Here is a 288,358-nt window from a genome sequence, read left to right as displayed (position 1 = left end):
CTACGTTTCAGCACAAATTGATCTTCTGCTTTTCCTTCCACACTGTGAGCTTAAAGTCCATCTGAATCGGCGAAACAGTTACTTTCTCCAACAAACCAAAAATATTTTCAGAGTATTTACCTAAACATCTTAAGAGTTGGTTTGAACTCTCCCGAGTCTAAAACCTGTAGCAGACTAACTTATTGCGACCCTCTCATTGCAACTCGATCAGCGAGGTTAACTCTTGAGACCATCTCTTGAGACTAACTCTTGGGACACTAACTAAGATTCTTAAGGGACAAGCCAAGAAGCATGTACGAAGAACAAATATATCACGCCGATTCTCTCGTTAGCAATAGGTATTTCTTCTTAGCAGCCGTAATCTTGTAGAGGCCAGCTACTCCGTAGCTGTAATCTTTGCCACACGGCGCGACTCTGCAATCGGCTGGGCCTGGTAAACTCACTAACTTGACTGGAATCCGCTCTTCAAGTACACCAGGAAACAAAGTATACAACATTTAAAAAAAAACCTAGGAAAGGAAACTTTACAATCTCATAAATAAACTCCCGATTCTTCCAAAAACAGTCAACTCCGATGATAAGATGAGGCGATAACACCCTGTATTGCGCTTTAAGTAGGGCGCCTTATAAACGGACCAAAAAGAACTAAGGTATCTCTGAACTGGAAGGTCTATTAATCATATCTGGACTACAAGTGTCTCAACATTGTGTCCACAGTGTCTTTTATGGCGTCTCGTCTGAAGGTAATCTTCTCGGTTTTCAAGCCCACTTCACTCGAATAAAATTGTGGAGTTTTCGACTACTTTGTCCGCCATCGTAGTCAGGAATAAAAGCACTGATGCCGGGCAGTTCCAATAAAATTTTCGAACTTTCGATGGCGTACATAGTCTTCGAGAGATCTAGAATTTTATTCGAGTTGACGCGGCTTGAAAACCGAGTTGATTTTTATCTGTTTGAACATTGCTAACTACATAAGATCTCCTCGATTTTCAAGCCACGTCAGTTCGAAGAAAATACTCCAGCTCTCGGTGGCCCTCTCCGTCATCGTTGAGACGAGTAAAACCACTAGCTGCCGGGGCTGGCTGGCACTGATTTCTGCTTACTCGGCTACGACTGTGGCCTCTGGCAGCTGTCAGAGGAAGCCGAAAAGACGGGTGCGCGGAGGGTGTGTTGGGCAGATCACAGCAGCTCCGGCCAGCCCCTGGAGCGAGTGGTGTCGGGTGGCGCGAGAGGTCGGAGCAGCGCCTAAAACTGCCGCTCCCACCTCCCAACATGCGTGAAGCATCCGCCATTGCTCCGTTTCGACATCCAAATCCCACCCTTTGCACATTGCTCATTGTGTGCCCTGGTCTCTGTTGAAAATGTTGCTGTTCATTCCGATCTCAGCCGCCTCTTTTATACCGGGATCCCAGTGTGATGACGCAGGAGCCAAGACTCTGTTGTATTCGAACTATATTTTGTGTCCACTTTCCAGGCAGTGCTTTTGTATAGTGACTTGTCGAGCTCCCTTTGTTTAATATGTCGCTTGTGCTCCGTACAACACTCTGCAACTTTGCGAACTGTCTTACCTATATAGATGTTACAGTATTCACGTCGGACACCATACACACCGGGCATAGGAAGAGCTATGTCGTTTTTAACAGGACGCAGCGTATATCTCACCTCGGAGGCGGGCCAGAACACTGGTCTCAGTCCACGTCTCCGCATCACACACCCTAACTCACTGCTTGTTGCCCCACAGTGTGGCAGGAAAGCAGCCGGCTTGACGTCTTCAACAGATTCACAAGGCGTCCTTCTTCGATGGCACCTGAATGCGTCTGCCATCTCTCTCTTGCTGTAACCACTGGCTCTGAACGCGACTCTCACTGAGGGTGTTGTCGTCAGAAACAACTTTTGGTCCGTGTATTAACATGATCAAGGCCACTATCCTGTGTACATGGTAGTGAAAACTATCGGCCTTCAAGTACCGGCGAGTGTGCGTTGATCTCCTGTCCACTGATCAGCCTCGAAACGCGCAAGCAAATCGGCGCAGATGGTCACCCGTTGCTGCTTAGGCTGGCCGCAAGATGAGACGCATGTCCGTGAGGTGACGCAGGTTGATTCACGGTGAGTTTTTGCGGACCACACAACTGAATGGTCCTGCGCACATTAGAGCGCAGCGTGACGTGACGCAGTTCCTGCGCTTGGTGACCCTGCGGACCGCAGTCTCCTGTACGCAGTTTACTGCGAGGCTCACGGTGGTTGTGGCTGTTGGTAGTTCGAAATGGAGGAAAAGCTAATTGAAGCCATACATGTTTGCAAAGTTCTGTATGATACAAGCCATGAAGATTACTTGAAAACGAAGCTGAAAGCTGAGGAGTGGGAGGAAGTGGTCAAGGAAATGGACATACGAAATGGTACGTTGCATTGATGAGACCATGCACTTCTTGGAATTGATCACGGTTTAATCTAAAATAGTTCGTGAATTTTTCATCATCAAATTCCTTGGTTAAAGCGAATTCCCCATGTTTTTTTCGTGTACGCACTTTTCTCTGCTTTTTGTCTCATCAAAGCGATGTACCACACCGTTTAGAACTCAAACTCACAATCTGATATCTATTAACATAGCAGAAGTAGTCGCCATCTCTGCCAGAGCCAAAGTTCCTCAGCAAACTGAGTATTGAAACTGCGATCCAACTTGCGATGATTGTCGCCGTGACTCACGCTGCCGTGAGGAACTTGGCGTGAGCCCCCCTGCGTCACCTCATGGGCCAGCGTCTCATCTTGCGGCCCGCCTAAATGGTCTCCTGCTGGGCGGCGAAAAACCCGAGTGAGCGCACATCTTCGAGTGCCCCGACTGGTGGCCGTGTGTGTCAACACCACCGAGACGACCATTGTGCAGCCAGGTGTTTGACTGTGGTCCGTCCATTACCTCAGATAAAAGCGTCAGTGGGTACCAACACTGTAGGAGTCACAGCTGTATGCGACCAGCCGGTACGCGGGAAATCGGAAAAATTTGCGCTATCTTGTTGCGAAGGTGACAGACGCCTCTCCCAACGACTCAATGTATAGCGCCGTTAGCAATCGGAACTTAACGAAACTGCAGGGGCTGAAGCGGGAATATTCCACGATTTCCCACAGTAAATTCTACATTCGTCAACCGAAACGGGCCGAGGTTGCATTACTTATTGAACACTCCTCGTATTATCCGTTTATTATATTCTGTTCACATTTTACTGAATAATGCTGTATTGAATGACACTATTAAAGGATATGGAGTTCTTTCCTAGTAATATTTTTGTTGATTAATTGAAATTTATAAAGTGTATATTCTTCAGGAGAGTGTATAGCACTTGCTTAGTGCAGATTATGACCAGAAAGGACAGGTAAAACTTTTCTTCCTCACAGGGTGCAAAGTTCAGTTGACTCAGAAGTATTACGTTTTGCAGATACAGCGTTGTTGTAAACCTGAAACGAGTTTCACTGGTACCAGACTGTGTACTTAAGGACCGAACGTCATTCCAAGTACTATTCCATGTGCATAATAGGAAGAGGAGGAACGCCCAACACCAGTCTCTTTTCATAACGCAGGCGATGTAATTCCGTGTGGACTCAACATGGCGAGTTTTGTGGATAGCGTTTCTGTCAAGGGTGGGATTACTAAAGAAAAAGGAATTCCCACCATAGATCTTTCATGTAAAGCACGCGATATAATTTGGTACATTTCAGTATGCTAGAATATTTGTAATGGCTAACATTTAAATGATGTTCGGTTTTAAAGAAAAAACTGAAAAGTAATCTGTTTGTCAAATGCACAATCATTTGTTCTGAAGAGAAGTTAAAAATGGAACTTTGATAAAAAAAACTTATTTTAGGAAAATTAGTAAAACGATTTCGATGTATTGCTATCAAGTCCAAAGTGTAAGAAATCCGATCTAACATTGTAAAAGTGTGTAATGTTTCGCAACTATTTAGTTACAACAGTCTGATTGGTACTGAATTTCGTTAGGACGCCAGGGTTATTCTGAGTTGGTTTGTTTGGTTAAGAAAGGGATTTAGTAATAATCATGGAGTTATATGATCCTCAAATGCACTTAAAAATAGCTTTATGTCCACAAACGTAGCAGATTATTTCGAGTAGATGGGATGGAGAGCACTGTGCAGCTGACGCTTTGCGCTCTGTTTGTGAGCCAGCCTGGTGTACTATCGAAATGTGTGTTCTCGCACCATATGAATCTGAAGGAAATATTATTAACGTATCTTAGAATTATTTAACACTCCTCACACAGTCTCGCTCTGCTACTACAGCTATACTGTTAAAACCTCTGACCATTATATACAGTACTTTTGGAGATATAAAGTTTTATCTAAAAATACCGACATAACTTTTCTTGTATTACGAAACATAGTTACGGATTATAATGTAATGCAGCTTCGAGGTGTCACTTCAGCTACGAGTAATAACAGAATTGGACCCTAAATGTACAGAACGTTATGGAAATAAAGGAAAACAAGCACGTCATGTATCTCTTTGCAAACTTGTGAAGAGTTTGTATCAATTCTGTCAGAAAGGATGGTGAAATTATTGTAGATGAAGTGAAGGACACCATTTTTCCACCATTCTAGACTACACCCCGGTATTAAACACGTGAATCAGCTATTTTTTTTACAAGTTATTTATCTAAAGACGAATTTGCTGTTGAAATATTTGTTCTGTCCCAAATTTAGGGCACAAAGCATAAGCATTAGCTGATTAAACTGATTAAAAAAAAAATATGATTTAGGAATTCAGTTTTTCTGCTGTCAATCACATGTCGAAGCCAGCATTATGGCTGGTACTTACCCTGGTCTCGAAGCTGAAACTAAAAAAAAATCTGCCCTCTTGCTGTGTATATTCTGTGTGCAGCCCACTCTCTTTGCTTGGTACGACCGTGAGCAGCTGGAGTGTTGCCTTCTAGTGACATCATTTTTCCATTTCCTTCCACAATTTTACTTGTACACTCTCTTCTCAGCTTCAAAGAGCCGTTAGGTTATTTCGCAGTCAAAGTTAAGTAGTTCCGTCTCCGTAAAAAGACCTTCACAAACAAGCTGGTCAATGTTAAATGGGTAGAAATTATACCAGGTTTGAAACTCATTGAAGATGATGGCACTCAAAAGGCGGGACAACTGCTGTAAGCAAATTGCTACAAACTGTTGATATCGACATTTAGATCGATTACAGTCGTACCATTCTTTGTTGAATACGTTCGAGAGAATCGTCCTATGTGTGAAAGGTATGAAAAGACTGCCATCGAAATGAGTAAAATAAATATGTGAAAAAACCTGCAGAAAAGGAAAAGCTGAGAAATGGACGTAACAGTGAAGGAAAGCGAAATTATCGGGTGAATACATTTCCGGCTATTATCAACAGAACTACGTCCGAACTGGGAAAAAGAAAAAAAGAATATTTGGAAGAGTTGTACATCAATTGTGAGTTCCTGAGTAAATTATTGTATCAAATGGCTCTAAGCACTACGGGACTTAACATCTGAGGTCATCAGTTCCCTAGACTTAGAACTACTTAAACCTAACTAACCTAAGGACATCATGCACATCCATACCCGAGGCAGGATTCGAAGCTGCGACCGTAGCAGCAGCGCGGTTCCGGACTGAAACGCCTAGAACCGCTCGGTTGCATCGGTCGGCGTAGTAATTCTTGGACGAGACAACACTGAACTATAGAAATGTGCTATAAAACTGCAGAAGAATTACAAAGACGACTTGGATGAGTGTATTAGTGATGAGGTTATTCATTTTAGAGTATATGTGAAAATCAATGGAATAAAAACTTCTTTCCTAAGTACTCTGTATAGAAGGTTGCATGAAAACCAGTTCGACATCTGTTTCTAAATTGGAGATTGCACTACGAATATATTTGTCAAATGCTACAAACAATTGTTTGCTGACTGCCCTTCCACACACCTGAAAAGACTTATTTGTTATTTGCGGTCATCCATTACGCAGGATTGAGACAACAGTGTTGAAATCTTCTCTATGAACTCTTACGTAACGCAGCAACTATATTGTGAAGATGTGTTCGAGGAATTTACTACAGGGGAAGCACTCTTTGCTGATGTGAATGTGCTGGGTTCAATACGCATGTATTTATTGTTGTTATTATTATTATTACGAGGGACCTTCTGTAAATAATGCAACGCATTTTTATCGTGGCTAATGCAGATTTTTTTGTGGGACAGCATGAGTATTCTCGTTTCTACAGTTACATGTTACAACAGGTGGCGGCGCTATACGTAGCCTTGAAAATTGAATCTATAACGGAGGTGCGTTCCAAGCAGAGAGTTGTCACTGGGTTTCGTTTGACGGAAAACCAAAGACGCTTGCTCTATGTCTACTGATACCAGGCAGTGTACAAAAGCACGGTGAGTCGTTGGGCGAGGCACCAGTTATCTTTGCAACAAGGCCGAGCAAACCAGTCCGACAGGGATTTTCTCTGCCTCGTGATGACGTGTGATGTCCTTAGCTAAGTTAGGTTTAAGTAGGGGACGTTATTGATACAGCGAGACGTGGGCTCCAGTGTGGACCAGTAGAGTGATACCACGCGAGCTTACAGGCCCTGCCAGTTAGGCGGCGATATGTCTTCGTATTGATTGGAATGTTGAAAAATAGGGTGTTGTACACAGAAGAGTGGAGGATAATATGGTGTATTGGAATAGTGAATAAAACCAACCCGCTTTCAGAAAAAAAAAAGACATTGCATTGCTTAGTGAACGCCATTCGTATTATTAGCACCAACAGTAACTATAGAAGTCAATTACGAACAAATGTAATTTACTTGATGGCCATTTATGTCGAAATGAAGGTCAGAAAGCTTTTTCTCTGCCTGGGAACGGCAAATATCTAAGTAATCCCGTGTCACACAGTCACGTGACCCTCGACTGCAGTCGTCAGTCATGACGAAGTGGATGTAATCTCTTCGTGGATGTGTCAATTGCTCATATCTTTAGTATCTCCGCATCGACCCATCTCAGGCCTGTTGATGATTGTGATGTATCGACGCGGAGATATTAAAGAATGGCAGAAAGCGGCTATTGTGTTTGGAAGTGCCTATGACTGTACCGTGAAAGTAGTTACCGATTTTTTGGTGTATCAACGTGGACCGTCCAACATGTGTGTAAGGAGTGGTGTACCAGTAGCAACCACTTGACGCTGCGTAACGGCAGTGGTCGTAAAAAGATCGTAACCGGCAGATGGTGAGACGAGTTACACTGTTGGTCAATGGCAGTGGGTTTCAAACATAACACGAACTGTGCTGTCATAGAAAGCAGGGTGATCTCAACCATTTTCCGGGCTATCATCACGAAGTGAACTGCAGAGACCGGAAACTTTGAGTCGGATGCCTAGAGAAATGCCGTTGCTCGCAGTTGCACAGATAAGATACTCATCTTCAGTGGGCTAGTCAACACAGGCAGCGAGCTGCAGCTATGGGGAGGCATTTAGCGTGAACCGATATGTCGCTATTTCAGCTCGTCTGAAATGATGCGAGGCGCCCAGCACACCGACGGCCATGAGAGACGTTTACCCTGCTGTGTGCAGAGGGCGAAGCTCAGGTCCGAAGTGGTTCTGTGATTTTTTTTTTTTTGGAGGGGGGGGGGGGGAATTTTTCCTACCGCCATTTGGACCAGTTGTTTCAGGTTACCGTGGACATGAACCACGAAGTCCATTTCATCATCCTCGGTCACCAAACGTTCCCCTTTCTCCTATATTTTTGTGATAAGTGTGCTGTGGACAGTCTCATCTTACAAGATTAGAGAAGCAGCCATGTCTATAGGCCTGCACACACACATTCCTGGTCTGACAAACACTGTCAACCCACCACACCTTGAGTGACCCGCTGAATCACCCGATCATTATCTCGTGCAAAACATCTGGGACTAGTTTTACCACTGGGTGAAATGAAGCAACGAAGAAACTGCAAATTACAGAGTGGCAATTTTACCGAATAATCGTCAGCGGGTGACTTCCTCTGTGTATTATGGAACTGAAGAAACTTGTGGAGTTTCTTGCCCGCACAGTGGAGGCTGCTGTGAAGGCTAAGGGCGGTGTCTATAACTATATCTAAATCCATACTCTGCAAGCCACCGTGTGGTGCGGGGAGAAGGGTAACCTGTAGCACCACTAGTCATTTCCTTTTCTGTTCCACTCGCCAACAGAGCGAGGGAAAATCGACTATCTGTATGCCTCTGTACGAGCCGTATTCTCTGTGATCTTATCTTCATAGCCCTTACTCGAAATGACTTTGGCGACAGTAGAAACATTCGGCAATCAGCCTCAAATTCCTGTTCTCTAAATTTTCTGAACAGTATTCCTTGAAAAGAACGTCGTCTTCCCTCCAGTGATTCCCATTATCTTTCCGAACTGTCTCCATAGTACTTGCATGTTGTTAGAACCTCCCAGTAACAAATCTAGCTGCCGGCTTCTCAATTGCTTCCATGTCTTCCTTTAATCTGACCTGCTGCAGATCCCAAACACTCCAACAGTCTTAACAACGACTTGCACTGGTGTCCTATATGCAGTCTGTTTTACAGATGAACCACACTTCCTTAAAATTCTCCCAATAAACCACCTTCCCTACTACAGTCCTTATATGCTCATCCCATTTCATTTTGGTTTGCCACGCTACACCTAGATACACTCCTGGAAATGGAAAAAAGAACACATTGACAGCGGTGTGTCAGACCCACCATACTTGCTCCGGACACTGCGAGAGGGCTGTACAAGCAATGATCACACGCACGGCACAGCGGACACACCAGGAACCGCGGTGTTGGCCGTCGAATGGCGCTAGCTGCGCAGCATTTGTGCACCGCCGCCGTCAGTGTCAGCCAGTTTGCCGTGGCATACGGAGCTCCATCGCAGTCTTTAACACTGGTAGCATGCCGCGACAGCGTGGACGTGAACAGTATGTGCAGTTGACGGACTTTGAGCGAGGGCGTATAGTGGGCATGCGGGAGGCCGGGTGGACGTACCGCCGAATTGCTCAACACGTGGGGCGTGAGGTCTCCACAGTACATCGATGTTGTCGCCAGTGGTCGGCGGAAGGTGCACGTGCCCGTCGACCTGGGACCGGACCGCAGCGACGCACGGATGCACGCCAAGACCGTAGGATCCTACGCAGTGCCGTAGGGGACCGCACCGCCACTTCCCAGAAAATTAGGGACACTGTTGCTCCTGGGGTATCGGCGAGGACCATTCGCAACCGTCTCCATGAAGCTGGGCTACGGTCCCGCACACCGTTAGGCCGTCTTCCGCTCACGCCCCAACATCGTGCAGCCCGCCTCCAGTGGTGTCGCGACAGGCGTGAATGGAGGGACGAATGGAGACGTGTCGTCTTCAGCGATGAGAGTCGCTTCTGCCTTGGTGCCAATGACGGTTGTATGCGTGTTTGGCGCCGTGCAGGTGAGCGCCACAATCAGGACTGCATACGACCGAGGCACACAGGGCCAACACCCGGCATCATGGTGTGGGGAGCGATCTCCTACACTGGCCATACACCACTGGTGATCGTCGAAGGGACACTGAATAGTGCACGGTACATTCAAACCGTCATCGAACCCATCGTTCTACCATTCCTAGACCGGCACGGAAACTTGCTGTTCCAACAGGACAATGCACGTCCGCATGTATCCCGTGCCACCCAACGTGCTCTAGAAGGTGTAAGTCAATTACCCTGGCCAGCAAGATCTCCGGATCTGTCCCCCATTGAGCATGTTTGGGACTGGATGAAGCGTCGTCTCACGCGGTCTGCACGTCCAGCACGAACGCTGGTCCAACTGAGGCGCCAGGTGGAAATGGCATGGCAAGCCGTTCCACAGGACTACATCCAGCATCTCTACGATCGTCTCCATGGGAGAATAGCAGCCTGCATTGCTGTGAAAGGTGGATGTACACTGTACTAGTGCCGACATTGTGTATGCTCTGTTGCCTGTGTCTATGTGCCTGTGGTTCTGTCAGTGTGATCATGTGATGTATCTGACCCCAGGAATGTGTCAATAAAGTTTCCCCTTCCTGGGACAATGAATTCACGGTGTTCTTATTTCAATTTCCAGGAGTGTATTTATTCACCATGACTGTGTCAAGCAGCACACTACTAATACTGTAGTCGAACATTATGGGTTTGTTTTTCCTATTTATCTGCATTAACTCACATTTTTCTACGTGTAGAGATGGCTGCCGTTCGTCACAATAACTCCAAATTTTGGCTTACTCATCTTGTATCCAGACCTTCCCATACACCACAGCATCATCAGAAAACAGCGGCAGGCTGCTGCTTACCCTGTCCGCCACACGATTTATGTATATAGCAGATAGCAGCTGTTACCTCACACTTCCCTGGGGCACACCTGACGATACCCTCATCTCTTATGAACACTCACCGTCGAGAACAACATACTGGGTCTTTGTACTTAAGAACTCTTCTAGCCACTCAAGTATCTGGGAACCTAGTCCGTATACTAGTACCTTCGTTAACAGTCGGCAGTGTGGCACCGTGTCACATGTGTTTCGAAAATCTAGGCATATGGAATTCGTCTGATGCCCTTCATCAAAGGTTCGGAGGACCTCACGTGAGAAAAGGGCAAGCTGAGTTTCGCATGATCATGGATCCTGCAGCAAACCTTTGTTAAAGATAATGGCCTGAAATTTTTCGGGTTCCTTCTTTTATCCTTCTTATATGGGACATTTCATAAATAATACAGAGGTTGGTATTACTGCGGATTGTTTGATGCAACAACAACGAGAATTACGTCAAATTTAATTGATAGCTTGAGGAAGAAGCACAGTTTTTATTTTTTCGGTGTGTACTCTGATCTGAAATTGACGAGATGTAGAAATGGACCCTGTGGGGGACTTCGGTAATGTGACTGTTGAAGACCAGACGTCGTACATCAAGATCCACAGTGCGTTAAGTGAAGTTTGTGGTGAGTTTACCGTGCACCCTAGTACAGTTTCACTTTGCATTAATCGTTTCAGTGGAGGTCGTATGAGCGTAGACGCAATCCAGAACTCAGAAGGCCAAAAACGTAAACAGAAGAACGAAGTGCGGAACTTGTGGCAGACGCTCTTGAAGAAGATAGCTGTACGACTTGTGAGGAACTCTCTGAAGCCACAAGAATTCCCCCGAATTCGATATTCCGTATTCTGAGAAATGGTTTGTAGAAGAGCAAAGTTTCTGTGACTTGGGTTCCACACTGATTGCTGAAGAGAAGCAGAAACGTCTGGACATTACAACATTGCTCAAACAACGGCTCGACCGTGAAGGTCAAGATTTCGTGTGTCTCACTGTCTCTGTTGATGAAACCGGAGGAGAAATGACAGCCCAATGAGTGGAAACCTTCCGAATCTCTTGTTCCAAAAAATTTTCGATGCGTTCAGCCAAATTCAGGCAACTGATGATTTTTACTTATGATCACAAGGAATCGTCATGACTGATGCAGTCCCACGTGAAACAAGTGTGACAGCAGTGTATTATCGTAAATTATGCGAAACGTGAGCCTAAAAATGCACAAAACCCGTCGTCAGTTGCTCAAGGCTACGCCGCTCATTCTCCATGACGATACTCGCTAGCACATCGGAAGTGTTGTTGTTGTGGATTGGCAAGAGAGCCAACCCACTATGAGAGGAAGCCAAAAGGCACGCGTTTTAGCTCACGCAGGCTGGCGTGAGGTCTGGTACAGGTCAAGGAAATGAGACTAGCAAAAAACGTACGTAGCTGCTGGAATACTTAACTTTAATCCATAATTGGTGAACATCGCTCTTGACGGTACATGTTTTACAGCATCAATAGTAACTGGTAATGGCGCCTTGCTAGGTCGTAGCAAATGACGTAGCTGAAGGCTATGCTAACTATCGTCTCGGCAAATGACAGGGTATTTTGTCAGTGAACCATCGCTAGCAAAGTCGGCTGTACAACTGGGGCGAGTGCTAGAAAGTCTCTCTAGACCTGCCGGGTTGCCTCGCTCGGTCTGCAATCACTGATAGTGGCGACACGCGGGTCAGACGTATACTAACGAACCATGGGCGATTTAAAGGCTAACACCTAGCAAGTGTGGTGTCTAGCTGTGACACCACAGTTGTAGCCCAAAAACTGCACAAATACGAATGGAAAGCTTTGCAACAGTCTCCCTACAGCCCGGACAAGAATCGACCAGACTTCTAATTGTTGTGGAAGCTGAAAAGACGTACGTGGACGTCGTTATCTTTCTCTGGAACAGATTCCTACCACCGTTACTCAACCCATTTGATAGACGAAAGGAAGTGATGTCTTGGATGGAATAATAGGGCTTCTGAGATGTTGGGGTTCAGTTATACGGGAGCAGGCAGAATATATTCGAGGACTATAAACATATATAGAAAAGGAATAAATAAGTAAATGTGGAAGTAAAACAAGAAGTTAGTGCGCATCATTTATGAAACGTCCCTCGCGTATACAGGAGTCAGAAGCGTTTATCCAATGTCTCGTAGGAAGGGACCAATGTTTACTGATGGACGTCAGTCTGAGAAAATAAGAAAAGTAGATGGCAGCGTAGAGAATAAATTTAAGAAGCAGAGGAGAGGATCAGGCATATGATTACTAGATGTGGCCTTCAGTGTCATAATCACCCGTGTACACGGCAGGTGTCGATGCAGTCGGTAGCGATGCGGCACGGAAAGTCTGTATAGAACAGCTCCCTGGCCTGCTGTCCCTGAAGTCCGCGGACCTCCCCCAGGGCGCTGCCGCACCCCTCTTCTGCTGTGGGACCTGGGGAACCCCCTGCAGGCCGCGGGTCTCCCCCTGCAGGCCGCGGGACTCCCCCTGCAGGTCGCGGGGCTTCCCACTCCACTGGTGAGGAAAGCCCGTGGCTCCAGCTGCACGGCACCAGGCGTGCCAGGGCCAGCACTGCCACGGACGGCGGTGCGAGGGTCTCGCACGTCTCGTGCACCCAGTAATTATCTGTGGAATGTTGGGCAATCACTGTGAGGCTACCGTACCAGCTGCTTAGACAGGTTTTATTGACCACAGGTTGAAGTTTGCTGAAGAGATAACAGTAACCAGCCACCTTATGCAGTGCGCTGTTGAAGGTTTCGAATCGATAGATTCATCATCAGATGGCTGGTTGACGTTAAGGTACATCTTTTTGTGGCAGTTTGGATTAATTAATGTGCTGCCAATTTCTTAGAGTGATGGTGCCCTACAACCAAAATACGACGTGATAAACTATATTTTTAACTGTAACTGTGCTTCATACCAATTCCGAACGATGCAAACAGATTACTATAAATAATATTTTATTTACTTACTTTGAAAATGGCGCACAGTTATGTTGCAATGCAGACTGCTTGTTTTCGTGCATAGCGAAGACCATATGAAGCACTTTTTGATACTCACTGTTGACCATTTTAATCCATAATCGGGAATAACTATGGATAGAAATGAGAAACGACAAAATGCTTGAGATCAATGTTGTAGGTGGGGTAGCAAACATGGGTCACACATGTCTGCTAATGATGGCCGGGACACTGAACATGATTTGAAGTTTAAAGTGTTTCTATTTTTTTTTAATTTGATCCATTCCGTTTCATTTAAGATTTGAAAAAGTGGCAAATTTTACTTTTAAAATGATAGTTATTCAAGATAATTGCCTGGGTTAATGAAGGTCAAATAAACAAAAATGTTGTTAGTTGTAGTAGGGATTAACTTGGAATAATGTAAGGATAAAGCACAAATAATGTTAGATAGAAATTCAGAGCAGCTTCCTGAGGAATGAGATGTGACGGGATTCACTCAGCGACTAATAATTAATGATCTGTATCTTATGGATGTTTACTCTGTCTTATAGATGTCAAAATAACATTTATAACTGGCGATGTTTTTATTTTTGTCAATAAACACCTTACTTAAAATTTGAAGTTTGAGTTTATCTTCGTTATTTTCAAATCCAATGTCACAAATAGGCATTTCCCTGAAACAAAACTCAGCCTTCGAATGACTGTCAATAATCACCTTTAAGATCACGGAAATCGGTAATCATATATAACCCCTGAGGCCGCTTCTAATTTGTATCTAACAGTGTATTTTGCTGCATCCCTCCTCTATTCTGAGTAAATCCGTAACACAACTAAAAACAAATTTGCTTACTTGACCTTTATTAAACCATGCCATGACTCTGTATAGTGTATCATTTTGTAGGCAAAAGTGGCTGCTCTTTTCAAATCTTAAATCAGATATTAGGGTTCCCATTGAATAAATAAATTTATTCTCCAAATAGTCTTGCAAATGACGTTGAATGTCCTGGCCATTAGCAGCAACGTGTTACCCTCTTTGTCAGTTATATCTTTTATGTAAGGCATTTGGCTGTATCTCATCTCTATTGTGAGTTGTTCCCCATTATGAATTAAAATTATCAATCCTGTATGTGTACACACAGACTGTAAAGCACCACTCATGCACCCCAAAAATTTTGCCGCGTGAAAGGATGGCGGTATCACAAACATAACAATGCCGAAGAATTTCTCTATCAGAGATATTTTGGGAATGTACATTGAGGTGACAGTAGAAATTTTTCAAACTTCAAACGTTTCGTTACATACAAGTTATATTAAATGACAACCAATGGAAATCAAGATAAACAAATGAACAAGCGAGTTTGTTATAAACTGTTACTGGAATGGCACATAAATTTTCCGGATATACGTACATAATTAAATATTACAATAGTGGACATTATATTAAAGCTTCATAGCTAGTTGAAGACATTGTATGAATAAGCGAGGTGTTATATTTTATGCACTATTTCATGTTGAGTTAGGGCCTGCATCTTGTTACTGTGAAATGGTGTAGTGCTTATTTTGAACTAGAAAGCAGGTGAATGAAATTTTAAAGATTGGCACCACTGACTACCTCTGTCTATTCACTGATCAGACTTCGTGGTGATTTGCTTTTATGTACATATATTTCAATCTCTTCAAGCAAATTCATAAGGCACATTTTCCAGTATCATGTCTTGTGGTCTTCAGTGCTTTTTACTCCGTGATTGTTGATAGTTGTGCACATTGTGCACATGGATTTCGTTATGTTGTTCAAACGTACGACATCTACATGCTCTTTCAAATGAGTCACAAAGCTCCTTTCAATTCATCCTATACAGAAGAAAGGGCAACTTTGGCAACTGAGTTTGTATCACACAGATTTTCTCTACAGGGGTGCATTATTCTTTAAGTTGTGAATTGCTATCTGCTCAAGATAGTTATTTGTGTGGAAGCCTTCGAAGTTCCGACAATATCTGGGCAGCGTTTGCGTCAATGGCGATCTAAAGTGAAGCGTCGGGCAGCTCCCTTAATGTTCGTAAACCGCGGAAATTACTATCGGTACAGGTCCACCTCGAGGGGAACGTTGGTCTGTTCAACGTGGCTGAGGTCTTATGTTGCCTTGGCATCGATTTTATGGCTGACCTGTGGCGTACTGTGGTGCAGTGCGGCGTTCAACTGCAGACGACTACTGCAACGTGTCAAGTTCTGACTCGTTGAACGTCGTCTCCACTCCCTTGAGCCACTGCAATACACTCTATGTTAAAGCTCACACACCGTGGCTCGACTAATGTCTTAAAAGTCCGCTATGAGTCCCTCACCAGGCTTGAGGACGTGTGGGTCATTTCCATGTTCCAGATAACAGTTGGTGACGTGGCGGCATTGCCCGACATGCTTCACCAGATTATTGCTTGGTGCATATGCCCCATCGAATATCCCAGCGCCCTACTATCACAGAGGACTCTTTTTACGGAGCATAGCTACCTTTCTGCCACTATGCCAACTGGGCCCTTGTCGACGAAAATGGCCTACACTGAGATGCAATAGTCCTACACTCCAATGTGACAGAACAGAAGTACCCGCATTACACGTGGTGCAATATATGGCAGGCCGTGAACGCCCCTTTTCTTAACACTGCCCCCACACTCTGCATGGCAAATCACCGTCAAGTTCACCTCACCGACTCTCCGCTTTGTGTCGCATAGGGGGTGCCAGACATGGACGGTCATCATTTCTTTTGGGCCCCGCAGTAGATTCTAGGAGATGGTCTAGCGAATTCTGGAATTCCTCATTTGTGCCACTCCTAACCGAATTACACTGAATGTGATGTTCCTGGATGGCGCGTACTACTCGCACACAAAGACTGACTCTGTGAACTGTTCCGTGGCCATACAGTTCGATATCTCTTGGCAATTAGCGAAGAGAGAGTTCTCGATAATAGGACTTAAGCGAAAGAACGACATTGTGCCGTTGTCTGTCATCTAAAATACAGGCAATATTTTTCCAACTTCCTCTGGAGTGCTTTCTACGACCCACTACGTAGTTGAAATGCCCCTGGGATGAGAATTTGATTTAACCAGATTCACTATTTTTGGATTTCTGATACTATAATTCCCAACGGTATTTCTCTTTATTTTTGAGATGACGTGCATGGATTTCTGCATAGCTATGAGCGGACTCATGCCCTTCACTACACGGTTTAATACAAAGATCAAAAAAAGAAAAATGAATAAATTAAATTCTTCTCTGTTACATCTTTATGATACCCTCTCCCTTCCTTTCCTCTCCTCTCCTAGATTAGGCGGAGCTACTGGGATAGGCGTAGTTAGGGGTCAGTGCCTGAACTGGCAAAAATATTACATTTTTAAGGTGAAAGTGGCGGTGGCAGATAGACTTTTTGTGTAGATTTCTTCATAATCAGGAAAGTGAAATGGAGAAAAACAATAAAAAAGGGGTAGTGTGTTTGCATCACAATCAAAGCGTCCTCAGTTACTGGTTAGAACCGATCCACTGACTGAACTTTGAATGAAAGTTTTTAGCAATGGCGGCTGAAGATTTCCTGAAGAAGAAGTGAACCCTCATTCTGCCAACGGCCGTGTCAAGGAGGGTGCAGGTTCAGGGCACTATCTTTCCCTTGGTGTGGGAACCCGCCATTAAAAGGTGGAATTATCAACAACGACAAATGGTATGAAGATGCAGAAGGCAATGAAAACCACTGGATTAAAAACACATAACATATATCCATAGGACACATAGTCTGCAACTGAAAAAAATATCATAATAATCTCTCCATCGGGAAAAGATTCCGAATTAGTCCCTGATTAAGACCTCCGGGAGGGGTTTGCCAAGGAAAAGTGACCATAATAAAAAGATGGAATAACCAACGAATGAATGACATTCTGCGAGTCGAAGCAAGGAATGTTCGAACGTAGTAGAAAAGCCAGAAAATCTGAAAAACGAAATGCAAAAGCTCAGTCTATACCTGCAAAAGACGTGGAGACATTGGAAGCGCGATTAAATCATATCCAGACTGAGATTCAGAAGTCATATATTGGATTGTAAAGGGTAACCAGAATCAGAGAAAGATTAATATAAAAATTAAGTAGAGATGTAGAGTAGACTGAAGCGTAAGACAATAGACCAGAAGAATTAACTTGGAAATAAGTAAGACACCGAAATACTGAGGAATGAAAAATGAAATGATCATATGGCACTGATGTCTGGGAGGTCCCACGTGGAGAAGTTGGGCCACAGAATTGCAAGTACATTCAGCTGCGCCACATACGTGTTGATGACAATGAAATGATGATGAGGACAACACAACACCCAGTCCCCGAGTGTAAAAAAAAAAAAATGAAAACGACGCTGCCAGGAAATAAACCCCAGTCATGGCAGTCACGCGCAGACCGCTCAGCTAAGGAAGCAGAAACTGAGGAATGATTAGATGCATTTGAAGCTCGTTAAAGATGGAGATACTGTGATAAGGTACAGCACAGTAGGCACTTAAGTTGAAGAGAAGTACTGAAAATAGCAATTACTGATGTTGGACAGATAAACGTAGGTCCAAGGGAAGCAACTGCGAAGAAACCTTGAGTAACAAAAGAAATACTGCAGTTGCTCAACGAAAGAAAGGAGTTCGAATGTGTTCAGAGAAAGTTAAGAACACAGTTATACAAATGGCTTAAGATTAAATAAATAGGAAGAAGAGGGCAAGCAAGGCGTAATGGCTGCAAGATATACATGAAGAAATCGAAAAACTAATTTGAACCGTATTGCAGCTCGCGTTGGTGCTGTTGGTAGGTTGGGATCGTGTAATAGGGTTGGTGGCGTCTCATTTTCTTCTTCTGTTTACTGGCGCCACTACATTTGCTAGCGTTGTCTGTCCATGAGTGGCAACAGCAGCGGTTATCGATATCTATTACTATGGTACTATCTTTGGAGGGACGTCAAGTGTTTTCCAGGTCAGAGTCAGGGAGTTCAGTTGGGATGGAACAGGAGTGAGGTCCGGCAGCGCAGGGACATGCCGGGACCACTGGCGGCACACAGGCACTGCTGGATCGAGGAGGCTGTAGTTGCGAGGGCCACAACCTCGTCGTCCACCGGACCCAGGGCGTTTGAGCTGAGTGAATATTAAACCAATAGTGAAATATCCACTATTTTGAGATCACGCCGTTTGTTTGCACGTTACTGGTCGCAGAGTCGCTGAGACGAAGAGTAACAGGTGGAGTGTTTGGGGTTGGCGAAATTAATTAGCCATCCTCCACTGCTTATTATTAGTCACTGAATTCCTTGTGTTATTATTGGTGAAGTTTAACCAGCGGTATTTTCTGCCCAGTGGCTGCTAATGCCCCAGTTACCTGCCCTGGAGGTTAGCGTATTTTCATGGCAGTGTACCTTTCCTCGCCTTGCCGCTGCCGTCTGGTAAGGCGTATAGTTCGACAGCCTCCTTCGTTGTTGCTCGGATATTTTGTTTCTTTTGGACTACTTTGTCCGTAGTCGTTCCTTCTGCTTCTGGATATTCTGAAGACGCAGTGCTGTCCGCCGTTCCCGCCTTGCCTGGGTTATTCAAAAAAATGGTTCAAATGCCTCTGAGCACTATGGGACTTAATATCTGAGGTGATCAGTTCCCTAGAACTTAGAACTACTTAAACCTAACTAACATAAGGACATCACACACATCCATGCCCGAGGCAGGATTCGAACCGGCGACCGTAGTGGTCGCGCATTTCCAGACTGAAGCGCCTAGAACCGCTCGGCCACACCTGCCCGCTGGGTTATTCCATCATTGTATTGGTTATCAGACGTTCGGTAGATTTTGCAAGAGTGTTGGTCTGCCTTTAAACTTCCACTGGTTTGAGTTGCCATCCGGTTAAGTGAATACAACTCTTGGCTGCCTGTCTCATCGTCACGAAATTGAATGACTTTCCCAGCTGGATTCTTGGAGCACTGTCTGAGTCCAACTCCTCTCTTCATTTGGTCAGATTGTGATTATTAACCTTTTTCAAAAAAAATTAATTTTGAATTATTACTGTTTGGGCCTTTAGCCGACAAATAGTTTGTATTTCTTGTTAATAAGGCCTGCAGCCATGAGTTTAAATTGTCTTAAGAAATTTTAATTAGACAAAATTTCTTACCACTGAAATGATCATGATTGGTCTTTAAATATCTCTCGAAGAAGACTATTTGCTCCTCAAAAAATTTGCTTTCCAGGACTTCAACCGTCAAATTGTTTTTTGAGTTATTACTATTGGGGCCATCAGCTGACAAATAATTTGAATTCCTGGCCTTCAGCCGTGAGTGCAACTTGTTTAAGAACTTTTTTAATTAGACATTGTGTCTTAACAGTCAAATTTGATAATTGTTCCTTATTGTCAACTTATTTGCAATTCATTCCAAAGAAAGTGTACATGATATAAAAAATCTGAGCAACCAACTGTAACTGATTATGGCCCCGTCCACACCGAAACCTACCTTTCCCTAATACCAGGTCTCATAATTATCGTTGTGAGGACTGACTTAGCATACAGAAAAGTCGAAAGAATATTCAGGGGAAATTAAAAGCAAGGGTGGTAATATTAAGAGTGCAATGGAAATTCAGTTGTTAAGCGAAGAGGAGAAAGAGGATAGGTGGAGAAAGTACATTGAATACTTCTATGATGGGGGCACTTGTCTGATGACGTGACAGAGAAGAAATTGGAGCCGACATGGAGTAAATATATTATCCTCTTTGAATCGGGACATAAAAGAGCTCTGGAAGACTTAAGACCGAACAGGACAGAAGGAATTGTTAACATTGCATCGGAATTTCAAATATCGTTGGGGGAAGTTGTAATCAAATGACTATTGAAGCTGGTGTGCAGAATCTATGTGATTGGCGAAGACCGTTAGACTTTCGGAGAAATAAAATTCACACAAATTCGAAGACAACAAGAACCTGTAGGTGCAAGAATTATCACACAATCACCCTATCAGCTCATGTATCCAAGTTCCTGACGAGAATAACGTATATAAAGTTCGAAAAGAAAATTGAGGATGTGTTAGATGACGGTCAATTTCGCTTTAGGGAGAAAAATACACCAGAGAGGCAGTTCTGACTTTGCGGTTGATAATGGAATCGAGACTGAAGAAAATTCAAGACGCATTCATAGGGTTTCTTCACCCAGAAAAAGCATTTGACAAGGTAAAACGGTGCAAGATCTTAGTAATTCTAAGAAAACTAGGCGTAACCTATGGGGAAAGACGAGTAGCATACAAAATGTAAGAAAACCATAATGGAACATTAACACTAAAGGACCAAGAAAGAAGCGCTCTGATTGAAAAGGAAGTAAGACAGTGACGCAGTCTTTCAGGCCTACTGTTCAATCTGTACGAGTACTTAGAAGAAGCAATGAAGGAAATAAAAGAAAGGTTTGAGGTTGGAAATAATATTCGGTGTGAAAAGATATAGTAACTTTTCTTCTCTATATACAGGGTGAATCACCTAACGTTACCGCTGCATGTATTTCGTAAACCACATCAAATACTGACGAACCGATTCCACAGACCAAACGTGAGGAGAGGGGCTAGTGTAATTGTTTAATACAAACCATACAAAATGCAGGGAAGTGTGTTTTTTAACACAAACCTACGTTTTTTTTTTTAAAATGGAACCACGTTAGTTTTGTTAGCACATCTGAACATATAAACAAATACGTAATCAGTGCCGTTTGTTGCATTGTAAAATGTTAATTACATCCGGAGATATTGTAACCTAAAGTTGACGCTTGAAACCTCCGACGTTCAGTTGCGTGTTGTAACAAACACGGGCCACGGTCGGCGAGCAGAATCTGCAGGGACGTGTTTACGATGACGACCGTGTTTACGAGTGTGGCTGTAGTGCACTGTTGTGGTTTGGTCTAGCTGTCTGCATGTAGCGCTTGCTGCTATTGTTATTCTGCATTCGTCTCCGCACGCAGACCAACTGTAGTACACCGTGTTACCAGACGTCTGTGATAGTGTAGTGTTGTAGGAACTGTGACCATGGTGTATTCGAACTCTGAAAAGGCGGAGATGATACTCATCTATGGCGAGTGTCGACGAAATGCAGCTGAAGCCTGTAGGGTGTATGCAGAACGGTACCCGGACAGAGAGCATCCAACGTGCCGCACATTGCAAAACATCTACCGCCAAATGTATGCAACAGGTATGGTCGTAGCACGCAAACGGGTCCGTAACGCGCCCGTCACAGGAGAAGCGGGTGCAGTTGGTGTGTTAGCTGCTGTTGCCATGAACCCACACATGAGTACACGGGACATTGCGAGAGCCGGTAGACTGAGTCAAAGTAGTGTCATGCGCATACTGCATCGTCACCGCTTTCACCCGTTTCATGTGTCGCTACATCAGCAATTACATGGTGATGACTTTGATCATCGAGTGCAATTGTTTCAATGGGCATTAACAGACAATGCGTTGCAAAAAAATGGTTCAAATGGCTCTGAGCACTATGGGACTTAACATCTATGGTCATCAGTCCCCTAGAACGTAGAACTACTTAAACCTAACTAACGTAAGGACAGCACACAGCACCCAGTCATCACGAGGCAGAGAAAATCCCTGACCCCGCCGGGAATCGAACCCTGGAATCCGGGCGTGGGAAGCGAGAACGCTACCGCACGACCACGAGCTGCGGACGGAATGCGTTGCAGTTCTACCTGTTTACCGATGAAGAGGGTTTCACAAACCACGGGGCAGTGAATCTACGGAACATGCATTACTGGTCCGTGGACAATCCTCTCTGCCTCAGACAGGTAGAGCGACAGCGACCGTGGACTGTAAATGTATGGTGTGAAATCTTTGGCAGCCACCTCATTGGTCCTCACTTCATTGCAGGAGCCCAAACAGCTGCAACATATATCGCGTTTCTACAGAATGATCTGCCAACGTTGCTCGAAAATGTCCCACTGGAAACGCGTCGACGTATGTGGTATCAGCATGATGGTGCACCTGCACATTCCGCAATTAACACTAGGCTGACCCTTGACAGGATGTTCGACGGGCGTTTCATAGGACGTGGAGGACGCATAAATTGTCCAGCCCATTCTCCTGATCTTACACCTCTGGAATTCTTTCTGTGGGGTACGTTAAAGGAGAATGTGTACCGTGATGTGCCTACAAACCCAGAGGATATGAAACAACGTATTGTGGCAGCCTGCGGCGACATTACACCGGATGTACTGCGGCGTGTACGACATTCATTACGCCAGAGATTACAATTGTGTGCAGCAAATGATGGCCACAACATTGAACATCTATTGGCCTAACATGTCGGGACACACTCTATTCCACTCCGTAATTGAAAACGGAAACCACGTCTGTACGTGTACCTCACCCCTCATGGTAATGTACATGTGCGTCAGTGAAAAAGACCAATAAAAAGGTGTTAGCATGTGGACGTAATGTGCCGTTCCAGTCTCTTCTGTACCTAAGGTCCATCACCGTTCCCTTTGGATCCCTACGTAATTCGGTGCTCTCCGATATACACGATCGAACAGCGGAGGAGTGGTACTCAAGCGTCAACTCTAGGTTACAATATCTCCGGATGTAATCAACATTTTACAATGCAACAAACGGCACTGATTACGTATTTGTTTATATGTTCAGATGTGCTAACAAAACTAACGTGGTTCCATTTTTAAAAAAACGTAGGTTTGTGTTAAAAAACATACTTCCCTGCATTTTTGTATGGTTTGTATTAAACTATTACACTAGCCCCTCTCCTCACGTTCGGTCTGTGGAATCGGTTCTTCAGTATTTGATGTGGTTTACGAAATATGTCCAACGGTAATGTTAGGTGACTCACCCTGTATACACATCAAAAAAAGTTTTGCATCACCTCGGTTCCGAGGGTTCCGCAATCTGTATAGATAATTGGAATAGAGATCTACATACACATCATTTCCGCCCCTTTTATTGCTCATGAAAACCACACATTGCATGTTGTACCACTATACAGCGAGACCTTCAGAGATGGTAGTCCTGACTGCTGCACACACTGGTACCTCTAATGCCCAGTAGCACGTCCTCTTGCTCTGATGCATGCCTGCCTTCGTCGTGGCATACTTTCTACAAGTTCATCAAGGCACTGATGGTCCAGATTGTCCCACTTCTCAACGGCGATTCGGCGTAGGTCCCTCAGAGTGTTTGGTAGGTGACGTCGCCTATAAACAGCCGTTTCCAAGACCCCATGTAACGTGAGACAACTTCGGACTGACCTGTGTTAAAATCATGAACTGTCGTCACTCTACTGCGTAAAATATGTTGCTGTAGGCCTATGTCAAGCAACAGACGACGCCCGTTGTAAATACTATCCAGGAAAATTAGTGATGGAAACTAATAAAGCTAATGAAGTGAAAGGCGACATAATACAAGAAAATGCTCTGGAAAAATCTGCAGTACGGGAAAGGTTGCATAAAATGGGAGAGCATATGGTATCATCAAAGACCTTTGCAATAAGAAGTGCGTGTCAAAAAGTGCAAAAATGAATCACTATAACACATAGTGTAGCCAGAATGCCTATATGCAAGCGAACGGCTGGCATTAAACTATAATATAGATAAATTAGAGGCACTAGAAAATCGAATTATGAGTAAAATATTAGGACAACAAAACACAGCAGAAGATTGGAAATTACGAACTAATACTGAAATATACCAAAAATTAGAAAATACGAATTACTCAACGTAATGAGGAAAAGAAGACTCACGTTTTGGACATTTATTTTGAATGCAAGGCAATAGATTAACTAATGATATTTTCTAATATTTGTGGCGTGAGAAGTCCACAACAAACTGGGTCAACGATGTTAAAAGGGATTTTGAAAGAAACAATATAAAAAAGAAGATATATTCAATGGATTGAAAATGGAAGGCTTCAAAGGCAACGTAGCTAGAAACACAGCTTCAAAATGGTCTCAAGACAGAAAGAAAGCGTTTTGGAAGAAAAAAAAAGAACAAAGAGCGAAGAACTGAAATTGGAACCTGGTCCTCAGATGGCCTACTCGCCACCAATGGTCGAAAAGAAGCAGCGTATGCTGATGGTCAAACTTACCGAAAGCGAACACGTTTATGACTGTTTGTCTCCATTACAATAGTAACTGTGGTAACTGACAGCACAAGCTATGAGACGTTGCACGTGGTGGTGGTACATATGAGGGGTGTGTGTGACCCACATCTTGTTTCCTAACTAGATGCGTAACATTTTCTTCCTTGTCCAAGTCTATTCACTCAGTACTTTAACATATCTCAGATAACTGCACTTTTCAATCATCAAAGCCGAGGCTCAGTAAAAGCTTTATCGGAGTGCGGCATCACACCAAGGTGGAGTACCTAGACTTAGATATGTAGATAATCTAAAAGTAGGGAAGCCATAGCTACACTACTGGCCATTAAAATTGCTACACCAAGAAGAAATGCAGATGATAAACCGGTAAACGCGTATTCATCGGACAAATATATTATACTAGAACTGACATGTGATTACATTTTCACGCAATTTGGGTGCATAGATCCTGAGGAATCAGTACCCAGGACGACCGGCTCTGGCCATAATAACGGCCTTCATAGCCTGGGCATTGGATGGCGTGTACAGGTACAGCTGGTCATGCAGCTTCAACACGATACCACAGTTCATCAAGAGTAGCGACTGGCGTATTGTGACCAGCCAGTTGTTCGGCCACAATTGACCAGACATTTGAAATAGGTAAGAGATCTGGAGAATGTGCTGGCCAGGGCAGCAGTCGAACATTTTCTGTATCCAGAAAGGTCCGTACAGGACCTCACCGGCCGTAGTGGCCGAGCGGTTCTCGGCGCCCAGTCCGGAACCGCGCGATTGCTACGGTCGCTGGTTCGAATCCTGCCTCGGGCTTGGATGGGTGTGATGTCCTTAGGTTAGTTATGTTTAAGTAGTTCTAAGTTCTAGGGGACTGATGACCACAGATGTTAAGTCCCATAGTGCTCAGAGCCATTTGAACCATATTTGAACAGGACGTGCAACATGCGGTCGTGCATTTTCCTGCTGAAATGTAGGGTTTCTCAGGGATCGAATGATGGGTAGAGCCACGGGTCGTTAGACATCTGAAATGTAACGTTCACTGTTCAAAGTGCCGTCAATGCGAACAAGAGGTGACCGAGACGTGTAACCAATGGCACGCCATACCATAACGGCGGGTTCAAAAATGGTTCAAATGGCTCTGAGCTCAATGGGACTTAACAGCTGTGGTCATCAGTCCCCTAGAATTTAGAACTACTTAAACCTAACTAACCTAAAGACGTCACACACATCCATGCCCAAGGCAGGATTCGAACCTGCGACCGTAACAGTCACGCGGTTCCGGACTGAGCGCCTAGAACCGCTCGGCCACCACGGCCGGCCATCACGGCGGGTGATACGCCAGTCTGGCGATGATGAATACACGCTTCCAATGTGCGTTCATTGCGATGCCGCCAAGTACGGATGCGACCATCATGATGCTGTAAACAGAATCTGGATTCATCCGAAAAAACGGCGTTTTGCCATTCGTCGTTGAGTACACCATCGCAGGCGCTCCTGTCTCTAATGCAGCGTCAAGGGTAATCGCAGCCATGGTCACCGAGCAGATAGTCCATGCTGCTGCAAACGTTGTCGAACTGTTCGTGCAGATGGTTGTTGTCCTGCAAACGTCGCTATCTGTTGACTCAGGGATCGAGACGTGGCTGCACGATCCATTACAGCCATGCGGATAAGATGCCTGTCATCTCGACTGCTAGTGATACGAGGCCGTTGGGATCCTTCAAGACGTTCCGTATTACTCTCCTGAACCCACTGATTCCATATTCTGCTAAAAGTCATTGGATCTCGACCAACGCGAGCAGCAATGTGGCGATACGATAAACCGCAATTGCGATAGGCTGCAATTCGACCTTTATCAAAGTCGGAAACGTGATGGTACTCGTTTCTCCTCCTTACACGAGGCATCACAACAACGTTTCACCAGGCAACGCCGGTCAACTGCTGTTTGTGTATGAGAAATCGGTTGGAAACTTTCCTCATGTCAGCACGTTGTGGTGTCGCCACAGGCGTCAACCTTGTGTGAATGCTCTGAAAAGCTAATCATTTGCATATCACAGCATCTTCCTCCTGTTGGTTAAATTTCGCGTCTGTAGCACGTCATCTTCGTGGTGTAGCAATTTTAATGGCCAGTAGTGTAGAATAGTGGTAAATGATTGATTGAGAAATAATACAGTACGACAGGTGTTCAAAAACAGATAGTAAAACTGTTAGAGTATTGAAAGTGGATGAAAAGTCCAGTAGTCCACTGTAACGGTATTTATTTACGTCGGTTAGAGACCCACACAACCAGTTAAGCAGCTTGAATCTCGCATCTTCTGGTGTATATCTGTACAGAAAGTTTTACAAATTAATGCTTTGATGATTGAAAAGTGCAGTTATCTGAGATATGTTAAAGTACTGAGTGAATAGACTTGGACAAAGAAGAAAATGTTACGCATCTAGTTAGGAAACAAGATGTGGGTCACACACACCCCTCATATGTACCACCACCACGTGCAACGTCTCATAGCTTGTGCTGTCAGTTACCACAGTTACTATTGTAATGGAGACAAACAGTCATAAACGTGTTCGCTTTCGGTAAGTTTGACCATCAGCATACGCTGCTTCTTTTCGACCATTGGTGGCGAGTAGGCCATCTGAGGACCAGGTTCCAATTTCAGTTCTTCGCTCTTTGTTCTTTTTTTTCTTCCAAAACGCTTTCTTTCTGTCTTGAAACCATTTTGAAGCTGTGTTTCTAGCTACGTTGCCTTTGAAGCCTTCCATTTTCAATACTTTTTCTCCATTGTCTTTATCTTCTTTTTATATTGTTTCTTTCAAAATCCCTTTTAACATCGTTGACCCAGTTTGTTGTGGACTTCTCACGCCACAAATATTAGAAAATATCATTAGTTAATCTATTGCCTTGCATTCAAAATAAATGTCCAAAACGTGAGTCTTCTTTTCCTCATTACGTTGAGTAATTCGTATTTTCTAATTTTTGGTATATTTCAGTATTAGTTCGTAATTTCCAATCTTCTGCTGTGTTTTGTGGTCCTAATATTTTACTCATAATTCGATTTTCTAGTGCCTCTAATTTATCTACATTATTGTTTAATGCCAGGCGTTCGCTTGCATATAGGCATTCTGGCTACACTATGTGTTATAGTGATTCATTTTTGCACTTTTTGACACGCACTTCTTATTGCAAAGGTCTTTGATGATACCATATGCTCTCCCATTTTATGCAACCTTTCCCGTACTGCAGATTTTTCCAGAGCATTTTCTTGTATTATGTCGCCTTTCACTTCATTAGCTTTATTAGTTTCCATCACTAATTTTCCTGGATAGTATTTACAACGGGCGTCGTCTGTTGCTTGACATAGGCCTACAGCAACATATTTTACGCAGTAGAGTGACGACAGTTCATGATTTTAACACAGGTCAGTCCGAAGTTGTCTCACGTTACATGGGGTCTTGGAAACGGCTGTTTATAGGCGACGTCACCTACCAAACACTCTGAGGGACCTACGCCGAATCGCCGTTGAGAAGTGGGACAATCTGGACCATCAGTGCCTTGATGAACTTGTAGAAAGTATGCCACGACGAAGGCAGGCATGCATCAGAGCAAGAGGACGTGCTACTGGGCATTAGAGGTACCAGTGTGTGCAGCAGTCAGGACTACCATCTCTGAAGGTCTCGCTGTATAGTGGTACAACATGCAATGTGTGGTTTTCATGAGCAATAAAAGGGGCGGAAATGATGTGTATGTAGATCTCTATTCCAATTATCTATACAGATTGCGGAACCCTCGGAACCGAGGTGATGCAAAACTTTTTTTGATGTGTATACAGGGTGAGTCACCTAACATTACCGCTGGACATATTTCGTAAACCACATCAAATACTGAAGAACCGATTTCACAGACCGAACGTGAGGAGAGGGGCTAGTGTAATTGTTTAATACAAACCATACAAAAATGCAGGGAAGTACATTTTTTAACACAAACCTACGTTTTTTTTAAAATGGAACCACGTTAGTTTTGTTAGCACATCTGAACATATAAACAAATACGTAATCAGTGCCGTTTGTTGCATTGTAAAATGTTGATCGCATCCGGAGATATTGTAACCTAGAGTTGACGCTTGAGTACCACTCCTCCGCTGTTCGATCGTGTATATCGGAGAGCACCGAATTACGTAGGGATCCAAAGGGAACGGTGATGGACCTTAGGTACAGAAGAGACTGGAACGGCACATTACGTCCACATGCTAACACCTTTTTATTGGTCTTTTTCACTGACGCACATGTACATTACCATGAGGGGTGAGGTACACGTACAGACGTGGTTTCCGTTTTCAATTACGGAGTGGAATAGAGTGTGTCCCGACATGTTAGGCCAATAGATGTTCAATGTTGTGGCCATCATTTGCTGCACACAATTGCAATCTCTGGCGTAATGAATGTCGTACACGCCGCAGTACATCCGGTGTAATGTCGCCGCAGGCTGCCACAATACGTTGTTTCATATCCTCTGGGATTGTAGGCACATCACGGTACACATTCTCCTTTAACGTACCCCACAGAAAGAAGTCCAGAGGTGTAAGATCAGGAGAATGGGCTGGCCAATTTATGCGTCCTCCACGTCCTATGAAACGCCCGTCGAACATCCTGTCAAGGGTCAGCCTAGTGTTAATTGCGGAATGTGCAGGTGCACCATCATGCTGATACCACATACGTCGACGCGTTTCCAGTGGGACATTTTCGAGCAACGTTGGCAGATCATTCTGTAGAAACGCGATGTATGTTGCAGCTGTTTGGACTCCTGCAATGAAGTGAGGACCAATGAGGTGGCTGCCAATGATTTCGCACCATACATTTACAGTCCACGGTCGCTGTCGCTCTACCTGTCTGAGGCAGAGAGGATTGTCCACGGACCAGTAATGCATGTTTCGTAGATTCACTCGCCATAGATGAGTATCATCTCCGCCTTTTCAGAGTTCGAATACACCATGGTCACAGTTCCTACAACACTACACTATCACAGACGTCTGGTAACACGGTGTACTACAGTTGGTCTGCGTGCGGAGACGAATGCAGAATAACAATAGCAGCAAGCGCTACATGCAGACAGCAAGACCAAACCACAACAGTGCACTACAGCCACACTCGTAAACACGGTCGTCATCGTAAACACGTCCCTGCAGATTCTGCTCGCCGACCGTGGCCCGTGTTTGTTACAACACGCAACTGAACGTCGGAGGTTTCAAGCGTCAACTTTAGGTTACAATATCTCCGGATGTAATTAACATTTTACAATGCAACAAACGGCACTGATTACGTATTTGTTTATATGTTCAGATGTGCTAACAAAACTACATGCAGCGGTAACGTTAGGTGATTCACCCTGTATATAGAGAAGAAAAGTTACTATATCTTTTCACACCGAATATTATTTCCAACCTCAAACCTTTCTTTTATTTCCTTCATTGCTTCTTCTAAGTACTCGTACAGATTGAACAGTAGGCCTGAAAGACTGCGTCACTGTCTTACTTCCTTTTCAATCAGAGCGCTTCTTTCTTGGTCCTTTAGTGTTAATGTTCCATTATGGTTTTCTTACATTTTGTATGCTACTCGTCTTTCCCCATAGGTTACGCCTAGTTTTCTTAGAATTACTAAGATCTTGCACCGTTTTACCTTGTCAAATGCTTTTTCTGTGTGATGAAACCCTATGAATGTGTCTTGATTTTTCTTCAGCCTCGATTCCATTATCAACCGCAAAGTCAGAACTGCCTCTCTGGTGTATTTTTCTCCCTAAAGCGAAATTGACCGTCATCTAACACATCCTCAATTTTCTTTTCGAACTTTATATACGTTATTCTCGTCAGGAACTTGGATACATGAGCTGATAGGGTGATTGTGTGATAATTCTTGCACTTACAGGTTCTTGTTGTCTTCGAATTTGTGTGAATTTTATTTCTCCGAAAGTCTAACGGTCTTCGCCAATCTCATAGATTCTGATACCAGCTTCAATAGTCATTTGATTACAACTTCCCCCAACGATATTTGAAATTCCGATGCAATGTTAACAATTCCTTCTGTCCTGTTCGGTCTTAAGTCTTCCAGAGCTCTTTTATGTCCCGATTCAAAGAGGATAATATATTTACTCCATGTCGGCTCCAATTTCTCCTCTATCACGTCATCAGACAAGTGCGCCCCCTCATAGAAGTATTCAATGTACTTTCTCCACCTATCCTCTTTCTCCTCTTCGCTTAACAACTGAATTTCCATTGCACTCTTAATATTACCACCCTTGCTTTTAATTTCCCCTGAATATTCTTTCGACTTTTCTGTATGCTAAGTCAGTCCTCACAACGATAATTATGAGACCTGGTATTAGGGAAAGGTAGGTTTCGGTGTGGACGGGGCCATAATCAGTTACAGTTGGTTGCTCAGTTTTTTTATATCATGTACACTTTCTTTGGAATGAATTGCAAATAAGTTGACAATAAGGAACAATTATCAAATTTGACTGTTAAGACACAATGTCTAATTAAAAAAGTTCTTAAACAAGTTGCACTCACGGCTGAAGGCCAGGAATTCAAATTATTTGTCAGCTGATGGCCCCAATAGTAATAACTCAAAAAACAATTTGATGGTTGAAGTCCTGGATAGCAAATTTTTGAGGAGCAAATAGTCTTCTTCGAGAGATATTTAAAGACCAATCATGATCATTTCAGTGGTAAGAAATTTTGTCTAATTAAAATTTCTTAAGACAATTTAAACTCATGGCTGCAGGCCTTATTAACAAGAAATACAAACTATTTGTCGGCTAAAGGCCCAAACAGTAATAATTCAAAATTAATTTTTTTTGAAAAAGGTTAATAATCACAATCTGACCAAATGAAGAGAGGAGTTGGACTCAGACAGTGCTCCAAGAATCGAGCTGGGAAAGTCATTCAATTTCGTGACGATGAGACAGGCAGCCAAGAGTTGTATTCACTTAACCGGATGGCAACTCAAACTAGTGGCAGTTTAAAGGCAGACCAACACTCTTGCAAAATCTACCTAACGTCTGATAACCAATACAATGATGGAATAACCCAGCGGGCAGGTGTGGCCGAGCGGTTCTAGGCGCTTCAGTCTGGAAATGCGCGACCACTACGGTCGCCGGTTCGAATCCTGCCTCGGGCATGGATGTGTGTGATGTCCTTATGTTAGTTAGGTTTAAGTAGTTCTAAGTTCTAGGGGACTGATCACCTCAGATATTAAGTCCCATAGTGCTCAGAGGCATTTGAACCATTTTTTTGAATAACCCAGGCAAGGCGGGAACGGCGGACAGCACTGCGTCTTCAGAATATCCAGAAGCAGAAGGAACGACTACGGACAAAGTAGTCCAAAAGAAACAAAATATCCGAGCAACAACGAAGGAGGCTGTCGAACTATACGCCTTACCAGACGGCAGCGGCAAGGCGAGGAAAGGTACACTGCCATGAAAATACGCTAACCTCCAGGGCAGGTAACTGGGGCGTTAGCAGCCACTGGGCAGAAAATACCGCTGGTTAAACTTCACCAATAATAACACAAGGAATTCAGTGACTAATAATAAGCAGTGGAGGATGGCTAATTAATTTCGCCAACCCCAAACACTCCACCTGTTACTCTTCGTCTCAGCGACTCTGCGACCAGTAACGTGCAAACAAACGGCGTGATCTCAAAATAGTGGATATTTCACTATTGGTTTAATATTCACTCAGCTCAAACGCCCTGGGTCCGGTGGACGACGAGGTTGTGGCCCTCGCAACTACAGCCTCCTCGATCCAGCAGTGCCTGTGTGCCGCCAGTGGTCCCGGCATGTCCCTGCGCTGCCGGACCTCACTCCTGTTCCATCCCAACTGAACTCCCTGACTCTGACCTGGAAAACACTTGACGTCCCTCCAAAGATAGTACCATAGTAATAGATATCGATAACCGCTGCTGTTGCCACTCATGGACAGACAACGCTAGCAAATGTAGTGGCGCCAGTAAACAGAAGAAGAAAATGAGACGCCACCAACCCTATTACACGATCCCAACCTACCAACAGCACCAACGCGAGCTGCAATACGGTTCAAATTAGTTTTTCGATTTCTTCATGTATATCTTGCAGCCATTACGCCTTGCTTGCCCTCTTCTTCCTATTTATTTAATCTTAAGCCATTTGTATAACTGTGTTCTTAACTTTCTCTGAACACATTCGAACTCCTTTCTTTCGTTGAGCAACTGCAGTATTTCTTTTGTTACTCAAGGTTTCTTCGCAGTTGCTTCCCTTGGACCTACGTTTATCTGTCCAACATCAGTAATTGCTATTTTCAGTACTTCTCTTCAACTTAAGTGCCTACTGTGCTGTACCTTATCACAGTATCTCCATCTTTAACGAGCTTCAAATGCATCTAATCATTCCTCAGTTTCTGCTTCCTTAGCTGAGCGGTCTGCGCGTGACTGCCATGACTGGGGTTTATTTCCTGGCAGCGTCGTTTTCTTTTCTTTTTTTTTTTTTTTTACACTCCGGGACTGGGTGTTGTGTTGTCCTCATCATCATTTCATTGTCATCAACACGTATGTGGCGCAGCTGAATGTACTTGCAATTCTGTGGCCCAACTTCTCCACGTGGGACCTCCCAGACATCAGTGCCATATGATCATTTCATTTTTCATTCCTCAGTATTTCGGTGTCTTACTTATTTCCAAGTTAATTCTTCTGGTCTATTGTCTTACGCTTCAGTCTACTCTTCATCTCTACTTAATTTTTATGTTAATCTTTCTCTGATTCTGGTTACCCTTTACAATCCAATATATGACTTCTGAATCTCAGTCTGGATATGATTTAATCGCACTTCCAATGTCTCCACGTCTTTTGCAAGTATACTTCCTTCTCTTGTGATTCTTGAAGCGAATACTCGCTATATCATCAGTAATTTAGTGTAGAACTAAGTCTTTCTACTCTCTCAATCCTACTGCCAAGCCCATAATATCCCGTGAGCCTGTCTTCTGTTCCATCCATTAAAACCGTCTTTCAGTCCCCTATGATTATCAGATTTTCATCTCCCTTTACATACTGAATTACCAATTCAGTATCCCCATACATGCTATATCTTTTGAGCTGCTTGTGATGTCGTCATGCATAACTGAACTGTTACGGTTAGCTTTGGTTTGCTTCGAACTTCATGAGAACAATCCTGTCACTAAACTTCTCGCAGACCTACTCTTGTTATTCCGTTTAATGCTGCTTTTGTTATTATACTAATGTATCTCACCAGAAATCCTTAACTTTTTTCCATTTCACGTCACAGGCCTCTACTATTTCTAGACTGAGCTTTTGCATTTCGTTTTTCAGATTTTCTGGCTTTTCTACTACGTTCGAACATTCCTTGCTTCGACTCGCAGAATGTCATTCATTCGTTGGTTAGTCCATGTTTTTATTATGGTCACTTTTCCTTGGCAAACCCCTCCCGGAGGTCTTAATCAGGGACTAATTCGGAATCTTTTCCCGATGGAGAGATTATTATGATATTTTTTTCAGTTGCAGACTATGTGTCCTATGGATATATGTTATGTGTTTTTAATCCAGTGGTTTTCATTGCCTTCTGCATCTTCATACCATTTGTCGTTGTTGATAATTCCACCTTTTAATGGCGGGTTCCCACACCAAGGGAAAGATAGTGCCCTGAACCTGCACCCTCCTTGACACGGCCGTTGGCAGAATGAGGGTTCACTTCTTCTTCAGGAAATCTTCAGCCGCCATTGCTAAAAACTTTCATTCAAAGTTCAGTCAGTGGATCGGTTCTAACCAGTAACTGAGGACGCTTTGATTGTGATGCAAACACACTACCCCTTTTTTATTGTTTTTCTCCACTTCACTTTCCTGATTATGAAGAAATCTACACAAAAAGTCTATCTGCCACCGCCACTTTCACCTTAAAAATGTAATATTTTTGCCAGTTCAGGCACTGACCCCTAACTACGCCTATCCCAGTAGCTCTGCCTAATCTAGGAGAGGAGAGGAAAGGAAGGGAGAGGGTATCATAAAGATGTAACAGAGAAGAATTTAATTTATTCATTTTTCTTTTTTTGATCTTTGTATTAAACCGTGTAGTGAAGGGCATGAGTCCGCTCATAGCCATGCAGAAATCCATGCACGTCATCTCGAAAATAAAGAAAAATACCGTTGGGAATTATAGTATCAGAAATCGAAAAATAGTGAATCTGGTTAAATCAAATTCTCATCCCAGGGGCATTTCAACTACGTAGTGGGTCGTAGAAAGCACTCCAGAGGAAGTTGGAAAAATATTGTCTGTATTTTAGATGACAGACAACGGCGCAATGTCGTTCTTTCGCGTAAGTCCTATTATCGAGACCACTCTCTTCGCCAATTGCCAAGAGATATCGAACTGCATGGCCACGGAACAGTTCACAGAGTCAGTTTTTGTGTGCGGGTAGTACGCGCCAACCAGGAACATCACATGCAGTGTAATTCGGTTATGAGTGGCACAAGTGAGGAATTCCAGAATTCGCTGGACCATTTGCCAGAATCAACTGCGGGACCCAAAAGAAATGATGACCGTCCATGTCTGGCACCCCCTATGCGACAAAAAGCGGAGAGTCGGTGAGGTGAACTTGACGGTGATATGCCATGCAGAGTGTGGGGGCAGTGTCAAGAAAAGGGGCGTTCACGGCCTGCCATATATTGCACCACGTGTAATGCGGGTACTTCTGTTCTGTCACATTGGAGTGTAGGACTATTGCATCTCAGTGTAGGCCACTTTCGTCGACAACAAGGGCCCAGTTGGCATAGTGGCAGAAAGGTAGCTATGCTCCGTAAAAAGAGTCCTCTGTGATAGTAGGGCGATGGGATATTCGATGGGGCATATGCACCAATCGATAATCTGGTGAAGCATGTCGGGCAATGCCGCCACGTCACCAACTGTTATCTGGAACATGGCAATGACCCACACGTCCTCAAGCCTGGTGAGGGACTCACAGCGGACTTTTAAGACATTAGTCGAGACACGGTGTGTGAGCTTTAACATAGAATGTATTGCAGGGGTTCAAGGGAGTGGAGACGGCGTTCAACGAGTCAGAACTTGACACGTTGCAGTAGTCGTCTGCAGTTGAACGCCGCACTGCACCACAGTACGCTACAGGTCAGCCATAAAATCGATGCCAAGGTAACGTAAGACCTCAGCCATGTTGAACAGACCAACGTTCCCCTCGAGGGGGACCTGTACCGATAGAAATTTCCGCGGTTTACGAACATTAAGGGAGCTGCCAGACGCTTCACTGTAGATCGCAAACGCTGCCCAGATATCGTCGGAACTTCGAAGGGAATGGTACAAATTTTCTGCACAGGCAGTGCAGCGAAGTCAATGTCCACCAAAAGACCCCGTCAACCTTTGTCGTAGGCCACATAACACTAGCTATACAGCAGCAACGACAGCGGGCACACCTATCGCACTAAGCGCCTCGTTAGGAGACTCCAGTAGAGCAACATTCATCTTCCAAATATCTCTTCCATGGCACAGTCTCTGGCGATAGAGGGTGATGGTGCAGACATACTCTGCATGATCGGAAAATGCGACAGGCCAAATCTCCGACAATCGGGTTCCTCCGACCAGCGAGCTCGAGATACAAAGCCGAGCAGTGCGTGTAGAAGAATGTGCTGTGTAATGCATGGAACCGGGAGGGTCACCATGAACGTGCTCTCACGTATCTACAAGCTGAGACGGTCGAGAATCATGGCAAGCTCTGCCCCAGGCGAATGACTCAGAAGTTAATCTTTGGGGTAATGATGAAATTAAAACCACCACCAGCATCAATGCGTCGTCCACCCCAAGAGAAAAGGTAAGACTGTGTCTGCAAAGAAGGCAGAGCGCTCCCTTCACGTCCCGGATTATGGAGGAGCGTAGACATTAACAACTCGGACGTGGAAGAATGGGAAAGCCGTGCCCCTCACTGCCAGAAGATACTGGACGTTGTCGACAGGTTATCCTTCATGAAGTAGGATCGCCGCACAACCATCGGAACACGATGTGGGGGAAACGTAAGGGGTACACCCAAATGGGTTAAGAAAACCACCAACATGCACTTCTTGTAATGCAGTGCTACTATCCGCCAGTGGTATAATTTCAGGGCAGACCGCACAAGGCCGTACTCACTGTTATGAGAAAGCGTACGGCACAACCGGCGGAACGCGCTCACCCGCAGATTTCATAGGACGTTCGGTTTCCTTCTTTACTTCGTCCGTCCAAGAAATAAAAGAGCAACAATGCGTAGTCCAGGTGTACAATCGTCAGTTCCCCGCTGCAGGTCGACGTCTTCCATTGACGGCTTGTTAACAGAGGGCGCAAGCGGAAGAGGGGAAGGCGTCACAGGCTGCGGAAGATAAACCGCTGAGCTAGGAGGGAACGGGCGCATTCAACAGCACGCCTTCAGAGATCGAGGCGTCCTCAGATGGCGTACGACTAAGTTTCTTGAAATTCCTCAGTGACTTCTGTTTGCGGACTAGTTGTTCCGTATTGGAGTAGGATTCGCCGTCATCTGACGCCACCTCAACCGGTGGGAAAGCAGAGGTTGGTGTGGCCCTCCCAATCAATGTCGATCGCTACTGTAACATTGCTTCTCAGGTACCGACCAGCATCTCTGGGAATGCTACGTGACAGGTGGAACTATGCATGTGGTTACCTGTGGGTGTCCGTAACCAATGTGCATAATTAGGACCAGAGTGTAGCTCTGATGCTTACCTCACACCCTCAGTTCCAAGCACGGAAAGAAGCTGAATTAATTTGAACCCAATGTAACACGTCTTGAGCCGGTTAAACTCCACAAATAATGACTGGTAGGAATGCATGGGAATTCTGACCTAGAGTATTACAGTGAGATTTGTTCAAAAGTGGTTCAAATAGTTCTGAGTACTATGGGACTTAACATCGGAGGTCATCAGTGGGAGGTTATCAGTCCCCTAGAGCTTAGAACTACTTCAACCTAACTAACCTAAGGACATCACACACATCCATGCCCGAGGCAGGATTCGAACCTGCGATAATGGGAGTCGCACAGTTCCGGACTGAAGCGCCTAGAACCGCTCGGCCACAGAGGCCGGCTCGGATTTGTTGACTAAAAGACAAATATGAGCATGAAATTCTAATATGAGCTGTATGAAAATCATAAGCGCCGCGAGTTATTGACAAATTTACGGACAAAAATAGATGGAGGCATTGGAAAAAATCCAACAGGGCGCCTATCTGAGCAAAATTACTTTGGGGCTCCTACATGCGACTGGGTCGCAATGAGATGCAAATTGTTTACAATCGCAGCTAACGCGTCAGTGACCGAGCACTTGGCCACCCTATTGCTAATGAAAGAAAAGTGCCGCTGAGTGCATCCGCTGTGAAGACAAGGCTCCCGCGTTGAAGCCTGACATCGACTGACGGATTCCCTGCTAGCCACAGTGGCGTACGTTACCAAGAAAGTAAACTGGGTTTGTGTAGCCGACGGCTGCCATTCGTGGCCGGGTGCGCTACTATGAGGCCGATGGCGTCCTGGACAGAGGGCTCAACAATCGACCGCGACACTCTACTTGCCCAGGCTGACTGGACAGGTAAGTCTCTAGCAAGCTACTCGCCGACAAAGTACGGAAGAATGAGTAACATACCACTTCTGCGACGCCTCCCCCTTGTGTTTTCTTCGTCACAGCTGCTACAGAGCTTCAGCTCCGCTGCACTAGTGACTAGCCAATCGCTGTCCAGCAACAATTTTTCCGCCAGTCATGGTTATTAAATAAAAACAACAAATCTTTCACTATCAAATTTCGTCACCTTAGCCACCATTGACAGCTCCTCCCGCCAGTCTGCATGACTGCCGTAATGGTGATCTCACGTAGTCAACCTTCCTCTCACGGCCTCCGCGAGATGTCTAAGCCGGAAGCTTTCGGGCGTCGGACAGTGACGGAATTTGCTAATTATACGGTCACAATTTTACGGCCCTTAACCCTTAACTAGGCTGCATTTATCATGAATCTCCCTCCCAGCGCAAAGTGCTAAGCGACTGGAAAAAGGCGCAGGTGACACCGGTGTATAAGAACGATAAAGGAACGGACCCGCAAAATCACAGACCAATATCTCTAACTTCCGTTTCCTGCAGAATTCTTGAACATATTCTAGGTCGGAATATAATAAATTTCCTTGAAACTGAGAACCTTATATCCCCGAATCGGCATGGGTTTAGAAAGCATCGCCAGTGCGAATCTCAGCTTGCCCATTTCACACTTATTCTGCGAATGGTTGAAGGGCAACAGGCAGATTGAATATTTCTAGATTTGTGGACAGAATTTTACACGGTAGCCCATTACAAGGTGTTAACGAAGGTACAAGCATACGGAATAAGTTCAAATACTTCTTGGAAAATGGAACCTAGTATGTTTTCCTCTACTGCGAGCGTTCATCAGGGACAAGTGCATCGTCAGAAGTGCCCCAGGGAAGTGTGATAGGACCACTGTTGTTCTCTATACACGTAAATGATTTGGCGCACAGGGTGGGCAGCAATCTATAGTTACTTGCTGGTGATTCCATCGTGTACGGTAAGGTGTCGAAGGTGAGTGACTGTAAGAAGGTACAAGACAGACAAAATTACCAGAGTTGGTGTATAAATGTCAGCTAGCCCTATATATGGAAAAATATAAGTTAATGCGGATGAGTAGGAAGATGCAACCTGAAATTTTCGGACACAGTATTGTCGGTACCATGATTGACACATTCATATCGTTTAACTATCTGGACGTAACGGTTCAAAGCGACATGAGAGAGAGAGAGAGAGAGAGAGAGAGAGAGAGAGAGAGAGAGAGCGAACATGTGAGAACTGTGATGGGGAAGACGAAAGGTCCACTTCGGTTTATTGGGAGAATTTTAGGAAAGTGAGCTTCACCTGTAAAGAAGACTGCATATAGGACGCTGATTCGACCTATTTTTGAGTGCGTAGAAACCGTACCAGGTCGGATTGAAGGAATACATCGAAGCAATTCAGTGGCCGGTTGCTAGATTTGTTAGTGGTACGTTCGAAAAATACGTACGGGTTACGGGGATGCTTCGGGAACTCAAATGGGAATCCCTGTAGGGAAGGCGGGATTCTTTTCAAGAAACACTAACGAGAAAATTTAGAAACTCGGCTTTTAAAGCTAACTGCCGAAAGTATTTTACTGCGCGTACGGACCACGAAGGTAAGGTACGGGAAATTAGTACTCATATAGAAAGTCGTTTATCCCTCGCTCTGTTTGCGAGTGGAACAGGAAAAGAGATGGCTAGTAATGTTAGAGGTACCTTCGGCCACACGCCACAGGGTGGCTAGAGGAATATTTGCCTATATGTGAGACGCGGCCATGGCGCAGCCCCGTCGAGTTGGATGCCCGCTTCCGCGAAGCCCCAGCAGCCAGTGCTAGAGGCCTTAGCGTGTATCCTCTGTCCCCTCTCCCAAAAGACGCCGCTCTGGCCAACGGCGTTCGCCCTCGTAAGACGGTTTCCGGGGAGCCCGCCGGCCGCCGATTGCTAACATCGGAAGGCAAGCCAGTGACCTCGGCCTCCTACGGGCTGTTCACCCGCTGGACCGGCACGGCCGTTCTGCAGGCCGGCAGCTTTTCTGGGAATCCATCAGCTCTCCCCCCTCGCCAGTTTCGCTCGAAGCTGGCAGCTGAAACCTCCACAGCAGTCCCGGCCAGGTTGGGGATTTTCTCTGCCCGGGGGCTGAGTGCTTGGGTGGTCCTCATCATTTCATCATCATCATCATCATCATTCGTGACAGTGGCTAGACTGGACTGTGGAAAAAAATTGGACTGTGTAAAAATTGGAACTTTGTACGGGCGCTGATGACCGAGCAGTTGAGCGCCCCACAAACCAAACATCTTCATCATCATCCACAGTGGTCGCAAGGTGCAAGGAGAAATGATTCAAAAAAATTATATCCGTCACCCCTGCAAATTGCCGGTACAGAGCATCTGATTCGTAGATGCAGATGAGATGGGAAATTAGTTACTGCGAGAAGAATTTTACAGTGCAGTAAAAGATCTACGTCGAAACAAGGTACCTGATGTCGATGACATTCTGTCACAAATACTGATAGCCTTGGGAGAGGTAGCGACGAAAACACAATTCCATACGGTGCGCAAATTGCATGAGAAAGGCGAGACACCCTCAGACTTCAAAAGATTCTAATAATTCTTATCACAAAGAGTGCAGGTGCTGACAGGAGTGATTATTTTTTACGAAACTATCTGTTTAATAAATCATGTCTGCGACGCACTAACACAAATTATTTTGTATAATAAGCCTGTAGATATCGATCTCTGGTAATATCAGTTTCGATTCGGGTGAAATGTAGGGACACGTCAGGCAGGACTAAAATTACTTTATACCTTCGTCTTAGAAGATAGAATAAAGAAAGGTAAAAAAAGGACATTTATAGCAGTTGTAAATTTGGAGACAGCTTTCGACAGTAGTGGCTTGAAATACCGTCTCTGAATGTGTAAGGGGAGCAGCGGTAAAATACAGGGAGGGAAAGGCTATTTACAGGTTGTACAGAAACTAAACGGCAATTATAAGCGTCAAGAGTTATGAAAGGGAAGCAGTGATTCAACAGTGAGTGGAACTGAGTCGTAGCGTATCCCTGATGTTACTTAATTTATTCATTGAGCAATCAGAAAAGGAAACGGAAGAAAATTTAAAGCAGGAATTATAGCTCAGGGAGAAGAAAGTAAAACTTTCAGCTTTGCCGATGACACTGTAATTCTGTCAGAGACAACAAAGGACTTAGAAGAGCAGCTGAAGGGAAGGGACAGTTTCTTGAACGAATGATATAAGATGAACATGAAGAAAAGCAAAACAAGGACAATGGAATGTAGTCGAATAACGTCAAGTGATTCTGAAGGAATCCGAGTAGAGAGGATATAAAATATAGACTGGTAATGGCAAGAAAAGTGTTGCTAAAGGAGGGACATTTTGTTATATCGAGTATAGATTTAAGATTCAGGAAGCCTTTTCTGAAGGTATTTGGATTTTAGCCATGTGTGGAAATGAAACATTGCCGATAAACAGATTAGATAAGCGGAGAACAGAGGCTTTTGAAATGTGGTCCACATGGATTACATGGGTTGACCGGGTGGCTAATGAGGAGGTACTGAACAGCCTTGGAGAGACAAGAAACTTGTGGCACAACTTGACTAATGGAAGGGATCGATTGATAAGACGCATTCTGAAACATCAAGGGATCGCCAGTTTAATATTAGAGGGAAGCGTGCGGGGGGGGGGGGGGGCGGTAAAAATCATAGAGGGAGACCAATAGATGAGTACAGCAAGCAGATACACAAGGAGGTAGGTTGCAGTGGTTATACGAAAACGTTCGTTTGTGGATTATGGGGACAGGGTAGTTATCAGTCCCTTTTTCCTTAGTCACACAGTGCGCCAATTAAAAGCATGCCCAAAAAGAATGCTATCTTCCCAAGTCCAGGGGAGGCGTAATAGAGCTTCAGAGCAACACTGAAGGAGAAAGCGAAGAAAGGAAGCCAAAAGCCAAAAGCGAGCACATTTACTAAAAGGAAAAAAGCGGTAGAAAGTGTTAAAACAATAAAGCAGATGTCTGGGACTGGCTGATAGCAAGAATAAAAAGAGGATGAGCCAGGCACTTTGCAACACACCAAAATCTTTAGCCTAAAAACATAAGGTAAGAGAAACACAGATATTGAAAAGACAGACAGCACCAGAGGGAGCGAGGGAGAGTTAAAGTGGAGGTAGGGTGAAGCTCTGGGAGAGAAAGCAACACATACGCCCTTAGATTGAATGATAAAAAAAACCCTAGATCAGCCGTTGAGGCATTGTCTCCTAACATCGTAGATGGTGCGTGGAGACGAAGAGGCTTGCTCAGAATAGATTATCATGGAGAGTGCATCAAACCAGTTTTCGGAATGATGACCCCAACAACGACAAACAGTGGTGGTGTGCTGTCTTGAAGCAAGTCGGAATGATAAATGAATTAGGTGATAGCTGCCTGTTGTGTTGGCACTGTGGGTGACGCTATAATATCAACATCCTACGGAAAGTCGTAAACAACTCTTTGTTACAAATACAATCTCTAACAATCCTTTGTTACAAATACAATCTCTACAGAGTAATAAGAAGGATCGCAGTATCGTAACCTCCGGACTTTACGCTCTGTTTTGACATACAGGCCGTGATCGAAATTATTCTGAGTTCGGGACTGATCCCTACATGTCACGAGAGGTGGACCCGCCAGTATTAAGAGAGGCGGGAAGTGTTGTGTCGTGAGGAGAGGAGCAGCAGCACCGGGGCGGGTGGGTCATGGCAGCTCAGTGACTTCCATCTGGATGTCATTTAACAAACCAGTCCGGGGCATTTCAGCCCTTCTAAAGCTCCCAAAGTCGACTGTTGGTGATACGGTTGTTAAGTTGAAAAGCGAAAGAAGAACAGTAGCTGAACCAAGAACAGGCAGACCTCACGTACTTGCGCTCAGACATCGTCGAGTACTGCAGAGAGTGTCTGCAAAAAGTTGCATAAAGTCAGCACAAGGAGTGACTTGCGACTTTCGAAGTGCTACCGGCAGTCCAGTTTCTATAATTTATGTGAGTAAGGAGATAAAACGAATAGGGCTCAACGGTCAATATGTACGTCATAAGCCATACGTTTACGTAGTTAATGTTAAGCGACGTTTGAGGACGACTGGAGATGGGCGATCTGGAGTGATGAAAAACGCTATACCGTGTACATTTCGGGGGAAGTGTTTGCGTTTGGCGAATGCACGAAGAACGTTATCTGTCCTCGGGCTTAGTGCCAACAGCGAAACGTGGAGGAGATGGTATTACCGGATGGGGGTGTCTCGTGCTTAGGTTGTGGTCCCCTTATTGTGCATAAGAAAACGCTAAATACTAAAGGATATTAATTTTCTATTACATATACTCAAACTATACTCATGCTCATAAATGAAGGATAATTGCAGAATGTGGTGCCACACAACTTGGCACTACACGAAACTGGCGCTAACACCATAGGCACATAGGGCACATACACGACACTGATCTGTAAGTCCACGGTATTGATGATAAATTGAGAAAACCGTCCCGAAACTCATGTGCTACAAAACGCCACTGTTTCCTGCGCATATACCCCGACATCAGTATGGGGTATGATCACCACGCACACGTACATAGGCCTCACAACGGGTTGGCATACTCTGGATCAGGTGGCCGAGCAGCTGCTGGGGTATGTCCTCGAATAAAAAATGGCTCTGAGCACTATGGGACTTAACTTCTGAGGTCATCAGTCCCCTAGAAGTTAGAAATACTGAAACCTAACTAACCTAAGGACATCACACACATCCATGCCCGAGGCAGGATTTGAACCTGCGACCGTAGTGGTCGAGCGGTTCCAGACTGAAGCGCCTAGACCCGCTCGGCTACTCTGGCCGGCTATCCTCCAATACTGTCACCAGTGCCTTTCGGAGCTCCTGAAGTGTCCTAGGGTTTTGAAGACGTGCAGCTACTCGTCGACCGAGAGCATCCCAGACGTGCTCGATGGGGCTTAGGTCTGGAGAATAAGCAGGCCACTCCATTCGTCTGATATCTTCTGTTTCAAGGTACTCCTCCATGATGGCAGCTCGGTGGGTCCTTGTGATATTATCCATCACGGGGAAGTTGGGACACACTGCACCCCTGAAAAGGCGGACATACTGGTGCAAAATGACATCCCGATACACCTGACCTGTTACAGTTCCTCTGTCAATGACATGCTGGGGTGAACTGCACCAATCATAATCCCACTCCACACCGTCAAACCACAACCTCCATACAGGTCCCTTTGAAGGATATTAAGAGGTTGAAATCTTGTTCCTGGGTGAAATATGAAAATCTGGCGAGAATCACTGTTCAGACTACACCTGGACTCGTCCGCGAACATAATCTGGTAGCACTGTTCCAATGACCATGTACTGTGTTCTTGACACCAGGCTTTAAGGGCTCTCCTGTGTCCAAGGATCAGTGGAATGCCACTTGCAGGTCTCCGGGCGAATAAACCATGTCTGTTCAGTCGTCTGTAGGCTGCGTGTCTGGAGACAACTGTTCCGGTGGCTGCGGTAAGGTCCGGAGCAAGGCTGGCTGCAGTACTCCGTGGCCGTCTGCGGGCACCGATGGTGAGATATCGATCTTCTTGTGGTGTTGTACGCTGTGGACGTCCCGTACTGTAGCGCCTGGACACGCTTCCTGTCTGCTGGAATCGTTGGCGTAATCTTGGCACACGGAGGGCCCATGCTACGATCTGCTTTGTTTGATCAGCCTCCAGTCGCACTAGTATTCTACCCACCATAACGTCATCAATATGTGTTCTTTGAGCCATTTTAAACACACAGTCACCATAAGCACGTCTGAAAACGTCTGCACACTTACTCGCTGCACCGTACTTCTACATGCACCAACACACCTCTGCGTATGTGGACTGTTGTAGCGCCACCGTGAGACGACCGCATGGTCATACCCCGAGGTGATTTAAACCCGCAACCCGCAAACCGCCCACGAGAGCGTTGTTTCACCATGTACCAGCATTATCTTTAATTTAGGAGGATGAGTGTATGTTGATAAAAATTTCAGTCACTGAAATCTCGTTTCGATAGCGTTAAGTCATAAAAGGTAAGATGAAAAAACAAATGCTGAAATTTTTCTGCGACTTTATTGTCCATGTAAAGATATGTGGATGCGCGCCAGCAGTGTTAAAGTGAAGCACTCGAAAGATGGGAGGACGACCTTCCAAATGAGCCGCGTATCTGTCGCCTTCTAACCGCCTTCGAAGTACGCAGAAACGAAGGAATTGGCGAGTTCATTAGAGAAGACAGACGTCGAATTACGAATGAAATCACAACAGTACTTATAACAGCACACAGTCTGACACAGGAAATGATTAGAAGCTTTGGTTATCGAAATGTTGATGTCGATTGGGTCCCACGTTTGCCAGCTCTTGTCCACAAAGTTGAGAGAACAACCGCCACAAACCCTAAAGCTTTTTTTACGAATATCGAGAGAAGCTACGACAACTGGTTTCATTATTATGAGTCTCAGACGAAGCTCTGAAGTGTTGAATGACGAATTATGGATTCCCCATCAAAAAAGAATTCAAGGATGGTGAGACCTTGAGGCAAAGGTGTAGGCAATGTATTGCGGAAAGTAGAGGGTTGCATTCTGGTCGGCAAATCATAAATGTCTGCTGCGCTGGAGCCGTGCAGCAGGACAGCGTGCGGTCTCGCAGAGCCCGTGTCACTGCGTGGAGGACTGCGAGAGTCGGGTGCGAGGGCCCCCGTCGTGCCGCCTGCGGCTCTGTCACTGCACCCAGCTTTCAGTTTCTGTGAGAGAGCAGCTGCGAGGCGAGGCCTCCGCCATCCAGCTCCATGCCGCGCCACGCCACGCTCGCGTGCGTGCAGGAAACGGTGCGTCAGCGTCCTCGCGAAACCGCAACGTCCTTCTTCCGCACGGGAATTTCGAGCTTGCACAACGGATAGACAAATGTTTGTATACAAGTTCAAATCATATTGAAAACTGACAGAAAAATGTGTAGTTCAAGGTGATTCTCGTGGATTGTCTACGAAACAATAACCAAAATTTATAAAACATATTTTTCGTGACTTCTTAGCAATACCGACAAGTACGTAAATTATCGCGCAATCATCGCAATCCTTCCAAATTGACGACAAGCGTAATATACTGAAGAATGGAGAAGAAAATTAAAGATTGACGACGATCAAGAAGCAGTTCTGACGTTGCGGTTGATAATCGAACCAAGACTAAAAAAGAACAAAAATCAATATCCGTTCATAGGATTTGTCGATAAAAATCTGTTCAACAAAGTCAAACGGTGTAAGATGTTCGAAATTCTTACAAACATAAGCTTAAGCTATAGGGGAAGCAGGCAGTATACAATATGTAAAAGTATGAAGAGGGAACAATATGAGTAGAAGACCAAGAACAAAGGGCTCCTATTAAAAAGGATGTTACGACAGGGATGTAGTCTTCCGCATTACTGTTCAATGTATACATCGAAGAAGCAATGGTGGAAATAAAAGAAAGGTTCAAGAGTGGCATTAAAGTTCAATGTGAACGGATATGACTGATAAGATTCGCTAATGGCAGTTCTATACTCAGTAAAATTGGAGAAGAATCACAATCTGTTAAATGGGATGAACAGTGTAAATATGGATTGAGAGGAAATCGAAGGAAGACAGAATCCACGAAAAGTAGTAGGAAAGAGAACAACGACGTCTCGTGATCACGAAGTGGATGAAATTAACGGATTCTGCTACCTAGGCATCAAAATAACTCACGACGGACGGAGTAGAGGAAAACAGAGATTGGAACACATCCTGGAAATATTTGACGACGTAGATTGCAAGGGTACTCTGTGGTGAAGAGGCTGGCACGGGAGGGAAGTTAGTAGCGGCCAATATCAAAGCAGTCAAAAGACTGGTGACTCAAAAAAAGAGAAAAGAAGTAACACGCTAGTCTCCCCTGTAAGTAACAATTAATTGGAGGCCCGAATGTGTTTCCAGGCCTCCGTCTGAACTTCACGTGTGATGTACAGGCTCTGTTTGGAGGTAGTACATGGCTCACACTTGCTGTAGTGTGGGGCAATCATTGTGATTATGGTGGCCTTGAAGCATTTCCAGATTCTTATGGTTCTGCAAAACATACTAGGTTTCCCATTTCTGTGATACTGACTGTTGAAACAGCAGTTCGAATAACCGCAGAAAAGAGGTTCCGTGATTAAGAAAACAAAACAAAAAAATTGCTTTTACGATCAGTCAGTTTAAGTGTTGTGAAGTTGAATAATGAAAGAAAGAGTTGATTTGCTGGTACTTTGTAGCAATATACGCAGAAACTATTAGAAGACATGCAACAGCAGACGCAAGTGCTAAATGATGCGAGAAATTTTCACTCTGTAGCGCAGTGTGCGCTGATATGGAACTTCCTGGCAGATTAAAACTGTGTGCCGGACCGAGACTCGAACTCAGGACCTTTGCCTTTCGCGGGCAAGTGCTGTATCAATTGAGCTACGCAAGCAGTACTCACGACCCGTCCGCACAGCTTTAATTCTGGAAACATCCCCCAGGCTGTGGCTGAATGGCGAACGTAAGTAACTGGAAAAAAGTTGTTCTACATTTCACTTATTCCCCCAAGATAACATATTGTTCTTGCAGTATGTACCAGATGTCTATGATCTCGTCATCGGTGCGATACTCAAAATACGTCGACATTCCCTTTATCCAGTTTACGGCGTTTGCCCTAACGATGGCAAAGTACATTTTGTCCGGGACCAGTAGGTGGTCAGATTTGATCACGGTATGTGCCGTAGGCATTAAAAGGACCAGAATTTTTCTCGTTAGAAGGCAACAGTCGATTGCCTTGCCACAAACCAAATGATGCTCATCGGAGTCAACGATTGCGCAGTGGGGGCATATCGGTGTGTCAAGTAGGTGAAGAGAGTACAGTAGTTGACGCTTTGCGAATTTACCGTTCACCACTGCTACCACAACGCACGTACCTCTGTGGGGCAGAGGGAACATTAACCGCTCTCCATACTCTCTACCACTGTATCGCCAGGTACGTCTGTTCGAGCACACTGCGAGATTATTTCTGAAGGAAACTTCGACATATGTCTTTCGTTGTGGGCAGTCTGGACTCTGGTAAAGTGTCCTGGACGTAACTGTAATCGACAAAGAAGTCTCAAACGTGGGCGGGCGGTGCCGTGGTGTGGCCAACGTTGGGTGGTGGATGCAGTAAATTGTGGGCCACCTCGTTGATCACAGCGCCCATTAAGGTGAAGTGCTCAGTTCTCCAATAGCGTTTCCTCGTACTAAGAAACAACGCACGCTCCCTGTTCCTCAAGCTTACGAGTCCGATGCCTCCACTTGGTGGCAGTGACAATCGTGGTGGATTTTAAAGAAGAGGTCACCACTCATGAAATGTCTGAGCGCCCACTGTAGTCTTGATGCGATCGTGGTGAGCAACGGCACTATGTACGCCAAGTGACTTATTTTTTGTGCCAAATAGACGTTGACATCTAATATACCCGCTGAAACGTATCTGTGACGCACAGTGCATTTTGTCGTCCTAATGTGCGAATCTGTTGCAGTAGCCGTCGATAATGATCCGCTGCTGTACCTCGTATGTTTCTATGGAACACCACTCCCAAACACTCGAGAGTGGGGAGCTTGGTGATGGACACTGCTGTCCCAGGTAGCAGTCCTCTGCCCACTTCCATACATCGGGTCCTTTGTTGGTTAATGACACTACTCGCCGACGTTCCATAGCGCTGAAGCCATCACACTGTCACCTGGGGTTCACCTCCTGACTTGACCAAAAAACGACGTCGTCAGCGTATATGTGGTCTTGGAAAGATCTGTCCGTAGCTGGACGTCTTCAAGGCGCCGTCGGAGGGAGCGCCGGATCGTGATAGGTTCTAAGCTAGCGCCGTTCATCAAGACTCCCGAATGCGCGCCATGAAACAGCCTCAAGATCTTGTCCACAAACATAAGCGCGTAGGAACACATGGTCCACTCGGTCTAAAGCGTGATCGAAATCCACTGGCACTAGGGCGTCTCGTAATATACACGTCGACATAAATGCTATGACAACCATGTATGCTCCTAGTGATGAGTGTGCATTTGCTCTTCCCATCTAGACACATTTGAGCTAAATTTATTTTGTCCTATATCAACATTTGAAGGTGGTCACTAAGAGCCATGGAAAACTTTAGTAGTCTCCGTTCACCAATGTGAAAGGTCAGTAGTCTTGTGGTCTACGACCACCACTGGGTTTTGGAATGGGTATCATGATACCACTGTGAACTCGGTAGGGACTCGTAAGGTAGGTGTGAAGAGTTCGTTGTATATCTGTACCCACGTCGGTCCCATCAGAGGAGCAAAGGCGCTGTAGAACTCAAGGGGGAGCCCATCCGGTCCAGGAGATTTGCTTAACGCACCACATTTCAGGGCAGCTTCTACCAGATCCTCTGTGCTGAATTCGCCCATAAGGTAGTCCGTCCACTTCAGTGGGATGTTCGGCCGCTGGCCTTCCGCGAAGCACGTCTTCAAGTCCTGCTCTGTCCAGCTGGTCCTCCGCACAGAAACTGCTATAGCGGTGATTTTTTTTTTTAGTTTTCTGTTCCCAAGTCTTAATACTATTATGAGCGTCCTATACTGTTGGAAAAGTAATACGTGTGGAGTATGAAACTACATTGCTGGGCGTTACCTTTGCTACGTCATGAAGCCTCATGGAGCAAACGTACATTTGGTGTGAAGTTCACTAAATGCTGCAATACGCAAGTAACTTTCATTGCAAGAGAACCGCATATAGCGGATACCACAAACGCCACATACACAGATTACACAGCGAATATCTAATTCAGAAAACGGATTTGAATGTTGGTTGTTTGCGAGTAGCTCCTGTTACACCTCATGTAAAAAGCAGACACATCTCCAACATCTTTCAGAAGTCGCCCGTGGGAGGGCGTTGGTCGGTTGTGATTTTATTATTCTGTTCCCAATATCGATCGAGGTATCTCACATGACACGCATGTTACTTGGTCGACTTTCCCGCTTCGATGACGCAAGCTGCAACAGTCTTCCACTAGAGGGTCCCGTATTGTAGAGTGTAACACGACAATATGTAACGTAATATTGTCGGAGCCTGAGAAAGAGCGTAATGTAACAGAGATTGTAACAGCAGAAAGCGTGACTCCAATTTAAATCGACAGGAGAATGAAAGCTGTGTGTGGTGAAGATTGTATCGACATCGGTTATGCTCGACGTTGGGCTGTTGGCGATCGTAATGATGGAAACGGTGGTGCTACCGTCAACGTGTGTGTCACAGCACGGAGCGGACGAGCGCGTGCGGCAGCCGACGAGACTCGTCGCCATCGGACTGATGAACTCATCAGGGAAAAGCGTTGGGTAACACAGACACAGCTTTCAGGAACTGGGGAATATCACCAGACCGTGTACGGGCTGTCACTGCAAATCAGCGATACGGAAAGATGCGTGTACGGTGTGTTCCTGACCTGAAACAGAGAAATGCGTCAACAATTTCTTTTGAGTTTTCAACGTGAGGGTGGTGGGTTTCTTAAAAACGTCGTGACAGGTGATGAAAGCCCGGTTCACCACTCTGACACCTCAAACAAAGAGAATATCAATAGAGTTTCTCTCCAAACGATAAGTGACGTCAAAAATATTCAAGATAGTGCTATCAGCACGCGAAGTCATGTTCGAGGTGTGGTGCACTAGGAATTCGTGCCTAAAGGCTCCAAAAAAAAAAAAAAAAAAAAAGCCGGCCGCGGTGGTCTAGCGGTTCTGGCGCTGCAGTCCGGAACCGCGGGACTGCTACGCTCGCAGGTTCGAATCCTGCCTCGGGCATGGGTGTGTGTGATGCCCTTAGGTTTGTTAGGTTTAAGTAGTTCTAAGTTCTAGGGGACTGATGACCTAAGATGTTGAGTCCCATAGTGCTCAGAGCCATTTGAACTTTAAAGGCTCCAAAATGAACTCTTTAGGGTGCAGCGAGAATCTAAGAAACCCGAAAGCGCGTGTTCTCCTGAAACATCCCCTTAGAAAAATTAATGAATTACTGTGCTGATAAACCCCTTACGTTATTTGATTTTCAAACAGCTGAGCAAAACTGAAAGTACTCAGACATTTCTCTCTTTACTTTTTCTGATCATCATTATACTGACACACAATATCTTTAGCGCAACGCAGTCTGACTTTCAATAATCCCTACAAAAGAATGGCCCTGAGTAAGAATAACCTATACCTTTCATGAATCACTTACCTCACAAAAATCTTCGTTACTCGAACTACTGCAATACAGCGAGCGCCAATACTACCAGCTAAATAAAAGATTCTAACGACTGAAGGCACTAACTACTGATAGGCATAGTTAGCAAATGAAAGATTTTTATAGAGAACAAATAATGTATTTACCTTAATAGTGTTCAAAAGTCATAATACATATATCAGTTCATGACATCCAGTCTTACAAATTTACTTTCTCTAATGGACACTCTCAAAATAGAGTTTCTCTCCAAACGATAAGTGACGTCAAAAATATTCAAGATAGTGCTATCAGCACGCGAAGTCATGTTCGAGGTGTGGTGCACTAGGAATTCGTGCCTAAAGGCTCCAAAAAAAAAAAAAAAAAAAGCCGGCCGCGGTGACACCTCGAACATGACTTCGCGTGCTGATAGCACTATCTTGAATATTTTTGACGTCACTTATCGTTTGGAGAGAAACTCTATTTTGAGAGTGTCCATTAGAGAAAGTAAATTTGTAAGACTGGATGTCATGAACTGATATATGTATTATGACTCTCAAAACTCCGCCATCTCACTCCCCACATCCAGCACTGCTGGCGGGTCATCTCCAACTATGCAACACTACGCGCTGTTCATATCCAACTGTCCAACACTACAATAGCGAATATTACAACAATGCCAACCAGCCACAGACTGCATACAGCACAGCCAGTGATTTTCATACAAAGCGCTACGTGGCGCTACCAACATAAAAACCTAAACAACCTACTTACACTCCTTCAGCATGACAGTGCCAGAAGACACATGAACGCTGTGACAACTGCCACTATCCGACGTCTTGGTTCCACTGTTATCGATCATCCTCCACAAAGTCCTGACTTGGCGCCATCATGTTTTCATCTGTTTCTAAAATATCAAGTATACCTACAAGGACTTCACTTTCATAGTGATGAACCGGTACAAGCAGGATGGGGTTTTGGTTTTGTTAACAGTGACGTCACCAACAAACTGGTCTTTAGTTGGGAGAGACGTATTCGTCGCGAGGGTGACAGTGTTGAGAAATAAAAATGTAAACAAGAAGGTTAAAGATGTAGAATGATGATAAAGTTTGTTCTATCTAAAAATCTGTAGGAATTTCCTCGTATTGGAGGAACTGCTTTTAAGCGCGGTCCTGTAGAATCGATGGGCTGAGGGAGGCAGCACTGCAGAAACTCAACGGGCCCAGGTGGCTAGCGGACAAGACGGAAGACACACGGATAGCCAGGCCTTGCAACATCGTCCATCGGCGCCACGTACCTCGCGTCAGGAATCTCTTGTGCAACGCGGCGACGTCCAGAACACCGCAGAACTGTCAGCACGGAGGCTTCCCTAGACGTGGCGGGACAGCGAGGCGTGCAGACAGTCGCGCTACCAACGACGTCATAGAAAGCAAGAGTGGAGCCACGTCGTTTCTTCCGTAAGGGACTCAGGTCTGCATACAGAGCAACAATGGATGTATCCGTGTATGGAGACTCCGATGAATGCAAACGTTGCAAAGTTGTTTTCATCGACGGCACATGCACTCAGCATCTAGCGTGCCTTTGTGGGGTATCACTGGGTACGCAATACAGTCACCAGTGGTTCTCTTACCTGATGCTGTGAATGCACGCCGTGATACATCTACATCTACGCGGCTACTCTGCAAATCACACTTAAGTACCTGATAGAGGGTTCATCGGACTGCATTAACAATACTTCTCTTTATTCTACTCTCGAACATCGAGCGGGAAAAACGAACACCTGTATCTTTCCGTGCGAGCTCTGATTTCCCTTATTTTATTATGATTATCGTTCCTCTCTATGTAGGTAGGCGTCAACAAAATATTTTTGCATTCGAAGGAGGAAGTTGGTGACTGAAATTTCGTGAGAAGATACAGCCGCAACGAGAAACGCCTTTGTTTTAATGATGTCCAACCCGAATCCTGTATCATGTCCGTGACGCTCTCTCCCCTATTTCTCGGTAATACAAAACGTGCTGCTCTTCTTTGGACTTTCTCGTTGCACTCACTTAATCTGATCCCACAGCGCTCACCAGTACTCCGAAAGAGGTCGGACAAGCATAGTCTAGGCAGTCTTTTTAATAGATCCTTTGCGTCTTCCAAATGTTGTTCCAATAAAACACATCCTTTAGTTCGCCTTCAGCACATTTTCTATGTGTTGTTTCCATTTTAAGCTCCTCGTAATTGTTAATTACAATGTATTTAGGTGAATTTAAAGCCTTCAGATTTTATTGATTTATGGGGTAATCGAAGTTTAACGGTTTCCTTTTATCTCTCATGTGGATGACCTCACCCTTTCAATGGTTTAGGGTCCATAGCCAATTTTCGCTCCATACAGACTTCAAAATTGTTTTTCAATTCTTTCTGAACTTCTCATGACTCTACTGGATGAGAAACGGCAGCATCGTCTGCAAACAAAAGATGGCTGCTCAGAATGTCTTCTAAATCGGTTACATACACGAGGTACAACAGAGGGCTTGTTACACCTGACATCACTTCTATTTCCGTGAGTTACTACGAACCATTATATAATCTCTCTGATACCTTCCAATATCTCCAGGCTTCTTCCATGTATACAACTTGCTGTTATGAAGTGATTCAACTTGCTTTAATACTCCGAGGATATATATTTGTAAGTTACTAAGGTTGGCAGCTGTTCTTAATTCGAATTGTGGAATATATACTTCTTTTTCTTCGGTGAAGGAATTTCGGAAGGGTGTGTTTAGTAACTCTGCTTTAGCGGCACTGTCATTGATAAAACTTCTACTGCAATCGTCCAGATATGGCTTTGACTGTGTTTTACTGCTAGCATACTTTACATACGACCAAAATCTCTTTATATTTTCTGCCAGGTCCGAGACAAAGTTTTGTTTTTAAACAATCATATGCTTCTTGCACTGAATTTCGAGCTATATTTCGAGCTTCTGTAAAAGATCCCCAATCAAAACGAAAAACGTATATTAAGGTAAGAAAGAGGCAGTGAAAATGAGGGAACGTATTTAGAAAAGTCAGACAAAAATGGCTCTGAGTACTATGGGACTTAACTTCTGAGGTCATCAGTCCCCTAGAACTTAGAACTACTTAAACCTAACTACCCTAAGGACATCACACACATCCATGCCCGAGGCAGGATTCGAACCTGCGATTGTAGCGGTCACGCGGTTCCAGAATGTAGCGCCTAGAACCGCTCCGCCACCCGGTCGGCGGGGCTTTTAAATTTGTTTAAATTTGGCAGACTTTTTTCGTTGTTACTGCAACAGAGTTTTGATCTTCTTTGTCTGCTATGATGGATCAGCTCCGTCGCGTGTTAATTTATTTGGTGTAAATCTCTCAATTTCTGTCGATACCGGTAAAGCCGGTTACAGTATACTTACTTCAAAATCTCCATTGGGTTATCCTTCAACACGATAAAGTATATCAGCATAATTCGCCCTCGCTACCGTGACTTATCTCCACTCAAACGACGTTCGACTGTTATTGCAGCCAGCACTTTCTTCACATCCCTGGCCCACTGGAAACACTTGGTCACGGTTGCCAAGTACATCTGGCGTAATGTCGAAACTGCATCGAATGACAAACTTGTGTCTGTGTCCAAGCCTTTTCATTCTTACTACGTGTCGGCCTTAGAAGAGAATTATTGTTTCGGATTTAATCCTGAGTCATTGCTTTTAAGGGGAGACAGGTGCGAGTCACCTTCCCCATCCTGGCAATGCAAATTTCGGAGGTATTCAGGTCCCATTTCTGAACAAATTATTAACTTTAATCTAGCGCAGATTCAGGCACATCGAATTTGTAGAGACAGTTTGATACTTTTCAAACACTTGGTTTCATTTTTTGATAAAATGTAGAATTGTTGTTGGCCTACCTAAAATGAAATACACGCACAATGCGAAATGTGCATGTATTTGTTCATTTGTTATATTGGAACAACTGCACAAAATTTCAACGTTCTGTGGCAAACCATTCAGGAAATAATGGTACCTACAGGATAAAAAAAATGTAGTTTTGAGAAAACTTGGTTTAAAGATTTATTTGTGTATTATTTACAGATTTTTGTTACAGTACATACAATGAATATTTTTCTGCACCATATTCAGCATCATCTGAATTGTAGGCATCCTCCGTTCTTTTATTCTTGGCTCTACTTCTTTTTCTCTCTTCTTTTGTGCAATTGAGAGCAGCTATGTCCGCTTTACGAATTCTGGAAAAGTCGATATTACTCAACGCCAGGCTAGTGTTTGCACCTGCATTTACTCTAAGTTTCTTCAGTACCTCAATTTTTCTTGATGTTCCGTCATTAAAACACAAAACAGCGTCTAATACCCCAAATTTTAAACTTTCATAATGTACAAAGACCGTTTTTGGTAGGCGCTTCCAAATTACAGATTTCAAACTTCAATTCAAATTTTGAGTTTTTCCATGTAAGTACTTCTTGAGTAGATCAGTACTAGCCAAGTCCCTAAATATAGGTTTTATTGTCTCATAAATGCTAGACGTAATGAGTGTTTGTGTTTATAATTTTCATCAGAACATAATGCACGATTATATTTGCACCAAGTTTCAGGACCGTTTGGGCAAAGGCTGTGTTGTGGGTCTTCATCATTTGATACTTTATGGAAAAATATTGCCCATACAGCTCTTCTCATATTTTCCAAATCATTACAGTTTCTTCTTATGGCTAACCCATAGTAAACTTGCAGCTTGTCTATTTCACAGTTTGTAAGACGTCCTTTTCCTCCAAGATTTTTTCCAACTTGTAATTTATTTCCTGCCTTTTCCTTTAGAGGATTTCTCAGCCTTGAGTCAAGTTTTTTCTAACATGTCCGATTCATTCTAGTTTTGTAATCTGAATGTCGTCCGCCCCGATAGCTGAATGGTCAGCGTGACGGACTGCCGTCCTAAGGCGCCCGGGTTGGATTCCCATGCGGCTCACAGGTCGCCCAATATGGCGTCGAATGTAATAAGACCTGCACCAAGGCGGCTAGACCGGCCTCCCAGCCAATGACGCCAAACGCACATTTCCATTTGTATGTCAGGGCCATATGGGTTTTCTTACAGATTTTTGCGAAGGCTGACAGAGCGCTGAAATATTATTCGTACTCCAGCCACCTCCTTACCCCCCACTTGGTCCACTATAATTTTTTTCGCATTTGTGTTTTGCTCCTGGGTCATTTTGACGAACAAATCAAAATTTACTCATCACTTCTACAACTAAAACTTTTCCAGTGCCAAAAGATGTGTCAGCAACGATGCCATTGAGAGACATGTGCCCACGTTTCTGCCATGAACCATAAAAAAAAGCTGTTACTCGTATTTGTGTGGAATTATCTTCGTTGTTTTCATTTATCGCTTGCTCAGCTGTTTCTTTCATTGAAAAGTTACACACCTCACTGACAGCTGAACCAATGATTTTATTATAAACTGAAAATCGCGTGGAAGGCTGAGGAACATCTAAAAGTGCATAGAAAATCTTTCCTTCCTGCGTACCTTTACCGATTGATCTGAGTCCATATACAAGGGTTATATTATTGTCATATAACTTCGTTGTAACTAAGCTAGACGTCGTTATTGCCGCAGTATAATTTGCACTTAGCACATTCTAAAACTAGCTGAATCACAATACTCTCGCAAATATTTCTGTTCTCACCCAAAGATATAATACCAGCACACTCCTTACATCGTGTATGTGAACTGATAAATTCACTCAGTATGTTCAAGGCAATTATCATATTTTCACTGTTTTCTCTGTTTTGAAGGTTTATGTGACAGTCAAACACAGAATCAAATTTTACTTTCAACTTCATTCTTGATACACTTACGGGTTGCTTGTTTTAAGTAGGTGAAGGCAGACATTTTTCTTGTTTGCTGCTTCTATTACTTGTGTATTGATTACCTCTGAATCTTTTCTTTGGTGAAAACTTCTTTATTCTCGGCATTTCCTTTGCAGAAATGAATCACAACAGCAGTTCCCATGTGTAAATAAGGAAACAAGGTAATCACCGTCTGTTGTCAAATGACATTCAATTGTCACCCTGATTATAGTCTGGAAAACCATTGAAATGTAAATCATAGCTACTAACATCACAAGGTCATACCACGAGGGCATATACACGAAATATTACAGTAACACGGAAATGGGCGTGGCACTTGACGGACAACGTATTGTAAAATTGACGATATCCCGGAAAATTATCTTCAGATTTTCATGAAACAAAGCTCGTTTTAGAAAAAAACTACAAAGCATTTGAAATGACCATAAGAGAAATTTCAGTTTTTTGAGCCGATTTCGCGCATGTCTCCCCTTAAGCTGTTGATTATTATGATTATTTTTTGTTATAATAATAATAATAATAATAATTATTATTATTATTATTATTATTATTCAGCCTAAATTAACTTTAACTATCTAATGAATTCAATGGAACTCTCCGTAGAAACTGTAGAAAGAAACCCGAAATTTATAACTGCTGCAGCGATGGCCTCGAAGATCTCTTTGATCAGCTGCAGAACTGTTAATGATAGCTCGACCGCCTGGAAAAACGAAAATGATTCTTTACTTCCACTTTAGAACTTTCTGTGACTGTAAGAGTGCAAAGCAGTTCAGATATGAAACGTAGAGAACCGTCCGTTTGGGTAGGAAATTCACCAAAAGTTATTCACCAGTTAATAAATATTGTTCTCGGTGTATCAACCATGCCTTCAGATTCGTCAAGGATCATTCAAAAATCGTTGTGCGAAAGCTCTATACCAGTCACTGTCGAACAATATTTTATGTAGATCACTTTAAACAACATGAAATTCGTATTTATCTTGTGACGTAAAATAGTGCATTTTCTCAATTATAACACTCTTTGGCAATGAGTGACGTAATTAACGTCTTACAAAATAGCAAATTAAATTCGATAGATTCTAATGGCTGCAAAAAATGGGCATAATTTCTCCACGAGACCAGCTCTATGAGCATCTTTTATCCTCAGGTCTGATTACATAGTGCTATATGCAGCTAATGAGAGGCACTCAATAATCACCCTACACTCCAATTCTGTCCTGGGAAATACGTCACTACGGTTCTAAAAGTGCACCAGGTTAAAGAGGGCAAGTAAACAAATTAATTGCAACCAATAAAACCTTAGGGTAAAGACCTCCCCATTCTAAATCTCATAGACATATCACTATTATAAGCAAAACCCCATTTAAATGAGCAGAAGCTTACAAATGACCAAAAATTGTCAATAATAGAAATGTGCAATGTACCAATACCATGGAGCATAGTAAAGTGAGCTTCAGAGAGTTGCGAAAATATCATGATCTGTGGATCGAACTAGCATTCCCCACAGTGGGACCTACAATGTGGCAATTCTGCACAAACCAACTCACCAACTCTAACAAAACACCCTCATACTGAGAATAAAAGAGTAAAAGACTGCTGATGGAGAATAGTTTATCATACTGGAAACACTATAGTCAAAGACGCAAGATTTTGGATTAATAAGGAAGTACACAACAATGTGTGAAACAAGAAAACACCATTCAGCCTAAAGAACACAATAAAGTATCATGTGTCAATAAACCCTAATGAAATTGGTAGTATAATGTCAAGGACAGAAACTAAGTATGATAACGTCTAGGCAATAAGCTATATATCACACTCACAGAAGACTATACCCGAGTGAATCTGCAGTGAAATATAGTATCAGTAAATATGGGTCACCAAGGAAATTAATAATGGACATCCAGCAAGTAACAGGAGGTCCATGTACTCCCAAAAAAGACAGTAAAAACCATCGCACACTATCCAAAGTCCAGCAGGTTTTGCCAAGATGTTATGTGACAAGTACTTGTGTTAAACAATGTACTCTTTGACACCCACCTGACAGAGCCATCTTGGGAAGGACGCAACCACTCTGTAATGAAACAGGATAGTCACAAGTTTGCAAAAAAAAAAAAAAGTATGGAAAAAGCCTTGTGAAAACGTAATAGAATCTAAGGTCAGTTGCACGATACGTGCTTTCGCACCCTCGGCAAGCCTCCTCAATTTTATAAATGGCACCTGTACTATAGAAGACGCCGGCGGCCATTTGCAGCAACAAGCATCAATACTCAAACTAAAGTTTTATTCGGTGGTTTTTATCAAGTTAGAATTAGAATATTATTATAATGAAGTTTTAATACCACCTTACAGAGTTTATTAAATGAAATATGCCCATGAGTGGGACATAGACAAGTGATTAACTGAAATATGCATACCAAATATTCTGTGAAATGATAAGGGAATATGATGTGTCTGGGTAACATATTTATATAATAACACAATTACATTTATTCAATAAACATTACCATCTCAAATATTCCCTCTCACTTATCACGGAATGCTGGCGTGATACAAATAGTATAATATCTAAGTAAACTTAGTTAAACATCCGGCTAACATGTGCCGTGAATCGACAATGACTGCCGCCTGCACATTTCTATCATCATTTAGCCACACACACACACACACACACACGCACACTAACATTCACTCTATTCATTTTATCTAACAGATAAAAGAGGAAGGTTCCCATACACAAAGTGGGGCTACATTGGGAGAGAGCACATGGTTCCAACTGTAACTTTAATTCGGGCAAGTCCCGTCTTCACGTTTAACTAACTCCGCGAGTTTTACTGGATATTATGAAGGAACGATTAAATCACACGCATGAATTTACGTAGAAGATCCAGCTCGATCACGAAATGTGATTACGTCGAGCTGAAGCTTGTCACCAAGAAATGCACGGGGTCTGCGGACCACGTGTTACCAATCTCTCCACAATCAGTAGTCAATAAACACATTTAAATAAAATACACTTTGCATATATACTTCACACTCACACTGAAATGCAAATTGAGCAATTCTGAGTATTACTCGGCAATGAGCGCCTGTTCACTCCCAAGTGCAGTGAACACAATTCCCATGAAATTACTTGGTAAAAGAAATTATCTCCCTATCTCTCCTAACAGAGATGATTCTAGAAAATACCATAGTGGCTTTCCTCAGCCGGGAATCTGCTTCCAAGTTCAAAGTGAACATGAAATTCTAAATCTTCGCTAACTATCGGAGCGATAGAGCAGAGCGTGCTTACTCACCCAGGTCTTCCCAGCAACAACCCCGATACGGTCTCCCTCGTCCGGGTCCACACATCATGGCCGCAAGGACTCAGAGATACCGCACACGGTTATTTGCCAACCTAACAAGTGCTAATGACGCGCGTGGAGCTTATGCCTCTCTGGTCCAGTGCAGTCGCGCTCTACTAGATTCGAGGTTGGCTACACTTCCACTATGCCTATAGCACACCCACAGCCGACATCTCACGCGTACCTCATCATACGTTCGCATTCACACTTTGCAGACAATTATCATATCTAATATTAAAATGATCGTCTATATTTAAATAACCCTATCTTACTAATTATCATCAGGCTCTTCCCTGAGTGTCGGAAGGGCACTCAGGTGTCTTTAGTTGTGGGGTCGAGCCATGTAGTGGCTTACATGGAGCCGTTACATAACCCTCCTCTTCTGACGAAAAAATGGGCAGCACGTGTCCTTGCTTTTGGAAGGGCACTTTCAAGCATTTTCTTTTTTTTTTTTTTTAAACCTAGTGGTCGGAGGTGTGTCATTTATCTATCTGATTCTTTACCGAGTTTATTACACATCCTCCTCATCTGTTCCATAGAACATAGTATTCAAATTCAAAACTCAGACTACAAAATTTAACATTGAAAACCCTCACACATGGTTATCTCCTTCTGAGAGCATTATGCAGCTATTAACACATAAACATATGGGCCTATGCCCTCTTAAACATCATCATTGAAACATATGCAATTTACCATTAATATTTCAATTTAACACAAATTTTACCTATAATCTAGGCCAAGCATCCGTTTTTCAAATGTAACATAAGTGAAAACTTTAAATTTTTCGACAGACATAATCAGTTCTTATATACTAGACATTTAAATCTTTGTGGGCACTTAAATTATTAAAGTCCTGTTGCCAGTGTGTCCCACTTTGAAATATTTCACAAGATCTATCAAAACACATAAATTCTTGAAATTGCACAATTTAAACAAATTATATAATGAATTGAATTTCATACAACATATATATAAGTTGGTATTAAGCTTATGGGCATTTAAATTCTTAGCGTCTTTTCGCATTTGTATCCCACTTTGAAACATTTGCGAAACATAGAAAACATACAAAATCTATTAGTTACAGAAATTTTCAGTAAATCACATTACATCTTTAATGAATTTCGTTCGTTCACTTCTGGATTGACGTGTTAAAGTTTTTTCTTTATCTCTTTCCTTATTTACTTTAGTAACTAGCCATAATATATGCAAAATCAGTTCTGCTGAAAAGTAAACACACGCGCTACATATTGAATGTACGTGGCACTTTCAAACACCTTGCACTTCACTATGGGATCGGGGTACTTGGAGGACCACAGTTTTGGGCTACCTGGAGGACAGGGGAGGAAGTTATTCTGCAGGTGTCAGCGACTGCAGGCTCTCCGTCGATCATGCTGGCCGCCTCCTTGCATCAGGCCGCTCCCTCACCTTTGTCAGCTCCCCAGGACCCATGTTGCCTCGTGTTGATGGCTGCCTCAGTATGTGGTGGCACGCGTTTCCGCGTCAGGTGGGCGTCGACCTCCAGGGCAGAATAGCATCCCCCTAGCAGTCGTCGCCGCGTGCCGCATCGTGAGCGCCTGGACCCGTCGGGCTACCTCTCGTCAATATGTGAGCATATCCGCAATTACTGTCGACTGCCACACTCCTGACGTCACTCCCTCGGTAACGTCACTCGCCTCTCTCTTCCGTCTGCAGTCCCGGCATGTCCGACTCAAGTGGTGAGTTTGACATGCCTCTTGAATCGGCACTGCGGACGTTGTAGGTGTGGTGGTGTCGTTGTTGACAAGTCGCCACTGGTGCCATGCCCCTAGCGCGCACCGGTTGTCCTTCCTTGATCTGCTGCACCGCGACGCCTGACCTGGATACGCCAAGCTCGACTCTTGCGGTTGCTGCAGTTTCCATCCCGGGTTTGTTTGTGACGATGTCTACCAGGCGTGGCAGCACGTCACCTCACGGGTCGTCCATACGGACTGCCCGTTACCATCTGCTGCTGTGCGGCGCCCTCATAGTTGGGGGCGTGTCACCTGCTGGCGCGGGCTCTCGGCATATGTAGGCCACTGCCGCTCGCTATTCGTCTGTTTCGTGATAGCGGCCGGCTACCTGGGTAGCCACCGCTTTGTTCCTGCATGTGGGAGGCCCGGTAATCGCCTCCGGCGCGTGTTGACACAGTCGCGGACAACAGCCGTCCCAAGTGCTGTGCCCTTGCCCGACATCTAGCCGCTAATGGCATGCATCGGCAACCCGGTCTCCTCGGCTGCATTCTCCCCAGGTTGCTAATCTAAACTCAGGGAAGCTAGGCTATACCGATACATTTCAGACAAATTTTCCATCACAGTCCCCGACTGTTCTCAGCAATCCATAAGGTCTTCCTACATTACTCAGATTCTATTTCTCTCTCTCCTTCTCCTACTGTGCCTTATGGGCGTTATCCTTCCAATGATATTTTAACATGGCTTTTAATTTAGCCGCCTTTTCATACATGAATCATTATCCTATCAATTTACAACAATTTTTATTCCTTATTTGATCCCTTCAGTGGCTTTATAATAGGGATATTTTAATCAACATTTATCTACGATATTTTCTTTACTGATGGACAAGAAATGGATGGAACTAGAATTCCATTTGTTTTAGATTATGATCTATAGTATTCTTAAGACTAACTTATCACACTTCCACGTCCTTCAGTCATTCATTTCTCACTCTTCTCATATAAATGCAACATACACACATAGGCACTCTTTACTAGCTACATAGCAAACATTCCTTGTGACGTCACACATTTCGCATCCACAATTTCTCATTTAGGGCAACCTTCCCCTCTAGTTTACAGTACATGCGCTACTGTAACAGGTATAACAGAGAATTAACTACAAAACATGCACTATTGTAACAACTACGACACATATAATTAACAACCAAAACACGCCTTATAGTAACAAAATCCTACACACACAATTACCGCTACTCCCACCACAACCGGTTTCTAAGATAACTTACACCCTTTTTCCTTTGTACACCTCATTTGAGGTTTTTGCATCGTTCCTCTTCATTCTGGTTACCGCTCCTTCCTGTAACACAACTTCTGGATACGGATTAATCTTTCTTCTTATATATTTATCTCCTTCTGGAGAATTTCGTCCTTACTCTCCTTACCTTTCATGTGCGACTTGTCTGCTCATTGATCACATGGTACATCTTATTGCTCGGAATACAATTTATCCTAATACATTTTACACACAACATATACAATATACTCTAAATCTATTTTACCTATATTCTATTGTTCCACAGTTTTTATTCAATGAGGGGTTTCACTTTTGATACGTGATGAAGCCCTCTCGATTTTATCGTCCTCAGTGTCTGTACTGCTATTGCGTTCAGATGAGGGATACGCCACACACGGTACGGACCATTGTACAGGCTTAGGAACTTCTTGCAGATTCCCTTACCTTTGTTTGACAGTTTGTGTGACCGAACCCACACCTTCTGTCCAATGAAGAATTTTATTTTTCTCGTTTTCTTTTGGTACGCCTTTTGCCTCCAGTCTGCACCGATGTACCCGATCATTCCAAGCAGGTTGCGAGAGGTCGCCGCGGTGGACTTGTTCGGGCCAATAACTCGAACGAAATCTGGCTACGCGTTCATTCTTGTAGCCGTGGAATTGACGTCGAAGTTCGTTTGCTTTACTCCGCTGAGGAAAGCAACGGGGAAAACGGTGGCGGCGGCATTCGCCAACGATTTCGTGCGCGAGTTCGGGCCGGTGAAACGAGTGATATCGGATAACGGACCGCAGTTCCGATCTAAACATTGGCTGCGGATGTTGAGGCGGAGGAAAATAAAGCCGAATTTTATATCCTTGTTCCACCCGTCGTCTAACCCCGCTGAGAGAATAATGAAGGAATTAGGGCGGCTGTGCAGGCTGTACTGTTATAGGAAGCATAACACGTGGGACATACACCTAAAGGCGTTTCAGGAGATCTTAAATGAATTGCCAAATGCCTCCACGATGTTGCCACCAGTGTTAGTGCTAAAGAATAAGGAGCCCCCTAATCGAATCAGAGAAGCCATACCTTGGCCAAAGGAAAGACAACCAAGACACAAGGAGGTCGTTTCTCTTCTCTTGTTAGGACGTTAAACATGTTCTACCATGGAGGCATGCAGGCATCAGAGCTGTTCCATTGTCTACATTAAGTCCATCAGAGCAATCCACATCAGCAAGTCAGTAGGGTGGCGCAATCTGCTATCGTGGTTTTGATCTTTGGCCTGCAGATCACTACATCATTTTCTGCCGTTTACAGCGCAATGTCAGTGGGACATGCTGTCAACAATCGGTCACCGAGACAAAGCTTAACAAAAATCTGGTGGCCTTGTATTTAAGGTGAATTTATTGCACAACAACCCGTTCTTTCTAATGAAGATCATAACGTGACAGCGAAGACTCCCCAACAGTCCTCGTAACTACATCTCTAAAAATCGCAAATATGTGTCGGTGTCATGACCCATGATTGTCTAATCGTCACACATAACTCTAGAAACAAAATTCTGGCCGCTCCTGGCCGAGTTCCAGATTGTAGATTTTAGCGTTATGACGCGGGTGGACATACTTGATTCATTACGGCGATGCGTTTCCGCCATTTTGTGCGAATAACCTTTAGTTCTCTACGTTTAACCAACGGCTATTTAGAAACGTTTTTCTGTCACTCTAGTGTTTCCTGAAGGTTTCTGCACACTGTATGTGCTTCGACGACTTTTAAGCACCTAGCACAACGTTTCTGCATTCTTTTGGTGTCCAGACTCGGGTGGGTTCGATAAAAGATCCAAAATCACGCATTGTACTCGCGTTAGTTGGACGATAACTGTATACGACGTTTTCCTCTCAGTCTACGCCATTTTTTCCGAATCTCAAGTAAACACCGAGGACTTCATTACGACTATGTTTCTGGATAGCACGCTATTCCATCGATAACGATTTAAATAACAAACGTTTCGCATCAAGTTTACACAAGTGTATTCCAAAACGAAATGCGCCTCTGATCTAGGGTTGGAGTCTTCTATTAGTAATCTAAAAGTCGTCCGACCTGGTTTCGAAACACGGAAAACTTTACCAATAACGGAGCGAGATAACAACTACAATGGCAATGATCTTGCTTACCTGGTAAATAAATTCCGATACAGTTAGGAGCATTTTAATGGACTGTATCGTCTTAGCGTGATTCACGAAGTTTTTCATCCCTGTTAGCGATCGTGTAGCCTTCCATTACCTCCATCAAGCGAAATTTCTACTTTCTAGCGTTCTTCGCCTCTAATTGCTGGTTATCAGAAATTATAAAACGTAAAACTGATCATTTTTAATTCCCAATTGTTTTTCTCTTCTCGTGGCCTGTCGACTTGATTTCCTCTTACCCAATTGTGTTTGCTTCACTGCGTACTACTGGGGTCGTGAAGAACCCAAGAAATTTACACCGAGTATATTAATAGTGTTTTAATGAACTAACATGGAAACATACATTACAGCTGTTAAAACGTAAGTCACATTCCCAATGTCTGAGATGCTATATTCAGGATATGAAAAGAAACTGAGATTGGTGTCATATTGACCCCAGTGATCCTCAGTGGAAACACCACTCTTAAATATTGGTGTGGTGTAAATATAAAACTGAACGGAACTTCACAGGATAATAATGACTGCGAGGGACAAAGGCATGAGGTTCCAAAATAACAGGTTTGAAAACAAGTGTGATATGTTTCCAATTGCTTATGCGATCATATTGACCCAATGGTACAAGTAGGGTTACAGGTGTATGCATTTGTTCACTAAATTAATGCTGTTACTAACTGATATTCATAAGTCAGTGTCTGTAAATCAAAAATCACTTCAATCAATGAAATTAACAGTTACTGTGCAAAATGGTTTCGCACTTGATAAGAAATAATATATTACTGATAAAGAAGTGATGTGCGATGGCGTGCTAAAAGGTAGGCTTACGAACTTTATATTGTGTTCAGAGTACCAGTTGCTGTATTTCATGCCATGCATGTTAGTTAGTCGACTTTTACGTTTCTCTGCCCCAAGTTGCAATCCTCTGCTGGTAGTGGTCCCCTAAACGCAGCGTGTAGAATTGCTGTGTGCTACATAGCTATGTCGGCGAGTGAGAAGCAGCGTTTTGGAATCCTTCATAAAACTGAAAATACGAATTGGATGAGTTCTTCCAAACATGGAGCACGCTTTCTTTTGGCAAGAGGATATCTGTGACAGTCGGACACCTTGGGCTCAAATCATCGTTCATCCTCCATATACTCCCGGCTTGGCTTCATCCGATTTTCTTTTGGTTCCAGAGCTCTATAACCCTTTTAGCGATTTCTCATTGACAGTGACGAGGCAGTGCCGGCAGAGGTAACGTTTTGGCTCTTTTAAGAAAGTCAGGCATTCTATAATGGCGGTATCAAGAAACCGGTGTCTCGTTCGGAGAAAAAAATGGCTCTGAGCACTATGGGACTCAACTGCTGTGGTCATAAGTCCCCTAGAACTTAGAACTACTTAAACCTAACTAACCTAAGGACATCACACACATCCATGCCCGAGGCAGGATTCGAACCTGCGACCGTAGCGGTCGTGCGGTTCGAGACTGTAGCGCCTTTAACCGCTCGGCCACTCCGGCCGGCTCGTTCGGAGAAATTTGTTCGTCGCTATGGTGATAATGATGCGATATAAGTATGTAGATTGGAGAATGAAGATGAAAATTGATAATAAAGTTTATTGTATTTAAAAAGCTTTTAGATTTTTTACATGTATAATTTGTAGGCATTGGTTTTTAGCACGCCTTGGTATTTATATTTCAGTCTAGAAGAGCCAGAGACTGAGACCGTACACGATCACTTTTTTTACAGCGATAATGCAAATTTGCATCTTGGCGTGGTATTTCACAGATTCCTTTGCGTCATAGCTTGCAATAAAACTGTTTTGCTTTCCGTCTTGGGCCGCCATATATAACAGCCAGAGAAGACACCATGTATTTTGTGCTGCAAGTATTTCAAACTTTATCCAGGAAAGACAAGGACAAGCCACTGTGTCAGTAGTAAGCCTCTGATGAGTCCACCGGTGTCGTCATTCCAGTCAACGTGTTAGGGCGGGAACTGGGTATTGGGATGCTACGAGATTAGCATGAATGGATGAATTGCATTTTGTATGATTAATATACAGTCATAATTTGCCAATAATTAGGTGAAGCTGCAGGTAAGGAAATGTATTCAACGACAGAATGATAACAGTTGACGACATGAAACTACAGTTTTATTGCGTCAGTATAAAACTATCACAAGGCCATCAGAAAAAAACATGGAAAACCATGTTTTTAAACACACGTTTTTGGAATCAGTTTCTCACCTAAATACACTCCTGGAAATTGAAATAAGAACACCGTGAATTCATTGTCCCAGGAAGGGGAAACTTTATTGACAGATTCCTGGGGTCAGATACATCACATGATCACACTGACAGAACCACAGGCACATATGACACAGGCAACAGAGCATGCACAATGTCGACACTAGTACAGTGTATATCCACCTTTCGCAGCAATGCAGGCTGCTATTCTCCCATGGAGACGATCGTAGAGATGCTGGATGTAGTCCTGTGGAACGGCTTGCCATGCCATTTCCACCTGGCGCCTCAGTTGGACCAGCGTTCGTGCTGGACGTGCAGACCGCGTGAGACGACGCTTCATCCAGTCCCAAACATGCTCAATGGGGGACAGATCAGAGATCTTGCTGGCCAGGATAGTTGACTTACACCTTCTAGAGCACGTTGGGTGGCACGGGATACATGCGGACGTGCATTGTCCTGTTGGAACAGCAAGTTCCCTTGCCGGTCTAGGAATGGTAGAACGATGGGTTCGATGACGGTTTGGATGTACCGTGCACTATTCAGTGTCCCCTCGACGATCACCAGTGGTGTACGGCCAGTGTAGGAGATCGCTCCCCACACCATGATGCCGTGTGTTGGCCCTGTGTGCCTCGGTCGTATGCAGTCCTGATTGTGGCGCTCACCTGCACGGCGCCAAACACGCATACGACCATCATTGGCACCAAGGCAGAAGCGACTCTCATCGCTGAAGACGACACGTCTCCATTCGTCCCTCCATTCACGCTTGTCGCGACACCACTGGAGGCGGGCTGCACGATGTTGGGGCGTAAGCGGAAGACGGCCTAACGGTGTGCGGGACCGTAGCCCAGCTTCATGGAGACGGTTGCGAATGGTCCTCGCCGATACCCCAGGAGCAACAGTGTCCCTAAATTGCTGGGAAGTGGCGGTGCGGTCCCCTACGGCACTGCGTAGGATCCTACGGTCTTGGCGTGCATCCGTGCGTCGCTGCGGTTCGGTCCCAGGTCGACGGGCACGTGCACCTTCCGCCGACCACTGGCGACAACATCGATGTACTGTGGAGACCTCACGCCCCACGTGTTGAGCAATTCGGCGGTAAGTCCACCCGGCCTCCCGCATGCCCACTATACGCCCTCGCTCAAAGTCCGTCAACTATACGCCCTCGCTCAAAGTCCGTCAACTGCACATACGGTTCACGTCCACGCTGTCGCGGCATGCTACCAGTGTTAAAGACTGCGATGGAGCTCCGTATGCCACGGCAAACTGGCTGACACTGACGGCGGCGGTGCACAAATGCTGCGCAGCTAGCGCCATTCGACGGCCAACACCGCGGTTCCTGGTGTGTCCGCTGTGCCGTGCGTGTGATCATGGCTTGTACAGCCCTCTCGCAGTGTCCGGAGCAAGTATGGTGGGTCTGACACACCGGTGTCAATGTGTTCTTTTTTCCATTTCCAGGAGTGTATAATGCTGGTGTGGTTTATTGCATATCGTGAAGCAATCATAAACAATGATGAAAGAGGATTAGTCGATTCCTCCAGTTTTTTTGCTAGAAAAAGAGGTAAATTCTGACGCTCTTGGGATTTTTTGCTTTCTCAGAATATTGTAGATGTCTTCAGTCCGCAGGCCAGCCATTTGGTCTTCACCCAATCGCAGAGGAGTCAGTCTCTTCAAGCTGAACCAACGGACTTGAAATAGTCCTAGTTCTTGGGACAGTCTGACAGGGTTGGTTTACAGAGACACGTTGGTTTCACCACGTAAACTACAACAAACAGAGGGAAATATGTTTTATTAGAGTTAGAAACTATGAACGGAATTCTATACGGTTTGGTAGTTACTACTGATAACACTGTGATACTTTATAACATTTTTTACATGGCGTAAAATTCGTTTTCAGCACTGTGAAAAGATTATGTTACGGTCGCATAACAGTGATAATATGAGAGACCTCTGGTAATAGATGCACTACAGAGAGTGTCGTTTCCACGTGTACCAGTGACAGGTCGTCGGGATCTCGTATTCATTTTGCACCTCCCCAGAACAGTAACTACCGTTTTCTTTGTTCATGCGATTTTAATTAGGTTTTCCTTCAATGGACTGTGAAGTACCCTGTCTGATCTGGATCCTATTTTTACGAAGACATGTTTTAATAGGCGGTGACTGTTGTTGCGATTACTGTGAAGCTGGAGCAAGCGACCTAACTGCTGACAAGCGCCCTGTGTTAGCGACTTCCTATCCTTACTGGCATTATAGTAGACGGCTCTTTAGCAGATTGACCATGCGAGTAAATCTGAAGCTTGGTGCATTTCGAGAGAGTTAGGATGTCACTAGAAAGAAGTTCTTCAAAGTGGGTAATTGCTGCTCAGGTGCGCGGCATTCAATAATCCAGATATCTATCCTGTGACATGACAAATGATCACCACCTCAGGGCCTCATTTCGCATACAGGGAAAGGATTTGGCCAACCCGGCATTTGGGACTTGGGAAGTGCTGAGCACCGCCAGCCACAAATTATATCCCATGTCTTTCTGTGCTGCAAGTCTAAACTCGATTGCTTCCCTCGTCGGCTCAACCAGTAATGGCAGGGTAGGGGTGTGACGGTCTCGGAGTTACCTAGCTGGGTGTTCACCAGCGTCGCGAGTCATCAGTTGCCATAACTTCTGAGCGTACCTCAACGACTACAGTTGTGATGAAGTAGGCACGTTGTATGTCACACAAGACGGACATCTCGGCTTAACGGCGCGGCTTGTGAGATGGGTCCTAACCATAAATTTAAACAAAGTAAGAATAAGCAGTCTACAGGCGTGGTTCGTTCCCAAGAGTCAGATGAAAGCTGAGGCGAGGCAATCGAACTTTAGAAAACTTGTCATACGCGATATCCTCAGCAGAAAGGTATTTTGTCCTGATGGACTGTATCGACCCATCTGTACTTGAAAAAATAACGTTGCTTTCCGTTTCTTAATCTAGCAATTCTCGAAGTGGTTCTTTGACCAAAAGAGATGAAAATACCCAAATAAGAAATTTGAGGTAGATAGTGCTCCCGATCAAGTGTCTCTGGGAGAATGTTACATAAAACATCACTTAATACAGAAAATTTTTACAGTGACAATAGATACGTTTGATAATTTGTCAGTGTTATGTATACGTAAAGGATTTAACAGTTTGGATGGCACACGTAAATCTGTTAAACGGCAAAGAATGATACTCTTTTCGTTGACACGAAAATACATCACCAAGTGCCAAACATGACAAAAAGTGTAGAACTTCGAGAACATCCACTCCAGGTGGATCTGCACTTACAAAATTGTTCATTCAATTACAAATGTGGTGGCATAGTGAGACACAATGAACATCTGTACAGAGAAATTGCAGAAAGAATGACTATAGTGCGAATGTACGCAATGTAATGACATAAGTTGACAGAGGAAACAGTCACATAAGCGTCGACTTGGAGTATGTCGTTCGGCCATAGTCTTGTGAACCTGCATAGAGGAAGAAGCTGAGTTTTAAGCTGAACAAGAAAAGGAATATAGCCATCCATTCATATTGATGAATGAGAAACACGAGGAGCTTCCACCTTCTCGCATTGACCTTCCTGAACAGAAGTTATTTTCTCTGTAGCTTCGGAAACGTGCTGTGGGATCGTATTCTTCAAATAAAGGCTGTACTAAGAGGAAGTTTTTTATACGGCAATAACAGCATAATGTCCACAGCTATAATTTCAGGAATGCACCCATGGTCTAGGTGTAGCGTCTTTCATTAATAGTCCAAACGTTTCTCGTTCCGTGTTCGATTCGTTCTCACTGCTTGAATTTAGAATAAAACTCTTCAGAAATAGTGGACGAAAACATCCGGCGTAAAGTCACCCTTACCCTGCCAACGGCTTTGTCAAAGAGAGCGGAGGTGCCGACAGAGCTACAGATCTCTCTCTTTCCCTTAGAGTGGCAAACTGCCCCTACAAGGCGGAAGACTCACTAATTTTGAGTGGCATGATGATGCAGAAGACAATGGGAACCACTGCATTAAGGACAGATAATGCGTATCTGCAAGACAGGTGACCTGTAACTGAGAAATTGCCCTGATGACCTCTCCAGTGGGAAAACATTCCTAACAAGTACCGCATTCAGATCTCTGGGAGGGGACTCCGAAATGAGAGGAGAGCTTGACAAATGATTCAAAAACCAAAGAAAGAATAACATTTCACGAATCTGGACGCGAAAAGGCGAAAGTTTCGACATGGTAGGGAAGTTAGAAAATCTGAAAACGGAAATGCTAAGACTCATTATGGAACAGTGGCCGTCACTGATGTGAAATGTGAAGAGACATATCCCTTCAGGTCAGATGAGTATACAGAATTTGTTAAGAATGGGATGGTTGGACAGCGAGTAAGTTACTGCGAACGTTTCACTGATGGGGTTGCTCTCATCAGATTAGACAGCAAACCACCATGACAACAATAGTTTGTTTATGCATGCTTCGTCGCAAAGAGATGAAGAGGTAGAGAAAGTATATTAGGATTTAACGGATAATTCAGTATGTAAAGGTATATGAAAATCTTGTAGTCATGGGGGATTGGAAAGTGGTTGAGCAGGAAGGCGTATAGGATAGGTTTACGTTAAAAAATGAACTTGGTACTAGGAATGAGACCGGAGAAAGATTAATATGTTCTGCAATAGGTTTAATAACGTAAAGACAGTACAAGAATCACACAAGGAGGAGGTAAACTTTGAGAAGGCTGCGAGTTACATGAAGATTTCAGTTAAATTAAGAGGCAGATATTTCGAATTCAGATATTGGATTGTAAAGCGTAATAATGACGATGAGTTGGCTATAGTTGAAGGGACAGGTCAGGAATAATCAGTGCACAAGCAAGTGACATATGGAAGTAGCAAGGAGTGAAGAGACACATCTGAACCTCTTTGAGGCTACAGATACAGCCATAATGAATACCTCACCAAGCAGTTCAGCTTAAGAGTAATGGACATCTCTGAAAGGGGCAGTCGTAAAATTTGAAGAGAGTAACGTAGGTAGAAGGAGTGTAACTGCGAAGAAACAGTGGATAAGAAAAGAAATACTTACGCTGATCGACGAAAGAAAGAATTAAAAATCCTATCAGTGAAATTCAGAAATACAAGTCACTTAGGAATGAGCCAAATAGAATATGCAGGGAACAGAACGGAATATAAGCATTTGTGATGTGGTGCTACTGAAGAATGTTGATAATTTGGTGGGCTGATAAAGTAAGACATGAGGGGGTTCTCCCCAGAATATGCCAATAAAAGAATGTGTGGGAAACACTGAAAAGAAAGACGACGGAATGATAGAACATCTGCTCAGACATCAGAGGATAACTCTTATGTTACTGGAGAGAGCTGTAGAAGGTAAAAACTGTAGGTGTAGACAAAGATTGGGATACAACCAGCAAATAAATGAGGACGTAGGTTGGAAGTACTACTCTGTGACGAAAAGTTGGACAAAAGAGAGAAAATTGTGGCAGACCGCAACGAACCAGTCAGAAGACTGATGAGTAAAAAAAAATCCAGGTTAGTGCTCCCTGTCGGTGGCGAATTTTTCAATTTTTTTGTTTGTCATGAAGTCTCAGCTCGACACTATGTCTAAATGTTTGTAGAGAAACAATTTTATAGACTACAATTCTTCATATTGTATTTTTAATTGAACTGAATTATTTCTACTCTAGATTATTGTAGCAAATCAGTTACATTATTGAGCCAGCTTTTTGGTGATAAATGGAGATGTCTGGAACATGTCAGGGATGTGACAGCAAGGTGCCAGGAAGCACATAAAATCATAAAGTGCCTTAGTGCCTACAGTCCTCGAGTCCTGCAGCTTTACATTGCATTTCTTCGGTTCTGTCTTGGATACGACTGCCCTGCATATGGACTAGCAAGGCAGACATATATGAAGTTAGACGTTGTCCATAATGAGATAATGAGATCTTCATTTTGTATCTAAAGAATCAGCTTGATTTCTAATACACGCGACAAGGCTGAGGAGCCATGCTCTCCACAAGTCTGCCTTTTCTCATCGTGAGTCATGCCGTGTAGGTAACGGAAACATTACCATTTAATAAAGGAGTTAATTCACATTTTGATCGTCTGTGCAGAAACTGGCAGCACACAAAAGTATTCGCGGTGCCTGAGTAAGAGAAGGCGTGTTCAATCGGCTCTTTTAAATACAGCTTTATTTGCCTTCTTATAGTGTAGTCTACAGCGTTCACAATTCACCTCTTCTGGGAATGGCATGCTGACTAACAACCGCCAATTTGTGCCCTCTAAAAATACCATCATCGTATTCCTCATCAAGTCAGCTTATGCACCGACCGGTACTCTGTCCGGACGTGATTGGATATCAGCTGTATTTTGCAATGACATGGCACATACTAATCGAAAGCTCCGGCGTCTGTGTTAGCCTGTTGTTCAGTTACAGACTCTGAGAAGTATATAAACAATGCTTCCGTAACCTCAATATTGCTCAGGATACTATGCGTGAAAAGAACAAGATAACAAAAATGTTAATACACTCCTGGAAACGGAAAAAAGAACACATTGACACCTGTGTCAGACCCACCATACTTGCTCCGGACACTGCGAGAGGGCTGTACAAGCAATGATCACACGCACGGCACAGCGGACACACCAGGAACCGCGGTGTCGACCGTCGAATGGCGCTAGCTGCGCAGCATTTGTGCACCGCCGCCGTCAGTGTCAGCCAGTTTGCCGTGGCATACGGAGCTCCATCGCAGTCTTTAACACTGGTAGCATGCCGCGACAGCGTGGACGTGAACCGTATGTGCAGTTGACGGACTTTGAGCGAGGGCGTATAGTGGGCATGCGGGAGGCCGGGTGGACGTACCGCCGAATTGCTCAACACGTGGGGCGTGAGGTCTCCACAGTACATCGATGTTGTCGCCAGTGGTCGGCGGAAGGTGCACGTGCCCGTCGACCTGGGACCGAACCGCAGCGACGCACGGATGCACGCCAAGACCGTAGGATCCTACGCAGTGCCGTAGGGGACTGCACCGCCACTTCCCAGAAAATTAGGGACACTGTTGCTCCTGGGGTATCGGCGAGGACCATTCGCAACCGTCTCCATGAAGCTGGGCTACGGTCCCGCACACCGTTAGGCCGTCTTCCGCTCACGCCCCAACATCGTGCAGCCCGCCTCCAGTGGTGTCGCGACAGGCGTGAATGGAGGGACGAATGGAGACGTGTCGTCTTCAGCGATGAGAGTCGCTTCTGCCTTTGGTGCCAATGATGGTCGTATGCGTGTTTGGCGCCGTGCAGGTGAGCGCCACAATCAGGACTGCATACGACCGAGGCACACAGGGCCAACACCCGGCATCATGGTGTGGGGAGCGATCTCCTACACTGGCCATACACCACTGGTGATCGTCGAGGGGACACTGAATAGTGCACGGTACATCCAAACCGTCATCGAACCCATCGTTCTACCATTCCTAGACCGGCAAGGGAACTTGCTGTTCCAACAGGACAATGCACGTCCGCATGTATCCCGTGCCACCCAACGTGCTCTAGAAGGTGTAAGTCAACTACCCTGGCCAGCAAGATCTCCGGATCTGTCCCCCATTGAGCATGTTTGGGACTGGATGAAGCGTCGTCTCACGCGGTCTGCACGTCCAGCACGAACGCTGGTCCAACTGAGGCGCCAGGTGGAAATGGCATGGCAAGCCGTTCCACAGGACTACATCCAGCATCTCTACGATCGTCTCCATGGGAGAATAGCAGCCTGCATTGCTGCGAAAGGTGGATATACACTGTACTAGTGCCGACATTGTGCATGCTCTGTTGCCTGTGTCTATGTGCCTGTGGTTCTGTCAGTGTGATCATGTGATGTATCTGACCCCAGGAATGTGTCAATAAAGTTTCCCCTTCCTGGGACAATGAATTCACGGTGTTCTTATTTCAATTTTCAGGAGTGTAGTTTGGAGAGAGAGTCAAAGATATGTAATAGTGTCGCCCTCACCTTCATCTGCTCTAATAGATTCCGATTTTACTAGAGTTTTAGGAATTATTCTCTGTATCGTGTTCCACTATTGCTCTATACGGTCCCTGTCGAAGTTAACTGACTGTTGTGATGTGAGGTGACCTTCTGTTTATTAGTCGACGGCAATAGTATTGTTCCTGGGAGTGAGATTTTATCGTAATATTTCACGAGGACACTATGAACCACTTGACAGTATACGCACAGCTGTGCTGAAATGCATTTTTCTCAGACATCCCTGTACTTGTTTACTGTGAGGTCACCGCCTGTTTCCGGTGGCGGCCACGGAAAGCAAAGTGCAATAATATCGTGGTTCTGTTGTAACAAATTCACTACAAATGTAAACTTCTCCGCTTGATTTGTATACATGTCCATCTTCATATTGATTATGCTACGAGCACATCAGGAACGGTACAGGTCAATATGTGCTCATATCTGTTAGTCTTCATCGGCCACTTGTTAGTTCAATAATATCTGTTCTACGATGCTTTTACACAAATGATTACTAAGCAAGATTGCTGGTATTCTTATGACTGCTTAGGCCTCTAAATACTCGACACAACTTCGAAGGACACATAGACATGAACTAATTTTTCATCTTAAGTTACTTCAGGTGAATACAAAATCAAATAGGGGTAATGCAGGGGTAGGTTTCATAATGAATAAAAAAATAGGAGTGCTGGTAAGCTACTACCAACAGCATAGTGAACGCATTATTGTGGCCAAGATAGACACGAAGCCCATGCCTACTAAAGTAGTAAAAGTTTATAATCCAACTAGCTCTGCAGATGATGAAAAAATTGATGAAATGTATGATGAGATAAAAGAAATTATTCAGGTAGTGGAGGGAGACGAAGATTTAATAGTCATAGGTGTCTGGAATTCGAGAGTAGGAAAAGGGAGAGAAGGAAACATAGTGGGTGAAAAGGGATTGGGGGAGAGAAATGATAGAGGAAGCCGTCTGGTAGAATTTTGCACAGAGCATAACTTAATCATAGCTAACACTTGATTCAAGAATCATAAAAGAAGGTTGCATACATGGAGGAATCGTGGAGATACTAGAAGGTATCAGATAGACTATATAATGGTAAGACAGAGATTTAGGAATCAGGTTTTAAATTGTAAAGCATTTCCAGGGGCAGATGTGGACTCTGACCACAATCTATTGGTTATGAACTGTAGATTGAAGAAACTGCAAAAAGGTGGGAATTTCAGGAGATGGGACCTGGATAAACTGACTAAACCAGAGGTTGTACTGACTTTCAGGGAGAGCATAAGGGAACAATTGACAGGAATGGGGGAAAGAAATACAGTAGAAGAAAAATGGGTAGCTCTGAGGGATGAAGTAGTGAAGGCAGCAGAGGATCAAATAGGTAAAAAGAAATATTGAATTTAATTGATGAAAGGAGAAAATATAAAAACGCAGTAAATGAAGCAGGCAAAAGGGGATACAAACGTCTCAAAAATGAAATCGACAGGAAGTGCAAAATGGCTAAGCAGGGATGGATAGAGGACAAATGTAAGGATGTAGAGGCTTATCTCACTAGGGGTAAGATAGATACTGCCTACAGGAAAATTAAAGAGACCTTTGGAGAAAAGGTATGAATATCAAGAGCTCAGATCAAAACCCAGTTCTAAGCAAAGAAGGGAAAGCAGAAAGGTGGAAGGAGTATATAGAGGGTCTATACAAGGGCAATGCACTTGAGGACAATATTATGGAAATGGAAGAGGATGTAGATGAAGATGAAATGGGAGATACGATACTGCATGAAGAGTTTGACAGAGCACTGAAAGACCTGAGTCGAAACAAGGGCCGGGAGTAGACAACATTCCATTGGAACTACTGACGGCCTTGCGAGAGCCAGTCCTGACAAAACTCTACCATCTGGTGAGCAAGATGTATGAGACTGCCGAAATACCCTTAGACTTCAAAAAGAATATAATAATTCCAATCCCAAAGAAAGCAGGAGTTGACAGATGTGAAAATTACCGAACTATCAGTTTAATAAGTCACAGCTGCAAAACAATAACGCGAATTCTTTACAGACGAATGGAAAAACTGGTAGAAGCCGACCTCGGGGAAGATCAGTGTGGATTCCGCAGAAATGTTGGAACACGTGAGGCAATACCGACCCTACGACGTATCTTAGAAAATAGATTAAGGAAAGGCAAACCTACATTTCTAGCATTTGTGGACTTAGAGAAAGCTTTTGACAATGTTGATTGGAATACTCTCTTTCAAATTCTAAAGGTGGCAGGGGTAAAATGCAGGGAGCGAAAGGCTACTTACAATTTGTACAGAAACCAGATTGCAGTTATAAGAGTCGAGGGGCATGAAAGGAAAGCAGCGGTTGGGAAGGGAGTGAGGCAGGGTTGTAGCCTGTCCCCGATGTTATTCAATCTGTATATTGAGCAAGCAGTAAAGGAAACAAAAGAAAAATTCGGATTAGGTATTAAAGTCCATGGAGAAGAAATAAAAACTTTGACTTTCGCCGATGATATTGTAATTCTGTCGGAGACACAAAGGACTTGGAAGAGCAGTTGAACGGAATGGACAGTGTCTTGAAAGGAGGATATAAGATGAACATGAACAAAAGCAAAACGAGGATAATGGAATGTAGTCGAATTAAGTCGGGTGATGCTGAGCGAATTAGATTACGAAATGAGACACTAAAAGTAGTAAAGGAGTTTTGCTGTTTGGGGAGCAAAATAACTGATGATGGTCGAAGTAGAGAGGATATAAAATGTAGACTAGCAATGGCAAGGAAAGCGTTTCTGAAGAAGAGAAATTTGTTAACATCGAGTATAGATTTAAGTGTCAGGAAGTCGTTTCTGAAAGTATTTGTATGGAGCGTAGCCATGTATGGAAGTGAAACATGGACGATAAATAGTTAGGACAAGAGGAGAATAGAAGCTTTCGAAATGTGGCGCTGCAGAAGAATTCTGAGGATTAGATGGGTAGATCACATAACTAATGAGGAGATATTGAATAGAATTGGGGAGAAGAGGAGTTTGTGGCACAACTTGACAAGAAGAAGGGACCGGTTGGTGGGACATGTTCTGAGGCATCAAGGGATCACAAATTTAGCATTGGAGGGCAGCGTGGAGGGTAAAAATCGTAGAGGGAGACCAAGAGATGAATACACTAAGCAGATTCAGAAGGATGTAGGTTGCAGTAAAGACTGGGAGATGAAGAAGCGTGCACAGGATAGAGTAGCATGGAGAACTGCATGAAACCAGTCTCAGGACTGAAGACAACAACAACAACAACAACAACAAGTTACATCGACAGGCGAATCTATAAGCCATTAGAAGGATATACTTGCGCTTCTTGGCTTACGCATAACCTTTACTTTCGTGCTAATCAACGCACTGCAGACACAATTTCTGACTCGATGGAAATCTCAACTAGTACTACGACTACGCTATTTTCCACTCCTTCTACCTCGATATTCTGGTCTGACACAGTTAACTAGCTTTTACCAAGTTCTGCTTTCACGCTTCACTGGCTCCCAAATACTAAGTGTGGGCTGCTGCTCTTTATAAATGCCTCAAATTCGGGGTAATTTTTCAATGCTTGTAAGGTTGATTACTAATATGGCGTATGATCGCCTGTCTTAGGCACACAGCACACTGTAGATATGTGTCGTTGCGCTTTCTGTGAGTTGTTCATGAATTTAGTGACAAAATGATCTATAGTACAAGGTGACGTCCGGTACATTAGCTTAGTATTGTCCGGTCCACCTAATTTCTCGGCTCTGGATTCGTGGCTAAATTTGGAACTTTTACAATCTTGTACCCTATTTCTATTTTTTCATGAACGTACCACGAGTATTGTTGATGTACACTACTTCCTCCGTCGACCTTCAACGAAGTACAATGAAAAGTGTGCCCTGCCTATCATTTTACAATGTTTTACTGTATCTAGATCTAGGTACAAAGCTAGCAAAATAAACCACTCGGTACTAGTGCTAACAACCGTCGCCCATTAAAGTATCTTTTCGCTAAATGTTGAGACTATAGCCCATGGAGAACTTCATGTCGCATTATACAACATAATCCAAATAAAAGAACTCAGTTACTGAACTGTAGAAAGTTAAAAAATTCATAAGATTTAAGGGTATGACATGTAAATGGAAAAAGAGAATTAAATATGTGCAGGAAATTGCTTTGAATAGTTTTGGTGAAGATTTCGATGAGTTAGCAATTTCGTAAAGTGCAGAATCTTGCTTTGTTCACGGGGAGGTTACAATTTGCTGTTTTCCTAGATGGTTTGATTTAACTCATAATCTCACATTCACTTTCGAACACTTCACGAAATATTATACTTAACAGTCCGTGTTTATCTTGTCAATCATGAATAGAAAATCTTGTTATTTAAAGTAACGTACCCTTCGGTAGCAGGTTGTAGCAAGAATACAGCTTCAGTGAATTAGCATACAAGTAGAACTTGTTGTCTGCCTGGACACAAATGGTATCCTCGTCTTCTTCCGCGTACGACTCCGCCACCAATGTTCACACAGCCGGGATGGTGGTGGACGGCTGTTCCTCACCCTGGATGGCGGCAGTGGTCGACTCTTCTAGTTGTCCTTGGACCACCGCAATTGTGGCCAGTGCTGTACAAAACGATGGACAGTATTACAGCTCGTAACTTTATCCACTGCCTGTTAGTGCAACTTCACCATCTAGCGCTCTGATACTACTGCCTGGTACTGCGACTCTGGCAGGTGCTAGCTTTACAATACTCTGCTGACTCATGCCACACTCAGCCACTTGCTAATGTATTTTCTCTGGATGGTAATGGTACTCTGTTGTCTGTTAGTCCCTAAGTTGTACATGAAACTCAATGTAACTGATATCAGCGAAGTTATGGTAGGAGGATACCTCATATGTGAACATTTATGTAGAATGTTTTAAGACAACTGTACCAAAACAAGGGACTGTTTAAAAAAAACTACTTAAACCTAACTAACCTAAGGACATCACACACACCCATGCCCGAGGCAGGATTCGAACCTGCGACCGTAGCAGTCCCGCGGTTCCGGACTGCAGCGCCAGAACCGCTAGATCACCGCGGCCGGCACGGAACCACCGGATTGTTTTCGGTACCTGACTGCAGATATAACTCAAGATATTGCTCTTAATGGGACAAAATCCATAATTGGAAAGATAATATGAAAGGTACGAAGAGGAAGTGTCGTATGCCCACTACTGCTCACGATATACTCTGTGTAAAACAATAAGTATTGCATATTTTGAGAGGATGCAGTTCGGATAAAACCATGAGAAATGCCCAGTACAAATGGGATCTAATACCCTTACCTTAAGAGCTTTGAGAAGTTGTTGAAACTGTAAACCGTATTCACAGTTCTGGGTAAGTGCACTTACATTAATTCTAACAGATACACTATGTATTGTAAACAGCTTGTAGTTTTTTTCTGCAATTTCCAGCATAATGGAAGCCTGTTATTAAAGATGGTGAACAGCAAACACCATTTCGAGCACGTCCTTTAGCGGCGCCTCACAATGTCAGGTCGTACGTAATACCCGCTGTCTCATGTATTTTTCAGCTACCGCCTGAGTTTATAATCATTTCTTGTAACTGTATGTATTTATGAATTTTGTCATTAAGTGGATTTTATCAAAAGGTAATATAAGCTGGATAAATAAATAAGACATAAAAGAATACTAATTGCATTAAATACGCTGGCAGTGTCAAGGGAATTATATTGACCTATTACGAAGAATATATTTCATGTAAAGATAACGATGCTGGCGCAAGAGCATTCAGTCCTAGAACTAAGTCAGAGATGAGTTGGGAAGCATCTGTTGTGTGATAGAGATGTGTGTGTTGGCGCGCAAGTGCCAAACGGAGATTGTTATGGAAATTGTGATATAATATGTATGTGGCAAGGCGAAATATAAGTAAGCCAGCACATATATGGATACAGAACATGATCACAAGAAAATGTTGGAATTAATGAAGACTGCTGTGTGCATATATTTTATTCAGTCTGCTCACTCATCAATAAGAGTCTACCGCCAGTAATCAATTTCGTAATAAACATTACATCGTGCCAGAAGCAACTCATCGCAAAGTATTTTTATTGCTGTGTAATAGGCATGCCAGCGTAATAGTAAATTTTTGGGGCATTGTTCAATGCAAACTTTACAGATTCAGGCCGTTAACCACGAACAGCGGATTGCCCTCAAACCATAGCTTCCGAGAAAATAAAGGGTAAAAGAAATAGTTAAAAGAAATTCGATTCATTTAAAGTTACAACAGATTTTCAATAAAATAATCATTGTAATAAAAAGCAGTGGTATCTACATTTGTTCATAGAGTGGTGCACAACTATGGTAATGCAGGCAAGCAGTTCACTATGCAAGTGATTCGTATGCAACTTGTATTTTATTGACAAAAGTAAGCTGGTCATCTTACAGTCAAAGAAATTTTACTATTTTATTTTATGTTCTGTAAATGAGATTACGTGCATACGTCTACGTAACATTAGTATTCGCAAATAATAGTCGCCATAAATGACGGTTTTTACGGCATCATTTGCGAGTTAACCGGCAAAGAATATTTCCCTGTCCTAGACACGATTAAACATATTTTCAAACAGACAGAATTTTCATGAGTTACGTAGAACAGTGTTGTTTCTATGGAGTGTTGCTAGTCATTGCAGAATTATAATTAACATTATTTCAGGCTAGATTGACGTCTTAAGTGTTCATGTTACACGTGTTCCTAACATTGAAGCTTGCGCGAATGCATTTTTTTTATTTGCGCATTACTTTTCTTGCCAAATTTTTGGGTGATTGGCTATTTACCAAATTTAACTTTTACCTGTTTTGGATCTTGTGACCTTTCTATTGTCCAATCGAAATTCCTTCAGACGATACTGGCATACCAGATTACGGCTAACTACAGTAAAACATTATTTATTTCAATTCTCTTACATTTATATTGTTGCCTCACACTGTAAACAATCGTGTGATAACGATCAGGTCGTAACTCTCTATACTGTATCGGTAAGCAGCGATATTCGGATTAGAAGCCTTGTTTCCATTTACTATGGGAAAGCAGGTACATAAGTCACATAAAAATATTTTTTTACTCCAGGCACAATACGTAGATTATATGCTGCTATACAACAACAAAATAATGTGATCTCATTTGATTACTCATTAGCTTATTGCATTCTGTGGATGATCGCGATAGCAACTAGGTTAAGTAGACTTGATGTGTTTCACAGTAGTGAAGATGAACAAGCGCTCATGCCTGTTAAGGTGTGCATTTCAAAGAACAAATCATCTCTCAAAAGATGGAATACTTTCTTTTAACATCCTGTATATAAATGATCTAGTTATAATGACGGAAGCTCTATGAGATATTTCGCAGTGACGCTTTAGTGTGTAGCGATGCTGCAACGTCACAAGACTGTAGGGCATTGGAAATCTGGAGGGGATTGACAGTTGGTGGAGGTCCTCTAAGTTAACCTTGTAGTAACCGTGTATAATGCATTGCACCTAAACACGTGACGCGATCCATTGGTGTTCAATTACACTATTAGCGACTCATCTCTGGAACCACAACATGTGTGGGAGTAACTTTCCGAAGCACCCTGAAATGGAAATGACCCCAGAAAACCGGTTGCAGTGAAAGCGGTTGCCAGTCTCAGATCTTAGGAAACCTCTCACGGCAATAAAATTCTTCGCTGACCAGTGTGGCCGAGCGGTTCTAAGCGCTTCAGTCTCTAACCGCGCGACAACTACGGTCACAGGTTTGAATCCTGCCTCGGGCATGGATGTGTATCAAGTCCTTACCATTCCATTCGTGGATGGAGCATAGACGGATGATTGCTCGTATGTACCTGTGCCAAAAGTCATGAGCTTAAATTTATGTTCATAGTGTCTGCCACGATGCTCAAAGGGATGAAAGGTTTTCTCAGATTCTTTAGGAATGTCTAGGCTTCCACGGAATATCTGGCGTCATTGTAACAATAATTGCTACTTGAGACTCGTCTATGACTTTTATTAATTCCCTGACTGTTAACACCACCCTTTCGTTTATGTAGTGTATTCGTTAGACGTCGGTGGATAGGGGCCGGCATGAGTGGCCGAGCGGTTCTAGGCACTACAGTGTGGAGCCGCGCGAACGCTACGGTCGCAAGTTCGAATCCTGATTCGGGCATGGATGTATGTGATGTCCTTAGGTTAGTTAGATTTAAGTAGTTCTAAGTTCTAGGGGACCGATGACGTCAGCAGTAGTGCTCAGAGCCATTTGAACCATTTTTTGACGGTTAGGGCGTCGTGTTTTGAATTCGACAGGCTTGAGTAATATTATAGTACACACTGCACGAGATTTCTGTGAGCGATGAATAGCGTAGATAACATCGTTCCAGGAACTGTGGTTGCAGCAGGTTGACATTCGTTGTACTTGGAAAGCTGTATTACCGTTCGCTCTGTCATATATATAATCAACGCTATTTCAACAAACGTTGTCAAAATAGTGGTTATTATTCTACACCGTTAACTTCTTTCTCACTGTAATAGAGTCGAGGAAATGAAAAGACGGATGTCCACGTAAGTTAACTGCCATGGCTCACCAAAACACCTGAGTTTGTATGTCACATATGTCTTAGGTCAGTTATACTTAAATGTGCAGTGAGAAGAAAAAGCTCTAGTAAGAAAGTGAGTTCCTACAAATAGTATTGAAAACTTTTTTAAAATTATTACAACGTAATTTAGGCAGAGGCTCGAAATAAAGATTCTTTTTCTATTAAAAAGGCCTCTGACAAAGCAATCTCATTGTTCAGCGCATCAAAATGTTCATAAGAATGTGTATCACACCACAGAAACCGTACCAACCATCGTAGGTCACTGAATAGTATGGTGGAACATCAAACCAACATCCACTACACAGCTATGTTTCGAATCCACACCAGGTTGTTCTTCTTTTATTTTAGACTTTTATTCCCTAGTTCTTGTTTCTAAAAAGCAGGACGTGGTTTGGCACTTTACAATAGCCTACTACTTCGTAGTGGGATCCATTAAAGTGTAAGTTTATGTCCACTAACCACGCAGTGTCCAACCATTACTGGTCCTGTCAAGTTCATGTAGAGCATCTCTAGATGCAATACACTAACGAAGAATACGTTAATATAATTTTTTCTCTGTGTCGACCTTGTGTACATTGGAAAGCTGGTAATCTTCGTCGATAACTAACGGACAAAGGTCGTCCAGGGACTAAACATACTCTAGAAACAGATGATGCATTTCTTGAATCCATTCACCAACCACCTGGACAACATACCCTTGTTACTGCAAGGCAGTTCCAGATGTGTCAAAGACTGAAGTGTTACATGACGAACTGCTTTCATATCTGAACACTGTAATTCAACACCCAGCGACCAGAAGACCACTTCGACAAGTGCACTTTTGTGAATGACATTTGCAACAAGTGGAAGACGATTGACATTCTATTAATAGCGTGATATGCACTGTCATTACTGATCGGAATACAGCCTGCATGTCGCCTGTGAATGTGGTTTTCAGGCAGAAACCTATTGGCTATCGTCATGGGAGTATTTCTTTTGGGCCCTTACCTATTGATGGACAAGTTGAATGTGCCCATCTATCGTACAACTTTTTAGAACACACTGCCTGACGAATTTGAAATTTTTCCACTTGGTGTTCGATGACAGGTACGATTTCAGTATAATGATGCACTGCTACACTTTGGAATGAATGTACATAACTACTTAAATGAAAGATTTCCAGGTGAAAGTGCTGGTCAAGCAGATCCTATGTTCTGGGCTCCACATTCACCGGATATTAATCCAGTAGATTTTTACTAGTATGGACACTTACAGGAACACGTTTCTGGGTGTCATAGGGTCGAACGAAGTAAGATTCAGGGAGTGGTGAAGTGTACGTTATTGCGAGATGGTCGCATTGAACGTTGCTCACATGTATACATACTGGCTCTGTGAAGGTAAGTCTGGATGTCAAACGTACTGAATAGAATTATTGTGTGTGTCAAAATTAGCAGTCTAGTGTAGCCTGCCTATTGTGATTCCTGAGCCTTATTAATACAGACGACGTTACTGTATCCGCTATTACTTTGTATTAACTTTATTTGTTTCATGGACGAAACAATGCAGTCGTTTTGCATTTGTAAGAAGTTCCTGTTATGTATTACCGTTTAAACAAAATTAACAGTGACAGCGAGTCCGTCCTGGTAATGAGTGCTCAGCGAGACACAATGTCAATCCCAAGGGCCTGGGTTCGATTCCCGGTTGTGTCGGAGATTTTCCGCTCAGGGACTGGCTGTTGTGTTGTCCTAATCATCATCATTTCATCCCCATCGATGCCCAAGTCACCGAAGTGGCCTCAAATCGAAAGACTTGCACCCGGCGAACGGCATACCCGGCGGGAGGCCCTAGTCACACGACATTTACATTTATTTTAGTGACAGCAAGAAATACACAAGATACCGCATTGTGAAGGTGTAAAATAGATACAGTTTGATGCTTTAACTGTGAAAAAAGAATGTTTCGAGAGTGTGAATATCCATCCCCCACGGTACTGGCTTGTCTCATAGGGCTGGTGGGACAGCTGTGTCACAGTGCAGAGTCCATTGTGCCTGTTCTCGCCCACGCTGCTTGCACTTACAGCGTTGGTAGAGCCCTGTTTTCTAAATCGCATTCCTGTCAGACATATAGGGGCGACTAAGTTTAAGTAGATATACTATTGTCGTGAAGTGTGATGAGGAACTGCATTCCCACAACCAAGTGTGGCTCTTTTTCTTCATTCTGTATGCTTTTTGGTACTCCTGTCAAGTAACAGACCAGTTTTGTAGCCTTATAAGATTTACGTTTAACACTAAGCTAAAATCCAATCGATCCAAACAAACAATTTTCAGTAATCAGTATCGAAGTATAAAACAGTGGTTCCTAATGGAGCATCGAAATTTTATCTCTATTAAAATAAAACTTTCATTAATGAACTTTCAGTTTTACCTGTAAAAGAAGGCTATACTACATAAACGATTGGATTCTCGTGAGGTTGGAGGCATTTTCCCTCATTTGCCGTGGAACTTCACTGAATGGACAGGCAGAATAAGAAACTAATCCAGGGTGCAGTATCAAATACAACCCCATGAACTGCAAGAGGAACATCAATGATAATGACACACATTGTTTACTGATAAAAACCAAACAGATTGTCGTTTTTTAATGTATTCGTGATCTGAATAATTTTCTGTAAAAAAATATTTTTGTTGTCATTTTGTAAATTACGCTGATACTCAGTTTTTATGTGGTGATAAAGAGAAGCACCACCCTGTATTCCACGACAATCATATCACCAAATTCGTATATCAATCAAAGTAATAAAACACCCCTCTGATTCGAAATATAAAATATAACGCATTAACGTGAAGTAAAAGGAAAGGAAAACTATATCAAAAATGAAGCAAGAAAACTACAATCGAAGTGGTCTTGTTTACCTGAAAAAAAATTCCGAGGGAATTACGGTCGTTATAACGCACTGTATCGTGTTAGCACGATTCACGAAGTTTTTCATCTCTGTTAGCGAACGTGTAGGATTCCATTTGCCCTATCAAGGGTAGTTTCTACTCTGTACTTGATGCTTATCAGAAATTATAACATAATAATTTGGTCATTTTTAACTCCTCCAGTTCGCAATTCTTTTATTCTCGTAGCTTGTCGACCTATGCTTACACAGATATATTTGTTTCACAGCGTACTGTTGGGGTCATGAAGAACCAAAGAAATTTACATGGAGTATATTGAAACTGTTTTAATGAACTAACATGAAAACATTCATACATAACTCACATTTCCAATGTCAGAGATGCTACATTCAACATTCGAAAAGAAATATAGACTAGAGTCATATTGACCCCAGTGGCCTTAAGAGGAAACACTACTCTTAAATATTGGTGTGGTGTAAATCTAAAACTGAACAAAAATCCCCAGGATGAAAATGACTTAAAGGTACAAAGTCTGGTTGTTTGAAAATAATAGTTTTGAAAACAAGTGCGATATGTTTCAAATTCCTTATGTGATCATGTTGGCCATACTGGTATTAGAAGGGTTAAAGGTGTATACAGGGTGGTCCATTGATAGTGATCGGGCCAAGTATCTCACGAAATAAGCATCAAACGAAAAAACTACAGAGAACGAAACTCGTCTAGCTTGAAGGGGGAAACCAGATGGCGCTATGGTTGGCCCGCTAGATGGTACTGCCATAGGTCAAACGGATATCAACTGCGTTTTTTTAAAAATCGGAACCCCCCTTTTTTAATAAATAGTCTTGTAATACGTAAAGATATATGGATGTTTTAGTTGGACCACTTTTTTCGCTTTGTGATAGATGGCGCTGTAATAGTCACAAAGGTATATGTAGGTGGAACCACATAACATTCCGCCAGTGCGAACGGTATTTGCTTCGTGATACATTACCCTTGTTAAAATGGACCATTTACCAATTGCGGAAAAGGTCGATATCGTGCTGCTCTATGGCTATTGTAATCAAAATGCCCAATGGGCGTGTGCTATGTATGCTGCCTGGACGACATCATCCAAGGGTCCGGACCGTTGGCCGGATAGTTACGTTATTTAAGAAAACGGGAAGTGTTCAGCCACATGTGAAACGTCAGCCACGACCTGCAACAAATGATGATGCCGAAGTAGGTGTTTTAGCTGCTGTCGCTGCAAATCCGCACATCAGTAGCAGAAAAATTGCGCGAGAATCGGGAATCTCAAAAACGTCGGTGTTGCGTATGGTACATCAACATCGATTGCACCCGTACCATATTTCTATGCACTTCACCGGATCTGACGTCCCAGGATTTCTTTCTGGGGGGAAAGTTGAAGGATATTTGCTATCGTGATCCACCGACAACGCCTGACAACATGCGTCAGCGCATTGTCAATGCATGTGTGAACATTACGGAAGGCGAACTACTCGCTGTTGAGAGGAATATCGTTACACGTATTGCCAAAATGATAAGTTAACAAAGGTTCTTGTATGACATTAGAAGAACCGAAATAAAATGTTCAGTCGTACCTACGTTCTGCTTTTAAATTTAAAAAACCTACCTATTGCCAACGGTTCGTCTAAAATTGAGCCATATGTTTGTGACTATTACAGCGCCATCTCTCACAAAGTGAAAAAATTGGTCCAACTAAAACATTCTTATTTCTTTACGTACTACACGAGTATGTAATAAAAAAATGGGGGTTCCTATTTAAAAAAAACGCAGTTGATATCCGTTTGACCCAATGCAACGCCATCTAGCGGGCCAACCATAGCCAAATCGGGTTTCCTACTTCAGGCTCGACAAGTTTCGTTGTTTGTAGTTTTTAGTTTGACGCTTATTTCGTGAGATATTTGGCTTAAAGCTGTTTGTAACTGAGATTCGTAAGTCAGAGTTTATTAATCGAAAACTCACTGTAACCAATCAAATTAATAGTTATTGTGCAAAATGGTTTCGCATTTGATAAGAAATAATATATTACTGATAAGGATGTGCTGTGCGAGGGCGTGCGAAAAAGGCATGCCCACGAACTTTCTAATGTTTTCCCAATTCCGGCTGCTGTATTCCATGCATGTTACTCGATCGACTTTCGTGTTTCTCTGACACCAGTTGCAAGCAGAGTTCCTTAACTTCACTTACTTCGTGATCTCCAAACCTGGTCTTAAGTTGCTCGTTGTTCTCATCTCTTCTACTTCTATTACTTCCGTCCTTCTTCGATTTACTCTCAAGTCAGCAATTTGCGGTCTTCGACTCTTATTTTTACCTCCTGGCACTTCTACATTTATATATTACCTGTCTTTACGTACAGCTTACCCTTCTTTTTCTCGTAACCTCCAACATCTAGCACCAACTGACATGTCGAACACATCTCCACCTCGGCAGATCTTGTGAAAGTGTTTGGATTTTTCTCTAGTCTTGTTTCCATTATTAACTGCGTCGGAACTGCCCCTCCCACGCTTTTATCTTTCTAAAGCCAAACCGGTCATCATCCAACACATCCACAATTTTCGTTTCCGTTTTTCTATATATTATTTTTGTCAGCAACTTTGATGAGATAAGCTGTTAGCTGATTGTGCGATTATTCTGGCACTTGGCAGCTCTTGCAACCTTCGGAATTGTGTTTGTGTTGTTTCTCTGAAAGTCTGATGATATATAGAAAGTCTAAGACATCCTACACCAACATTGACGGTCATCTTGTGCCCCCAACGATTTTAGAATGTTATCTGTAACTTCTGTCTTATTTGATTTAAGGCCTTAGAAAGATTTTTTAAATTCTGATTCCAATACTGGATTCTCTGTCTGTTCTATATCTTCTCCCGTTTCTCCTACTATCACCTCATTTGACACTTACTCATTTCAGTGTACTCTTTCGACCCATCCGCTTCCACCTCTGCATTTAACAGTTGAATTCCCATAGCACTCGTAATAGTACCACTCCCTCCGACCTCCCTCCGTCCGAACAGGCCTTGCAAGGCCCAACGGTACCGACCGGCCGCGTGTCATCCTCAGCCCACAGGCGTCACTGGATGCGGATATGGAGGGCACGTGGTCAGCACACAGCTCTCCCGGTCGTATGTCAGTTTACGAGACCGGAGCCGCCACTTCTCAATCAAGTAACTCCTCGGATTGTCTCACAAGGGCTGAGTCCACCCTGCTTGCCAGCACCGCTCGACAGACCGATGGTCACCCATCCAAGAACTAGAGCAGCCCGACAGCTAAAATCGCTTTGCAAATCAGACTTCCTATTCACCACTATCATGTTACCCGGTATTTGGCTGTAGCCGGCTGTAGTGGCCGCGCGGTTCTAGGCACTTCAGTACGGAACCACGTGACTGCTACGGTCGCAGGTTCGAATCCTGCCTCAGGCATGGATGAGTGTGATGTCCTTAGGTTAGTTAGGTTTAAGTAGTTCTAAGTTCTAGGGGACTGATGACCTCAAATGTTGAGTCCCATAGTGCTCAGAGCCATTTGAACCAGTTGAACCAATTTGACTGTAACATGGGGGGTTACCAGAACACAAAAATTACAAATTACAAATAGGTAAACAGATACACCGTCTCCTGGAAATACAGTGTCGGCCATTGCAGGACTGGAGCCTTTAACAGCAGAGATTATTGCTTATCACATCTTTCAAGAGAACGAGGTGTACAATCGGATCATGGGTCAGTCCTATTTCACATCAAATATGTCCATTGTTGTTAGGACCAGAAATCCCCGTAAAATAAATAAGTGTGAGTCTGTCGCGGTATGGTTTAAAGTCCAAGGAAATTGTGCAAAAATTAAGGCGACTAGTGATCTTGTCTTTCATTATAGAATCTCAAATAAAGTATCTATCCTTTCCTTATATCACGTGACATTTCCATGCTTCTGTCTGAGCGTTATTATCTAGGGATTAAAGTGGAAATTGTTTCTTTTCCCTGAGTCCTGCTCCAGAGATTCTTAAAATTCACCATTGTGTAGCAGAGCGATTGTCGGAATTGGAAGTTACATTCCAAAAATATATGCAGTTAATACTTCCTCCGGTCCATTACCACTTAGCCTGATATTTGGCTGCCGACTTTGACATCTTCGTTGTTTCTGATATGAACAGCACGCTCTAGAGCATTAAACGTGTTCAGAAATATTGGAAACCCCTCTGCCTGACTCTCAGTGAATTGGTACTCGCCCGAAAATGTCCGTATTCTCCAGAGGGCTGAATCTCTGCCTTTCTGTATGCTTCAAGGTAAAAAAAAAAAACTATTGAAAAATAACTCTCCTGTGCATGAAAAGGGCAGTTCGCACCATTATTATTTGTTTGGTTTTCTGAAGCAGTGGCAACAAACTTAAAGAGAATATGCTTTGGACTTACCGTTTCTCTTCTCTTGTTAGGATCTTAAACATGTTATACCATGGAGGCATGCAGGAATCGGAGTTGTTCCATTGTCTACATTACGTCCATCACAGCAATACACATCAGGAAGTCAGTACGGTGTCGCAACCTGCTATCGAGGTTTAGACCTTTAGCCTGCAGATCACTACTTCGTTTTCACCCGTTTGCAGTGCAGTTCAGTGGGACATAATGTCAATAATCGGTCACCGAGACAAAGCTTAGCAAAAATCTGGTGGCCATGTATTTAAGGTGGTTTTATTGCACAACAACCAGTTCTTTCTAATGAAGATCATAACGTGACATCGAAGATTCCCCAACAGTCCTCGTAACTACATCTCTCAAAATCGCAAAAATGTGTCGGTGACATGACTCATGGTTGTCTAATCGCCACACATAACGCTAGAAGGAAAATTCTGGCTCCTCCTGGCCGAGTTCCAGAATGTAGCTTTTAGCGTTATGACGCGGGTGGACATATTTGATTCATTACAGCGATGCGTTTCCGCCATTTTATACGAATAACCTTTTATTTCTCTACGTTTAACCAACGGCTTTTCTAGAAAAATTTTCTGTGACTCTTATGTTTACTTAATGTTTCTGCACACTTTGTATTGGCTTCGACGACTTTTTCGCACCTAGCACAACGTTTCTGTATTCTTTTGGTGTTCAGACGCGGGTGGGTTCGATAAAAGATCCAAAAACACGCATTGTACTCATGTTAGTTGGACGATAACTGTATACGACGTTTTCCTCTCAGGCTATGCCATTTTTTCCGAATCTCAAGTAAACATCGAGGACTTGATTACGACTATGTTTTTGGATAGCATGCTATTCCATCGATAACGATTAAAATAACAAACGTTTTGCATCAGGTTTACACAAGTGTATTCCAAAACGAAAATGCGCCTCTGATCTAGGGGTGGCGTCTTCTATTAGTAAGCTAAATGTCGTCCGACCTGGGTTCGATACCCGGTATGTGAAAAAAAAGGAAGGAAAACTTTACCAATAACGAAGCGAGAAGAACTACAATGGCAATGGTCTTGCTTACCTGATAAATAAATTGCGGTACAGTTAGGGGCATTGTAATAGACTGTATCGTGTTAGCGCCATTCACGAAGTTTTTCCTCCCTGTTAGCGATGGTGTAGCCTTCCACTTGCTCTGTCAAGCGAAATTACTGCTCTCTTGCGTTCTTCGTCTCTAATTGCTGGTTATCAGAAATTATAAAACATACAACTGATCATTTTTAATTCCCAATTGTTTTTATTTTGTCGTGGCTTGTCGACTTGAGCTCGTTTTACCCAGATATGTTTGTATCACTGCGTACTACTGGGGTCGTGAAGAACCCAAGAAATTTACACGGAGTATATTAATAATATTTTAATGAACTAACATGAAAACATACATTACAGCTGTTCCAACGTAAGTCACATTCCCAATGTCTGGCGTGCTAAATTGAAGATATGAGAAGAAATTGAGATTGGTGTAATATTTACCCCAGTGATTCTCAGTGGAATCACCACTCTTAAATAGTGGTTTGGTGCAAATATAAAACCGAACAAAACTTTACTGGATAATATGACTGCGAGGGACAAAGGCATGAGGTTGCAAAACAATAGGTTTGAAAACAAGTGTGATATGTTTCCAATTGCTTATGGTACATGTAGGGTTATAGATGTATGTGTTTGTTCACTAAATTAATGCTGTTAATAACTGATATTCATAAGTCAGTGTCTGTAAATCGAAAAATCACTTCAATCAATGAAATTAACAGTTACTGTGCAAAATGGTTCCGCACTTGATAAGAAATAATATATTACTGATAAAGAGATGATATGCGAGGGCGCGCTAAAAGGTATGCTTACGGACTTTATATTGTGCTCATTATACCATTTGCCGTATTAAATGCCATGCATATTACTTGGTCGACTTTTACGTTTCTCTGACGCAAGGTGCATTTCTTTGCTGGTGGAGGTCCCCTAAACGCAGCGTGTATAATGGCTGTGTGCAACATAGCTATGTCGGCGAGTGAGAAGGCTCGCTCTGGAATACTTTATAAAGCTGAAAACACGAATTGGAAGAGTTCTTCCAAACATGGAGCACAATTTCTTTTAGCATGAGGATATCTGTAACAGTCGGACACCTTAGATTCAAATCATCGTTCATCCTCCATACCGTCCCGGCTTGACCCCATCCGATTTTCATTTGGTTCCGGAGCTTGAAGAACGCTTTCAGCGATTTTACATTGACAGTGACGAAGCAGTGCAGGCAGAGGTAACGTTGTGGCTCTTTTAACGAAGTCAGGCATTCTACAATGGCGATATCAAGAAACTGGTCTCTCGTTCAGAGAAATTTGTTCGTCGCTATGGTGATAATGATGGTTCAAATGGTTCAAATGGCTCTGAGCACTATGGGAGTTACCATCTATGATCATCAGTCCCCTAGAACTTAGAACTACTTAAACCTAACTAACCTAAGGACAGCACACAACACCCAGCCATCACGAGGCAGAGAAAATCCCTGACCCCGCCGGGAATCGAACCCGGGAACCCGGGCGTGGGAAGCGAGAATGCTACCGCACGACACGAGATGCGGGCTGATAATGATGAGATATAAGTATGTAGACTGGAGAATGAAGATGAAAATTGATAATAAAGTTTATTCTATTTAGAAAGCTTTCAGATTTTTCACATGCATAATTCCTGGCATTAATATTTAGCACACCTTGTGATTTATGTTTCAGTCTAGAAGAGAGAGCGATTGAGACGGTACATGATCATTTTTTTTTTACATCGATGATGCAAACTTGCATCTTAGCATGGTATTTCACAGAACCATTTGCATAATAGCTTGCAATAAAACTGTTTTGCTTTTCGCTTTGAGCCGCCAGACAGAGCTGCCAGAGAAGACACCATGTATTCTGTGCTGCAAGTATTTCACGCTTTATCCAGGAAAGACAAGGACAAGCCACAGTGTCAGTTGTAAGTCTCTGCTGTGTCTACCGGTGTCGTATTTCCAGTCAACGTTTCAGGGCGGGAATTGGGTATTGGCATGGTACGAGATTAGCATGAATGGATGAACAGCGTTTTGTATGATTAATATACAGTCATAATTTGCCAAAAATTATGTGAAGCTGCAGATAAGGAAATGTATTCAACGACAGAATGATAACAGTTGACGACATGAAACTACAGTTTTATTGCGTCAGTATAAAAGTATTACAAGGCCAACAGAAAGATAAAAAAACAGGGAAAACCATGTTTTTAAACACATGTTTTTGGAGTCAGTTTCTCGCCTAAATCTAATGCTGGTGTGATTTATCGCATGTCGTGAAGCAATGAGAAACTATCATGAATCAGGATTAGTCGATTCCTCCAGTTCTTGTTGCTAGAAAAAGTGGTAAGTTCTGTCGCTCTTGGGATTTCTTGCTTTCTCTGAATCTCTGAATATTGTAGATGTCTTCAGTCAGCAGGCCAGCCATCTGGTCTTCACCCAATCGTAGACGAGTCAGTCTCCTCAAGCTGGGACAACGGACTTGCAATAGTCCTTGTTCTTGGGACAGTCTGACAGATTTGTTTTACATAGACTCTTTGGTTTCACCACGTAAACTACAACAAACAGAAGGAAATATGTTTTATTAGAGTCAGAAACTATGAATAGACTTATACACTATTTGAGATTTACTGCTGATAACACTGTGATAGGTTTTCACCTTTTTTACATTTCATGAATTTCATTTTCAGCACTATGAAAAGATTATGTTACGGTCACATAACAGTGAGAATGTGGGAGACCTCTGATAACAGATGCACTACAGAGTGTCGTTTCCACATGTAATGTCGTATTCATTTAGCACCTCCCCAGAACAGGAACAACCTTTTTTTTTGTTCATTCGTTTTGAATAAGCTTTCCTTCAATGACCTGTGAAGTCCCTTGTCCGATCTGGACACTATTTTTACGAAGACATGTTTTAACAGGCGGTGACTGTTGTTGCGAGTACTGTAAAACTGGACCAAGTGTCCTAACTGCTGATAAGTGCCCTGTGTTAGCGATATCATATCCTTACTGGCATTATAGTAGACGGCTCTTTAGCAGATGGACCACGCGAGTAAATCAAGGTTGGTGCATTTCGAGAGAGTTATGATGTTACTGGAACGAAGTTCTTCAAAGTGGGTAATTGCTGCTCATGTGCGCGGCATTCAATAACCCAGATATCTGTCCTGTGACATGACAAATCACCTCAGCGCATCAGTTTCGGATACAGGGAAAGAATTTGGCGAACCCGGCATTTGGGACTTGGGGAGTTTTGAGCGCCGACAGTCCCTTATAACCGTAACGCCTTGCCGAACGTGAACGATCTGATGCGAGAGCGACAGTCTTAGACCGCCCTGAAATGATCCAACGTGAAGCAATGCGAGGCGGATACTTTGTTCTACGCGTTCAGCGCAGCGACGATATTCCCCCGTTCGCACACTCGCCCACCCAGTTCAGTATATTCACTGTGGACGGACGAAAACATTTGATGATAAATTTGTAAGAATTTTTGAAAAAAATTAGTTACTGAACGGATACGTACTTAAAGAGGATGTATTATATTAGACATATGAAATACAGAGGTGTATATGTGTGTGTGCGTGTGTGTGTGTGTGCGTGTGTGTGTTTGTGTGTGTGTGTGTGTGTGTGTGTGTGTGTGTGTGTGTGTTTGTGTGTGTGTGCGTCTTGATCTTAAGACTTCTCATTGTACTTACGTACCTGTAACTGATGGACACAGTCTTACATTTCAAATGTTCTGTGGAGTTTTTGGGCCCCATATTTGATTCAAAGTAATCGTGCTGGCCAAAAATGAGCCTATGCTACTGCCACAAAGTATTTCCCTAGTCTTTCTGTGCTGCAAGTCTAAACTCGATTGCTTCCCTCGGTGGCTCAACCAGTAATGGCAGAGTACGGGTGTGACAGTCTCGGGGTTACCCAGCTGGTTGCTCGCTAGCGCCGCGAGTCATCAGTTGACATAAGTTCTGAGCGTGCCTCAACGACTACAATTGTGCTGCAGGAGACACGTTGTATGTCACACAAGACGGACATCTCGGCTTAACTGCGCGGCTTGCAAGATGGGCCCTAACCATAAATTTGAACAAAGTAAGAATAAGCAGTCTACAGGCGTGGTACGTTCCCAAGAGTCAGATGACAGCTGAGGCGACCTCTGAAAGCTTGTCATACGCGAGACCTTCAGCAGAAAATCGGTATTTTGTCCTGATGGACTGTATCGACCCATCGGTGCTTGAGAAAATAACGTTGTTTTCCGTTTCTCAATCTAGCAATTCTCAAAGTGGGTTGTTCGAGCAGAAGAGATAAAAATACCCAAATAAGAAAGGAGAGGTAGATAGTAATCCCAGTCAAGTGTCTCTGGGAGAATATAACATAAAACAGAAAATTTTTACAGTAATATAAGATTCGTTCGATAATTTGTCAGTATTATGTGTACGTAAAGGTTTTAACAGTTTGGATAGAACACGTAAATCTGTTAATGGACAAAGAAAAATATCCTTCTCGTCGACTCGAAAATAGGTCACCAAGTGCCAAACATGACAAAGTACAGAACTGCGAGAACGTCCACTATAGGTGGATCTGCACTTAAGAAATTGTTCATTCAATTACAAATGTGGTGGCATAGTGAGACACAATGAACATAGGCACAAAGAAATAGCAGAAAGAATGACAATATTGCGAATGTACGCAATGTAATGACGTAAGTTGATAGAGTTCTAGAGTAACATATGCACTGAGTTGGGGGTATGTCTTTCAGTCATAGACTTGTGAAGCAGCAGAGAAGAAGAAGCTGAGTTTTAAGTTGAATAAGAAAAGGAATACAGCCATCCATTCATATTCATGAGTGAGAAATACGCGGAGCTTTCACCTTCTCGCATTGCTCTTAATGAACAGAAGTTATTTTCTCTGTAGCTTCTGACGCGTGCTGTGGGATAGTATTCTTAAAATAAAGGCTGTACCAAGTGGAAGTTTTTGACATCGCCATTAACAGCATAAAGTCCACAACTATAATTTCAGGTATGCACCCATGGACTAGGTGTAGTGTCTTTCATTAATATTCCAAACTTTTCTCGTTCGATGTTCGATCTGCTTAAATTTGGATTAAAAATCTTCAGCAACAGCGGCCGAAGACTTCCAGCGTAAAGTCACCCTCACCTTCCCGAACGGCTTTGTCAAAGAGAGCGGAGGTCCCGACAGGGCTTCAGAACTCTCCCTTTCCCTTAGAGTGCCAAACTGCCCCTACATGGCGGAAGGCTCAGTAGCGTTGAGTGGTATGATGATGCAGGAGACAATGGTAACCACTGCATTAAGAACAGATAATGCGTATCTGCAAGACATGTGGCCTGTAACTGAGAAAGTGACCTCATGACCTCACCATTGGGAAAAGATTCCTAACAAGTATCGCGCTCCGATCTCTGGGAGGGGACTCCGAAATGAGAGGAGACCTTGACAAGTGATTGAAAAACCAAAGAAAGAATAACGTTCCACGAATCTGGACGTGGAATGGCAGAAGATTCAACGTGGTAGGGAAGCTAGAAAATCTGAAAACGGAAATGCTAAGCCGCGTTAATGAACAGTGGGCGTCACTGATGTGAAATTGGAAGAGGACATACGTTTTATGGTCAGATGAGTGTACAGTAATATGAGAAGATGCAGAAAATTGTATTACTGGATTAGAATTTATTATGAATGGGATGGTAGGACAATGAGTGAGTTACTGCGAACATTTCACTGATAGGGTTGCTCTCATCAGATTCGACAGCAAACCAACGCTGATAACAATAGTTTCGATATGCATGCTTCGTCGCAAGCAGATGAAGAGGTAGAGAAAGTATATTAGGATTTAACTGGTAATTCAGTATGTAAAGGTATATGAAAATCTTGTAGTCATGGGGGATTGGAAAGTGGTTGTGCAGGAAGGCGTACAGAATAGGTTTACGGTTAAAAATGAGCTTGGTAGTAGGAACGAGACCGGAGAAAGATTAATATGTTCTGCAATAGGTTTAATAACGTAAAGACTGTACAAGAATCACACAAGGAGGAGTTAAACTTTGAGAAGGCTGCGAGATACAAGAAAATTTCAGTTAAATTAGGTCATGAACTGGCAGATATTTCGAATTCAAATATTGGATTGTAAAGCGTAATAATGACGATGAGGTGGCTAAATTTGAAGAGACAGGTCAGGAAGAATCAGTGCACAAGTAAGTGACATGCAGAAGTAGTAAGGAGTGAAGGGACACCTCTGAAGTTGTTTGAGACTACAGATACAGCCATAATGAATAACTCAGTAGGTAGTGCAGCTGAAGAGTAATGGACGTCTCTGAAAGGGGCAGTCGCAAAATTTGAAGAGAGAAACGTAGGTAAAAGCAAATACTTCCCCTGATCGACGAAAGAAAGAATTAAAAATCCGTTCAGTGAAATTGAGAAATACAAGTCACTTAGGAATGAGCCAAATAGAGTATGCAGGCAAGCTAAGGCAAAATGCCTCCATGAAAAAGGTGAAGAAATCAAAAAAAGTATAGTTTGTCAGAACGATTGACTCAACTTTGACGGAAGGATTGACTCAACCTATAGAAAAGTAATAACAACATTCAGTGAAATAAAAGAAGCGCGGAAACAATACGAGTGCAACAGGAATTCTACTGTTAAATGAAGAGGAGACAGCGGGTAGATGGAAAGAGTATGCAGAGGCCATCTATGAGCAGGACGACTCACGTGATGACGGAACAGGAAAATGAACAGAAGTCGATAGGGAAGGCTTAGGGGATAGAATATTAGAAATTATAATGGCCTTGGAAGACGTAAATCAGATGAGGCAGAAGGGATAGATAAAAATATATCAGAATCTAGTTGATATGTACGAGTATTATAAGGAGACTGGTGATATACCATTAGACTTTCCGAAAAAAAACATCCGAACAGTTTACAAGATTTTTAGAGTCGGCAAGTGCTGCAATTGTCACACAATCAGCATATATGCTCATACACTCAAGTAGCTGAAAGGAATAATATACAGAAGAGTGTAAAAGTAGACTGAAGATATGTTAGATTACGGTCAGTGTGCATTTAGGAAAGGTAAATATGACAGTTCTGAGATTGTGGTTGACAACAGAGGCAAAGTCGAAGAAAAATTAAGACATGTTCGTAGGATTTGTCAACGAGGTAAAAGCGTTCCACATGTTAAACGCTGTAAGATGCTTCAAATCCTGAGAAAGAAAGGGGTAAGCTACAAGGAAATATGGTAATATACAAGTACAAGAACAGTACGAATGGAAGACGAGGAACAAAACTCTGTGATTGAAGAGGATGTAAGAGGAAGGGGTAATCTTTCACCCCATCTGTTCAAGATGCAAAACGGAAATAAAAGGAAGGCTCATGCGTGGGATTAAGATTTATGGTGACAGGATATAAATAATATTACCTGACGACATTGCTATCCTCATTTAAAATGATGAAGAATTACAGGAACTGTTGAATGAAACCAACGGTCTAATGAATGCAGAATACGGATTGACAGTAAGTCGCAGAGAGGCGAAAGTAAAAAAAAAAAGTAGCAGAAAAGAGAACAGTCAGAAACTTAACTAGCTATCACGATCGAGATGGCGTGAAGGAATTTTGCTAATCAACCAGCAAAAAACACATGACGGACTAGAGAACGAGGACATAAGAAGGAGACTAGCGCTGATAAAAGGGCATTCTTGGCCAAAAAACTCCCAGTTTGAGGTGTTAGTTTAGGGAAGAAATTTCTGAGAAAGTACGTTTGGAGCACAGCATTATGTAGCAGTGAGAGCTGGACTGTGAGAAAACCGGAACAGAAGGGAATGTAAGCATTTGTGATGTGGTGCTACTGAAGAATGTTGAAAATTAGGTGGTCTGATAAAGTAAGACATGAGGGGGTTCTCCCCAGAATATGCGAATAAAGGAATGTATGGAATACACTGAAAAGAAAAACAACGGTATGATAGAACATCTGCTAAGACATCAGAGAATAACTCTTATGTTACTGGAGAGAACTGTTGAAGGTAAAAACTGCAGGTGGAGACAAAGTTTGGGATACGTTCAGCAAATAACTGAGGACATAGGTTGAAAGTGCTACTCTGTGATGAAAAGTTGGACAAAGGAGAGAAAATGGTGCTGGACCACAACGAACCAGTCAGAAGACTGACGAGTCAAAAGAAATCCAATTTAGTGCTCCCTGTTCGTGGCTTATTTCTCAATTTTCTGTTCGTCATGAAGTCTCAGCTTGATACTATGTCTAAATGTTTGTAGAGAAACAATTTTATAGAGTATAATTCTTCACATTGTCTTTTTAACTGAACTGAATCATTTTTACTCTAGATTACTGTAGCAAATCAGTTACATAACTGTGCCAGCTTTTTGGTGATAAATGGAGGTGTCTGGAACATGTCAGGGAAGTGAAAGCAAGGTGCCAGGAAGCACATAAAATCATAAAGTGCATTAGAGCCTACAGTTCTCAAGTCCTGCAGCTTTACATTGCATTTCTGTCTTGCATACGACTGCCCTGTATATGGACTAGCAAGGCAGACATACATAAAGTTAGACATTGTCCACAATGAGATAATGAGATCATCATTATGTATCTAAAGAACCAGCTTGATTTCTAACATACGCGACAAGGCTGAGGAACCGTGCTCTCCACAAGTCTGCATTTTCTCATAGCGAGACATGCCGTGTAGATAACGGAAACATTACCATTGGATAAAGGAGTTAATTCACATTTTGATCGTCTGTGCAGAAACTGGCAGCACACAAAAGTATTCGCGGTGCCTGAGTAAGAGAAGGCGTGTTCAATCGGCTCCTTTAAATACAGCTTTATTTGCCTTCTTATAGTGTAGTCTACAGCGTTCACAATTCACCTCTTCTGGGAATGGCATGCTAACTAACAACCGCCAATTTGTGCCCTCTAAAAATACCATCATCGTATTCCTCATCATGTCAGCTTATGCACCGACCGGTAGTCTGTCCGGACGTGATTGGATATCAGCTGTATTCTGCAATCGGATGGCATATACTCATAGAAAGCTCCGGCGTCTGTGTTAGCCTGTTGTTCAGTTACAGACTCTGAGAAGTATATAAACAATGCTTCCGTAGCCTCAATATTGCTCGGGATATTATGCGTGAAAAGAACAAGATAACCAAAATGTTAATAGTTTGGAGAGAGAGTCAAAGATATGTACTGGTGAGCCCCCTCACCTTCATCTGCTCTAGTGGATTCCGATTTTACTAGAGTTTTAGGAATTATTCTCTGTATCGTGTGTCACTATTGCTCTGTAAGATCCCTGTCGAAGTTAACTGACTGTTGTGATGTGGGGTGACCTTCTGTTTATTAGTCGACGGCAATATTATTGTTCCTGGGAGTGAAGGCGCTTCAGTCTGCTTATCGCGAGATTTTATCGTAATATTTCACGAGGACACTATGAACCACTTGACAGTATACGCACAGCTGTGCTGAAATGCGTTTTCCTTTTTCCATCCCTGTACTTGTTTACTGTAAGGTCACCGCCTCTTTCCGGTGGCGGCCGCGGAAAGCCAAGTGCAATAATATCGTGGTTGTGTTGTAACAAATTCACTACATATGTAAACTTCTTCGCTTGATTTGTATACATGTCCATCCTCATATTCATTACACTACGAGCACATCAGGAATGGTAAGACAATGGTACAGCTCAATATGTGTTCATATCTGTTTGCCTACATCTGATACTTGTTAGTTCAATAATATCTGTTCTACGAAGCTTTTACACAAATGATTACTAAGCAAGATTGTTGGTATTCTTATGACTGCTTAGGTCTCTAAATACTCGACACAACTTCGAAGGACACGTACACATGAATTAATTTTTCATTTTAAGTTACTTCTACAGGCGGGTCTATAAGCCATTAGAAGGATATACTTGCGCTTTTTGGCTTACACATAACGTTTACTTTCGTGCTAATCAACGCATTACAGACACAATTTCTGACTTGATGGAAATCTCAACTAGTACTACGACTACGCTATTTTCCACTCCTTCTACCTCGATATTCTGGTCTGACATAATTAACTCGCTTTTACCAAGTTCTGCTTTCACGCTTCACTGGCTCCCAAATACTATGTGTGGGCTGCTGCTCCTTATAAATGCCTCAAATACGGGGTAATTTTTTACAATGCTTGTGCGGTTGATTACTAATATGGCGTATCATCGCCTGTCTTAGGCACACAGGTTGGTGTCTAAATTATGAACTTTTCCAATCTTGTATTCTATTTCTATTTTTTTCATGAACGTATAACAAGTATTGTTGATGTACACTAGTTCCTCTGTTGGCCTTCAACAAAGTACAATGAAAAGTGTGCAGTGCCTATCATTTTACAATGCTTTACTGTATCTAGATCTAGGTAGAAAGCTAGCAACATATTTACTTCAAAATATACCACGTGGTACTCGTGCTAACATGCGTCGCCCATTAAAATATCTCTTTCCTAAATGTTGAGACTATAGCCTACGGAAAACTTCATGTCGCGTTATACAACATAATCCAAACAAAAGAACTCAGTTTCTAAACTACAGAAAGTTAAAAAATTCAGAAGATTTAAGAGTATAACATGTAAATGGAAAAAGAGAATTAAATATGTGCAGGAAATTGCTTGGAATAGTTTTGGCGAAGATTTCGATGAGTTTGCAATTTCGTAAAGTGCAGAATCTTGCATTGTTCACGGGGAGGTAACAATATGCTGTTTCCCTAGATGGTTTGATGTAACTCATATTCACTTTGGAACAATTCACGAAATATTATATTTAACAGTCCGTGTTTATCTTGTCAATTATGAATAGAAAATCTTGTTATTTAAAGTAACGTACCCTTCGGTAGCAGTTGTAGCAAGAATACAGTTTCAGTGAATTAGCATACAAGTAGAACTTGTTGTCTGCCTGGACGCAAATGGTATCCTCGTCTTCTTCCGCGTACGACGGCGCCGCCTGTCTTCTCACAGCCGGGATGGTGGCGGACAGCTGTACCAAACCTTGGACGGTGGCATTGGTCGACTCTTCTTGTTGTCCTTGGACCACCGCAACTGCGACCAGTGCTGTAGAAAACGATGAACAGTATTACAGCTCGTAAATTTGTCCACTGCCTGTTAGTGTAACGTCACCATCTAGCGCTCTGATACTACTGCCTCGTACTGCGACTCTGGCAGGTGCTAGCTTTACAATACCGAGATGCAATGCAACTCTGGTGACTCATGCCACAATTCAGCCACTTGCTAATGTATTTTCTCGGGATGTTATTGGTACTCTATTGTCTCGTAGTCTCTAAGTTGTACATGAAATCCAATGTAGCTGATATTGGGGAAGCTATAGTAGGAGAATACCTCATATTTGTATCATTTATGTAGAATGTCTTAAGACAACTGCACCAAAACAAGGGACTGTTTTCGGTACCTGGCTGCGGATATAACTCAAGATATCGCTCTTAATGAAACAAAATCGATTATTGGAAAGATAATATGAAAGGTACGACGAGGAAGTGTCACATGGTCACTACTGCTCGCGATGTACACGGTGTAAAACAAAAAGTATTGCATATTTGGAGAGGTTGCAGTTCGGATAAAACCATGAGAAATGCCCAGTACAAATGGGATCTAATACGTGTACCTTAAGAGCTTTGACAAGTAGTTGAAACTGTAAACCGTATTCACAGTTCTGGGTAAGTGCACTTACATTACTTCTAACAGATCCAGTATGTACTGTGAACAGCTAATGAAAACCATTTACGTTGTAGTTTTTTTCTGCAAATTCCAGCATAATGGAAGCCTGTTATTACGGACGGTGAACAGCAAACACCATTTCGAGCACGTCCTTTAGCGACGACTCACAAAATCAGGTCGTATGTAATACCCGATGTCTCACGTATTTTTCAGCTACCGCCTGAGTTTATAATCATTTCTTTTATCTCTATGTATTTATGTATTTTGTCATTAATTAGATTTTATCAAAAGGTAATATATGCTGAGTGAATAAATAAGGAATAAAAATATTAATTGCATTAAATACGCTGGCAGTATCAAGGGAATTATGTTGAACTATTACAAAGAATATATTTCATGGAAAGATAACGACGTTGGCGCGAGAGCATGCAGTCCTAGAACTAAGGGCAGAGATGAGTTGCGAAGCATCTCTTATGTGGTACAGATGCGTGTGTTGGCTCGCAAATGCCATACGGAAATTGTTGTGGAAATTGTGTTATAATACGTATGTTGCATGGGGGCTCAATTAAATATTTATGCAAATAATTTTAATTTTTAGTAGCTGACTGTCTGGTTACGCTGTCTCGTAAACGGTTGGCCCTGACTAGTTTTAGTACGCAATCTGACTGCATAGAATAACAACAAAGAATGAAAGAAAATTTCCCTTAACACAATTAATTAATTAAGACCCCAGCAACTATAAAACGTACGAAACCAAAGCACAAGTGTAACTGTTCTGTGTGTGGAAGTGAGATTCAACGTACACATCTGGCATGGTTCTTCTTCAATAAGACAAGAAATTTTAAGTACCATTTATATTGAAGCGATTAAAAAAAATAGAAATACTATAATTGCGCAAGAAAACCAGAATTACACTCTAATACAAGAACACAAGCCAGATGCTTTGTTGACTGAACCTGTAATGACGCATTATTTAAGACATTGAAATAATAAAAAGAAAATGGAATTTTTTTACCTTCATATATATTGACGAAAAGCACTCTGATCATTACAATATCTCCATTCGAACAACATCTGCTGTCTAGCCCATCAAAACTGCATAAAACATGGAACAAGCACTCCCTACTACAACATCTCAACACCGACTTACTACTACCACATCTCGATAAGCACCTTCCACTACGACTTCTCGACAAGCACTGCCAGTGGAGGCGGCTGAATAATACTCTTTGGCGCAATCTCTGGCGCTGTGGCTCATAGTAGCCACCTTTCATATGCCCTTCCTCCACAGGCCAGAATTTGATGGTATTTTTGCCAGAATTGGTGGTCAAAATACCACCAAATTCGTCCACAAAAATACAGACAAAAATAAAAGATAATATTAATACGTAAATATCACATAATTAGATAAAATTTTGGCTTTGGACTGACCTTTCAATAACCTAATATATAAAATACAGTAAGCAATACAAATTATTTCATACATGTGACTTTACATAATAGTTTACACAATACACAAAAAAATCAGTTTATACAAATGTTCACATAAAATGCTTTCAATGATTCAAGCAAAACAAGTAGCTGATAGTTCCAGCAGTAGCACCCAGCAATGGTCAACAGGTACAAATACCAACAAGTGACATCATTTTAGTAGAAGCAGTTCCATCAGTGGCACCCAGCAATGTTGAACAGATGCAGACACCAACAAGTGACATTATTTCAATAGATTCAGTCCATCAGTGACACCCATTAATGTTGAACAGGTGCAGACACCAAGAAGTGACATCATTTCAGTAGAAGCAGTTCCATCAGTGGCACCCAGTAATGTTGAACAGGTGCAGACACCAACAAGTGACATCATCTCAGTAGAAGCAATCCATCAGTTGCACCCAGCAATGTTGAGCAAGTGCAGACATCAACAGGTGACATCTTTTCAGTAGAAGCAGTCCATCAGTTGCACCCAGCAATGTTGAACAGGTGCTACAGCAACAAGTGACACCATTTCAGTAGAAGAGTTCCATCAGTGGCACCCAGCAATGTTGAACAGGTGCAGACACCAACTAGTGACATCTTTTCAATAGAATAAGTTCCATCAGTGGCACCCAGCAATGTTGAGCAAGTGCAGACAGCAACAAGTGACATTATCTCAGTAGAAGCAGTCCATCAGTGGCACCCAGCAATGTTGAGCAGGTGCAGACAGCAACAAGTGACATCATTTCAGTATAAGCAGTTCCACTTGTGACACCCAGTAATGTTGAACAGGTGCAGACAGCAGTCCATAATATTCCATATCACTAATCATACTGTTCATCAGAGTTTATCAGCAGAAATTAATCATGTCCTAGTGGCACCAATCATGTAGAAAATGTGCAAGTAACAGTCCATAATATTCACTATCACTAATCACACAGTTCATCAGCAGAAATTAAACATTTCTAAGTGTCCCACATCAATGTTGAACAGGTGCAGGTGTGAACAACAGTTTGAATGCACACTCAATTGCTTTTACAAAATTATTCTCAATGCTCTTACACTAAACATACAAATTATAGTAAACACACAAATGATATCAGATAATTGTCATATTAACTATTACAAATGCACAAATATCAGTTGAAATGTTCCCTTTTGAACAATTATACACGACTGTGCTTAAACTGACACACAATATTTTTAGCGCAACGCAATCTGACTTTCAAAAATCCCTGCAAAAGAATGGCCCTGACTAACATTAATCTATACCTTTCACAAATCACTTACCTCACCAAAAATCTCCGTTACTCGAACTACTGCAATACAGCGAGCGCCACTACTGCCAGCTAAATAAAAGATTCAAACTACGGAAGGCACTAACTACTGATAGGCATAGTTAGCAAATGAAAGATTTTAATAGAGAACAAACAATGTATTTACCTTAATAGTGTTGAAAAAGCGTACTACACATAGCAGTTCATAATATCCATTCTGTACTCAAAAATCCGCCATCTTATTTCCCACATCCACCACTGCTGGCGGCTCACCTCCAACTGCACAACGCTATGCACTGTTCACATCCAGCTGCCGCTGCCCACACTACAATGGCAGACAACAATGCAAACTAACCACAGACTGCACACAGCACAGCCAGTGATTTTCATATAGAGCGCTACGTAACGTTTCCAATAAGAAAACATAAACAGCCTACTTACATAGCCCCCATGCTCCCCACAAAAATTTTACAAATTGTTTTGGGCAGTGGCCAATAATGATATGAAAAAAATTTTCATAATTACAGTAACGAAGATATCAAATGCACACACTTATTTATACAATGTTGGTCAAAAGCTAAAATTTTCTCACAGTCCATAAAGACAGTCCAGGTTGTTCATCACAGTTTAATTTCAGTGTTTTTTTTTTCAAAGTCTGAGCAGTAAAAGACAATGCACATGGAAGTAGTGGATTTCCATGCAGTCTTGAAGAAGTAGTGTTGTCCTTCCAACGGAAAGACAGTGCTGACTCTTGACATGCTGACAGGTAATGGGCCACAACAGAGCAAACCCACAGCAGAGTCATTCGAACTTTTGAAGAACATTGGTAGGTAGGCCATCACAGAGTAGACCCACTGTAGTCCTGGTAGAGATTACGGTATTGGTGGGCCACCAGCGGTGCAGACCCACTGCAGTCCTTGTAGAAATAATGGTACTGGTGAGTCAGCAAAGGTGTAGACCCACTGTAGTCCTTGTAGAAATAATTGTATTGGTGGGTCATCAGAGATGCAGACCCACTGTAGTCCTTGTAGAGATGGCCAGCAGCCATCTGTTGTGACTGTGCGGGTGCACAATCACCATTGAAGAGTCTTGCAGTTAATATAGTAAGTCCACAATCACCACTTGTGCACTCACAAAGTTTTTGGAATTGTCCTTAGAACCAGCAATGCTGTTATCCAGTCCCTTGCAGAATTATTAACACATGTGCAAACACTAACAGTCCCTACTTCTCACATATTGTCCATATACTATGACCAACAGAAACGTGTGCAGTGAAATGTAACTTACAAGTTAATAATTTGATGAACTGTTGTCAATTACAATTTTATAACCTAAGAATACAATTACAAAGGTACAAAATAATTCATTAAAGAACATAACAATACAGATAACATTTGTAGTACAAGCTTTACAACAGAATATAAATAAACATATACATCCGTGTTACAGGAATTATGACATAAGTAAATAAATAAAAGATCAGAATAATGATTGAAACATCCACTTCACACATTAGCATTAAAACAAAACAGAATAAATAATGTCTAAGCATATTTACAAGGTAAATAACATATTATTAATGCCAATTATATTTGAGGATAACAGTATTCCTCGTCATAGTGAATGTAGCTTAGTATTAGACGAAGAAAAAATTCTATGAAACTACACAGAGACAGGAAGAAAACAAATACACAAGGGTACACAAACGCATAGTGGGATAACACAAAAGGAAAGGACAGGGTTTGTTTTCAGTGGAACATTTGGTACTGCAGTCCAACCCAAAACTTCATTCCATAAATCTTTCATCTTATTTCAACATTTGTTTCCACCAAAAAAATCATATCCAAGCATGCTTTCTGTATTTATATGTTCACATATTTCTTACCTCATTATTCATTTTCCATTATCTTACTTCATCATTTATTTCCAAGAAAATCCTACCTAAACCTGTTGTCCCTAAACCCTACTTTTTTGGTTCATATCCTCTTTCAAAATACTGTTTTGGCCAAACCATTTTCTTATAGCTTCTCAATTCATTTCTTCCAATCCATCATAGTTAGTTTCTTATATAGTCTACCCCCTCTTAAGCTAACTTAAATCTACTGTGCTCAGATGCTAAACTAAGGGATGAGGCAATGCAGCAGCATAAAACATTTAACACAAACATCAAGGACAAAATTTTAAATATGAAAAGCAATTGCAGTTCCACAAGTAATATAAGGCACTAACTACTGATAGGCATAGTTAGCAAATGAAAGATTTTAATAGAGAACAAACAATGTATTTCCCTTAATAGTGTTGAAAAAGCACAATATACATAGCAGTTCATAATATCCATTCAGTACTCAAAAATCCGCCATCTCATTTCCCACATCCACCACTGCTGGCGGCTCACCTCCAACTGCGCAACGCTACGCACTGTTCACATCCAGCTGCCGCTGCCCAACACTACAATGGCAGACAACAATGCAAACTAACCACAGACTGCACACAGCACAGCCAGTGATTTTCATATAGAGCGCTACGTAACGTTGCCAATAAGAAAACATAAACAGCCTACTTACACAGTAAACCTATAATATTTATGGGTGTCAGTGCAAGCCACAACAAACAAGTAAAATAGTATTTAGGAGATAGGTCGGTACCAATTATTTGGGATTAGGAAAGGAAAACACACAAAACACACTCACTCATTTTTCATCCACATTAAGTACTACTATGTAATTGAATAGTGTTCACTGTGTAAATGCAATTCTGTCCAAAATTTGATGTTCATCATGTGCATCAAGTAGTAGCGGCAGCAATGTATAACAGTCAATAATTGTTAGTCAACGTCATAGTTATCATGTCAAGCCCAATGTTTGCCAAGCCAAATCAACTGAACAACTGTCAGTGTGCCAAGATATGCAAATGCTTCCTCTCTCCAAAAAAAAAAGTACATACTGCTTAGTGATTTAACAAAGTGTGTGTGCAGACAATCTTCTTTCTACTTGAGTGTTCTAGTCTGCCAACTTCATCTTCCTTGTTCCATATAAACCAACAAAAAAATATGCTCCTCACTTACTTTACCTCTTATCCACCAAAACTCCAATAATCATCAGCATCACATAATCTTAATACTTCAATAATACCTCTTACTTCGATAAATATAAAACTTGTCATCAATATCATTTACCTTACCTCTTGTCCACCAAAACTCCAATAATCATCAACTTCACACAATCTCAATACCTCAATAATACCTCTTCAATACGTCGATACATATAAACCTTATTATCAATATCATTTCACTTCCATAACAACTCTTTCCTCTAGTCAGTCTTCTCGAACAAGTACAGATAAAATCCTAGTGCAAACTTCAATTCATCATCCCATGCAATCCGAAGACACAGTGCCCACACACAACATCTGTGTAATCCATCTGACCCAAATCTTCTACCCATTATGAATTATAAAATACATTTTGGTTACCTTGTCCATCATTAAATAAAAGAAATACACACATGACCTCTAACAGACTTTAGTTCGAAGAACTCTCAGTAATTAAGTACGATTACGGAGTGTGAATGATCATAATATTTCACAGTTGTACACCACTTCAAGAATCATGGCAGAAGCAAACATGTGGAGTATTTTTTTGTGTCAAGTGTCACTTGCTATTTCAATTGCTCACGAAGAATGTAGTGTAATAACTGTCAATGGTCTAAACCTAGTGTTGGTGTGTCATGTCGTTAGCTACCTGCCTAGTAACATAAATTTATACAGCTTCCATAAAACCTCCAGCTCATGTGACTTCTATGACGTTTCTTGTACTAATGTCGTTCGTCGAATTACTGCAGTTCATTTTCTTATGTTAAAATATAAAGCACTGAGCGTAAGCAAAACATGCATTAGCGAGTAAATATACCAGTGGCGAACAGAATGTCAACAAGTGGATGCAGCACAATTCCTACAACGAGGCTCTGCCAAGTAAACAATCTATAATTAATACCATAGTGTGACCTAAGCTCCATGTTTGTACACCGTATATCAGCATTTCTATATACCAAGTTAAAGAGTAGTTATGACAACATACACAAATGTATAAATATGCAATCCATACGCAAAGCAGCAAATATGTATCTTACATAATAAACAGGTCATTAGCATCATATCAGCATAAGCAAATAAATGTTCATATGTAATTTTAATAAGTTAACATGAAGGCGCAAGCAGATAAATCGCAAAGTGTAACCTACATACATAACCACATCAGCACAATTAATCAAGTGACAATTAGAATTTAAATAAATAAGCACAGCAAGCACATAACAAAAAAATATGACATCAGTGAAAAAGCAGTGCAGCCAAGTGATGCATAATAAGAAGTAACAACCCCGTTCATCAATCAATCATTGTCAAATCAGTTAATGTACGCAAGCACGTCGCTTCACAAGTAAATTCATAGAACATGAAATTTAGCACAAAGTATGAATCACGTAATCAGGAGCAGCAAATTACGTCTAAAGTACGTACCTAAGTGGAAATATGTTACCTGAAAAATAAACTCAATTAATAGTTACCTTTTTGGTTTATTACTTTTTTTTTCGAAATTACATTCTTCCTGAAATTTTCTCGATATCAAGTTCTCTTAACGTCGGACACACACAGAATTTACCTGGAGGTCTTAAATATTTTATACAACCGTATCCTGAAAAATACTGAACGTTAATAACATAATTTATCAAGTCACTATAGCTTTATACTGAATTTAATCGGAGAAATTAGACTGTGTATTTGTTTACAGCTGTCAGTGCATTCGCACTGAGCGCTCGATCAGCTGTAGGCACGTGACGTGGGAAGTAATTGTTTGCGGTCAACGACTGCCTTGTGCGGCGCGCAGACTTCACTGTTGCTTTGAGTACGTGCCGCCGCCGGAACACGGCGCGGTATCCTTGCATTCTCCGTGTGTTTACGTACAACTGTTAGTTTCTCAAAAGTATGTCATTCCACAAAAATTTTAACGTTAGATATATGATGTATACCCTTAGAGCGCCGAGAATTAAGAGTTTCTACTTCAACAGTGTTATCATGAATAATTTTGCGAATCCTATATGGACCGTTATAAAGCAGAAAATTTAGCGACACAAGCCTTTTCCTGTGTGAGACAAACGATGAGACTTAATTAACACCTTTTGACCAACTGACAAGGCTTTTAAACGACCAGGACACTTAGCTGATTTCTCTCTTCTAGCAGCCGCAGATGCAATATTTTGCAAAGCCAGGTTCACAACTTCAGAATGCCGCAGTTTCTGTGTAGGCGGAAAAGGAATGATTTCAGAAATGCGATTTGTCGGTGCTTTGTTTTTTAATATCAGTATAGGCGGTAAAGAAGTTGAATCATTAGGACGTTCATTCAGAATGTTTTGAAAAATATGAAGATACTGATCCCACGTTCTGTGATTCTGATGACAATAAAGATGGCACAATTTATTGATTTCCTTCATCCCTCTCTCTGAAGCATTAGATTGAGGGTGAAAAAGTGAAATGAAAATTGGTTTAATCTTACGACGCCGTAGAGTACGAAGCCAAATTTTAGAACGAAACTGTGATCCATTATCTGATATAACCTTATCAACATGACCCACTTCTTTAAGAAAATGTTTGATGAAAGCGTTAGATACTGAACGAGCTGTTGCTTTGCGTAAAGGTGTAAAACACACATATTTTGATGTCAGTTCCACTGCTACGAAAATGTACGCAAAACCAGTAGTAGAACGAACCACTGGACCGAAAAAATCGACTGCAGCCATGTCCTTTAATTTCGCTGGAATGATAGGAAAGAATGGTGCTCTGTGAGAAATAGTTGGCGGCTTAGCCTTTTGACATAATTTGCATTTGGCAAGAACAAATCGAATACGTTTTTCCATATTACTGAAGTAACAATTTTCTCGCAATTTATGAAAGCATTTTCTGGGACCAGAGTGTGCATAACTGAAATGTGTGTACCAAATCAATTTATTGACCCACTCATCAGGAATACGAACTAACCAAACAGAGTTGTCGACCGATTTTCGTTTAAAAAGAATATCATTGCGAACTAAATAATGCTGTCTAATCGCTACGCTTTCCTTTCTCCTCCACTTCTCCTTAATGTCCTTCCAGATTGGATCCTTATTTTGCTCCTTAGCGATGTCCTGGAGCGAAGAAGAAATAAAATTCTCAAACGCAACACCTTGAATATACATCAAACAATAATTGTTTTCTTTGCAGTCCTCTTCGGCACTTTGTTTCAAACCCATAGGTGCATGTGATAAAGCATCAGCAATAATATTTGAAGATCCCTGTATGTAAACAATACTAAAATCAAATTCCTGTAGGCACAGCGCCCATCGTGGCCATCTTCCATGAGTTAATTTTGTTGACATAAGAAATTCCAGAGCTCGATGATCGGTGTAAACCTTAGTATGTCTGCGAAACAAAAATGTCCGAAATTTGTAAATGCCCAAACAACAGCCAAAGCTTCAAGTTCCGTAATCGAATAATTCTTTTCTGATTTAGAGAGAACACGACTTCCAAATACAATAGTTTTCTGTACTACAACGCCGTTTTCTTCTATCTCTTGAAATAAATGTGCCCCTAAGCCTTTGTATGATGAGTCCGTCGCCAAACAAAAATCTTTAGATAAATCCGGATGTGAAAAAAGTGGAGCAGCAACTAAAGCATCACAAAGTTGTTCAAATTCTGATTGAGCTTCCTCATCCCAACACCAATTAGAATTCTTACCAGATAGTTCACATAAACGAGGTGTGGCCAAATCGTCCAATCTAACAAAGCGTCTAAGAAAATTACAGACACCAAAGAAACTACGAACATCACGTTTTGTGGTAGGAACAGCATAATTACGAATTGCGTCTAGTTTCTCTGGATCAGGAAGAATACCTTCTGTAGAAATAATGTGACCGAGAAATTTCACCTGAGAACGACCAAATTCAGATTTTTCCAAGTTCACTGTAATGCCAACTCTTGCAAAAATACGTAATAATGAATCCAAAATTTTGTTGTGCTCACTCCAAGAACGTTTAGCAATAAGAATGTCGTCAACATATGAAGTAATATTGTCACGAAGATAAACAGGTAAAATTTCGTTTAAACTACGAATGAATGCTGCTGAAGATACAGTAAGTCCAAACGGTAATTTCCAAAACTGGTAACAGTTACCAAAGGCTAAAAAGGCAGTGTATTTTCTACAATCAGGGTGGAGTTCTATTTTCCAAAAACTTGCGCGCATATCAATCGTGGATAAAACTTTAATTCCATGGAAATGTTGAAGAAGTTCATCAAAATTTTGTGGGCGGTCAGTTTCAGGAATGATGACATTATTTATCTGTCTGGAATCCAAAACCAAACGAATTGACCCATCCTTTTTAAGAACGACGTGTAATGGGCTGGTATAAGGACTGACTGCTGGCTCAATAATGCCTTGATCTAACATGTGTTGAAGTTCACTCTTAACCTTGTCTCTGTAAGCCAAAGGAATACCGTACGTTTTCCCCCGAAATGGTGTGTGTTCTTTTACTTTAAATAAATATTGTAAGCCTTGTATAGTTCCTGTGTGATGACTAAATACTGTAGCATGTGAAGTCAAAATGTGGTGCAGCTCTTCTCTTGCAACGTCATCTGGCACTTCAGCTTTCTTAACCTTTTCATTAATTAATTCTTCGCTATTAATTATATCATCCATCGCGTCTCTGTATCTAATGTCATTGTCATGAATAAACACACTGTCGCCATAATGCTCAACGAAAACATCAGAAGTAAGAAACCTTAAACATTTTGTATCTGATTCATATCTTGCTAAACACTCGAAAAATTTCAAACATTTCGATATTCCGGCAACAGTCAAATTCACACTTCCTTCTTTAAAGTTTAAAATTGCCTTATGTGTGTAAGAAACTCCATACCTAATATAATTTGTGTACTGAGTAATGGAACAATAATAAAATTAGCAGAAAATTCGTATCCTTGACAAATGAAATTTAGGTTGGTCTGTTGTTTAACTTCCACACTATTTCCAGAAATCGCTCCTCGAATTGTAGTTTTAGAAACAGGTAACACAGGACAAGCAATAGTTCTTACACATATACGAAAAACTGATTCACTAATGACATTCAGTGGGCTCCCAGAATCTAAAACTGCAGTGAACTTATTCTTACCCACACATACTTCAATAACAGGATGTAAAAATTCGTCTACATTATTTTCCTTTTCGTCTAGCAAAATGTCTCTCATGTCTTCCAGGCATACGTAGTGTAAAGTCGTAGTGTCATTACTTTCTGAACCGTCTATATTGCTGCCAGAAGCCGAAGCTACAAGTCATTGTCGATTGCTTGCGTCACGTCTTTGATTATTCGCGTCATTTCGCGGATCAATTTCTACGATTTGCACTTGTCTCTCTGAAGTTCTGTCACGTGGAGGATGCCAATTAGGTCCTTCCTGTCTGTTAGATGCAAATTCTTGGTTGTGTCTGTTATTAAAATTTCTGTTTTCCTGTCTGTCTGCATAACTAGTTCTTGTGTAATTTCGACTGTCACTTCTGAAATTATTGTTGTATCTACTACCCTGGTTATTTCTGTAGTAAGAATTTCTATTATTCTATGAATAATTTCTGTCTTGATAATACCGTATGATTGATCATTCCGGTAGGAATTACCGTTATTATAATTGTCTGTGTAATTTCTGTTAGAACGTCTGTTATTGTCATAAGGTTGGTATCTATTGTCCTGTCTGTTTCGTCTGTCATTCTCAAAATGACCCATATAACGTCCGTTCCGATCACTATCCCTTTTCTCTGAAAATCTATAGTGATTACCGTTACTGAAAAAATTACAAGAAGTCCCGTCGTCGTTATCATACTCAAGTTCTTGTAGCAAAGTCTTAAAAGTCTCAATGTCGTCTTTACATCTTCCGGCTAAAACAATTTGTCTTATGGATTGTGGCAGCTTAGTTAAACAAATGCGATTTAATTCTGTCGGGCTATAAGGGCTGGAAAGGAACTGATTCTTTCGAATCATGTCTTCAAAGCATTCTGCTGGCGTGCGGAACTCAGACTGTTTAAAATTACGCTGCATAATAAGACTGTGTTTGACTCTGTCTTGCGTGTTTTCGGACCAATATGCCGATAGAAATGCATGATAAAAATCATTTAGATTATTACAATCTCTAATAAGTGCGCGCATCCGCGTCGCCGGTTCGTTTCCTAAATCCACACATAAATTCCAGTTTGTGACTTAGTGGCCAATTTGGTGGAAGTTCGTACATAAATTGATCTAACGATGAACATGGATGTATGTCGTTCTTAGAATTGCGAAAGATCTTAAATTTCCGAACAGTTAAGAAGTGTTTATAGTCAAAGTTTTCTCCTCGTGGCGACAAAGACCTACCGCGTCTGTCCAAGTCCGAATGTCGATTATTGTCAAGTTCGCGCGCATGGCGCTCTCTTGTTGCTTCTCGTAAATGAAATAAATTATTTTCTTCAAAGCCCTCTGCTATCTGTGATTCTAAATTTCTTCTGCTGTCTTTTCCTACTATTACGCCTTCAATTTGTTTGACTTGCTTTCGTAATGCCTCAACTTCCCTTTTAACGCGTTCATTAAATTTTCCCTGATTTGCAACATGTTTATTTATGTTCTGATACTCTTCGGTTTCTGCAAATGGCAATGGTGCTGTATCATCTGAATCTCTGTCCCCATTTAAACTAAGTATGTCAATTTATCTGAAATCTCCTCAACTCTTTCCGATAAGTCATCTAATTGTTCTTTCTGTTTATTTACGTCTTCCGTAAGTGTCGCGACTCGGGTTTCAGTATTGACACATTTGGTAGTTAACTGTTCATATTGTTGTGTTAGGTTATTTAATCTGTCATTTGGTACGGATTCCTCGATTCTCTCAAATATTTCTTCCTTATCGTGTGCACGTTGTAAAGTTAACTCTGGAAATTTTTGTACTATCACGCGATCTCTTTCTTCCTGTTCTCTATCCTGTTCCTTTTGTCTAATCTCTACTGCAATTAATCTATTATTGTGAACATTCAAAATTGGTTTTACTTCTTCTCTGATTTCTTTCTTTAATTCATCTTTCATATTTTTGAAACATATCCCTATTCGTGAGTCTAACCGTGTTTCCAATGTTCCAATCTCCGTTCTAATTGTTCCTATTTGTGAGTCTAACCGTGTTTCCATTGTTCCCATCTCAGTTCTAATTGTTCCTATTTGTGAGTCTAACCGTGTTTCCATTGTTCCCAGCTCAGTTTTAATTGTTCCTATCTCTGTTTTAAATTCAGATCGAAAATTTAATATTCCACTCATCAACTGCTCCATATTAACTTGTTCGAAATTCTTTTCGCCCCTAACATTTCCCGTAAACCTAACTTCCTTCTTCATAGCAGTAAAGCTATCTGTGTTCGATACTATCCCAGAATCTTCTATCGTTAATCTCGTATTCTGAAAATTTTTCGATTGTGAAAAAATTTGAATTGGTTCCGGACTATTTTCCCGACTTATTAAATTGTTTTCAACTTCATTATTCGTCATACTGTTGTCCTGTGTTGGAGAGTTCGCCATGTCAACAATTTCGTCATTCTGACTATCCATCATTTTTGCCTTTTTCATCGATCGCGTGATCATTTACAAATTATGCAAAACTCGTCACTATATGAAAATTAAACACAATGACACGTTATCATCAACAATATCATTCACACGAAATGCTTCCCTCAAACACGAGTAACGAACAATTGAAATTTTCCTAACTGCACAAAATTGTCAAACCCGTGTACAAGACAACAAAAATTAAATTCCGCAAAAAATAGCATTAGAAGAATGACAATTACCGAATCTACACATGCAATATAGACTACAATTACTAAACTACAAATTACTACAACAATACTACTGTCTACTATTTTTACAATCAGAAGAATTCCAAGGGACGATCCGAAGCAGCGGTCGCCACGTGGATGGGGGCTTAATTAAATATTTATGCAAAGGGACGATCCGAAGCAGCGGTCGCCACGTGCATGGGGGCTTAATTAAATATTTATGCAAATATTTTTAATTTTTAGTAGCTGACTGTCCGGTTACGCTGTCTCGTAAACGGTTGGTCCTGACTAGTTTTAGTAAGCAATCTGACTGCATAGAATAACAACAAAGAATGAAAGAAAATTTCCGTTAACACAATTAATTAATTAAGTCCCCAGCAACTATAAAACGTATGAAACCAAAGCACAAGTGTAACTGTTCTGTGTGTGGAAGTTTGATTCAACGTACACATCTGGCACGGTTCTTCTTCAATAAGACAAGAAATTTTAAGTACCATTTATATTGAAGCGATTAAAAAAATAGAAATACTACAATTGCGCAAGAAAACCGGAATTACACTCTAATACAAGAACACAAGCCAAATGCTTTGTTGACAGAACCTGTAATGACGCATTATTTAAGACATTGAAATAATAAAAAGAAAATGGAATTTTTTTACCTTCATATATATTGACGAAAAGCACTCTGATCATTACAATATCTCCATTCGAACAACATCTGCTGTCTAGCCCATCAAAACTGTGTAAAACATGGAACAAGCACTCCCTACTACAACATCTCAACACCGACTCAATACTACCACATCTCGATAAGCACTTTCCACTACGACTTCTCGACAAGCACTGCCAGTGGAGGCGGCTGAATAATACTCTTTGGCGCAATCTCTGGCGCTGTGGCTCAGTGTAGCCACCTTTCAATGTGGCAGGGCGAAATATAAGTAAGCCAGCACATATATGTACACAGGACTCGATTACAAGAAAATGTTGGGATTAATGAAGACTGCTGTGTGCATAAATTTTATTCAAGCTGCTCTCTCATCAAGAAGAGTCTACCGCCAGTAACGAATTTCGTAATAAGCATTACATCGTGCCAGAAGCAACTCATCGCAAAGTAAGATCTAGCAAGTATTTTGATTGCTCTGTGATAGACATGCCAGTGTAATAGTAAATTTTTGGGACATTGTTCAATACAAACTTTACAGACTCAGGTCGTTAACCAAGAACAGCGTACTGCCCTCAAACCATGGCTTCCCACAAAGTAGTAAGTAAAAGAAATAGTTGAAATAAATTCGATTCAGTTAAAGTTACAACTGCTTTTCAATAAAACAATCATTGTAATAAAAAATAGTTGTATCTACATTTGTTCATACAGTGGTGCACAACCATGGTAAGGCAGAAAAGCAGTTCAAACTACAAGTGATTCATATGCAATTTGTATTTTATTGACAAAAGTAAGCTGGTTATGTCACAGTCAAAGAAATTTTACAATTTTATGTTATGTTCTGTAAATGACATTACGTGCATACGTCAATGTAACATTAGGATTCGTATATAATAGTTGCCATAAATGACGGTTTCTACGGCATCATTTGGGAGGCAACCGGCAAAAAATATTTCCCTGTCCTAGGCAAGATTAAACATATTTTCAAACAGACAGCATTTTCATGAGTTACGTAATACAGCGTGATATCTATGGAGTGTTGCTAGTCATTGCAAAATTGTAATTAACATCATTGCAGGCTAGATTGACGTCTTCAGTGTTCATGTCACACGTGTTCTCTACATTTAAGGTCACGAGAATGCATTTTATTTATTTGCCGCATTACTTTTCTTGCCCAATTTTTGGGTGATTGGCTATTTACCAAATTTATGTGTCCATTTTATTCTGCAATCGAAATTCGTTCAGACAACACTGGCATACCAAATTGCGGCTAACTACAGTAAAACTTTAATTATTCCAGGTCTTTTACATTTATATCGTTGCTGCCCCCCAGTAAACACTTGTGAGGTACACTCGTGTGGTAACGATCTGGTCGTAACTCTCTATACTGTATCGGTAAGCAGTGATATTCTGATTAGGAGCCTTGTTTCCATATACTATGGAAAAGTAGGTACATAAGTCACATAAAATATTTTTTTAGTCAAGGCACAATATGAGGATTATATTATGCTATACAACAACAAAATAATGTGGTCTTATTTTTCTACTTATTAGTTTATTGCATTCTGTGGATGATCCGAGATAGCAACCAGCTTAAGTAGACTTGATGTGTTTCACAGTAGTGAAGAAGAACAAGTGCTCATCCCTGTTAAGGCAGGCATTTCAAAGACCATGTGCAAAGGATTTTTTCTTTTTTTCGTGCTCAAATCATCTCTCAAAACAAGGACTACTTTCTTTTAACATGCTGTATGTAAGTGATGTATTGGTAATGATGGTAGCTCCATGAGATTTTGTGCAGTGACGCTGTAGTCTGTAGCGATGCTGCAACGTCACAAGACTGTAGGGCATTTGAAATCTGCAGGGGATCGACAGTTGGTGGAGGTGTTGGAAGTTGACCTTGAAGTAACTGACTATAATCCATTGCGCATAAAAACTTGAAGATATCCCCTACTGTTCAATTACACTATTAGGGACCCATCACTGGAACCAGAACATACGTGGCAGTAACTTTCCGAAGCGGCCTGAAATGGAAATGACCTCAGAAAACCGGTTGCAGTGAAAGCGGTTGCCAGTCTCAGATCTTAGGAAACCTCTCACGTCAATAAAATTCTTCCACGAAAGGAATTGCCTTAGCGATACTCACTCAACAGTTTCGCGAGTTCTGCTCGTCCGTCTGGCGTCGAAAGAAAAGACAAAGAAAACAGAGAAGATATAAGGACGAGCGGGGCATTTGGTTAGTAAGTGCGAGAGCTTAAGAAGATACTGGAGAAACTTCACCTCCTTATCGTCAATCTGATAATTAGCAACTAAAACAAGATTACTACGAATATAACTAACTCTGTGATATAACAGGATGGGTGTCGTTTCCCTCACTGCCTTTACGTTTACTCTTTTTAAGACTAGGTGGTATTTCGTTCATGAAGTGAATTTTTCTCTATGTGGAACGGACTTCCTCTAGAGTTGTCGTTGGTATAGACGAGTAATTGCTCAGTGTACAGTAAGAGATTATTTCTGTCATTGTCGTTCGTTAATTCCTGTATTCAAAGCTCAGTCATTCCATTGGTTTGGTATCCTTCATCTCTCCTTATCTTGTGTTATCCTTTTCGCCTAGCAATCCTGTAAAATGCGGGATAGTCTGTTTCGCGTTATTTTTATCTTCACGTGGCAATACTAGTCCACCCGTCTATTGCTCGTTACAATTCCTAGTTAGCTAGTCATGTGTATATAAGTACTAAGCAGTGACGCTTAACATTCGTAATCACTTGAGACGTACTCTCAGACGACTGAAATTGTTGATGTAGACAACACGAACACTTTCGTCGAGTATCTATGCGCTAACACTGTTCGAGACCACAAGCAAATGGAAAATCCTTCCTAGAACCATCTCAACACTCAAAAGTGTTTCCCATTTGTATTACGTCGCTAATTGCGGCAGTGAAAAATTCTCCGCCGAGAATAGAAATAGATTTTCACACGAATTACTACCTCAGGAATTATATAAAGAAAAGGTAAAAAAAAAAGTAAATCGTGAACGAAAATTTATAAATTCTACCAATACTTACCAACAACAAACAACAGAGCAGCCTTCATTGTACTCGCTAAGAAATACTACTGCTCTCGGTCTTACATTTTCATTTATATATGTTTAAACACCCGATGACATCATCGAATGTTATCGTACCTTTCCTTTCTGTGATTGCAGCAACAAGTAGCAAATTGACTTTCCTTGTCCTTGTCAAGCTGCATTGTCGTTCGCTGTGTCATATTATCCACACTATTTCAACAAACGTTGTCAAAAAGACTGGTTACTAAGAGTGGTTATTACAATACACCGTTCACTTGTTTCTCACGGTAGTACAGCCGAGGAAGCGAAAACAGGGGATCCACATAAGTTAACTGACATGACTCACCAAAACAGTTGAGTTGATATCTCACATACGTCTTAGGTCAATACTAGTTAAATGTGCGGTGAGAAGAGAAAACTCTAGTAAGAAAGTGAGTAGCTACAAATAGTACATAAGGCTTTTTGTAAAAAATTAGTTCAACATAATTTAGGCAGAGGCTGAAATAAAGTTTCTCTTTCTATTAAGAAAGCCTCTGATAATGCAGTACGGCTCAAATCCTGATGAATGAAAATGTAGAGATGCCACTGATCGTTTATACAATTCACTCTGCAGTCCAAAAAACTTTCCAGTTCGAAGAGGACAGTCCTGTTCCTACAGGTCAGTACATCTAGGACCTAGGTGGGGTGAGATTTAAATACATCGACTGAATCGCCAAAGAAACTGGCATACATATATTCAAATACAGCGATTTGTAAACAGGCAGAATACAGCACACCGTCTATGTAAGAAAACAAGTGTCTGATGCAGTTGTTAGATCGATTAGTGCTGTTAAAATGGAAGGTTATCAAGAATTAAGTGAGTTTGTACTTGGTGTTATAGTCGGCGCATGAACGATGGGACACAGCTTCTCCAAGGTAAGAACATTTCAAGAGTGTACCGTGCTTGTCAGGAATCGGGTAAAACATCAAATGTCCGACATCGCAGCAGCCGTAAAAGGATCCTGCAATAACGGAACCAATGACGACTGAAGAGACTCTTTCAACGTGACAGAATTGCTAAACTTCCACCATTCACGCAGCAATATCAATATGGGCTTTCGCAGCGGAAGGCCCATTCGTGTACCCTGATGTCTGCACTACACAAAGCTTTACGCCTCACCTGGGGCCGTCAACACCGAATTTGGGCTACTGGTTATCAGAAACATGTAGCCTGGATGGACCACTCTCGTTAAAATTGTATCGGGCGTATGGACGTGTATGGGTATGGAGACCACCTCCTGCATCCATAGACCCTGCATGTCAGCATGGGACTGTTCAGGCTGTATCTAATATATTCTGGGTCTCATAAACAAATAAAGCAAGTTGGGTCTCACACGATCGCTGTTTCCGGAATCCATGTTGATTCCTACAGAATAGATTCTGGGTTTCCAGAAATGGCATGACACGCGAGAAAAATCATGTTCTAAAACTCCACAACAGATAGATATCAGAGATATAGGCCTATAGTTTTGCGCATCTGCTTGACGAACGTTCTTGAAAACTGGAACTATCCGTGCTATTATCCAATCATTTGGGACCTTCCGTTCCTCTAGAGACTTGCGGTACACAGCTGTTAGAAGGGGGGCGAGTTCTTTCGCATACTCTGTGTAGAATCCAATTGGTATCCCGTCAGGTCCAGTGGACTTCCCACTATTGAGTGATTTCAGTTGCTTTTCTATTCCTTGGACACTTATTTCGATGTCAGCATTTTTTCGTTCGTGTGAGGATTTTGAGAAGGAACTGCAGTGCGGTCTTCCTCTGTGAAACAGCTTTGGAAAAAGGTGTTTAGTATTTCAGCTTTAATCGTGTCATCCTCTGATTCAATGCCATTATCATCCTTGAGTGTCTGGATATGCTGTTTGACCCACTTACTGATTTAACGTAAGACCAGAACTTCCAAGGATGTTCTGTCAAGTCGGTACATAGAATTTTACTTTCGAATTTACTGAACGCTGAAGATGCTGAATATAGCAAAACGATGTGCAGAAAAAGTATTTTTTTTCCGTGTTCGCGCTTCGATCGGTCTCTGTTTGGCAAGCCCATCTCCATGTAGTGCACCCAACCACGAGCATCAGCCATCATCAGCACACTGTCTTGTGCCCACACTAAGGTAATAGAAACAGATTCTGTCTGTGGAGTTTCATTTGACTTTTCGGCAGCCAAAAATTCGATCTGAGGTTTCTCAATGGTAGCACCCATAGAACTACTTTGAGTCCTTAGATAAAATCATGGTACTGCATCCCAGTAATTAATTGTTTATCAATATTATGTTTTTGTCTTTTTCGCTCTGCTCCCCTTTCTCGTAATAGAGGAGCGCTATGATTCGAAGCAGTCTCGTTGTACTACGTACTTGCGAAAACTTCGTATACGTTAGTATACATGATTGTTGCTTGTACAAATTCGTAATCAATTTCGCGTTTCTCATAAAGGATATAAATGTAAATGAAACATGGGACTCAGGGAAGGCAGAATTCGGTGTGGATGGGGCCTTACTCAGTTACCGTTGGTTGCCAATATATTTTTTTTTTTTTAAATCACTCAACTTAAACGTCCTGTGACCGATGGACAAGACAACAAGTTTGTGGCACTCGCAACTACAGCCCCTCGATCCGGCAATGCCTACATGCCGCCAGCGGTCCTGGCATGTCCTCACCCTGCTGGACCTACTTGCGCCTTCGTCCCAACCGAACTGGTCACCCCTGAGTCAGAAATCACTCACGTCCTTCCAAAGATACTACCACAGTACTAGATATTAATAAACTCTGCTGCTGCCACTCATGGAGAGACGACGCTAGCAAACATAGTTGCATCAGTAAACGTAAGAAGAAAACGAGACACCACAATACTTATTACACGATGCCAATCTACCAACGGCACTAACGCGAGCCACACATGGCTCATAATTGTAAATTGTTAGGATAGCATTTGTCAGTTAAACAGTCACACAAAACAGAATCATATCCCTTCATCATTTTTGAAGGGGAACTTTGAACATTAATTTGACGAATCACACATATAAAATATACGGCCAGTTTCCAAATATACTTATAGGTCTGTGAAGTCTGCATGGATCGATGGTAAGGTACTATTACATGTTTGTAATGATTGACTTAAATACTCAATATATACGATTGACTACTACCTTCCCTCCTCCCATCCAGCCATGTAAAATATAGATATTGTTGTTGGTGGTGTGGCTTCCGATTCCAGCACTACAGATAGCTGTAAACAGGTGCAAAAACAATTGGTCGCTATCAGTTGAAAGGTCAAACGAACCTGCGGTTCCTGGAGAGCTGAAGCTACCTGTTGTATTTTGCAGAGAAAGGGACACTGGGAAAATACTTTAAATTGGAACACGTTATCAGTGGCAAATGTGGACTCCGGCCACTATTTATTAGTTATGAACTGTAGATTAAAGTGAAGGAAATTGCAAAAAATGTAGAAATTTAAGGAGATGGCACCTCGAAATTTCTGAAAGAACCATAGGTTGTTCACAGGTTCAGAGGGAGCGTTGTATTGAGCATTAGGCAACGATTGACTAGAACAGAGGAAAGGAATACAGGAGAAGACGAATGGTTAAGCGTTGAGAGATGAAATAATGAAGCTCAGGATACAATAAGTAAAAAGACAATACCTAGCAGAAATCCTTAGATAACGAAGAAGTTGCTGAATTTATTTGATGAAAGGAGGAAATAAAAAAATGCAGCAAGTGAAGCAGGCGAATTGGAATACAAATGCCTAAAAAATGATCATGACAGGAAGTGCAAAATAACTAAGCAGGAATCTCTAGAGGAAAAATGTAAGGTGAAACACGTACCTTTTATAGGCAGCGATGGCGAGCCACAGAATCTCTGACCAGAGAGCATGTAGTCAGCTTGAAACGTCCCCTTAGAACAATTTATACACGACTGTGCTTAACCTGACACACAATATTATTTAGCGCAACGCAATCTGACTTTCAAAAATCCGTACAAAAGAATGGCCCTGACTAACATTAACCTATACCTTTCACAAATCACTTACCTCACAAAAATCTTCGTTACCGGAACTACTGCAATACAACGAGCGCCAGCTAAATAAAAGATTCAAACTACTGAATGCACTAACTACCGATAGGGATAGTTAGCAAATGAAAGATTTTAATAGAGAACAGACACTGTATTTACCTTAATATCATCAAAAGTCATAATATATGTAATTTCAAAACTCTGCCATTTCCTTCCACACATCCACCACTGCTGGCGGCTCACCTCTAACTCGCAACGCTACGCGCTGTTCACATCCAGCTGCCGCTGCCCAACACTACAAAGGCCGACAACAATGCAAACTAGCCACAGGCTGCACACAGCACAGCCAGTGATTTTCATACAGAGCGCTACATAACGTTGCCAATAAGAAAACATAAACAGCCTACTTACATAAAGAAAACATAAACAGCCTACTTACATAGCCCCCATGCTTCCCACAAAAAATTTTACAAAATATTTTTGGGCAGTGGTCAATAATGATTTGAAAAAATTTTTCATAATTACAATAACAAAGATATCAAATGTACACACTTACTTATACAATGTTGGTCAAAAGCTAAAATTTTCTCACAGTCCATAAAGACAGTCCAGATTGTTCATCACAGTAAAATTTCAGTGGTTTTTTTTTTTCAAAGTCTGAGCAGTAAAAGACAATGTACACGGAAGTAGTGGATTTCCATGCAGTCTTGAAGAAGTAGTGTTGTCCTTCCAACAGAAAGACAGTGTTGACTCTTGACATGCAGTCAGGTAACGGGCCACAACAGAGCAAACCCACAGCAGAGTCATTCGAACTTTTGAAGAATATTGGTAGGTAGGTCATCACAGAGCAGACCCACTGTAGTCCTGGTAGAGAGTATGGTATTGGTGTTGGTGGGCCACCAGAGGTGCAGACCCACTGTAGTCCTTGTAGAAATTGTGGACAGGCCCACTGTAGTCCTGGTAGAGATTGTGGTATTGGTGGGCCACCAGAGGTGCAGACCCACTGTAGTCCTTGTAGAAATAATGGTATTGGTGGGCCACCAGAGATGCAGACCCACTGTAGTCCTTGTAGAGATGGTCAGCAGCCATCTGTTGTGACTGTGCGGGTGCACAATCACCATTGAAGAGTCTTGCAGTCAATATAGCAAGTCCATAACCACCTCTTGTGCACTCACAAACTTTTTGGAATTGTCCTTAGAACCAGCAATGCTGTTATCCAGTCCCTTGCTGAATTATCAACACACGTGCAAACACTAACAGTCCCTACTTCTCACATATTGTCCATATACTATGACCAACAGAAACATGTGCAGTGAAATGGAACTTACAAGTTACTTAATTTGATGAACTGGTGTCAATTACAACATTATAACATGAGAATACAATAACAGAAATACAGAAAACATCATTAAAGACATAACAATACAGATAACATTTGTAGTACAAGCTTTACAAAAGAATCGAAATAACATATACATCAGTGTTACAGGAATTATGACATGAGTACATACATAAATGAGCAGAATAACTTTTGAAACATCAACTTTACACATGAGCATTAAAACAAAACAGAATTAATATTGTCTAAGCATCTTTACAAGGCAAATAACATATTATTAATGCCAATTATATTTGAGGATAACAGTATTCATCATAGTGAATATAGCTTAGTATTAGAAGAAAAAATTCTATGAAACTGCACAGAGACAGGAAGAAAACAAATACACAGGGGTACACTAACACATAGTGGGATAACACAAAAGGAAAGGACAGGGTTTGTTTCATTGCAGTATTTTGCAAACAAAACTTTCTTTGCTTCTTGGAGATCTCCCTTCATTCATCATTATTCCCAAAAAGTCCTATCTATACCTCCTTCCTGTATTCTATTCATATTTCTTTCAAAATAATTATTTCTGATTGTACAATACTCATTTGGGCCCAAATCTTTTTCATATAACTTCGCAATGCATTCTTTACCTATACTCCATAGTCAGCTTCTTATATAGTCTACCCCTTCTTAAGCTAACTTAAATCTACTGAGCTCAGATGCTAAGGGATGAGGCAATGCAGCAACACAAAACAATTAACACAAACAGCAATGACAAAAAAAATGGAAAATTGCATAGCAAGCTACAGTAAATCTAAATTACCAAGCAATGCAACGTTACAACTAATATGAGCCAATGTGCAGCTAGAAGAAAAATAAATCAGTAGTAAAACTAGCTTAACAGAGTAATATAAAGTGAAATTTAGTAGCCCTATGCCTGGCAAACAGCAGCAGCAACCTATATCTAAACATGACATAGCTCAAGCAAAAAAAAAAAAAAAAAAAAATATTACACTAAAAACAACAATGCAGATAAGGAAAATGTATATTCACATCTTAATGTCTATGTAATTAAAGTGGTGCACCACAAATTATTCTACAAAAGAAATTACCAAGTACTTGAAAAGAAAATGATATATGCAGTTACTGTTATTAGTTCCTTCTTATTGTTCTTTCCATTCCAAGAGCTCCTTTTTTGAAGAATGTGGATCATAAAATAATTATCTAATAGATCTGTTGACAGAAAGTTTTCACATTAGCAAATGCATTTTATTTTATTTTATAAAATCAATGCTGCAACACAGCTGGAAACTAGATATCAAATGAAATAAGCAACTATAAAAGGCAAAGCACAAAAAAATCATTCAATAGTCATGTGACATTTCATAAGTTAGTAGAAATTCTCTCAACTCTCGTAGAAAGACACTTGTCATAATCAGGTGTATAGACATAAAAATATTTCTCGTCATTTCATTAGGCATTTCAGTAAATATCATAAATTAAGAGCTCCACAGTGTAATCATATGTTTTCAAGTTCGACCATGTCGTTTTTGCGATGCTTTCTACAAAGGAATGTCAATAGCAAGGTTAATGGCCTCCCTTTTTTTTTCACCTAATGACTTTCTTTTGTCAGACAACTACCTCTCAGCTGGGCGCCCAAAACGCATTACGTGCAGGTGGTCATTCAACTTTATTACGGAAATACTTACGACAGCAGTTTCCGCTACAGTGACAGTCTCATATAAAAATATTTCACAGGTCAAGAATTTGCGTTACGAATCTGTAGAAACCAAATGCTATTGATATAACAGTGTCCAAAAAATTTTTGTCAGCATTGTGATACATTCAAGCATTTACATACATTTCATAACTCTTAAAGTACGTTTCTTGGTTTCCAACATCCTTTTCATAAATCAGAGTCCCTAACCACTATTCATTACTCTTTACCTTACTACACATATACATATTCGTCGACACTTCTACAATATATCATCATAACAGATACATAGCATAATCAGATAACTCATATAGCATCAGCTTATGGATCATAAACTTACCGCAACAGCATAATACACATAGTCATCGTAGTAATAACATCATAACACCTCAGTCAACTCTCAAAATCGTCGTAGCTTCCTCCAATAATTTCAAAACCTAAAGAAAATTCTCTGCTCATTTCAGTAGTGTCATCTACCTCAAACGTACTTTTAAATCATGCTCCCTTACCAAATGCACCATTCAAATCTCTCATAGTATCACATTGGTTCCGAAAAGTACGAACAATTCACAAAGTACAGACAACATACGATTTCATAAGTGTGAAGTTATCCAACTGTGTAATTGTGTGAACATACGTCACTGAGGTAGTAAAAAAGTTTATCTCTCAGTTAAATGATCAGATAGCTGTGTAATTTATGTGTTAGAGAAATATGGTAACGATGTGTAAAGTTGTATAAGCAAATACCATATTAGCTAGGGCTCCTTGTGCTTGCCAAACACATGGTACAAAAAGTAGGCGTGTACCCCCCTGAGGATTAATGTAATTATACCCTCAGGTGTTACAGATTACAGCAATGGAATGAAAACTTTCTTTGTAATTCAAAAATCTTTAAAAATAAATGTTTTAAGTACAAAATTAATCACTCAAATACGTGTCCTGTAGCGCTAAATGTGCGTCTTGCTGTAAGATAATCTCTGTGGAAATGTCGAAGTTATCGTCCTCCAAAAGCTAAGTTCTGCAGAAGTCAATGTACTGACCTCATGATAAACAAAAGTGAAATGCTTTGCGTATAGATATCTTACTTATTACGCTTATTGCCATGATGAAGAAAGTACTGTGCTGTAACGTATTGTTGAGCTACGGAAAACGCTGTCTCATTGTAGCTGTACCACAAAAGTTACTATTAAACAGGTTTTACTTTCCAGAAGAATTCAGAAAAACTGTGCAGATATGAAACAGAAACACCGAAAAAGCAACATTGTAAATTGTCACTCATTAGTAGCGTCGTGATAAAATCGTGTAGCTGTCACATTAACTAACCACTGTGTCATCTGGTATCTCCCAGAAAGTACTTTAATTCAGAATGTATTTTCAAGTAAACCAAAATGTTGCATTAAAATCTCATTAGCAGTACTGGTAAATATTCTAAGTATGTGAGCCTTGTAGTCGTTACGTAATCGTGCAACTAACAAGCAAGAATGTACACACACAATAACACTGTGTCGTCTGTTCGCAATAACAATGCATTCGTAATTTCTGTTTGAATAAGTTCTCTTGGTTCTTGACTGGATATTTAACTTTAGACATTGTTGCATGGTAACAGTTTCTAAAGCATACTAGTAACGTGAAGTGAAACGTTTTATGGCAAAGACAAAGTTAAAAAGCAGATTATTTTTCAATAAACGGTTTTACATGTGAAATGTGGTGTAAACCTTTACTCTTCCTAGTAGGCAGACTTTCAACTTCAACGCAATTATCATGTGGTATACGTCAGATTCTGTAAGGTCCATTGTAAACTAGAAAGAATTTGTGACTCAACTTCCTTCTTATGTGACAATGAATGAGCTTTAATGAGAACTTTCTGACCAATATATAATTTCTTTGCATTTGCTTTACCGTGTAGTCTTCTCCTTTTGTTTGCTGCAGATTTTATATTTTTAAGAGCCAAATCAATTATATCTTTGTGTCGAAGTTTACGTGTATTCGGGAAAGGTACAAGCTCTCTGGTTCTGTTCGGTGGTTCTTCATTCTTCAGTACAAGAGTAGGAGGTAAAGCAGTGGAGTCATGAGGCATTTCATTCAGCACATTTTGAAATAAGTGTAAATATCTGTCCCAATGCTGAAGCTTTCTGTGACAATAAAGTCTGCAAAGCTTATTGATTTCTTTCATAATCCGTTCGGAGGGGTTAAATGTGGTGAATACAATGAAATAAAAACAGGTTTGATTTTACGATTCCGAAGCATGCGTGACCAAACAGCATATCTGAATTGCGGTCCATAATCTGAAATGACTTTAGCAACGTGGCCAACTTCACATAAGAAATTTTTAACAAAGGCGTTGGATACAGACCGTCCAGTGGCTTTACGTAACGGAGTGAAAGAAACAAATTTTGAAGTAAGTTCAACAGCGACTAGAACGTACGAAAATCCATTCGATGTTCTGACAAGGGGTCCGAAGAGCACGATGTGAGATAGTAGATGGTTTCGCCTTTTGACAAAGTTTACAAATAGACAAGACTCTTTGAATTCGCTTTTCCATATTGTTAAAATAACCAGTCGTTCGAAGAATATGATAACATTTTCGTCGACCAAAATGTGCGTAGCTGAGAAGAATGTACCAAATGAGCTTATTAACAAAATCGTCTGGAATGCAAAGTACCCATAGCTTGTCATCAACAGTGCAGCGTTTGAAGAGTATGTTGTTTCTAACCAGGTAATATTGCCGAATCTGAGTGTGTGTCTTTTCATGCCATTTACTTTTGATGTCTTTCCAAATTGGATCTTTATCTTGTTCATGAGCGATGTCCTTTAAAGATGTGGTGATGAAGTTTTCAAAGGCGACTTTCTGAATGTAAAGAATACTGAAATTTTTCTCGACGTTGCCTTCTGTGTTACTTTTCTCAAGCTCAGCCGGTGCGCGTGACAGTGCGTCCGCAACAATGTTCTCCTTGCCGGGAATGTAGACTATTGTGAAGCGGAATTCTTGCAGAAACAATGCCCAACATTTTAACCTGTCATGATTTAATTTTGAAGACATAAGAAATTGTAATGCACGATGATCACTGTATACTTTTACGTGCTTACCAGAAAGAAAGAAACGGAATTTGTTAAATGCCCAAACGATAGCTGAAGCTTCTAATTCAGTAACGGAATAATTTTTTTCAGATTTTGTTAGCACTCGGCTAGCAAAAGCAATGGTTTTCTGAACAGTAGTGTCATTTTCTATGGCTTCTTGAAATAAGTGGGCACCAAGACCGACTTTAAAAGAATCCGTGCTAAGGCAGAAATCTTGTGACAGATCTGGATGAGCTAGTATTGGCGCGTGAAGTAACGCTTCTTTCAAAGAATTGAATTCCAGCTGTGCTTGTTCGTCCCAGTTCCAAATAGTATTTTTTCCAGTGAGAGAACAAAGTTTTGGTGTAACTAGAATTTGCATATTCAGAAAACGACGATAAAAATTTACGAGACCTAGGAAACTGCGGACTTGTCTTTTTGTGGATGGAACTGGAATGGCTCTGATTGCTTCTAATTTTCAGGATCCGGCTGACTGCCTTCAGAAGAAGTAATATATCCAAAAAACTACACCTTTGACCTACCGAATTTAGACTTTTCCAAGTTAACTGTAATTCCAGATTCTACAAAAATACGTAACAAATTGTTGAGGATGTGGTTATGTTGTTCCCATGAAGCTTCTGCTATTAGAATATCGTCCACATATAAGGTGATGTGACGTTTTAAGAACTCAGGTAATATGGAGTTTAACCCGCGAATGAATGCTGCCGAAGAAATGTTCAAACCAAAAGGAAGTTTCCGAAACTGATAACAAACGCCGAAACAAAGGAAAGCTGTGTATTTTCTGCATTCTGGATGAAGTTCGATCTGATAAAAGCTGGATCTGAGATCAATGGAAGACAACACTTTTACACCATTAAAATTTTGAAGAAGTTCTTCCATCGTCTGCGGCCTGTCTGTTTCAGGAATAATGATAGTATTGATTTGTCTCGAATCTAAGACAAGCCTGATCGATCCATTTTTCTTCTCAACAACATGTAACTGATTGTTGTATGAGCTTACTGCAGGCCTCGTGAAGCATAGATTGTATTTCTGTTCTAACACGGTCCCTATAATGTACTGGAATTACGTATGGTCTAACACAAAATTTAGTATGCTCACGAACACGAAATTGGTATTGAAATCCCTTGATTGTTCCTGTTTTGTGAGTAAAAACTGTGGAATGTGCTTGTAAAATCTCAAAAAGGTCCTGCCTATCAGTGTCATTACAATTCTCAATTGTTCGAATTTTATTCTGAATCAACTCATTAATTTCAAATATGCCGTCGATATCATCCCTTGCAGTACTTGCAGAGTGATTGTTAGTGTCTAGTTCCGTAGAAAATTCCGAACTCTTGTCTAACAGAACGTAAAGCCGATTAATTTCCTCATCATGGTTTGAGAGCAAGTCCTCAAATTTCAAAGCTATTGACTTACCTTCTTTTTCTAAACTTATTTCAGCATCGTGAAAGCTTAAAATTGCTTTGTATTCATTCAAAAAGTCTACTCCCAGTATAATTTCCGTCGACAATAATGTAACAACAAGAAAGTTCATAGAAAAGCTGTGGCTTTGGCAAAAGAATTCTAAGTTGGTTTGTTGACGTATATCTACACTTTTTCCAAAGATTGCACCTTGTAATTTAATCTTACGTAACGGAAGTGTGGGGCAATCGTTCGATTTGTTGCATTTGCTAAAAGCAGTTTCACTAATTACTGAAATTGGACTGCCAGAGTCAAGTACTGCCATAAATTTTACGTCATTTACTGTAATGTGAATCACAGGATGTGCAATGTTGTTAAGTTTTACGTCGTGTTCCTGGAGTAAGATGTCCCTAATGTCTTCCATTTTTACGTAATTACTAGCTATGGCAGCTGTGTCGTCAGTTTCATAAGTACGTCTTGTGGCTGCCAGCGGTGTGAGTTATTGCCTATTGTCTCTTTGTTGGCGCGCGTCGTTATTGGGATTTGGAGACCTAACTTCTACAAATTCACCGTGATGAGAATCCCGCCAGTTCTGATGCAGTTCAGGTCTGTCGTTACGATCATATCGTCTGTCGTCGTGTCGGTAGATTCCATAGTTTCTTTCCTGTCGGTCACATGGTGGAGAATTTCTCCCTGAATCGTAACTGCGCGCTCGACCGTTGCGTCTGAAGTTATTCTGTCTCCCGTTATAAAAATTGTTCTGGTTGCCAAATTGTCTGTTTCTATGAGTGTCTCTGTCATATGCATTACTACGGAAATGCGATCTTTCTCTGTAACTATTATTACTCTGCCAGTGGTTGCCATACGGATGGTGTCTGTTTTGGTCACGATTTACGTTGTAAGAATAGGCTTGTCGTGGCCAGTTATTGTTTCTGTCATCACGGAATTGTGACGGATGTGACCTGTAGTGATTGTTTTCCTGTTTTCGCATCCCGCGACAGTCTGTGTCAATTTCTAATTCTTGTAAGAGCCCCTGAAAAGCTTCAATGTCGTCTTTGCAACGCCCTGCCAAAATAATATGTCGTAAATGTTCAGGTAATTTGATTAAGCAAATGCGGATGAATTCTGAAGGGCTGTATGGGTTTGAAAGATATTGATTCTTGTGCAACATGTCTTCAAAATATTTCACAAGACTGGAAAATTCAGATTGTTCGAAATGTTTCATCATTATGCTGCCATGTTTTACTCGGTCTTGTGTGGTTTGAGACCAATATGCTGAGAGGAAGGCATGGTAAAATTCTCCTTCACTGTGGCAATCGTGAATGACCGATCGCATTCTTACAGCTGGTTCATTCTCTAAGTAGCCACACATAAATTTAACTTGTGCTCCAATGACCAGTTAGGAGGGAAACAATGAGAGAATCGATGGAGCCACGCTTGTGGATGAATTTCGTTGGCAGAATTCTTAAACGTTTTGAATTTACGTGTAGTAAGGAACAGCTTATAGTCAAAATCATCATGTCGGCGAGTAGCATATCGGTCATTGTTATGTCGTGTCGGCGGTTCCATCTCAAAATTCGGTGTACCTTGCCAATTCCTTTCATAATTACCGAAATGCCCTGTGTTATTATTTTGTGGCTTTTCCGTATTTCTATGTCCCTCTTCCCGTAATGGGGCGCGAGTGTCCTCTGAAATACGTAATTCTTGTATTACCTGTGTCAACTGATCTTGTACTTCCCGGATTTCTCTTTTGTACTGTGTATTGATTTGATTTTGATTTTGTTTGAATTTTCTTATTTGTTCATACTCTTCTGTGTCAGTGAAGGCTACGGGTCTTGTGTCATTCAGATCATCATCTACCTTTGTAGATAAGTTAGTGACCTGATCCGAAAGTTCGGCTACTTTCTCCGATAGTGTACTTATTTCCTCCATGTGCCTTTCTGAACCAATTTTCAGGGTATCTACTGTGTCCTTTAAATTTTCCTGAGTTTTTGCAAGTTGCGTAACCGAATCGGTAGATGCAACTGAGTCAGTTTTAGCTTGCAAGGTCTCATGATTTTCATGAACAATAGTTTGCAGTTCTTTTATGGCTGCTTCGTGATCCTGTAATGCATTTTCATGACGCGAAAAAATAGGTTGGAAATGCTCACAAATTTGTGTTTTTACGTCATTACAGATTTTTTGACATTTCGATTCGATGTTATGTAACTCAGTAGTTAAATCTTCATGTGTTTGTTCAAGTGTGGTGTCTAACTTTTGAAGATTTTGTTCCATTGTGTCTAACTTTTTAAGATTTTGTTCCACTGTGTCTAACTTTTTAAGATTTTGTTCCACTGTGTCTAACTGTTGCTGTGTTTGTCTCTGGTATTGTTCCATTGTGTCTAACTTTTGAAGCTTTTGCTGTGTTTGTCTCTGATTTTGTTCCATTGTGTCTAACTTTTGAAGCTTTTGCTGTGTTTGTCTCTGATTTTGTTCCATTGTGTCTAACTTTTGAAGATTTTGTCCCATTTGTTGCATTAATTGTAATAACAATGCATTAGTGTCTGGAATATGTTCCTCTACGCTTTTCGGCAGTGCATTTGCACCAGCAACATTCACATTTTGACAAGCAGAAAATGTGTCTTGACTCATTTGAGAAAACGGTGAGGACCCAAAACCTAAGTCTACAGTATTTGCAATATTGTGTTCTGTCATTTCGGATTCCTGAGAGGAGCTGTTGCCGACGATCGATCGATAATGCTTCCCTGTTGACTAATTGTTTCACTGTCTACACCATTGTTTGCAGCCCGCTCCATTTCCCTATGTACAATTACCAAATTACTACTTTCAACATTAGTTAATTCATTACTCGGTGGCGCTAACACACTGCTTTCGTCTTCACTGTCATTTCTCAGTTTACTTAGGAGCCTAGTATTACGTTTTTCACACGCCATTATTGTCACAATATTTCACACGACAACACAAAAACAATACACAATTTGAAGAGCAAAAATAAGAGAACACATTAACATAGAACTGAAAATAATATCTAGTTAATTGCAAGCGCAGCTGCGAAGTACTTGGTGCAAATCTACATGCATGCCACAACTGTTTTACTGTGCAACAATGAAAAACCACAACTACCACGGAAATTCTCTCTATAATTACGCGCTAGCAATAAACAAAAGCTACACTAAATACACAAACTACAAGAAAAAATCAGAAGATTCCAGTGAGGTATCCTAGGCTAAGGGTCGACATATGAAACGTCCCCTTAGAACAATTGTACATGACTGTGCTTAACCTGACACACAATATTATTTAGCGCAACGCAATCTGACTTTCAAAAATCCGTACAAAAGAATGGCCCTGACTAACATTAACCTATACCTTTCACAAATCACTTACCTCACAAAAATCTTCGTTACCGGAACTACTGCAATACAGCGAGCGCCACTACTGCTAGCTAAATAAAAGATTCAAACTACTGAATGCACTAACTACTGATAGGGATAGTTAGCAAATGAAAGATTTTAATAGAGAACAGACACTGTATTTACCTTAATATCATCAAAAGTCATAATATATGTAATTTCAAAACTCCGCCATTTCCTTCCACACATCCACCACTGCTGGCGGCTCACCTCTAACTGCGCAACGCTACGCGCTGTTCACATCCAGCTGCCGCTGCCCAACACTACAATAGCAGACAACAATGCAAACTAGCCACAGGCTGCCACAGGCTGCCACAGGCTGCACACAGCACAGCCAGTGATTTTCATACAGAGCGCTATGTAACGTTGCTAATAAGAAAACATAAACAGCCTACTTACATAAAGAAAACATAAACAGCCTACTTACAAGCTCAGTTGCGAGAGAGTAATAGCGCGCAAGAGTTCAGTCGTGTTACGAGTGAGTAGTGGTACGTAGCGAGTCGCAGTTGTGTGTGAGGAGTCGGCGGGTGTCGACATGGCATTCTGGTCGAGATTCAGGACAAAATATATTGTTAAATAAGGTAATGAAGCAGCTTTGCGCTCAGCTAATAATGTATTGTAATTGATCTTAAGTGTAATTAATTTGTTCAAGAATCGCTCCAATAATAATTTTGTTTTCAAACCAAGCATTTTAACAAACAATCCTTTTTTGAAATAATATTTCCCTTGCATTTCCTTAAAGAAAAGTTTCCCTTAAATTCAAAAAAATATATATATTTGCGATGCATTTCCTCCAAGCTATGGCGAAAAATAAGAGCAGATGCAGTTTCACTGAGATAAGAATTTGAGTTTAGTCAGGGCCTAAAGATCGACATTTCGGTCTATTTGCGTTTTCATTGTCACTGAGATTTCATTTTTTTTTATTGAATTCATATCATTTAAAAATAATTACGGGAAGGTTACACTTGGGTATATGTCCATTGACATTTAAAATATTTACATTTACATTTTTTGTGGGGAGGTTACACTTAGCACGATTGTAATTGTCATTTCAAATTATTGTCATTTTAAGAAAATTCTCTGGGAGGTTACACTTGGCGACATCCGGTCCAGGATCGTATTTCTTTGAGAATCTTCTGAAAAGTAGTCAGAAATCTGCTCTTATTTGCTTTAATACAATTAGCATGTGGCGCAACGCTTTTACTAATTTTGTGAATTTCTTTTCTCAGATCATCGGCAATTCTTTGCTCTGTTGTATTTGTGTTTGTTGCTTTTTGCATTGTGCTTATTTCATTTGTGAATAATTGTGACTATTGTAAAAATGCCGCGAAAGACTGTTAATAGTGTATCGCGAAGTATGATGAATGAAATTACCAACTTAAACGACTTCACCGATAGGACTTGTGACACGCAGTGTAATAATGACATTCTTGCGTTCACTGACAATCAGAGCGTTCCAACCACCAATAATGATGTAGATCTTAATGATGAACAAGCAAACTTAATTGTCTCCTCGCTTAATTTGACGACAATTGATGACGCGGGGCGCACTATTGTAATGAGCGCTGCCCAGCTTAAAACACCCGGTTTGGAAAATTCAAATAACGTACAGACAAACTTTTCTAATGAGAATGGACAGTGTACTGAAAGTACGACGGATCCATTTAATTCCGAAATAGTGACGGATGGTATACATTCGACTGGCAAAACTTTTTGTAAATCTCAGAATAACCAAATGGTTACAGAAAGCGAGACAATTCCAGATCCGCCATTAAACAGCACGGAGAATAGAGCCGGTAATTTTGGTTTGGATCAAATTATGGCATTGTTGCTACAAACGAATAAACAACTTAGTGAAGATATCACACAGAAACTTAATGAAAAATTAGACAATCTTGATGAAAAACAGGACAACAATTCGAAACAACTTAAAGAAGATTTCAAACAACTTAGTGAACAGATCAAGCAAGATAACGAAAAACTCAAACAACACTTTAATGAAAAATTAGACAATTCCAGACAGCTTAGTGAACAAATTAGAGACGTTGCCGCGCAATGTCATGACACTAAGGAACAGTTGCGCGAGGAAATTGGGCTTGTTCAAGAAACAGTAGCGAAGAAATGAGGTCTGTTGCTCAGGAATTAAGGGAAATGCAAACAGCTGCAACAGAAACGCTTAGAGACGAAATTAGCGGAGTCGCTAAACAATGCTCGGAAAAAGCTACACAATTACGCGACGAGTTTAAAGCAATGACAGCAGAACTATCGCGCACAATGGATGAAAAGATTGACGCGAAATTCGAACAACAGAACACTCAAATTGACGAGCGTTTTAATCACCAACTAGAAAACAGTAATACGCGTTTCCGTAAATTTATACAGATCAGAATAAAGTAAAACGACAAGTAATGGAAACAATCACAGCACAGAGACAAGAAGATAAACGTAAAATGTTTGCGAAGGCAAAGACATACGTAGACAACAATATTGCTACAGTGTCCGACGAAATTAATACCATCAAACAGTTGAACACAGAATTACGTGACGAAATTTCCGATCTTAAATCGAAAATAGACACATACACAACAGATTTTCAAACAGTGACCGACAGACTCGAACAATTAGAACTAACACAGGATTCCGATGTCGTGAAAGCTGACGTTAAAAAATTGAACGAAACCACACGTAAATTACAAAAACAGATTAATGCTTCTGACAGTAAAAACGATGATCAAGCAAAAATACTGACTGTAAAATATGATGAATTGGCCAGTCGTATTGATGTTATTGAAAGTAATAATGACAGCAAATCAGACGATACCTCACCGGTTTTATTTAATCAAACACCTGAATTTCAAAATCTACAGCAGACAGTTAATGAGATCGATTCGTCTAACAATACATTGCGTAGAAAATTGTCAAGTTTACAGCAAGAGGTAACAAAGATAAAAAATATTTCAGTTAATAACACATCACAGCAGACGCCACTTTACGAACATTTTTCAGACTCACGCAGCGCGTATAATTTGGGTAATCTACAGAGAGTACGGGACTTAGATTCCGAACAGACACAGACAAATAGATTCTCTTACAATCATGAACCTGTTCCATCATACAGAGACGATAATTTTGATTATAAACATTTTCTGTCAGTGAGAAAATTTAAAGTGTTTAAAAATGACAGAACACACATTCATCCGCTGGATTGGATATAACAATTTAGTTTTGCTTTTCCACCGACTTGGCCCGTAACGCATAAACTTGAATTTATTTGCAGTTTTTTGGAGGGCGAACCGGCAACTCGCATGAGACCGATCGCGAGACAATGCTTTTCGGTAGAAGAGTTTCAGAATGCTTTTCTGTCAGCGTATTGGTCGAAGACGACACAGCGCGGAATTAAAGATCAGTTAGATCATACAATGTAAGCTTTCACGGCCGGTATTGTCTTCACTTAAAACTTCCGGGCTGATAGGCCGTGGTCGAAGTATAAAACACTCTCCTGACGTTTCGTCTCCGACTGCCGCTTTACCTCCGAGGATGTCTCCCGCAGTCGGAGACGAAACGTCAGGAGAGTGTTTTATACTTCGACCACGGCCTATCAGCCCGGAAGTTTTAGGTGAAGAAAAAGATCAGTTAATTAGCTTATCAAATTATGAGAACACAAATTTTCCCAATGTCACGCAATTTTTTGAGCATATGATCCAACAAAACCAGTACCTAAGTGAACCGTACAGTGAATCTGCACTTATAGAATTATGCATTTCTTAATTACCACGATCATTAAGAGTGTCACTTCTAACGGGTCAGCAAAAAGAAAATATTTCGGCATTCAGGGATCTGCTGCAGCTTTTAGAGGTGCAGCAATCAGATTATTCCTTTGTAAACAAAAATTTTTCATACATCAACCAAGGCCAACAAACTTACAGTAACTACGGTCAACCACGTAATTTCAATAACAAAGGTAACAGACGCTTTAGGAACGACAACCACCAGGACTTTAATAGCAGACAAAATTTTGATTATCAATATCGTCAAAATTTTCAGCAACAGGAACCACATTTTAGTAAAAATAGACGTTTTCCACCACAACAGCATGAAAGTCAGTCGGTTAGCATACCTAACCAACAATAGAACGCACAAGGTCAACCGCGTGCACGTATAGTCCCTGGTACAACAAATAGTAACGCACAGCAGCAAAGAAACAACTACCTACAGAAAACACAATATTTCAATTCCTATCGCAATGCACCGTATAGGAATGACTATTACGACAGACGTAAAAATAATGAAGACAATTTTCAGCGTACATCTAAAAACAGTCGGTCTTACCAACAGCAAAATTATCCACAAGAACATATTCTCATGAATGAACCCGACAGTAGGTATCATCCAGAGCGTAATACGTCTGGAAGAAATAATAGAACAGTTCAAATAGTCGAAATGCCACAGAATCGTCCTGAAAATAATAACACGTCAGATAGAATCTGACTAGATACTGTACAGGTCGCATCTTCCAATAACACAAGCACTTCTTTTGACACGCAGAATGTTGTTCACGAAAATGTAATTACTTTTGACGTTATCAGAGACACTCTTTTACAGGAAAGACCGGTTGTTCAGAAAACTATTTCACACCCTGTCATTGAAATTAAAATTGGTTCCGCGAAATTTTCAGCAGTAATCGATTCTGACTCACCTATGTCAGTTATTAATGAAGAAACTTTCAACAAATGTAATAAAGAGAATACATATCCTACATTACCACTAGGCAAAACGAAAGTAAAAGGAGCAGTATCGAGTAAAGGAGTAGACGTTAAATTACAGACACATTTATCATTTTGTATTGCAGGTCACACATTTCACTCAAATTTTTGGATTGTTCCTTTATTGACAACAGACGTTATTTTAGGTACTAATTTTCTCTTACAACACGACGCAGTGGTTGATTTTCAGAATTCCTATTTAATGCTAAAGGATGAAGATGTACAATTGGCTTTAGAATTTCAGCACTCACTATCTGCGGAAGAACAAACAATTAATCGCACAGAGGTGATTTCCGTATCACGTGGCATAGACTGTAATTCCACATTGTTCACGAATATGTACGTACATAACTATAACACCCCAGACGAAGCTGACTATGATGTAATGCAGATGATTTCTGATAAGGTTAAACAGAGTTGTGCAAATACAGACGACGAACGTACGCAACTACAGAAAATTCTTTTACAGCAAGCTCCAGTTTTTGACAACATTCCTGGTACTATGTCTGGTTTTATGTATGAATTTCAAGTCAAACAGCATGATACATTTAAAGCTAAACATTATCCCATTCCATATATCCATAGAGAACAAGTTAAAAAGGAATTGCAGGATATGCTTGACCAAGGAATTATTGAACCAGCAGTTAGTCCGTACATAAACCCGCTCCATATTGTTAAGAAAAAAGATGGCTCACTTCGCCTTGTACTTGATTCGCGTCACATTAATGACATTATTATTAATGATACAGATCGACCACAGACACTAGAAGAACTACTACAGAAATTTCACGGTACGGCTATTTATTCTACATTAGATCTAAAATCGGGATTTTGGCAAATTCAACTTCATCCGAATTGCAGAAAGTATACAGCTTTTCTCTGTTTTGGCGATTGTTATCAGTTTTGTAAAATACCATTCGGTTTAACTATTTCTTCTGCAGCTTTTATTCGCGGTTTGAACACAATACTTCCGACAGAACTTAAAGACAGAATCACGACGTACGTAGACGACATTCTTATTGCAGAAGCTAACAGGTCTGAACACAATCTGATTTTAGAACGACTGTTACAAACTTTTCATGCACAAGGACTTACAGTTAATCTTAGTAAATCGCATTTTGGCAAAACTTCTATAAAATTTCTTGGACACGTAATTTCAGCAGAAGGCATTGCGCCTGATCCGGAAAAACTTCAAGCTTTACGTGACATTACTGTTCCTACGACAAAGAAACAATTACGCAGCTTTTTGGGTTTAATTAACTTTTTTCGTAAATTTATTCATCACTCTGCTTTAGACACACCTAGATTATGTCAATTGACAGGTAAAAACACGATTTGGTCATGGGATAAGCAAGCACATTCTGAATTTGTGAACCTGAGAGAAGCCTTGTTGAATGCTCCACTTTTATCGCACCCAGATCTTACCATAAATTTTTCCATTGCCACCGACAGTTCCAACACAGCTTTAGGCGTACATATTTTTCAGGAAATTGAAGAAGATGGCTCTACAGTAATTAAAAACATCGCATTTGCAAGCCGCATTTTGTCACCTGCTGAACGAAATTACTCCGTTACTGAACTTGAAACATTATGTGTTGTATGGGCTTTTACGAGATTTCGGCACTTTCTTTATGGCAGACATACCACCGTCTACACAGACCATAGAGCAATACAATTTTTACTTTCAGCTAAATTCACTCACGACAGATTAAGCAGATGGAAGCTATATTTACAGGAATTTAATTTTACAATAGTTCACATTCCCTGCACACAAAATGTTGTAGCAGACGCATTATCCCGTTCTCTCAGCAACAATCAGCATGACGTCGCAACCAACTTCTGCAAAACAAATTCCAGCGTCATGTACATTCAACAAGTTGCATTTGAAAATTTTATTTCGTCGTCATTACAGGACATAGCACCAACCGGTTATTATGCATTCCTGACGAACTGGTTAACAAATTAATCTGGTATACTCATTTAAGCTACGCACATTACGGAGCAAGAAAATGTTTTCTTATACTGAGACAGAACTGTTATTTTAACAACATGGAGAAACGTATACGGCGAGTTTTAGCGTCATGTAAAATTTGCCAGAAAGCTAAGTCAGACACAACTTCACATATTCCTCCATTATATCCGATTGTACCTGTTAAATTAAGACATATGGCCGCAGCAGACATTTTTGGTCCAATTCCAAGAACTAACAGAGGTTTTTGCTACATCTTTGTCGCTGTTGAACTCACTTCAAAATTTGTTACTTTCACTCCGTTACGCAAAGCTACTGCTAAAACAGTTTCGAAAGCATCTGTAAAACATTTCTTATTTCATGTAGGGCATGTGATGAGAGTAATTTCTGACAATGGATCACAATTTCGATCTGCTATATGGACACGCATGTTACGAGCTAGAAACATTTCTCCGATCTATATATCCAAGTACCATGCTTCTTCGAACCCCTGTGAACGATTAATGAAAGAAATTGGTAAACTGTGTAGGATATACTGCCACAAAAGACATATTGACTGGGACACACACATATTCTCATTCCAAGATGTAATTAACTCCATACCAAATGAATCCACTATGCTATCTCCGTCTGTTATACTGAAAAATGTTGAACCACCAAACAAAATTAAAGAATTAGTAACATTTCCTACATCTCGTCGACTACGACACCGTGAAATAATTGACATTGCACTGAACAACATCAAACGTGCCGCAGAGCGCCGGAGAAGACAGCAAAAACAGGTTTGTACACGCCGAGACTTTCACGTGGGACAGAAGATATTTGTACGTACACACTATTTATCCAACAAAATAAAAGGTAAGTGCAGTAAATTTGAACTTCTATACGCAGGTCCATATCGGATTCGCAGCATTCCTCACCCCAATGTTGTACACGTCGAAACTTTGAGAACGAGAAAAAGTAAAGGCAATCACCATGTCTCAAATATTAAACCTTTTATTGAGTGAACATACTTTATGATTTATCACACTGTAATGCTATTTCCTAATTTTTTTTTATGACCGCTTATGCAATTATATTCACATGAACACCTACTGATGATTATCGTATTTTTTCTTGGCAAGTGCCCGGCAAGATAAGGTTAGCAGGTCGCTCTTCTTGTCGTTACACATCAGACCGTGCATATTTTTCCAGACGAACTTACACATTTTATGACCACTTATGCAATTATATTTATGTGATTACCTACTGATGACTGTCGTATTTTTCTTGGCAAGTGCCCGGCAAGGTAAGGTTAGCAGGTCGCTTTTCTTGTCGTTACACATCAGACCGTGCACATGTTCCATTTTTTTTGTTTGTATGATTAATTTCCTGTTTTGTTTGTATGCACTGTGAAATAGTCAAGGTATAACACACCAGTTGACTTTGACATTTTTTGCTCTATGATATCTTAACATCGTGACTATTTTATATTTTTCTTTTTTTTGCTGCTGCATTGTGATATTCTGTGTACATTTTTTGCCTTTGAACACTGTCTATGCTTTTGACATATTACGTTTTCTGTCATGTTATGCTGTATGCTTAATTATGTTACTATAAATCAGTCATTATTTAGTGAGTATATGATGTAAATGCAAGACATTAATCTTTGTTCATCAATTTCAGAAAGAAATGATGCGTAAATGAAATAAATTAAACGGAAATGGGAATTTCAACCACGGAATAGACGAAAGAGGATCCAAAAACCCTATGAAGAAGAGTAAATGGATCCGAATTAACAAGTATTAACAAGAATATACAATACACATCGCAGAATAGCATTCTTAACTAATTTTTTCTTTCAGAATACGGGGCGATTGATGCAGGCTGTCAGACAGAACTACACATCTTAGTTTTATTAATGAAACATGCTATAGATAAGGAATAGTTGTGTAATGAGTAATGAAGTGATTTTTTGCTGATGATAATGAATGCTGATGAATAATATGCTACTATGAATAATGAAGTTTTTCTTTACAGGTGATGATAATAATGGAGTTATGATAATAAGTAATAAAGTGATGGATAATGAAGTTTTTTTTTCTTTACAGATGAGGGTAATGTTGAAGTTATGTATTTATGCTATGTAGTTATTTAAGTATTTGTTGCAGTTCGTTTTGACAGTAAGTATTTTATTGCTTAGTAGGATGACTGAAGGTTTTGGAAGGGACAGCTATGCAACACATTTTTTATACACATTTCACTACCTGTTAATTCGAAGTTCACTACTTTTCAGCATAGTATGCGTTTCTTCTTTCAGCTCAATAATCCATTTTGTATTTTTTACAGCAGAAGCTCTTCATGATACTTACTAAACCTGTTACTTATTATACCTGTTCTAGTACTTGCATTTTTTTTACCCATTTGTGTCTATCATTTATAAATGTGATCACATATACTTCCTTGTTTCATAACCTTGCTACAGCTCACTCATGATGAATGACGTTACACATTTTCCATTTACAGGAACAACCTAGAAGCAAATTTTTTTCTTTTTCTCTTCTTGCTTTCCCTTATAATTACCCAAAGCAATGCATTGCTAGCACAAAAAAAATATATATATAAATAAAATATTGCTTTGTAACTGGCTAATAACTCCACTGTTCATTGTAATAAGACTACTTATAATGCCCATGATTATTGATGCTATGACTGTAATTAACTGATTTTTACTAATGACTTCTTAATGATACAAAAAAAGGGGGTTAATATCACCAGTTTCAAATAATGCTACTCATTGAAGAGAGTTCTGAATAATACTGAATGATGATAAATGTTTTGTACTATTCAATACTTGCTGGCCACTGAGTGCCGATAATTAGTGTAATGTTTTGTACTATTCAATACTTGCTGGCCACTGAGTGCCAATAATTAGTATAACTCATTGAATTATGTTAATGCTATGCCAATAATTGACTCTCCTTTTCAATGATGACTTCTGATGAACATTATTCTGTCATATTAAATATGCTTTGTAACTGGCCAAGGACTGCCACTGTTTATTGTAATACGATTACCCATGATGCCAATAATTTAATGAACATTTTTCTGTAATACTACATTCGTGGTACAGAAACGTTCAATAATTGGGCTATGAATGCCGCAAACTACTAATGTAATCCTCAATGAAGACTACTATGTGACTTAATGTCCTTCACCTTATGACCTAATAACCTGGAATTACTGTAATATCCATTTGTCCTGTCTATCCTCATGATCATGGAGCACTATATTTGGTTTTGCACTAATTCTACGTTGGTGTGCCTTGTAAGAGCGTGGTGTTGACACGACATGCTGTCCACCACCGTGAGCGATGAAGACGTTATTATAGTCCCACTGTTTGGTGTACCTGATGTACTGCTAGAATGATAACAAGGAATATTACTACGACATTTCAGTGTCTTGGATACGCTGATAAATACTTCTGGGAAAAGAACTGCAAATTGTCTCACTTGGTGTTGTATTTCTGTGGAAAGATATGGACTTTCAGTGCAGCTGCGTGCAACCTAAGTGCTACAACCATGACACAATCCTTCCTATTCCTTCCCTAATTATTGTAAAATGAAAAAGTCATATACAGTGAGTGTGCACTTCTTTTCTTTTGTTAATGAGATTAGTTATCCTGAAATTACTAAAGACTTCTACAGTGCATGTGCACTTTATTACACTCCTTGATTTGTTTGTTTGTTGTAGAAAAATACTAGAGAGTACTACAGTGCGTGTGCACTTTTGCCATTTATTAATACATTTTGTGATTTGCTGATATATTCTCAACTGCAGTGCATGTGCACTTATGTCACTTGTCAACATGATTTTTTACAGTTGCGTTTATTTGTTGTTAAAACTTTGAAGAATTTTTTAGTGCATGTGCACTTGTGTCATGAGTTAATATGTTTTCTACTGAACTACAGTGCCTGTGCACTTTTCTCATTTTTCAATATGATCTGTACTCATTCTGTATACATTTTGTGATTTCCTGATATGTTCAGTACTTCAGTGCATATGCACTTATGTCATTTGTACTCGTTGTATATATATTTCCTCATTTGCTAATATGTTCCAAACTACAGTACGTGTGCACTTATGTCATATGTTCTGTACTCATTGTATATATTTTTGCCTTTGTCTGATATATTTTGTAAGAGTTTTTCAGTGTGTATGCATTTATGTAATATGTTTTGTACTCATTATATATATTTTGCCTTTGTCTGATAAATTTTGTACTCGGTGCATGTGCACCACATTTAATTCATGTTCTACATCTGAATTTTGTCTATAATTGTAAAGTTAATTAATTAAAATAAAAAAAAATTTGCCGCGATTGGCAAGTCCAAATGACTCAGCATCGCTGCCAAATTTTTGCCCCCCCCCCCCCAGTGGAGGGTTATGAAACGCGTACCTTTCATAGGCAGCGATGGCGAGCCACAGAATCTCTGACCAGAGAGCATGTAGTCAGCTCAGTTGCGAGAGAGTAATAGCGCGCGAGAGTTCAGTCCTGTTATGAGTGAGTAGTGGTACGTAGCGAGTCGCAGTTGTGTGTGAGGAATCGGCGGGCGTCGACATGGCATTCTGGTCGAGATTCAGGACAAGATATATTGTTAAATAAGGTAATGAAGCAGCTTTGCGCTCAGCTAATAATGTATTGTAATGGATCTTAAGTGTAATTAATTTGTTCAAGAATCGCCCCAATAATAATTTTGTTTTCAAACCAAGCATTTTAACAAACAATCCTTTTTTGAAATAATATTTCCCTTGCATTTCCTTAAAGAAAAGTTTCCCTTAAATTCAAAAAAATATATATATTTGCGATGCATTTCCTCCAAGCTATGGCGAAAAATAAGAGCAGATGCAGTTTTACTGAGATAAGAATTTGAGTTTAGTCAGGGCCTAAAGATCGACATTTCGGTCTATTTGCGTTTTCATTGTCATTGAGATGTCATTCTTTGTATTGAATTGACTTTCATTTTTGTGGGAGGTTATACATAGGTCAGATTGCTAGTTCTCATTTAATTGTCATTGTCAATAAATTATTTTATTTGCTGGTAGGTTACAATAGGTTCTATTCTCGTTAACGTTTAAATAATTGTCCTTCGAAATTTTCCGGGGAGGTTACAAAGGATGTATTAGTATGTTTCACTTGGGAGGCACAGATATCGCCTGCAGAAAAATGAAGAGGGGTAGGACGTCAAACTGGCCGACTGGGAGCAGGTGAGGCACAACAGGACATTTTAATTTCCACTGTCTGTACTTTTACAAATAAATTCATAAAACTTTGTCTGGATGACCAGGAAGGGTTCAGGATTCCCGCTCATAGCAGTCGAAGTTCAAAAATATAACAAAATATATTTTTTACATGTGAAACGTCATAATTTTTTCACTTACTATTGGCTGCATTCGTTGCTATAGGTATACTTTTCTTCCTAAGTAAGGAAGATTCTTCGATGAATTTTGCACAGCATACAAACCATACTTTCAGGTGTATGAAACTCTAGAATTTTCCAAATCTATTAAAAACTGTGCTAAAAATTGAGATAATTAACCATAAAATTTGAGTTTTTTCTAAACATGAAGTTTAAAATGTAACAGCTCATTCATTTTTTCATAAATGAAAAAAATTCTAGAGTTTCATATACCTGTAAATATTGTTTGTATGCTGTGCAAAACTTCTTCTAGCCAAATTGTGACCCAAATTTCTTTTTTTCCCAATTCTGTTCATCAACTCCTCATAGTTACGTGTTCTATCTATCAAATTTTCAGCGTTCTTCTGTAGTGCCATGCTTCAAAAGCTTCAGTTGTCTTATTGTCTAGACTATTTATGGTACATGTTTTACTTCAATACACAAGCTGACTAGAGGAAGGGATAATTGACAGGACACATTTGGAGGCATGAAGGGATTGCCAATATAGTACTGGAGGGACTTCTGGAAGTAAAATTGTAGATGGGGACGAATAAAGTAAGCAGATTTAGATTGATGTAAGTTGCAGTAGTTGTTGAGATATGAAGAGGCTGGCACAGGATTGGATAGCATGGAGAGCTGCACCAAACCAGTCTCCGGAGTGAATACCACAACAACAACAGCTTCCACTGAGCAACCCTCTTTTTTGTAAGCTTTTGGAATACATGCTTACTGTTATTACATACTCACGCTGGTTAACTTCCTTACTTAATATGCAGATTGAAGAAAAAATGTCAGCATCAGCATGTGTGTCATCATCCAGATTCAAATAAAAAGTGTGTCTATCAGAATCAGACTGCATGCATTTACAAAACGTATGTATGAAAAAGATGAGCTGGCAATACAGTCACATTGTTCAGCGCATCAGAATGTTCATAAGAATGTGTATCACACCACAGAAACCGTACCAACCATCGTAGGTCACTGAATAGTATGCTGGAACATCAAACCAACATCCACCACAGAGCTATGGTTAGAATCCACACCAGGTTGTTCTTCTCTTATCTTAGACATCTTGTGGCGGCGCAACTAGTGCGCAATCGCCCATTTGTCTATTAAAAGATTTACTTCAGAATGTATGTGGACTGCAGTGTAAGCGGGTAGAGTATTACACGGTCAGTAACGGACGAGTTGTGTCCTGCAGACTGACGTCACGACCATCTGTTGCAGCTGCGCGTGTGAAAGCAGTGGAGTAGCGCTGGCAGGCCACTTACATTATACGAAACTAAAAATATTAATAACTAATAAAGGAATAACCTGAGGAAAGTCATATTTGAGGTACAACCTTCTGTTGTGAAAACAAACAATATGTCAAAGTCTGAGATCAAAAATAGTTGTATTTTGGAAGTTGGTAAAATTCCAAAAAAAGGTAATTTTCCGACATTCAAGAATTTAAATAAATACAGTGATGTAATAATTCACCTTCAGTGACTATGTACGATGATCTGATAACACTTTCAGTGTTCATATATAAATTTGGAAAGTTTTTAGTTTCAGAAACCCTCTTTGACTTTTCTATAAAAATAATTTCAAGAATTCTAAGTAAATATGTGCATTGTGTGTTAGGGTGCATGTGAATGAGAATGCGTGCGTGAGAGTATGTGGGATGTTCATCATTATTAAAAATCATTCATGTAATTCTCTACAGGAACTGGCAAGTGTTCCAACTCTGTAACGTGGGAACGAATCCACTAGTGGTTCCTCTATTAGTGAATGTCGGATGTCCAAGTATGTATGCTTATGTATAAGACAGCCAGAACATTCGCGACTACATAATAAATTTCCAGATGTAGAGTAAAGCTTATCATTTTGTTTTGTTTATTTAATTAGAGAGTTTTGTGTTACTTATTTGATGACGTCAATGGGCCTAGAGAAGTGGTAGAACGCCGCCACGATGCCTTAAGGAGAATTCGTCGCCGTTCTAAACAGACAGTGTATAAAACCATCGAGAACACAAGGTCCGTCGACAAGTGCAGTAGCAGCAACACTCTTCACTGGAATGCGATTCTTCTTGTCGCCTGCTGTTGTGGCGAACTCGATGTTCTCGATGGTTTTATACACTGTCTGTTTAGAACGGCGACGAATTCTCCTGTAAGGCATCGTGGCGGCGTTCAATGCAGTTGCCTGTGCAGCAGCAGCAGCGCGAATGAGCATCTGCGCGGCTTTCGCTCGCTTTTATAGTATATGCGGTAGCTTGGACTTGGAATATTTTCACAGTGCCAGCGGAGTGTTATCCCGGACGCGTAGACTGGGTGTTTTAGAGTGTGCGTGTCCGCTGGCGTAAGGTCAAGCGATAAGTCTATTAATAGAACAAAGCTGTTGCATCCTTTAGCCCCCCGGTTCGTGATGTACCCGTGTCCGGTTAATGGCTGACGCTACAGATCAGTTTGCATGGAGATGAATTTATTTATGAAACTACAAAGTACAGTTTGGTTTTCTGAAGCAGCTGCAACAAACTTAAAGAGAATATGCTTTGGACTTACCGTTTCTCTTCTCTTGTTAGGATCTTTAACACTTTATACCATGGAGGCATGCAGGCATCAGAGCTGTTCCATAGACTGCATTAAGTCCATCACAGCAATACACATCAGCAAGTCAGTAAGGTGGCGCATTCTGCTATCGCGCTTTAGACCTTTGGCCTACAGATCGCTGCATCATTTTATGCCGTTTACAGTGCAATGTCAGTGATACACGGTGTCAATAATAGGTCACCGAGACAAATTTGAACAAAAGTCTGGTGGCCCTGTATTTAAGGTGCGTTTATTGCACAACAACCCGTTCTTTCTAACGAAGATCATAACGTGACATCGAAGATTCCCCAACAGTCCTCGTAACTACATCTCTCAAAATCGCAAAAATGTGTCTGTGTCATGACCCATGATTGTCTAATCGGCGCACATAACGCTAGAAGGAAAACTCTGGCTCCTCCTGGCCGAGTTCTAGAATGTAGCTTTTAGTGTTATGACGCGGGTGGACGTATTTGATTCATTACAGCAATGTGTTTCCGCCATTTTGTGCGAATAACCTTAGGTTCTCTACGTTTAACCAACGGCTATTTAGAAAAGTTTTTCTGTCACTCTTATTGTTCCTGAATGTTTCTGCACACTTTGGATGGGCTTCGACGACTTTTAAGCACCAAGCACAACGCTTCTGTATTCTCTTGGGGGTCCAGACTCAGGTGGGTTCGATAAAAGATCCAAAAATACGCATTGTACTCACATTAGTAGGACGAGACCTGTATTCGACGTTTTCCTCCCACGCTATGTCGTTTTTTCCAAATCACAAGCAAGCATCGAGGACTTGATTACGACTATGTTTCTGGGCATCATGCTGTTCCATCGATAACGATTTAAATAACAAACATTTTGCATCAAGTTTACACAAGTGTATTCCAAAACGAAAATGCGCCTCTTATCTAGGGGTGGCGTCTTCTATTAGTAATCTAAATGTCGTCCGACCTTGGTTCGATAACCTGTATGTGAAAAGAAAGGAAGGAAAGATTTACCAATAACGAAGCGAGAACACCTACAATGGCAATGGTCTTTCTTACCCGATAAATAAATTCCGGTACAATTAGGGGCATTGTAATAGACTGTACTGTGTTAGCGCGGTTCATGAAGTTTTTCATCCTTGTTAGCGATCGTGTAGCCTTCCATCTGCTCTATCATGCGAAATTTCTGCTCTCTAGCGTTCTTCGCCTCTAATTGCTGGTTATCAGAAATTATAAAACTTAAAACATCATTTTTAATTCCCAATTGCTTTTCTTTTCTCGTGACTTGTCGACTTGAGCTCCTCTTACACCACATATGTTGGTTTCACAGCGTACTACTGGGGTCGTGAAGAACCCAAGAAATTTACACGGAGTATATTAATAATATTTTAATGAACTAACATGAAAACATAAATTGCAGCTGTTCCAACGTAAGTCACATTCCCAGTGTCTGAGATGCTACATTCAAGATAAGAAATTGAGATTGGTGTCATATGGACCCCAGTGATACTCAGTGGAAACACCACTCTTAAATAGTGGTTTGGTGTAAATATAAAACTGAACGAATCTTCATTGGGAAATAATGACTGCGAGAGACAAAGGTATGAGGCTCCAAAATAATAGGTTTGACAATAAGTGTGATATGTTTCCAATTGCTTATGCGATCATATTAACCCAATGGTAAAAGTAGGGTTACAGGTGTATGCATTTGGTCACTAAATTAATACTGTTAATAACTGACATTCGTAAGTCAGTGTCTGTAAATCGAAAAATCACTTCAATCAATGAAATTAACAGTTGCTGTGCAAAATGGTTCCGCACTTGATGAGAAATAATATATTACTGATAAAGAGGTGATGTGCGAGGGCGTACTACAAGGTATGCTTACGGTCTTTATATTGTGTCCAGAGTACCAGTTGCTTTATTACATGCCATGCATATCACTTGGTCGACTTTTACGTTTCTCTGCCCCAAGGAGCAATCCTCTGCTGGTAGAGGTCCCCTAAACGCAGCATGTAGAATGGCTGTGTGCTACATAGCTATGTCGGCGAGAGAGAAGCAGCGTTCTGCAATTCGAAGAGTTCTTCCAAACATGGATAATGCTTTCTTTTAGCTTGGGGATATCTGTGACAGTCGGACACCTTGGGCTCAAATCATCGTTCATTCTCCATACGCTCCCTGATTGGGCCCACCCGATTTTCATTTGGTTACAGAGCTTTAAAAACACTTTCAATGAATTCACATTGACAGTGACGAGGCAGTGCAGGCAGCGGTAACGTTGTGGCTCTTTTAACAAAGTCAGGCATTGTACAATGGCGGTATCAATAAACTTGTCTCTCATTCGGAGAAATTTGTTCGTCGTTATGATGATTAATGATGAGATATAAGTATGAAAACTGGAGAATGAAAATGAAAATTGATAACAAAGTTTATTCTATTTAAAAAGCTTTTAGATTTGTCACTTGTAGAATTCGTAGGCATTAATTTTTAGCACGTCTTGGTATTTATGTTTCAGTCTAGAAGGACCATAGGCTGAGACGGTTCACGATCACTTATTTTACAGCGATAATGCAAACTTGCATCTTGGTGTGGTATGTTACAGATTCCTTTGCGTAATAGCTTGCAAAAAGTGTTTTGCTTTCCGCCTTGGGCCGCCGTGTAGAATAACCAGAGAATGTATTATGTGCTGCAAATATTTCACACTTTATCCTGGAAAGACAAGGACACACCACTGCGTCAGTCGTAAGTCTCTGCTGTGTCCACCGGTGTCGTCTTTCCAATCAACGTTTCAGGGCGGGAATTGGGTATTGGGATGGATAAATTGCGTTTTGTATGATTAATATACAGTCATAATTTGCCAATAATTGTGTGAAGCTGCGCATAAGGAAATGTATTCAACGATTGAATTATAACAGTTGACGACATGAAACTACAGTTTTATTGCGTCAGTATAAAACTATTACAAGGCCAACAGAAAGATAAAAAACAGAGAAAAATGTTTTCAAACACAAGTTTTTGGAGTCAGTTTCTCGCCTAAACGTAATGCTGATGTGGTTTATTGCATGTCGTGAAGCAATGAGAAACTATCATGAAAGAGGATTAGTCGATTGCTCCAGTTTTGTTGCTAGAAAAAGAGGTAAGTTCTGACGCTCTTGGGATTTGTTGCTTTCTCTGAATATTGTAGATGTCTTCAGTCAGCAGGCCAGCCATCTGGTCTTCACCCAATCGCGGAGGAGGCAGTCTCTTCAAGCTGAGCCAACAGATTTGCAATAGTCCTAGTTCTTGGGACAGTCTGACAGGGTTGGTTTACAGACTCTTTGGTTTCACCACGTAAACTACAACAAACAGAAGGAAACATGTTTTACTAGAGTTAGAAACTATGTACAGACTTATATACTATTTGGTATTTACTACTGATAACACTGTGATAGGTTTTCACCTTTTTTGCAGGGCATGAATTTCATTTTCAGCACTGTGAAAAGATTATGTTACGGTCGCATAACAGTGAGAATGTGGGAGACCTCTGGTAACAGATGCACTACAGAGCGTCGTTTCCACATGTACCAGTGACAGGTCGTCGGGGTGTCGTATTCATTCAGCACCTCCCCAGAACAGTAACTACCTTTCTTTGTTCATGCGTTTTGAATAGGCTTTCCTTCAATGGACTGTGAAGTACCATGTCCGATCTGGACATTATTTTTCGAAGACAAGTTTAAATAGGCGGTGACTGTTGTTGCGAGTACTGTGGAGCTCGAGCAAGCGTCCTAACTGCTGACAAGTGCCCTGTGGTAGCGACATCTTATCCCCACTGGCATTATAGCAGACGGCTGTTTAGCGGATGGACAACGCGAGCAAATCTGAAGCTTGATGCATTTAGAGAGAGTTAGGATGTCACTAGAACGAAGTTCTTCAAAGTGGGTAATTGCTGTTCAGGTGACCTGCAACTGATGGACACAGTTTTACATTTCAAATGTTCTGTGGAGTTTTCGGACCCCATATTTGATTCATAGTAATGGTGCTGGCCAAAAATGAGCCTATGCTACTGCCACAAATTATGCGGAAAATGGTATTTCTGGATTAGAATTTGTTAATGGTAGGACAACAAATGAGTTACTGCGAACATTTCACTGATAGGGTTGCTCTCATCAGATTCGACAGCAAACCAACAGTGACAACAATAGTTTCGATATGCATGCTTCGTCGCAAGCAGATGAAGAGGTAGAGAAAGTATATTAGGATTTAAAGGGTAATCAAGTATATAAAATTATAAGAAAATCTTGTAGTCATGGGGGATTGGAAAGTGGTTGTGCAGGAAGTCGTATAGGATAGGTTTACGGTTAAAAATGAGCTTGGTAGTAGGAACGAGACCAGAGACAGATTAATATGTTCTGCAATAGGTTTTAGATGCTAATAACGTAAACACTGTACAAGAATCACGCAAGGAGGAGGGAAACTTTGAGAAGGCTGCGAGATACATGAAGATTTCAGTTAAAGTGCGTCATGATCACTCAGATATTTCGAATTCAGATACTGGTTTGTAAAACGTAATAATGACGATGAGTTGGCTAAAGTTGAAGAGACAGGTCAGGAAGAATCAGTGCACAAGTAAGTGACATACAGAAGTAGTAAGGAGTGAAGGGACACCTCTGAAGTTGTTTGAGGCTATAGATACAGCCATAATGAATTACTCACTAGGTAGTGCAGCTGAAGAGTAATGGACATCTCTGAAACGGGCAGCCGTAAAATTTGAAGAGAGAAACGTATGTAAGAGGAAGATAAATGCGAAGAAACAGTGGATAACAAAAGAAATACTTCCGCTGATCGACGAAAGAAAGAATTAAAAATCCTTTCAGTGAAATTGTGAAATACAAGTCGCTGAGGAGTGAGCCAAAAAAGAAATGTTTGTCTGAAGGATTGACTCAGCTTTTACGGAAGGATTGACTCAACTTACAGAAAAAGTAAAAACAACTTTCAGTGAAATAAAAGAAGCGTGGCAACATTAAGAGTGCAACAGGAATTCTACTGTTAAATGAAGAGGAGAGAGCGGATAGATGGAAAGAGCAAACAGAGAGCATCTATGAGCAGGAGGATTCACGTGATGACAAAACCGGAAAAGGAACAGAAGATAGGGAAGGCTTATGGGATAGAATATTAGAAGTTAGGATGGCTTTGGAAGACGTAAATCAGATGAGGCAGAAGGGATAGATTAAATTATACCAGAATCTAGTTGATGTGTACGAATATTATAAGGAGACTGGTGATATACCATCAGACTTTCCGAAGAAAATCATCCAAACAGTTCCCAAAATTGTTAGAGGCGACAAGTGCTGCAATCGTAACACAATCAGCTTAACAGCTCAGGAACTCAAGTAGCTGACAGGAATAATATACAGAAGAGTGGAAAAGTAGACTGAGGATCAGTGTGCATTTAGGAAATGTAAAGATGGCAGAGATGGCTGTGATTGTGGTTGACAATAGAGGCAAGCTCGAAGAAAGTCACATGTTCGTAAGATTTGTCAATGTGGTAAAAACGTTCGACGTGTTAAACGGTACAAGGTGCTTCAAATCCTGAGAAAGAAAGGGGTAAGCTACAAGGAAATATGGTAATATACAAGAACAGTAAGAATGGAAGACAAGGAACAAATCGCTGTGATTGAAGAGGATGTAAGAGGAAGGGTAATCTTTCACCCCATCTGTTCAATATATACGTCCAAGATGCAAGACGGAAATAAAAGGAAGGCTCATGTGTGGGATTAAAATAGAAGGTGAGAGGAAACAATAAGATTCCCTGACGACATTTCTATCCTCATTTAAAACGATAAAGAATTACAGAAATTGTTGAACGGAGCCAACGGTCTAATGAATGCAGAATATGGATTGACAGTAAGTCGCAGAAAGTTGAATGTAGGAAGAAGTAGCAGAAAAGTGAACAGTCGGAAACTTAACTGGCTATCACGATCAAGATGGCGTTAAGGAATTTTGCTAATTAGTCAGCAGAATACACATGACGGACTAGAAAATGAGGACATAAGAGGGAGACTAGCGCTGATAAAAGGGCTTTCTTGGCCAAAGTCTCCCAGTTTCCACAATGTCCACAATGAGATAATGAGATGGTCATTATGTATCTAAAGAACCAGCTTGATTTCTAACATACGTGAGAAGGCTGAGAAGCCATGTTCCCCACAAGTCTGCATTTTCTCATCGTGACACATGCCGTTAAGATAACGGAAACATTACCATTGAATAAAGGAGTTAATTCACATTTTGATCGTCTGTGCAGAAACTGGCAGCACACAAAAGTATTCGCGCTGCCTGAGTAAGGGGAGATGTGTTCATTCGTCTCTACCAAATACACAGTTTTATTTGCCTTCTTATAGTGCAGTCTACAGCGTTCACAATACACCTCTTCTGGGAATGGCATGCCGACTAACAACCGCCAATTTGTGCCCTCTAAAAATACCATCATCGTATTCCTCATCATGTCAGCTTATCCACCGATCGGTACTCTGTCCGGACGTCATTGGATATCAGCTGTATTTTGCAATGGCATGGCACATACTAATCGGAAGCTTCGGCGTCTGTGTTAGCCTGTTGTTCAGTTACAGACTCTGAGAAGTATATAAACAACGAATACTCCGTAACCTCAATCCATTGCGCAGGATACTATTTGTGAAAAGCATAAGGTATCCAAAATTTTAGTAGTTTGGAGAGGGAGAGTCAAAGATACGTAATGGTGAGCCCTCTCATCTTCATCTGGTCTAGAAGATTCCGATTTTACTAGAGTTTTAGGAATTATTATCTGTATCTTGTGCCACTATTGCTCTGTACGATCCCTGTCGAAGTTGAATGTCAGTTTTGTGATGTGAGGTGACCTTCTGTTTATTAGTCGACGGCAACATTATTGTTCCTGGGAGTGAGTGCGCTTCGGTCTGCTTATCGCAAGAATTTATCGTAATATTTCACGAAGACACTATGAACCGCTTGACAGTATACGCACAGCTGTGCTGAAATGCTTTTTACTTAGCCATCCCTGTACTTGTTTATTGTAAGGCCACCGCCTCTTTCCGGTGGCTGCTACGTTAAGCTAAGTGCAATAATATCGTGGTTGTGTTGTAACAAGTTCACTACATATGTAAATTTCTTCGCTTGATTTGCACACATGTCCATCTTCATATTCATTATGCTACGATCACATTAGGAACGGTAAGGCAATGGTACAGCTCAATATGTGCTCATATCTGTTTGTCTACATCTGCCACTTCTTAATTCAATAGTATCTGTTCTACAATGATTTTACACAAATGATTACTAAGCAAGATTGTTGGTATTCTTATGATTGCTTAGGTCTCTAAATACACGACACAACTTCGAAGGACACGTACACATGAATTCATTTTTCATTTTAAGTTATGAAAGGTGGCTACACTGAGCCACAGAGCCAGAGATCGCGCCAGAGAGTATTGTTCCACCGCCTCCACTGGCAGTGATTCTTGAGAAGTCGTGGTAGGCGGTTCTTCTTCAGATGTAGTGGAGAGTTGTTGAGATGTGGTAGTAGTGAGTGTTTGTTCCATGTTTTATGCAGTTATTTGATGGGAGAGATAGCAGATGTTATTATAATGGAGATATTGTAATGATCAGAGTGTATTTCGTCAATATATATGAAGGTAACAAAACACTATGTTCTTTTATTATTTCTGTGTCTCAAATAGTGCATCATTACACGTTCAGTCAACAAAGCATCTGGCTTGTGTTCTTGTATTAGAGTGTAATTCTGGTTTCCTTGCGCAATTATAGTATTTCTAATTTTCTTTTATCACGTCAGTATAATTGGTATTTAAAAATTCTTGTCTTGTTGAAGAAGAACCATGCTAGATGTGCGTTGAGTCATACTACCACATACAGAACAGCTACACTTGTGCTTTGTTGGCTTCATAGATTTTATAGTTGCTGGGGACATAATTAATTAACTGTGTTAACGAAAATTTTCTTTCATTGTTTGTTGTTATTCTATGCAGTCAGATTGCGTACTAAAACTAGTCAGGGCCAGCCATTTACGAAAATGCGTAACCGGACAGACAGTAAAAATATTTGCATAATAGTTATTTAAGTAAGCCCCCATGCACGTGGCGACCCTGCCAGGATCGTCCCTTGGAATTCTTTTGATTGTAAAAAATAGTAGACAGTAGTATTGTTGAAGTAATTTGTAGTTTAGTAATTGTAGTCTAGATTGCATGTGTACATTTTGTAATTGAACATTTGCAGTTGTCTTGTCATTCTTCTAATGGTATTTTTGCAAAATTTAATTTTTGATGTCTTGTATACACGTTTGACAATTTGTGCAAATGTGAAAGTTCTAATTGTGCGTTAGGCGTGTTTGTCGGGAAGCATTTCGTGTGAATGGTATTGTTGGAGATAAAGAGTCATTGTGTGTAATTTTCGTACAGTGACGAGTTTTGTATATTTTGAAAATGATTACGCGATCGATCAAAAAGGCGAAAATGATGAATAGTGAGAATGACGAAATTGTTAACATGGTGAACTCGCCAACACAGGAGAACAGTATGATGAATACTAAAGCTGATAACAATTTAATAAGTCGGGAAAATAGTCCGGAAACAGTTCAAAATTTTTCAAAATCAAAAAATTTTCAGAATACAAGATTAACGACAGAAGATATGGAGCGGTTGATGAGTGCAATATTAAATTTGGGATCTGAACTAGAAACAGTGGGATCACAAATAAGAAGAATTACAACGAAGATGGAAACAATGGAAACACAGTTAGGCTCACAAATAGGGACATGTTTCAAAAACATGAAAGATGAATCAAAGAAAGAAATTAGAGAAGAAGTACAACCGATTTTGAATGCTCACAATAATAGTTTAATTTCAACAGGAATTAGACAAGAGGAACAGGGCAGGGAACAGGAAGAAAAAGATCGAGTGATAGTACAAAAATTTTCAGAATTAAATTTACAACGTGCACACGATAAGGAAGAAATATTTGAGAGAATCGAGGAATCCATACCAAATGACAGAATAAATAACTTAACGCAACAGTGTGAACAGTTAACTACTAAATGTGACAATACTGAAACCCGAGTCGCGACACTTACGGAAGACGTAAATAAACAGAAAGAAAAAATAGGTGACTCATCGGAAAGAGTTGAGGAGATTGCAGATAAATTGACAAGTCTTAGTTTAAATGGGGACAGAGATTCAAATGATACAGCTCCATTGCCATTTTCGGAAACCGAAGAGTATCAGAACATAAATAAGCATGTTGAAAATCAGGGAAAATTTAATGAATGCGTTGAAAGGGAATTTGAGGTATTAGAAAAGCAAGTCAAACAAATTGAAAGCAAAATCGTAGGAAAAGACGGTAGAAGAAATTTGGAATCACCGATAGCAGCGGGTTTTGAAGATAGTAATTTATTTAATTTACGAGAAGCAACAAGAGAGCGCCAGGCGCGCGAACTTTACAATAATCGACATTCGGACTGGGACAGATGCGGTAGGTCTTTGTCGCCACGAGGCGAAAACTTTGACTATAAACACTTTTTGACTGTTCGGAAATTTAAGATCTTCCGCAATTCTAACAATGACGTACACCCATGTTCATGGTTAGATCAATTTACGTACGCACTTCCGCTAAATTTGCTACTAAGTCACAAACTGAAATTTATGTGCAGCTATTAAAGTCCTCAGGGGATTCACTACTCTTAGTGAATATGTGCCGTAGCGAGCATAGGGCCCCGAACTGTAGTGGTGCTATTTCTCTTTTAGTTTTCTGTACCGCTGCCTACTCTTTTACTATTCTTTGCATCTATCAAAACAACTCTTCGACTATCAATCTATCTAGAGAGCGTGCAAAAAATAACCGGATATGACTGTTTTACCCAAAAGTGACTTCGGAAATTACCGTTTGGACTTACGGTATCTTCAGCAGCATTCATTCGTAGCTTAAATGAAATTTTACCTGTTTATCTTCGTGACAATATTACTTCATATGTTGACGATATTCTTATTGCTAAACATTCTTGGAGTGAGCACAACAAAATTTTGGATTCATTGTTACGTATCTTTGCAAGAGTTGGCATTACAGTAAACTTGGAAAAATCTGAATTTGGACGTTCACAGGTGAAATTTCTCGGTCACATTATTTCTACAGAAGGTATCCTTCCTGATCCAGAAAAACTAGACGCTATTCGTAATTATGCTGTTCCTACCACAAAACGTGATGTTCGTAGTTTCCTTGGTGTCTGTAATTTTCTTAGACGCTTTGTTAGATTGGAGAATTTGGTCACACCTCGTTTTTGCGATATATCTGGAAAGTTCTTTTTAAACGAAAATCGGTCGACAACTCTGTTTGGTTAGTTTGTATTCCTGATGAGTGGGGTCATAAATTGATTAGGTACACACATTTCAGTTATGCACACTTTGGTCCCAGAAAATGCTTTCATAAATTACGAGAAAATTGTTACTTCAGTAATATGGAAAAACGTATTCGATCTGTTCTTGCCAAATGCAAATTATGTCAAAAGGCTAAGCCGCCAACAATTTCCATAGAGCACCGTTGTTTCCTATCATTCCAGCGAAATTAAAGGACATGGCTGCAGTTGATTTGTTCAGTCCAGTGGTTCGATCTACTAATGGTTTTGCGTACATTTTCGTAGCAGTGAAGTTGACATCAAAATACACTCCTGGAAATTGAAATAAGAACACCGTGAATTCATTGTCCCAGGAAGAGGAAACTTTATTGACACATTCCTGGGGTCAGATACATCACATGATCACACTGACAGAACCACAGGCACATAGACACAGGCAACAGAGCATGCACAATGTCGGCACTAGTACAGTGTATATCCACCTTTCGCAGCAATGCAGGCTGCTATTCTCCCATGGAGACGATCGTAGAGATGCTGGATGTAGTCCTGTGGAACGGCTTGCCATGCCATTTCCACCTGGCGCCTCAGTTGGACCAGCGTTCGTGCTGGACGTGCAGACCGCGTGAGACGACGCTTCATCCAGTCCAAAACATGCTCAATGGAAGACAGATCCGGAGATCTTGCTGGCCAGGGTAGTTGACTTACACCTTCTAGAGCACGTTGGGTGGCACAGGATACATGCGGACGTGCATTGTCCTGTTGGAACAGCAAGTTCCCTTGCCGGTCTAGGAATGGTAGAACGATGGGTTCGATGACGGTTTGGATGTACCGTGCACTATTCAGTGTCCCCTCGACGATCACCAGTGGTGTACAGCCAGTGTAGGAGATCGCTCCCCACACCATGATGCCGGGTGTTCCGGGTGTTGGCCCTGTGTGCCTCGGTCGTATGCAGTCCTGATTGTGGCGCTCACCTGCACGGCGCCAAACACGCATACGACCATCATTGGCACCAAGGCAGAAGCAACTCTCATCACTGAAGACGACACGTCTCCATTCGTCCCTCCATTCACGCCTGTCGCGACACCGCTGGACGCCTCAAGTGCACGATATTGGGGCGTGAGCGGAAGACGGCCTAACGGTGTGCGGGACCGTAGCCCAGCTTCATGGAGACGGTTGCGAATGGTCCTCGCCGATACCCCAGGAGCAACAGTGTCCCTAATTTGCTGGGAAGTGGCTGTGCGGTCCCCTACGGCACTGCGTAGGATCCTACGGTCTTGGCGTGCATCCGTGCGTCGTTGCGGTCCGGTCCCAGGTCGACCGGCACGTGCACCTTCCGCCGACCACTGGCGACGACATCGATGTACTGTGGAGACCTCACGCCCCACGTGTTGAGCAATTCGGCGGTACGTCCACCCGGCCTTCCGCATGCCCACTATACACCCTCGCTCAAAGTCCGTCAACTGCACATACGGTTCACGTCCACGCTGTCGCGGCATGTTACCAGTGTTAAAGACTGCGATGGAGCTCCGTATGCCACGGCGGCGGTGCACAAATGCTGCGCAGCTAGCGCCATTCGACGGCCAACACCGCGGTTCCTGGTGTGTCCGCTGTGCCGTGCGTGTGATCATTGCTTGTACAGCCCTCTCGCAGTGTCCGGAGCAAGTATGGTGGGTCTGACACACCGGTGTCAATGTGTTCTGTTTTCCATTTCCAGGAGTGTATTTAAGACCTTCAGGTAAATTCTGTGTGTGTCCGACGTTAAGAGGACTTGCTATCGAGAAAATTTCAGAAAGAATGTAATTTCCAAGAAGAAACTAATAAACTGAAAAGGTAACTGTTAATTGAGTTCATTTTTCAGGTAACATATTTCCACTTAGGTACGTACTTTAGACGTAATTTGCTGCTCCCGATTACGTGATTCATACTTTGTGCTAATTTCATGTTCTATGAAATTACTTGTGAAGCGACGTGCTTGCGTACGTTAACGGATTTTGACAATGATTATTAATGAACTGGGTTGTAACTTGTGTATATTGTGCGTCGCTTGACTGCACTGCTTTTGCACTGATGTCATATTTTTTATTATGTGCCTCCTGTGCTTATTGATTTAAATTATAATTGTCACTTGATTAATTGTGCTGATGTGGTTAGGTATGTAAGTTATACTTTGTGATTTATCTGCTTGCGCCTTCATGTTTACTTATTATGATTACATATGAACATTTATTCGCTTATGCTGATATGATGCTAATGACCTGTTTGCTGCTGTGCGTATGGATTGCATATTTATACATTTCTGTTCGTCGTCACAACTACTCTTTAATTTGGTATATAGCAATGCTGATGTACAGTGTACGAACATAGAGTTTAGGTTACACTATGGTATTAGTTACAGATTGTTCGCTTGGCAGAGCCTCGTTGTAAGAATTGTGCTGCATCCACTTGTTGACATTCTGTTCACTACTGGTATATTTACTCGCTATTGCTTGTTTTGCTTACGCTCAGTGCCTTATATTTTTAAGATAAGAAAATGAACTGCTATAATTCGACGAACGACATTAGTACAAGAAACTTCATAGAAGTCACATGAGCTGAGGTTTTATGGAAGCTGTATAAATGTATGCTAATAGGAAGGAAGCTAACGACATGACATACCAAAACTAGGTTTAGACCATTGACAGTTATTACACTGCATTTTTCGTGAGCAACTGAAATAGGAAGTGACACTTGACACAAGAAATACTCCACATGTTTGCTTCTGTTTGCCATAATTCTTGAAGTGGTGTACACACTGTGAATTATTATGATCATTCACACCCCGTAATCGTACTTAATTACTGAGAGTTATTCGAACTAAGTCTGTTAGAGGTCATGTATGTATTTCTTTTGTTTATAATTCATAATGAGTAGAAGATTTGGATCAGATGGATTACACAGAGGTTGTGTGTTGACAGTGTGTCTTCGGATTCTATGGGATGATGAGATTTGCATTAGGATTTTATCTGTACTTGTTCGAGGAGACTGACTAGAGGAAAGAGTTGTTATGGAAGTGAAATGATATTGGCAATAAGGTTTACATGTATCGATGTATTGAAGAGGTATTATTGAGGTATTGAGATTATATGAAGTTGATGATTATTGGGGTTTTTGTGGACAAGAGGTAAGGTAAATGCTATTAATGATAAGGTTTATATGTATCGACGTAAGAGGTATTATTGAAGTATTGAGATTATGTGATGCTGATGATTATTGGAGTTTTGGTGGATAAGAGGTAAAGTAAGTGAGGTGCATATTTTTTTTGTTGGTCTATATGGAACAAGGAGGATGAAGATAGCAGACTAGAACACTAAAGTGGAAGGAAGATTGTCTACACACACTTTGTTAAATCACTAAGCAGTATGTACTTTTTTTTTGTAGAGAGGAAGTATTTGCATATCTTGGCACACTGACAGTTGTTCAGTAACAGTACATTTGATCTGGCTTGGCAAACATTGGTCTTGACATGATGACTATGACATTGACTTAACTATTATTGAATGTTATACATTGCTGCCACTACTGCTTGATACACATGATGAACATCAAATTTTGACAGAATTGCATTTACACTGTTAACACTATATAATTACACAGAAGTACTCAATGTGGATGAAAGATGAGTGAGTGTGTTTTGTGTGTTTTCCTTTCCTAATCCTACCCACCTATTTCCTAAATATTATTTTATTTGTTTGTAGTGGCTTGCACTGACACCCATAAATATTACAGGTTTACTGATATTTGAGTATTTGTAATAGTAATATGACAATTATCTGATATCATTTGTGTGTTTATTAGAATTTGTATGTTTAGTGTAAGAGCATTGTAAAAGCATTTGTATGTGTATTCAAACTATTGTTCATGATTGAACTGTCTGATCAGTGATAGTAAATATTATGGACTGTTACTTGTACTTTTTCTACATGATTGGTGCCAATAGGACATGTTTACTTTCTGCTTATAAACTCTGATGAACAGTGTGATTAGTGATAGTGAATATTATGGACTGCTGTCCGCACCTACTCAACATTGCTGGGTGCCACTGATGGACTGCTTCTACTGAAATGAAGTCACCTGTTGGAGTCTGCACCTGTTCCACAATGCTGGGTGCCACTGATGGACTGTTTCTACTGAAATGATGTCACCTGATGGTGTCTGCACCTACTCAACATTGCTGTGTGCCACTGATGGACTGCTTCTACTGAAATAATGTCACCTGATGGTGTCTGCACCTACTCAACATTGCTGGGTGCCACTGATGGACTGCTTCTACTGAAATGAAGTCACCTGTTGGTGTCTGCACCTGTTCCACAATGCTGGGTGCCACTGATGGACTGCTTCTACTGAAATAATGTCACCTGATGGTGTCTGCACCTACTCAACATTGCTGGGTGCCACTGATGGACTGCTTCTACTGAAATGAAGTCACCTGTTGGTGTCTGCACCTGTTCCACAATGCTGGGTGCCACTGATGGACTGCTTCTACTGAAATGATGTCACCTGATGGTGTCTGCACCTACTCAACATTGCTGAGTGCCACTGATGGACTGCTTCTACTGAAATGAAGTCACCTGTTGGAGACAGCACCTGTTCCACAATGCTGGGTGCCACTGATGGACTGTTTCTACTGAAATGATGTCACCTGATGGTGTCTGCACTTACTCAACATTGCTGTGTGCCACTGATGGACTGCTTCTACTGAAATGATGTCACCTGATGGTGTCTGCACCTACTCAACATTGCTGAGTGCCACTGATGGACTGCTTCTACTGAAATGATGTCACCTGTTGGTGTCTGCACCTGTTCCACAATGCTGGGTGCCACTGATGGACTGCTTCTACTGAAATGATGTCACCTGTTAGTGTCTGCACCTGTTCCACAATGCTGGGTGCCACTGATGGACTGCTTCTACTGAAATGATGTCACCTGATGGTGTCTGCACCTACTCAACATTGCTGGGTGCTACTGCTGGAACTGTCAACTACTTGTTGTGAAAGCATTTTATGTGAATATTTGTATAAACTGATTTTTTGTGTATTACTGTTTGTGAAAAGTTATGAGACTCTTACTTGCACATATTCGTCATTGCTGATGCTATCGATTGATTTGTTTAACCACATGATATTTGTGTAAACTATTATGTAAAGTCATATGTATGAAAGAATTTGTATTCCTTACTGTATTTTATATATTAGGCTATTGAAAGGTCAGTGCAAAGCCAAAATTTTATCTAGTTATATGATATTTACGTATTAATATTATCTTTTATTTTTGTCTGTATTTTTTTTTGACGAATTTGGTGGTATTTTCACCACCAATGCTGGCAAAAATACCATCAAATTCTAGCCCGTGGAGGAGGGGCATATGAAAGGTGGCTACACTGAGCCACAGCGCCAGAGATCGCGCCAGAGAGTATTGTTCCGCCGCCTCCACTGGCAGTGATTCTTGAGAAGTCGTGGTAGGCGGTTCTTCTTCAGATGTAGTGGAGAGTTGTTGAGATGTGGTAGTAGTGAGTGTTTGTTCCATGTTTTATGCAGTTATTTGATGGGAGAGATAGCAGATGTTATTCTAATGGAGATATTGTAATGATCAGAGTGTATTTCGTCAATATATATGAAGGTAACAAAACACTATGTTCTTTTATTATTTCTGTGTCTCAAATAGTGCATCATTACAGGTTCAGTCAACAAAGCATCTGGCTTGTGTTCTTGTATTAGAGTGTAATTCTGGTTTCCTTGCGCAATTATAGTATTTCTAATTTTCTTTTATCACGTCAGTATAATTGGTATTTAAAAATTCTTGTCTTGTTGAAGAAGAACCGTGCCAGATGTGCGTTGAGTCATACTACCACATACAGAACAGCTACACTTGTGCTTTGTTGGCTTCGTAGATTTTATAGTTGCTGGGGACTTAATTAATTAACTGTGTTAACGAAAATTTTCTTTCATTGTTTGTTGTTATTCTATGCAGTCAGATTGCGTACTAAAACTAGTCAGGGCCAGCCGTTTACGAAAATGCTTAACCGGACAGACAGTAAAAATATTTGCATAATAGTTATTTAATTAAGCCCCCATGCAGTTACTTCTACAGGCGAGTCTATAAGCCATTAGAAGGATATACTTGCGCTTTTTGGCTTACACATAACGTTTACTTTCGTGCTAATCAACGCATTACAGACACAATTTCTGACTTGATGGAAATCTCAACTAGTACTACGACTACGCTATTTTCCACTCCTTCTACCTCGATATTCTGGTCTGACATAACTAACTCGCTTTTACCAATTTTTGCTTTCACGCTTCACTGGCTCCCAAATACTTTGTGTGGGCTTCTGCTCTTTAAAAATGCCTCAAATTCGCGGTAATTTTTACAATGCGTGTGCGGTTGATGACTAATCTGGCGAATCGTCGCCTATCTTAGGCACACAGCACACTGGAGATATGTGACGTTGCGATTTTTTTGAGTTGTTCATGAATTTAATGACAAGAGGATCTATAGTACAAGGTGACGTCCGGTACATTAGCTTAGTATTGTTCGGACCACCTAATTTCTCGTCTCTAGATTGGTGGCTAAATTTTGAACTTTTCCAATCTTGTAACCTATTTCTATTTTTTCATGAACGTATAACGAGTATTGTTGATGTTCACTACTTCCTCTGTCGGCCTTCAACAAAGTACAATGAAGCCTTGCCTATCATTTTACAATGTTTTATTGTATCTAGATCTAGGTACAAAGCTAGCAACATATTTACTTTAAAATAAACCACTCGATACTCGTGCTAACATCCGTCGCCCATGAAAATATCTCTTTGCTAAATGTTGAGACTGTAACCCATGGCGAACTTCATGTCGCGTTGTACAACATAATCCTAACAAAAGAACTCAGTTTCCAAACTGCAGAAAGTTAATATATTCAGAAGATTTAAGGGTATAACATGTAAATGGGAAAAGTGAATTAAATATGTGCAGGAAATTGATTTTAAAAGTTTTGGTGAAGATATCTAAGAGTTTGCAATTTCGTGAAGTGAAGAATCTTGCATTGTTCACGGGGAGGTAACAATTTGCTGTTTCCCCAGATGGTTTGATTTAACTCATATTCTCACATTCACTTTCGAACAATTCACGAAATATTATATTTAACAGTCCGTGTTTATCTTGTCAATCATGAATAGAAAATCTTGTTATTTAAAGTAACGTACCCTTCGGTAGCAGGTTGTAGCAAGAATACAGCTTCACTGAATTAGCATACAAATAGAACTTGTTGTCTGCCTGGACACAAATGGTATCCTCGTCTTCTTCCGCGTACGACGCCGCCACCAATGTTCTCACAGCCGGGTTGGTGGCGGTCGGCTGTTCCTTAAACAGGATGGCGGCATTGGTCGACTCTTCTTGTTGTCCTTGGACCACCGCAACTGCGACCAGCGCTGTAGAAAACGATGAACAGTATTAGAGTTCGTAACTTTGTCCACTGCCTTTAGTGTAACTTCACCATCTAGCACTCTGATACTACTGTCAGGTACTGCGACTCTGGCAGGTGCTAGCTTTACAATAGTCTGCTAACTCATGCCACATCTCTGCCACTTCCTAATGTATTTTCTCTGGATGGTAATGGTACTCTATTGTCTGGTAGTCTCTAAGTTGTACATGAAATCCAATGTAACTGATATTAGGGAAGCTATGGTAGGAGAATACCGCATATTTGTGACATTACGTAGAGTATTTTAAGACATACTGTACCAAAAAAGGAGACTATTTTCGGTACCTGACTGCAGATATAACTCAAGATATCGCTGTTAATGGAACAAAATCGATAATTAGAAAGATAATTTGAAAGGTATGACGAGGAAGTGTTACATGGCCACTACTGGTCACAATATACACAGTGTAAAACAAAAGATATTGCATATTTTGAGAGGTTGTAGTTCGGATAAAACCATGAGAAACGTCCAGTACAAATGGAAACTAATACGCTTACCTTAAGAGCTTTGAGCAGTTGTTGAAACCGTAAACCGTATTCACAATTCTGGGTGAGTGTACTTACATTAATTCTAACAGATCCAGTATTTATTGTGTACAGCCTATGAAACCATTTACGTTGTAGCTTTTTCTACAATTTCCAGCATAATGGAAGCCTGTTATTACAGACGGTGAACAGCAAACACCGTTTCGAGCACGTTATTTAGCGACGACTTACAAAATCAGGTCGTATGTAATACCCGATGTCTCATGTATTTTTCAGCTACCGCCTGAGTTTATAATCATTTCTTGTAACTGTATGTATTTATGAATTTTGTCTTTAATTATGTTTTATCAAAAGGTAATATAAGCTGGGTGAATAAATAAGACATAAAAAAATATTAATTGCATTAAATACGCTGGCAGTGTCAGGGATTTATATTGAACTATTACGAAGAATGTATTTCATGGAAAGATAACGACGTTGGCGCAAGAGCATGCAGTACTAGAAGTAAGGGCAGAGATGAGTTGCGAAGCATCGCTTGTGTGGTACAGACGTGTGTGTTGGCTCGCAAATGCCAAACGGAGATTGCTACGGAAATTGTGTTACAATATGTATGTGGCAAGGCGAAATATAAGGAAGCCAGAACATATATGGACACAGAACATGTTGGAATTTTGAAGACTGCTGTGAGCATATATTTTATTCAGTCTGCTCACTCATCAAGAAGAATCTACCGCCAGTAATCAATTTCGTAATAAGCATTACATCGTGCCAGAAGCAACTCATCGCAAAGTAAGATCTAGCAAGTATTTTGATTGCTCTGTAATAGGCATGCCAGTGTAACAGTAAATTTTTGGGACATTGTTCAATGCAAACTTTACAGACTCAGGTCGTTAACCACGAACAGCATACTGCCCTCAAACCATAGCTTCCGAGAAAGTAGTAAGTAAAAGAAGGAGTTAAAAGAAATCCGATTCAGTTAAAGTTACAACTGATTTTCAATAAAACAACCATTGTAATAAAAAGCAGTAGTATCTACATTTGTTCATACAGTGATGCACCACTATGGTAATGCAGGCAAGCAGTTCAAACTACAAGTGATTCATATGCAACTTGTATATTATTGAAAAAGGTATGCTGGTTATCTTACAGTCAAAGAAATTTTGCGATTTTATTTTGTGTTCTGTAAATGACATTACGTGCATACATCTACGCAAAATTAGTATTCGCAAATAATAGTTGCCATAAATGACGGTTTCTACGGCATCATTTGCGAGGTAACCGGTAAAGAATACTTCCCTGTCCTGGACGTGATTAATCATATTTTCAAACAGAAAGCATTTTCATGAGAAACGTAATACAGTGTGGTTTCTATATAGTGTTGCTAGTCATTGCATAATTATAATTAACATTATCGCAGGCTAGATTGACGTCCTCAGTGTTCATGTCACACGTGTTCTCTACATTTAAATGTAGAAAACACTTGAATGCATTTATTTATTTACCGCATTAATTTTCTTCCCCAATTTTTGGGTGACTGGCTGTTTACCAAATTTACCTTGCCAAAAAGACGGGTTATCATACTGCACCGTTCACTTCCTTCTCATTCGATGTAGCATCACGGGGTAGGCGCGCGCTCTGAGTCGCCTTGTCACGGTCCTTGCGGCTCCCACCGTCGGAGGTTCGAGGAGTCCTACCTTAGGCATGGGTGTGTGTGTTGTCCATAGCGTAAGTTAGTTTAAGTAGTGTGTAGGCTTAGGGACCGATGACCTCAGTAGTGTGGTCCCATAAGACCTTACCACAAATTTCCAAATTTCATTCGATGTCATTGTAAAAAGTCGAGGGTCCTTCACTTCTTTCTCATTCGGCGTCATTGAAGTAGAGCCGAGGAAACAAAAAGGCGGATGTTCCCGTAAGTTAACTGCCACGGCTCACCAACACAGCTAAGTTTACATGTCGCCTACATCTTAGGGGCAGTATTTGTTAAACTTGCCGTAACAACAGAAAGTGCGAGTATAAAAATTGAGTTCCCAGAAATAGCTCATAACCTTTTTAAAAATTAGAACAACACTATTTAGACGCAGGCTCGAAATGAAGATTCTTTTCCTATCAAAAAAGCCTCTTATAAAGATGTACGTCTCTAATCATGATGCAAGGAGATGTAGTCATGCAACTGATAATTTCTACTATTCACTTTGCAATCTAAACAGCTTTCCATTTTGAAGGGGAAAGTCTTGTACATAGAGGAAGGTTCCATTTTGTTTGTGACAGGAATGAAACAGACGCTTTTTCGACACTATGCGTCGTATGGAAGTCGCGACGACTATTTGCTTGGGCTGAGTCCAACTACACAATCAAACACGATACTGCAAATACCTGCTGTAACGCCGGAAAAAGTGCTCGTGACGACTCTTCGGAGATCATTTATATATATATTTTACGTGTCCTATTCAATTGAGCGCTCCCAGATTTAATCTAGTGCAGCATTCGTTTTAACGATATGTGTTAACAGGGACAGGGAAACTCGAAGGATAGCAAGTGCTTGAGCACCGACGGCATGGGCCTGTCATGATTGGTGGCCGCGGTGGTCACGGGAATGAACGCTCGTAAGGAGACTAGGTTCCTGACCATCGTGTTCGGCATATGGCTGTGGCGTCGCACTATGTCTGTGTCTGCAGCAGCAATTTGATACTTTGTATCGCAGTGGTACAACGAACTACTACAAATCAATTACTTAAAGAATAGCTCCGAGATAGACGCCCTGTAACGTAGATTCCATTGAACCCAAAACACTGTCATTACCGAAATCAGTGTTGTGAAACGAGAGGTAACTGAACGCAGGTGCAGCCTGTTACGTTTTCTGATGAAAGCTGGTTGTGCCTAGCTGACGGTGAATGCCGTTGCCAACCTGTATGCGTACTAAAGACACTGTATGATAGCGGAAGCACTCTCACGATTAGCCGATGCATCCTGAATGGAAACTTGTACGTGATTTGTTGATTCGACTCGATGTGCTGCTATTAATGAACAGCATTGCAGTGTGTGATTTCCAAAAGAATAACGCTCGCCTACATACCGCTTTTGCACCCCAGCATACTATACATACCGCCGCCTTGGCCTGGTCTATCACCAGATCTGTCTCCAATCGAGCACCATCGGACGACAACTTCAGCTTCTTCCACAGCCAGCATTAACTGTTGCTGTACTGAGGGACCAAGTGCAACAGGCATGGAACTCCATCGCACATACTCACACATTGCACCTGTACAACACAATGCATGGAAGTTTGCATTCTCACATTCAACATTCTACAGGTTACAACGGTTATTAATGTACCAGCACTTCTTATTTGCAGTGCCTTACGTCGCGCTTGTGTTAATCTGTTTGTAACCTCCCCCTCACTTATCGACATTAATGAGAGTGAAAAATTAAACCGCGTGTACCTAATGGAAATTTGGGAAAAGCAATCGTCACTGAAGTTAATTTGTCGGTAAAGATGGAGGAAAGGGTTACATCTAAATGAAAGGAAAAATGCTAATGAAACTGGTGGAAATTAATTTTGAAAAAGGGTAAAGTTAATAAAGAAAGTAAATGTGTGGCGGTTACGTTAACAATTAACTAGCGGTAATTAGATATTTGAGATTTGGGGGAAATTACGGTCGCCAGTTCTAAGGACAATTACTATAGTAACAGAAAAAGAAAGGTTATTACACATATAATTAGCAGTAGAAGCGTGGCGACTGAAGGTTGACACGTGTAGTGTGAAAACTGATAGTTTGTCAGAAGCAATAAATTTCGCTACACTCTGACTTAATTTAACAAAAGAATTAATAAAACCGGAAAATCGAAAGTTAATTTAGTGACTGAAGTTAATAGTCAGCTTTCTTTCTGAAGCACATCGAAATTCAGTAAAATACAGTTAGTCTTGGACTACCTCAACAATCATTTCAAAAGCTACTTGAATCTACGCGATTTAGAAAGAAGAGATTTAACTTCGAACTCGAATTAAACGATTCTGAACAATTAACAATAGTAAAATTTAGTATGTACCAAGCTGAGCTGCAGTCACAGGTAAGCCAAAATACGGTAACAAAACTCGCACTCTTAATTCGTGCTTGTGTAATCTAAATGTTGTAGCCAGCTATGAATACTTTAACTGAACTTTGAAATTAAAGCAGTGAAATGCTATAATATTACTTTAATCCTGGCGTTTGAATTTCAACGACACTCCGGCTCATTTCGGAAAAGGAAGGGACCCTGCTTGGTAATGCAATTGGGACAATGAGCAACAAACGTTCATGCTAAGTTGCTGTAATTTTGTGATGCAACAATGTTAAATGTTTGAAAAGCTGAGGTCTGCCATACAGTTCTAAAACTTTACGTGCTTCCAGTCTTCCTTGTTGGTTGATTGAAGGTTTGAAGCCATCGATCGAGAAGGTGGCGACAGTCACTCATTGTCGGCCGTCGCTGTTGCAGAAGCTGGATGTTGGCGCACCTTCTTCTCGACACGGTCACCAGACGAAACGGGCTCTTGATGTGCGCCAGCTAATGCTTCCCGTCCGCGACACCATGTCAGAAACTATCATCGCAAGTCGAGCGCAATTACACGCTGCCAAACCCCGAAAGCGCGGCAACTCGCGGGAGCTTCACACAACACACCTGCTCCACTCACTACTCCAGCCAGACCCTCTCTGCTCTGCCCGCGCTCCACGCGACATAGTTAACACTACCAAAGATCATAAACACTCTGGTTCTTCACACGACCTATCGATGTAATCGTTCGATAGCAGTTTTCCCTACGCAAGACCCAGCGTAAAAATGCAAATAATATTTACGAAACAAACCAATTATACATCGACATAAATGCATATATATATATATATATATATATATATATATATATATATATATATATATATATATATATATATATAGTAAAACAATTACAATATGTAAAGACACAGAAATGTCATATCTTGAGGTAACAAAACAAGGAAAAAATTACAGTACAATAGATGGAAATAGGAGGATATGCATTTCCGGCGTTACATGTTATCTTACAAAGACAATTGCTTACATATGTTACCTAGTCAAATGTAGTCCCGAAATTTTATTACTCTGAGGTTAATTATTTTTGGTGATGCGATTTCTTTCCCTTAGTGTATATTAGAAGCTAGTCCAACAGTAGATCACTGTCTTGTATATACGTTGGAAGAGGGCGGATTTTGTTATTCACTTAAATACAAGTATTAACCATTCCATTCATGGATGGAGCATAGGCGGATGATTGCTCGTATGTACTTGTGTCAGAAGCCATGAGCTAAATTTTATGTTCATAGTGTCTACCACCATGCATAAAGAGATGAAAGGTTTTCTCAGATTCTGTAGGAATGTCTAGGCTTCCAAGGAATATCTGGCGTCCTTGTAACAACATTTGCTACTGGAGACTCGTCCATGACGTTTAGGAATTCCCTGACAAGTTACACCACCGTTTAGTTTATGTAGTGTATTCGTTAGACATCGTTGGGTAGGACGACCTGTTTTCAATTCCACAGGCTTCAGCAATATTATAGGATACACTGCATGAGATTTCTATGAGCAATGAACGGCGTAGATAACATCGTTACAGGAACTGTGGTTGCAGCAGATTGACATTCCTTGGACTTGGAAAGCTGTATTATCGTTCGCTCTGTCATATTTATTATCAACGCTATTTCAATAAAAGTTGTCAAAATGACTGGTTATTCTTTACACCGTTCACTTCTTTCTCACTGTTGTAGAGCCGAGGAAACGAAAAGAGGGGTGTCCAGATAAGTTAACTGACATGACTCACCAAAACAGCTGAGGTCAGTACCTGATAAATGTGCAGTGAGAAGAGAAAGCTCTAGTAAGAAAGCGAATACCTACAAATAGTACATAGCGGTTTTTGTAAAAAATTAGTAGCACATAATTTATATTTCAAATTTGCAATGGTTTGTGTCGCTTTTACGTTAACGTGTGATCATACGAAGACAGTCACTTACATACGTAGTATAGTCAAATGTATTCCTGAAATTTCATTCTACGTTTTTTTTGGTGTTGCGATTTTTTTCCTCATTGTGTATTAGGTGCTAGCGGATCAGTACTTTGTATATAGCCTGGAAGAGCGCGGATTTTGGTACTCGCTTATGTACAGGTCTTTCCCATTTCATTCGTGGATGGAGTGTAGGCGGATGATTGCTCTTATGTATCTGTGCAGCAGGAATGAGCTTAATTTTATTTTCAAAGTGTCTACAAGGATACATAACTGGATGATAGGTATTCACAGATTCTGTGCTGCTCATAGGAATGACTAGGTTTCTACGGAATATCTGGCGTCATTGTCAAAACACTTGCCAGTAGAGACTCGTCCACGAACTTTAGGTATTATCTATTTACACTACCCTTTCGTTTATGTAGTCTATACGTTAGACGTCGTCTGGTAGGACCACCTATTTTGAATTCCAGACGCTTGTGAAAAATATTAATATACACTGTACGGGATTTCTTTGGGCAATCAATAGTGTACATCGGACCAATAATTCAAAGTACATAACTTTCCGCACCGATAAATGAGCCAATGTGATAGACCATACAGGTTCTACTGCTATTATATCATGTCATGTTATAACCCATTAAGTGTTTAATCTAAAATTACGTTTTGTGAATTGCATCCCCAGATGGTTCACAGACCCTTTTGTGAATAAGTGACTGGCAAACATGGAGGCTCGAGCCCTTGCAGTATTACCGGTACTTCTAGGCATGCTTCAGCATCTGACGTTGTGGTTGAAGGCGATGTTGTATGCCAGACACTGAGCAGACAGCTGTTTGATCTCCTGGATTGCGAAGTAAATTCAAACCTCCATAAAACTCGACGTTAATATGTACTACATGCCGATGAGACAGGTGAATGTTAAAGAGAAATATTTGTTACTGACTAACAGCCGTGGAACTTGTCGCATTTCAGGTACATAAGACGTTGGGCTCTGTCCAGGTGTACTCTGTATTTTCATATCCTTTCGTGAGAACTACGTGATCCTCGACTTCTCAATCAACAACACCCCCAGCAAGGAGAGCAAACACTCATATAGACTGTAAACCTACGCTACATAGTTCTCCTTATCGAGCTTCTCTTTGAGATCCTGACAGGAGACGTCCTGTAATGCAGACCAAGTTTACAGTAATAAAACGTGAAAACGTGAAAAATTATCTTTAGTTACACCGTTCTATACAAGCAAAGATTTTGAGGGTGTTCCTAGAATGCTTAAATATGTTAATTGACTAAAACTGTTCTCTACAGTACAGACAACAAACCAGCTAGTAATGAGCTTTGAAAGTACTGTTAATCTCTACTTGCAATAAACACATTTTTCAAAAACAATTTTGTATCATATTGACATATAAAGTTGTAGACAAGCGCAAAATTTCTTACATAACTGCAACCAGAATTTCAACGAAAAAGTTTGATGGTATGCTAGAGAAAACTGAAGCGTTTCAGTTATCTTTCAGTATCGTAGGGCAAGCTTCACTTGACAAAAAGAAATGAGTTTGTATCCTAAATCCTCATCAATGTTTCACTTAGCTTCCGCTTTAACTACACAAAGCCATTACAAATGCGGAACATCCGGTCTCTCTGTCCATGAACCAGAAAAGACATTATCGTCCTCACCACGGTGCATTTATTGCACAGGTAAACATCTGATCTGGAGCTGGGAATGCCTAAGAGAAGAAAATCCTAAAATTTAACGTAACTTGTTCTGTATCGTAGAATACGCTTAACAGAATATAACCTGCCAACTTCAGCACTTTATATACATCGACATTCTTTAGATCAACAGTGGGGACGAATGCTTCAAATCAAGAAAAGAAGTGCTATCCTGCCACCAAAACCTATCTGTAAAAATGCAAAGGTCAGGTTGCATTTGTTAAAAATCAAATGGTTCAAATGTCTGTGAGCACTATGGGACTTAACTTCAGTCCCCTAGAACTTCTACTTAAACCTAACTAACGTAAGGACATCACACACATCCATGCCCGAGGCAGGATTCGAACCTGCGACCGTAGCGGTCGCGCGGTTCCAGACTGTAGCGCCTAGAACCGCTCGACCACTCTGGCTGGCTGTTAAAAATCCATATGCAATTCTACACTAAGTCAGAAAACTAGCAAGACTCGTCAGTCCTCGGCTATGGCTCTATCAAACCCCTCTCTCTCCCGCCAAGTGCACCTCCCCCCTTCCCACCACCCCGATGTCATCGTCACCATAGCGATCGGCAGCAGTCAGATTTAAATCGGGGTCTGAAGAAAATGAAAGTCAGCTGATCTGATCCATCAACAATCTCCGAACCCTTTCTGCAGGCTCACTACAGTAACTAAGTGGAAGAAGGATGAGATCTGGATGACTACAGGAGTGAGATAGAAAAATTAAAAGTCTTAGTACATACAAAATCTGCATATGTCTACCAGGTAGACACTTCAAGCCCTTGGCAACCTAATGCTAAGCATGAATCTATGGAGGAACGTCAAAGAGTGGAGTTGCTGTGCTGTGTAGTGAATTATCCGTCTCCACATATCACCCTTGACATTTGACTACAAAGTGTAGCTGTAGGGGCCCATGTATTCCAAATGAAAAAATAAGTGTACTGTATCTACTTTCGCCAACGGCCTTCCCGCAGTGGTAAGACCGGTTCGCGATAGATCACCGAAGTTAAGCGCTGTCGGGCTGGGTTAACACTTGGATGGGTGACCATCCGGTCTGCCGAGCGCTGTTGGCAAGTGGGGTGTTCTCAGCTCTTGTGAGGCAAACTGAGGAGCTACTTGATTGAGAAGTTGCGGCTCCGGTCTCGGAAACTGACATATGGCTGGGAGAGCGGTGTGCTGGCCACATGACCCTCCGTATCCTCATCCAGTGACGCCTGTGGGATGACACGGCGGCCGGTCGGTATCCCCTTGGGCCTTCATGGCCTGTTCGGACGGGGTTTAGTTTCAGTTTTAGTATCTACTTTCGCCATCATAAACACTCAAAAATGAAGTGGTCTCAGATCTTATTCAAGACCTTCCGCTGTTATTGCTCTTTCTTGTAAACATCAGTGCACACACATCATGTTCACCTCCGGCACCTGTCCCCAACGTCAATGAAAACTGTTTACGAGAAAGGAATTAATTCGTCTGAGTAAGAGTACACGTTCATAGCCAGCAAGGCAGCTGATAATCACGCAGCAGTCGATACGCTGCAGATGTGGTAGCGCAATCCAGATGACTTCCTTAGTCACACGATCACCATTGGTCCAGGGACAAGGCAGCAATGCAAGGTGCGGATTCACCCACAGCTGAAAAAAGTGATATCCAGCCATCATCTGGCAAGGTGTTGCCGAGGCTGTTTTGGAACTAACACTCTGTGAATTATGTAATGTATCACCTTTCTTCCCCCTAAATGGGTTTTGTTGGTTTAGATTTGTCCATGAGACTAAAATGTAGTCGATGGAAGGACACAGCTCATTGTCAATAAGAAAAGAGAAAGTGTAATCATACAAACTACAAGGGAGACGTCCTACTTATTTCTTCGCTTCACTGTACCGTCTTTCTCATTTGATTGTGAGGAAATTATTCAGTAAAAAACATGAAAAGATACAAATCTTATAGCAACCGCTGTATAATGAACTGATTCCTTTTCTTCATTCTGGTGGTACTCCCGAGTAAAGTAAAACTTTGCGCATGTCTCGAGAAGTCAATAGTGAATAATTAAGTTGTAGCCTACAGTTTACATTTGGTTCGTTTCGTGGAATTGATTACTGCATACGAACTACAGCTAACATCTGGAAATTGTTTTTAACGGTGGAAAGGACAGCCATACCTTTTTCCATAATCGAGACAACAAATTGGAGATTTGTACGACAAGGTTGGTAGCTACGCTCCACACGCAACGCTATTGCAGCTTGCTGTGGCCTACTGTGTGGAGAACAGAGTTGCCTAGTGTTTCTCTTTCATGTGTTGCCAGTACAAGTTTACTTAAATGAAAATTAAGCGGGAGTCATCAGCCGATAATATTTATTTGATTTTTTTCATCCTACACTTTTTGATTTCAGGAGTAAAAGAGACTGAAAGCTAAATTTTGAGCAACTGGACGAAGCCGAGGCATACACGCCCGGATTTTTCTTATGTTCATGGGCTTCTTCCACTTCATCAAACTCCTTTTCTGCACAGAGCTCACCACCCACTTTTGCTGTATCAACGATGACTGATCTCACTTAAGATTCAGCAATGTTTCTTCCAACTACTTCTCAAGCGCATTGTATCGTTTACTTACGTATATAACACAACGAATGAAATGCCATAATAGGTGGTCTTACAAAATTAAGTTGTTCATGGCGGCATATTTAATGTAATTGATACATTTTGCCAACTAACTTGACTGTAATGAATAACTTTTCGGTTAGAGGAAGAGGAAGTCGAAAATTTTGTTTTACCAAATCAGTGTAAATAAATAGGTCTTTAGACATTGTCTTTATTTTTGATTTCGTTTTCTCACACAGGTAGCATGGTGTAATTAAAATACACTCCTGGAAATGGAAAAAAGAACACATTGACACCGGTGTGTCAGACCCACCATACTTGCTCCGGACACTGCGAGAGGGCTGTACAAGCAATGATCACACGCACGGCACAACGGACACACCAGGAACCGCGGTGTTGGCCGTCGAATGGCGCTAGCTGCGCAGCATTTGTGCACCGCCGCCGTCAGTGTCAGCCAGTTTGCCGTGGCATACGGAGCTCCATCGCAGTCTTTAACACTGGTAGCATGCCGCGACAGCGTGGACGTGAACCGTATGTGCAGTTGACGGACTTTGAGTGGGGGCGTATAGTGGGCATGCAGCAGGCCGGGTGGACGTACCGCCGAATTGCTCAACACGTGGGGCGTGAGGTCTCCACAGTACATCGATGTTGTCGCCAGTGGTCGGCGGAAGGTGCACGTGCCCGTCGACCTGGGACCGGACCGCAGCGACGCACGGATGCACGCCAAGACCGTAGGATCCTACGCAGTGCCGTAGGGGACCGCACCGCCACTTCCCAGCAAATTAGGGACACTGTTGCTCCTGGGGTATCGGCGAGGACCATTCGCAACCGTCTCCATGAAGCTGGGCTACGGTCCCGCACACCGTTAGGACGTCTTCCTCTCACGCCTCAACATCGTGCAGCCCACCTCCAGTGGTGTCGCGACAGGCGTGAATGGAGGGACGAATGGAGACGTGTCGTCTTCAGCGATGAGAGTCGCTTCTGCCTTGGTGCCAATGATGGTCGTATGCGTGTTTGGCGCCGTGCAGGTGAGCGCCACAATCAGGACTGCATACGACCGAGGCACACAGGGCCAACACCCGGCCTCATGGTGTGGGGAGCGATCTCCTACACTGGCCGTACACCACTGGTGATCGTCGAGGGGACACTGAATAGTGCACGGTACATCCAAACCGTCATCGAACCCATCGTTCTACCATTCCTAGACCGGCAAGGGAACTTGCTGTTCCAACAGGACAATGCACGTCCGCATGTATCCCGTGCCACCCAACGCGCTCTAGAAGGTGTAAGTCAACTACCCTGGCCAGCAAGATCTCCGGATCTGTCCCCCATTGAGCATGTTTGGGACTGGATGAAGCGTCGTCTCACGCGGTCTGCACGTCCAGCACGAACGCTGGTCCAACTGAGGCGCCAGGTGGAAATGGCATGGCAAGCCGTTCCACAGGACTACATCCAGCATCTCTACGATCGTCTCCATGGGAGAATAGCAGCCTGCATTGCTGCGAAAGGTGGATATACACTGTACTAGTGCCGACATTGTGCATGCTCTGTTGCCTGTGTCTATGTGCCTGTGGTTCTGTCAGTGTGATCATGTGATGTATCTGACCCCAGGAATGTGTCAATAAAGTTTCCCCTTCCTGGGACAATGAATTCACGGTGTTCTTATTTCAATTTCCAGGAGTGTATAACATGTAGCATAAGCACAATAACAAAACGATTACAGTTCATATTTTATGACAAACTTAGGAGATGTTATCGAGTGGTTCAGCTGATGAAGACGACGCCATAATGATCCAAGGACCGGATGTAGCCAACCGTTGTCGGCTGCTCCAGGACATATCGTGAAGGACAGCATCTGGACAGTGAGGCTGATGTCCGAAACAGTGAGTAGGATGAGTTTGGTTGCATCTCAAACTGGCGTCACTTAGTCGTCCATCGCAATATGGTTTCTTGCAACTGTTGTGCAAATAAATCAGAAAACTATATTTAACACCTTACACAGATTGTGCTGGAAGAAGTGTCATTGGTAACACACAAGTATGTTTTCAAATAAATATAGCAACAACAAAGAACGACTTAAGTAAAAGAATTGGATCCATGAGCATCTTGGGCAGACACCTTCATAGCACTGCATAGCGTACAGCACTCTACAATTTAAACAGTCATTTATCGCTTTGATCAAAAAGTTTTTTCAGGCAGCTGTCAATTGGATCGATATACTTGCTGTAATGCATGATGCACACTTTGCTATCTTACAATACGTTTATTCACTACCAGCTTCCAAGATGGAACATCTTCACATTGGGAAAATATCTACTATAACATCACTGGTTAAACAGCAAGCATGTCATCTGAAGTTGTTACAACAGATATTTTACCACTGTAGGGATGATACATGATCAGAGCTGGCAAATGTGTAACATGCTTTTCTCTATGTTCATTGCTATGAATCAGCAGTGAAGGTCGGTAGTAATATCGTGAAATTAATGTTAACAACGTACATCGAGACAGTGTCTCTCTTTTTTCAAAATGGTTCAAATGGCTCTGAGCACTATGCGACTTAACTTCTGAGGTCATCAGTCGCCTAGAACTTAGAACTACTTAAACCTAACTAACCTAAGGACAGCACACATACCCATGCCCGAGGCTGTAGCGGTCGCTCGGTTCCAGACTGTAGCGCCTAGAACCGAATGGCCACTCCGGCCGGCTCTCTTTTTTCGTCTAAATTTCCAGTACAGGTCAGACAATAACGACCACGCACACAGTACTTCACATCGACAATTAAGTCGCAGATGCCAATGGCAGTAGTAGTGGAATAAAGCTAGACCTGGGCCATTTTGTCTGAGCAGGTTGCATACATTCAGAATCAAGTATACAATCCAGGGTGAATTATCCTCCACCCCTTCCTCTTAACCTATAATTATGCTAATTGATTTATGAACCCCTAGAGTTGATTTATGGCCCCTCAGGGAGAATTTACCCTTCTGAGGAACCCCCACCAAAGCCCCTCTCTCTTCTCCTCTCACAGCCTCTGAGAATAGAGACACTTTTTTTTATTAACCTTCCCCAGTTCAGTTCAATGTCACTTTCCCACTGTTCTCCCACCATCCCCCTGGCAAACCACCAGACATACCAGACAACTCCACATTCCCCTCTTCTCCCCTATCAGGATGTTGGTGGGAAAGAGACTCACTCTATTCTGAGACAGGGACATAAGGCGACTTTATTTATATACTTTATTTTTGAGGGTGTTGGATTCCCATCCACAATCCACTCCACCTTCGCCACACCCACGTTTCCCAGTAACATGTGTATGTGTTGCCTCATATTTGAACAGTGACTACTCTGGTCCACAAACAGCCCACACCACCTCTGCCACCATTGTGAATGGGCAGGAAGAAGTTGGAGTGGAAGTTACTGTCTTTACTTTTGGTGGAAAATGTGTTCAGTTAACGAGGTGTTGGAGTTGGACAGAGAGGATTCCCTGTAAGCATATGCTTCAGGACTGCATCCTTAGCCTCCTACAAAACGGATGGAAAGAACTGAAAATAAATGAGCATAGGTTCAAATGGTTCAAATGGCTCTGAGCACTATGGGACTTAACATCTGTGGTCATCAGTCCCCTAGAACTTAGAACTACTTAAACCTGACTAACCTAAGGACATCACACACATCCATGCCCAAGGCAGGATTTGAACCTGTGACCGTAGCAGTCCCGCGGTTCCGGACTGAGCGCCTAGAACCGCTAGACCACTGCGGCCGGCATGAGCATAGATGGAACACTTTTTAGCAGGATGGAGGTGCTGCTCATGTTATTTGAAATGGCCAGTCTTTCCACAGTGCATGAGACAGCGTTGTCCTATTCCACAATCACAGATTGAAGGAAGCAGAGGTGCTCACCTCGGTATATGGGCTCGGCTGAGGATGCTTGCAACGGCTTTTGCTTCCCTTTCTACAAATACATTAACTTTTTCTGTGAGGTCTAGTCCTTATTACCACCCGAAACTGATGGAGAAATGTCCTAAAGGCACTGTCAGAATAACTGCCTCCTACCGATCTGGAATTGTATACCTGCAGGGGATGTTGTATAGAGACACATGCATAAGCGTTATGAACGGACAGGACAGTCAACAGTCACACAAGTGTAGGAACAGTTGCCTCCTACCGATCTGCAACTGTATAACTAATAAGAAACTTGCGTACGTCTACATGGTAAAGCCGCGCGGGATTAGCCGAGCGGTCTGAGGGCGCTGCAGTCATGGACTTTGTGGCTGGTCCCGGCGGAGGTTCGAGTCCTCCCTCGGGTATGAGTGTGTGTGTTTGTCCTTAGGATAATTTTGGTTAAATAGTGTGTATACTTGGGGGCTAATGACATTAGCAGTTAAGTGCCATAAGATTTCACACACATTTGAACATTTTTTTCTACATGCTAAGAAAGGACATGTCAGCAAACAATCACTGATGTGTAGGAAGGCCAAAATACGCTACCACAACTCTTGAAAAATGCGTCACTGCTCTAAATACATATCGAAATTGTCATAAAAACCATCCCTTATTAACGACCGGTGTTAATGCAATAATCACACTAAGAGTTGAAAAAATCATTGAATTTACATAACTGCTACAACAACTGATCCTAAAATATCTCACGAGGAGAGACTGGCGGCACCTGCATATGTGTTCACCTGGATGTGTGCATACAGGCTGAGCATTTTAGAAACAATCTTATCACCTCTCTTACTCCCCCCCCCCCTCCAACTCCTCGTCCCATAGGCAGGCGTATCGGTTAACCAGGCCTGTTGCTGACAGTACACAAAGAGATTCAAGTGAGGCTCTTTATAAATATGTAATGTGTGATTACACAAGCACTCTCCAACACTCGCTGCTCGTCCTCCTCACGGCCGCAATTCACCAAGTGTGAGATCACAGCAATTGCGATATCAAAACAGGCTGCAATAGTCCATTTGCACCTCCTTATAAAATTAATTGTTTACCAATTTACAGGACACTTCTGGCATGGCTGGTGCGGCCGTGACTCCTGACACTCCTGCATTAGTGACACTGCATGCTGTATTACCACCACCTTAGAAACATTCTTCTTTGTAATAATACATATCTGAGATAATCAAATTTATGAATGAAACATACATACCTTAGAAATCAAGTAATCAAATTTCCACCAGAAATAAATTGTATTGCTAAGTATATTCAAGGTCTCGTAAGCACGGACGTTAGAGAACACAGTCAACCATCTCCCCCCCCCCCCCCCCCCACCACGACGTTTACAGGAAACAACCTTCTGATTGCACACACACGTGGTAATATAGCATGCAGTGTCACCTGATGCAGGAGTGTTAGGAGTCACGGCCGCACCAGCCATGCCACAAGTTACAGGCCCGTCTCCAAGTGTTCACATGACAGCGGTAGCAGGTGGCCTGAGGCTAGAGAGGTCGTCCATTTGACTTCCCAGCCGTCAATCGATTAGTTTACATGGGGGAGGAAACCTCAACGCACTCACCATACTGAATCTCAAATTTTCTTGTAAGAATGGGAGAATACATGCGTCACACACACACACCCACACACACACACACCTCTGTTGCTACTCAACCAGCATACTTTCTAGATCTCTATTCAGCCACCCAGAGGGCGCTATGAGCGCCGCCGCCAGGACTTGATGACACATTTGAGCCCAAGAGCCAACTAGCTGGATCCTTTCCTAGTACCTGCAAGTTGCGAGAAGCTAAGCTACGGCTTCCAGTCGGATGATGCATCATGACCATTCCTACCACTGGCCGTGTCACAATGAAAGACAACAGGTGCGACTTGCAATTTCACCCTAGAATAGACTGTCCAGGCGGTGCTCTTTACTAGAAACATTATGCAGAAGTGACATTTGCAGCTAACTGCAAAAGTATTCTGTTGCCACCAACACATGTTTTGCGCAAGCACCATCAAGACAAGCCGTGAGAAATTAACACTCCTGTGGAGGCAAGTAGACATTCTTTTTCTCCCTCGCTGTATTTGAGAGTGGAAAAGGAAAGAAATTGCCTAGCAGACGTACAGCGTTTCATCTGCTATGCACCGTAACGTGGCTAACAAAGTATGCATTTACATGAAAATTTACATTGTGTGTTGTTCTTATATATATATATATATATATATATATATATATATATATATATATATATATATATATAGGGTGTTACAAAAACGTACGGCCAAACTTTCAGGAAACATTCCTCACACACAAAGAAAGAAAATATGTTATGTGGACATACGTCCGGAAACGCTTACTTTCCATATTAGAGCTCATTTTATTACTTCTCTTCATATCACATTAATCATGGAATGGAAACACACAACAACAGTACGTACCAGCGTGACTTCAAACACTTTGTTACAGGAAATGTTCAAAATGTCCTCCGTTAGCGAGGATACATGCATCCACCCTCCGTCGCGTGGAATCCCCGATGCGCTGATGCAGCCCTGGAGAATGGCGTATTGTATCACAGTCGTCCACAATACGAGCACGAAGAGTCTCTTCATTTGGTACCGGTGTTGCGTAGACAAGAGGTTTCAAATGCCCCCATCAATGAAAGTCAAGACGGTTGAGGTCAGGAGAGCGTGGAGGCCATGGAATTGGTCCGCCTCTACCAATCCATCGGTCACCGAATCTGTTGTTGAGAAGCGTACGAACACTTCGACTGAAATGTGCAGGAGCTCCATCGTGCATGAACCACATGTTGTGTCATACTTGTAGAGGCACATGTTCTAGGAGCACAGGTAGAGTATCCCGTATGAAATCATGATAACGTGCTCCATTGAGCGTAGGTGGAAGAACATGTGGCCCAATGAAGACATCACCAACAATGCCTGCCCAAACGTTCAGAGAAAATCTGTGTTGATGACGTGATTGCACAATTGCGTGCGGATTCTCGTCAGCCCACACATGTTGATTGTGAAAATTTACAATTTGATCACGTTGCAATGAAGCCTCGCCGTAAAGAGAACATTTGCACTGAAATGAGGATTGACACATTCTTGGATGAACCATTCGCAGAAGTGTACCCGTGGAGGCCAATCAGCTGCTGATTCTGCCTGCACACGCTGTGCATGGTACGGAAACAACTGCTTCTCCCGTAGCACTCTCCATACAGTGACATGGTCAACGTTACCTCGTACAGCAGCAACTTCTCTGACGCTGACATTAGGGTTATCGTCAACTGCACGAAGAATTGCCTCGTCCATTGCAGGTGTCCTCGCCGTTCTAGGTCTTCCCCAGTCGCGAGTCATAAGCTGGAATGTTTCGTGCTCCCTAAGACGCCGATCAATTGCTTCGAACGTCTTCCTGTCGGGACACCTTCGATCTGGAAATCTGTCTCGATACAAACGTACCGCGCCACGGCTATTGCTCCGTGCTAATCCATACATCAAATGGGCATCTGCCAACTCCGCATTTGTAAACATTGCACTGACTGCAAAACCACGTTCGTGATGAACACTAACCTGTTGATGCTACGTACTGATGTTCTTGATGCTAGTACTGTAGAGCAATGAGTTGCATGTCAACACAAGCACCGAAGTCAACATTACCTTTCTTCAATTGGGCCAACTGGCGGTGAATCGAGGAAGTACAGTATATACTGACGAAACTAAAATGAGCTCTAACATGGAAATTAAGCTTTTCTGGACACATGTCCACATAACATCTTTTCTTTATTTGTGTGTGAGGAATGTTTCCTGAAAGTTTGGCCGTACCTTTTTGTAACACCCTGTATATATGTGTGTGTGTGTGGGTATAGATATAAATTTAGCCTACCTTTTAAGATGTAAGTTCATATATTTATAAGCAGACAAACTTCATGGAAAGATGTTATTTTATTTTTTTTAGGAAAGCCTAAGAAAGAATCTGCCTCTGATTGTCTCTCTGTAAAAGCTTTCGTATTTGACCCTAATTTTCACGTTGTAGTCATTTCATGAGACGTATGTCAGAGGTTGTAATGTGTTTGTCCACAACACTTGGGAGAAGCGGTACAGAGCTAACATCTCAACTCTCCTTTCGTCAGACGTATCTTCCAGTTCTAAAGTTACAGCATTTGAGTCAAACCTGACTGTCACGAGTAAAGGAATGCCCCCAGCAAGTCACTGACTAATGATAAATCTCTCGAAATTGCATCACGGTTCTACTGCACTGTTACCTCTTTTCAATGTTAATGTCGGATAGCTGCTGTGTCAGGTCATTGACCTGGCCTTGCAGAGTGATGACGTTGTCTGCAAGCTTGTTTCCTTTAGTTACAACCTCAGCCGACTTCTTTGAGACTTCCGTTGTAAGTGCCTGGCAGCTTTCGACTCGTACTGTGAAGTCTTTGTACATGTTACCTTTGTTCTATATCAAGTTATTTCTGTAATTTATAAGCTTCCATTTCCAGTTTCTCCTGTTTTGTTTCTTGAAGTGAATTTCTCATCATTTCAGACATCGAAAATTCTCCCGCTTGCTGTTACGATGATTGCTGTGCCGAAACGTCACTATCCTCGTCTGCCGTTCTCTCCACTCGCGAATCGGGTCTGCCTGTTCCCGTGCTCAAACGTAGTGGGTATGACTTGACAATTATGTCTTCACCGTCATCCACACTGTTTGTCGGCTTGCCTCTGTCATCTGCCGTGTTTATTTTCAAGTTTGTGACGTAACTGCTCAAAGAAATCATTCGCGGCAAACCGATAGTCAACTCCCAGATGCGCACACTCCGACGCTTCCTGATAGTCAAACGTCACACTGCGGCAGCAGACAATTGCAGAGCTATACCGGGTAGAACACAAGATGGCACCTAGTTTGGAAAATAAGTGACAATCACCTACTAGACACTGGATCCTGCTATTATGGCATCCATCTTGTGTTTTTAACCGTAGCAACAATGAAGATGCTAATAATGCTAACAAACAAACCTTGCATGAAGAGATGATCAGAAGTGAATTCTAACTACGTAGATAAGCAATTCTGCAATGAAATTAATAGCGATAGGATAAAATGAATCAGTAACGAAAGAAATTCCGTAAATCAGTTTTTCTAATACAAGACGCGAGATTTTATGCGTAATATAAATCGTACTTACATCTGTCGTTTTGCCCACTGCTGTTATTTTTCGAAATTTTTAATAGTTCCACGGTTCTGTTCAGTACTTCCTATATGGATTCCCGATGTCCACCGGATGATGTCATGAAACAATAACAGAACAGTTTATTTTTTTTATCGAGTCCCTGATCGGGCACCACATCTAGTATGATAAAAATAAATTAATTAATTAAATTAAACGTATTTCAATTTTTTCAATTTTAATCTAATACTTATATAGGTTTTGTATTTCATACTAGAATGTTGTGTCCCCAGTTTGGCACAGCTTTGCCAAAGGAAACGCGAAAGAGGTAGAAGACGTCCGTCTTCTGGTCGGCTCCTGATCGTTGTCAGAAGGAGGCTAGTTTTTGGTTACGCAAAGGCTTCTATTATTTGGAAAAGAACAACCGGGATTCCTTTACGTAATCGGTATAAATGTTAGAATTACCTAAGGGACCTTTAACAATGAACAATAAAAAAATTGCGTTTGCAATTGAAATCATTAATAAATGGTTGGGCTATGAGTTGTATAGAAAACAAGGAGCGGCCTTCTGTCTACGACCAGGATGCCGCAGTATTCTCTGCTATGGTAAAGACTGTTTGACATTTATAAAAATAATATGACATGGAGGTAAAAAAGAAAGGAATAGAATAAGAAATCTGGTAAACACTAAATATATTCAAATAATTGCCACAAGCAATTAGGGCTTATTTATAAAGTGTATAACTAACATAAGGAGTTTTCTGACTGTGTTGGTCTTATAAGATTTCAGCCTGTCCTGTGATCGCTTCTTGGTTTGCGTCTTTATCACAAATTACACTCTTCACTTTTCTCCTTCCTTCGAGACAATTCTTGCACCGTTTAACACCTTCATTACAATAACTTGCCGATATACAGTGTCGAACATAAATTACTTGAATTTTCTTAATTAATAACTGTTGTCTGCAGGCTGGAAAGACCGCTCACTTTTATCGTTTAAAGACGACCTTATTTATGCTTTCACGTTACAAGAAGAAGTACGGCAAAATCTGAAGATCTACAAAGGTTTTTACCGTCATATTTTTTATTTAGATCGAAGCGGAACGCTCAGTTCAGCTTCTGTTAAAATGTTTCTTTGACTGCGCTATCCATGTATTAGCGTTCACGCTAGATGAGCATCTCTGTTACGTAAATTATATAAAACAAATGTCTTTCAAAGAATAGGTCTCATCCCTTAAGTTGATCATTTAATACACAGCTAGATGAATGCCTTCCCAAAGGTACTCACAGCTTTCATACGACGGAAAGCCCAATAATATTACAATGTAGATGCGGTGTTGTGCATTTTCTTTCCCAGTGGGAGGAATGTCGTAGTGGCCCCTTATTAGTTAGAGGGCCTGCACAACCGACATGCGAGATGGGTTGCCGACCCCATTTCAGGAGTGCGGAGAGAGACATCACCAGCGGACAGAAACAAGAACCGACTTTCCAAATGAAAATGGAACTACTTCGCCAGACAACATGTGACTCTGTCCCACCAATCGCAACTCATGGATCGTGTATCACTCTGCCGACCTGGCTTTTGTAAGCATGCCTAGACCGTCAGGCAGGTGGCCAGATATGGGATCTGCATCCTTCCACCATCCTTCACACCTACAAATCCTTGATCCGACCCATCCTTTGTTATGCCAGCGTTGTTTGGATTTCCGCCCCTCCCAGGTTGTGTAAAGCCCTCCAAATCCTTGAACGCCATGCACTCCGCCTCGCCTTCCGCTTCCATCTTCCGTCCCCCACATGCATCCTCCATGATCTCATTCCCTTTCCCCACCAACTCCTTTTCCTTGAACACAACTGCCCCCTATATATTATCCGCCGCCTCAATACCCCTCACCCCCTGGTGTGTCCCTTCTTCTCCAGCCCAACCCCTTAACTGTGCCTTTACCATTGTGTCCCACCCTCTCTCCATCTCCACACCCTCCACCTTCTTTCCCAAAGCTACTTCCAGCACTACCCCACCTGGATGATGAGCTTCGTCCTGACGTTTACCCTTCCTACCAACTCTAAACCCACCCACCTCCTGCCTCCTCCTCAGGGCCCCTCTCCTCCCCCTTCCTTCTCCTAAGTGGCTTTCCGCCTCCTACACTCCCTTCCTCTCCTGTGCTCCCCTTCAGTGTCTCCCTCCTACTTTGTCTTCCTTCTTCATCTCGCACCCTGCCCGTCTCCTGCCTCTCGGTGTGCCCCCTGTCCCCCCTTTTCCTCTTCCTCCCGCCCCCCACCCACCCCTCTCCACTGTTTGTTTCCTCCTCTCCGACATCCAGTCCTTCTGCAGGTCTCTACCAGCGGTTTTTGTTCGTTGTGTGTGTTTCGTCGATTCCAGTGGTTTTGTGTGTTAAGTGTGTCGCTCTGTGTGATTTTTATGCTGTGGCCGACTTTTAACTTGTGTTTGACTCTAGTGATTTTAGGTGCGCCATGAATCTGTGTTCTTTTAACTTTATGTCGATTTTTTAACTATCCCTCCTGTGCATACTACCGCATTAGTGTTTATTTTAACATCCATCATCTCCATTTGCTATGTTTCTTCTGTATCCCTTTTATCATACCCTTTTTGGTAAGTTTGCCCTTTCACATATGCTGTACAGTCGTTTGGCTGAAGAGTGGTGGACTGCAGCTGCTAGCCATCCTCTGCCCATGGGGAAGGGGAATAAAATTACCATAAAAAAGTCAGGCAGGCAGTGTATACCAGTCACTAGGAACAGCTCCGGCCAGTACTTACGTCGGCCCTAGGATTGTATTCACTTGCTGTAGCATTGTAGTAGCACATGGTATTTTGTTTTTGGTAGAGTAGATGTTGGTCAGGAGTTTCTTCCATTGTCTTGTTTCCTTATCTGGTTTTCCACCAAAAGAGCTGTGGGGTTTTTTGGTTCTTCTTGCCTTTAAAACTTGGTGTTTGCCAACAGGCGTTTTTATTTAATTATAGTAAAGTGTGTTCAAATTGACTGTTTGTTCTTTCCTGACGACCACAGGACAGAACACCAATCATCACCCTTACAAACGAAAACTTAGAAAATAATCGACCATCGATTGCCAGATAATGTAATCCATTCAACTGTATCGACTTATGCTTTCGAAAATTATTAGCACCCAAGGCAAGTGGTCAGCAGAATCAGAAAGTGACATTATAATCAGTTCCGCTTACTGATTTGTATAACTGTAGCAGCCGGTTCTCGGTAGCACAGTATTTTTCAGTGTTTGATCTGAGCCAAGTGTATCATCAAGTACCGATTGCATAAAAGTCCAACTCCTTGACTGTTTCCTGTAGGAACTGTAAATTGAGAACAACAGAGTCCCTTCTGGATTCTCCACGGTGGCCATAAGCTTGTCCCAACTTTTAGATTCTATTTTGAGTGATTTAAAATTCAGGAGTGTCCAGTATTCTTTAGATATTATTTACAGCAAAACTTTCGAAAACCACCTGGACCATCTGGGGAAGATATTATGTTGCTTGTCTGCAGCAAGATTAGACATTAAACCATTAAAAGTTAACCTGACGAGGAAAAATACCCCTTTCCTAGACCATTCAGTTTCGGCAGGTGGTGTCAATATAGACGAAGATCGTACAAAAGCCATCCATCGATTTCCATAGAAGAAGAATAGGAAAGAAATTGAGAGGTTTATCGGCATGGCCAAGTTTTTCCGAAATTCGTAGAGAACTTTGCCGAGTGGGCAGCTCCCCTCAGCTTAGGCGAAAGGGAGAGATTGTTAAAGGGGATGAATCTCAGCAGGCATTGCTGAGTTTATTAGTTTGCAAATGAGAGGATGTAATAACGATAACCATATATTCCAAACGACTACAAACAAGACTAATGATCAAGATGGGAGTAGCCAGCTGTTCACAATGTGTAATGTAGTCAGACTTCACGAACATATACAGAGTATCTCCTCCCTTGATCCATCAAAACTTCACAATTGTATGTTGCCCAAAATCCAGTGCGTAAGGTTGCGTTTCATACCACATGCAGATTGAATATAAACTCACTTGAGGGTGATAAGTATATCATAGTGATTCTGCCCCCTAACTTGGATATTAGTTAAGGGTTCCAGGATAGGAAACATGCGGTTAATTTCCATACTGGCGACCTTTGTCTCAGGTATCGTAAAAAAATCTGATCATGCTGATATGATTAAGTTTCTTTTCCTCTCCCTCATCATTTGCCAGAAATTTTTTTAGATCCGCTGTAAATTTAAGTTGATAGTATTTATGTGTTAATCTTTAAGTTTTCCTTATCTTTTATTTAGCGAGTTACCTTCAAAGTTGACTCAAGTGTTTGTGGTTTTTGCACCTTATTCATTATGATTCTCGTAAATCAAAGTTCTGAACAGATTCGTTAACTTGTATAAGATTTCTTTGAGGGTATATGTTATTTTTGGAGGGGACAAGTTTCTTTGATGATTGACTCCAGAGAAGAATGGTAGATTATTAGATCCCTTCTCGCATCAATTAGTATCATTGCTGTAATAATGTCATTCAGTTCTGACTGCTGACAAGGAGTAAGGCGAGGTTGTTAATGGACGCATATCGTATAAATTCTAGTCACATGATGGAGCGATTCGACGACAGGGACGGTGACTTGTCAGGAGACGAGACGATTTGAGAACGAAGAGCAGACAGGTCCAGATGCCAGCGTCTTTCAACGTCCTGTGACTGATCATGGACAGGTAACATGATCCATTCAGGATAATACGGATTCCGTTGAGCCCCACCGTAGGCAACATATGTAAGCCTTTGTTGCAATCCAGAACACTTTACAAGCAGACCACAGATCAGTCTGTCTATCCCAGCATAATAGCGCTCGAGAATCCAGATTTTCATCCCCTTTTACCAGTATGGCATATGGCTATCATAGGATGATATTTTGGCTTCCATTAGAGAAATGGAAAGAAAAAGCGGGGAACCTGATAAAAGACGGAAGGTGGCTGAAAAGCAACGATGTTCAAATATTTAAGGAAAAAATATCTTAAGATGCGAGTTCCGAATGAAATTAGTGAACTCGGAGAAAAGATGTTGTAAATAGCAAAAAAGAGAAAAAAAAGAATTCCAGTTGGTGCTAACAGATAAGTGCGTTTAGCTAAATTAGAAGCGGCAGGATCGAAGACGATATCTGTCACTGCAGCCGGGACAATTCGTTCCTGGCCACCACAGGAGTTGGTCGCGTACTTTGCCGCCCTTGCTGTTTTTTTCCGTGTTCGCGCTTCGATCGGTCTCCAAGGCGCGCTCATCTCCGTGCAGTGCAGCCAACCACGAATATCAGCCATCGCCAGCACACTGCCTTGCGCCGCACTAAGGTAATTGAAGGAGCTTCTGCCTTTGGAATTCAGTTGATTTTTCAGCAGCCCAGATTTCGAAGTGAGGTTTCTAAGAACCACTTTGTTTCTAGAACCACTTTGTATCTTTAGGTAAAATCATAGTACTGCAACCGAGTACCTACTTGTTTATTGATATTACCTACATCAAAAAAGTTTTGCATCTCCCCGGTTCCCAAAACTCCTAATGATAGACATTGACTGTGGATATTGTATCACAGACACAGCCCCTTTGACTGTTCAGAGATATCACTAAACCCACCCAGAGATGTAAACAACCATGCATTAGCAGCGCCTATTAGACAGAAGGGGACCGACAGCTCATCGGCTTGTCATTCCACCAGGGAAGAGGTACACGGCTAGTGTTGTCTGTAGTTCAACCATGCGTAGATGGTCAATACTGTGGTTCTATCACGTCCGCATTATTACTTTGTGCCAGGAAGGGCTCTCAACAAGGGAAGTGTCCAGGCGTCTCGGAGTGAACCGAAGCGACGTTGTTCGGACATCGAAGAGATACAGAGAGAAAGGAACTGACGATGACTAGCCTCGCTGAGGCCGTTCAAGGGCTACTACTGCAGTGGATGACCGCTACCTACGGATTATGGCTCGGAGGAACCCTGACAGCAACGCCACCACTTTGAATAATGCTTTTCGTGCAGCCACAGGACTTCGTGTTACGACTCAAACTGTGCGCAAGAGCTGCATGATGCGCAACTTCACTCCCGATGCCCATGGCGAGGTCTATCTTTGCAACCACAACACCATGCAGCGCGGTACAGATGGACCCAACAAGATGCCGAATGGACCGCTCAGCATTGGCATCACATTCTCTTCACCGATGAGTGTCCCATATGCCTTCAACCAGACAATCGTCAGAGACGTGTTTGGAGGCAACCAGGTCAGACTGAACGGCTTAGACTGACTGTCTAGCGAGTGCAGCAAGGTGGAGGTTCTCTGCTGTTTTGGGGTGGCATTATGTGGAGACGACGTGCGCCGTTGGTGGTCATGAAAGGTGCCATAACGGCTGCACGATACGTGAATGCCTTCTTCTGACCGATAGCACAACCATATCGGCAACATATGGGTGAGGCATTGGTCTTCATGGACGACATTTCGCGGTCCCATCGTGCACATCTTGTGAATGACTTTCCTCAGAATAACGACATCGCCCGACTAGAGTGGCCAGATGTTCTCCAGACATGAACCCTATCAACATGCCTGGGATAGATTGGAAAGGGCGGTTTATGGACGCCGTGCCAAATCGCCGTTGAGGAGTGGGACAATCTGGACCAACAGTGCCTTGATATACTAATGGATAATATGCCACGACGAAAACAGGGATGCAACAATGCATGAGGGCGTTATGCTGGGTATTAGAGGTACTGGTATGTACAGCAATCTGGACCACCACCTCTGGAGATCTCGCTGTATGCTGGTACAACATGCAATGTGTGGTTTTCATGAGCATTAAAAAGAGCGAAAATGATATTATGTTGTTCTATATTCCAATTTTCTGTACAGGTTCCGGAAATCTTAGAACCCAGGTGAAGCAAAACTTCTTTGATGTATGTATTTGACCTGTTCGCTATGCTCGCCATTATTAATACTTAGAAGTGCAATAGATTCCACGCAGTGTCATTTGTACTGGGTTATTGCTAAAAACTCTGTCAAGTGAGGTCTATTTACATGTTTCATTTACGTTAGTATACATCATTGTTCCTTGTGGAATTAAACAGTCACACAAAACAGAATTGTTTCCCATCATCATTTTTGGAGAACAACTTTGAACATTAATTTGATGAATCACTTATATAAGAAGCTAGCCAGCCCACATAGCAAATATACAGCTAGTTTCCAGGTATACTTATATGATTGTGAAGTCTGCATAGATCGATAGTTAGATATTATTCATGCTTGTAATGGTTGACTTAAATACTAAGTGTATATAAGATTGGCTACAACCATTTCTCCCCCCTCCCCCTACCATGGAACTTGGGTTGGTAGAGTGGCTTCCGTGCCTTAGCAATAGAGATGGCTGTACGAGAGGTGCAAAAACATTGGACCAGTATTTGTTGAAAGGTCAGACAAACCTGTGGTTCCTGAAGAGGTTCAAAATAGCTCTGAGCACTATGCGACTTAACTTCTGAGGTCATCAGTCGCCTAGAACTTAGAACTAATTGAACCTAACTAACCTAAGGACACCACACACACCCATGCCCGAGGCAGGATTCGATCCTGCGACCGTAGCGGTCGCTCGGCTCCAGACTGTAGCGCCTAGAAGCGCACGGCCACTCCGGCCGGCTTCTGAAGAGGGAAGATGAGATTTTGCAGAGGAAAATGACTCCAGGCACATGTTATAAAATATAAGATGTTCCCAGGGACAAGTAAGGACTATGACCACTGTTTATTGTTTATGAACTGTAGATTAAAACTGAATAAATTGTAAGAAAGGTAGGAAAGGATATGACACCTGAAAATTTAAGAAAGAACCATAGGGAGCATTAGAGGGAGCATTGTAGGGTTCATTAGGCAACAATTGGTTAGAGCAGAGGACAATCATAGAGGAGTAGACAAATGGGTAGCTTTGAGAGGCGAAATAGTGAAGGCAGCTCAAGATATAATAAGTAAAAAGACAAAGCCTAGTAGAAATCCTTGGATAACGCAGAAATTACTGAATTTCTTTGATGAAAGGAAAAAATAAAAAATGCAGCAAATGAAGCTGGTCAAGGAGAATACAAACACCTAAAAAATGCGCAAGACAGGAAGTGCAGAATATCTAAGCAGGAATGGCTAGAGGACAAATCTAAGGATTCAGAAGCACATGTCACTAGGGACAGATAGATACCACCTACAGGAACATTAAAGAGGCCTTTGGAGAACAGGAAAGCATCTCTATGAATATCAAGAGCTCAGATTGAAAACTAGCGTTAAGTAAAGAAGGGAAACTGTATGGTGGAAGGAACATAAAGAGGATTTATAGAAAGGAAGGAAACTAGCAGGAAATATTATAGAAATGGAAGAGGATGTGAATGAAGATGATAAGATACTGGAGAATAATTTGACCGAGCTTTGAAATACTTAAGCTGAAACAAGGCCCCTGGAGTAAATACATTCTGTAAGGACTACTGATAACATTGGGAGAACCAACCATGACACAAGTCTTCCACCTGGTATGATGCATGGGACAGGTGAATATTCTCAGATTCCAAGAGAACGACTAATGCAAATTCTTTACAGAAAGTTGCAAAAAGGCATCCCTACTTTTGTAGCATATGAAGACAATGAGAAAGCTTTTGACCATGTTCACTGTAAAACAGCAAAAAGCTGTTCAAACTGGTGCGAAAACCAGAGAGCATGTGAGACGGGAGTGGAACAGTGGTGCAGCTTATCGGAGATATTATTCAATCTGTACACTGGAGAAGCAGTAACGGAAAGCAAACAAAAGGATTAGAGGAGGAAATTAAACTTCAGAAAGAAGACGATGAGTTTGACGATCAGGTTTGACGATGAGTCTGTAATTCTGTCAGAGTCAGCTAAGGAATATGAAGAGCAGTTGAACAGACCGGACAGGGTCTTGGAAGGTGCATATAAGATGAACATCAACAATGGTAAAACAAGGGTAACGAAACGGAGCTGTATTAAATCAGGTGATGATAAGGGAATATTATTAGAAAATGAGACAATGTGGTAAATGTGTTTTGCTATTTCGGCACCAAAATAACTGCTGATGTCGAAATTAGAGAGGATACAGCAGGAAAAGCATTTCTCAAGGAGAGAAATTTGTTAACGTCTAATGTAGATTTAAGTGTTAGGAAGTCTTTTCTGAAAGTATTTCTGTGGAGTGTTTCATGTCCTAGAATGTATCCTATCAACTGATCCCTTCTTCTAGTCAGGTTGTGCCACAAATTTCATTTCTCCCCAATTCTATTCATTACTTCCTCATAGTTACGTGTTCTACTTACCAAATATTCATTATTCTTCTGTAGTACCATATTTAAAAATCTTAAATTGTCTTTTGTCTAGACTATTTGTTGCCCATGTTTTAATTCATTTCAGAACCTGATTAGAAGAAGGAATAAGTTAGTAGGACAAATCCGGAGACATCGAGTTATCACCAATTTAGTGCCAAAGAAACGTATGGGGGTAAGATCGTAGATGGACACCTACAGATGAATGCAGTAAGCAGATTTAGAATAATATAACTTGGAGTAGTTATTCGCAGATGAAGAGGCTGGCACACGATGGGGTAGAGAGGAGAGCTGCACAAAACCAGTCTTTGGACTGACGACCATAACAACTACTACTCCCACTGAGCAATACTCTTTTTTGTACCCATTTCGAATTTACAGTTACTCTTCTTACATACTCACTATGTTTAACTCCCTTACTCTATACACAGGATGAAGAAAAAACTTCGGGATGTAAGTTCTCATCTAGATTCAGATCAGATCGGGTGCATCTGCAAAAAAACATATGTATGACAATGGTTTACTGTCAATACAATCATATCGCTCAGCACATCGGAATCTACATAGATATGTGTTTATACTACAGAAACCGTACAAGCCATCGTACTTCGCTGAATAGGCTTTCGGATCATCAAACCCTTATCCACCATGGAGCGAGCTATGTTTCGAATCCTCGTCAGGTTGGGTTCCTATTATTTTAGACGTCCATTCCACATTTCTCCTGGATCGTTGTTTAAAAGCAGTGCATCATTTTGCCACTTTACAATAGCCCACCACATGACAGTGGGATCTAGTAAACTGTAAACTTATGTCCACTAACCGTGCAGCGCACAACCATAACTGGTCCTGCCAAATTCATGTAGAGCACCTTCCCGATGCAGTACACAAACGATGAATAAGTCGATATGATTCCTTTCCTTTGTCGCTCTCAGCAACGCCTTTGGAAAACTGGGAAATCGCATTCCTGTTAAACAGACAAATGGCACTAAGTTTGAGTAGACCGAGATGAGGAACCGCATACTGACAACCAAGTGTGGTAATTTTTCTTCATCCTGTGTGCTTTTGGATACTCCTATCAAGCAACGGACCTGTTTTGTAGCCCTTTGACATTTACGTTTGATACTAAAATAAAACGCAATCGATCAAAACAAAGCAGTTTCCTATAACCAATACCGAAGAATAAGACAGTGGATACTCACACAGCATCGAACTTTCTGTATTAACGGTATTATTTCTTATAAGTAATACTTTCAATAATGAATTTTCAGCTTTACTTGTAGAAAAAGAACAATGTGAAAAAGGCTATTTTACGTAAATGATTTATTGTCTCGTGAGGCTGGAGGCATTTTCGCTCGTTTCCCGTGGAATTTCACCGAATGGAGATGCAAAATAAAAAACTAATCCAGGATGCAGCATCCAATCCATCACGATGAATTACAGGAGCAACATCAACGATGATGACAGCCATTATACTATCAAAACCGAACAGATTGTCGTTTCATAGCGTATTAGTGCTCTCAATACTGTTCTGAAAAAAAAATTCTTTCATGTCATCATTTTTTAGATTACGCTGATACTCAGTTTTGATGTATTGATATGTATTCCAAGATAATCTTATCCCCACATTCCTGTATCCATCAGATATTATCAGATTCCATTATGAAAGGAAATATAAGATATAACTAGGTAATGTGAAGAAAAGAAAGGGAAACGTTACCAATAACGAAGCGAGAAGAACTACAACGGCAATGATCTTGCTTACCTGATAAATAAATTCCGATAGAAGTAGGGGTGTTGTAATATACTGTGCAATTGACGAAGTTTTTCATCCCTGTTAGCGATCGAGTAGGCTTCTGTTTGCTCTGTCAAGCGAAATTTCTACTCTCTAGCGTTCTTCGCCTCTACTTCCTGGTTATCAGAAATAATAAAACGCAAATGTGGTAATTTTTTATTTTTTCGCATGGCTTGCTGACCTGAGCTCGTCTTACCCGGAAGATACTCGTATGTTTGTTTCACTGCGTACTACTGGGATTATGAAGAACCCAAGAGATTTACACGTAATATACACTCCTGGAAATTGAAATACGAACACCGTGAATTCATTGTCCCAGGAAGGGGAAACTTTATTGACACATTCCTGGGGTCAGACACATCACATGATCACACTGACAGAATCACAGGCACATAGACACAGGCAACAGAGCATGCACAATGTCGGCACTAGTACAGTGTATATCCACCTTTCGCAGCATTGCAGGCTGCTATTCTCTCATGGAGACGATCGTAGAGATGCTGGATGTAGTCCTGTGGAACGGCTGGCCATGCCATTTCCACCTGGCGCCTCAGTTGGACCAGCGTTCGTGCTGGACGTGCAGACCGCGTGAGACGACGCTTCATCCAGTCCCAAACATGCTCAATGGGGGACAGATCCGGAGATCTTGCTGGCCAGGGTAGTTGACTTACACCTTCTAGAGCACGTTGGGTGGCACGGGATACATGCGGACGTGCATTGTCCTGTTGGAACAGCAAGTTCCCTTGCCGGTCTAGGAATGGTTTGGATGTACCGTGCACTATTCAGTGTCCCCTCGACGATCACCAGTGGTGTACGGCCAGTGTAGGAGATCGCTCCCCACACCATGATGCCGGGTGTTGGCCCTGTGTGCCTCGGTCGTATGCAGTCCTGATTGTGGCACTCACCTGCACGGCGCCAAACATGCATACGACCATCATTGGCACCAAGGCAGAAGCGACTCTCATCGCTGAAGACGACACGTCTCCATTCGTCCCTCCATTCACGCCTGTCGCGACACCACTGGAGGTGGGCTGCACGATGTTGGGGCGTGAGAGGAAGACGTCCTAACGGTGTGCGGGACCGTAGCCCAGCTTCATGGAGACGGTTGCGAATGGTCCTCGCCGATACCCCAGGAGCAACAGTGTCCCTAATTTGCTGGGAAGTGGCGGTGCGGTCCCCTACGGCACTGCGTAGGATCCTACGGTCTTAGCGTGCATCCGTGCGTCGCTGCGGTCCGGTCCCAGGTCGACGGGCACGTGCACCTTCCGCCGACCACTGGCGACAACATCGATGTACTGTGGAGACCTCACGCCCCACGTGTTGAGCAATTCGGTGGTACGTCCACCCGGCCTCCCGCATGCCCACTATACGCCCTCGCTCAAAGTCCGTCAACTGCACATACGGTTCACGTCCACGCTGTCGCGGCATGCTACCAGTGTTAAAGACTGCGATGGAGCTCCGTATGCCACGGCAAACTGGCTGACACTGACGGCGGCGGTGCACAAATGCTGCGCAGCTAGCGCCATTCGACGGCCAACACCGCGGTTCCTGGTGTGTCCGCTGTGCCGTGCGTGTGATCATTGCTTGTACAGCCCTCTCGCAGTGTCCGGAGCAAGTATGGTGGGTCTGACACACCGGTGTCAATGTGTTCTGTTTTCCATTTCCAGGAGTGTATTAACAGTATTTTAATGAACTAGCATGAAAATATACATCACAGCTGTTCCAACATAAGTCACCTTTCCGATTTCAGAGATGCTACATTCAAGAAACGAAAAATTGTTTAGATTGGTGTCATAATGACTCCAGTGGCCCTCAGTGGAAACACGACACTTAAGTAGTGGTGTGATGTAAATACGAAACAGTTCAAAACAACTGGATAAAAATGACTTCGAGGGACAAAGTCATGTGGTTTGAAAATAATAGTTTTTAAAGCAAGTGTTATATGTTTCCAGTTGCTTATGGAATAATATTGACCCCAATGTTAATATTAGGATTAAAGGTGTATGCATTTTCTCATTATATTATTGCTCTTATTAACTGAAATTCATAAGTCAATGTACACTAATCGAAAAATCACTTCAACCAATGAAATTAACATTTATTGCGCAAAATGGTTTCTCACTAGATAAGAAATAATATACTACTGAATTGCAATCAAGAACAACTACCTACTGAATTCCAGTCAAGAACAACTGCCAAGATGAGAAACATAGAAGTAGATATCCTCGGTGTAACAAAGCAGCTTAAATCACTTAATAAAGGCAAGGCCTCCTGTCCAGATTGAATACCAGTTAGGTTCCTTTCAGAGTATGCTGATGCAAAATCTCCACAATTAGCTGTTATGTACAAGCGCTCGCTCACAGAAAGTTCCGTACCTAAAGACTGGAAAATTCCTCAAGTCACACTAATACCCAAAAAGGAAAACATGAGTAATCCGCTGAATTACAGGCCCATATCACTAACGTCGATATGCGGTAGGGTTTTGGAACATTATAAATTACCTCGAAGAAAACTATTTGTTGGCACACAGCCAGCACGAATTCAGAAAACATCGTTCTTGTGAAACACAACTAGCTCGTTACACTCGTGACGTAATGATTGCTATCGACAGGGGATGTAAAATTGAATCCATATTTTTAGATTTCCGGAAGGCTTCCAACACCACTCCTCACCAGCGTCCTCTAACCAAACTGCGTGCCTATGAAATATCGCCTCAGTTGTGCGACTGGATTCTTGATTTCCTGTCGGAAAGGTCGCAGTTTGCAGTAATAGACGGAAAGTCATCGAGTAAAACGGAAGTAATATCCGGCGTTCCCCAAGGAAATGTTTGAGGCCCTCTTTGTTCCTGATCTATATTAACGACATGGGAGACAATCTGAGTAGCCCTATGAGATTGTCTTCAGACGATGGTGTCATATACCGTCTTGTAAAGCCATCAGATGACCAAATCGAATGGCAAAATGATTGAGATATCTGTATGCAGCGAATGATGGCATTTTGAGTAAAGAAAAGTGTGAAGTTATTCACATGAGTACTAAATAATTCGAGTACGCGATAATCACACAAATCTGAAGGTTACTAATTCAACTAAATACTTAGTTACTACAATTACAAATAACCTAAATTGGAATAATATCATAGACAATGTGGTGGGTAGAGCAAACCAGAGACTGTGATTCATTGGCAGAACATTTAGAGGGTGCAGTAGGTCAACTATGCTTACACCACGCTTGTCCGCCCTATTCTGGAGTATTGGTGTGCGGTGTGGGATCCGCATCAGGTGGGACTGACGAATGACATCGAAAAAGTACAAAGAATGGCACCTCGTTGTGTATTATCGCGAAATAGGGGAGATAGTGTCACAGACATAATACGTGAAATGGATTGGCAATCATTGAAACAAAGGCGTTTCTCGTTGCGACGGGATCTTCTCATGAAATTTCAGTTACCAGTTTACCACTCCGATTGCAAAAACGTTCTGTTGACACCCACCTACATAGGGAGAAATGATCATCACGATAAAATAAGAGAAATCAGGGCTCGCACACAAAAATTTAAGCGCTCGTTTTCCCCTCGCACCATTCGACAGTGGAACGGTAGAGAGACAGCTTGCAGGTGGTTCATTGAACCCCTCGGCCAAGCGATTTATTGTGAATAGCAGAGTAATCACGTAGATGTAGATGTACGTTACTGATAAAACCGTGATGTGTGAAGGCGTGCTAAAAGGTATGCCTACGAATTTTATATTGCGTGCAAAATACCAGTCGCAGTTTTACATGTCGCGTATTATTTGGTCGACTTTCACGTTTCTCTGACGCAAGTTGCAGTCCTCTGCTGGTAGAGGTTACCTAAACACAGCGTGTAGAATGGTTGTGTGCAGCATAGCTATGTCGGTGAGTCAGAAGCGGCGTTTGGTAATCCCTCACAAAACTGAAAATACGAGTTCGAAGAGTTCTTCCAAACATGGGGCACTCTTTTCTGAAACATGAGGATATCTGCAACAACCGTACACCTTGAGTTCAAATCATCGTTCATCCTCCATACAATCCTAGCTTGGCCCTACCCGATTTTCATTTGGTTCCAGAACTTGAACACTTTTACGGATTTCACTTTGATAGTGACGAGGGAGTGCAGGCAGAGGTAACGTTGTGGCTGTTTTAACAAAGTCAGTCATTCTACAATGGCAGTATCAGGAAACCGGTGTTTAGTTGGTAGAAAGTTGTTCGTCGTTGTGGTGACTATGATAAGATATAAGTATGTAGACACGGAGAATAAAGATGAAGAATGCTAATAAAGTCTAATTTATTTAAAAAGCTTTTAGATTTTTCACATGTATAATTCGTGGGCATTACTTTTTCGCACGCTTTGGTATTTATGTTTCAGTCTAGAAGAGCTAGCGTATGAGATGGTACACTATAACTTTTTTTTACAGCGATAATGCAAACTTGCGTCTTGGAGCGGTATTTCACAGATTACTTTGTAACCTTACAGTAAAACTGTTTTACTTTCCGCCTTGAACCGCCAGACAGAACAGCGAGAGAAGACATCATGTATTTGAGCCGTGCGCGGCTTGTGTTCGTGCCGTTTATTGCTTGACATCTTGTCTTTGCGGTTCTGCCGTCCCGTTTCTTATTCGATTTACTGGCGTTATTAAGTTGCTGGCTTGCCTGCCTGTGAGTGGTAGCAGCAGCGCTTATCGACCGAATGGTTTTAGTATTGTTCGAGTTGTTTGTGGAAGTGTTTCGTGGAACAGTGTGTAGCTTGTGTGGTTTTGACTGAGCAGCTATTTTAATGCTGTCTGTGTGCTGCATGCTGGTCAGTCAGTTGGGACGGAGCAGCGAGGAACTCCCCGGGGAGCAAGGCCAGGCCGGGACGGCTAACGGCGTGCACGCACTGTCGGATCGTGAGGCGCTATCTGCGAGAGCGACAAAGTTCGTTGCCCACCGAACCTGGACGCTGAAATTGAGTGATCAGTCAACCTGTTACGAATCCTCAACTATTGTGACATCTGTTTGTTGATTTGCGGGTTGTTGCTCCCTGGGCCATTTGGGCTAGCAGCAACATATTACGTGTTGGAGTCAGCGAAATCTTGCAGCTGTCTTCCTGTATAGTGATTAATTATTAAATTGACTGTTACTTACCAGTGAAGTACACCAGTGGTATTTTCTCTCCTGTGGCCATTAACGTCCCACTTACCTGTCCTGATCCTTAGCGTGCTTTTCCAGCAATGTGCCTTTCCTCATTGTGTTGATGCTGTACGGCATGGCACGTAGTTCGACAGCCTTTTAAGTTGTTTGGTTCATATTTTCCTAGAGTGGTTATTGTTACCTTGGCTGTTTTCAAACGCCAATTTCTGAAGCCGTAGCAGACATTTTAGTTTGAACTGCTTTGCGAGGTCTTCGGTAGTGAATTAATTCAGTTCTTTTTTAAATTTTACATAAAGGCCTTCAGCTATCTTAAATTAAAGTTTTTCTTCGTATCCTCGTCCTCATCTGATGTTTTCCATCATTGTGCCATTCGTCGGACAAAAGGGAATTGGTTAAATTGTTGGGCCATCTCTAGTTTGCGTTGCCATTTGATTATTTAACTTCAACTATTGGTTGTCTGTCTCACCTCACCCTACGTTTGATCTGCCTTCTCAGGCCGACCCTTGGAACGCTTCTGAGCACCATTTGTTCTCTTTGTTTTAGATTGTGATTTTAATTTTGGTTTGAAGTATTGTGCTTGGTCTTTGACCGTGTATTAATTCAGTTCTTTTTTAAATTTTATATAAAGACCTTAATCCTTCTTAAATTAAAATTCTGAAGATTGATTTTATTTTCTTCCTTAAAATTTTTTCTATCTGAAATTGTTTGTAATCCGGGCCCTAAGCCGTTAGTTGTTCGATGTGTTATGTACAGACTTCCACCAAGGATTTATGTAAACACCTTTTAATAAGGCATTCAGCTATGTGTATTCTTTAAAGGAAAATTTTTTATATGAAGGAAGGGGTTTATTTTAAATTGTTTGTCTGACTTTTTGTTCAGGGCTTTTTCCATTGTTTCAAATTTGTTTCTGGCCTTCAGCCATGCAATAAGTTAATATTTCTTTAATTAGGCATTCAGCCATTCTGTTGTAAATTTAAAAAGGAAATTATTAATGTGTTTTAATTATAGTTGTCCTTAAGACGTGTAGTGTAGGCCTTCAGCAGCTAACTGTTTTCCATTGCATGTTTCTTTTTAAAAACTTTTACCTTCTGTTTTTGATTGCTTTTGATTCCTAAGCCAGGCCTTTAGCCGTTCTTTTTTTTTTTTTGGTGTGGTTTTGGGCCTTCTGCCCCGAAAGCATCTCAAGTTTTCTTTAACTAGGCTTTCAGCCATATTGTCTAATTGTGATCTTTTAAAGCAATGCGTAACTAAGTGGTTCTTAGAATAATAAAGTTGTGTGTTTGATTGTGCAACTCACAGTAACTGTTTATGGCCCCACCCGCAATCATAGCCTTGTCCTGTGCACTCTCTGAGTACCTACCAACCCGGTTTCAGTACTCTGTGTTGCAAATATATCACGCATTATCCAGGAAAGATAAGGCCATGCCACTGTCTCTGTCGTAAGTCTCTGCTGTGTGCACCGGGGTCCTCGATCCAGCCAATGTGTTAAAGTCGGAACTGGGTATTGGGATGGTACGAGGTTTGCATGAATGGATGAACTGCATTTTGTATGTTTAATACACTGTCATAGTTCGCCAGTAGTTGTGTGAAGTTACAGGTAAGGAAATGTATTCTACGATTGAAATATAACAGTTGACGACATGAAACTACAGTTTATTGTGTCAGATTACAACTATTACAAGGCCAACAGAAATACAAAAAACAAGCAAAACCACGTTTTTAAATACTAAATTTTGCAGTCAGTTCTAAATGTATAGCTGATCTATTGCTATCGCTAACTATCATAAAAGAGGTTTAGTTGATTCCACCAGTTTTTGTTGTTAGCAAAAGAGGTAAGTTCTGACGCTGTTGGAATTTCTGGCGTTCTCTGGAAATTGTAGATGTCTTCAGTCAGCAGTCCAGCCATCTGGTCTTCACTCAATCACAGACTAGGTAGCTCCCGCGGGATGAGCCGACAGACTTGCAATGCTTCTAGTTCTTGGGACAGTCTGGCAGGGTTGGTTTACATAGACTCTTTGGTTTCACCACGTAAACTACAACAAACAGAAGGAAATATGTTTTAATAGAGTTAGAAATCATTAATAGAATTATATGATATTTCATATTTACTATTGTAACACAGTGATAAGGCAACGCATTTCTTGTATGGCATGAAAAAGAAATACATTCCCATGCTTCTTGACAGAGCATAGGGGAACGATGCGGGAGACCTGCACCACCATACTAGACAAGGTCATAATGGAGGTGGCTTGCCGTTGCCTTCCTTCGAACGTAACAGGGATGAATGATGATGATGAAGACGACACAATAACCCCCAGTCACCTCAGGGCATGTGAAAATTCCTGACTCCGCCGGGAAGCGAGCCTGGTAGCCTGTGCTCGGGAAACGAGAACCGCGAGACCACGAGCTGCGGATATACAAGGCGTGTTTTTTTAAGTAAGTACCGTTTGAAATTAAAAAATGACGTGGTAAGATATCTCAATAATTATATTTCTACATGAAACCCTGTACCTTAATCCACTTTTCTACATAATTTCCGTCAATATTGACGCACTTGTCATAACGTTGTACCAGTTTTTGAATACCCTCCTCAGAGAAGTCTGCCGCCTGACTTTTTAACCACTGCATCACCACTGTTTTGACTTCGTCATGGTCTTGAAGACCGCCCAGGTGTTTCTTCAAGCGCAGGAACAGATGGTAGTCATTGGGCACGAGATTGGGGCTGTACAGAGGATGATCTAGAGTTTCCCATCGAAAAGATGTGATGTTATCTTTGGTCTGATTCGCCACATGCGGACAGACATTGTCTTGCAGCAAAATGATACCGTTGCAGAACTTGCCACGTCTTTTGTTCTGAACTGAACGGCGCAGATTGTGGAATGTCTTACAGCAAGCTGCTGCACTGATTTTCGCATTATTGGGCAGAAATTCCACAAGAAATACTCCTTTTCTGTACCAAAAACCTGTGCACATTATTTTCCAGGCAGAAATTGTTTGCTTAAACTTCACTTTTCTGGGTGAATCTGAATGCCGCCATTCCATGGACTGTTGCTTTGATTCTGGTGAGACGTAGGCCACCCAAATTTCATCGCCCATAATAATTTGGCTTAAGAAATCATCACTGTTGTTGTGGTACCGCTCAAGAAAAGTCAATGTACTGTCTAAATGTTTGGTTTTGTGTGCATCTGTCAACGTTTTCGGTACAAACGTGCGCGCAGTTTTCGGTAATTAAAGTGCTCTTTCACAATGCCATACAAAACACTACAAGAAACATTAGGAACGTCATCCCACAAGGAGGAAATCGTAAAGCGTCTGTTTTCTCTCACCTTATTGTCCACTTTCTGCACCAAACTTCCATTAAGGACCGAAGGACGCCCACTCTGTTGTTCATCACGCACATTTGTGAGGCCATCTTTAAATGCTCTCACCCACTTTCTTACCATTCCATCACTCATAAATTTTTCTCTGTAAACTCACAGAACTCAAGATAAATATCGATCGCTTTTAGGCCTTAAGCAATAAGAAATCTTATAACAGCCAGTACTTCACAGTCAGCGGGACTGACGATTATCGGAGGCATCTTAAACACTCAGTACACAACGTAAACAAGGAAGAATCAGACTGTAATGGCGTCGGTGCGTAGACAACAGTTGTACGTACCCAGTGCGCATACGCAGCACGCCGACCGCAGCGCTGCGGCCGCATTGTGGCAAAACGTTCCTTATAAAACGCGCCTCGTACACTGCATGGATTTCATTTTCAGCTTTGTAGAAAGATTGTGTTATGGCCGCATAACACTGTGAATGTGGGAGATGCGAGACAGATGCACTACAGAGAATGTCTTTTCCATATGTACCAGTGATAGGTCTTCGGGATCTCGTATTGATTTACCACCTCCCCAGAACAGTAAGTACCTAACTCGTTCACGCGTTTTGAACAGGCTTTCCTTCAATGGAGTGGGAAGTACCTTGTTTGCTCTGGACCCTAATATTTATGAAGACATGCTTTAATAGGCGGTGACTGTAGTTACGAGTACCGTGATGGTGGTGCAAGCGTCGTAACTGCTGCCAAGCGCCGTGTTAGCGGCTTCCTATCCTCACCGCAGCCTGAGACAGAATAGGAAACGCGTCGCCCTGTGTTCCGAGGAACGGTTATCGCACAGATTTTGTGCGATTAGACTGCGTCGTAGTCCCTCCTAGCTGTTATCATTGCCCGATAGTCATTAAAGGTCCCCTCCGTGTCCTTAGCGCAGTGACTATAGAAAGTGTCTTACGAAATAGGTCTTCGTCTCTCTAAATATATATAGTCATATTTATCAACGTCACTAACAACCGCTCATTTGAGCCCTTTAAAACCACCATCATCGTATTCCTCTCCGTGTCAACTTATGCACCGACCGATATTCGATCCAGACGTGATTCGACATCAGCTGTATTTTGCAATCGGATGGCGTACACTAATCGAAAGCTTCGGCGTCTGTGTTAGCCTGTTATTCAATTACAGATTCTGAGAATTATAAGAACAACGAATGCATGCTGAACCTCCATCAATGGCATAGGATACTATGGGTGAAGAGCGCAAGACGACCGAAACGTTAATGGTTTTGAGACAGAGACAAAGATCTGTAATGGTGAGCCCTCTCATCTTCATCTGCTCTAGAAGAATAAGATTTTACTAGAGTCTGAGGAATTATTCTCTGTAAATTGCTCCACTGTTACTCTGTACGGTCCCTGCCGAAGTTGGCTTCAGCTAGGTGTGAGATGTGAAGCGACCTTCTGTTTCTTAATCGACCACATTACTGCTGCATCTGGGAGTAAAGGCGTTTCGATCCGATCATCGTGAGTTTTTATAGTGATATTTCAAGAGGACATGACGAACCATTGATAGCATACACACAGCTGACAGACGACGCGTTTTCCTTACTCACCCCTGTACTTGTTTACTGTAAGGTTCAAATGGTTCAAATGGCTCTGAGCACTATGGGACTCAACTTCTGAGGTCATTAGTCCCCTAGAACTTAGAACTACTTAAACCTAACTAACTTAAGGACATCACACACATCCATGCCCGAGGCAGGATTCGAACCTGCGACCGTAGCAGTTCCAGACGCCTAGAACCGCACGGCCACTCCGGCCGGCTACTGTAAGGTCACCGCCTCTTTCCGATGGCGGACACGGAAAGCCAAGTATTCAATAGTATCTGTGGTAGAATGCTTTGACACAAATGATTATGAAGCCAGATTGTTTATATTCTTACGACTGCTTGGGCTTTTAAGTACACAATGTCGAAGGAGACACACACAGGACTAATTTTTCTTCCTAAATTACGTCTACAGGTGACTCTGAAGTCCATTAGAAGGTTTTACCTACATTCTTTTGCTTACACAAAACCGTTAAGTCGTATTAACCACGCTCTGAAGAAACAATTTCTGATTCAATGTAAATCTCATCTAGCACTTCGACTGCGCTATTTTCCACTCCTTCTAACTCGATATTTTGGTCTGACACAATTAATGTGCTGTTACCAAGTCCTGGTTTCAGGCTTCACTGGCTCCCTAATACTCCCCCGAGGGCTTCTGCTATTTGTAAATGCCTCAGATTCTGGATAATTTTTGCAGTGCTTCTACGGTTGTTTAGTAGTATGGTGCATCATCGTCTGTATTAAGCCCTTAGTACACTGGAGATCTCTGTTGCTGCTATTTCTGTGTGTGTGTGTGTGCATGAATTTAATCACAAGATGATCTATCGTACTAGGTGGCGTCCGGTACATTTGCTTAGCATTGTAGAATTCACCTAGTTACTCGTTTTGTACGTCAGTTGGTTGCTATTTTTTGAACTTTTCCAATCTTGTATCCTCTTCCATTTAGTATAAACGTATAACAAGTATTACAAAATTGTTGAGGCTTTCGTGGTCACTTGTTGACAAACTGCCTATTGGCATCTGTCTCGGGGTCTTCGGCCGACGTTCATCTGATGATTTTACTGACGACTACCTAAGATCCATAAGAACAACGTTCCACTAACGTTCAGGTGTACCTATCCGTTCCGCTCGATCGACAACAGGGAACGGATATGTACACCTGACCATTTGGATGCTGAAGTGAAACAACTGAAGCAGGCTTTTGAAAAAAACGGCTACTCAAGAAAAGAGATAAATAGAATTTTGCGTCCAAGGAACAGAAACCCAAAAGATAAGAATGAACCACAACGACAGAAAAATACAGTAGTTCTCCCTTTTATTAAAAAAGTAACAGATCGGATCGGTAAGATTTTACGAAAATAGGACATAAAACCGATCTTTAAACCAACAACGAAAATAAGTCAAGTACTACGATCTGTGAAGGATAAACGCCCTCCCCTGTCGACATGTGGTGTGTATAAAATTCCATGTACCTGTGGTAAAGTTTACATTGGTACTACCAAAAGAAGCGTAAACACACGACTGCAAGAGCATAAAAGTCTTTGTCGACTTGGAAAAATAGAAAAGTCAGCTGTAGCGGAACATGCTCTTCAACCAGGCAACCACCAAGTGAAGTTTTCGGATACCGAAGTTTTATCTACAACGTTAAATTACTATCCACGGCTTATAGAGAAGCTATCGAAATTTATAAACATCACGATAATTTTAATAGGAAAGAGGTGGCTATGAAACTTAGCGATATATGGACAGTGGCTCTACAAAATTGCTAACAATTTTTATCTTTGACAAGGTGGTAATCGATAGTCAACCTTATCTTTGCTATGGATTATCACTGCTCATCACGTGTCACCTGAACCACGCCCCCCTTTCTCGCAATATATAAGTCGCTCTCAGACACCCGACCAGTCAGTCGGCAAGACTCAGCGGAGCAGCGCCTCTGAGGAAGTCCAGCGCAGTCCTGGACGAAACGTAAGGAGCAGAAAAGTTCTTGTTACAACGAGCTGTTTCACGTGGTACGGAAATTTCTACGAACAGCTGTAAGGCGTCGCCATGGGTAGTCCTCTTAGTCCAGTGGTGGCCAACTTCTTCGTGGAACATTTCGAAGCACAGGCACTGGACTTGGCGACTTGCAAACCTAAGGTGTGATACAGATACGTCGATGATACTTTCGCTGTGTGGAGCCATGGTGAAGAACAGCTCGGTGACTTCCTAAGACACTTGAACAGCCTCCATGCCAACATAAAGTTTACTATGGAAGTAGAAAAGGACAAAAAACTGCCATTTCTAGATGTGCTGGTCACAAGGGATGGCCAAAATCTGGTACACAGCGTGTATCGAAAACCGACACACACGGACCGACACCTGCACAAACTATCAAACCACCACCCGAGCCAGAAAAGAGGAATGATTATTACGCTCGTAACGCGAGCAGGACGAATATGTGAGCCGCAGCACCACAGACGCGAAATGCAACACCTGGAAAGTGTTCTGAGGAGCAATGGTACTCCATGGTATATTAGAAGTGTTACAGAGCGAAACACGCGGCGATGTAAGGAATCAGAAAAAGAAATGTCGGGTACGGCCTTTCTGCCATACAATCCCAGAGTGACGGACAGAATCGGTCGTATATTGCGCAAACACGACGTAAAGACGATTTTCAAACTGACAAGGAAGATGAAAGAGTGTCTTAGATCGGCAAAGGAGAAAACGGATCCACTTGCAATGTCGGGAATACACCGTATACCATGCACATGCGGAAAAGTTTATGTCGGAATGACTAGCCGCTCAATCAACACCAGGATCAAAGAACATAAGCGACATTGCAGGTTGGGGCAGGTGGAGAAATCGGCTGTGGCAGAGCACGCACTGAGTGCGACCGACCACGTAATAAAATTCGCCGACACGGAAGTTGGTTGGTTGGTTTGGGGAAGGAGACCAGACAGCGTGGTCATCGGTCTCATCGGATTAGCGAAGGATGGGGAAGGAAGTCGGCCGTGCCCTTTCAGAGGAACCATGCCGGCATTTGCCTGGAGTGATTTAGGGAAATCACGGAAAACCTAAATCAGGATGGCATGACGCGGGATTGAACCGTCGTCCTTCCGAATGCGAGTCCAGTTTCTAACCACTGCGCCATCTCGCGCCGACACGTTCTGGCTGTAGAGAAGCAACAGTCTGGAACCGCGCGACCGCTACGGTCGCATGTTCGAATCCTGCCTCGGGCATGGATGTGTGTGTTGTCCTTAGGTTAGTTAGGTTTAAGTAGTTCTAAGTTCTAGGGGACTGATGACCTCAGAAGTTAAGTCCCATAGTGCTCAGAACCAATTTTTTTTTTGTTTTTTTTTGTTTTTTGTAGAGAAGCACTATCACACGCGCTTGTTCAGAGAAACTGTAGACATACAAAAACACGAGAACAGTTTCAACAAGAAAGAGGAAAGCCTTAAGGTAAACGGATCCTGGTTTCCCGTACTGCAGTGAGCGACCGTCGCAGGTAGCAAGAGGAGGACCGCACCGGAAATGACAGAGGAGAAGCCCACGGAAGTCGGTGCGACAGGTAGATATAGTCTGCGGCTGCGATATCGGCTCCAGCTCATCACCGGCAATGTAGGGTGAAGCTTTGACAATGCCAGCCACTCGTGCTGGAGAAAAATCAGTAAAATCATTGGACGAACGTCGGCCGAAGAACCTGACACAGAAGCCAATAGGCAGCTTGTCAATGTACATACTAAAATGTATTTGCCGTTTAAATAGGAGGTAAGGGTAACCACTTTCCCTTGATGGTTTGATGTGACTAATTTTTTAACATTAACTTTTGAACCTTCACAAAAATTTTTTGTCATCAGTCTTCTAACTGGTTTGATGCGGCCCGTGCTAACCTGTTCATCTCAGAATAGTAATTGCAACCTAGGTCCTCAATTATTGGCTGGATGTATTCCAATCTCTGTCTTCCTCTACAGCTTTTGCCCACTACAGCTCCCTCTAGTAACATGGAAGTCATTCCCTCATGTCTTAACAGATGTCCTATCATCCTGTCCCTTCTCCTTATCACTGTTTTCCACATGTTCTTTCCTCTCCGATGCTCTGCAGAACCTCCTCATCCCTTATCAGTCCACCTGCTTCTCAACATTCGTCTGTAGCACCACGTCTCAACTGCTTCGATTCTCTTCTGTTCCGGTTTTCCCACAGTCCATGTTTGACTACCGTACTAAGCTGGACTCCAGACGTACATTCTCAGTAATTTCTTCCTCAAATTAATGCCGATATTTGATGTTAGTAGACTTCTCTTGGCCCGGAGAGACCTTTGTGGCATTACTGGTCTGCTTTTGATGTCCTCCTTGTTCCGTTCGTCATTGGTAATTTTACTGCCTAGGTGGCAGAGTTCCTTAACTTCATCTACTTCTTGACCATCAATGCTGATGTTTAGTTTCTCGCTGTTCTCATTTCTAACTACTTCTCATAACTTTCGTCTTCCTTCGATTTAGTCTCAATGCATACTATGTATTCATTAAACTGTTCATTCCATTCAGCACATCATGTTATTCTTCATCACTTTCACTCAAGGTAGTAATGTCATCAGCGAATATTTTCATTGATATCTTTTAACCTTGAATTTTAATACCACTCCTGAACCTTTCTTTTATTTCCATCATTGCTTCCTCGATGTACAGATTGAATAGTACGGGCGAAAGTCTGCAACCTCTTTAATACGAGCACTTCGCTCTTGGTCGTCCACACTTATTACTCCTTCTTGGCTGTTGTACATATTGTATACTACCCGTCTCTCCCTGTAGCTTACCCTTATTTTTTCAAAATGTCGAACATTTTGCACCACTTTACACTCCGAACGCTTTTTACAGGTCGACTAATTCTATAAATGTATCTTGATTTTTCTTTGGTCTTGCTTCCATTTTTAACAGCAACGTCAGATTTGCCTCTCTCGTGCCTTTATCTTTCCTAAAGCCAAACTGATCGTCATCTAGCGCATCATCAATTTTCTTAATTTTTCTGTATATTTTTCTGTATATTCTTGTAATCAACGTGTATGCATAAGCTGTTAAGCTGAAATTCCGATCATTCTCACAATGTCAGCTCTTTCCGTCTTCGGAATTGTGTGGATGACGTTTTTCCGATAGTCAGTGGCATGTCGCCACACTCATACATTCTACACACCAACGTGAATAACCGTTTTGTTGCCAATTTCCCCTTATGATTTTAGTAATTCTGATGGAATCTTATATGTCCCTTCTGCCATATATGATCCTGAGTCCTCAAAAGCTCTTTTAAATTCTGATTATAATACTGGATCCCCTATCTCTTCTAAATCGACTCATGTCTCTTTTTCTGTCACATCAGACAGAACTTCCCCTCAATGTGGGTTTGAATGTATTCTTACCACCTATCCGCTTTCTCCTCTGCATTTAAAAGTGGAATTCCTGTTGCACTCTTAATGTTATTTCCCTTGATTTTAATGTCACCGAAGGTTGTTTTGACTTTCCTGTATGCTGAGTCTCTCATTCCAACAATAATTGCTGTTTCGGTGTCCAAACATTATTCCTGCAGCCATTTCGTCCTAGCTTCCCTGCACTTCCTATTTATTTCATTCCTCAGCGACTGGTATTTCTCTATTCCTGAGTTGCCCTGAACATTTTTGTACCTCCTCCTTTCATCGATTAATTGAAGTGTTTCTTGTGTTATCCATGGTTTCTTCGCAGTTACTTTCTTTGTACCCATGTTTTCCTTCTCAACTTCTGTGATGGCCCTTTTTAGAGATGTTCATTCCTCTTCAATTGTACTGCCTATTGATCTATTCCTTATTGCGGTATCTATAGCCGTAGAGAACTTTAACCGTATCTCGTCATTCCTTAGTACTTCTTTGCGTATTTATTGAACTTCAGCCTATCTTCATTACTACCATATTGTGATCTGAGTCTATATCTGCTCCTGGGTACACCTTAGAATCCAATATCTTATTTCGGAATCTCTGTCTGACCACTATGTGGTCTAACTGAAATCTTGGCATATCACCCGGCCTTTTCCAAGTATACCTCCTTCTCTTGTGATTCTTGAAGAGAGTATTCGCTATTACTCATACTAGCTGAAACTTGTTACAGAACTCAATTAGTCTTTCTCCTCTCTCACTGCTTGTCCCAAGCCCATATTCTCCTGTGACCTTTTCTCCTACTCCTTCTCCTGCAACTGCAGTCCAGTCCCCCGTTACCATTAGATTTTCAACCCCCTTTACATGCTCTATTACCCTAGCAATACCGTCATACACTTTCTCTTTCATCTTCAGCTTGCGACGTCGGTATGTATACCTGAACTATCTTTGTCGGTGCTGGTTTGCTCTTGATTCTGATAAGAACAACCCTGTCACTGAACTGTTCACAGTAACATGCTCTGTGCCCTATCTTCTTGTTCATAACTAATCCCACTCCCTTTGTACCATTTTCTTTTGCCTACACTCGTCTGACCAGATACCCTTGTCTCCTTTCCATTTTACTTAAATAAGGGACAGGATGAGAGGACATCTGCTAAGACATGAGGGAATGACTTCCATGGTACTAGAGCGAGCTGTTGAGGGCAAAAACTGTAGAGGAAGACAGAGATTGGAATACGTCAAGCAAATAATTGAGGACGTAGGCTGCAAGTGCTACTTTGAGATGAAGAGGTTAGCACAGGAAAGGAATTAGTGGCGGGCCGCAACAAACCAGTCAGTAGACTGATGACCAAAAAAAAAATTATGCAGTTAACGATCTGATACGCTAACTTATTCACACATATCTGCAAGCTAGAAAAAAAAAAAAAAAAAAAAAAAAAAAAAAAAAAAAAAAAAAAAAAAAAACTATATCTGAGTTGAGCATCTGCATTTCCATTTTCAGATTTTCTAGCTTCCCTACCACGTTTAAGATCCTGACGTTACACGCCCCGACTCGTAGAACGTTATCCTTTCGTTGATTATTCAATCTTTTTGTCATGGTAACTTCCCGTTGCTAGTCCCATCCGAATGGTGGACTGTTCCGGAATCTTTTGCCAATGGAGAGATCATCATGACACTTCTTCAATTACAGGCCACATGTCACACGTTATGTGTCTTTAATGCAGTGATTTCCATTGTATTTTACATGCTCATGCCGTTGGTCATTGCTGATTCTTCCACCTTTATGGGCAGTTTACCACCCCTAGGACAAGAGAGTGCCCTGAACTTCTGTCCACTCCTCCGCCTTCTTTGACAAGGCCGTTGGCAGAATGATGGCGACTTCTTATGCTAGAAGTGTTCGGCCAACAATGGTGATTGTTAATCAGAATTGAAGCGATGTTTGGATTCGAACGCGGACCGAAGACTTCTTGATTAGAAATCAAAAATGCTACCGCTACACCACCCTTGACTCACAATGTATTGCCACTTATACCACGTGAACATTGTCGAACTCGCTCTCCAAGGCCTGCTGTGGTGGAATGCTTCTATGCTTTCTCTACCCTCCTTAAATGGCCAAGCCTACAATGTTTTGTCGTAAGGTGCGTTATCGCCTTCTGTGTTTGTTGTTGACATGTGTTACTGATAAGTGTCGGAGTCGCCTAGACTGCGCCTCGTGAACTACGTACTTGTTTTCTTCAGCACGATGCCGTAAAGCTCAAAATGTGTTTCACGAATGTCTCATTTTTAACTTTTTAAATTGTTAGTCGGTATATGTCAGTGATATAGATCAAGAAATAAACGAAAAAGACGACCGTTTTACATTAGCCAGTGTTAACAGTTATTTTATCGAACAAGAGTATCATTCAGAGGAAGAACTTCAGGAAAGTTGTGATGGGGATCTATCTGTTTCTTCAATGAAATACTTAAAATGTCTGTTGCAATCAAATGTGTTCTGAGTGGTGACAAAAATGTAGTTCCCAGCAATGTATATCAATTGGTAGACTTACTTTATGTATCAATCGGTTGGAATTTTTATGCGCAAACCCTGGAATTTAGTTTTATTTGGAAATTTATTTGCTACAGAGATTGTATAATTTCCAGAATGTAATATGGTTCAAATGACGCTAAACACTATGAGACTTAACATCTGAAGTCATCAGTCCCCTAAACTCACAACTACTTAAACCTAACTTACCTAAGGACATCAGACACATCAATGCCCAAGGCAGGGTTCGAACCTGTGACCGTTGCAGCAGCGCAGTCCGGGACTGAAGTACCTAGAACCGGTCGGCCACAGCAGCCAGCTTAGAATGTAAAAAAATGGTTCAAACGGCTCTGAGGACTATGGGACTTACCATCTGTGGTCATCAGTCCCCTAGATCTTAGAACTACTTAAACCTAACTAACCTAAGGACATCACACACATCCATGCCCGAGGCAGGATTCCAACGTGCGACCGTAGCAGTCGCGCAGTTCCGGACTGAGCGCCTAGAACCGCTAGACCACCGCGGCCGGCGCTTAGAATTTAATATTCAGTACTCTCACAGTCTATTTATGTGTACCATTTAAACGAAGCACACACAAGTATGTGCTTTTGTGTTATAAATAGTAAAATGTTGCAGGGTTTGTTTAGTGCAATAAAATAAACTAGAAACATTTAAACAACACATAAATAACTGTAAAAATAAATGTTATATAGCATAAAAATTTCAAATGAATTTTGCCTTAAATCTCGGTTTAAGCCTAGGGGTCCCAGAGACCCCACCTCCTGGTATACGTTACAGAAAAGTCATCTCGGGAGTTAGGGGTTAGCAGTCTGTGGTTATCTTGTCAATATTGCACAGAAAATCGTGTTATTTAAAGTAACATACCCTTTGGTAGCAGGTTGTAGCAGGAATAGAGCTTCAGTGAATTAGCATACAAGTAGAACTTGTTGTCTGCCTGGACACAAATGGTATCCTCATCTTCTTCCGCGTACGACGACGCCACCAATGTTCACACAGCCGGGATGGTGGCTGACGGCTGTTCCTCAACCTGGCTGGCGGCAGTGGTCGACTCTTCTGGTTGTCCGTGCACCACCGCAACTGCGACCAGTGCTGTAGAAAACAATGAACAGCTTCTAACTTTGTCCACTGCCTGTTAGTGCCAGTTCACTATCCAGCACTCTGATACTACTGCCTGGTACTGTGACTCAGGCAGGTGCTAGCTTTACAGTACCGAGATGCAGTGCAACTCTGCTGACTCGTGCCACAACTCTGCCACTTGATAATGTATCGTGCTATGTTGACTGCTAGTCCCCTATGTACATAGAATCCAATGTAACTGATATTATGGAAACTGTAACATGAGAATACCGCATATTTTTGACATTTGCGTAGGATATTTTAAGACATACTGTACCACAACAAGAGAAAATTTTCGGTATCTAATTTCAGATATAACTCAACATATCGCTCTTAATGGAAAAAAAAGCGACAGTCGGAAAGATAATTTCAAGGGTACGACGAGGAAGTGTATTATGAACAGCTTGTGAAAAACATTTACGTTGTACTTTTTTCTCTGCAACTGCCAACATAATGGAAGCCTGTTGTCACTAACGGTGAATGGTAAACACCACGTCCTTTAGCGATGACTCACAAATGCAGATCGAATGTAATAGAACCCGATGCCTCATGCATTTTTCAGCTACTTCCTTTCATAAGTTTATAACTATTTTTTTGTAGCTGTATGTATTTATGAATATTGTCAGTAATTAGATTTTATCAAAATGTAATATGTGCGGGATGAATAAATAAGAAATAATTATGCAGATCGTTGTAGTAAATACGCTGACAGTGTCAAGGAAATTAGGTTGAACTAACACAAGAAATATATTTCATAGAAAAATAACGTCGTTGGCGCGACAACATGCAGTCCTAGAAGATAGCTGAGATGAGTAGCGAAGCATCTGTGGTGTGGTACAGACGTATGTGTCGGCGCACAAATGCCAGACGGAGATTGTTATGGATGTTGAAAATTAAAGAAGACTGCTCTGTGCACAAATTTTATTCAAGCTGCTAACTAATCAAGAAGTGCGTACTGTCCATAGTGAATTTCTTAATAAGGATTACATCGTACAGCAAACAACTTATCGCAAAGTAAGATTCAGCCAGTATTTGTGTAGCTCTGTTATAGGCATGCAAGCGTAATAGTTGCTTTTTGGGAGACTGGTCAAAGAAAACTTGAAAAACCCAGCTCGTTAACCATCAACAACGTACTACCCTCACACGATAACTTCCCCAGAAAGGCATGACTACAAGAAAAAGGAAAAAGAAAACAGATTCATTTAAAGCTACAACTGATTTTCAATAAAATAATCATTTTAATAAAAAGATGTAGCATCTGCAGTTACTGCACGACTACGGTATTGCAGACAAATAGTTCAAACTAGAAGTGATTGAAGTGTAACTCATATTTCAGTGATATAAGTATGCTGGCTATTTTACGATTTTATGTTGTGTTCTGTAAATGACATTACCTGCATACGTCTACGAAACGTTAGTATTGAAAAGTAATTGTTGGCATGAATGACAGTTTCTGCGGCATCATTTGCAAAGTAACCGGTAAAGAATAATAGCCTGTTCTGGTCAGATTAAACATATTTTCAAATAGACAGCACTATGATAAGTTACGTAATACAGTATATTTTCTATGGAGTGTTGCTTGTCGTTGCACAATTATAATTAACATTATTGCATGCCAGATTAAAGGCTTCAGTGTGCATGTTACACTTGTTTTCTACATCGAGGCTCGCGCAATGGGATTTTATTTATTTGCCGCATTGTCTTTTTTGTCCAGTATTTGTGTGATTAGCTGTTTACCAAATGTAACTTTTACCCGTTTTGGAGCTGGTGACCTTCCTATTCTGCAATTTGAAATCATTCAGACAACATTGGCATATCCAGTTACTGCTACCTACAGTAAAACTTTATTTATTTCCATTCCTTTACATTTATGTTATTCTTGCATACAGTCAACACTGGTGTGGTAACTCTCTACACTTTATCAGCATTGATATTCGGAATAGATGCCTTGTTTCCATTTACTATGGAACAGTGGGTGCCTGTGTCACATTACAATATGAAGATTATTTATGGTGCTATACAGCAACAAAATAATGTGGTCTCATTTGATTACTCATTAGTTTATTGCATTCTGTGGATCATTCGAGATACCAAACAGCTTAAATAGACTTTATGTATTTCACAGTAGTGAAGATGAACAAGTTTTGTGTCCATCTATACCTATCTTGTGTTGTCCTTTTCGGTTTCCAAGCCTGTAAAATGTGTTATAGACTCTTTCCCGCTATTTTCGAGTTCACGTGGCACTACTAGCCTTCCATCTACTGCTCGCTACCAATCCTAGTTAGCTACTCATAGGTACATATGTGACGCTTAACACTCGTAATTGTTCGAGTCATACTCTCAGAGGACTGAAATTGTTAATATAGACAACACCAACACTTTTCGTCGAGAATCTACGCGCTGGCACTGCTCAAGATCGCTAAAACATGGAGAATTTTTCGTAGAACCATGTTGATAAACAAAGCTGCTCCCCATTTCTATTACGTCGCCAATTGTGACAGTGAACAATTCTTCGCAGAGTGTAAAAATAGACTTTCAAGCTAACTACAACCTCAGAAATTATATAAAAAGAGGGCAAGAAAAAATGTTAATCGTGAACGAAAATTTATAAACTCTACCAATACTTAACAGCAACAAACAACAGAGCAGCCTTCATTGTAGTCGCTAAGAAATACTACTGCTCTCTGTCTTATATTTTCGTTTATATATGTTTAAACTACCGATGACATCATCGAATGTTATCGTACGGGTCCCGTTCTCTCTTTCCGTTCCACGAAATGTAGCTGCAGCAAAAAACAACAGATTGACTTTCCTTGTAGTTGGAAACCTGTATTATTGTCAGCTCTGTCACATTTATTATCAACGCTATTTCAGCAACCGTTGTCAAAAAGTTGGGTTATCATACAGCACCGTTCATTTTTTTCTCATTCGGTGTTATTGTAATAGAGCCGAGGAAACGGAAAGACGTGTGTCCACGTAAGTTACCGGCCACGACTCGCCATTACAGCTGAGCTGATATGTCACACACTTTTTAAGGGCAGTACTTGTTAAATATACAGTGAGAAGCGAAAGTGCTAGTAAAGAAGTAAGTTCCTACAAATAGACGCTTTTTTAAATTTAGTACAACACGATTTAGGCACAGGCTCGAAAGGAAGATTCTTTTTCTATCAAAAAAGCCTCTGATAATCTAATAGAGCAGTACGGCTCAAATCCTGAAGCAAGGAGATGTAGACATGCCACTGATCATTTATACTAGTCACTGTGCAATCTAAACAGTTTTACTCTTTGATATATATATATATATATATATATATATATATATATGTATGTATGTATGTATATGTGTGTGTGTGTGTGTTGTGTGTGTCGCAATGGTTTCCTCAACCCACTAGGTGAATACCGAGCTAGTCCCAACTTCCCGGCCGGCCGGGAACCACAGTTGACGCTACAGTCTGGAACCACGCGACTACTACGGTCGCAGGTTCGAATCCTGCCTCAGGCATGGATGTGTATGATGTCCTTAGGTTAGTTAGGTTTAATTAGTTCTAAGTTCTAGACGACTGATAACCTCAGAAGTTAAGTCCCATAGTGCTCAGAGCCAATTGAACCATTTTTGAACCCACTTCCCGCCTGAGTTAACACGACTAGCAGACATCTGAAAAACGTACGCACTATTTCATTCATTAATGTACCAGTATTTCACATTTGCAGTGGTTTACCTCGCGCTTGTGTTAATCTGTGATTTTAAGAAGAAAAGCACTTAGATATGTTGCCAAGTCATATGTATTCCCGAAATTTAATTACTTTGTGTTAATTACTTTTGGTGTTGCGATTATTCTCCGTCAGTGTATATTAAAGGCTATCACTGTCTTGTATATAGCTTGGAAGAGTGCGGATTTTGTTATTCGCTTATAATCAGGTCTTTCCCGCTCCATTCATGGACGGAGCGTAGTGTAATGGTCGTAGATATAGCTAATTGCTATAATCGCACTATTTCACTCCCATTTACGGAGCTTGTTAGCACTTGATGTTAGGTTGGCGCCATTAAAATGCATTGTGTTGTGGTAATAGCTGCTACTTGCTGGATCGCTGCTGTGTCTCGATGCTGATGCTCGATCTAAATCTGGTTGTCTAGGGTTAAAAACATGAGGTCCCGTGTTTTTTATATGCTTTTGATGATAAAGAACGAGCGAAACCAACAAATATGTAAACTTCAAATATGTATTACTCTGGTGGCCATCTTAATTCCACTGTCCACCAAAGACCATGACACAACACAAAGTAGTATTTCCGTTACATGTTCTTTGCATTGTTTATCCACCTCAAACAATAACACACAAACACACTTTACCAAAGTGACATTCCGACTGCCCCTCGACCCTTCTTGCTGCTCGTATTTATAACATTGTCAAAGAACTACTAAAAAGAGATATAGTTTATAAGTCACATGTACATCTGTTATCATAATTTGTGCAGAAAAGTTATTAATTTGCATCGAGTGACATAAGTTAACATGTTATTAAAATGACAGACAGATTTGTTGACTTGACAGAATAATTCTTTGTTACAAAAAGGCCGTTTTTTAGAAGTTTGTCAATTGACTCCTCTAATTTGCGTAAATAAGTAAATAACATGAATTATTAAGAATTACATTGGTTTTCGTCTAAAATAGGATTGATTACGTGAATACTGAGTGAAAACGCTCCTAGTGAACAAATAGGTTTCACTGGGTGACTTTTATTTAAGGAGATCTAAAATACCTAAGTTGGCCACTATTTTTCGTACTTCATATTAATTATTTAAGATGAACTCAGTGTTTTTACATGATGACATTTGCTGTATCAGTGATCAAGTGATATTAACTTTTGTGTGGGTCAGTTATTCAGTATAATTTAATGGGTTGACTGTTTATGGAGACATGTTATGCAATCATTGTTAACATACACAATACCTTTGCTATAATCATAAATACTCATTAAACTGGTTGAATTTGGAGGGTATCGCATACTTCGGTACAGTAAAGCCTTTAATATGTTCCGTTACAATACCCCCCTCGGGTAATATCATTTACAGAATGTTAATGATATTAGCCGACTACGACAAATGTGTCAAATAGTTAAAATTTGGAAAAGTACTACTTTAATAACTTTTTTGTTTTACTATGCATAATGTGTATGTATGCAATGACCGTTACACCGTTTCAAAATGACTTTTTCCTGCAATTATTTTAGTTGTGTAGTTTCAAATGCACTTTGTGTTATGCCTCTCAGTATGACAGCATAATAAAAATATTTAGTAATATATGAAAGTAAAAAAACTGTTAATCTTTGCTCCCAGTGAGCCGCATGGAAAATGATCAAAACAGACACAAATATATCACCTGCGATTTTAAGATATATAAACAATATATGTAAATTATTTCAAAGTCAGTTCTCATTGAGTCACAGATTAATCAAGATAATAGAAGGAACATAAATATATTACATAGATGGACAGGTCATATGTCCATAGGAAAATATTGCAACTGTCTGCTCTTTTTGAGCCACATAAAGGAAATAAAAACAAAAAACATAATTATAAGTATGGACATGATATTTAACACAAACACTAGAGAAGTCACATGTATGAATATAATATGCATTTGAAAAAAAGGTAATATTTAAAAAACTTGTCTCCCATTGAGACACATAGCCAAGACAGTACAAGAACATATTAATACTAAAACTGGACACTTAAATTGGTCACAACATAACACAAACATCAAACTTGGTGAACATCTGATTAGCTGTAGAAAATTGTACACAAATCTTATGCCTAAGAAAAGAATAGTAACAAAATGATGGGTCTTGCACAACAATTTTGACATTGTCTTTTATTTGGTGCAAGTATGTCCCATATTCAACAATACAAAAAGAAAGTAATAAATGTTTGTCACCTTCTTGCCCATTGCAAGTAAAGAAGATGTCTCAAAGTTTAATATTCAATAGTGACAATAAAAATATAAAACCATTCTCTAAGAGATCTGGAACTTTTCCATGGTCTGTAGGATGAGTGGTAGTTGCTATTTGACACACCCAGTAAAAATCTTTGCTGATAGCATGCTTTATGGAAAATGGGTAAGTAACTGTATTTAAACAGGGAAATGTGCTTAATCATGTTTATATTGTTTCAATTCAGTGATGTTTCTTAATCCAAATAACCTTCTTGATCTGGGAAAGATAAGTCTATACGCATTAGGATGTGGTCTTTCTTTTATTTCAAATGGACAAATGTCAATGTTTACTTTAACATATGGACAACCTAGCTCAACATCTTTGTCTATTTCAGTACTTTAAAACAATAGATCATTTTCAATTTCTTTAGTTCCTAAGTCTAATGTCTCTTTCCTACACTTACACACATCCCTCTCTGTTTGCAAAGCATTGACATTTAAACATAAACCTTCGTTTTCATCTGTTTCTTTTAACACTGTGTTATCACTTAACAAACTACTGTTTTCACCCCCTTTTTTTATAAAGTCCACTACGGATTCTTGTCCACCATGCAGGATACAAGGTTGCACTTACCTTTGCTAATTCTTTCCAAAAGGCATCTTTGTTTATTCAGTTTCCATAGTTGTTCCACAAAACTTCTAAAGACTTTTCCTCTTTTTCTTGAAAACACATATTTACATTCCATCCCTTTATATTTTCTTTAATATTATTATTATTACCATTCTCATAGATTAGTGTTTCATAGTTCCCAATAGGCAATAGCTTGTCCTCAGATACACATTCCCTAGTCTGCATTTCACTTACATTAACCTCATTATTACCCATGTTTGTCACGTCACTCACCTTTACCTCATCATCACTTTTCAATTCTACAAATACTTTTATATCTCCCTCCACACTCTCATCAATAACATCACTTGATTTAGGATCATTATTTAAATGTCCCTCTATTCCTTCTTCCTCCTCCTCCACAACAACCCCATCTTCAGTTTCCCCCTATGTATCTGAATCTCAGCAATTGAGTCTTTGGCTCCATTAAACGCTTCGTCATCCCCCTTCTTATCAAATAAACCCCCCAAATTAGATTCTATTTGTGGTGTGTCTGACTTGTTATTAACGCCAGTATCTTTTTCAGCCCAACTATGGAACTCTGCAATACCTTCAACTTCTGCACTTTCACTAACTACCTGTGCTTGAACACTGTTTTTATTAACTGTATCACTTTTACTCATAGTATCCCAAAACCTTTTATTAAATTCTAATTTGTTCATTCTAACAACATCAGTATTTTCATGGTACTTACTCTTTACATTGTATCCTCTCCTTTTCCAGTTTCGGTTATGTGTTGTCCTGTCATAATATTGTCTAGCCCCAAAACTACGGACATCTAGTGGGACTGTCCACCGTTTCCCAGCTGGTTCCCTCGGTCTGTCCGTTTGTAGTTGTCGTTTTGTTCACTAGTTTCAACAAACCCCCTTCTATCTTGTTCTCTTCCCCAATACCTATTTCTATCATTCCTGTTATCTCTCCTCCATCCTCCCTCCTGTGTATTGTTTCTGAAATCATTTTCATATCTCCTATCTCCCCTATTTGGAGCATTATTTCCAGAATTTTCAAAGTCTCTCCTCCCATAATAATCTCTATTTACATTCCTGTTCCATCCCCCATACTGGTTGTTGCCAGAGCCAAAACTTTGGTTATTTTCTCTTTCCAAGGCCCTATCTAATCTATCTACAAATTTCAGGAACTCTTCCATTGAATCGTCTGGTCCATGGACCAATTCCCACTGCAGTCTCTCTGGTAACCTTCTTTTTAAAACATCAATTTGTGTTATAATATGAAAAGAGTTATTCAAGTGAGCAAGTTTTTTCAATTGATCTCTGCAAAATTTTTGCATTCCCCCTACTTTCCCTCTATACACTGGTCCATTTAGAAATTCTGACTTTAATCTGGCTTGTATGGGTTGTGACCAAAATTTGCAAATAAATTTAGCTTCGAACTCTTCAAAAGTATTCCAAGAATCATTATTCTCATTTGCCCAGGATAGGGCCTCCCCTTCTAGAAACCGTTTTACTATCTTAATTTTTATGTTATCTGACATTCCTACAACAAACATATCCTTACATTGGTGAATAAAGTCAATAGGGTGCAGATTTTCACCAGGAAAGCATTTCACTTGGATGTGCCCATACGTTGTATTTTGATTGTAAATCGTTTGTTTGGACATCAATGCGTCCTCCAGTTGTGTACATTTAGTGTGTATATTTTCTACTTTTGTATCTACATTAGTGGTATACAGGTTGTATTCTTGTTTAAGGTTTTCTGAAGTTTTGTCTATTCTCTGATCTAATCTTTCAACTTCAGTATCTATTCTGTTGTAGATGACAGCAATGCTGTCTGTGTTAGCTTGTACGTTTTCATTTAAACTTTCAACTTTAACTTGAAATTCTTTTCTGAAGTGTATCAACTGTTCTCTAGTGTCCTTACTGAGGGTAGTTTTAATTTCCTCACACTTCTCATTGAGATGAGTACTTAATAGATCAAAATCCAAACTTAACTTATCAAGTCTATCTGTGAGTTTCAAACTTACTTGTTCACTTGATTGTTTAATATCCAAACGTACTTGTTCACTTGATTGTTTAAAATCTAAACTTACTTGTTCAATTGACTGTTTAAGTTGCGAGCTTATTTGAGTTGCAAACCCTGCTAGCCACTCTGTTAAGTTTAATTGTTCACCATCCCCTGGTTCAATTTTTACATTTCCTACGATCTCATCACTCTCAGGTAGAGACATGTTAACTATTAATTATTTTAAATGTCAACAACAACAAAATACATTGCTATATGTAGCTATGATGTCGTGATCGGTGTTCCTGTTGGCTTTATCGAAGCTGAAGTCTTGATTGATGGATTCCATTGACATAATCCAGAGGATAATCTTCCGAGCGGCATAGTCGCACAAACACACTTTATTTATTTATTTATTTTTGACATATTTTCACTGTTGCCACACTGCACAAATAAACTTTTTTGGAATGATAAGCACTTACGAAATTTATCGCTGCACTATTATCATCGATACACTTAAAGATCCCAGACGAGCCCCCACTTTTGTAATGGTCGCCTGGTCGTAGATATAGCTAATTGCTATAATCGCACTATTTCACTCCCATTTACGGAGCTTGTTAGCACTTGATGTTAGGTTGGCGCCACTAAAATGCATTGTGTTGTGGTAATCGCGGCTACTTGGTGGATCCCTGCTGTGTCTCGATGCTGATGCTGGATCTAAATCTGGTCGTCTAGGGTTAAAAACATGAGCTCCCGTGTTTTTTATACGCTTTTGATGATAAAGAACGAGCGAAACCAACAAATATGTAAACTTCAAATATGTATTACTCTGGTGGCCATCTTAATTCCACTGTCCACCAAAGACCATGACACAACACAAAGTAGTATTTCCGTTACATGTTCTTTGCATTGTTTATCCACCTCAAACAATAACACACAAACACACTTTACCAAAGTGACATTCCGACTGCCCCTCGACCCTTCTTGCTGCTCGTATTTATAACATTGTCAAAGAACTACTAAAAAGAGATATAGTTTATAAGTCACATGTACATCTGTTATCATAATTTGTGCAGAAAAGTTATTAATTTGCATCGAGTGACATAAGTTAACATGTTATTAAAATGACAGACAGATTTGTTGACTTGACAGAATAATTCTTTGTTACAAAAAGGCCGTTTTTTAGAAGTTTGTCAATTGACTCCTCTAATTTGCGTAAATAAGTAAATAACATGAATTATTAAGAATTACATTGGTTTTCGTCTAAAATAGGATTGATTACGTGAATACTGAGTGAAAACGCTCCTAGTGAACAAGTAGGTTTCACTGGGTGACTTTTATTTAAGGAGATCCAAAATACCTAAGTTGGCCACTATTTTTCGTACTTCATATTAATTATTTAAGATGAACTCAGTGTTTTTACATGATGACATTTGCTGTATCAGTGATCAAGTGATATTAACTTTTGTGTGGGTCAGTTATTCAGTATAATTTAATGGGTTGACTGTTTATGGAGACATGTTATGCAATCATTGTTAACATACACAATACCTTTGCTATAATCATAAATACTCATTAAACTGGTTGAATTTGGAGGGTATCGCATACTTCGGTACAGTAAAGCCTTTAATATGTTCCGTTACAGTAGGTAGATGATTGCACGTATGTATCTGTGCCAGCATTCATGAGCTTAATTTTATATTCGTAGTGTCTACGAAGATACATAAAGAGATGAAATATTTTCTCTGATTCTTTTCTAGCAGGGCGTAGGAACGACTAAGTTTCCATGGAATATCTGGCGCCCTAGTCAATACATTTCCTAATGGATACTCGTCCATGACGTTTAGGAATTCTGTCACAATTTATGCCACCCTTTCTTTTATGTAGTGTATTTGTTAGACGTCGTCTGGTAGGACGACCTGTTTTGGATTTGGTAGGGTTGAGCAGTATTGTAGTATACACCGTACGAGGTTTCTATAAGAAGTCAATAGTGTACATCGGACCAATAAATCAAAGTCCATGACTTATCACACCTGTAAATGAGCCAGTGTGACATATATGCTTCAAATTCATACAGATTCCACTACTAAGATATTTATCTTACATCAACGGCTCATGTTATAACGCATAAAGTGTTTAGTCTAAAATTATGCTTTGTCAATTGCATCCCCAGGGGGTTTCACAACACTTTTGTGAACAAGTGGCTGGCAAATATGGGGGCCTGTGCCCTTGCAGTACTACCATCACCTCTGGGCATGCTTCAGCGTCTGACAACGTGGCCGACGGCGGAGTGTTGTATGCCAGACACTAAGCAGACAGCTGTTTCAGCGCCTGGATTGCGAAGAAAGTACAAACCTTTATAACAGGCCGAATTTAATATCAGCTGGTAATGAACTCATGTAACCACCCTATTGCAGTAAACACTTTCTTCAACATAGATTTTGTGACATTTTTGACATATAATGAAGTTGACAAGACCACAATCGCTTACATAATTGGAAACAGCATTGCAACTAAAAAGATTGGTGACATACTAGAGAACACTGAAGCGTTTCAGGTTTCTTTCAGTATCGTAAGGCAATCTTCATCTTTTCCTAAATCCTCTCGAATGTTTCAATTAGCATACTCGTTAGCGACACAAAGCCTTTAGAAATGCGGAAAATCTGGGCTCCCTGTCCAAGAGCCAGAAAAGACGTTTTCGTCCTCAACATGGTGCACTTACTGCACAGGTAAACATATAATCTGGAGGTGGGAATGATTGATATAAAAAAATCCTATAATTTAACCTAACCTGTTCTGTAGCGTAGAATACGCTTAATACAACATTACCAGCCAACTTCATTCATTAGATCATCAATTCAGACAAATGCTTCAAATCGAACAAAGATGTGTTATCCTGCCACTAACACCTATCTATACAAATACAAAGGTCATGTTGCATCTGTTAAAAATCCATGCACAATTCTACACCAAGTCACGGAACTAGCGAGATTCGTCAGTCTGTGGCTACGACTCTAGTCACCTCCAGTCTCTCTCCCGCCAACCACAGCCCCGTCCCCTCCACGACACTAACGCTCACATAGCGATGCGCTACAGTCAGATACAGGGTGTTTCAAAAATGACCGGTATATTTGAAACGGCAATAAAAACTAAATGAGCAGCGATAGAAATACACCGTTTGTTGCAATATGCTTGGGACAACAGTACATTTTCAGGCAGACAAACTTTCGAAATTACAGTAGTTAAAATTTTCAACAACAGATGGCGCTGCGGTCTGGGAAACTCTATAGTACAATATTTTCCACATATCCACCATGCGTAGCAATAATATGGCGTAGTCTCTGAATGAAATTACCCGAAACCTTTGACAACGTGTCTGGCGGAATGGCTTCACATGCAGATGAGATGTACTGCTTCATCTGTTCATTGTTTCTGGATTCTGGCGGTACACCTGGTCTTTCAAGTGTCCCTACAGAAAGAAGTCACAGGGGTTCATGTCTGGCGAATAGGGAGGCCAATCCACGCCGCCTCCTGTAAGTTTCGGATAGCCCAAAGCAATCACACGATCATCGAAATATTCATTCAGGAAATTAAAGACGTCGGCCGTGCGATGTTGCCGGGCACCATCTTGCATAAACCACGAGCTGTTCGCAGTGTCGTCTAAGGCAGTTTGTACCGCCACAAATTCACGAAGAATGTCCAGATAGCGTGATGCAGTAATCGTTTCGGATCTGAAAAATGGGCCAATCATTCCTTTGGAAGAAATGGCGGCCCAGACCAGTACTTTTTGAGGATGCAGGGACGATGGGACTGCAACATGGGGCTTTTCGGTTCCCCATATGCGCCAGTTCTGTTTATTGACGAAGCCGTCCAAGTAAAAATAAGCTTCGTCAGTAAACCAAATGCTGCCCACATGCATATCGCCGTCATCAATCCTGTGCACTATATCGTTAGCGAATGTCTCTCGTGCAGCAATGGGAGCGGCGCTGAGGGGTTGCCGCGTTTGAATTTTGTATGGATAGAGGTGTAAACTCTGGCGCATGAGACGATACGTGGACGTTGGCGTCATTTGGACCGCAGCTGCAACACGGCGAACGGAAACCCAAGGCCGCTGTTGGATCACCTGCTGCACTAGCTGCGCGTTGCCCTCTGTGGTTGCCGTACGCGGTCGCCCTACCTTTCCAGCACGTTCATCCGTCACGTTCCCAGTCCGTTGAAATTTTTCAAACAGATCCTTTATTGTATCGCTTTTCGGTCCTTTGGTTACATTAAACCTCCGTTGAGAACTTCGTCTTGTTGCAACAACACTGTGTTCTTGGCGGTGAAATCCCAACACCAGAAAAATCCTCTGTTCTAAGGAATAAACCATGTTGTCTACAGCACACTTGCACGTTGTGAACTGCACATGCTTACAGCAGAAAGACGACGTACAGAATGGCGCACCCACAGACTGCATTGTCTTCTATATCTTTCACATCACTTGCAGCGCCATCTGTTGTTGAAAATTGTAACTACTGTAATTTCGAAAGTTTGTCCGTCTGAAAATGTACTGTTGTCCCAAGCATATTGCAACAAACGGTGTATTTCTATCGCTGCTCGTTTAGTTTTTATTGCCGTTTCGAATATACCGGTCATTTTTGAAACACCCTGTATAAATAAGGGTCTAAATAAATTGAGAGTCAACTGATCTTAACCCCGAAAATCTCCGAAACCTTTCTGCAGACTCATTACGGTAACTAAGGGGATGAAGGATGTCACACATACACTTCTGGAAATTGAAATAAGAACACCGTGAATTCATTGTCCCAGGAAGGGGAAACTTTATTGACACATTCCTGGGGTCAGATACATCACATGATCACACTGACAGAACCACAGGCACATAGACACAGGCAACAGAGCATGCACAATGTCGGCACTAGTACGGTGTATATCCACCTTTCGCAGCAATGCAGGCTGCTATTCTCCCATGGAGACGATCGTAGAGATGCTGGATGTAGTCCTGTGGAACGGCTTGCCATGCCATTTCCACCTGGCGCCTCAGTTGGACCAGCGTTCGTGCTGGACGTGCAGACCGCGTGAGACGACGCTTCATCCAGTCCCAAACATGCTCAATGGGGGACACATCCGGAGATCTTGCTGGCCAGGGTAGTTGACTTACACCTTCTAGAGCACGTTGGGTGGCACGGGATACATGCGGACGTGCATTGTCCTGTTGGAACAGCAAGTTCCCTTGCCGGTCTAGGAATGGTAGAACGATGGGTTCGATGACGGTTTGGATGTACCGTGCACTATTCAGTGTCCCCTCGACGATCACCAGTGGTGTACGGCCAGTGTAGGAGATCGCTCCCCACACCACGATGCCGGGTGTTGGCCCTGTGTGCCTCGGTCGTATGCAGTCCTGATTGTGGCGCTCACCTGCACGGCGCCAAACACGCATACGACCATCATTGGCACCAAGGCAGAGGCGACTCTCATCGCTGAAGACGACACGTCTCCATTCGTCCCTCCATTCACGCCTGTCGCGACACCACTGGAGGCGGGCTGCACGATGTTGGGGCGTGAGCGGAAGACGGCCTAACGGTGTGCGGGACCGTAGCCCAGCTTCATGGAGACGGTTGCGAATGGTCCTCGCCGATACCCCAGGAGCAACAGTGTCCCTAATTTGCTGGGAAGTGGCGGTGCGGTCCCCTACGGCATTGCGTAGGATCCTACGGTCTTGGCGTGCATCCGTGCGTCACTGCGGTCCGGTCCCAGGTCGACGGGCACGTGCACCTTCCGCCGACCACTGGCGACAACATCGATGTACTGTGGAGACCTCACGCCCCACGTGTTGAGCAATTCGGCGGTACGTCCACCCGGCCTCCCGCATGCCCACTATACGCCCTCGCTCAAAGTCCGTCAACTGCACATACGGTTCACGTCCACGCTGTCGCGGCATGCTACCAGTGTTAAAGACTGCGATGGAGCTCCGTATGCCACGGCAAACTGGCTGACACTGACGGCGGCGGTGCACAAATGCTGCGCAGCTAGCGCCATTCGACGGCCAACACCGCGGTTCCTGGTGTGCCCGCTGTGCCGTGCGTGTGATCATTGCTTGTACAGCCCTCTCGCAGTGTCCGGAGCAAGTATGGTGGGTCTGACACATCGGTGTCAATGTGTTCTTTTTTCCATTTCCAGGAGTGTATATAACAATCATTTGGATGACAACAGCACACATATAATACAGACAAAAACTCTCTGTATATGTCTAACTAATAGATATTGGAACCCATTTGCAGCATAATGGTAAAGACCCTACCGTAGAACAGCAAAGAGTGGAGTTGCTGTGCTGTCCAGTGAATCATCAGTCGCCACACATCGCCCTTAGCATTTGACTAGAAACAGTAGCTGTAGGGGCCCATGTATTCCAAATGAAAACATAACAACAGTGTACTGTGTCTACTTTCGCCATCACAAACAACTCAGCAATCAAGTGGTCTCACACGATGATGATGATGATGATGATGTTTGGTTTGTGGGGCGCTCAACTGCGTGGTTATCAGCGCCCGTACAATTACCCAGTCTTTGCTCAGTCCAATTTCGCCACTTTCCTGGATGATGATGAAATGATGAGGACAACACAAACACCCAGTCATCTCGAGGCAGGTGAAAATCCCTGACCCCGCCGGGAATCGAACCCGGGACCCCGTGCTCGGGAAGCGAGAACGCTACCGCGAGACCATGGTCTCACACCTTATTCAAGACCTTCCTGTGTCATTTCTCTTTCTTGGAAAACATCAATGTACACACACCATGTTCTTCGGGTCACCTCCGGCACCTGTCTCCAACGTCAATGAGAACTGTTTACGAAAAAGGAATTAATTCGTCTCACTAAGAGTATTCATTCATAGCCAGCAAGGCAGCTGATATCCATGTTCATTTCCATCACGAAGCAGTCGATACGTTGCAGATGTGTTAGCTCAATATAACGTCCTTGCTCACATAACCACAATTGATCTAGAGACAAAGCAGCAAAGCAAACTGCGGATTCACCCACAGCTGAAAAAAGTGATATCCAGCGATCATCTAGCAAGGGGATGCCGAGCCTTTTTCGGAACTGGGAGGCAGTTAATTACCCAATATATCACCTTTCTTCCAAAAAATCGGGTTTGTTGCTCGAGATTCATCCATGAGACTAAAATGTTGTCGAAGGAAGAACACAGTGTTCGAGTACGGAAAGTTGTGTGGCTTTTCATCCACCGTTGAAAACAAATACGAGACGTTAGCTATAGTTCGTACGCAGTAATGGATTCCACGAAACGAACCAAATGTAAACTGTACAACTACATTATTTAATAGAGACTTCTCGAGTCATGCGCAAAGTTTTACGTTACTCAGAAGTATCACAAGAATGAAGAAAAGAAAACAGTTCATTATACAGCTGTTGCTATAAGATTTGTATCCGTTATTTATGTGTGTAACACATTGAATGGAATGCCAAAATAGTTGGTCTTACAAAATTAAGTTGTTCATGGCGGCTTATTTAACGTAATTCGCACATTTTGCCAACTGACTTGAATGTAATGAATAACTTTTCGGCTAGAGAAAGTGGAAGTCGAAAATTTGTGTCCCATTTAGTCAGAGTGCCTGACACTAGTAGTTCCAAAAACCGGAAGCTGTCTAGACCCATACTGTGGAATTCGTTGAATTTTTCATGTGGAGAGGCCTCACGAGAAAACACGGCCGAACTGTGTTTGATACTAATAGCGTTGTGTAGGTCCACCCAGGACTTCCATTACTTTCTCAGTTTTATGTGCTTTAAATAATGATAATAAACAATAAATACCGCTTCAGAGTAGCTCATAATCACATATCGTATTATCGCTGTGTGAGCACCGCCTAAGAGATTCTATAACGCACTCGCTGCAGGCCGAGAAGTCCTCTCTGGAATGCAGCGAGCTTGGTAACTAGAAACCATGTTGTTATTGATTGCAAATGTAAAGAAATGGTTTGAATAATAAGATAATAACTGAAATTCGTTTAAAAAAAGTCAACTGCGGTCTCGACTTACAAATAGTAAAATGAGAAGACAATAGAGCGCTTGAAGCGCGTTATCGTAGCCTCACAAAACTAATTACTGTAGTTGCAGTAGCCGGCCGAAGTGGCCGTGCGGTTAAAGGCGCTGCAGTCTGGAACCGCAAGACCGCTGCGGTCGCAGGTTCGAATCCTGCCTCGGGCATGGATGTTTGTGATGTCCTTAGGTTAGTTAGGTTTAACTAGTTCTAAGTTCTAGGGGACTAATAACCTCAGCAGTTGAGTCCCATAGTGCTCCGAGCCATTTGAACCATTTTTTGTAGTTCATCTGATTCCAGTGTTCGAAAAACATACAAACAGATTCATTAGTTCAGAAATGACTGCAACTTTTTAGAGCCGAGCTTCACCAAGGAGGACAGAAATCAATACATTATAATATTTTAATAAAAAAGAGGACTGCAATGACTTTTTTAGTAACTGCAATACGCACTATGCACAAATCTGACGCTTCGGTGCCCGTCTAGCCCCTCTAAGCTTGATACCGGCAGCTTGTGTCGCTTGGGCCTTAAACCAGTCATGAATGACGGATACAATCTCTGTCGTAGTACGTGGATGCACCAATGAACGTTACATCACCCACTGCACCGTAGAGTTCGAAGAGCCGACGTAAATAAATTGTAATCAAGTAGGCACTGTACTCTGAACATATAATAACTGTTTTGTTGAAAAATTAACTCATTATAGAACATTGTTTATGAAGCAGTTCGGCTAAATAAACATTATGTCTACATTAAGCAAAAATGCTGCTTTGTGTAGCAGTTGTTACTAGTGTGACTTTATTTTCATTGGCTATTGGCCTATTTCGGCTCAAAGGCCATTTTCAAGCACTCTGCAACATATAGTACGGTATTACAAAGGGAACACAGTCTCTCTCCCCATCCCACGCGCAACGTTTCCAGTAAACATATCTGCCGAAAACAACATTCTGATTGCCGACATTCGAGATTATGAGGCACGCAGTGTCACCTGACTGCAGGAGTGTGAGGAGTCACAGCCACAGCAGCCAGCCAGAAGCTACGACCCATCTCCAAGTGTTCACATATCAACCGGGAGGTGGCCTGAGGCTATAGAGGCCGTCCATGCGACTTCCCAGCTGTCAACCGATCAGTTTACATGGGGAAGAAACGTCCAACGCACTCACCATATTGAATCTTCTCAAATTATCATGTAAAAATCGGAGAGTACACACAACCACCTCTGTTGCCACTCAACCAGCATACTTTCTAGATCGCTATTCAGCCATCCAGAGGCCGCTATGAGCGCCGCCGCCAGGACTTGATCACACATCAGAGCCCAAGAGCTGGATCCTTTCCTCGTACCCGCCAGTTGCACGAGGCTAAGCTACGGCTTCCAGTCGGATGAAGCGTCATGGCCACCCATGCCGCTGGTCATAGCATAATGCAAGATAACATGTGCGGCTTGCAATTCCACCCTGGAATAGACTCTCTAGGAGGTGCTCCTTCCAAGAAACATTTTGGAGAACTGACATTCCAAGCTAACTGCAAAAGGGGTCCTCGGTGGCTGAGATGGATAGAGCGTCTGCCATCTGAACAGGAGATCCCGGGTTCGGGTGCCGGTCGGGGCACACATTTTCAGTTGTCCCCATCGAGGTATATCAACAACACCTCTCGGCAGCTGAAGGTTTCAATTAATTATCATTTATTCTAGAGAAGCTGCACGGTCATCAATGGTATCTGTTCTTTCGAGAACAGTTACTATCTTCACATATATATTTAAAGGCTGCCCACCAATTGACCTTCGTCTGTGCGAATGCGCACAAGTTGCATCAACTCTAACGGGAATCGTCACCTTAGCGTGCGCGAGTAATGAGGACAAATATCTATTAGGTACATTACGTACGTAGATTGTGGACAGTTGGGAACGTGGGTCCCATGAGAAGCGTGCAAGGGATAAGTGCCTGCAGACGCCCTATTCATCTGTGTCCTCGGTGGCTCATGTGGATAGAGCGTCTGCCATATAAGCGGGAGATCCCGGATTCTGATCCCGGTAGGGGCACACTTTTTCAGCTGTCCCCATCGAGGTATATCAGCAACACCTGTCGGCACCTGAAGGTTTCAATTAACTGTCATTTACTTGTAAGTGCCTGGCAGAAGTTTAATTGAAAAACATTTACAATAATTCTCTGTTATTCCAGTCTTCAACAGCGCTCGGGAAAAGACGAACACCTGTATCTTCCCGTGCGAGTTCTCATTTTCGTTGTTTTATTATGACGATCATTTCCCCCTGTGTTGGATGGCACCAACAAAACGTTTTCACATTCGGAGGAGGAGGTTGGTGACCGAAATTTCGTCAGAATATTCCGCTACAACGGAAAACACCTTTGATTTTATGATGTCCATACTAAATCCCGCGTCATGTCATTACACTCTCTCCCCTATTTCGTGATAACACAAAACGTGTTGCTCTTCTTTGATCTTTGTCGATGTACTCCTTTAATCCAACTGCTAAGGATCCCAGAAGGCGTAGCAATACGCCAAAAGAGGACGGACAAGTTCAGTGTAGGCAGTCTCTTTAGTAGATCTATTACATTTTCTAAGTGTTCTGCCAATAAAACGCAGTCTTTGGTTTGCCTTCCCCAGAATGTTTTCTATGTATTTTTTCTAATTTATTTTGCTCGTAATTGTAATTTAGTTGAATTTACGGACTTTAGATTAGATAGATTTATTGTGTAGCCGAAGTCTAACTGATCCCTTGTAGCAGCTATTGCATTAGAGTACTCTGAAAGGAAGCTAATTGGTGTACAATCTGGACCGGAAAAGTTACTATTATTAAGCAACACTGTCGCTCTAGCAGCACTGTTGTTGATAGTATTTCCCTTGATATCGCGCAGAGAAGACATTCCTTGTGTCTTGCCGCTGGAAACCGTTACATCGACCAGAATCTCTTTGGATTTTTCTGCCAGGTCTCGACACGAAGTTCCGTTGTTGAAACTATTATAACCATCCCGCATTGAAGTCTGCACAAAATTTCGAGCTTCTATAGAAGATCGCCAATCTTGGAAATTATGCGTCCGTCTAAATTTAGCGTGCTTTTTTCATTGTTTTTGCAGCAGTGTTCTGACCTGTTATATGTATAATGGGGATTAGCTCTGTAGTTTGTCAATTTATTTAGTACAAAATCTCAATTGATGTCGATAGCCGGCCGAAGTGGCCGTGCGGTTAAAGGCGCTGCAGTCTGGAACCGCAAGACTGCTACGGTCGCAGGTTCGAATCCTGTCTCGGGCATGGATGTTTATGATGTCCTTAGGTTAGTTAGGTTTAACTAGTTCTAAGTTCTAGGGGACTAATGACCTCGGCAGTTGAGTCCCATAGTGCTCAGAGCCATTTGAACCATTTTGTTGTCGATACTATTACTTGGTATTCCAGGCACATCTGGTCTACACTTACGTTGTTAATTTGGAAGGAGTGGAGATTGTCTCTCAGGAACGCGCTGAAAGAAGGTGACATTTCTCACTAAATAGTGTGCTGTCAACGAAGACGCTGACACAATTACACTGTCATATTTCTAGCGTAGGAATCATATAAATCTAACAATGGACCTTAGGACATGCACAGTAGGATATTTATAGACAGTCATTCGATATCTATGAATTGTAGATGCTACGCTTCTGAAACTCTTCGTGCAGTCCACGTGTACTCTACATGGTTGTGAATATCATCCTGTAAGTTAATGCGCTATTTTTGTTGTTGTGATAGCTCTCTACCAGATCAGAGATTGGCGGAGAACAAGAGAGCATTCTAATTAATGAAACAATGCAGTCGGAACGTGATGGGATTTCGAGAGAGTTCTCATTTTTCAATGACTTGGAGGTAAACATCTCTTACTAAAATCATGTGGATTCAAAGGCTATATCGAAGATTGGAAGTTTGTGAGAATGTAGTACGCAAGCGATATTCTGACAAAAGCGGAGTTGAGAGGTGAGTCCTATTACGCTCCTTCCAATCGTTGTGGATAAAAATATATTACTACCTCTGTAACATGTATTGTGCAGTGACTGCAGTGAGAAAATTGGGAGCTCATATGATGATTTTCACTGAGAGAATCAGCAGCAAAGTTTCGGCCTCTTGGTTTCTCGATAAGTATGAAATTGTGTTTCCATGAGTTTCTGTTGTTCTAACCAAGTTCTAAGCAATACTTCCTTAAAAGATTTTACAAACACAACAGGATATTTTTTATGGGATTTGAGAACCTGAAACTGTCGGTCTTTCAATAAAATTGCTTGTAACAAAACGACTACTCACACCCTATAAGGCACACAGTTAGGTGACGGAGCAGCATAATCTGTTTCATCTCTTCGCATTTTTCCAGACAGCATCAGGTCGTTATAGTCACCACTCGCCCTAGTAATAGAGGGCGGAGTGTCGTGAACCATTTCTTTGACACGGAAAATAAGTGCCGATATCATTACTTTGAGAAGTAGTATTGACACGCTATTCAGACAAGTCTTTACTCATATTAGCTTTCATTAGATTTAACTTTGATTTGAGTGGTTCCTCTGAAGTATCTCTCTCAGATAACAGGTCAGAAGAGGAACCCCACATAACCAGCTGTAATTCTCAGTATAATTTTTCATTTATCTGGATGCCCTTATGCAAAACAAAATTTGAAAAATGCTGTGAATAACTTTAGCTCTGCAGGTGAAACAGTTCCTTTAACTTAAACTAATGCTGACAAGTGAACTTTCCCTTTTACGTCCTGAACAGATCCTTTTATTTACGTTTGTTGACCTGATAATTTTCGTATGGCCTCAGAGAATGCCAGGTACGCGATTTTCTGTTCCGGAAATTCAGTTCTCATGGGATCCTGTTGCGATGGGAATTTGGTCAGTTTAGACGTCCTTTTGTCTTGCTGTAGCGATAAGTGTTCAAAATTCGTTTTCATTATTGACTCTAAAATTTGACATAATGCCGTAAATGGGTCTTGAGTGTGACTAGCTAATTTGTTCACTATCAGCGTTTGACTCCATTTCACGTGCGGAAGCGACAATATTTTTGACAGGGCGTCAACTAATTCTCTAGCTTCAGCGTATGTTTCTACAGTATTGTATTATTCAGACTCCTTTTTTATATATTTTTCTACATTCGACATAATACAGAGGTAGCTATCATTACCTGGGTAAATTATGTATATTCCTTTAATAACAGCACACAAATAATTGTAATGCAGAAAATGCACCTTTCAGTATGACGTTCAAACAATGTAACAGCGGTATCCATGTTGCGCACTCGCTACATGAAGTCAGCTTTCTTGTGGAACGTAACTTCATGGAAATCTCAATAAATTCCCAAAAAATTAAAATAAATAAATTTAAAAAAATTGGGCTGTGATCGATTAATTATATGCATATAGTTAATTACATGCATAAATAAGGTAAATAAGTAATAAAGAAACTGAGTGAACTGATCAACAACGAACTTCAACGGATGTCACGTGACGTCCGCTACGACCAAATACAAAAAAAAGACGGGTCTTTGTTTAATGAGCACAACATCAGCGGTCCCAGGTTCGAATCCTGCCACTGATCAAATTTTGATTAATAATCAGCATTGGAGACCGAAGAATTTCGTCGTAAGGCAGCCACTTGCGCCCGCTGGCTCAGGGAAAAATAACATAGACGCTAACCTTGAGCAAATTTCCAATATTCTTTTTGACGAATACCACATGATAATTGCATTCAAGTTGAAACTCTGCGTACTGAGAAGAGCAAAGGGTTACACCACATCTCACATGTAAAACCGTTTATTCAGAGATAAACTGTTTTTTAATTTAGTCTTTGCTATAAAATTTTTCACTTCACGTTACTAGTACTCTTTGTCACACTTACGAACTGTTAACATGCAACTATGTTTTAAAGCTAACTATCCAGTCAAGAACATAGGTAACTTAGACAAGTAATTGCGAATGCATCGTTATTGCGAACAGACGACACAGTGTTGTTATTTATACATCCTTCCTTGTTAGTTGCACGATTACGTAACGAATATACGGCTTACATACTTAGGACATATAGTGCTAATGAGATTTTAATGCAACATTTTGGTTTACTTGAAAATACATTCTGGATTTAAAGTACTTTCTGTGAGATACCAGATGACACAGTGGTTAGTTTATGTGACAGCTACACGATTTTATCACAACACTACTAATGAGTGACAATTCACAATGTTGCTTTTGCGGTGTTTCTGTTTTATATCTGCACAGTTTTTCTGAATTATTCTGGAAAGTAAAACATGTTTTAGTAGTAACTGTTGTGGTATAGCTACAATGAGACCACCTTTTCCGTAGCACAACAATACGTTACATTATAGTACTTTCTTTTTCATGATAAGGTACGTAATAACTACGATATCTATATGCAAAGCATTTCACTGTCGTTTATGATGAGGTAAGTACATTGACTTCAGCAGAACTCTGCTTACAGAGGACGATAAGTACGACACTTCCACAGCATTATCATACAGCAAGACACACATTGAGCGCTACAGGACCCGCATTTGAGAGATTAATTTTGTACTTAAACCATTTATTTTTCAAGATTTTTGAATTACAAAGAAAGTTTTCCATGATACATTTCATTCCATTGTTGTAATCTATAACACCTGAGGGTATAATTACATTAATCCTCAGGGGGGTACACACCTACTTTGTGTACCATGTGTTTGGCAAGCACAAGGAGCCCTAGCTAATATGGTATTTGTTTATACGACTTTACACATCAGTACCATATTCCTCTAACACATAAATTACACAGCTATCTGATCATTTAACTGAGAGATAAACTTTTTTTTTTACATCAGTGACACATGTTTACACAATTACACAGTTGGATAACTTCACACTTATGAAACTGTATTTTGTCTGTACTGTGTGAATTGTTCATTTTTTTCGGAACCATTGTGATACTTTGAGAGCTTTGAATGATGTATTTGGTATGGGATCATGATTTTTAAAGTACGTTTGAGGTAGATAACACTACTGAAATGAGCAGAGAATATTTTTAGGTTTTGAAATTATTGGAGGAAGCTACGACGATTTTGAGAATTGACTGAGATGTTATGATATTATTACGACGACGATGTGTATTATGCTGTTGAGATATGTTTATGATGAATAAGATGATGCTAACGTATATGAGGAATTTGATTATGCTATGTATTTCTTATGATGAAATATTGAAGTGTCGACGAATATGTATATGTATAATAAGGTAAGGAATAATGAGTAGTGGTTAGGGACTCTGCCTTGTGAAAAAGGATGTTGGAAACCAAGAATCGTACTTTAAGAGTTATGAAATGAGTGTAAATGCGAGAATGTATCACAATGCCAGCAAAAATTATTTGGACTCTGTTATATTTACAGGATTTTGTTTCTACAGATTTGAATGCAAATTCTCAATCTGTGGAATTTTTTCATATGAGACTGTCACTGTAGCGGAAATTGCTGTCGTAAATATTTCGGTAAGAAAGTTAAGTGACCACCTTCGCATAATGCGTCATGAGCACCCAGCTGCGCGACAGACGCCTGGAAAAAAGCCATTAGTGTGTGCCTTTCAGAGGCACAGGTGGAAAAAGAAAGAGGCCATTATCCTCGCTATTGACATTCATTTGTAGAAAGCATCGTAAATACGACATGCTCAAACTTAAAAACATATGATTACACTGTGGAGCTCTTATGATATTTAGTAAAATGCCTAATGAAATGATGAGAAACATTTTATATCTATTGTCTTTGTAGTTGAGAGATTGCTCATTTTGTTTAATATCTAGTTCCTAGCTGCACTGCAGCATTGGTTAAAATAAAATTTTATAGATGTACTAATATAAATATTTTATGCCTACAGATCCAGTAAAAAATAACTGTATGATGTACTAAAAAAACAAACGAAGGAGCACAAAAACATTTCACAGGAATTGCATACAGAATTTTCTTTTCAAGTACTTGGTAATTTCTTTTGTAGAATAATTTGTGGTGCACCACTTTAATTACATAGAAATTAAGATGTGAATATACATTTCCCTTGTCTGCGTTATTGTCTTTAGTGTAATGTTTTTTTCTGCTTGAGCTATGTCATGTTTAGATATAAGTTATTTCATTTGCTGCTGCTGTTTGCCCGGCATAATGTTACTGAATTTGACTTTGTATTACTCTGTTAAGCCAGTTTTACTATGGATTTATTTCTCTTGTTTGCTGACAGTGCCTTATATTAGTTGTAATATTGAAATTGCTTTGCCTACTTAAATTTTTTGTCATTGATGTTTGTGTTAATTGTTTTGTGCTACTGTATTGCCTTGTCCCTTAGTTTAGCATCTGGGCTCAGTAGATTTAAGTTAGCTTAAGAGGGGGTAGCCTATAAGAGAATGAGTTGCGATGAATTTGAAGAAATGCACTGAGAGGCTATATGAGAAAAGTACAGAAAGCAGGTATAGATAGGACTTTTGGAAATAATGAAGAACGAAGGGAGATCTCCGAGAAGTAAAGAAAGTTTTGTTTGCAAAATACTGCAGTAACACAAACCCTGTCCTTTCCTTGTATTATTCTGCTATATGTTTGTGTACCTTTGTGTATTTATGTTTTTCCTGTATTTATATGTTTATCTGATAACACTTATGTTGTAGATTTTTCTAATACTCAGCTACATGAACTATGATGAGGAATGCTGTTATCCTAAAATATAATTTTCATTAATATTATGTTATTTTCTTTGTAAAGATGTTTAGACATTATTTATTCAGTTCTGTTTTAATGCTCATGTGTGAAGTTGATGTTTCAAAATTTATTCTCATCTTTTATGTATCTACTTATCTCATAATTCCTGTAACATTGATGTATATGTTTATTTCTATTCTGTTGTAAAGCCTGTACTACAAATGTTATCTGTATTGTTATGTTCTTTAATGATGTATTTTGTACCTTTGTAATTGTATTCTTATGTTATAAAATTGTAATTGACCCCAGTTCATCATATTATTAACTTGTAAGTTACATTTCACTGCACACGTTTCTGTTGGTCATAGTATATGGACAATATGTGAGAAGTAGGGAGTGTTAGTGTTTGCACGTGTGTTAATAATTCAGCAAGGGACTGGATAACAGCATTGCTGGTTCTAAGGACAATTCCAAAAACTTTGTGAGTGCACAAGTGGTTGTTATGGACTTGCTTTATTATCCGCAAGACTCTTCGATGGTGGTTGTGCACCTGCACAGTCACATCAGATGCCTGCTAGCTATCTTTACAAGGACTACAGTGGGTCTGCATCTTTGATGACCCACCAATACCATTATCTCTACAAGGACTGCAGTGGGTCTGCACCTATGGTGGCCCACCAATACCATACTCTCTACCAGGACTACAGTGGGTCTACTCTGTGATGACCTACCTACCAATCTTCTTCAAAACGTCGAATGACTCTGCTGTGGGTTTGCTCTGTTGTGGCCCATTACCTGTCTGCATGTCAAGAGTCAGCACTGTCTTTCCGTTGGAAGGACAACACTACTTCTTCAAGACTGCATGGAAATCCACTACTTCTGGGTGCAATTTCTTTTACTAATGAGACTTTGTAAAAAGAACTGTAATTACTATTATGATGAATGATCAGAACTATCTTTATGGACTGTGAGAAAATTTTAGCTTTTGACCAACATTGTATCAATAAGTGTGTGCATTTGATTTCTTTGTTATTGTAATCACGATTATGAAAAATTTTAACAAATATGTATTGCCCAGTGCCCAAAACAATTTGTAAAATTTTTTGTGGGGAGCATGGGGGCTATGTAAGTAGGCTGTTTAGGTTCTTATATTGGTAACGCCGCCGCCACGTAGCGCTCTGTATGAAAATCACTGGCTGTGCTGTGTGCAGTCTGTGGCCAGTTTGCATTGTTGTCAGCCATTGTAGTGTTGGGCAGCTGGATGTGAACAGTGCGTAGCGTTGCGCAGTTGGAGGTGAGCCCATGTGCATTTGATTTCTTTGGTATTGTAATTACGATTATGAAAAATTTTAAGAAATATGTATTGCCCAGTGCCCAAAACAATTTGTAAAACTTTTTGTGGGGAGCATGGGGGCTATGTAAGTAGGCTGTTTATGTTTTCTTATTGGCAACGTTACGTAGCGCTCTGTATTAAAATCACTGGCTGTGCTGTGTGCAGTCTGTGGCTAGTTTGCATTGTTTTCTGCCATTGTAGTGTTGGGCAGCTGGACGTGAACAGCGCGTAGCGTTGCGCAGTTGGAGGTGAGCCGCCAGCAGTGGTGGATGTGGGAAATGAGATGGCGGATTTTTGAGTACAGAATGGATGTCATGAACTGCTATATATATTATGACTATTAAGGTAAATACATTGTTTGTTATCTATTAAAATCTTTCATTTTCTAACTATGCCTATCAGTAGTTAGTGCCTTCAGTAGTTTGAATCTTTTATTTAGCTGGCAGTAGTGGCGCTCGCCGTATTGAAGTAGTTCGAGTAACGAAGATTTTTGTGAGTTAAGTGATTTGTGAAAGGTATAGGTTAATGTTAGTCAGGGCCATTCTTTTGTAGGGATTTCTGAAAGTCAGATTGCGTTGCGCTAAGAATATTGTGTGTCAGTTTAAGCACAGTCATGTATAATTTTTCAAAGGGGACGTTTCCATTGTCCCATGAAACTGAAATTAAACTCGCAGTGTGTTACAGAATCTCTCAGTCGCGGTTCGCTCAGCGATAATACGATATGTGGTACGAAGTGTTGCAATAAATGTCGCTCGACACGTCGACTGCGGATGCGAGACTCGTGTTTCCACTGGGTTGATTCAATATGCGATACGATACGCATAGAGACTCGTCCTACTATAAGCAACAAGACGGCATGAATCACGTTTCTTTCTCAGCTGCAATTAAGAGCTGCTATGAAGCGGTCGTTATCGTGCATTAACATTGTTTAAGGCACAAAAAACTGGAAAAATAAAGCAACTCCCTGGTGCATCTACACAACGCTATAAGTATCATAGTTCGGATGTCGTTTCTCGTGAGCCCTCCCCACACTAGAAATTCAACGAGATCTACAGTACGAGTCCAGATAGCTTCCACTTTTTGTAACTATTAGTCTCAGGCACTCTGACAAAGCAGTACACATCTTTTCGATTTCCTCTTTCTCTAGCCGAAAAGTTATTCATTACAGTCAAGACAGTTGGCAAAATGTTTCGCGATGAACAACTTAATTTTGTAAGACCAGCTATTATGGCATTTCATTCAGTGTGTTACACAGATAAGTAATGGATACAATGCACTTCAGAAGTAGTCCCAAGAAACGTTGCTGGATCTGAAGTGACATCATTAATCGTCGGCAGTGTAGCAGTGGATGGTGAGCTCTGTGTAGAAAAGGTGTTTGAAGAAGTGGAAGCAGCCCATGAACATGAGAAATATCCGGACGGTCTTCCTCGGCATCGTCCAGCAGTTCAGTAAGAGGAATTTGCCTTTCTAATCTCTTTTACTCCTGAAATCAAGACGCGTAGACGTAAAAAAAATGAAGTCGGCATTATCAGTTGATGACCCCTGGTTTCTCTTCATTTCAGTAAGCCTGTACTGCCGGCGTACGAATGAGAAGCACGAGGCTACTGCGCACTCTACACAGCAGTCCATAGCAAGCGGAAACAACGTGGCGTGTGGCGCGTAGCTACCAAACTTGTCGCGGAAAACCTCCAGTATATTGTTTCAGAGTATGGAAAGTGGTATGGCTCTTCATCCACCGTTAAACAGAATTTCTAGACGTTAGCTATAGTTTGTACACAGTAATAGATCCCATGTAACGAGCCAAACCTAATCTGTAGAACAACTACATTTTCCCTTTAGATTTCTCCATATATGCGCAGTGTTCTACTTCACTCAGGAGTATCACAAGCATGACGAAAAGAAAACAGTTCATTATCCAGCTGTGGCTATCAATTTGTATTTTCTCATTTTTTTACCGAATAGTTCCATCAGAATGAAATGAGAAAGACTATAAACTGAAGCGAAGATATGAGTAGAAGGACGTCTTCTTTGTAATTTTTATGATTATACTTTACCTTTCCTTATTGACAGTGCGCTTTGTCCTCTATTCGACAACATTTTAGTCTCATGAACCAATCTAACATAACATAACCCACATTGGGGAAGAAAGGTCATGCGTTACATAATTCACAGCGTACCAGTTCCAAAGAACACTCGGCATCACCTTGCCAGATAACACGTGATTTCAAATTTTTCGACTGTAGTGAATCCGCACCTTACTCTGCTGCTTTGTCTCTGGACCAATGGTGACCAATGTGACTAAGGAAGTCATATGGATTGAGCTAACACATCTGCAACATATCGACTGCTGCGTGATTATCAGCTGCCTTGCTGCCTATGAATATGCGCAATTAGTGAGACGAACTGATTCCTTCCTCGTAAACAGTTTTAAATGACGATGGAGACACCTGCTAGAGGAGACCCGAAGTACATTTTGTGTGCATTGATGTTTTCAGGGAAGTGAAACAACAGCGGAAGGTCCTAAATAAGGTGTGAGAGCACTTGATTGTGAAGGTAGATACACCACACTGATATTATGTTATTGTTTGGAATACATAGGGTACTACAGGTACAGTTTGTATTCAAATCCTAAGGGTGATGTGTGGTCTTTGATAATTCACTAGACACCACAGCAACTCCACTCTTTGCTGTTCTACTGTAAAGTCATCCTTAGCATTAGGCTGCAAAGGATTTGAAATGTCTATCAGGTAGACATATACAGATAGTTTTTGTATTTACTAGGACATTTTATTTTTCTAAATCAATCCTGTAGTCATCCAAATGACTGTTAAACATGGGTGACATCCTTCATCCCCTTAATCACTGTAGTGAGTCTGCAGAAAGCGTTCGGTGATTTTGGGGGTTAAGATTAGCTGACTTTCACTTTATTTAGACCCTTATTTATATCTGACTGTAGCCCATCGCTATGGTAGCCATAGTGTCGGGGACGTGACGGGGCTGTAGTTGGCGGGAGAGAGAGTGGGAGTGAGTAGAGTCGTAGCCACGGGCTGACGGATCTCGCTAGTTCCCTGACTTACTGTAGAATTGCCCATGGAGTTTTAACAAATGGAACCTGAACATTGTATTTGTACAGATAGGTGTTGGTGGCAGAATAACCCCTCTTTGTTTGATTTGAAGCATTTGTCCCCACCGCTGATCTAATGAATGCCGATGCTTATGACGTGCTGAAGTTGGGTGGTTATGTTATGTTAAGCATATTCTACGCTACAGAACAAGGTACGTAAAATTTTAGAATTTTTTTCTCTTAGACACTCTCAGCTCCATGTTAAATGTTTACCTGCGCAGTACATGCACTGTGGTGAGGAAGATAACGTATTTTCTAGTTCATGGACAGAGAGACCAGATGTTCTGCATTTCTAACGGATTTGTGTCCTTAAAGAGTATGCTAATTTTAACATTCGAGATGATTGAGCAAACAGACTCATTTCTTTTTGTCGAATGTAGCTTGCCTTGAGATACAGAAAGATAACTGAAACGTTTCAGTTTTCTCTAGCATGCCATCAATATTTTTCGGTGAGCTTGTCTACTCCTTTATACGTCAAAATGTCACGAAATACTTTTTGAAGAAAGCGTTTAATGCAATGGGGTACTTACAAAGTTCATTACCAGCTGACTTGTTATCTCTAGTGTAGAGATTGGTTTTTGGTCGTTATACTAGGAACACCCTCAAAGTTTTTGCTTGTATAGAACGGTGTAACAAAAGACAATTTTTCTCTTTTTAACGTTTTATTGCTGTAAACATGGTCTGCATCACAAGACGTAAGAGAAGCTTGAGATGGAGAACTATCTAGCCTCGCTTTACGGTTTATCTGAGTGTTTGTACTCCCTGATGGTGTACACATTCTGCTGAGAATGCTGTTGTATGAGAAGTCGAGGACCACGTTGTTCTCAAGAACAGAAATGAAACTACAGAGTACACGGAGGCAGAGCCCAACTTACCTGGATTTCTCTTATGCAGCTGAAATGCGACAAGTTCCACAGTTTTTGGTGACTAACGAATGTTTCGCTTCAACATTCACCTATCTCATCGGCTTGTAGGTCATATTAAAGTCTACCCTTTATGGAAGTTTGTACTTACTTTGCAATCCGGGTGCTCAAACAACTGTCTGCTCAGTGTCTGGCATACAACACCCCGCCGTCGACCCCAATGTCAGACGCTGAAGCATGCCCAGAGGTAACGGTAGTACTGCAAGGGCTGAGGCCTCCATGTTTGCGAGTCACTTATTCAAAAAATGGTTGTGAACCACACTGATGATGCAGTTCACAAAATGTAATTTTAGACTATTCACTTAACGGGCTATAACATGAGTCGTTGACGTTATATAAATGTCTTATCAGTAGAAACTGAACGAATTTGAAGCAGATCTATAACATCGGCTCATTTTCGGGTATCGAAAGTTATGGACTGTGAATTATTGTTCACATGTATGCTATTGACTGCTCATGGAAACCTTGTACGGTGTATACTAAATACTGCTCAAGCCTGTGGAATTCAAAACAAGTCGTCCTACCAGACGACGTCTTACGTATACTACATAAACGAAAGGGTGGTGTACAAAGTCACAAAATTCCTAAACGTCATGGACGAGTCTCCACGCCAGGTATTTCGTGGAAACCTTGTCATTCCTACACCTTGCCAGAAAAGAAACTGAGAAAACCAAACACACCCCTGACATATTATGACTGAAGCATCTACTGAAATAAGCACTAGATGGTTTATGATTGGCACCCATGACATGACGTCATTTCCCAAGTGCAGTAACACATTATCTTGTTAATAACTTAATTAACAATGGATTTCCACCCAAATGAATAAAAGCTTTTTTGTACAATGTCGGAGTAGCTTGCGCCCCCTTTTTCGTAGCTCACCCTGTTTCTTCAGGGATTTACAGAATTTTGTAGCAGTTAACCCCCACTAGACGTAATCGCCCTATGGAGACAGCACAGTGCCCTCCTCGCTCATGCATTGCTCTGGGTTACTACCATTGCTTTGAGTCGCCCGTTTAATCGTTCCAGCCAAAATCATTACTTTGTACCACGTTCCTCCAGGGCCATGTGCCTTATACGATGCAGTTAGTGCCCGCAGTGTGCCCAGCTGATCGGTTTGTTCTTTCAGTTTTCGCTTTCATAAACTGATCGCCAACCTATGTCATTGATCTGTGCATCATTGACACATCACTACGAGGCTCGCCTTCGTCTGAACCCTGGTCTGCAGCCAGTGCTACTCAGACATATTGCCTCCTCCCCAGAGGGAGGGGGAACAAAAACCCTGCGTCTAGTGGATTTATCACCGCTGAATCAAATTTGCTCTGGAACCTGTTACCTGAGGTCGTTCCCAATTATACCCAATTTCTTATTCTTCAGCGTGAACATCCTTCCAGTTCTCAGTGGGTGGGCTGCTCGGCATAAATGGCCAATATATCGGGCTACCCTTACTTTGCAATCGCGGATGGCTGTCCATGAATATACCCAGGAAAAACCCTGTGTTAAAAGCAACATGATTTTTTCTCATTGGTCTAATCCCTCTTCCTCTTAAGCCAAAACACCCATTACTAAAGCTTCCGATTCGTCAAATCACTTCCGAAACCACTAAATACCGCTAATTCCACCTACGTATCAAATGCAGGCATTGATTAATGCAACCCCACAATTTTGCACACATGCCGATCAGGATGACAAGTAATTCGGCACGACCATACCCCCTACGTCCCTCACTGCTCCGTTGCTCCTAACTTATACCCCTGACTTTCTTTGGAATCGCCACTTTAAATTGCCCAGTGACATAGTGCGCATTTGACATTCAAGTTAACAATCGACTTTTCACCTGTCACTACAACCTCAGGTAATTACTTACTGCTTTCTCATCTGTAAGTAGGCTGTTTAGGTTTTTATTTTGGTAATGCTATGTAGCGCTCTGTATGAAAATCACTGACTGTGCTGTGTGCAGTCTGTGGCTGGTTTGCATTGTTGGAATATTCGCTATTGTAATGTTGGGCAGTTGGATGTGGACAGCGCGTAGTGTTGTGCAGTTGGAGGTGATCCGCCAGCAGTGGTGGATGTGGAGAGTGAGATGCAGAGTTTTGAGAGGTTGCTGTAAGCGGACGATGTGGAAGTGTGTCCGGATAGATATATATGTGATGATTTTTGAACACTATTAAGGTAAATACATTGTTTGTTCTCTATCAAAATCTTTCACTTGCTAACTATGCCTATCAGTAGTTAGTGCCTTCAGTAGTTAGAATCTTTTATTTAGCTGGCAGTGTTGGCGCTCGCTGTATTACAGTAATTCGAGCAACGAAGATTTTTGTGAGGTAAGTGATTTATGAAAGGTACAGGTAATTGTTAGTCTGGGCCATTCTTTTGTAAGGATTTTTAAGTCAGATTGCGTTGCGCTAAAAATATTGTGTGTCAGATTAGCGATGATCAGAATAAGAAAAGAGAAAACTGTTAGAGTACGTTGAGTTTTGCTCAGCTGTTTGAAAATTAAATAACGTAGAAGTTTACCAGCACAGTTTTCTAAGAGGACGTTTCACATCCACTGTAATACTTCCCTTTCATAACATGACCACTGGGTGTAGATACGAAGATTAGTATGTTGCTATAGGCAACAGTATTTTATACAATGTACCCCACCCAGTAATAGCCACTATTGTATGTTACAAGTACTTTCGAGCAACCCAGCCCTACCGTGTGCTATTCAATGGTAGCGGTTTACTATTTAATAGCTCTCACTGTGATATCACTATCCCAGCTGAGGAAGTGTTTGCAGACTTATCTTACGCCCAAAATGTGCGACTTGCTCCTCTCCTATGATATTTACCAGAGCAACCGTGGGTACCACTGTCGCTTGACAATTGACCATCTCTTCCCAACCACTCACATTCCCAACTGGTCCAGTCTTTAACTGACCTGGTAAACAAAGAGTTATGGTAGATTACACTAGACTGTGCCACCGCACACACAACGGATTGGCATCACCACCAGTATCTCAGTTATTCCTAGTTCTGTATGCACCCATTTAGTAATGATCTTTATTGGTTTATCGCTATGGGTAGCGTTTAGAACAGGACGTTTTGCGTGACTTCGGTCGCCCCCTCCTGCTACCCCCGAACAGCAACCTCCTGGGGAATACCATGCTTAAGTTGTGAAATGGGAGGAAGAGTGTCCCTTGCTGCTTCCATACTGTAGTAGTCCAGTAGGAAATAGTAGTGAATAGAAAGGAATAATAAATAAGTAAAATACACTCAAAAGAAAAGGCGTGGCCCTCCTATAGGTGTAAGCAATAAAGTATGTGTGTGTGAGGTGATTCAAAAGTGTCAACCCTCCCCCCCCCCCCGCCCCTTGTGATCTGTGCACCACCCCGTCCAGAACCCCCCGCTTATACGCTCCGGCGGAAGTTGCAGTGCGCCACAGCGCGCCGCTGCCCGCCGCGGTCAGCGACCTCTGCCGCTGCCAGCGCCAACAGCTGATCGCCGCACCTTGCACCGCCACTCGCCATGTCTCACACCACCGCCGTCGAGCAAACTCCGTCTCGCAAATCTTCATTACCCAACGCAAACATTGTCACACTTTCTTAAATAAATGCAAATTTTAAAAAGGAAATCAAAGTGTATTATCAAAATTATGAAAGGCCGTCTTTCGCAGGAGCCCCATAATAACATTCAATTTACCATTCAATTTACCACCCCCCACCAATCCTTCAGTCCTGTGTAGGGGAGAAGGGTGTACAGTGGGGGCAGTTACTAAATGTATTTATTAGTATAAAAGTTTAATTTTTATTTTTCACTTGATGTTCGTCAGCCTGGCGGTTAGTTGCAGCGTCTCAGTCACGTTGCCCAGAACTGGACACAACTACTTTGAAACTCGTGTTGAACCATCATTAGCTAAATTGACCTGTTGCTGACGAGGTAACGCTACCGACTTGCACGTCTTCGATTTGGCCGGCCAATAGCGAGGCTTGTAGGTGGTCAAGTGGGGGTGGGACCTCGGCCAGCCACTTGGAGCGGATACGCCGTCCTGCCTCTTCTGCTGGCAGCTTCCGACCCGACCAGATGCTCTCCTCTCATGCTCTCTTGGGCAGCAACCCATTCAGTCTCTGCGGCTTCTCTAGGCCTGCCTTTCCTTTTTTACAGCATTAAACATTCATGCAGTTAAAAATACGTTAGAGTTTTCACCTCAATGGGTGCCTACGGCTTTCCCCTCCTGGCCAATCCTGAAGCATTGACGTTGCTCACTGAGTCTTCCTGAGTAATCACAGCCAAATCCTCATCAATACTAAATTGTGAACTGATTCTATATCTGCACCAGCGTCCGCCTTAGAATGCTGTAACCTGTTTCAGAAGCTCTGCCTGACCATAATGTAACGTAAGTGAAATATTCTGTATTTCCTGGCTTTTTCATATATACTCGTCCCCATGTGATAGTAGAAAAGAGTTTTTGCTACTATAGCTCAAATTTACTGCAGAACGCAATCAGTCTTTCTCCTCTCTCATTCCTAGTACCAAGCCTAAATTATTCCGTAACGAGCGATGTTGCACAGTGCTTAGCACACTGGAGTCCCTTTATGGAGGACGACGGTTCAAACCCGAGTCCTGCCATCGTGATTTATGTCTTTCGTGATTTCCGTTAATAGCTCAAGGAATATGCCGGGACGGTTCCTTCGAAAGTGCACGGCCACTTCCTTTCTCCATCTTTCCCTAATCTGAGCCTTTGCTCCGTCTCTAATGACTTCAAGGTCGACGGGACGTTAACATTAATTCCCACATCCTTGTCCTTCATATTCTCCCGTAAACCTGTCCAGTTCTCCTTTCCCTACAACCGCATCCCAATCGCCCACGACTTCTCGATTTTCATGTCCCTTTACGTACTGTTCCACCTGTTCAATATTGTCATTTACTTTCTCTATCTCTTCATATTCGGTTTGCGACGTCGGCATTTAGACCTGAGCTATTGTTGCCAGTTTTTGTTTCTGGTCGATTCTGATGAGAACAACCGTATCACTGAACTGTTCACAGTATCTCACTCTCGGCGCCACCGTCCTATTCATAACGTATCCCATTAAACCATTTCTGTTGCTCTTGATGTTACACTGTACACCTCTGATCAGAAATGGTTTGCCTTCATTGCACTTCACTGACTCCTAGTATACCAGATACTCTAGCTTCCCTACCACGTTCAAACCTCTGGCACCACTCGCCCCAACCGTTATCCTTTCTTTGTTCACTCCATCTTTTAAACATGATCACCTGCCGCTTGACATTGCCCTCCCAGTGATGAGAAGGGGGGACTGGTCCAGAGTATTTTGCCGATGGAGAGACCATCATGACACTTTTACAAAAATAGGCAACAATCAATGTAGACGCATATTACGTTCCTGAAGGCAGTGGTTTCCATTACCTTTTGCATCCTCATGCTGTTGATCATCCCTGATTCTTTCGCCTTATAGGGGCAGATGCCTACCAAAAGTGCAAATGAGTGCCCTGAAACGTTTATCGCAGCTCCGCACTGTCTGACAAGGCCATTAGCAGAAGAAGAAGGGTGCCTTTCATTGCCGGTAGACTTCGGGTGCCATCGCTGATGACTATCATTCAAAACTTACACGGTATAACTGTAAAGTATCATGTTGACCTTTGCATTGGAAAAAGACTCCGAAAGAGTCCCCCAGTCTTATATCTGGGACGGGACTGCCAGGGGACAGGTGATCATGAGAAAGAGTCTGAATAACCAACGGAAGGATAACGTTCTATGCGTCGTGGCGTGGAATGTCTGAAGACTGAACTTGGCAGAGTAGGAAGAAAATCTGAAAAGGAAAGTGCAAAGGCTCACTGTAGATGTAGTAGGGATCAGTTAGGTGAAATAGAAAGAAGAAAAGGATTTCTGGCTAGATGAGTACAGGGTAATATATAAAACAACGGAAAATATTATAACGGGACTAGGGTTCGTTATGAATAGGAAGTTGGAGCCCATAGTGGGCTACTGTGAATAGTTCAGTGATAGAGTTGTTCTGATCAGAATTGACAGCAAAACAACGTCGACAACGATAGGTCATGTATACATGCCGACATCGCAAGGTGAAGATAAAGTAGTAAAGAAGATAAAGTAGATAAAGTATATGAGGATACTGAAAGAGGAACGCAGTATGTAAAGGGAGATGAAAATCTAATAGACAAGGGGGAATGGAACGTAGTTGTAGTGGAATGAGTAGAAGAAAAGGTTACAGGAGAATATGGGCTTGGGACAAGGAATGAGAGTGGAGAAAGACTAATTAAGTTCTGTAATAATTGTTAGCTAGTACTTGCGAATACTCAGGTCAAGAATCACAAGAGGAAGAGGTATACTTTGAAAAGGCAGGGTGATACGGGAAGATTTCAGATACATTACATCATGGTCAGACAGAGATTCCGAAATCAGATAATGGAATGGAATGCGTACCCAGGAGCAGATATAGACTCAGATCACAATGTATCAGTGATGAATGGTAATCTGAAGTTTAAGTAATTAACGAGGAAAAATCAATATGCAAAGAAGTGGGATACTGACGTATTAAGGAATGATGAGATACGCTTGAGATTTTCTGTGGCTTTAGTTACAGCAATAAATAATAGCTTAGTAGGAAGTATAGTTGAAGAGGAATGGACATCTCAAAAACGGGCAATCACATAAGAGGAAGAGAAAGACGTGGATACAAAGAAAGTAACTGCAAAGAACAACGGGTAACACAAGAAATACTTCAGTTGATTGATGAAAGAAGGAAGTACAAAAATGTTCATATTAATTCAGGAATACGGAAACACAGGTCTCTGAGGAATGAAATAAATAGGACGTGCAGGAAGCTAAGACCAAATGGCTGCATGAAAAATGTGAAGAAATCGATAAAGAAATTATTGGCAAAACTGACTGAGCGTACAGGAAAGTCAAAACAAAGTCCGTGATATTAAAAACAATGGTGGTAACATTAAGAGTGATACGAGAATTCCACTGTTAAACGCAGAGGAGAGAGCAGATAGGTGGAAACAGTACATGAAGGTCTCTATGAGGGGAAGATTTGTATGATGTGACACAAGAAGAAACAGAAGCGATTTAGAGGACGTAGCGGATCCATTATTAGAAGCATAATTTAAGAGAGCTTTGTAAAAGGCAGAAGGGATAGATAACATGCCTTTAGAATTTCTAAAATCATTTGGAAAATGGCAACAAAACGACAATTCCCAGTGTGAAAAATATACGAGTCTGGCGACATACCATCCGACTTTCGGAATCGTGCACACAATTCCGATGTCTATAAGAGATGAAAGGGGTGATAACTATCGCACAATCGGCTTAATATCTCATGCATCCAAGTTTCTGACGAGAATAATATACAAATGAATGGAAAATAAACTGAGGCGTTGATAGATGACGATCAGTTTGGCTTTAGCAAAGGTAAAGTCACCAGAGAGGCAATACTGACGTTGCGTTTGATAATGGAAGCAATACTGAAGTAAAACCAAGACACGTTCATAGGATTTGTCGATCTGGAAAAGGTGTTCGACAATGTAAAACGGTGCAAGATGTCCGAAATTATGAGTAAAATAGGGATAAGCTGTAGAGAGAGACGAGCAATATACAACATGTACAACAGCCAAGAGGGAATAAGAAGAGTGGATGACAAAGAATGAAGTGCTCGTACTATAAAAGTTGTAAGACAAGGAGGTAGTCTTTCGCTCCTACTGTTCGATCTGTATATCGAAGAACCAGTGATGGAAATAAAAGAAAGGTTCAGGAGTGGAATTAAAATACAAGGTGAAACGGTATCAGTGATTCGATTCACTGAGGCATTGCTGTCCTGAGTGAAAGTAAAGAAGAATTAGATGTTTCCTTGAATGGAATGAACAATCTAAATCAGTACAGAATATGGATTGATAGTAAACGAATAAAGACAAAAGTAATGAGAAGCAGCAGAAATGAGTACAGTGTGAAATTTAACATCAGGATTGATTGTCACGAAGATGACGAAGTATTCTGCTACCTAGGAATCAAAATACCCAGTGATGGACTGATCAAGTAGGACATCAAAAGCAGACCAAAAGTGGGAAGAAAGACATTCTTGGTCAACAGAAGTCTAATAGTATCAAACATAGGCCTTAATTGAACAAAGTAGTTTCTGAGATGAACGTTTGGAGCACAGAATTGCATGGTAGTAAAACATGGACTTAGAATGGTTCAAATGGCTCTAAGCACTATGGGACCTTATATCTGAGGTCACCAGTCCCCTAAAACGTGGATTGAGGGAAAACCGGAACAGAAGAGAATCGAAGCATTTTAGATGTAGTGCTACAGACGAATGTTAAAAATTATGTGGACTGATCAGGTAAGGAATGATGAGGTTTTGCGTAGTAACGGAAAGGAAAGGCATATGTGAAAGACACTCACAAGAAGAACGGAGGGAATGCTAGAACATGTGATATGACACCAGAGATCGACTTCAATGGCAATAGATGGAGCTGTAGAGGGCGAGAACTATAGAGGAAGACAGATATTGAATACATAAGGAAATAATTGACGATGTGTGTTGCAAATGCTACTCTGAGCTGAAGAGGTTGGGGCAGAAGAAGAAATTGTGGCTGGCCGCAACAAACCAATCAGAAGACTGAGGACATTCCTCTTCTCTGCGTATAACAATGGAATTCGCATTGCACTCTTAATAATACTACCATTTCTTCTAACTACACAGATGGTTGTTTTGATTTTTCTGTATGCTGAGTCATTTCCTTCTCCGATTTTTTCTGATTTTTCGTGCAACAGTTTTAGCTTTTATTCTGTGCGCAAGTGTTATGTATTTCATTCCTTAGTAACTTGTCTCAGCGTATTCCTGATTTTACCTAAACTTTTTTGTACTTACTTCTTTTATCGATCAACTGAAGTATTTCTTCTGTTAGCAACGGTCCTTTCGCCGTTATCCTCTTTGCACCTACCTTTTTCTTTCCAAAATCTGTCACTCAACTATTTAGAGATGTACATTTCTCATCAACTTAACTACCTACTGAGTTATTCCTAGAGCTTCAGAGAACTTCAAACCCATTACATAATTTTATAATATTTCCTCCCTCACTTCTTTGCTCATTGAGTCTTGCTGGCTAAACTCAGCCTGCTCTTCATCACTACTGTACTGTGATCTGAATCTACATCTAGGCCAGCGTCCGCCTTACAGTGCAGTGTCTGATTTCAGAATCTCTGCCTGACCATAGCGTAATTTAACTGATACCTTCCATATTTCCTGGGCTTTCCCAAGTAAAAGTAGTCCCCTTGTGATAATCGAACAGAGTGTTCGCTATTACTAAATTGCAATTTTTTGCACAACGCAATCAGTCTTTCTCCTCTCTCACTCTTATTAGCAAGCACAAATAAATTCCGTACGGAGCAGAGTTGCACAGTAAATAGCACACTGATTCGCATTCGGGAGGACAAAATTTCAAACCCGCGTCCAGCCATCCTGATTTATGTCTTCTGTGATTTCCCTTAATTCCTTGAGGCAAATGTAGGAATGTTCTTTCGACGGGCACGACCACTTTCTTTCTCCACCTTTCCCCAATCCGAGCTTATGCTCCGTCACTAATGATCTCGTCGTTGACGGGACGTTAAACAGAAATTCCCTCATACCCGTCCTCCATGTTCTCCAGTAAACCTGTTCTTTTCTACTTCCCCTACAACCGTGTCCCAACCGCCCACGACTACTAGATTCTTCATTTCCCTTTGCGTACTGTCCTACCCGTTCAATATACTCATATACTCTCTCTGTCTCTTCATCTTCGCCCTGCGACGTCGGCATTTATGCCTGAACTATTGTTGCAGGTTTTTGTTTCCTATCGATTCTGCTGAGAACAACCCTGTCACTGAACTGTTGACAATATCTCACTCTTTGCGCCTTCTTCCTATTCATAACGAATCCCAATCCCGTTACACCATTTTCTGCTGCTGTTGATATTACCCTGTACTCATCTGATCAGAAATGGTTTCTTTCTTTCCGCTTCACTGGCTCCCAGTATATCTAGATTGTGCCTTAGAATTTCAGTTTCCAAATCCTCTAGCTTCCCTAACACATTTAATATTCTGACACGCCTCGCCCCGACTCGTATACCGTTATCCTCTCGTTGCTCACTAAACCTTTTAATCATGATGACCTCCCCCTTGGCAATGCCCTCCCAGAGATCCGAATGGGGGGGGGGGGCTAACTAGTTCGGAGTTTTCTACCAAAGGAGAGACCAACGTGGGACATTTCAGTTGTTGGTCACAAGCTCTATATATTATATGTCCCAAACGCAGTTGTTTCCATTCCCTTTTGCCTCTTGACTCTGCTAAACATTGCTCATTCTTTCATCAGTCGTAAATCTCTGCTGTTGGCTCCGGTATACTCGTGGAAGTCAACGTGTTAAGGCAGGACCTTGGTATTGGGATTGTACGAGGTTGGCATGAATGGATGAAATGCATTTGACACTCATATTTTCAATACGCAGTCATCGTTGATATGTGGCGCCAGTCGCTTCTCTGTATTCATGAAAGATCTCTGCGATCGACTCTGTATCGCGTAGCCGCAGTTTCCTCTTTGGTAGCTTTTCGGCTATTTACGCAATCACTTTTTGTCACGTCGGCAATCGGGCTGCGGACGGAAATATGCGTGCGGTCAGGGGTGTCTACTGCGTTTAGTGTGCTGCTAAATGATATGAACTCGTGAATGTGGCTTTCGAAGTGTATCAGCCTGCAACCGGATACGCTACAGAATCGAACGTTAACGGCTTTCCCAGAGTTTTGACGCGCATGTTGTGTTTTTTGTTGACCACTGTTGCACAACTTGTTGAACAGTGGCTTGCCTGTTTTGGACGCATTTGAGACAGTGGGAAGAAGCGTATATGTAAATGGATGCCTGTGCACTCCGAAATAACCACAGATTTGATTTTCTGGGACTTTTTCCTGCCTTTTGGTATTCCTTTGTAAAATTTAGAGATTTATGACATTGTTTTTCTTCTTTTATGCAATTATTATTATTTAGGATTATAAGACAGAGTACGCGTCTGGTTTCTACACGTTTTGGAGTGTTCTCATGGTGAATGTTTATGTATCGTGGTTCCTGTGCAAAGGCAGTGCGAACTGTTGTTATAGACAATGATTGCAAGAGATTTAATTTGGCTGCAAGGAGTAATTGTGTTCCTGTTTTGAAATTTTTCTTATGTTTTACGGGTTGTGTTGCTCTGGATACTGCCCATTTGCTGTGTCGTGATATGTTGTTGTTTCAGTGGTATAATCAGCGGTGCGCGTCGTCCGTTGTAGCTGGTCGTGTAACTGGGGGACGACGCCTTGGCGGCAGCCAGTGAATTGTAACCGATAGCGCAGTCGCTGTGTTTATCAGCACAGTCCTATTATTCGGCGAATATTTGTTCTAGGTGACGCCGAGGCACTCGTCTTTTCATCTTCACCTTTCCTTTCAGCTTTCATTCAGGCTCGATCTCAGTTGTAGTTTCTGCGCACCTCTGATGTTCCATTACTTATCACTGAAATTTTCTAATACCTGAAAGATGCCTATCATTGTACTTACTTAGATAAATAAATTTTGCGTTGTGTCCGTTGTTATATCTTAAAAGGTGTCCTGACCTTCTGGGAGCTTTTTTCAGTCAACCGTTTATTGTGCGAATGGCTCTTTTAATTTATGTAAAAAGGTTTTAAAATTAATATATTTATTGTTTGGGATGGGCTTTGACGCCAGTAAAGATTTTGCCTGTTTAGTAATGTTTCAAATTCTGGGGCAATTATGTATATTATTCTGGGGTAACAGCAGTTTGCAGTTGTCATGCAATTGTTAAATAAAATCTGTTGGAAATTACAAACCAGAATTTGTGTTTGATTGGTTATTGTTGCGTTGCGTTGAAGTAACCTTGAGCGTGTGTTTCAAGTCACAATTGTTCGCCATAGATAAAGAAATACATCCTACAGTTGAAATAAAAGAGTTGGTGAAATGGAAGTACTCTTTATTTGATTCTGCATAAAACTATTACAAGAACAACAGAAATATAAAAAGCCAAAACCATTGTTATTAAATAATAATCCTTGCAGTCAGTTTTTCTTATAACAAAAAAAAATGCTGACAGTTATTGAAGTTACTGAAATTCGATTAGCAACCAGAAACTGTCATAAAAGCGGACGAGGTCATTCCTCCGGTTTTGGTTGTGAGTAAAAGAGGTAAGTTCTGTTGTCCTTTTTAGTGTATTGGTTTCTCTGAAGATAGAAGGACAGCCATCTGGTCTTCACCCACTCGCAGAGTAGTCGGCGCCGTCTACTTGAGCTTACAGACTTGCAATACACCTAACTCGGGGGACAGTCTGACAGAGATGATGGACATTGAGACTTTGGTTTCACCACGTAAACTGCAACAAATATAAGGAAATATGTATTTATAAACGTAAGAACTAAGAAAAAATTAAATGTGACAGCACCCTGGTAATACATGCACTACATAGGGTCGTCCCCACATGTATCAGCTCCATTTCGTCACCATCTCGTATTTATTTGAGCACCTCCCTTGATGTGTCTTGAGAAGGTTTCCCTTCAGTGGACTTGGAAGTACCATGGCACATTTGGACTCTAATTTTAATGAAACAACTTTAATAGGTGGTGAATGTTGCTAGGAGTGGCGTGCTAATGGAGCAACCTGCCTAACTGCTGACGAGTGGGCTATCTTAGCGGCTTCATATCCTTGCCGACTCGACAGTGCGCCGCTCTTTGCCAGATTGACCACGCTAGTAAACCTGACCCCTGGTGTATTTCAAGAGAGTGAGAATGTTATCAGAACGAAGTCACTCAAGAAGGGTAATGAAGCTGTTAACGTGGCTTTCTATAAGCCACACGTGCCTCGTCGGTCGTACCAAATGATGAGCACATGCGGGACCTAATTTGTTGGTGAGCTGGGAAATGGTGAGCATCACCAGTCCCCTATAACCGTAGCACCTTATTCTGAGCGATCTGTTGCGACAGCGGTGCGACACGATAAGGCCGTAACATTCGAACGAAGCAACTTGAAGCGGTCCCAAGCGTTTACTTCGTCCTGCATGTGTTATTCCGCAATCCGCACTCCGCAGAGCCAGTGCAGTACATATACTGCGGACTGGTGAAACGGATTTTAAACTATAAAACTCGTACTGGAGGACCGTTGTACAATTAAAGTATGAAACGAATATTATAGTTTTGTTAAGGCATAATCACTGAGAATTTCACTTTTGTATGGGCAATTGAAGTGTCATCCCTTCCAACAACAGAAGTATGATTTCTAGCGACTTACCTGCGTTGAAGAACGTTTGGCTGTGTAACATACAAATTACGTTCGCGCTCCAAGTGTAGCTTACAAGAAACGGACAGGACAGATCCGTAGTCAAACCAAATTCCGTATTGTTTTCGAGACACTGACTGAGTACAGAGCATCTGAAAAAGTCACTTCTATGTCCGTAGTACGTCGTCCCTAAAAATTTCTTACAAGGAAGACGGTGATGTAGTAAAATGTAATATATATCATGTCCATATTGCTTGTAAAAAGGTCCATTGGTTACTTTCTGTGAGTCAGTGTAAAACCAAGTGCTGCCAAGGACTGTGTATAAAATTTCCGTCATTTCAGTCAGCATCAACAGCACTGGATGTATCTACACTTGGTCCACAACATAATGTTCTCGTAACAACTCCATCTGATGATGAGCTTGAAGTGACTCGAATATATGAATATTGTCTAATATAAAGGATCAAAAACCTAAAAAAGCGACTGGTTGCATATTTATTACCACATAAATCGCAAATACGTCGTCTCGGTAAATACATACAGTCGTATGTACTTTCTCTTAAGAAACAAAAAAAAGTAAGGCGGAGCACTTCCTCACCACCGTCCGATCTACATAACTCTTTATCTCTAAAAACCGCAAAGTCAACGGGTCGCTAAATTTTGATTTTTTTTTAAATCTTGGGCGACTGTTTCAATTTGTCCGTGGGCGTATGGAAGGTACAATTTACGTGCACTGACGCCACTGTCGGCCTCCCACCCAGTACAATGAGTAGTGTACTTTGTCTTACACCTTATAATAACTCGTCGAGAAGGTGTAGGTACAGAGATACCAAAACACTTACTGTCAAGATAGATAACACAATACCGGTAACGGCACTCGCGCTAACATCCATCGCCTATTGAATTATATCTTCTAAAATTGTCAAACGGTTGCCAATAGAACTCTTCACATCGCGCTATGAAACATAATCCAAATTAAAGAACCCTGATTTAGAATTTTAGGAGATTCAAAGATTGTAACATATTTCAGTGGATCGCAAATTACTGGAAAAATTACGTTAACTAGGAGTAGCAAACTCCTCCGAATTGTTTTGGCGAAGAACCACATCGTGTTGATGTCGGTAAACTAGGGACTCTAACATTGGGAAGGGGGAGGTATTTATACACAGTATCAGGGATGGATAACAAATTTTCCTTGATACAATCTTATCATCCGTGCACTGAAAATAGTGTTATTCAAAGTAACTTACCTTTCGGGACCTGGCTGTAACAAGTGTATAGCTTCACCGAATTAGCATACAAGTAGAACTTGTTGTCTGCCGAGACGCATATGGTCTCCTTGTCTGTGTCGTCCCTCTTCCATCTTTGAATTTCTTCCAGTGGCCCAGATACCGATTCCACCGGCTGACCGCACACCTCCGCCACAGCGACGAGTGCTGCTGAAATATATAAGCATAGTTATAATAATGCTGTCGTGTACTGTCTATTAGTGTTACTCTATTGTCTAGCAGCTCGACGCTACTGTCGGGTAATGTGATCCTAGGTACCTGCCGGCGGGGTTGGCCGAGCGGTTCTAGGCGCTACAGTCTGGAACCGCGCGAACGCTACGGGCGCTGGTTCGAATCCTGCCTCGGGCATTTATGTGTGTGATGTCCTTAGGTTAGTTAGGTTTAAGTAGTTCTGAGTTCTAGGGGACTGATGATCTCAGAAGTTAAGTCCAATAGTGCTCAGAGGCATTTGAACCATTTTTTTGATCCCAGGTACCAGCGTCACTCTATGGAGATACAGTGCAACTATACTTACTCGTAGCACGAGTCTGCCACTTGCTATCGTATCCACACGGGATGGTAATGTTACACTGTTAGTTAGTAGTGTGACTCTGAGGCTGTTTGTGTCTACGACTAACAAGAAACCGATGTGACTATAATCAGGGAAGCTGTAGTCATATAATGAAGGATATTTGTGACATTTATGTTATTATCTGATGGCATACTTCATCACAACACGAAGCCATACGCGTGTTGGTACAGATACAACAGGCAAAACCGAAGATATATTTCCTATTTAACGAAGAAAGGAAAGACATACGTGGAATAAATTGAGCTATTTATTAATAAAATAAAGTTTTTACTTTGTTAAACATAGTTTTCGAGGACAATTTTTGACCAGAGACGGAAATGAAACGGAGTACACATAAGAAATTCTGTTATCTTCTTCATACACAGTAAAAATTTTGATTCGCTCCATTAATTCAGTCCCTGGTTGTCAGCTATAGTGCTTAACCTAAGAAAAGACAGTTAGTACTACTGACACGTATCGAATAAGAATCTCGCAGATGAAATCCATTCCTAGAAATTAGAGCAATTTCCACCGCTAATGGTAATGACAGTGGCATACGTGAGTACACTGCGCTTATCGAGGAAGTCATCGCCTTAACTGGACGTACACATGAAAAAATATATTTACATACATCGCTCATCTAACCGAGGTTTTCGTGAGGTTACCATTGATTTTGACGCATATAGAGAAACCTAAAATCGCCTCGCAAAGCAGATATTCTATGCGCCAGTACCATCGTACCCGTTATTTGGCTGTAATATGGGGCATTACCACAACAACTTAGCGAATAAATAAAAAATACGCTGAACACGTCGAACGCGGCAACGATATAACATTAGAAATAAGTAAACACATGCACTGGATATCCAAGTTACTGTTTGAGCGTTATTATCCAAGGATTAAACTGAATAATGTTTCTTTTCCCTGAATCCTGCACCACGGCTTCGGAAGTTTCTCCTTTGTAGCAGGGCGAATGTCGGAACTGTAAGTGCCATTCCCTAAACATTAAGGAATTATGACTTCCTCCGGCTCACCACCAGTGAACCTGATATTTGGCTGAAGACTTTGACCTCTTCGCTGTTGCTGACGTCGAACAACCAGCTCCAGAGAACGACACGAGGTCAAAAAATATTGAAAATCCCTCTGCCTCACTCTCAGTTAATTGGTACTTGCCTGAAGAAACTCCATTCTCCAGTGGACTGACTCTCTAACTGCCTTTCTTACCCATCAAGATAAAAAATGAAACCCATTGAAAACCTCTGAGTTATTACGCATTTACACATCACTCTCTCGTAGATGAAGACGGTAGTTCGTATCGTTTTTATTTGTTTCGTTTTCTAAAGCATCTAAACAGACTTAACCAGAATATGCGTTGGATGCACCGTCTCTCTTACTTTGTGAAAATCTTACACATATTATCCGGTGAGGGTTGAGAGCTGTTCCATCGTGTGTGTTAAGTCCACCATAGTAATAGATATTAGTAAGTCAGTAGGCTACTGTTTCGCAATCAGTTGTCGTGCTGTAAAACTTTGGCCTACAGATTACTACTTATTTTCTGTGTCTAGCAGTGCAATGTCGGTCGCACAGTAATTGCTCGTCGAGGCAAATGGTAAGTAAAATCTCGTGGAACTGGATTTCAGGTGCGTTTATTGCACAACAACTCGTTCTTTCTAATGAACATTTTCACATGACACTGAAAATATCCCAACAGTCCTCCTAACTACTTCTCACAAAACAGCAACAATGTGCCAGTGTCATGACCCAAGATTGTCTAATCGCCATACATAACGCTACAAGAAAAATTCTGGTCCTCAGGTCAGCACAATGTAGCTCAGTATGTTATTGTGGTTCCTGTGCTTATGCTAAGCTGTCGGCGAAGTCATCCAGTGTTCTCGCTGAGTTCCAGAATGTTCCTTTTAACGTTATGTTCGGCGGTTAGGCATTGTTGATTTGTTAAACAGACACATTGCTGCCATTTCGTTCCCTTTATTTAACCAACTGTGGTTTATAAAAGCTTTGCCATCATTCTTATGTTCCCTGTCTTATTTTACACAATTTATATGCACTCCGACGTAAGCACATAGCTCTCCAGATTCGGATGGAGCTGATAAAAGATCCAAACATACACAATGTACTCACGTTAGTTGCACGAAAAGTGTATACGATGTTCTCCTTTTAGGGTATGCCATTTTTTCCGAATCTCTAGTAAACATGGGAAGCTTAATTGTGATGTTTCTGGAAAGCACGCTATTCAGCCAATTACAGTTTAAATAATAATGGTATTGCATCAAGCTTTATTCGTTTGTAGTGCATTGCGTTCCAAAAATTTATTCCCATTTTTCAGTGCACCTGGGGTTTATGTAAGTCTTGGCTATATGCTGTTCTCTCTCTCATCCCGCATGCTTCTTTTTATGTTCTCGCGACAGTCGGAATACCAGAAAATATAACCGTAGGAATGTAAAAGATAATATTACACAGCAGAATTTTTTGGTATCCATTTGCAGGTTCAAAATGGTCCTGAGCACTATGGGACTTAACATCTGAGGTCATCAGTCCCCTCGAACTTAGAACTACTTAAACCTAACGTACCTAAGGCATCCCACACATTCATGCCCGAGGCAGGATTCGAACCTGCGGCCGTCTGAAGCGCCTAGAAACGCTTGGCCACAGCGTCCGGCTATTACAGGTTTTTAACTCACACACACATACAATACACTATTAACAGTGGTAGTTCTTGTTAAATCGTAACATAGGAGACAGATACTAGAACATTAATGCTTACCAAAAGATTAGCATACAGCTAAAGATGTTCTATTTCATCTAATAACCGTTATCTTTCATATTATACTTTATTTATGGCTGATATCAGCAACAATAAACAAATTTTTAAACAGCAATTATTGGTGGTAAACAGTTTTATGTACTATTCTAAAAATTAGGCAAATCTCCAAGAATTTTCATTAATTAAGTTTGAGATAAATATTTAAATACCTGAAATATGTATGAGTTTAGTACAGTCATTACGTACCGGAGGAATATGAAAAGTTAATGGTTCAAAAAAATGGCTCTGAGCACTATGGGACTTAACATCTGTGGTCATCAGTCCCCTAGAACTTAGAACTACTTAAACCTAACTAACCTAAGGACATCACACACATCCATGCCCGAGGCAGGATTCGAACCTGCGACAGTAGCAGTCGCGCGGTTCCGGACTGAGCGCCTAGAACCGATAGATCACCGCGGCCGGCAGTTAATGGTTCATTAAGGATTTTTTTCCCTGACTTTCTGCAGTGTAAAAGAATTTCTAGTATAGTACTAAATCAATTACATGATGTACTATCTTAGCACCTTCCTCTGTCTTAGGGAATAGTTTTCAAGTTATTTTCATGTGAGCTTCCATAGCTGACTGGTTACATCTGTAATAGTTGATGTGCTGAGGGTATCTTATATGAACGTATCTGCCTGTCTGTACTATTTAGTGCCTTGACCAAGATTTACATAGGATTCTATACACACAAAAATCTCCAAGTTTTTCTTTCCACTGTCTATGCGTTTGAAATCTGGGCTAATTCCCTCTAACATTACTGTTTGTGAACAAAATTACTATTATTTTGTGCAAAGAAAGTAAGTGTCCTATTTTTTGGTAATCCGTGGGAAATGTTTCCTGTATCGTAAGTTTCTTTCATAGAACCTCGAATATTTTCATCTGTCATTGAACTGGGATAGTAAATAGCTACTGCTGTTTGGTTTTTGATGTCGAATTACTTCTCCCTGTTCAATATGCTGAACGTAGCTTTTTTTGGCACTGTGTACTACCGTTTTATATGCAGTCTTTGGAGGCGTGATGTGACAGGGATTACGGTGCTTGAAGCTGTCTCTCCTCTGTAAGGAATTAAACCTATTGTATTTTCTGTATATAAATATAGGAATCTTCTTGCCTACGTTACCGAAAAAATTATGATATTAGATGTATCAGCGATGACAAATTCGATTGAAATGAACGTATCATCTCCCTATCATTTCCAAACAGGGTAACAAGATACAAATGGTCTTGGTGATTAATGAAAATATTTGCTATTGTGAAAGATATTGAAGACACTGTGGCCACCCAATATGGTTGATGAATTTTACTATTTAATGAAGAAAAGATAAATTAGTTAAGGAAATGCTTAAATAAGTTCATGAATTTAACAACTTCAGTTCGTTAATGCAATCTGTCTTTAGCGAATTCTTCTTTGTAGCTGCAATGGCTTTTTTAGCAGTGGTAGTGGACTATGGGTTTTGTGTCCAGTTGTATGAAATCGGAAACATATGAAATATTTATTTCTTTTATTTCAGTGAATGATTTGGTACTTTTTTTTACACAATAGCAAAAATAACAGGAACAAACAGCAGAGTATTTTAGCTCACAAATTAAAACATTCAGCTCCGGGGACCTGTAAGTACCGAGAAAGCCGTGAAGTGATCGACAGCCCTTGTAGGATTCAAAGATAATACGAAAGCAAAGACAGATTCCAATGGAGATTTAACAGACGTCAACGCCTTGTTAGCAAACTAAAGTTGAAAGAAGCAAATGTAATCTTAAGGAGAAGAATGCGAAAAGCTTTACCAAAACCGTGGGGATACTGGTCTTAGGTAAAGTCAGTAGCTCACCCAGGGACTGTATTGGCACATACACGGAAGATGACAGAGACGCTGCCGGGTTATTGAATTCCGTCTTCGAAAAATGTTTCCCCGCAGAAAGTCGTTATAAGGTACTGCCTCTCATTCATCTCACGGCCCAAATGGCGTACATGAAAATAAGCGATAACGCGAAAGGAAATCAGCTAAAACTGCTCAGTAGTGGAAAGATATTAGGATCTTACGTGACTCTTGTAAGATTCTACATAGAACTTGCTCCTCTCGCAGCATAAATTTATCGTAGATTTCAGGACCAACAGAAGGTACCAAGTGACTGCAGGAAAATGCACACGATTGAGGATCTATATCGTTGACGTCATGCTATTGCAAAGTAATTAAAACTCTTTAATGACAACGCCCTCTGACATTTTTGGAGAACTAAAATCTCCTCTATAGATATCAAAACGAATTTTGGAAACAGAGATCTTACGCCACGCAGCTCTGGTGGTCCACGAGATGCGGAGCAGACACGTTGATGCCATGTTCCTTGAATTCCGAATGCCAATCGATACAGTTGCACATTGTTGACTATTGAACAAAGTTCGAGCAAACCGAATGTCTGACTGTGGCTGTACACAGTACGTCCTTGCAGACAGGATTCAAGAGGTCGAACATAACAGAAGAAATTCGGTAGGTGGAAAGGCAATTACAGTAGTAAGAAAAACAGCTGTGCGTATATGATACATGTATAGTCTACGTCACAAAACTATCGTAATTAAGACCTGGAATGGACTGGCTGTTGGTGTAGGGGGCGGCCGTTGACCTTTAACGTAATTAAATGTAATGTATTGCGCAGAACTACGTAAAGAGCCCCACTACTGTTCAGCTGTACTTCTGGTAAAGAATCTTTGGAATCAGTAAAATACATGAATGAGTAACTGGGCGAAGGGATCGAACTTTGGTTCACATAAACTGGTTGCAGGAAAGCAAACGCCAAGCGATGGGTTATCAGACGAATCCTAAGAAAATTTAATTCATCCACGAAACAAATGGCTTCCAACAATTCCCGAATACTGTACGTCTGTTTGGGAACGATAAAGCGGACAGGGAATATACAATGAAGAGCAAGGGTATTCATTGTGCGTTACTTCAGTAAGCGCGAAAGCATTACGCAGATGTTGGACGAATTCCAACCTCTTACTATAAAACTTGGACCTTTAGCTACTGTAACAAAATGTTTACGGCTGTAACTAACACTAACATATATTATGGTTTTTCATGTCCTTCCGACCTCTTTCCGTACATCCATTTCAGAGGAAATCTGTTACTCCGTACACAAAGAGAATTTTTCTTAAGGCCCATCAGGTTTTCTCTACTGTCACAGCATACAATGTGATTATACTACTCACATTTTTTGATGGATCGTTCCTTAACTGCTATATTCACACCAGAGTCATTTCACTGGTTCCGTGTAATCTGCCTCTCCCTTTTCAGTTTGCAATCCTGCGAAGTCCAACATTCACTACAATCTATTTCGCTCTTTTTAATCTTCAAATTGCAGTAAAAGTGTTCTCCTGCGTTGCGCGCTCCATTTCCAAGTTCACTACTAATTGGTACGTAAGTGCTAGACTGTAACTCTTAACATTGATAACTTCTCTGTTCATACTTTCAAGAAATTTAAGTTATTGATAAAGACAACTCAGAAAACCGTCGCTAGCGTATATGCTCAGCGTTTCTCGTGAGCACAGCTAAATGTAGAGACACTCCTCAAGCATCCTCTGTACTCTAAGTTCTGTTCAGTTTCTATCGAATACTTCGCTAATTGTGGTAATATACGTTTCTTCGACACATATAGAAACAGTGTTTCGCCCGAATCACTATCTGAGAAAGCATGCAAAAAGGAGGGAAGAAAGGAAAAAGCTGTATCGGAATCAAATAATACATATTCTGCTAATACTTACCAATAACAAGCAACAGAGAAATCTTCATGGTGCTCGGGATGCCCTACTACTGTTTTCTGGGCTGTATTTATACCAGGACCACAGTTTTATCACCCGCTAACGAAGGTTATCATACAGTTCTGACTAACCGTTCCGAGAATGAGTTTCCTTGTGCTTGAAGAGCTGTGCTCTTGTTTTCCTGTCTCATATTAAGCGTTATCATCTTTGGCAAAGCGGGGGTTATCGTACTGCTTCATCCACGTTTTCCTTGTAAATGTCTTTCTACGAGTTACACACTCCTTGCACGGCGAAGAAAATTCCGCTCACATTTAGCTATGGGAAGAGAGGCCGAAAGGGTTTGAATATTGTAGATTTTATTAAAATCTTTATTTAGCCAAGACCGCAATGTAGAAAGAAATGATAGATTACTTATTTCAATCGATTACATCGTAATGTTCCGCTCTGGAAATCGTTAGAAAATGTCACACGACAGAAGAACTACGGAATGCAGCAGCGTTAAATAGAATACGTAAGTAGAAATCATACCGAAGATTGTTAAGAATAAAAACTATTAATGTTAATATTTCAAACTCTGTTACTATTAATTTATATTATTAGGCGATGTGTAAACGTATTCTATCTTTGCAGGTACAATTTTCATTACACGTATTTCAATAACTTTATAGCTGTAGCCATTTTGGCTACACGATTTGTTTTAAATTAAAATTTGAGGAATTTCCTCTTTTTGAATTATTGATTACACCGTATTCCGCCATTAAACTGTACTGCCACCTGATGGCATCTTCGTCGACTTTTAACTTGTGCATCAGGCGGTCAGTCTGTCTGTTATTGAAATTTGTTTGCTGTTAGTGACACTGCAGCTGGGCATTTCGATATATGTCAACTGTAAAGTATTACAACCATGTTCGTGCAGTAGGTTTTATATACGTATATTGTGCATACGACAGCAATGTATGTTTTTACTGCAACTTCGTAGCGCGTAGCTTCGTACCAGTAACTTCCGATCGTAACCATTTAATTTCTTTCTATTTTGTTCCACAGTTGGCTTTTCTTTAAGGATGTTAAAGCGATGTTGACGAAGAGTCTAAGACGACGAAGTCAGCGTTTCTCCGATAATTCTGCAGATGCTGCTTGGTGCACGATGGTATTGCTCCCTTAGCGCAACTCTGCAGGCATGTCTGTTGCACTGCACTCTCTTGGTCGTTTTGTTTTGTTGACAACAGAGGCTTGGAAGTAGACTCTGTTATTGTTAACAATTTTTCCTACAGGTTAGGTAAGTTTCATGTAAGTAATACATGTATATTAATGAATTTTTGTCGAATGCTCTTATGGCTTATAGATTTACTGTCACTTTAGTAACGATATAATGAAATTATTCAGTGAGATTTGGTGCACGTTCAATTCGGTATCCCAATTGTCGACTGCTATTAATATGGCGCTTTATGAAGAAGCTAAAATGGGGATTTCGTTGTCTTACCAGCCTCTCTCTCTGTTGCCTTCCTGCTAATGGGGACAGTGCTTAAGAGGAAGACAGATTGACAAAAATGGAGCAAATTATCAGAAAAATAGGTTCGCCTAATGTCTTATTTTACGTTACCATACAAAAAAAGAAAAGTCGCAATGAAGTAAGCTCTGCTTTTACACATATTTAACTATTTTCGAAAATCTCATTTTAAATTTATATTTTCTACATTTATTTTTCATTTAATGTAGAACTAAAATGAAATCTTTGTGACTTACGATTTCGAAAACATCACGGTGAACGTATTTATTCACAGTGGAGTTCCTAACTCCATTTTTTATCCACCCGAAGGATAGAATGCAGTCTATTGGAGGTGACCATGAATCTGGTTGGAAAAATGCTGAATGTTTTGTAAAGTGGCTGGAGCTTTTCCCTATACAAGTATAACCAATTGAAAGAAACCAAATCCTTCTGCTTATTGATAATGGAGTAGAAATTAAAATCCATGGAGAATAAATAAAAACTTCGAGGTTTGCCGATGACATTGTAATTCTGTCAGAGACAGCAAAGGACCTGGAAGAGCAGCTGAACGGAATGGGCAGTTTCCTGAAAGGAGGATATAAGATGAACATCAACAAAAGCAAAACGAGGAAAATGGAATGTAGTCGAATTAAATCGAGTGATGCTGCAGGAATTAGATTAGGAAATAAGACGCTTAAAGTAGTAAAGAAGTTTTGCTATTTGGGGAGCAAAATAACTGATGATGGTCGAAGTAGAGAGGATATAAAATGTAGACTAGCAATGTCAAGGAAAGCGTTTCTGAAGAAGAGAAATTTGTTAACATCGAGTATAGATTTAAGTGTTACGAAGTCGTTTCTGAAAGTATTTGTATGGAGTGTAGCCTTGTATGAAAGTGAAACGTGGACGATAAATAGTTTAGGCAAGAAGAGAATAGAAGCTTTCGAAATGTGGTGCTACAGAAGAATGTTGAAGATTAGATGGATAGATCACATAACTAATGAGGAAGTATTGAATAGAATTGGAGAGAGGAGAAATATGTGGCACAACTTGACTAGAAGAAGGGATCGGATGGTAGGACATATTCTGAGACATCAAGGGATCACCAATTTAGTATTGGAGGGCAGCGTGGAGGGTAAAATTCGTAGAGGGAGACCGAGAGATGAATACACTAAACAGATTCAGAACGATGTAGGTTGCAGTAGGTACTGGGAGATGAAGACGCTTGCACAGGATAGAGTAGCATGGAGAGCTGCATCAAACCAGTCTCAGGACTGAAGACCACAACAACAATAACAATGGATAAACATACTACTCAGCTGCCTTCGAAAGCTCTTACTTTCCTCAGATGTATCTTCACAACTGTCCTAGGGTTCCCATGTCCCAGAAGCCACAGATTTCAACCGTTGTAAGTGTTATTTCACGGGCATATCAAAACTGCGTATAGCAAATCTTGTTCTGACTCTCTTGCTAATGGTCCAGAGCAAGTGATGATAACACAAGTCATTTTAAGGTTGTTCAACATTACCACTATAAAAGCTGCAACTTTAAATAATGCGATCATGGGCTCTGTAGACACAGAAGCTGGGCCATTACATTCACTTATGTTTAGTGATGAAACTATCCGATCTTTACTAAAAACAGACAAAGGCATCAATGAAATTCCGTCTGAAGCAGATGCCCTTCCTCGAATATCAGCTAACCCAACTGCAGAATTTGATACATTACCAGGGCCCTTATGTAACTCTAAAACTACTTCTATCTTACCTGCGTTACCCCATGCACAACGTCCATCAGGCCTTATCTAACTGTACTCTTATTTTACTTCCATTACCATACAAAGAGCTTGGTGCATTATCAGTGGGCTCACCGACCTCTAACTCCACAGCTTCCTCTCCTTTACAATCATTATCTCAAGCTGTACCTATAGGTGGTTCAAGTAAAGGAAGAAGTGAGTGTCTGCCTCTAAACCTGTGAAGGTGGCCCCAAAATTATCTTATCCAGCTCTAAGGTCTAGTTGACGAATGTTAGAATCACTAACAGAATTAAGCCTAACAAAGAGGTTTAGGTTTTAGGACGTGTATAAGAGTTTGAATTTAAAAGAAATATATGAAGTAATAAATCCCCCGATTAGTGACCTTTTGTTACTATTTCCAGAACTCAAGATTAATTAATTTCAGGTCGATTCCGTATTTCTGGATTTCTGGAAGGCTTTTGACACTGTACCACACAAGCGGCTCGTAGTGAAATTGCGTGCTTATGGAATATCGTCTCAGTTATGTGACTGGATTTGTGATTATCTGTCAGAGAGGTCACAGTTGGTAATAACTGACGAAAAGTCATCGAGTAAAACAGAAGTGATTTCTGGGGTTCCCCAAGGTAGTGTTATAGCCCCTTTGCTATTCCGTAGCTACATAAACGATTTCTGAGACAATCTGAGCAGCCCTCTTCGGCTGTTTGCAGATGACACTGTCGTTTATCGACTACTAAAGTCATCAGAAGATAAAAAAAAAAAGAACTGCAAAGCGATTTAGAAAAGATATCTGAATGGCGCGAAAAGTGGCAGCAGACCCTAAATAACTAAAAGTGTGAGGTCATCCACACGAGTCCTAAAAGGAACTCGTTAAACTACGGTTACACGATAAATCAGTCTAAAAGCCTTAAATTCAGCTAAATACCTAGGTATTACAATTATGAACAACTTAAATTGGAAGGAACACACAGAAAATGTTGAGGGGAAGGCTAACAAAAGACTGCGTTTTATTGGCAGGACACTTAGAAAATTTAACAGACCTACTAAAGAGACTGCCTACACTACGCTTGTCCGTCCTCGTCTAGAAAACTGCTGCCCGGTGGGGGATCCTTACCAGATAGGACTGACGGAGTACATCGAAAAAGTTCAAAGAAAGGCAGCAAGTTCTGTACTATAGCAAAATATGGGAGAGAGTGTCACAGAAATGATACAGGATTTGGGCTGGACATCATTAAAGGAAAGGCGTTTTTCGTTGCGACGGAATCGTTTCACGAAATTCCAACCACCAACTTTCTCCTCCGAATGCGAAAATATTTTGTTGATACCGACCTACATAGGAGGGAACGCTCACCACGATAAAATAAGGGAAATCAGAGCTCGTAAGGAAATATATAGATGTTCATTCTATCCGCGCGCTATGCCGGATTGGAATAATAGAGAACTGTGAAGGTGGTTCGATGAACCCTCTGCCAGGCACGTAAATGTGATTTTCAGAGTATCCATGTAGATGTAGATATTCAGACTAGTGCTCAATCATTGTTTGCTACACTGAGAGATGGCCAATTATAGACTTAAATAACATGTAATACCTTAAAGTTTGTGGAGCGCTGTCTCCATACTGACAACGTCTGGTAAATGCATTAAGAAATACATTAAAGAAGTTCTTGGAACATCAGCACACAGGTTTTGTGTACCATACAGTGCTAAAAGCACGTTCCTTTTCAGATGCACTGCACTTGTCGAGCACATTTTCGCTCTTGCTACAACAAATTTTGTGAGCGACAGTACTCTTATTTTCACATAAGTCAGCGGATGTAAGCAGTAGATTCCGAAGTTTATTTCTAATGGTTTGTTTCGATACCATTATGTGGTGTGATGCTACCGTTTAGCCAGCTAGTACTAAATTCGAGTATTCGTAAGAGGGCATGCTGAAAAGTAAAGCCTCCGAATTTTGTATGAGAAAAATCATAAACTTTTTAAATAAAACCAACTTCCTTAACATTCTCCATCATTATTCTTAAGATCTACATATTTATATCTCAACACAGCCTCCATCTCGATGAACACATTTCTCTCAATGAAAGACTGTTACTGTAGAATGTTTGACTTTATTGACTGAACCACAGTATCAGCTCAGCTAGCAACGCTTCATCAATAGCAAAGTGAAGTCCTCGCAGGTTATCTGCAGGTTTTGTAAACGCATGAAAATCGGGTGGGGAGAAGTTGGAGTTGTATAGAAGGTGATCGATGGCAGTGAATCCAAAGCATTACAGCGTTGTTTGTGGTTTGTTAATGTCATGCTAAAGGTGATGGTGGCCCACATGTGGACAAAATTATTCTAGTATCTGGATTCAGAGGCATGAATTTCAGATGCCCTTTGAACTATCTGCATCACTTTGCCTGTTGATGGCATGGTCTCGAGAAGTTTTATAGGGGCGGCGATCTTTTCTGGCGGAACTCTCTTGATGCCCTGGCTTTCAGTTTCAGAATGAAGAACCCTAACGTTCATCATCTGTTACTATGTTGTTGACAGTGTTCTGGTCTCCTCTGTTTCATGATAGCAGTGATTAGATGAAGAACAAACCCTGCGCACAGTTTTCTGTACAGAAGTTCTGCTATGATGTACCATGCGCTGCACACACGCTCGTTACATGTCGGACTTACCCGAGAGCTGTGTCTGTTTTAGCCGACGATTATCACTGATTGATTCATCAACATGTTTCAGATGAGTCTCGTTGTTTGACGCAGTTGGTCGTCGACTCCGCCCTCTGCCACGCACGTTAAGTCGTTTCCTACATTAGGAACACGAACAAGCCGACATCGTGCATTGTTGACGTCGATACCGTTGTCACCGTAGACAATTTTCAATCTTCTGTTCATTTCAAATGGAGGCGTGTTTTCTGCAGTAATTAAAATCGATTACATCATGCTCTTTTTTACTCGCCGATATAGTTACGATACACACTACAATTCGACGTAAATTGGCAACTTGCTACAGCGAAGAGGCGAAGTCGACCAGGTAATATAAATGAAGGTCAATACCTCAGTCTATTTTGAGAACGGAAGTTTCACAGGAACTACTTTTAGCGCGTCATCCTATGCACACAATCCCCACAGAGCACACAAAGTATATGGCATTAGGTGGTAAACAAACAGGTATAGTAACTTTCGGTTACCACTGCGCAGTAAACAACTCAGACACGAAACTCTTAAAATGGTACCTATTAAATTTAATGTTACTCAGGACATACCACCATCACGAATTTTTTTTTGGTCATTAGTCTATTGACTGGTATGATGCGGCCCGCCACGAATTCCTTTCCTGTGCTAAGCTCTTCATCTCAGAGTAGCACTTGCAACCTACGTCCTCAATTATTTGCTTGACGTATTCCAATCTCTGTCTTCCTCTACAGTTTTTGCCCTCTACAGCTCCCTCTAGTACCATGGAAGTCATTCCCTCATGTCTTAGCAGATGTCCTATCATCCTGTCCCTTCTCCTTATCAGTGTTTTCCACATATTCCTTTCCTCTCCGGTTCTGCGTAGAACCTCCTCATTCCTTATCTTATCAGTCCACCTAAGTTTCAACATTCGTCTATAGCAACACATCTCAAATGCTTCGATTCTCTTCTGTTCCGGTTTTCCCATAGTCCATGTTTCACTACCATACAATGCTGTACTCCAGACGTACATCCTCAGAAATTTCTTCCTCAAATTAAGGCCGGTATTTGATATTAGTAGACTTCTCATGGCCAGAAATGCCTTTTTTGCATTAGCGAGTCTGCTTTTGATGTCCTCCTTGCTCCGTCCATCATTGGTTATTTTACTCCCTAGGTAGCAGAATTCCTTAACTTCATTGACTTCGTGACCATCAATCCTGATGCTAAGTTTCTCGCTGTTCTCATTTCTACTACTTCTCATTACCTTCGTCTTTCTCCGATTTACTCTCAAACTATACTGTGTACTCATTAGACTGTTCATTCTGTTCAGCAGATCATTTAATTCTTCTTCACTTTCACTCAGGATAGCAATGTCATCAGCGAATCGTATCATTGATATCCTTTCACCTTGTATTTTAATTCCACTCATGAACCTTTCTTTTATTTCCATCATTGCTTCCTCGATGTACAGATTGAAGAGTAGGGGCGAAAGGCTAAAGCCTTGTCTTACACCCTTCTTAATACGAGCATTTCGTTCTTGATCGTCCACTCTTATTATTCCCTCTTGGTTGTTGTACATATTGTATATGACCCGTCTGTACCTATAGCTTACCCCTTCTTTTTTCAGAATCTCGAACAGCCTGCACCATTTTATATTGTCGAACACTTTTTCCAGGTCGACAAATCCTATGAATGTGTCTTGATTTTTCTTTAGCCTTGCTTCCATTATTAGCCGTAACGTCAGAATTGCCTTTCTCGTCCCTTTACTTTTCCTAAAGCCAAACCGTCACCTAGCGCATTCTCAATTTTCTTTTCCATTCTTCTGTATATTATTCTTGTAAGCAGCTTCGATGCATGAGCTGTTAAGCTGATTGTGCGATAATTCTCGCACTTGTCAGCTCTTGCCGTCTTCGGAATTGTGTGGATGATGCTTATCCGAAAGTCAGATGGTTTATCACCAGACTCATATATTCTACACACCAATGTGAATAATCGTTTTGTTGCCACTTCCCCCAATGATTTTAGAAATTCTGATGGAATGTTATCTATCCCTTCTGCCTTATTTGACCGTAAGTCCTCCAAAGCTCTTTTAAATTCCGATTCAAATACTGGATCCCCTATCTCTTCTAAATCGACTCCTGTTTCTTCTTCTATCACATCAGACAAATCTTCACCCTCATAGAGGCTTTCAATGTATTCTTTCCAACTATCTGCTCTCTCCTCTGCATTTAACAGTGGAATTCCCGTTGCGCTCTTAATGTTACCACCGTTGCTTTTAATGTCACCAATGGTTGTTTTGACTTTCCTGTATGCTGAGTCTGTCCTTCCGACAGTCATATCTTTTTCGATGTCTTCAAATTTTTCCTGCAGCCATTTCGTCTTAGCTTCCCTGCACTTCCTATTTATTTCATTCTGCAGTGACTTGTATTTCTGTATTCCTGATTTTCCCGGAACATGTTTGTACTTCCTCCTTTCATCAATCAACGTATTTCTTCTGTTACCCATGATTTCTTCGCAGCTACCTTCTTTGTACCTATGATTTCCTTCCCAACTTCCGTGATTGCCCTTCTTAGAGATGTCCATTCCTCTTCAACTGTAGTGCCTACTGCGTTATTCCTTATTGCTGTATCTATAGCGTTAGGGAACTTCAAATGTATCTCGTCATTCCTTAGTACTTCCGTATCCCACTTATTTGCGTATTGATTCTTCCTGACTAGTGTCTTGAACTTCAGCCCACTCTTCGTCATTACTATATTGTGATCTGAGTCTATATCTGCTCCTGGGTACGCCTTACAATCCAGTATCTGATTTCGGAATCTCTGTCTGACCATGATGTGATCTAATTGAAATCTTCCCGTATCTCCCGGCCTTTTCCAAGTATACCTCTTCCTCTTGTGATTCTTGAACAGGGTATTCGCTATTACTAGCTGAAACTTGTTACAGAACTCAATTAGTCTTTCTCCTCTTTCATTCCTGTCCCAAGCCCATATTTTCCTGTAAAATTTTCTTCTGCTTCTTCCCCTACGACTGTATTCCAGTCGCCCATGACTATTAGATTTTCCTCCCCCTTTACATATTGCATTACCCTTTCAATATCCTCATACACTTTCACTATCTGTTCATCTTCAACTTGCGACGTCGGCATGTATACCTGAACTATCGTTGTCGGTGTTGGTCTGCTGTCGATTCTGATTAGAACAACCCAGTCACTGAACTGTTCACAGTAACACACCCTCTGCCCTACCTTCCTATTCATAACGAATCCTACACCTAATATACTATTTTCTGCTGCTGTTGTTATTACCCGATACTCTTCTGACCAGAAAATGGCTCTGAGCACTATGGGACTCAACATCTTGGGTCATAAGTCCCCTAGAACCTAGAACTACTTAAACCTAACCAACCTAAGGACGTCACACACACCCATGCCCGAGGCAGGATTCGAACCTGCGACTGTAGCAGTCCCGCGGTTCCGGACTGCAGCGCCAGAACCGCTAGACCACCGCGGCCGGCTCTTCTGAGCAGAAATCCTTGTCTTCCTTCCACTTCACTTCACTGACCCCTACTGTATCTATATTGAGCCTTTGCATTTCCCTTTTCAGATTTTCTAGTTTCCCTACCACGTTCAAGCTTCTGACATTCCACGTCCCGACTCGTAGAACGTTATCCTTTCGTTGATTATTCAATCTTTTTCTCATGGTAACCTCCCCCTTGGCAGTCCCCTCCCGGATATCCGAATGGGGGACTATTCCAGAATCTTTTGCCTATGGAGAAATCATCATGACACTTCTTCAATTACAGGCCACATGTCCTGTGGATACACGTTACGTGTCTTTAATGCAGTGGTTTCCATTGCCTTCTGCATCCTCATGTCGTTGATCATGGCTGATTCTTCCGCCATTAGTGGCAATTTCCCATCCCTAGGACAAGAGTGTTCCCTGAACCTCTATCCGCACCTCCGCCCTCTTTGACAAGGCCGTTGGCAGAATGAGGCTGACTTCTTATGCCGGAAGTCTTCAGCCGCCAATGCCGATTATTTATCAAAATTTAGGCAGTGGCGGGGATCGAACCCGGGACCGAAGACATTTCGATTATGAATCAAAGACGCTACCCCTAGACCACGTTCCCTATTGGAGAGCGGGGTTAGACCAATACTGTTCCGCTCCTCTCATTTAAGGTTTCCAAGGTTTTTCTACGTCTCCTAAGGTGATTAACGGACTGGTTCCTTCCAAACCGAGGTCACCGATTTCCTTCACCATGCTTGTCCCATCTGAGCCTCTGCTATGATTACTTCGTCTTCTTTCGTCAAGACTTCCTTGCGGCTACATGATAACTCCTTACGTTATGGATTTTATCTCTCTGTTGCATTGCCTCCCATGCACATCAACCAAGATTACATGTAATGGTCATGTAAGAAAATAAATGCAGCGTTTTAACACGCCACACATGTTCCTTTCATCAGCTGATTCAGGACGAGGATTCGTTTCGCTATGCTTCCTGCATTGGAAACAATATGCCTTTGTTAGCTTAACCTAGTTAAGTGCCATTTATTTTAAACATTGGACGTTTACATATGCAACGAAAACTGTTACACGTCTATGTATGTTAAGAGTTTAGAGAAGACGAGACGACCAGTTCATCCGCCCCGCCCAAAACCTGTAGACCTAACGACACCTATCGTGTGAGTCACGTCTGATACTGAATTCTCTGAACCTTGATGGTTTCGCCAAGTTAAACGTGTGTTAGGTCCTAGGTCTCAGATCCAGATATCGGACTCTCACAACTCAGATCAATATAAGTGCCTCTCACTTAGATTACAGTTCAACTGCAGAATCGCTTGTATGCCTGAGTTACCTACTCGAAGTATAATCAGCGATTGAGTTCTCTGCATTGGTTCTTGACCACATGTTGGCTCGGCTCTGACACCGTGGGACTAACAGCGAAAGAATTAACCATAACTTCTAGCTTGGAGCTCTTTTATACTAAGCTCATCAACTGGGAAAGTTTGAAACTGCCAGACCTCTACGTAAGCAGTTGGTTTGGTGAGCCGTTCTGCTTCGCCTCAGCCCCGCTGACTTACTCAAAGCTTCACTTGTCACCAGCTAGACTCTCTTTGATCCACTGTCCTCAGAGAATCTCGCATCATGATGCTGGACTAAAACACGTGGGAGGTTGGATACAGGTGCTTTGAAGTTATTAATTACCTTTCTCTCTGCACAGTATGTACCACATGGGCAATAATGGAGAAAAGCCAGAGGTCGAAGTTCCATCCGTTTCCGTGTGGCTCAATTGGAAGAGCTCTCATCGCGATGGTCACGTGTCTGGATAAGAGCAGCTGACCAGCACCATTCATTTTCTCATAAATCGTAAACGTTGTGAATATTTCTTCGAAAGTTCGAATTTTACTTCTGTTTTAAAGTACAAATTGTAGTAAGTAGTGGGACAAGGAACAGAACTGAAGGAACTAGAAATTACCAGCAGTGCACGAACAGCGGCCTTCGTTCCTATCAATCATAAAGCAAGTTTGTCATCTAAAACTTTTCGAATAGACTGCAGGAAGTTGTTACTGAAGGAGACAAAATTATAGAAATCGTCGAGGATTTTTATCCGCTACTCTAAAGTCAATCGCTGTCTTGCCAAAGCACGCATGATGAATCATAAACATTTATTTTGAATACGGGATTAGAAGAACCAGAATCTGCCAGCAGCAAGTCGTATGCTCTTAGCTCACTTATTTGTTACGTTTTTTAATTCTTAATTTCTTTGCGTGTTTTTGGGTACTTGCATTGTTTAATTCATAAATTTCAGACGTATTATAGTATTTGAGAGCTGTAGCATCGCGTTTTAGTACCTGAATAGTGTAAAGCCGCGGTAGTCTCCTTCTGCCGCCGAGCAGTGTGTCAGCAGTGCGCAAGTAGCAGCAAGTGGCTTATTTAGCGTTCATATAAGTGTAGTAGTCAAGTTGAAAATTTGTTTGAGTGTTCGTAGTTCACTTGTGTAGTCAAATCCGTCAAATGATTGTGCAGTTTCGTAATTAGCAGGGGCAGATTTGCATTTTAATATCTATGACGAGTAAAGTCGCGCAGTCGTCTGTCATTTGTTAATTTCTTTCAAATAGTCTTTGTACGTTACTGACAGTACAGTTAGCCTTCTGCCGACGAGCAGTGTGTCAGCAGTGCGCAAGTATCAGCATAATTGCAATTACTAGACTGTCTTGTATTTTAATAACCGTTTAAATTTTGTGTCGAATTGTTTGTGCTTTCTGTAGACTAGTTCAGACGTTCTTTGCACAACGGTATTTAGCATGGATAGGGACTGCGACTGCTGTGTTCGGATGCGGGCTGAGTTGGCATCCCTTCGCTCCCAGCTTCAGGCAATGTTGGCTTCGGTCACACAGCTTGAGGCTGTTGCCTATGGGCATCACTGTGGGGGTCCGGACGGGGGTTTGTCGGCGACGGCCAGCTCGTCCCGTGCATCCCCCCATCGGACTACGGCTGTGGCCGCCTGGGATACTGCCCACATTGAGGCTGACCCCTCACCCGTGGTAGAGTGGGAACGCGTCTCGAGGTGTGGCAGGGGGCGAAAGACATTCCAGAGGGCTGAACGGAAGGCCTCTCCAGTTTGTCTGACGAACCGGTTTCAGGTTCTGTCTCCGGTTGATACTGATCTTCGGCTGGACATGGCTGCTTGTCCTGTTCCAGAGGTTGCCCATCAGTCTGCCGGTAGCATAGGTTGGGCTTACTGGTAGTTGGGAGATCCAATGTCAGGCACGTAATGGAGCCCCTTAGGGATATGGCTGCAAGGGAGGGGAAGAAAACGAATGTGCACTCCGTGTGCATACCAAGGGGAGTCATTCCAGATGAGGAAAGGGTCCTCCTGGATGCCTTGAAGGCTACAGGGTGCACCCATCTGCAGGTGGTCGCTCATGTTGGCACCAATGATGTGTTTCGCTATGGATCGGAGGAAATCCTCTCTGGCTTCCGGCAGCTATCTGATTTGGTGAAGACAGCCAGTCTCGCTAGCGGGATGAAAGCAGAGCTCACCATTTGCGCATTGTCGACAGGACTGACTGCGAACCTTCGGTACAGAGCCGAGTATAGGGTCTGAATCAAAGGCTGAGACGGTTCTGCGACCGTGTGGGCCGCAGATTCCTTGACTTGACCCAGCGGGTGGTGGGGTTTCGGGTTCCGCTGGATAGGTCACGAGCCCACTACACACAGCAGGCGGCTACACGGGTAGCAGGGATTGTGTGGCGTGGACCAGGCGGTTTTTTAAGTTAGATGGTGCCGGGAAAGTACAGAAAGGGCAAAGTCAGGACATGCGGGGACCAAGCAGCAATCCGTACTGTAATTGTAAACTGTCGAAGCTACGTTGGTAAAGTACCGGAACTTCAAGCGCTGTTAGAAAGCACCGAAGCTGAAATCGTTATAGATACAGAAAGCTGGCTGAAGCCAGAGATAAATTATGCCGAAATTTTTACAAAGGCACAGACGGTATTTAGAAATGATAAATTGCATGCAACCGGTGGTGGCGTGTTTGTCGCTGTTAGGAGTGGTTTAACCAGTAGTGAAGTAGAAGTGGATAGTTCCTATGAATTATTATGGGTGGAGGTTACACTCAACAACCGAGTTAGGTTAATAATTGGCTCCTTTGACCGACCACCTGACTCAGCAGCATTAGTGGCAGAACAAAATGGTTCAAATGGCTCTGAGCACTATGGGACTTAACTTCTGAGGTCATCAGTCCTCTAGAACTTAGAACTACTGAAAACCTAACTAACCTAAGGACATCACACACATCCATACCCGAGGCAGGATTCGAACCTGCGACCGTAGCGGTCACGCGGTTCCAGACTAAAGCGCCTAGAATCGCACGGCCACACCGGCCGGCTACCTCTTCGGGTAGGTAACTGTGGCACCCAATCGATCTCCAGTTGCGCAGTACTCGAAGTGAAAGGCAGTTATTTGGATCTGAGACCTAGTAGCTAACTCAATTTTAGTCGTCAGGTTAATGAATTCGGAATCAAACGCGACACACGCGATGGGTTTCGTTAGGTCCGCAAATTTTTTCTTTTTTTTTTGGGGGGGGGGGGGTGGATGAACGATTAGTATCGTCTTCTCTAAACGGTTAAATACGTAGACGTGTAGCATTTCTCGATGCATTTGTAAATGTCAAGTGTTTAAAATAAATTGCACTAAACGAGGTTAAACTAACAAATGCACATCGTTTCCAAAACAGGAAGCATAGCAAAGCGAATCCTCCTCCTGAATCAGGTAATGAATGGAACATGTGTGGCTTATTAAAACGCCACATTTATTTTCTGCCATGACCATTACATGTAATCCTGGTTGATGTGCATGTGCAGGAATGTGACAGAAAGATAAAATCCATAACGAACGGTTTTATCGTGCAGCAGCAAGGGCTTCTTGAGGAAAGACGACGAAATTATCATAGCAGAGAAAAAGCTCAGATGGAAGACGCATGGTGAAGGAAATCGGCGGCGTCGTTTTGGAAGGAATCACCACATTATTCACTTTAGACAACGTAGAAAAACCTCGAAAAACTTAAGCCTAAAACGTTTTGGCTATTCCTGCTCTCAAACAGGTAACATAATTCATGATGGGAGCTACCTCATATAACATGAAATGTCCTGAGAACCATTATTCAGAATGCCGAGTCTGCGGCTTTTCCTACGCAGTGGTAATCGAAATTCGTTATACCCGTTTGTTTAGTATCTAATGCCATGTACTTTGTCTGATCTTTGAGGGCATTGGGGCCATATTTACTTAGGAACGAACGAATCTTGGCAGTATCGATGTCAGAATACTTTTGAAAAAACGTATTACTTACGTATTACGTACTGGAAAGTAATGCCTCCGAATTCTTTATTCTGTTCTCAGTATCGGTTAAACATCATTTATGTTACCTTGTCGACGTTATCCAGTTCGAGTTCCTAATGTAGGACATGGTAGTGATAACCTCAACGTGCGCGGCAGTGGTGTGGACGTATTCGTACGGAGACCACGACACTCTAAGGAACCCTGTTGATGAACCAATCAGAGGAAATCGTCGGATAAAACAGACACAGCGCTCAGGTAAGTGCGGCATGTGACAAGCGTATGTGAAGCCCACCACTGCAGAACTGCTGTACAGAAAACTGTTAACCGCCAGAGTGGTTATGTCGGAAACGAAATATGTAGACCTTAAGAATAATGAAACTTCCTGAGAGACTAAAACTGTGTGCCCGACCGAGACTCGAACTCGGGACCTTTTGCGGGCTAGTGCTCTACCGAAGCACGACTCACGCCCGGTACTCACAGCTTTACTTCTGCCAGGACCTCGTCTCCTACCTTCCAAACTACACACAGAGCTCTTGCCCGCGAAAGGCAAAGGTCTCGAGTTCGGGACACGGTCGGGCACACAGTTTTAATCTGCCAGGAAGTTTCATATCAGCGCACACTCCGCTGTAGAGTGAAAATCTCATTCTTAAGAATAATGATGTAGAATGCTCATAAAGTTTCTTTTATTTAAAACGTTTAAGAGTTTCCACATAGAAATTCGGAGGCATTCCTTTACAGCACGCCCTCGTACGAGACTCAAAGTGTGAGGTAGCTCGGTAAACGGTAGCAGCACACGACCCAATGGTATCGGAACAAATCATTAGCAATAAACGTCTCAATCTACTGCTTACATCCACTGAATTCTATGAAAATAAGAGTACTGTCGCTCACAAAATATGGTGTAGCTAGAGTGAGAGTGTGCTCGACTTGTGACCACTTTGGGGAACTGCAGTGAATCTGAAAATGGACGTGCTTTTAGCACTTTACGGTACACAACACTTCTGTGCTGGTAATTCAAGTCATTCTATAATAGCCTATAATTTTTATTACATGTACCTGACGCAGTCAGTCGGGGGACAGCGAAACACAAACTTTAAGGTATTACATTTTATTAAACCTTTATTTTTGCCATATCACAATGTAGGGAACATTGATTGAGCACTAATGTGAACGGCTTAAACAGTAATCTTCAGACCTGAAAATTGTTACAAAGGGTCACAAATCGGGGGGATTTCGAAATACAGTATCAGTTGACTTGAATGACTATGCTAAAGTCGTTCAGAGTAGATGAAAGCTGGATTGGTTGACGACATTAAGAAATATAATGATTTTTGTGTCCTTTACTCTGAAGTCAAATAGTTACCTTATTAGCAAATGTCGTTTATATTCAAACTCTTACACATGTCCTAAAATTAAGGAGTCTTTGTTAGATTTTCTTCTGTTGGTGATGATACCACTCGTCATGCTACGGGTGGGTAAGATGACTCTGGGGCCAACTTCATATGTTGCTGTTTGCGTACGTGTGCAGATGGCCACTTATATATTTGTTTAGATGAATCGGCTATAGGTGCAGATTGAGGTGACGGTGGGAAATCAGCGTAAGATGTGGAGTTAGAGGTAGGTG

The 288,358-nt window shown here is 41.4% G+C and overlaps 1 protein-coding gene across 6 annotated transcripts; it reads right to left on the bottom strand.

Annotated features, from left to right (window-relative positions):
• Window positions 1-69,413: 69,413 nt before the first annotated feature.
• Window positions 69,414-272,146, bottom strand: LOC126162280 (uncharacterized). 6 transcript variants are annotated; one of them, XM_049918688.1, is made up of 4 exons: window positions 272,004-272,146; window positions 264,834-265,022; window positions 95,298-95,414; window positions 69,414-69,467 (listed from the first exon to the last, which is right to left on the bottom strand). In XM_049918688.1, the coding sequence occupies exons 1-3, from the start codon at window positions 272,029-272,031 to the stop codon at window positions 95,323-95,325; spliced, it is 309 nt and encodes a 102-aa protein (XP_049774645.1). In that variant the 5' UTR covers window positions 272,032-272,146; the 3' UTR covers window positions 69,414-69,467; window positions 95,298-95,322. The 6 variants fall into 6 exon arrangements, with proteins under 6 accessions (XP_049774645.1, XP_049774644.1, XP_049774646.1 ...); XM_049918687.1 differs by lacking the exon at window positions 69,414-69,467 and having other exon boundaries at window positions 94,986-95,414; XM_049918689.1 differs by lacking the exon at window positions 69,414-69,467 and having other exon boundaries at window positions 94,986-95,414; window positions 264,834-265,019.
• Window positions 272,147-288,358: the final 16,212 nt, after the last annotated feature.

This window comes from Schistocerca cancellata, chromosome 2 (genome assembly GCF_023864275.1).
Source record: "Schistocerca cancellata isolate TAMUIC-IGC-003103 chromosome 2, iqSchCanc2.1, whole genome shotgun sequence".
Lineage (NCBI taxonomy): Eukaryota > Metazoa > Arthropoda > Insecta > Orthoptera > Acrididae > Schistocerca > Schistocerca cancellata.
This window is presented reverse-complemented; position numbering and strand designations above follow the sequence as displayed.

Excerpts from the sequence above, each read along its gene's own strand:
- LOC126162280 (XM_049918688.1), bottom strand. The coding sequence starts at position 272,031 with ATGAAGATTTCTCTGTTGCTTGTTATTG. Across the intron at positions 265,023-272,003 it reads TTCTCTGTTGCTTGTTATTG|CAGCACTCGTCGCTGTGGCG; the intron begins GTAAGTATTAGC and ends TATATATTTCAG. Across the intron at positions 95,415-264,833 it reads TTACAGCCAGGTCCCGAAAG|TTTACGTGGTGAAACCAAAG; the intron begins GTAAGTTACTTT and ends TGTTTGTTGTAG.